The sequence below is a fragment of the Aptenodytes patagonicus genome, chromosome 2 (genome assembly GCF_965638725.1).
Source record: "Aptenodytes patagonicus chromosome 2, bAptPat1.pri.cur, whole genome shotgun sequence".
NCBI classification, from domain to species: domain Eukaryota; kingdom Metazoa; phylum Chordata; class Aves; order Sphenisciformes; family Spheniscidae; genus Aptenodytes; species Aptenodytes patagonicus.
The window spans coordinates 48,849,365-49,107,970 of NC_134950.1; the positions used below are offsets into that span (position 1 = coordinate 48,849,365).

General features: G+C 41.8%; 5 protein-coding genes across 14 annotated transcripts; 2 read left to right on the forward strand and 3 right to left on the reverse strand.

Annotated features, from left to right (window-relative positions):
* Positions 1–12,518: 12,518 nt before the first annotated feature.
* LOC143156389 (ras-related protein Rab-10-like) lies at positions 12,519–44,061 on the forward strand. 5 transcript variants are annotated; one of them, XM_076329778.1, is made up of 7 exons: positions 12,939–13,494; positions 13,956–14,798; positions 18,977–19,037; positions 20,130–20,268; positions 28,649–28,738; positions 34,416–34,517; positions 43,675–44,061. In XM_076329778.1, the coding sequence occupies exons 2-7, from the start codon at positions 14,747–14,749 to the stop codon at positions 43,747–43,749; spliced, it is 519 nt and encodes a 172-aa protein (XP_076185893.1). In that variant the 5' UTR covers positions 12,939–13,494; positions 13,956–14,746; the 3' UTR covers positions 43,750–44,061. The 5 variants fall into 5 exon arrangements, 4 of the variants coding, with proteins under 4 accessions (XP_076185889.1, XP_076185891.1, XP_076185890.1 ...); XR_012994618.1 differs by lacking the exons at positions 12,939–13,494; positions 13,956–14,798; positions 43,675–44,061 and adding exons at positions 12,519–12,714; positions 31,381–31,641 and having other exon boundaries at positions 34,416–34,448; XM_076329774.1 differs by lacking the exons at positions 12,939–13,494; positions 13,956–14,798 and adding an exon at positions 12,519–12,714.
* Positions 44,062–51,510: 7,449 nt separating this feature from the next.
* On the forward strand, positions 51,511–156,250 carry GAREM1 (GRB2 associated regulator of MAPK1 subtype 1). 4 transcript variants are annotated; one of them, XM_076329779.1, is made up of 6 exons: positions 51,511–51,915; positions 75,697–75,837; positions 132,644–132,774; positions 139,151–140,323; positions 145,454–145,620; positions 150,117–156,250. In XM_076329779.1, exons 1-6 carry the CDS (start codon positions 51,795–51,797, stop codon positions 151,027–151,029), a joined length of 2,646 nt encoding a protein of 881 aa, XP_076185894.1. In that variant the 5' UTR covers positions 51,511–51,794; the 3' UTR covers positions 151,030–156,250. The 4 variants fall into 4 exon arrangements, with proteins under 4 accessions (XP_076185894.1, XP_076185895.1, XP_076185897.1 ...); XM_076329780.1 differs by lacking the exon at positions 75,697–75,837; XM_076329781.1 differs by lacking the exons at positions 51,511–51,915; positions 75,697–75,837 and adding an exon at positions 125,925–125,966.
* Positions 156,251–178,951: 22,701 nt separating this feature from the next.
* MEP1B (meprin A subunit beta) lies at positions 178,952–207,418 on the reverse strand. The gene is made up of 15 exons (XM_076328955.1): positions 207,356–207,418; positions 202,491–202,509; positions 202,255–202,305; positions 202,108–202,151; positions 201,023–201,101; positions 199,815–199,932; positions 194,177–194,355; positions 192,471–192,689; positions 189,144–189,296; positions 188,153–188,368; positions 185,189–185,656; positions 183,280–183,462; positions 182,572–182,821; positions 179,938–180,139; positions 178,952–178,998 (listed from the first exon to the last, which is right to left on the reverse strand). The coding sequence occupies exons 1-15, from the start codon at positions 207,416–207,418 to the stop codon at positions 178,981–178,983; spliced, it is 2,262 nt and encodes a 753-aa protein (XP_076185070.1). The 3' UTR covers positions 178,952–178,980.
* Positions 207,419–215,670: 8,252 nt separating this feature from the next.
* Positions 215,671–227,439, reverse strand: RNF138 (ring finger protein 138). 3 transcript variants are annotated; one of them, XM_076329784.1, is made up of 7 exons: positions 227,222–227,439; positions 226,053–226,218; positions 224,394–224,509; positions 221,502–221,567; positions 220,898–221,003; positions 219,985–220,092; positions 215,671–218,559 (listed from the first exon to the last, which is right to left on the reverse strand). In XM_076329784.1, the coding sequence occupies exons 1-7, from the start codon at positions 227,332–227,334 to the stop codon at positions 218,491–218,493; spliced, it is 744 nt and encodes a 247-aa protein (XP_076185899.1). In that variant the 5' UTR covers positions 227,335–227,439; the 3' UTR covers positions 215,671–218,490. The 3 variants fall into 3 exon arrangements, with proteins under 3 accessions (XP_076185899.1, XP_076185898.1, XP_076185900.1); XM_076329783.1 differs by having other exon boundaries at positions 221,502–221,570; XM_076329785.1 differs by lacking the exon at positions 215,671–218,559 and adding an exon at positions 218,572–219,472 and having other exon boundaries at positions 221,502–221,570.
* Positions 227,440–231,851: 4,412 nt separating this feature from the next.
* On the reverse strand, positions 231,852–243,840 carry RNF125 (ring finger protein 125). Its single transcript, XM_076328956.1, has 6 exons — positions 243,674–243,840; positions 239,601–239,754; positions 237,082–237,176; positions 235,600–235,690; positions 233,187–233,294; positions 231,852–232,119 (listed from the first exon to the last, which is right to left on the reverse strand). Exons 1-6 carry the CDS (start codon positions 243,838–243,840, stop codon positions 232,027–232,029), a joined length of 708 nt encoding a protein of 235 aa, XP_076185071.1. The 3' UTR covers positions 231,852–232,026.
* Positions 243,841–258,606: the final 14,766 nt, after the last annotated feature.

Genomic DNA, 258,606 nt, shown 5'->3' on the forward strand with positions numbered 1-258,606 from the left:
TTTATGTGCATTCTGATGGCTTTTGAATGGCAAAAAATGCAAATCTAATATAAATAAGAGATACATGTAGTGCTTGAGACACCTGAAACACTTCTGAGCGGTGCGGAAACTCCCGAGCATGCAGCTGGAGGTGTTCACCCGGGCTGCGCAGCGTCTGCTGCAAGAGTTCACTCCCCATGGTCAGTAACCGCCTGCCCAAAGATGTCATTCATCTTGTTGCTCCCCTCCACACAGGTAACTACTGGCAACCTAGCACATAGAATATTTCAAACATCTCTATGTGATAAAAACACATTAGAGTAATCTTTACAAAATAGCTGGAGGGTAAACGCATCTTTTAAAGAATTAGCTTCTAATATCTTATTTTCTAAAGCTGTATGTAGGCAACAAAATTAATTACTAAATTTCTGAGGGTCCAGCACTTTCCATTTAGCATTCGTGCAGCTAGACAACTTTTTAAGTTCCTGTATATTAATTTAGAAATGTAACACTGAATAACGATTTTGAAAATCTTGACCAGACAATTAAGCAGCAACCCAAAGAAAGCACAGTTTTGAGTAACGGGGAAGTCAGAGCGACTCTGGGAGGAGCGTATGTATTTAAAGCTCATACTTCTCAGGCTGTTCAGTGAGCAAGGCTGACAGTGAGTGACTGACAGCAGTAGATCGCTCAGATACTAGAACTGGTCAAAAGTTTGGTTCTCCAGAAATTGCAGTTTTCATTTACAGTGTACTGGTATTTCAGTAATAGAGATGAGGCAGGCTCAAGCTAAGGGAAAAAACAACATTTGTGACCCTGCAATAAATGTTGTGAATTTTTCTGAGCCAACTTCAGGTATAATCAGGATTTTATTAACTATACAGATGGCACTCAGCGTGGTCTCTTAAAACAGCTATTCCTTCTGCTGCTCCAGATTCAGAAAAAAATCATACTTCGCAAAAGGAGCTGCGGAAGAAAGACTATCTTTACTTATACGGGAACTCTAACATTTTTGATTTTTAAAAAGTGTTCTTGAAGTTGCTGAGTGACAATTTTACTAGCAAATTACTAAATATTCATAGCTAACAACCTTCTGTGGGTCCAAGAGCAACGATGTTGGGACAGGGCTGAAGGCAACACTTGTTTCATCTCCTTATTGGTCTCAGTTCTAAGTTTTTGAAGGGGTCAGGACCCCTGATGTAAGGCTTGGATTACTTCTGTTTGTTCTGCTAATGTTTGTCTTCCTTATCAGTAGGTCAGAGATGTGACTTTGAATCCAGAAGTATCAAGGGATACTCTAACTCAAGATAATAAGCTAACCCAGTAAGTAATGATGACTTCTATTACTAAGGAAAATAAAATTAAAAGCCCCACAACTCCGAACCAGGTCATCAGCAGCTATAAACAATGGGTACCTCATCGCAATCCCTTTTCAACAGTTTTCACCAGTAGCCCCACATTTGAGTCATTCTGATTCAGAGCGCTGCCCTGCTCTCCGATGAAATCTTAAAAATTATATTCCAGTTTAACAGTGAATCCCGTCTCTTAAATAACTAAAATACTTTACAGTTGGCCCAGAAATTTCATTTAAGGATTAGTGAACCCTGTTTTGCCTATCATGAGTAATTTACCTCACTTTTGTCCACTCAGAAGTGCTTTTATCTTAACACTAATGAAAGCAAAGAGTTTCACTTCAGTCACGTAACAGAATCTATTCAGTGAGTAATCTTGACGCGAGCAGTGACTTAGTACTGAGGATTTTAAATCCAAATTAAACCTCGCTCTTTCTTCTCATTACCATTTTTAGCTTATACCTTCAGCTCAGGAAAACTTGCATGAATATGCTGCTAATATTTGTAATTGCATTAGTATTCTAATACTCCATCAAAATAATTTCAAATGGAAATACATTGAACCTCTGCAATATTTTGAAAGCTTTATTTCATTAAGGAGGCTGTGGCATCTGTAACGGTACCATTATGTTTCAGAAACAGGGCTGTACTTGGACGCTGCTGTTTCTTCATCCTTGGTTTTTAGTTACATTCATCTCCTTAACTGTTTTTTTTATAATGGTTGCTTGCAAGAATGTCCAAAGCAGGCTTAGTGACAAGATTATGCTAGATGTTTTGCATGAAATACACTGCTGAAGAATCTCTCTGGTTCCTTCCTGCATTCAGAGTAATTTACAGTACTTTCGGTAACTGCAGTGAAGAGTTAGCCCACCTTTTGCAGGGGTTTGGCTGTATCAAATGTCAGCTGCTGTAAAAATTCATTGACTCATCAGGAGAGATCAGGGTAATACACCACACTAAAGCAAACTAGGAGGTGAATCCCCAAACTTGTGTGAGTATTTTGAGAATTAAAAAATATGGCATTATCTTCTTTGCCCAAAGTCCTCCAGTATGCCGAGAGTAAACTGAGCAGTTATTCCTAAACTGAACGTTTCAGATAAGAAGCAAAAATGTGTCATATCTATAAAAGTAACACTAATAATTTACAAGTATTCAATGAAAATGAATGTGATGTTGTAATAACCCAACATTTTATAAAATTAAATTCTAATAATTCTAGTAATTTTTCTGTGTGAAAAAGGTCTCCCACTAAAATGCTATTAAAAATTATGTCATTATTATATTTATCATATTATTCGAACGATAGAGTCAAAGAAATGGAAGTGAGCAATCAAAAAAGCTGAACGAGAGGCAAAGACATCCTTTTCCAAGGATATCGCAATGAGCATCATGGAAACTTTTTTTTGTGCTTTGCACTGATTGTCTTGTAGCCGCACAGTCATTATTTTCAAGTCATTAGCTTCATTAAACTAACTTTACTTATGATTAGCTCTATAAATACAGTAACATCATATAGTTTACAAAGATCCGGAACTTTTTATACAGCATGAAACATTTATTTTAAAGAAAAATTAAATTTAATTCATTGAATGATAGCTTTTCAAGGAGGTAACTTTTAAATGGTTTTAGTCGGTGGTAAGAGATGGAAAGACTGTCCCCTTGTGGATAGCTGTGGGGGTGAAAAGCGGCACGGACTCCGGCAGACACGGCAACCAAAGACCTTTATTGCTCTTTGTTAGCATCTTTTATAGCAAGCAGAAGTGTACACGCGCTACCTGCAGCTTGCAGATAGGTTATAGCCTTGTGTTCACGCGCATCTATGCTCTAGCAGATTGGCCCGTTCTTTCTGATCCTGCGAAATGCCCTCATGGTCTTTATCTTGTTTTTCTCCTTCCAGCTGCACATTCCTTTCTCCGTTGTTTTCTGCTTAAGTGCCTTGTCATGCCAGGTGGTACAGTGTTTGCTCATTAAAATCAAACTCAGGAATGTCCGTTAGTGAGATTCCCATCCCCACATCTCCCCCTTTTTGTTTTACTAGAAACACTGCTGAAACAGATCTTTCAATCATTTTTCGCATACCTTGTAACAGACATGGCACACAAACCAGGATGCAAAGGAACATTACTAAGCATAGCCCTCCTAGCTTGGCTAGTCCTTTTAACCAGCCACTTAGACCCCATTTCCCGAATAATTTATCCAACCAGTCCCAGGGGTCTTCCACTCTTAGCTTCTGTACTCCTTCCTTCAACATCTGAATGCTGCGGTGAATTGATTCCGAATGATCAGATAGGTTCATACAACACATTCCCTCCAACTCTTCACACCCATGGCCTTGCGCTAAAAGCAAAAAATCTATCGCTGCTCTATTTTGCAAAGTAGCATGTCGTATAGAATCTACATCCATTAATAATCCCGTTAGTGCTTCAGAGGTTGCATTTGATTGTTTTGCTAGCCAACATCCTAATTTATTTAATGTGACCAAACTCTTTGCTGCTGCGACACCTGGAGCCAAGATTGCAACCGCAGCTATAGTGTTCTTGTTCCATAGGTCGACAGCATCATCACATTGTGAAGTGTAGGCATGTGCTCTGCGCTTACTGCGTGTCTTAGGGGTGCTCCTTCTGTGGTCTAGGATCATAGATGTGTTTGGCATTAGTAGAGTTAATCTTCCCAACGAACACGGCCCACCTTTAATATGAGAGGGAATGCCAGGCCAGGCCCGGTCTCCACATATTAAAAAGACCCCCCTGGGTAATCCTATAGGTGCATTAGATGATTTAGATATATTGCTGCTTGTGTGGTTACACCACAGTGATTCATTTTTATAGATTCCCAGGGTAGCGTTAACTGACCAGGCTCGGGAAACATTGGCCCCTGAATAATTGAAATACAAACACCAATCCATTTTTATGGACCCTAATAGCTCGAGTTCCTGAGGTTCTATTGGCAAGTGATGAAGATGTGGCAGGCATCCATCCCAATTGTCAGTGGCGTGTCGTCCCCCCCCGCAGGCCTCCTTGAAAGGACTAATCAGGCCCAAGTCCCAATTATCTAAAGGAAGCCCCACTAGGCAGGTAGAAAAGGGGTTACCGGGGGAAGATATCGACAGGCAGATGGAATCCTGTCCTGTCTGATTGGCCAGAGTTACCCAAACATTTTCCTTCGGCTGTGAGGGTGCCCATAACGCAGCAACCGCACACAGTGATACTAGCCACAAGACACCCCCCCATACTGGCGTCATGGTTTACGTTCTCTTTTTGTTCCGTTTCCACCCAAGTCGTTTGTCACACTGTCGTTTGGTACTTTCCCAGTCCGTTTCCCACACAGTCCACAGCTGGGGGACACAATGTGATCTCCCACACACTAGCTGTAGATTCTGTGGTTCGGCGTTCCCCGTGGTATTCCCTTTACACCTTGTGCACCTTCCCGCCCGGAACTGAGAGTGACAATACCAGGTTTTGGTTTTTTTTTTTTTTTTTTGCAATTATCACATTTGCACAAAGTCCATGCGTGATGTGTTGATCCGGGACACTGGACGCAGGGAATTCCTGCCACCTCTCGATTATCCAGTTGACTGTTCTCTGCTGCCTGGTGTTCCCAGTCCACGGCTAATGGCAACACACTTGGTCCCCTATATACCCCGGCACGGCCTGGCCCACTAGGTGGTTCCCCAAATATCGAATGAGATACTTTGTGTAAGTCCCAGTAATCTACTTCAAACCATTGATGCATCTGTGGCCTCCTTGGGCTCCTTGTCCAGATACGGTCGAACGCAGCGGGCAGGTATCCACCGGGGTCCACGATCTGTGGAAACACAAGCATATCCTCTCCCCCATGTTATAAGATCATAAGGGCCTTCCCATTGGCTATTTTCCAATGACTTGACCCACACCCGAGCCCTTTCTCCTACTGGAGAAGCTGAGTTACAAGATGTAAAGTGTCTCGTTATTACCGTGTTAGGGCTGTCAACTGCTGTCCTGTCTTCCCTTATTGTAAGATGATTTAACACATATATTGCTTTATGGAGGCGGGCTTGCGGTGATTCCCCTAGCATTCCCCCTTTTTGTTTTTGTAGTAGCTGCTTGAGAGTAAGATGAGCCCGCTCAACGACACCCTGGCTCTGAGGGGAATAAGGGATACCAGTGATATGTCGAATGCCCCATTGTGCCAAAAAGGCCTGCGTTTTTGCGCTTATGTACCCGGGCCCATTGTCCGTTTTGATCTGGTGTGGAACCCCTAGAGCAGCAAAGGCCCCTTTCCAGTGCCGTAAAATATCTTTGCTTTTTTCTCCGGTCTCTGCGGTCGCCCATAGAGCTCCGGAGAATGTATCGATGGAAACATGCACATATTTTTGTTTGCCAAATTCTCCGATATGAGTAACATCGGATTGCCAAATCTGTAGGGCCTTTTCTCCTCGGGGATTTACCCCTGTTTGGGGTATGGGAACTAATTGCTGACAGTCAGGACACATTTGTACAATACTTCGTGCCATGTTCCAAGTCAACCCAAATTGTCGACGCAGCATTCGGGCAGATTGATGGAAAAACTCGTGCGACAATCGGGCTTGTGTAGAAACGTCTGGTACAGGGACTGTCCATACGGGGGCAGCGAGACGATCAGCTCGCGCATTCCCTTCCGATATAAACCCTGGGAGAGAGGTATGACTCCTCACGTGGAGCACGTAATACGGGTTTACGCGGCGATTCAACAAGTCCCATACCTGTTTGAACATTAAAAACACTGGTTCGTTATCAACTTCTTTGAGCCAAGCCTTTTCCAAGCGCCTGACAACGTTGGCGACGTACTGAGAATCAGTAACCAAATTTAATGGCATCTCCCATTGGCGAAAGACCTGAATTACTGCGTATATTTCCACCAGCTGAGGACTTCCTACAACATGGTGAACTTGATGTTTCCATTCCCCTTTTTCAGACCACACTATAACTGCCTTACCTGTTCGTCCTGATCCATCGGTGAATAAGGTGGGTCCTTCGACAGGTACCTCCTTACTCAACGATTCAGGAATTATACTAATTTCCTCATTAAGGGAGAATAATTTGTGAGATGGATAGTGAATTAGAATTTGTCCCTTAAAATTTTCCAGTGCTATCTGTAGTTCTAGGCTATTAGCCTCACACCAATTAAGGTGGTCTTTAGTCAGTGGGAGATAAATTGTTTTAAGATCTGTGCCCGTTAATTCCAAACATCGTGCGCGTCCCTTTCGCACAAGCATCGAAAACATTTCCACCCTTGTCACTATTGTTTTTGGTGCTTGATGCGGCAGGAATACCCATTCAATGATGGCTAAGGGATCCTGGGTACCCTTGGTGTCCCATTGGCCTAAGAGGCCCACTGCTTGTCGGGACTGATTTAGGACATACAAGTTAACTCCCAATCCTTCAATTACGCGTTGTGCTTGCCTTTCGGTAAGCGCCTGTGATATTTTTTGTAGCGCTTGTTTGGCCTCTGTCGTTAATTCTCGTGGAGATGTCAACTCAGGATTACCCTTTAACAACTTGAACAGTGGGTTTAACATGTCATTATCTATTCCCAGCAATGGGCGTACCCAATTGATAGTCCCTACTAGTTTTTGCAAGTCATTCAGTGTTTTAATGTTAGATTGCAAGGTTATGGGTTGGGGCTGTATTGTATGTTCTAAAATCTTCCACCCCAAGTACTTCCACGGGGCTTGCACTTGCACCTTTTCAGGAGCTATTTGCAAGCCGTATGTCTTTAACCCCTGCAACATATCTTTCATAACTGTGACGAGTTCCTTTGGGTCTCGTCCGGCGATTAAAATATCGTCCATGTAGTGATAACAAATTAAGTCAGGATATTTGTTTCTTATGGGCGACAACGCACGCGCAACATACATTTGACATATTGTGGGACTGTTTTTCATGCCCTGGGGCAACACCGTCCAATGATATCGCAGCCTAGGCCCTTGATGGTTTACAACTGGGAGAGAGAAGGCAAATCTGGGAGCATCTTCCGGCGCTAAGGGAATCGTGAAAAAGCAGTCTTTCAAATCGATAATCACAATGTCCCATTGACGAGGTATCAATGTCGGTGAAGGCATACCTGGTTGCAATGTCCCCATATCTTGAATCACGGCATTTACTTGCCGTAAATCATGTAGAAGTCTCCATTTACCACTTTTCTTTTTTATAACAAACACTGGGGTGTTCCAGGCGCTGGTGGTGGGAACCAGATGTCCTTGACTCACTTGCTCGTCCACTAACGTTTGCAACGCGTCGGCCTTTTCCTGTGATAGGGGCCACTGATCCACCCACACTGGCTGATCGGTGAGCCATGTGAGTCGAACGGTGGGCCGAGTGCCAGTGACCCCCGCTAAAAATGTTGATGCGGATCAGCAGTGCCAATCACTAGTCCCCAAGTGCTCAAGACATCTCGTCCCCACAGGTTTAACGGCACAGGAACCACAAAAGGTCGAATAGTTGCAACCTGTCCTTCTGGGCTTACAATCTGTATTAAGTTGGCACTCTGCCTGGACGTCGACAGGCCTCCGATTCCCACTAGCCCTGTGTTGACCGGGGTGGTTTCCCATGATCCAGGCCACTTTGCAGTACTGATGATAGTAACGTCTGCCCCTGTATCTATCATTCCCTTCACTACCAGTTGTTCCGGTTTGCTGCCTTTATTCTTTAGAGTGCAGGTCAAAGTGGGCTGAGTTCTTTGGACAAGCTGAGTCCAAAAAATATTTGGTTCACCTGTGGACCCAAATCCACCAGCCCCCCAGGAAATAGGATCCCGATTACGAACCATACTCTTAAAAGGAACTAGCTGTGCAATCCTACTTCCAGCTGGAATAAACACTGGAGGAGAGGGGGTCCATAGCAACGCCTGCAGCTGTCCCGTATAATCAGAGTCGATAACCCCAGGTAACACAAACAAACCCTGCATAGTAGCACTGGACCTCCCCACCAATAGGGCACTCAGCCCCTGGCCAAGGGGGCCTCTCACATTGAGGGGCACCCTGTGCACAGTCTGATCGTTTATAGAGAGATTGGTGGCTGTGGAGACATCCACTCCGGCACTGCCGATGGTTCTGGCCTTGAAGTGACCCAGGCCTGCTGAGACAGCGGTCTCATGGGGTTTTGGGGTTGGGGATTTTGGGGTGGCATTTGTGTCGGTGCGCGCCCCCACCTCGCGCTCGACTTCCCGTTTCCCGACAAGGGTCGACCACGGAGATCGTATTTTGACCGGCATTGATTAACATAGTGCCTCCCCTTGCGGCAGCGTGGGCAAATACCAGGGGGCTGCTGAATTCCTTCCGATCCTCCCTTCTGTACAGGATTCTCAGGACATTGCCGTTTAAAATGCCCCGAGTTTCCACAGCGGAAACACGCTTTGTTACCGGGACGCAAGGCAGCGGCTAAACAGGCTGCAAAAACCTCATTCTTATGTGTAATTGAACCCACACGATTGCACGTGTCAAGCATGTCTATTATGGTCGGATTTCACAATGTCTGTAAGACTCTTTTACAGTCCTCATTGGCATTTTCTATAGCCAATTTCATAAGCAATGCCTCTTTGGCTTCAGGATTTTGTATTTGTTTTTGAATAGCTTCTTGGAGCTTGTCGATAAAATCCATATAAGGTTCGCTGGTCCCTTGCTTAATGCTAGTAAAAGATTTTACCAGTCGTCCTGTATCAGGGACCTTTATCATTGCTTGAAACACAAGGTCTGCTGACTGTCTTAAAATTTCAGGCACCAGCCGTGCCTGCAGTTGCGGCGTATTGACAGGGTCCTCCCCCATTAACTGAGCAAGTCCCGCGCCCCGTAGCGGGTCTCCCGCTCGCCGTTAAAAGCAGTAGCCGAATCAAGGGGAATTCCCTTTCGTTTTAGCCATGAAAGCAATAGGCGGAGGGTATAATCATCATACTTAATTCCACACTTTTCTAACAGCTTCTTAATAGTACATAGTATAGATTCCTCCTCCTTAGTTAGTTGTGATCCCATTTTAAGTTTCCCAGCTGCTCACCTCTGCTCCAACGAGGCGATGATTCAAAGTTCCGGCTCCAGCTCTTTCCTGAGACTGCTCTGTCTCCCGCTGGCTATGACTCGTTCAGCTGGCTCCCCACCGGTGCTCTGCTCCAGCATTTTCGCCCCACGTTGGGCGCCATTTGTGGGGGTGAAAAGCGGCACGGACTCCGGCAGACACGGCAACCAAAGACCTTTATTGCTCTTTGTTAGCATCTTTTATAGCAAGCAGAAGTGTACACGCGCTACCTGCAGCTTGCAGATAGGTTATAGCCTTGTGTTCACGCGCATCTATGCTCTAGCAGATTGGCCCGTTCTTTCTGATCCTGCGAAATGCCCTCATGGTCTTTATCTTGTTTTTCTCCTTCCAGCTGCACATTCCTTTCTCCGTTGTTTTCTGCTTAAGTGCCTTGTCATGCCAGGTGGTACAGTGTTTGCTCATTAAAATCAAACTCAGGAATGTCCGTTAGTGAGATTCCCATCCCCACAGATAGCAATATGAGGGAAGTGATACTGTAACTCACTGATAGAAGCGGTAACCCTGGGCATTTGGAGATTCGTTAAGAAATTAGCTAGAATCCTGCCTTGCACATTGCTCATAAATCAACACTCGAATGTACAAAATACTATGGCGAGGCTTTTAATTTAAATTGGTTGGCCTGACAGACGACAGAGGGTAAAGACTGAGCTGATGTAGCATCATTGCTAACACCATCAGTCCAGGCTATCACCTAAATCTAACTGCTGTAGGCAGCTGCAGTGTTGCCCTCATTTGAAGAAAGCTATTTTGTGAAGAACAGCTTCAGAGTAGAGAAGGGGAGAAAGCTCCACAATAAAGACAAGGTCTTATGGTACATCTATAAACCAACGTGCTGCCCATATGCATGCCTCTGCCAAACCCATGCTAGAGCATCCATCTACAGGGCGGAGCACCAGCCTCGTCCTCGCTCCTGCAGCTGCACCGACGGAGGGACCAGAGCAGGATTGATTCACAGCTGGCTGGAGACATCCGTCCGTTGTTGCAAATGTTCGATTATCCGTAAGCATTACCGATTCCCCCCACACATTGTCACCTCTGATCCATGAGAACTACCAGAAGACACCTGATCCATGAGCTACCAGAAGATGCTAGCACCCCGTCATCGCTCAGATTTGGGATAATCAATGGTAGCTTCAAATTTCTGCATGAGGAAGCAGAACTTCATGGGGCTGCTGAGATGGCAGGGGGTGTTTCTCATAGGAAATGTTCTGGTTTATGAAGTCCAGTCCTTCCCTATTGCAGGCGGTTACAGCCTCCCTAACAAATTCATCTTGTTCTGCCGTTATTAAGATTCTTCTCCTGATTACCTCTATTGCAAGAATTTTCTGAAATATCATTAGAAACCTCACAATTTTTACCTCGGCCATATTTAGTGTATATCTGTTCACTATTATCCTTCTCTTTAAGCAGCTTTTTCCACCTCCTTATCGTTCAATCCCTGATAGACAGTAATCATATTCCCTCCTAGCCTTTGTTAAACTAAGCAAGCCACACGCTTCCAGCTTTGTCGTACAGGAAGGGCTCCCCTGCTTTCATAAGATGATTGTGTCAGCTGAAAGCGTCCCGTAGGGTCAACTTTTTCCACCAACCGTCATTCAAGAATGTATTCAGTCTTACCAATACACAGCATTTCCCTGTTCCCAGTGGAAACACTTTGACCGATGCCTTCTTTGACAGTATCGGCTTTTTTACACAGTCACATCTCAGAGATCACTCCTAAAAAGACTAGCTAACTCAGTAGTTGATTTTATCAGCCATTTCTTCCTGATTATTTCCCAACTTGTAGCAGAAATTCTCATTCTTCCAGCAGTGAAGGCAACTGCACTGATCGAGAAACAAGCTGCTGCCACCCTTTGAAGATCTCCTACCACAAAGCCCTAAAGGTTTGTGGTTAACCAGTCCTATACTGGCAAGTTGAGGTGCAGGTTGGCGTGTGGTTCAGAGTGGGGTGATGGGGAAATAAGCCTGAAATAATACTTGGCCTTTGATAAGAGAATGCCCCGAATTGTGCTAGGTGGAACTGAGTCATAAATTGTCCTCCACAAAAAGCGAGTATGTTACATCTACTGTTCGGTGATACGTGAATTGACCGAGGAGTTGCCTGAACGGTTGAAGCTGAAAATGTCAAAATCTGTGGGGAGTCATCACAGACTTAGATAGTCACAAATATTTGTAAATGTCTATTAGCACTTTTAATTCAAAGTATATCCCATTCCTAAATTTATGACACTGGACGAGTTCAGTGTGCACATTGGCAAATGGCCCAGGGCCTTATAATTTGGACAACGTGGGATTCTGGTAAAAACATCCAGACATACATGCAGCAAGTCTACACTGTAGATACACTTTTTTTTGTATATTACAAGTCACTTTGTCAGATGAGAACAAATCAAAAGCAAAAAAGAGGAAATTCTTAAAACCTGTTTCCTGTGTCTCTGTCTTCAACGTTAGGAAGTAATGAGAAACCAGACTGTTTATTTCTGTACTTCACAGGGGGAGTGTTATGGGGGTTGTGAAAGTTCCCTCTTTCCTTCCCGCTGATGAAACTTCATGAAAAAAAAGCACATATTTACATAATTTCATAATCCTAATTCAGGGCAGTGGCTGAAGCGCAGTGTGTGGAAGCCTGCACAGGATCTGCAAGAGGTCTAACGTGCATTGGCCTACTGCACGGCATTACCTCACGTCAACCATTTTGGTCTCAGTTTTCATCATTTTAGCAATCATAGGAATTAAGTAATTCAGAGCTTGAGCAGTTTTGTATTTTCTATAGCACGTGCGCAGATTTTTGGTTGGCGTAATGACGGCAACATTCAGTCAGACTGCAAAAAATGCAGACAGACACTTTATTCTTCAAAACCGGTTTAAAAAGCCGACTTGCGTCCCGCGCACCTCCTCACCTCGCTCCCCCGCAGCCCAGCACTCCACAGCAGCATCCGGGGCTCCGTGAGGCCCGCCCCGCCTGTGCGGGGCGGGAGGCGGCGGGCGGCGGCCCCGCAGGCCCCGGCGGAGATGACGCCCGGCCCCGGCCTAGCCGCCGGGCCCCCCAACACCGCAGGCGGGGGCGGCGCCCGCTGCCTCGCAGCGGAGCGGCCCCCTCCCCGCCCCGCCCCACCCCGGCCTGGCCCGGCTCGGCCCGGCCCGGCCCGGCTGGCACTCGGCGCCCGCCATGGCGGGGCTGGGGCAGGGGCAGGGCGGTGCGGGGAAGCCGCCGCTGCTGGTGAAAATCGTGATGGCCGGGGAGTCCTGCGTGGGGAAGACCTCCATCGTGCGGAGGTATACGGAGCCCGGCTTGCCGCACGCCGAAGCTCCTGCCTCCTCCTACTTGGCCACGATCGGTGAGTGACGGCGGGCCGGGGGCGGCCCCCAGGCAGCCGGACCTGCCGGCGCTCTCCCGCAGCCCCCGGGTTGGCACCTGCCCGTGTCCCCCGGCAGCACCCGCCGGCCTGCCGCCCCTCAGCGCCCGCGCCCCGTGCCCCCCCCCGGTGCCCGCCCCACGGTCCCCGCAGTCCTCCGGGAAGCGGGGCCCCGGCGGCGGGCGGCTGTGTGGGCACGCCCTCGGTCGCCGCACGCCCCGAGGGACTGGCGTGTGTCCCAGTGGGCCGGCAAACGCCTGGGCGCCCGCTTCGCTCCCTCTCCTCATCCTTTCCTCCCCGGGTGCGCCTCACGCTCGCAGGCCGCGGGTGCACGTTTCAAACGCAACCTTCCCGGCACTGGCAGCTCGGCGCTGCCTGTCTTGGAGATGTCAGATCTCTCTCTGTTAAACTGTTGTGCGTGTCCAGCCACGTCTAGCGACGTAAACCTTTGCAGAGGTTTGCCAGGGTGTCGGGAAACCTGTCACCCTGGCTCCAGAACCTCTTTGTGCCGGCTGTTGCACTGTCCTTGCCGTTTGTCTGGGGCATTCGAAACCCACTCTTTTTTTAAACTTGCGAAGACCGCTTGTTTCTCGCTGTTTCTTATTGCCCACGACTCCAGACGGAGGCCCTGTTGCTGTACACCGGTGTGGGCGCAGAGAAAATGGTATCTACCTCAAGGAGTTGTCAGACGTCAGTAAAATGCCCAGTTCCTCCATCTTTCATGCTAGAAAGGGATTTAACTTTGTGCTAATAATTTTAACGGTATGAAGTCAAGATATCTTCTACTGTGAGTAGCTGTGTGTGTGATTATTAAAGCAGAGCCATTGCTGTGATGGAAATAATTAGCCCTGCCAGACCAAGGCAGTTTTGTGCTGCTCCACCATACTGCCTTCCCTGGCACCTCTGCAGATGGGGGGTGATGGGGAACTCCTCACTGCCGTGGTACGCCAGCCCCACGGTGCCATGGGGAACGGCAAGTTGACTGTCCACATGCTGAAAGCCGGGTCATCAGCATGAAAATGTGTAATGTGGGTGCGGCGGTTTGGTTTGCTGTGGAGATTTTCCCAATTTCTGATTTGGAAATGTTCATTTTTAAAAGTTTGCGTGTGTGTAAGATTTTTTTTTTCATTTTCTGTGCTCTTGAAGAGAAAGTTAAAGTACGCGCAAGAAATAGTGTGTTCCTGCATTTGAAATATGCATGTCTCTTTTATACGTTTTTTCAGTGCGGAAGGAGTTGGCTTAACTGAATAAATAACAGGTAGTAGCTGTGGCAGCAGTTGGTCCAGGGAATACTTAATGTACGTGAGATGGCTTGACCTGCCCACGTGAGAATGGCTGAACTTAAACCACTTTTTATTTTCTTGCCCATTCTTGAAAAGCAGCTTCTGAAACCAACGCGAACAAAAAGGGAAGAACGCAACTGGCAGTAAAGTCGTGAAATTGATCCTTATAACAGGCAACTTGTTACCAGGCTTAGCAAGGAGTCCCAAAGAATGGCCGTGAGAATAAACATCAGCTTTTTTATGCATTTTATATTGGAACATAGATTCCTGACCGTGAGGTTATTATTTTGAAACACAATTTCTTTACTCTCAATTCAATCAACTGCGGAGTCAAAAACTCCTGTATGGTGATGATATTAAGAATAGATTTTCCAGGTTGTGGGTTGAAATAGTTTAAGGAGTAGTTAAGATAAAAGAGTTTTGTGACAGTTATGGACTGAGATTAACCTTATTAGTTTTATTAGTGTTCCTGAAACCTATTCTTGAGAGATTTAAAAACTTTTTAAACAACTGTTTATCTGAAATGTAAATGAATCATCCAAATGTGGTATTTGTCACCTGAATGTGATTTTAAAGTTATTTCTGAAATACCGTGTTCCATTTAATTCCATCTTAGGAGGTGTATTAGAGCTTAGACTTTTAAAACGAATGGGATTGTGAGTGATGGCTTCCGAAAGAGTAATGTTGGAAGTGGAAATTTCTTTTTCGTGAGGACAGCTACAACCGAGAGCATGGCCTATAGGTCGTGGCCGGTAATGGTGCAAAGGAGAAAGACACAATGCAGTGGGTTTTTATGTTCGTGATGTCTTCTTCCTCTTTGTTGACACCATCAAAACAAATAACTGTTTTCATCCGGATGCCTGTTTCATACAAGCTCAGTCGAATGATCCCTGTCTGTCATGCAGCCTATTGAATGCTCATCTGATGTTAATTGATTTTTCACCCTACCTGTCCAGCTGGAATGGTGATTCGAGTACAGGGAAGATTATCCAGGCTGTGCAGTCTCTCAGCCATCCAAGTTCCCTGACAAAATCATGTGCCACCACGTTCCTTAGTGGCAAAGGGTCATAGGCACAGAAGTTAAAAGGTTGTTGAAAGTCTCATTTCTGTGTCATCATGAATCACAGGTTGGTGTTACTAGGAAAAATCCTAGTGTTATTGCAGGGGAAAAAAAAACCCCAAACATTTTGTAGTAGGCTCCAGTAGTAGTGAACTTTTCTAAAATAATGTATTTTATGGGGAAAAAGAAAAAAAAAAAAGCATCCACAGTAAATTTTCATTGAAAGCTTTTTATGCAGCACTTAAACACTCAAGGCTGGGTGCCCTTCCTCCTCTTCAATTACGCAGTTTGGGTAAATTATAAGCAGTTATAGTTTTCTAATTAAACTTACACGCATCATAAGGCAGATGCATTGTATTATGAATAGACTATAAAGAATAAATGTTTTTGTTTAAACAATGGCATTGCATATAAAGCCACAGAGAAAGTTTATGAATAAAAAAATCCCCTTGTATACAAGTGAACAGGATTGTGATCTCACAGGCTGTGAGGTTGTTATTTTTCCGTATTACGGTGGTTGTGGTCCCGCAGCACACATGTTTTCTGTGAGAAACATTTCTGTAGAGGTGTGAGTCCTCCCAAAATCTATCATAGTTGAAAGTGGTGCAACTCCCACTTTAGGATTAAAAAAAAAAAGATAGTTTTATTTTGACTTTTTCCTCAAAAGGAAACTTTTGCTTTTTAATGCCTGTATTTAAAAAAAAAGATTTATTAAGAGTGAAGTTGCAAATTCAAGTGATTTATGCATTTGTTTCTAAGGCGCGATGAATAAGAGAACCAGCTCTGAAGTCTGTGTAGATTCCCTGATACTCACTTTAGAAGGAAATAAGGTAGAGTTAATCAACAGAAATGAACTATATTGAAGGTAAACATGTCCTGTGTTAATAACACTAGTAGTAATCCGCATCTTGATTTTTTTTTTTTTTTTTTTACAAGGCTGGATTTTTTGTCACTCTTACTGTCCTAACAAACCATCTTATCCCATGAGTTGCTTTTCTTACCAAAACAGTAATTTATCAGTACTTGTGACCGCTCAGATACCACTCCGCTTCAGATTTTCCTTGACATGTACAGGAACAGAGTCTGATTCAAGTACTGCACCAACAGCTAGTAAGCGTTAAGTATGGGTAGGAGTAACGCGGTGGAAACTGAACCCACAACGTCTCACTGGGCGCTTGCCCAGCTTGGGCACAGGAGTTGATACCAACTGCTTCCCTGTTTCCAGAGTTGAAGACGCTGTATGACAGTAAGTGGGCTACGTAGAACCTGTACCTGGGCATGTACCACCCTCTGTCGATGCTATCACTGTTGCATCTTGCTAAGCTGCTCAAACTCGCATTTTCTCTGGATAGACATATTTTTTTGAGCCTTTTGTATCGGGAACTTGCCAGCTGAATTGGGGTGAAAAGTGTGTTGTAATTTTCTAGGCCAGCTGCAAAAGACCTCTTTGAAGAGGACTTTTGCAGATGGCCAAAGACTATTTTATAGATACTGAGGGAAGAGAGAGGCAATACACAGCTGAATTCCCCTGTGGCTGACTATTTTGATGCCTAATTGTCTTTAAGGTGCCTCAGTCCTAATATGGGCATATTTATTATTTGGAATATAAAGAAAATAAATTAATCTCATGGCTATAAAACTTGGAAATAACAACTAGAATTTGAACTTGTACGCAGCATACCCCTTCTTGGTTTTATTTGACAGCTTAAAAGAAGCAAGTACAAGCTGTTGCATTCAAATAACATTTATCTCAAGAGCAGTAATCAATGCTCGCTTTGTTATGTTGATCATGTTGTATAATACATGGGCCTAAAAGCATCTGAAATCTGTGAGCTGTCTTTGGCATTGTATTTCTCATTTTTCTTTTCTGTCTTTCCAATTTGCTAAGTTTGCTGGAAATTTCATATAAAGACATGAACAATTCATGCATGCAGAACATATTGACTTCTGTTTTTCACTAACATTCATTGACCTTTTAGGTCAATAAATTTTGAAGTTGACTTAAGAAGTCAATAAGCCTTATTTTAATTTAGATTAAGTTTTAGTCTGATTCAGCACTCTGCTTCCCTTTTTATAAATTAAAAAAAGCTTATAACAATTTATTATTAAAATGTATGTCAACTAAGAACTGTTTCCTGTAGGTCTGGGAATCCCTGTCTGGATTATAATTTTTTGCTGTATTCCCAATGCACCGTTTGAAAGTGACATTCCAGCCTCCCCGTGCGTACTCTGTCCCTCTCAACTGCTCTAACATCAATTGTAGAAAGTGATACAGATAATTAAACAAAACCATGCGAATTTCAGGAGCAAATGTTTTCCATCATGTTGGAATTTCACCTTACATGAGCAAATTTGACTTAAATTACATTTCCATCTGACATTATTAATTCCATCAAGGAAGCTTTGTGTAATGTTAATTACAGATACCAATTATGTTATTTCATCTTTCCTTTCCATTGGAGCTTCAATAAAAATTCATCAAGTGAAGGACATGATTATCATAATAATTTTAAAAATCCACCTAAACTCTTTTACCACATACACACAAAAACAGTAATAGCACTGGAATCATGCACGTGAGAGTGTACTTGTCAAAGTTTTGTGCACAATACATCCGTCAGTAAAAAGGAAGGGAGCATTTTCTCTACTGCATTTTTGGTTTACTGCCATGGGTGCTTTCCTTTGATAAAGTAATTTGGCAGACAGGTTCTTATAGAAATCAGTGCAGTGGTATTAACTTAAAATTTTTGCACTTTTTCAATCTGTTTAGCTCTTTCAAATGACATTGCTACTGGTGAAAAACCACCCTGAAGTCATGTTAAGCAGCCATATTTTGACCTTATGGAATTTTGACCATGCAGTATGGCCAGCTATTGCAACGTCACCTTAACTTCACTTGATATAATTGACAAAAATAGCCCTACTGTTTTTCAGTGGAAGAAAAAAAATGAGCAGAGAAATTATCAAACGGTATTTCAGATTTCAGCAATAAAGTAATTGGAAAAAAAAATGGTTAACTGTGAGGAAATGCGTCACTCTAAGATAGCAGCTAATAGCTGGCAGATTCTAATATTAAGATTGGAGCTTCAACAACCCATAAATCCAGGTATCATCTACCACATTTGGAGTACTAATTTGATAATATAATAAAGGAAAACACTATAAATTATAAGGAAAGTGTCTTTGAGGAAAGATCTGTAGTGTATGTAGAGGCAACATTCTGCACTGATTTCAAGTTCTAATGCTTGATTTTAGCATTAGCACTCTGGATCTGGGATGCACAGTGATTAAGGCTGTAGAGACAATCCTCTTCATTTTGAATGAAATCCAGTGTATGTTTGTCTTTGCATTTAACTGGTACAGCTAATTTCTATTCCTGTTCATGTAACCCTAGATTTTTTTTTTTAGGGATTTGGAAGTAAGGACAGAAAAATGGTGTTGTGCATGTAACAGCGTTGTAAGCATTTCTACCTCCCCATTCATAGCTGCCATGCTGTTGTGATGGAACTGGAAACAACTGAAATCACCAATATATTTGCCAAGTATTATTGTGCATAGGCCATGAAACTGCTGTCATGTCACTTGCCTATTCATGGAAATACCTACATGTAGTTTCAGAGTATCTGCACCTTTGCTTTGACCTGCCCCTCCATTGCTTTGTATTGGCATTGCTTTGTATTGTATTTGTGTGTAGTGTTGGCACATAGTTGTTTTCACCATTGAATAATTTCCTTTTACAACTTCCATTTTGAATGTATATGGTTGGCTAGTTATTCTTTGTTTGATATAGTTCCTTTTCACTTTCTGTTCAAAACTGCATGATAACTAGAGCTAAGAAACAATCTTCAAAGGGAATCCATGTTATTATGAGAAATGTTACAGATTTTCTTCTTTCTTTTAGGCATTGATTTTAAAGTAAAGCCAGTAACGTTTAATGATACAAGAGTGAAACTTCAAATATGGTAAGTTTTAATTTGTATCACAAATGAGAGCTAACTAAATTACATTACAGCATGAAAAATCTCATCTGCTTTTAATTGTGTGTCTTCCTAAAGTGCAATTGTTCCTACTAGGTCATTTTAAAATTTGAATTTGGCCTAGGGGAGCATATTTTTTGCAGCAACTAATGTAAGTTAAAAAGAGGGTTGTCGCTAGGTTGCTTTAACAATAAAACTTGCAGCATACAAGCAATGCAGATCTACAATCCATATTAAGTATATTTAATTGTATAGGAACATTGAGGGAAGTGGCAAAGCAAGAAAATTTTACATTTCATTACCCATCAAATGCATGTTCAGAAGGGTCACCGAGAGAAAGCTAGTAAGATGAATCTTTGGGAACCTACACTCTATTTTCTGTTTTTGAAGTTTTTCTAAAGACTATATAGGGCTACTGAGAGCCATCTCGCCAGGCATACAATACCGAAGTTACCTATATTTACCAGTATTTAACTTCTCAAGGAGTAACTCTGTACATGAATTATCTGACCAGTGCCAGATCTGCAGTTATTCCATCTCAGGTTTTAATACCAAAGTCTTGGAGGCTTGTTTACAGGTTTCTTAAGGCATAATTATGTGTAGGAATCTCTGCATCCCTGTATTTTATGGAGTTTTCCCAAAACCTACCTTCCATCTAAACCAGCTTACTGTCTGTGTCACAGTTTACAGAGGGCTTGTCAGAATATGGGATGTCATCTGACTCCTGCAGTGCTTGTACTCCAGATTTTTTTTATCACCTGAGTTGTACTGATCTTAATGATTATGTATATAAAGAAGCAATGGTGGGCTTGAAGTTACACTCAGACTTCAACCGCTGGTTTAGTCTCCCTAGTAGGGCTGTATTACTCAGAATAAATTTCCAGTGTATTTCTTTCACTGCTGTATCTGGCACCCGGATTTTCTCTCATCCTTATCTTTTCTTGTTCCTTTCATGTTAGGGTACACCATTCAAAATTTGGACAATACTCCTTAAAATAAAGTGATTTTTCTTGGGGGTTCTGCAGTTTGATCATCTTCTGTTTGTGTGTGTGTGTGATTTCTTACAATTTCTTTCAGGGATACTGCGGGCCAGGAACGATTCCATACGCTTAGTACTAGCTATTTTCGTGGCGCACAAGGCTTTGTTCTTGTATATGACATCACAAATCTGGACAGTTTTCAAAGTATAACAAGTTGGATGAAAGACATACATGAGGTAAATATATCTAACAGTGGTTGATCTCTTAATGAAGGCAGTTAATGAGTTACTGCAGTTAATGTTTTAAATGACTGCATGAGATTTATTCTTGTTCTTGAGCGGTATGTTTCTAACCAGTATTTCTTACATTTAACTCAGCACACAGTATGATAGTAGGATTACTGTTATCTGAAACTGGAATGCAGTGTAGATTATCCAAGACAAGCCCATGGTGATGCAGGAATGTTTTCTGAAGTACTTTTAAAACATAGCTTCCAATCTGGTTTTGCGCATGCTGAGTTATGGTGCTTTTGTCACTGGTGCGGCTACGCGCAAGCCAATCTCCATGAGCTTATCCCAGGGTTTTAATTGGCTTCCATGTCAAAATTCCATATCCCAGCCAGTGATTTCCCTTTCGTAATTTCATTACTTCAGTGTAGTTACCTCATCCCAAGAATCAAAAGAAACAAATCAAATCAAACATCCTCTTTGTCCTTGCTGGATATTCCCTTTGAGAGGATGGTTTCAAGAGGGAGGAACTGGGGGAGGAAAAGGAGAATCCCTTTTTGGTGGCAGTGAGCTGTTTGGTTAGCTCAGCTGCTTGTGGTACTGCAGCCAGAAACACGTGCTTTCGTGTGACATAGGAAGTGATTCAACAGCACATGGCTGCCAGATGGCGAGTGTGTTCCCACCTCCCTTCCTGAATGTTGGCTCCCACTGTGCTGCTTCTGGAGCTTGTCAGAGCCGTCTGAGGTTCACTCTGACTCTCTAACGTGGTAGAAAACATAACACAGCAAAACCAGTTGGATGGTTTTCTGCTCCATCAGTGAGTTTAAGGGGTTCATAGAAAGGCCTGACAGTTACTGGAGTTGGCGCAAGGTAAACGGGTAGGAGTAGGAAGGCCAGGAGAAGAACATGTGGGAACAATGTGAGGGAGGAACCAGAGAGGGAGGAGTGGCCAAGCCCTTAGACCTGAGATCATTCAGCTGCCTGTAATTCTGTACCCCGAGTCTTTATTGCTAGGTGTCTCTTAATGTGTTCTCTGTTAGGTAGAGGCAGGTCAGTTTTAGAACAGAATAGGTCAGCTGGAAGGGACCTACAACGATCATCTAGTCCAGCTGCCTGACCACTTCAGGGCTGACCAAAAGTTAAAGCATGTTGTTAAAGGCATTGTCCAAATGCCTCTTAAACACTGACAGGCTTGGGGCATTGACCACCTCTTGAGGAAGCCTGTTCCTGTGTTTGACTGCCCTCTCGATAAAGAAATATTTCCTAATGTCCAGTTTAAACCTCCCCTGGTGCAGCTTTGAATGATTCCCACACGTCCTGTCACTGGATGCTGGGGAGAAGAGATCAGCACCTCCCTCTCCACTTCCCCTCCTCAGGAAGCTGTAGAGAGCAATGAGGTCACCCTAAGCAGTAGCATGGAAGTTTGTAGTTAGCATGCTTATATAAGGTAGTACGCTTGTGTAAGAATCCAAGCAAGATAGTGCTCTTTGTTGATTAAAACCAAGTAAATATTCAGGCAGTTTTTGTAATACTCTGTGGAATATGACATAACGGATGGGAGAGTTCATCTTGGGAAAGCGGGCTCAAAATAAAACCATCAAACGCAACCTTTTCTCTCTTCACAGCTTCAGTATATGGATAAATTAATGAACTTCACATGGTCATATATACATAGGGTATCTTACAGTCTTGGTAAAACATTATATTTACATTACCTCAGTATTAAGAACATTACTATGATGACCTAGTACGTCATTATCCTTGACCTTAGAGCCATCTTAAAAGTCTTAGTGGCAACAGAGCCTAACTTCAGTAATGTGTTGCAAAGGAGATTTGATGATACAATATTCTTACTGGCTTGTCTGCACACAGTTCAAACTAACACACGTGTTTTATTACTTCTTTAAGAAAAGCGTGTGCCTGTCTCCTCATAGACAAACCAACAAAAGTCACAGCTAGATATGCCACTGGTTGTACAGTTTCATGGTTAGCTAAGATTTAACTCAGCACACAGTATGATAGTAAGTTTACTGTTATCTGAAGCTAAAAATGTAGATTATCCATCCATATCCATTTTTATATGTATATCTATATATGCATATATCTATCTGTGTGTATAAATTTATATATAAAATACTGATCTGTCTTCACACTGCCTCCAAAGGGGTCATTTTGTCCTGTCATCTTTAATTAGATCAACAGGATGGTTGATTCAGTGGGCTACAATGCACAACCATAAAAACAAAGAAAGTATCAGGACCGTATGGCTAGGGTGGAGGGAAGGCTGGGACTGGCTCTTGTAGCCACCATGCAGGCTTAGATCTGCTTAAGTCAGTCAGGAAATCACACCTGCACAAGCCTGCTTTCTGTCCGTGACACTTAAAAGTTTTTGTGTAAACTTACTCAAGCTATTACTATTTAGATTGATTAATCTTAACCCTGAAGGTACTTTGTTAGTTTAAAATTTAAAAAATGGAAAAATATTCAATTTAAAACAATTTCTGGGAATGTAAATTGCATGATTGATTGTACCAATCTCAAAACTAGCAATTAGTGAGTGTTGTAATAGAGCTAGATAATAATAAAAAATTTAATTTAGTCCTAGTGGGATATCAATTTCTGAAGTGTCTTGGTGAAAATATATGGGGCCATTCATTGCAAAAGAAGTGTTTTTAAGCAATAACTGTTAAAACACAGGGCATTTCATGAAAATTAATTACTTACTGGAGGTTGGTGACATTCCCTGCATTTGCTTTGTTCTGTGAATGCAAACCAGTATTTAATTCCTCACAAATGCCCAGTATCAAAGTGGCTGTTGCTACAGCACCCTTTAAAATCTGCAAGTGTAGAAAAATTAAATAAAATTTAAAAAGGGAAACAGGTACAGGTGTCATTAAACACCAGACTAATAGGTAATGTAAAGCTTGCACCTGAACCAATCAAACAGGATTTTTGAGACAATTCAGTTATTACATTACGCTCTCATTTTTAAATTCTTTGTACGTAGAGATTTTAAATAAAGTTTTTTAAAAATCTGTTCAGTGTGCTAAGCTATTTACAACAGTTGAAAATAACAATCTAAGCAATTTAGCATTCCTAAAAACGCCGTTGATTTTATAAAAACTGGCCAGTCAGTGCTATTACAATCAGATTACCAGTAATGTTCTCATTGTATTTCAATTATTATAAGTGTGGAATACAGCAACTTTCCTATTAAAAATTAATTATTGTTCAAGGAAGTTCAAGACACAAGTATGCTGCCATATCTGTATTGTTGTAAAATTTGTATTCAGAACTAGGGGAAACTAAGTAACATGACTGTACTTAAAAAGCTTACTAGAAAAATACACTCACAGATTAATATCTTAGGACATGATTGGCAAATCCAATACAGGTATATTGGATTTGTAATGCACTCATTAGGAGCATGATAATTGCAGGGAAATTACTTTAGAACCTGAAACCATTCTTTATTTGTAGGATTGCTGGTCATGTCCAATTTATTAAGTTGTTCCTCTTGTCTGCTGACATGGCTTTTAGCTGTTGTATGCAGCTGGTCTGAAAGGCTGATTCTGTTTGGCCTTTAAAAATCAAATGCAAGTAACCGTGTACCAAATCCATTTGCAGAAAACAGTTCTTTCCAGGATGTTTTGAACAAGGTTCCAGCTAAGATATTGGCAAAAAGTTCCTCACAATAGAGTGGTCAAATGCTCAAACAGGTGCCCAGAGAGGATCTGGAGATAGTTAAAACTCGATTCAACAGGGCCTTGAGCAACCTGACCTGACTTTGAAGTTGGCCCGTCTTCGAGCAGGGGGTTAGACCAGATGACTTCCAGAAGTCCTTGCCAACCTAAATCACTCCATGATTCACACATGACATCTGAGTCTCCAAAAACTTTTGAGTTAGATAGTAGGTTCTAGTTTTCTTTTAAATACATTGGACTGGGTTTCATTGTGCTGGTCTCCTGGTGTGGCCGTGAAGGTGGCGTTACCAGTTCCTAACAATTATCTCCATGCTGGAAATTCTCTGCTAGCACAGAATTTTCTGCATGGGGAAGGTAAACTCATTTTCTCATGCAGTAGCAAGTCTTGGTGACATACTTTAGTGTTCTTGGAATATATTAGCTTTCTATTTGTACTACCTGAAGAAGTGACCCCTCAACCGGGCTATGAAATGTATGGGTGTGTTGGGTTACTGCCATTTTTCCATAGTGCCCTTTTATGGTTCTGTTCATTTGATGCATCTGAGAGTTGGGATACTGGACTGTCTTTCAGTGTTTCTGCATCATACTTAAATAAAAGCAGCACAGCAAACTGCTTTACAAATGTGAATTAGTTTGACTTCAGACTCTTCTGAGTTTTTCTTCCTCAGATTGGAAAGCTTGATGTCAAAAGGATCAAATTGTTCCAGTTCATAGATGGGTTTGTTGTTATGGCTCTGATTAGAACTGAAAATTCTTGTTCTTGTCACTTTACTAAATTGGTTTATCTCTAATCCCAGATTGGTTTCAGGATAAATTGGTTTATATCTAGTGGTGTCTAAGTTGGCTAATACACAAACAAATTCTATCATTTGTTTATTTCCACTGAAGTCCTGGAAACTGGGCATTTGTAACTGAGGTCATAAGGTGACACTTAGAAAAATACATGGAAAAAGACATGTATGGGAATCATAATATGAACACTGCCTATGTGATGCTGTCAAAGAGACTGTGAGGACAATGTATTCCTAACAAATTACTCTTCATTAATACAAAGGGTAAGTTTCTGGTGTCATTGTCTAGTGAGTAGGAAGAAGAAACTTCCCAGCTTTATGGCCTTCCCCAGCTCTGCCTTCATCTTGCTGCATGACCATGTGTATCCTCTTCAGATCTGAAAAATTATATTAATGCTACATTTCTTCCTCAAATACAAACTAATTAAGTATTACCATAGTGTATTTATCAGGTATGGGTTCTCAATTTCACTGTTTGGACCTACAAACAAACTTCTGTTCCCTTTTCAAACTGTAATCAGTGAGTATCAAAATCATGCAGCCCTGCACAGCTATGCCCTGGAAATGCGGTGGAGGGACAAGGTGGTGATTCTGTAAGATCTGTCACTGGATAGATAGCTTTATACAACAAGGAGTCTGGATGAGCTGGTTGGTAATCACGGTCAGTTTGCTGCAGGGGAGGTTGAGGCCAGCCATTCACAGTAGGGTCTGCGCTCACCATTTAAAAAGTGAAGCGATAGTTTATTCCAATAAACTGTAAGTACAAATGTGACGTAGTTCTCTTTCAATGAAGGTGTCTGCGCTACTTTTGATACTCATGTGAATTCACAGCACTTCTGTGAAATAGTTTCCCTGCAAAATGAGAACAACTGCAGAAAAAAAGACCTAACATTTGGAAGAAAAACCCCAAATTACATACAAAAGGGATGAGCAACATATTTTCCCTTTTGCATTTTTGATTTCTGTTAATAGCCACATAGTCAATCAGTGAGTTGGGTATTTACCTGGTTGGGCGCACAGACTAGGTGAAAGTTGAGCAGTACGGTAATTAGTGAAGGACATGGATGGATGGCTCCTATCAGAGTAGGCTGCTAAAGCGCACCATGGTACTCTGGTTCGAGAGTCCAGTGTTCCTAGTCCAGTCTGTGGCACCGCTGCCTTTGAGGCTCTGGCGCTGCTCCCTCCTGTGGCCACCGATCACAGCAGCCTGGCTCCCACCACCACCAGATCCAGCTGCTGGGGAATCCAGCAAGGCAAAAACCTGTTTGCCATAAACCTGATGACTCCAAGCTCTGCCAAACACTTCAAAAAACTTGGTCAGTCTCAATAAATCTCTTGGCTCCAATTTTTTGAGAGAAATATAGTGCTGATATCTCCTTTTTGGACATTTAAAAAAAAAAAAGGCTAGGTTTTCTCCAAGTTCAGATTATTTTTATTTTAAATTTCAGTAAAATGTGAACTTTGAAATGTTACAACTAGAAGAAAAACTGAAGAGAGTGAACCAAAACTCTGGATGTATTTTTGAGATACCAAAGCAAAACACTTTCTTTTTTTACTTCTCAAAAAAAAATTTTCTTTTTGCCTCGATGAAATTGAGGAAACTTTTAATAGTATTTTTCCATGACATGGGAAAAAAAAAGTTTCCTGATGCTATTAGCTTAGTCAGTGCTGACTTGCATAATAGCATCTCAACAACTGTAAAATAACCATCCTCTTTTTAGCTATAGATTTTGCATTTGGAAAGCTTATTCCTGAGCTATAAATAAAAGAGGATGAAAATAAACAGTGAGCTTTTGGAAGCATTGAAGAGCCATATTTTTGGCCAATTCAAATCAGTGTACCTCTGCAGTTTTTATGCCAACTGAGCACATGGTCAAACTTCTGCCTAGTCATATTGACTTAATATTTAAGACTTCATCTACATAATCAGTTTTCAGAATTTAACATGGATGCCATTTTGGTGTTTTTAGTTTTCTAAAAGCAAGAAACGGCAAGATACCATCTTTAAAAAAGGAATACTTTCAGTCCTTTGGTGGAGGATCCAGTCAAAGTGAAAATACATTATTACATTATATTGATGTAAAAATAATAGTTATTTGCTGAAATAAATACTTAGTTATTGGTAATAATGATAAATACTTACTGAAAGGCCTGGTACCTCTAACCTCCTTTAAATTTTGTTATTATTTGAAGCTGTTTAGAAAGAACATTCCTACTGCAAATATTTGTGCTGTTTGTACAGAAATAAAGGTACAGGATGAATTTCATGGTTTTGTACATACAGTATGCAAGTATTTCCCTTTGACCTTTTACTTCAGGGTAAAGTCAAATGTCACTTGTAAAACCTTCAGCTACGTACAGGCTTCTTCCAAATAAAAAGTTGATTGTGTGATGAGATTAAATTGTCTATTTACCCTATTTTAGGGACTGATGTATGTGATTTTATGTAGGAGAGCCATTGACCTTAATGAGTAAAGCTCCAATGCATTCTGAAACAGCCAACATTTTGGTCTATTAATCCAGGTTAGATTGATTCATTATTTTAGGCCTGTACTTTGTACTCTTATGTTGAACTTACTTCATTTTAATACTACATTATCCTGAACATCAGCTGTGGATATGAAATGAGATTAGCCGACTCGAAAATGAGAGTGGATTAAAAAAAATGAAATAGTGTTCCTTCATAATAAATTGTGCCTACTGCTGTACTTCAAATGAGGCAACTTAGTTGTAAAAGTGCAAATAGACTAAAAATAATGATTCTCTCATCCTTTAATGGAGGTTTTTCTTTGCATTCTCTGAAGGGAGGTACGTGTGTGTGTGTGTGTGAGCTCTGGGGAAGAGGATTGTGCCTGATTTTGTCTTACGGCAAAGTTACAAAAGTTAAGACTTTGACAGAGATCAGAGATTTCATCAACGTCCTTGTAGAGAGATCTGCCGCCTGAGACCAGGCTTTTTGAGTCACCAGAGAAGCTGCGTGAGCATATACTTTCAGAATATAAGCCATGGGATCAGACCACGTTAGCTTTAATTGTCTCTAGATCGAGACCCTCAGCTTCCTCCATTTAAGCACTAAAAGTGGTTTTAAATACTATGATTTTCACAACAAATGTCAGTTTTCAAATTCCACATGCTGTTGCAGAACTGTTCCCTTTCCTTGTCACTATTCCAGTCATGTATAGTTACAATGGCTTATCTTAAAATAACACTGATGTAAAGCACTCAGTGCATTTCACAGTCATCATGTATGTAACTGGATTAGTGGAACGAAGGATGGAGACAAGGTCAAAAAGCTAGATTTTTCTTCCTTTTGAAATCAATGAGGTTTTTAAATTTTACTTCATTAAAAATCTATTGCCTTCTTCCGAGTGTCTTGGAATAATCAAACTTTTATGTTGAGTTTGAACACTTTGAATGTAATTTTACTGTCTGTGTGCAAAAGTGAAGCACAGAGAGGTGCTCTTTCAGGTGCAGCAAATTCCTTCCTTTTTACTTGTGAGTGCTGGATGTACACCAGACTCATATGCTAATCCATGAACCCATTACTTTAGGGAGGGTAGTGTCTGTGAATTCAGGGCACTTCCAGTCACTTCAAAGCCTCAAGATGGAGCATTCATCAGAAGATGGTGGCCATGCACCATACCTTATGAAAGCGGTTGGAAATTATGCCCTGCACTTGTAAGTGGCTTTTTTCTGCTCTTTGCAATCTTGATGTTTTCCTCCAAATCCCAGTAACTGATGGAAAATATTTCCACATATGAAAAGGTCAGGACAGAATTCAGCCTTTACTTTCAAGGAAATAAAGTGTTGAAGGTTAGTGTGAGCTGAAGGTGAAGGGCTTTTGTTGTTTGCTTTTTTCTGACTTGACACTTACTAATGCTGGTTCTCTTTTAGAAAGCAGGTGATGAAGTGGACGTAATACTGTTGGGCAACAAGTGTGATAAGGAGTCAGAACGTGTAGTTCCAAAACAGAAAGGAGAAAAGGTATCACTGGTACTTTCTTTGGGTTCTCCTGAGGATCTTAGTATGTGACTGTGAGCTGTTACACTGAAAATGATAAAAAGCTCCTGAATTCCAAAAATTCTATTAGGAATTGCTCCAGAAGAACAGTTGTGGAGTTCTGGAGTGTTGGGGTTTTTTAACATATGAGCAGAAATACATTAAGTAACTCCTAACTGATCTCTTTAGAATACTGATTTTTATTTTAAAGGTTAAAATGTACTTTGAAAGTTTTAGGTGTTGCGATAGAAATCTTATATTTTGAATTAAAACTAAAAATATTTTAGAGCCTGCATTTTCAGACTACTGTTTTAATGTGGAATACTGAAATGTAATGCATAATACATTCTGCATATTTTTTCTGGTGCCACCCATCAATGATTTTTTTGCTACAGCCTGACTATAAAGAACTGTTCTGGCAGCCTGTGCACAGTGATCTGCATTGTCTATGAATAGCCCTAAATAATACTGGACAGATACATTTAGGGAACATCCAGCTCCCCTAGATCCAACTATATGTGTCGTACAGCTGAGACTACGGTATAGTTTATACCTGCTGACCATGAGTAGGGGAAGAACTGGTGTTAAGTGGGGAGTGCTGTTTTAAAGGCGATGGCAAATTACTCTCACTGAGAACCAATGAGGAAATCCAGGAGCCATGCTATGGCAGAAGAAATTGTGATAATGACTAAATGTCGCGGGAGAGCGTGTCCTATATACCAGTAAATTTTGCAACTGCAACTGTATGCATCTGTTGTCTGGAACTGTTGTCTGAGCCCTTCTATTACGCTTTCAGGCATGGTAAGTCACACAGGATGTCTTGTGTTTAAAGAAAAGAACACTGATAGTTTCTTGCCAATTATATAATCCCAGATTAGGGAACTTTAAAAAATAGCATCACCTTTTCAACAGCATTACAAATAGGAACTTTTGAAAGTTCATTGTTTGTATGCAAGACACTTTCAATGTTCATGTACTGTGTACAAGGAATAAGGTTGCTGAAAAAGAGATGTATACTCTCACTCAAAGAATGCACTCTCAGAAATCTAAAGAGTCACTGGATGCATGTGCACAAGAGGGCAGTAGTAGGGTTTTGCATATGGTATTAACCGTGACATTTTCTGACTTCTGTGTACTTAACCATGCGATCAAAATTTCTCTTAATGTAGTATTTTTTTCAAAAACAAATCATTACCTCCTCACCAGTGAGTCTGCTTTCTAGATTTCTACTGTGTTTTGAGGCAAGGCAACTCTTCAGTTACACTATTTCTTCTTTTAATGTGATTTACAAACGCTAAAGAATCTGACTGAACCAGCTGCGAGAGCACAGAGCGAGCTAATAATTGTCCTCTCACTCCAAAAAAGAAAATATCCTTATTAAGAGGGGAAAATAGTTTGATACGAACTCTGCCACATAATAATTCATACTTGCATATTTCATACTACCCTGTGAGAATGAGCTGTAAGTATTGTTCTGTTCAGAGTCTTGCAGAGAAGACCCCTACGTTTTCTGGGAATCTTATCATTTATGCTGGCATTTCTATAACAATCTGTCATAACTGAGTGGCCATCGTGTGCCCCTTTATAGACTAATTTAATGCTGAGAAATTTTTTGTGTTATTTTGTAATGATATAATTTTGATCACTCACAAATGGGTATCTTTAATTTTAACACTATGAAGTATTTTCTTGTATTAATAGTTTTTTATTCACTTTGAGAAAAGTTTGAACTCAACCTTCTTGGGCTCCTCTGTCCCCCATCCTCCCCCCCAGTAACATTATCTTTTTCTCTGAAAAATAAATTAAAATTTTGAAGGTATATGACTTGGTAGAATGTGGCTGTTCTTCTATCAAATCCTTCTAACAGAAAGAGACAAGTAAAATATTACTCCTTTTTTTGCTTTTGCTGTCTTTTGCTGTCTTCATGTGCCTGACTTCAAAGCTGATTTTACAGGTACAATACAAATGAAAAAAAGCATTCTGCACATTTCAGACACATCTCTCTGATTCAACACTAAGAAATCCTAGCAGCACTTTGCTAGGAAGTAGTATATTTTGAGTTAAAAGAAATGAACAATTGGAATTAAATTTCACCTTGAAAGAGATATTGGCATTACCTATTTTGTTATTGTAAGTAAGATATGAGCTTATTTCACTCAGGATCTCCAAACTGTTCTCAAGGATAATATAAAATAACATTTCCCAGTCACATAATTCCCATAGGCTTGTAAATGTATTTAGGTATTTTATTTATGGATCTATTCAAGATGCTTCCAAAGGCAAAAAAAAGTAATTCTTTGAATGTGCCTTTCCAGTTTCTTTATGAGAGGGAGTAGCCAAAGCTGTGTTCATACTGCCAGTTGCTTTAACACTGGACTGTTGGTTTTTTTTCCATCTAGCTACATTTTTAGAGGACATGCTTGCCACAATACTTATCAGTATGCACAGTGAATTGGAATAATACATGCATTAATGCTCTTTGACAAATATTGTGCACATACAGAGAAAATGGGGGTGCATTGATAGGTGTAGTAGGCAATGTAGTAACATGATACAGAGAAGGCTGAAATACTCAAGGTTTTTTAATTTTATTTTATTTTATTTTTCTTTTGCATTGGTCTTCACAGATGGAGCTTGCTCCCAAACCTCTGCATGTACTGGCATGGTTTGGGAAGGAGCAGGTCAGCCAGCAGTGGGAAAGCATTGGATTAGAAACTGCTTAGGAAAGTTGGATGCATCCATCGACACGATGAAGTTCACCCAATTGTGCTGAAAGAGGTGGTCAATGTGATTGGGGCCACTATCAGTCAACTCTGAAAAATCATGGTGGTTGGGAGACATCCCTGTTGACTGGAAAGATGCCAGCATGACACCTGTCTTTAACAAAGGCAAGGAAGAGGGTCCAGGGAACTGTAGTCAGTCAGCCTTGCTTCAGTCAGTGGAAGCATTGTGGAGCATGTTGTCATCAAATCCTTTTCCAAGGACATAAAGGACATAAAGATAATCTGGAATAGTCAACAGAGGGCAAATTGTGCTTTACCACTCTGGTTGCCTTATATGATGCCAGGAAATGGCAAGGGAATAGCAGTGGTTTTGATGTATCTTGAATTTAATAAGGCTTTTGTCACTCTCTCCCATGGCATCCTCACTTGGAAGCTAGGAAATGTGGGCTGGACAAGTAGACCATTGGTGGACTGAAAATTGGCTGGACTACCAGAGGCAAAGGGTAGCGACTGAAGGCTGTGTGTCTGGTTGTTAGCTAGTACTGAGCAGAGTACATTGGGGTGTGTAGTGGGGCTCACATTGTTCAACATCTTAATCAGTGATCTGGCTGATGGTACAAGGAGATTTGCATGTGACATGAGGTTAAGGGGTGTGACTGGCACACCAAATGGAAGAACACCAATTCAGTGGAACCTTCATAAACTTGAGGACTGGGCCAACAGAAGCATCATGAAATTCAGTAAGAAGTGCAAAGATTTACACCTGGGATGGAATAATCCCAGGCATGAGTCACTGCCCTGCCCTGCACTGCACTGCAAAAGACTGGCGGGTTACAATGAACACCAGCTTGAATATAAGTCAACGGTGTTCTCTCATTGCTTAATAGCATGCTGGGCTACATTAGAAGGATAATGGCTGGTAGACCTGGAGAGATTACTACCCCCCCTACTTAGTGCTGGCAAGACCACATGGAATATTGTGTCCAGCTTTGGCTCTCCCTTTTCAAGAAGGGTGTTGAGAAACTGCAGAGGGTCCAGCAGACAGTTACAAAGATGATTGGGGTCTAGTACCAGTAATCCATGAGGAGAACTGAGGGAGCTGGGTAAAGAGGAGGCTAAGGAGCCATTATTGGTCTACAGCAATTGAAGTGTAGAGGAATGACAGAAATAGACTCTTCTCAGTGGAGACAGACAATAAAGCAAAGGGCAGCAGACACAAGTCCTGGCTTGGGACGTTCAGGTTGGAGATAAGGAGAACCGGTTGCACTAGAAGGGTGATGTAGCCATGGAAGAGGGTCCCATAAAGGTTATAGAATCTCCTTCGTTGGCGGATTTCAAGACTCAGGTAGGCAAAGCTGTGGCTGACCCCATATCGTATGGGCAGTAGTCCCATTTCAAGTGGGGTTATCTTTCCAAATGATTTCTGTGATTCCATGATTAAAATGGTTTGTGTTCATCGGAGTTTGTATATAGGTAGCCTCTAGGAATCTGTTACATGACACAAGAAAGAAAAAACTAATATTTAATAGTAGATTGTGTGTACTTTATAAGCTGCAAACCAGTTGACTTCACTTTATTAGCCCAGTATTTTTTATTGCCTGTCTTTTTCTTTATGAACCATTATGCATCATTGTTTTGCATTGACACTTGCCAATAGTCAAATGATCCTAACTTCCCATAACAAATTGCTGCAGTACTGAAGACAGTTCACAGCAGTCAGCTGGAATTTTAGGATCCCTTATGAAGCAGTCTGTCTTAAGAAACAGCCCAGATCTCATCTTTATTTTCAAAATTACATTTTCTTACAGCATTTTGGAAAAGAAACCATTTTGCTTACTTTTTTCCTACCTTTAATATAATCTTTATTATATTTTGACTAAAACTTTGAAGTCCAATTCTTGTACCTTCATGCCTGATTTTGGAATTTTTGTAAAGCATTGATTTGTTACTTCTAGAGCTCATTGAAAGCAAACATAACTGCCAACATTAGACTTTTTATCCTAATGGAGAGCCTTCCAAATAAATCATTAAGTGGTCAGTAATTATAGGATTTTCTATACATTATAAGCAGTAGGGTATTTTCTTTGCCTGGAATCGTCTTCTCCAGATGTGTACCAAGAAGGGATCCATTGCAGAGGGAATAAATAGACTCTCTCACTCTGTTTTTCTGGCAGATACTATTCCTACCTTGGCCCCCTCCCTTGGCAGGCAACTGTTTTTCTCCATGTATTTAACTGTATAAATTAGAAAAAGTTTAGACCTTAAAAAGCTATGAATTTTGTTGTGGTTTTTTTTTCCTCATGCCAACATACCTCTAAGCTATCTGTAAGGGAAATACACTGGAAATGAGAGAACATGAGTAAATTAAATAAAATCAACCAATGTAAAGTCTATGCCGCCCTTTTCTTCTAAGTATTGTCTCTCTTCTTGTATTACCATAATATATTTTCACATACATATGTGTTCTTTGCTTGCCTATTATCTTTGTGCTTCTCTCTCTCTGGTAAAAAGGAGCATCTCTTTTTTTATATTTCATCATGCCTCTTTTTCTACAGTTTTTGTCACATTTTTATCTATACCTTTCTGCAGGCACTCCATTAGTTTCCTTTAAATAATTGCCTAGGAGACAGTTCATTTTCCAAATAAATCAAAACACTGAGAACAGACTCAGTAGAGTTTATTCTTCTTATTTACAAGTAAATATAGGTTAAAAAAGCTGTTTTGAAATGCAAAAATTTAAGATGACTGTTTTAAGAGTTACCTGAAATTTATAAACTGAGGATGAATATAGAGTACTTTACTGAGCTGACATTTACTTAATCAGTGTTTATATAGCATGTTAGATGCTGTCGGAACACCTCTATATCTCTTGCTATTAGTATTAAGAAGTGGTTTTTTCCTAAAGACTGTTCATCCCATTGCCTACATTTGTTTTACAGCTTGCTTGGGAACATGGAATACCCTTTTTTGAAACCAGTGCTAAAGATAATGTGAACATTGAGTATGCATTCTCAGTCTTGACTAAGGAAATACTGGAAAAGGTAGGCTCCTTTTTTGAGTAGAAAGAAAATGGGAGATTCCTCTTGACAGATTGGGTAAACAAGGTTGTAAATAAAGAAGAGGTTTAGCAAAGCACAGCCACTGCTGTTTTTGCATTATGGAGTTAATATTTTGGGGGGATCCTGTAGCTGTAGACATATAGAGGAGGAACATGGGGGAGAAGAATTGTGGGAGAAGAGAACAACAAAAGAAGGGAGCAGGTAAAATACAGTTCAGAGAGAAGGTTAAAATTCAGGAAAACTGCATTTGTGGCTTTCCTTCCTGTGCTTTTCTTCAAGGGAGAGGTTAACAGCTCTAGAGTAGTTCCACTTCTGTGCCAGGAAGATTCCTTTTCCCTGTAGGTTTCTGCAGAATATGCACACTGTGAAGATGCTGCATGCTGATGGAGTGAGCGGACCTTTTATGTTCAGCAATCAAATGTGTTATCCAAAGTTCATAGCTGTTTGTTTGGATGATTTACGCTAGTGCTTTTGAAGTTATTAGGACCTAAAGATTTGAGTTAATTAGTGATAGAATCAATATTGTCGCTGTCAGAGTCAGCATCTCTAACTACCTTGAGTGTGTTGGCTTAAAGGTCCTTAATCCTCAGAGTTGCAATACTTTTGTAGGACTGAATTATTGTTAATTAGCTCTGAAAATGTTTTGCATCGCAATTTATTTTTAGACAGTAGAATATTATTTTAGACATTAATGGATGTTCTTCATGCAATGCATTATCATTGCCATTCATCACCAATATTAGTTATACAAAACTAACCTTCTATTCCGAATACTCTTGAAGTCATAATAAAGATAAATGAGCAAAATTACTGACAAAGTCACAAGTTGCAGTCTTTTGATTAAGTAGCCATAGGGGATGGTCAGAATAATAGCTCAGGGTTGGACTGCTTCTAAATCAAGGTCCTGTCATATTATACAATAACACAAGCTGTAGTTGGTTTTTTTGGGGGAGAAAAAAGAAGGAAAAAAGCTTTTGATTTCTTTAGCATGAAAATGAAGCTCAGCAACTCAACAGTCAAATACCATTTAGAATAGGAGGATAATGGCAGGTCCTTGAATAGTTGGCAAAAAGTCTCAAGTAAGATAACTCTGGTTTTCTTGTAAATGAAAAAGGCATTGTCTACTGTAAATAGAGAATATATTTGTTAGTATGAAGCATGAAAACTACAAAACAGTAGCTATGATCATAACTGCTGCAAAGACAAATATGTGTGAAGCGAGCATTTCTGCACAGTGCGTTTGGGTAAGATCCGAGAGAATTCTCTGCAGCGTGCAGAAATGATGTTTGGGTATTTCTCACATTAAGATTGCCTGTGCTTATTTTATTTTAAGTGGAACTTCAGTATTCCTACTCATCTTCATGAAAATTCATGGGTTTTGTAGTGTGGACACGCAAACAAATTCAGACCACGTTGCAAATGTTATACCGCTGCATGGCTTTAATTAGAACTGCTTGAGAATACAGTTGTACACTCTGTGTGCATGTATGTGTGTTTGAAAAATATGTCCGTAAGAATTTGTCAAGTTTGTCTGTAGTAACATTTCACCTTATCTAAAAATGTTTGCAATCCCTGATGGGGCATCATGTACCATTACTTTGGTGTATAATTTGCCATTTTTAGTGCAATGCATTTGTTGATTTAAACAAGGACTCCTTTAGCCCAATTGGTTTTGCCACTGGCCTGATAAGAAAGAGTTCACAGTAAAAAAAATAAATCTACCATACAGTTTCATCATGGTTTTCAGGTTCGACAAAATAATTTGCTTGCTCACAAAACTGTGAAATCTGAATGTAGTACTTGAATTTTAACTTCTTCTAACTGATGAAATTTTGGAGAAGGGAAAATGCAGTAGGAAGCGTGACTAGTAGCTGTGAAAAATGACTTGATAGATGCCAGTCTGAGATCACTTCAGTCGTACATCCATTCTGTAGTGGTAAAACATGTACTTGCTGATTGTAAAAAGGAGATACAGCTTTGCACAGTGTTTTGGACCAAGACACCTATGTCTGAGGTAACAGGACGGCAGGCCTCCCTTTCTTCTGCAATAGGACCACCTGTCCCAGACTGATGAGATGCTTCTGTGGAAGCATGTCATTGCTTTACCAGCCCCACAGAGGAAACTCATTTTAAGGAACTCCCTAGAAAAGTCTGTTATGGCCATGCTTTTGGGAAGTAGGTGGAGGTCATTCAGAAGTAAGATAGATAGGCAGGGCAGGCTGGCAGGCGGTAGGCTGTTTTCAGATGCATTGCAGCAGGCTGTATTAATCTGAGGACATCTAGGATTTTTTATATACACACTTGTTCACCATCTACGGGCATTTCTTTATTAACTAAATCTAAAGAAAACACTCCTGTAGATGGGGACGATCAACGTCCGGAGTTATAGAGCTCACACAGAAGTAATGAGCTTCTTGATTCCCTTGAAATTTATAACAAGTTGTGGTTCAGTGGAGGGTTGGGAAAAAAACACATTAAAATGTGTCAGACATAAAAAAAAAAAAAAGGCAAGTTTGTATTGTCATTATTTTGTGCTGCATTTTCCTGTCTCTTCTTCTGTGGTTTTACTTGTGGTGGTCTTAAGGGAGAGAGAAGACTTCTGTATCCCAGCGATTCAGATAACTAAAGTGCTGCTTGACCTTTCAGATATTTATCATCTCAGCCATTCTATGCTGGGTCTTAATCCTATCGCTCTAATTTACATGGGTAGTAGTCTCATTAAAACAATCAGATGTTATTTGACAGCTTACATTGGTAACAGCTAAGGAGTCTTGCCATATTTTTGAGAACTCACGATTTTCAAACCAATCAGTTAATAATAACTGATTTGATTGTATTAGAAAGGCTGCAGTGGAAACGAATGTTAATGACAGCTTATTTCAGAGGTTTGCTTAGACACGTTGACAAATAACAACGGTATTTTATTTATTCACAATTCTTAAGAGTCTCGGATATGCCTAAACCTGTTCATTAATGGATGGCAGCTGTTCCTTAACAGTGCTTCTGGTTGCCAGTGAACTATTTGTACTTGTGAGTCAGTCCTCAAAAAACAACCAAAACCAAAAAAATACCACCCAGAATGCAGTTAGTATTTGCACTTTTGTGTTGTTTGGTTTCATGGCTGACGAGCAGTGCTCTTCTTAACTAGCTTTTTAAAAAAATATTACAAGCCTTTGCATTTCTGTCTTTGTGGGTGTGGTGGTTAGTATTTTTCTAAACTAGGAGCAGAAGGAGGGAAACTGTGTTCAACAAAAAGAAAAAAAAATGAAGTTTTTGCCCTTTTCTGAAGACTGCTATAAAACTAACCAAAACTTAGGTTCTGCCTACCTCCCAAGAGTGATTGACTACTAAGATTGTTTTAATATAATATTAAATAAACATATATCTGCTGAGCAGAGAACAGTCAAAATCCATTTAAGAACTTTCCCTGTGCTGTTGAGAGTAACATTTAATGTTTAACAGCTGGATGTCATTTGAGATAAACTTTCAGAAGTAGCAGGCGTCAATTCTGTCCTTCCTTGATCTCTTTACCTTCCTCTCCTATGGCAACAAGATTTTTGAGATTACACTGTGTGTCCAATTCCTTTGCTCCTAACGTACCTTTGGAACTTGCTAGCTGATTTTAAACAAATTTGACAGGTCAAACTAAAAGATAATTAAGCTCCCAAGGAGTTCCTTGAAAATAAGGTGTTGGGCGGAGGAGAGGCCGAGTACTCTGCAGAAGGAAAGTCTCCAGCGTTAGTTCACACAGTATTAGACAGAGATGACTACACAGAGAGACTGAAAAATGCTTCGACCAGCCACTCCAGCTGGAGCTTGCATCGCGGATATCCAATTTAATTCACTGCAAGACCCAAATCCATAGGAAATCAGATTTCATTATTGCCAAGGTTCATGGAATTGTTAGTTTGTCCAAAAGATCCCTGTGTCTCCAGCAGTGCACATTCAGTGTTGCTTTATTATCTTCAGTCACGCATGGAGCCCCAGGCTTTATTTGCCCTTTATTTATCTTGTACTGACCACAAAATATTAATTTCTTTGTGAGGTTTTTCATAATGCTTGTAATGCTGTATTTTAGATCTATTTTAGACTTTTATCTTCATAACCTTCTTAGTAACATTAGGTAGTATATTCAGCATTGCACACATGGGAACCAAGGTACAGAGATTAAAGCAAAGAGGATAAATGACACCAACTCACTTAGTGCTGGTGCAACGTAGGGCATAATTTTACTACACTATCACCTTGTTTAATTAAAAAAAAAAAAAGTCTGTTCTGGACATTGAATGAACCAGATACTCTTCTGGAAACAGTAGCATATAATTAGGTCATGTAAATCAAAACTTAATCATAATGCTTGAGTATAGGGGATGAGATTCATCTTAGTGTGCAACCTTAGCCAGCTAAAATTTACATGACTGGTTTGGTGTGGTTGTCTGGAATCATGTCTGTTCAATGAAGAGAGATGCATCTTTTTAGGATAAAATTGTTTTCTGGAGGTGCCTTTCTCTCTCCATCAATTATAGAGGACTCCATATCTCAGCCTATATGGTTTCATATGATTAAAGTTAAAGAAATTAAATTCTAGGAGACCAAAGGAATATTACACACTTGACTTACTTCTGGCATTTGCTGCTTCTGCAAGATCTTGACTTTGAAGCCAAATTGCTCTCTTAAATAGGGTTTTGGAGGTGCAACTATATTAATCCTTACATAGATGATCTGTAGGGTTGAGGAACCCTAGAGTAACAGCACAGCTGTCTTCTCAAGTTTGTGAACTAACTAATTGCAGTACAACATTGTTATAGTCTACGTGGTATTAACAGAAGAGGGAGATAGAGACCCACACTTTGCCAGTGGGTTAGATGTTTTAGACATTGTGGAACAGCAGGCTTTGGGAGCAAGGACTTCATCCCCATTTCTTGAGGAAGGTGTTCTGCAGCAGTTAGATCTTGCTGTGTCTGACCCCATATCCTCTCCTGCTCCTGTCCCTGTCCCCCCAGCGATCACTTTCCCTGCTAATATATCCCTAGCTCTTGCTTGATAACTGCTTGTGCCCTGTCCTGCCCATTCCTGTTGTGAGAGGACTGTCTTGCATTTCGAACAAGTAATTTGAATTACGGAATACAGGGAAAATACACGTCAAGAAAATGGCAAGGCTGATCTTAATAACTGAGCTCTCTCTACTGGCGGTTCAGGCACAGAAGTCACATGAACTTGGTTGCATGAAGTTCTCTGCCATGCTTTGCCAGTCTTTGTCAACTATCACTGTTAAATATACAAAATTATTGCGGTCATTAAGTGTGATCATTTTGTCATTAGAGAGAATAAAAATCCCTGAAATTTCAAGATGTAATAAATAATAGTAACTTCAGTACAGTCCCTTCTGCTTGTTTCTCTGAAGCCCATAGATAGGCACTCCAGCTTTGCCTATCTTGAGGACATTGAAATGTATAGGGTAAAATTCGTCCAAACCCATAGTGAGCCCCACCTCCAAAATAACTAAACCAGTATCAAAATACCAAGAAGTGGTGCTGGAGTAGGTGAATCCAACTTGGTATGACACTGCTAATCTGAGCAGTTTTCCAGCAAGGAACGGGCAGCTGATCTTAGTTAAGATTTATAAATTTACACCATTAGAAGCCATTCAAAGAGCTTCCCTTATTTTTTGATGATATTTCCCTTTGTATACCAGCTTAGCTTTTCTTCCCTGATTTAAAAAAAAAAAAGGGCAAAAAACATTTGGCATCTCAGCCATCTCATCACAATTCCTGTGTCTAGAAGTTAGGTATCTATTGCACACCAGTGATACAAACTCTGCTTAGAGCTGGGGAGGCGAGACAGCCGGCTGTGGAGAGCATTTCATCCTGTCTGATCTTCTCCACTGACTCAGCAGAGAGCTTAAAACCAGCTTAAACAGATGCCTGCCTGTTAGGTGGGACATGTCTGCTGCGCTATTTAACAGAAAAAAATAGTGTTTGATAGCAGGAGATTTCAACGTCTTACTCAAATAACTGCAGGGTTAGAGCGGCATCTGTGTCTGTGGCGGTATTTTCAAAACCCCACTTTGCCCAAGATGCTGAAGTGGAAATCTGAGCTTCTCGGTACCATTTTGGTTCTTCTCACCTTCTCACAGTTTTCTACTGTTTGCTGGCTGGCTTGTCAGGCAGTGAGTTCCAACAGGCTGAGCTGAAATATGAGCTGGAAGTGTTGGTGTTCAGGGAACCCTGAAGAAGGAATGCTGCCCGCCTTGTTCTCACAAGTGGGAGAGATCTGCATACCTCCCTGCTGTAATTTCAGGAGAGGAGGGTGCCCCACCTATTCCAAGGCTCGGCTGAAGTTGAGCACAATGTGGGATTGCTTGATCCTTCCTTCAGCGCTTTACACAGGACTCGTAGTATCTCTTCAGGTTATGAATACGCGCTTTTAAAATGTGTGTATAGCACATTTGCTTAAATGAATCCCAGGCCCTTATTTGCTTGATGAAGATCCTGTATAGAATAGCCTTATCAAACTGAAGTGATTCTTAAAGTCCTCAACTCTTAAATGGCCTTTAAAACTATTACCTCTTCTTTATTTGTGGAGAGGTGGTTCTTGTCTTTATGTCCTGGTTAATTTGTTGATGAACTACTATCAGATAATGATTTTACAGATTATATGACCCATTTCATTGTCAAGTATGTTTCACCATTCTTAATCACTTAATACTGAGGATCCTTGCTAAGGATACATGAACAGATTACTTGCCACCCAAAAGTACTATTAAGTAGTAAAGTATTTGCAAATAAGCATCTTCACTGTTTAAGGAACACGCAAGTTTCTCCCCTTTAACTGAAAGCATGAAGTTAGACGTAACCTACACCACTTTCAAATTACCTGTTTCCTCTGAAGTTAAGTAAGTGAAACCTGAATTCTGAAATTGTTCAAACGGGGATTTTTCTAGAACTCTTTTACTACTTAAACTGAATTTTTTTCTGAAGGAGAAGAAGCAGGGGTGAAACAAAACCTACTTGGCCTATGTCCACAATAATCAATGCTCAGTGTTATTTCTTGGTCTCAATAGAGTAAATTTAAATTTCTTATTGTACCATTATCTTCCAAAGCTTTTTATTTTTCCCCCTCAGAATCTTATCGCTAAACCAGAGTGGTGTCTTGTTGCTTGAGATGACAAGGTTATGGTTGTGTACTTTTGATTCTGCTTTGCGCCCTCTTTTAAAAAGGTCTTCGTACTTTACATTTACTGTCTACACTTGAAGACTATCAAATAGTCTCTCCCTAGCACAAATCATAATGGCTGATGCCTGCACTCAAGCACCTTACACAATTGTGTGTAAAAAATTAAAACAAATCAGAAGTTACGAAGCTGCATGTTGGAATTTGTGCAAACTCTCAAGGGTAATAAAAATGTTATGTCTGTTGGTACTTGTCACTCCAACAAAAAAACAAGTAAAAGTGCACAAAAACAGTAAGTCACAGTCTTCCAGTACTCTCGAGTCAGAACAGTAAGTGTTAATAATTTTATTGATGACAGCTCTGGCATCCATCCTGAGGTTTGGACACTACGATACCTTTCCTGCCCTCTGCTCCTGCCTCTATCCATCACTTCTGATCCCTTCCCAAGTGTTTCGTCTTCTCCCCCACCAGCGTGCACTGTGGAAGCCTTCCTGGGTCCCTGCAGCCCCAGGGAGGAACGGGCTCAGCCACTCTCCTGGTGGGGATGGCCCTGCCAGAGGGCAGCCAGCACGCTGGAAGAGCTAAAACTATGCCTACAGAAGGAAAAAGGAAACAAATTTCATGCATCTTCTCCAGAATTTTAGGTAGTGTTAAATATTCTCAGCAAAAGAGGCATAAGGCTTATTGTAACATGGGGGATGGGGGAACCTTTTATTTTCCTCTTGTTTTGATTCAGCTGAGTAATTTTAGGTGAACCTTTCTGGATGTAGTCAATGTTCAACTACCCTGTGACACTGTATGTGTAAGTTCTCAATTCTGAATCATGATTAGCACTGTACTACATGATGCCTTTTTTCCCCTTTTCCTTTTTTTTCCTGTGCTTTGAATTTCATGAACGCCAGCCTAGATAGCTATTCTCTCTGGAAGCTTCTCTTTATTGTCAGGAAAGGTTGTTTATGGCTGTTGGGTTTGGGTTGAGAGAAGAATGTGGTGAATCCAGTGGTTGCACTTACTTCTCTGTGTATCATTACATACTTGGTAAACCTTGCCAAGAAGCAGGCAGGAGAATGGCAAGTAGAGAGGTTAGGACTTTTTTTTCCCTAGGCATGTGACAATATTCTCGATGTCTTTGTGTCTGAGTTCAGGGTTGAGTGTTCATAGTTTTAGAGTACAAGATTGCAACATGTACTCGTACTGTATTGCACAAGTGGGTTTGATTGTTCTCTGGTCAGCACTAATTATCTAGTTGAGTTTATTGCTGAAAGGAAGAGTCCTGGTTTTGCTGATATTTTTTTTTTTAATCTGCTTTTGCAATCAGTACATAAATGTTTTACAAGGGCGGAGTGCTATTTTGATAGTTTATCTTGATAAAGACCGAGTTGTTTCCATTTGGGGGTATTCCTGGTTATTAAATACAGGCAAGAAAATAGAGAATTTTAGTGAATTTCACAAAACAAGTTAACGTCCTTTATAACAATTAATAGCCTGTGCCTTTTTTTAATGGGTACTGATGTTCTGTATTTCCCTGTTCCTTTCAACTGGATTTTTGCACCCCATGCTCAATACTTCAAAGATTAGTGTACTTAACTGCAAATTAGTGAAAATTGGTGTAGTCAACAGAAGAACCTGTACATCTAGAACAATTCATGTGAGTAAAGATTTACATGATCAGTTCATATGGTTTGTAGTGTCTCCTCAAAAGACACTTTCTATCATCTGTCACCTTCAGAGTTAGGAGAGATGTTTGAGGCAGCTAAAGAATGTAAATATACCAAGCTGGGACTTGCATGGGCATCAGTCTCCGTTTAATTTATTAGAAAACTGCACTCTTTTAATTAAATATTCAAAGGAAAAATATATCCAGTGACCCCACCAAATCTTCTACCTATTAAAATACATGAAAATTCAAGCTTTTCAACTGTTCTGTTCTAGTTATCTTAATTGTTTGCTTTTGTTTGTTTTACAGAAAACCTGTTTATTATATGACTTAGATGTTGTGGCTTTAAATGAAAGTAAGAAGAGAACCTGCTGTGCATTCTGAAATACTGTTTCTCATTCCATTTTCTCTTGAGAAAATATTAACTATTGCAAAGGAACATACAAGATTTTAAAAGTGAGACTGTAATCCCACAACAGAGTATTTAGGCATCCTTTGTATTACACAAACTTTGTTGCCAAATGTTTTGATATGTTTATATTATATTTTCATATTTTTAATGTGAAGTTAAAACAATTATCTGACTTTGAAATTATTATTAGATGCATCACAGGATGACTGCATTTGCATACAAATGTTTGCAGAAGTGAAATCTGAGTGTACTAATTTTCTCTTATTAAAAAAAAATTACCTTGACTTTTTTTTTCTGTGTTATTTATACCAGATTTGTAATGTAATGAACATTGACATCATCACACAGGCAACCTTCCGATATATGAAATCACTTATGCTATCCACCAGATAACGTCTCTTTAAGTGGCTGATACTTACTGCAGTCCGCTAAGATAATTTTCTGGGAATTTTTGGCTTTGTTTCTTTTATATCCATTTCAGAAACATGTGTGTTACTTGAATACCCTTGAACAGGGAGGCTGCAAAGGTGAGGGCTGAGAGAAAAGAACAAGCCGTATACAAGATCAGTATGTTGCTGAAGCTGAACCTTCCTTAGAAGGCAGAAAACATGGAACAACAGAATGCATCCAGTAATAATTATCTTGCTAATATAAACTTTTATCATTCTATAAAATAATTCATGCGGGTGTTAGCAGCGTACCTGCATTTTCCTTTTGTCATAAATGATCACAGTATTAAAAGGGTATGCAGTGCTTGTTAGATATTGTGAGGTATTTATGTTATTTTCTTAAAGTAAAATACATCGGGTATCTGCTTCTGCTCATTTAGATCTGTTTTATACTGGCATGTAACAGCTTTAATTTCAGTGGAGCATATCAGATTTTATTTAAATTTAAATGAGGGCAGAATCAGGATGCCAGTTTCTTTCTCTTTACTCCAAAGCAAAGAGAACACAAATCAAACCTGCAGGACATGCACAAAACAAACACAAGTTGGGAAATCTGAAGAATTGTGGTGATTATATTGTCTTTCTATTAATTTTTTTTTGCCTGGGAGAGGTGGTTCTTGCTGATTATTAAATTTAATTGTTTTATCACCACTTGTGAATGAATAATACTACTGTGCAAAATTGTGTTGTGAGCTATCCCAGCACATCCAGAATAACTAACTCCACTGGCTTATTGTTCTGGAATGTCACTACCCTCCTGAAATACGCCCACTCCTTTTTTGAGGGCTGTTTGCAGATTGTCATAATATCAAATTATTACTAAATTTGGTATTGAGACAGCGAGCTCGACGGGAAAATGCTTTCTGAAGCACGTGGGCTCTAATGTGCCTGAGCATACTGCCAGGTTACTGTGCCACTAGGCCATTTAGTATGCTTGCAGAAGGGATGCGAAAGGATGGGAAGAACTACATATTTACAGGCGCTCCTGACTACTCATCGTGGCCAGTCACTTAAGCTAGCATTTAGAGCAAAATCTGAAAACAAGGAACAAAGGATAATCCCTGCCTTAGTTACAACCATAGCAGAGGAAGAAGATAGTGCTGGAAGGGATATTGAGAGGCTGTCTAGGTCCTCGTCTTACCTCAGCCTCAGGTCAGCTGTCCCTGCTGTGCTGCAGGAAGATGTTTGGAGAGCTGCAGTGATGGAGATTTCACCGTCCCTCTGAGTGGCGTACAGGCCTTACTTAACTGGCTTGGCAAGCAGGAAGTTTCCCAATACCTAACCTAAACTGGTACACACGGAAAGCAGGTTCTCTCTTTCCTCTTGACGTAGGTGAACACCTCTGCCTGCCCTCTCTCTTCTCTTTAGGCCAGAGAACTACTGTTCCTTCTCCCTTCCCTTCTAGTTTGGGTTCTCAGAATCCTTTGCCATTTTTGTCTCTCTCCTCTCGATATCTTTGAGTTGGTTCTCAACTATCCTGGAGCATAAACCTGAAAACTGAGCATGCTAGTTTAAATAATAATGGCTGGAAAGATTAAAATTATTTTTTTGTTACTGTATTTATGATACTCCTATTTATGCATTCCAGCATCAGTATAATGCAAGATAGCCTAGCACTGCTTGTGATCTGTAATCTCTTTTCTGAAGAACTGCTTTTTTATCCTGGTACGTACTTGTGCAGTTGATTATTCCTTTGTATGTGTAGAACCTTCTGTTTCTCTTTATTTGGTGGCTTTTCAGTTTCTCCAATCTGCCAAGATCCTTCTGAATCGTAATGCCATGCTCCAGCGTAGTTGGAGCCTCTTCCTGTAGATACGGTCTCCAAATGTGAATAAGTGTATTCTGTTCAGTCATCAAAGATGTTGATGAAAGTACTGAATAGTTCTGGATCCAAGATAGACCTCAGTGAAATCCCATTCAATGTATCCTTTCAGCTTGGGAGTACTAATTATTTCCAAATAATTTTGCACTCATTTTATAGAATCATAGAATCATTAAGGTTGATCTAAGATCATCGAGTCCAACCGTCAACCCAACACCACCATGTCCATTAAACCATGTCCCTAAGCGCCTCATCTACATGTCTTTTAAATACCTCCAGGGATGGGGACTCAACCACTTCCCGGGGCAGCCTCTTCCAATGTTTAACCACGCTTTCAGTAAAGACATTTTTCCTCACGTCCAATCTAAACCTCCCCTGGCACAACTTGAGGCCATTTCCTCTCGTCCTATCGCTAGTTACTTGGAGAAGAGACCGACACCCACCTCGCTACAACCTCCTTTCAGGTAGTTGTAGAGAGCGATGAGGTCTCCCCTCAGCCTCCTTTTCTCCAGGCTAAACAACCCCAGTTCCCTCAGCCGCTCCTCATAAGACTTGTTCTCCAGACCCCTCACCAGCCTCGTTGCCCTTCTCTGGACACGCTCTAACACCTTATATACTTGACTAGACCATATTTTTTTTTCAGTTAAGAGCATATTATATGAAACCGTATGATCCTCTTTCTTTCTACCCTATCCACAAGGCCTGTTACCATCTGATAGAAGTAGACCAGACTGATCTGGTATTATTTGTTACTGACAAACCCATGCTGTTACCTCTCATATCTTTACTTTCTAGATTCTTGCAAATGGTTGGATTACCCATTGTAATCTTTTTTTTTTTTTTTTTTAAGTAGAAATTCAGCTAACCAGTTTGTAGAGCTCTTTCCTTCCACCCTTTGAGAGAGATGCAATCCTTTTCGAGTTTTCTGGAACCTCACTCATTCTCTGTTGATTCTTGGAGATAGTCACTAGGAGCTCTAACATTGCTTGAACCCTAAGGGAGTTTCATCAGGTCCAGTCTATCCAAAAATCTTTAACTTAACTAAGTATTTTCCAGTCTATTTCTTCATTTTTCTAGCCTAAGCTCTTAGACTTTTGTCAGTGGTGCTAGTAGTGAAATCACATCTGCCTTCTTAAATGGAAGACTGAGGTTAAAAAAGGCATTAAGGATACTGATGTCTCAGCATCACCAATCATTAGGTGATGATTACATGGATTTCCCCCTCTATGGATTAACAGACCAGTTTTTTCCTTGGTCATCTCACTATGCATCTTTCCAACATCCTTGCTATCTTTTAAATCCAATTTTCTAACGTTTTGGGACCTTATCTTTCTGGGTTTGTCCATACATAGTCTATACATTTATTCATAATTTAGTAATTCTACTCTCTACTTTCTTTCAGGTCATTGAAGATCTTATGATTCAGCCAAGTTAGTCTTTATTTCACTTCCTCTCCTTCCTCTGTGTAGATCAAATTCTGCAGTTTTGCCTTCAGCAGTGGATCTCTGATGAACTTGAAGCTGTCCTGAACTTGCAGAAGTTCAGCTACTAGTTCTCTGAGTTTTAAGTCTCCATTTAGTTCTTCCTCGTCTTCCTAACAATGAAAATAGATAAAAGAGGGTCAGACCCATTCGTAATTTTAATTTCTTCTCTGTATAGCTAATCAGGATTTCAAATACAGGAATTTCTTCTATACATTTTTCCTTCTTGCAGTGTTTTCTACTACTTGTGGCTTAGGTATGATCCAGTCACTGGCCCACCTTAGGGAGACGCAAATATTTAGGTTCCCATGCAATGTTTGCAGGATGCCTCACCCTTGCTAGCTGGTGCAAGCATGCTTCACCTAACACCCCAGGTCGCATGAGTGCTCTCCTCTTCGCATTTTTTCCTCTCCTGGAGCAAAGCAACTGCCTTTTTCTAAGCATATGCATTGTGGACTACATTCACAGGAGTGTGCCACTGGGGAGAAACCACCATTCTCACTAGAAAGGACCAAAACACCTCCCACCAAACTGGAACACTCCGTGTTTGGAGGCATTTTCTCAACTAGAAAACAGGGTGTAAGTTGAGAGCGTCGTCTTCATTTAGTTCTTTCCAAAGCTGGCTGGATGACAGCATCGCACAAATTCCCACAGATGGAATTTTTAGAATAAATAAAGGTTAAATAAGGGATTTGACTGGAAAAAGGAGGACACCTCTTACGGTGAAGTACAAGATAAAAAGTGCATGTTCACACCAGACCCTCAGATCTCTTTAGAATGCCTTGCATGAGCAAAGATTGCTTGGATTTTGCCAGTAAGACAGGATTAGTGTTCTCTTTCAAACATGAGATGCACAGACATCAACTATATCAAATGCGTTGTTCTCTTTTCCCTTTCCCCCTCGCCTCAGAGAAAGGTAGGTATTTAGGATCTGATTCTGAAATGATCACTGCATCTCCTGTTGTTTCCCATTTGACTTGTAAATACTTATTATGAAAATCAGGCCTTTGATATAAAGGCAAATCACATGTAGGAAGAAGGAATGCAAATTCATGGGGGTTTTTAAAGAAATACTGACAATGGTGGCTTCACATGGAACTTACTGTATAAGGCTCGGAGTTTTATTTGGTGTATGCCTACTAGAGTGTAAAGCATGTTACCAGATTCATACTAAAATCAGTTTGTTGTGAACATCTCCATTTCAAATGTTAGCATAGATGTGAACTGATGATGATCTGAAATGCTTTAAAAATCATTTTATTGGCAGTAAATATATACTAGAGATTTTACAGCCTGCTGCATAAGCGTGTTGTGAAATCAACATGAAAGTCAGTCAATTCAAAATGCATTTAAGAATAATTTCAGGAATTATTCTGAGTCCCCCTGCCACTGCTTATGGGTTTATGGCAACAATTTGCTGCTGATACATAAAGGCTGTCTCTGAACACTGCTTGAAAGGCACAGACACAAAACCTAAGACGTTGTGTAACTGAGGCCCCGGTCCTGAGGCGGATCTGCTCACAGGGATTCCTCTCGACGTCTGATGGCTTCCTTAGCATTTTGCACCAGTAGGAGACTGGTAAGAGATCACACTAAGGGACTAAGATGTTGCTAGACATCAGAGGAATTATTATATCTAAAGTGTTAATTATACATAAGGTGCAGTTAAAACAAGAAATCGTCTGAGATTTGTATGTGCTGGTGATTTGAATACTGTGTATGTAATATTAGAATATATTTCAAGGAGGTTGAGCTATAGTACAGTTAGGACCCATAACAAAGTCACTCCAAGAGCTCCAGTGAGACATTTAAATACTAGTAAGCTTTACGGTATCTCTTTGCCTGGAAATAACTGCATGAAATTTAGATAGTATCTAGAAGTTACATTTTAAAAAAATGAATCTTGTTCCAGTAGGACGGGTAAGAGTGGGTTGGGTTTCCAGTGGTTGGAGAGAACACAAAACATGGTTATACGAAGAAAGACTTAAAAGCCATAGGACATCTAAAACCTTCTGAAGAATGAAAAAATCTTTAAAGAAAAATGAGCAGTAAGTACTTCTGTGTGAAAGATGCATTTCTTCCCAGACAGCTGAAGTGCACGATGTCTGAGAGAAGCATACGCAGTGAGACGGTATCTATCCGGGAATTAATGGTACCCAAGATAGTGTTTAAAAACAATTCTTGACAGACTAGCGCTTCAAGTCCTGGTGAATCCCAGTCTGACCTGATCTGCTTTGCCTTGTACACTGCACCCAATAACCTCGTCAAACCTGAACAAGTTAAAACCATGCTTTTGCTTTCCATATTTCAACAATAATGCCGTTAGCTATTATATTACTTTGCACTTCAATAGCTTAATTCCCTTAAGTTGTTCAAAGCATTTGGTGAACTTTGTAAAAGGGAAGCTACTTTGAAAAAAAAATCCAGTGTCATATTTTTAAAGCTGACTATTCTGGTAGGTAGGATCTAACAGCAGCGTGACTGAGCGTAGAGACGGAAGGTTTTTCATAGTGCTGAGAAATCCCAGTGCCAAACTGCGTAGCTAAAGCATGGACCTACATCAGGATGAGGTTCAAACCAATCCAGATCCATTTAACGCAAGATAACTTGGGTTTTCTGTAATCCTCTGTGCCGGCTGGCTTCCACAGTCTTTGTTTCATCTTGGAGAGCATGGATAAAGTCCCAGTCTCTGTTTGCAGCAGAGCAGAACAAGAGCGTGTCTGTCTCGGCCCTCCTTTTGCTCGCGGTGCTGCTGGCACCAGCAGTTACAAAGGCACGCAGCAGTGGCTGGCCCTTCACCAGGCGCGTGAGGAAGGGCGAGCGGCAGGAGAGCTCTTCGTGCGACAGCTCTTCCCCGCGCTCTGCCATCCCCAGCGGTCTCAAAGACAGATACCGCGGAAGATGGAGCCTGGGGAGAGATGTTAGCTGCGGATGTTTTCAGTCGTTTTACAAATCACTGAAAGGCACTTTTATGTTTCTAGTCAACAGTACAGCCTTAAACGTAGCCAAGTTTACTGCAATAAAATAAACAGTTTTGACACAAAAGTGAACAAAATAAACTTAAGCACAGTACAGTGCAACCACCCAGGAGTTAGTTTTTCTGGTTTAATTTCCCAGAGTTTCTGCAGTCTAGCAGTCTGGAGATAATGCATAAAAAATGATAACATTGAATAAAATATCTTACAAAGACCACATAAGACTTCATCACATAAGCCGCTTTGAAAAGAGAACTAGTGGTTGATTTTAGATTTTCCTGTGGTCTGAAGACCCTCGAATACACAATATATGTAATACTTGCATGTGCAGTAACAATGATGGAAGTAAGTCGAAGATTTTCTTCTAACTTCTACGCACTACTCTTCATACTTCAAATACCCATCCATGGTTCACAGGTGAAAACTAAAGTAACAGATATATAATCAGTGCCATCTAATTGGATTTTTTTAACGTAGGATGAATTTCACAGGCAAAGTTCCTATGCTGAATTCAATAGTGCAAAGATGCAATGCAACCCACTTGCTCAAAATTGCACTGATAAATGAAGCGAGACATTTTATCTACCAACTGTAAATGCAAACGCGCATGCAGACGGATCTCCGTCCCCTTTTGCAGGGAAGCAGCACGTGTAAATCCATGTGCTCGAAGAGACGCCAGAGTCTCCAACCTGCGCGCAGACCTGCGGGCCATTAAAGCGCGCACCTTGCCTGGCCGCTGCGCTGCCAGGGTCTCCCCGCGCTTTCCCAGCCCCGGCGGTTCGCGGGGTGGGGACACACACCTGCGGGGCCGCCCGACGGCTCCCCCCGGCGGGGCCCTGCGCGGCGGCGGGCGGGCTGCACGTCGGGAGAGCGGTCGGAGGGTGGAGTGAGAGGGACAGGCTTGGCGGCGGCGGCGGCAGCGGCGGCGATCCCCGCCGGGCGGGCAGCCCGGCACTTTCCTTTTCGGCGCGGGGAGGAGCGGCAGCTGCGCAGGCGTTGCTCGCACCCTGTTGATTAGTCAGTGCTGGGATGGCGCTTCCTGGGCCAGGCGCGGCGGCGGCGGCAGCGGGCGGCCCCAGCCGGTCCCGGGGGGCGGCGGGAGCAGCAGCAGCAGCCGCCCGGCGGGCCTCCCCTTCTGCCTAGCCCGGCATGTCCCGGGGCGGCCGGCGCTGAGCGAGGCGGGCTCCCTCCCTCCGTCCCCGTCTCCGCTGGCCGCAGCCCCGCCGGGTGGGAGCACCTCGCCGGCGCTGCCTGTCTGGCTCCCCTCCCTCCCCTCCCCGGGCCGGGAAGATGGACCCCGGCCCGCCGCTGGGCTGCAGCCTCAAGGACGTGAAGTGGAGCGCGGTGGCCGTCCCCCTGGACCTGCTCGTCAGCACCTACCGGCTCCCCCAGATCGCCCGGCTGGACAGCGGTGCGTGGGGCGGCGGGCGGCCGGCTCTGCCCGGCGGCTGGCGGGGAGCGGGGCCGGGCGGGCGCCGGGCTGCGGGGCGGGCGGCGGGGGCCGCTCCTGGGGTGGGCTGTCAGACCCCCGGGTGCACCCCCTTTCCTCCCGCGGCTGGAGGGAGCCGGAGAGCCCCGCGGCTCCCCGGAGTACTTTCCGTGCGGTCCTTATACCGACGTCTGCCGTTACCGGCTGTCGGTGCAAGGCTTCGACTTCCACCGGAGTCCGTGCGTCGCTTTGCATCAAAATATCTGGGTAATACCCCCCCCCCCCCCCCCCGCCCCCTTACCGTGTGTGTCCAGGGGACCCCGGTGAAGCCTGTTTGCTGTCAGCTGCCTGTCCCTGAGAAAGGTCCTCGAAGTCTCAAATTAAAACGTAGAAGGGCAGTCTTCAGTACTGGAGACCCAGTATTGTGAGGAAGCGATGCTACACCAAGGCCAAATAATAAGGGATATTAAATAGCTAAGTGGGCTAAATCCCAAATGTTACACTTCACTAAAAAAGCCACGGACCTGTAAAAAGAGGAGTAACGTAAGAAGCCTTTACAGTCTCCAGATAACTTTTTATTACTGTTCACTTGGGTGCTCACCTGCAGTTTCTAAGTCTGCAGCTTTCTGTTTACTCCAGGAAATAAGAAACTAGTCTAGCAGAATAGCTATGACAGCAGCTTTTTACCTTTCCTAGATACGTGTCTTAGAAAGTAATGTGTCAGCACAGAGAACTGGGGAAATACGGGGAATTTTTTATAAAGGCTCAGGCAGCTGCTTTATAATAGTCTGTATGTGCATTGCGTGGTAGCTCCATGAAAACTGTCCAACTCTCCCGTCTCTAAGAGAATGCAGAAGATAACTCACAACAGGAAAAATTTCCAGGCTTTTTAATTCATTAGCTTATGAAGTCACCTTGTACTTACATGACATAATAGAACAGTTCTCTTACAAAGTTTTGTATTGATTTGAAAAGTTAAAAATGAGCGCAGGCATCGTCCTCTGTTACTCCCCGGTGTGCAGGTCAAGACCAGGATTGGTTTATTACTTAACTGCGGTTCCCATAATCCAGTGATGATTCAAGCCAGGACTTTTTTGACTTTGTCCCTTGATTATGCAGTACTTTTCCTATCCCTTGTAGTGCTTCCTCAGAGCTGGCACTCGGGAGCAGCTTAAAGAAAAGCTTCTTTGCCTTTTTAACTGCAGCTGTTTTTCATACAGTCGAATGTATATTGTCCTGTGAGAATGGCAAAGCTGGTATGTTAAGGAGTTCCTCGTGGTAATATCTTCTGTCACTAGAAACAGCTAAGATGGCCTCCAGTCACTGCACTTAAGGCTGTCAATTTACTTGAGATTCCTGGCAGTGATTCAGGCTTTAACAGGATGTATGTATTGATGACTTACTAATTTCCCTCTCTGCGTGTTATACTTCCCAATCTCCCCGCTCTTGTTGTCTTGCTTCATTGGAAGGGACCTGAAAGAGCTGTGTGGGTAGAGAAAGTTATGGGTTTTGAAGCAAGTAATTTTTTTCTTTGGTCTTGTGTCAGACTTGGTGACGGGAATATCCCATAATTGTCGGGGAGATGAAGATGTTGTGGATTTTGTGCAAAAGCTGCTTTGTCCCATGTGCCACTCTTGAAGCATATGCACAGGCAAGTGGATGTAAACAGACCTGAGCTCTTTCGCCCGTGCCCTGAGATGGCCAGACATGAGGCAGCTGTTGGTGTAGGTGTCCTGCGAGTAATGGTTCAACCCCACGCTAAACCCTGCTAGGAGGCAGGCTCAGGTATAACGCTGTGCTAAGGGCTTTGGGTTGGAGCTGGTTGAGGTCTGGCCAGTTCAGCGTGCAGGCAGAGGCTCTTGGGTCTGCTTTTACCTACTCGTACGGACGCACCTTTTAACTTCTGGGACTACAGATAGCAGACGAATCAATATTTTATAAAAAACACAGACGCCATGGTCTTGGTGGTACGAAGAGAATACTTTTGCTATGTCTAAAAGAGGTTGTCTTGCAATAGGAGAAAGCAACCATGAATCAGTGGATAGCCTCCTAAAGGAGGAAAGTTGGGAATGTGCAATGTTTGTGGAAATGACTGGAGCACCTGCTGTCCCAGGATGGTTGCTCTGCATCCCTGTCCTTCTCTTGCAAAGCTAACAAGTGGAGCTCTGTCAGAGAATTTCTTGATGCAATACTGAAGAAAGTAAATGCAGAGTCAAATCCAAATGTGTGTCATCCAGTGCTCAGGAAGTTTAAGACTACCTCTGTTAACAAAGTAGCGTCTTGTGCCAGTTTTATCAGGATGCAGCTCTTGTTTCCTCCCCACCACTGCAGGTACAGCCTGCAGATACTCATCGACAGGTCAGGGTTCACTTGCACAGAAATGGCCTCGTCTCTTCTTTAGGTGCTGAATTCCTCTCCAGATCAGTGGAAGCTGCATGTGTTTTGTGCTGTTGGAAATCAAACCACCTGTAGATGTCTGTCTCCAGTCACCTTTTGATTTCATGGTCGGCTTCTCTGTCTGTAGCAGCGGGTTGTTTCTAGGCTGGTTGTTTCAGTCATCATGAGGTTTTGTGAAAGCCACAGAAGAATCCATTTCTTCTGGAGGACCAGGATGTGGAAGAGGATTGAAAAGCTGGAGATGTATTTTCTTCAGAAGATGCCAACCTTACTGTGTTGTTTCTACGTTTCTTAATGGAGTTTAGCATTCAGCAGATAACATTCTTAGATGATACCCACACAAGATCTCCAGATTTTCACTGTTGCTTCACCTTCAGGCTTTTCAGTTTGAAGGGGGAGAATGGGTATGATGAATGCAGTTTTATTCTTCGAGTATGGATGTGCAGCTCCTGGAAGAATGCCCTTAAGTAGTACAGTTTGATTTCTTGACAAGATGAAGTTATGAAATATTTATGCACACTAAATTTGGTCCTCTGCTAAGAAGGGAGGGGTTTCTTGATGGTGTGGGATAAAGGAGGAATGGGAGGAAGTAGTCTGTCAAGATATAGTTGGAAGTAGTTAGGCAACACTGCCTACCTTATCCATCTAGAAATGATAAATATGTCAACTTCTGTTTTTTCAGATGAAGTTTTAAGACTGTTTAGTTGTATTCCAGGTTATGCTTTTGGATGCTGTTAAGTCATAAGTCAAGTTTTGTTTGTTTTAATCTGTTCATGTGTTTTAATATTTTGCTGGTGAATATTGTTATATTGATTGAACAAATAGACTGGGGAAAAAAAAAAGCTGTCACTCTTGAGAGGAAGCAAATGTTTTTTCTGTGGGTTTTTTTCCCAACATTTATAACAGCTTAAATATTTCTAGAGGATAACTCAAATACAAAACTGCTAGAAGAGTGCTAAACACCGTACCAAAGAAAATGAATGGACTTTATCTTACACTGTGGAATTCACTGAGTGGGCTGTTTCAGATGAAAAGAAGCAAGACTCGAAGAGCAAGAGAGGAACGAGCTTTGTGCTGTGTTTTTCCTGTCCTCGCCTCCCCCCCCCCCCCCCCCCCCCCCCCCCGATCCTGATCTGCGTTGTCGCAGCTGAATCCCACCCTGGTGACACCGAGAGGCTTATGGGTGGGTGCAGTGGGGAAAAGATTTTGCTCTGGGAACCTGCAGCAGAAAGATCTTACCGGAGTGTGGCTGTTGCAACAGGGCAAAAGGTGAGCGTCACTGGTCTCGGAGAAAACACGGATGTGCGCGAGGCTTGGGTTGGCTGTCTTCAGATCATTGGTAGAAATGGCTAAAAGTGAAGCTATGACTGTATTTTGTTGCTCATGCTGAAATGATGTTGTGTGTGATTATCTCAGGGCTTTAAATTTCTGGTAATTATTTTTCTGAGGATACCTTTGGAGGGTAAAAGAGAAATGCTATCAAGGTTAAGATCTGGAAAATCTATGCAAAGCAATAGCTGACCTTCAGGCCGAGCTTTTCTTCATAAGCTCACTGCTCCCTTCGGACTCCAAGAGTCTGTCATTCTTTTTCATAGTGGGACTCCCTTTCCCCCTGCTGCTGTTGCTGTGTTTCCACGAGTAAAGAGCAGCTAGTAGGTAGTGGTAGTTTTCACCCACAGACTGGGTATGAACTGGAAGAGTTCACAGAAATTCACAGCTTGTGTACAAAGACTAAAGTTTCTGGAATTAAGAGGGCATGTGGTCCTCTGATTTTATTTATTTATTTTTCACAAGGGATAAACCTATTTCTACATGCTCTAAAAAAAAAAAAAAAAATGGTATGGAAACTGGTGCTCTTGGGATCAAACATAGTGGCACTGTCCTCAACTCGTAGAGAAGTGATTCCCTACTGTGCATGGTGGGGAAACCACGCTGAACCTTTCTGAAAGGGAGACCATGGATCATGATGAGCCACTGAGACTCCAAAGGAAATTCTTCTCCATGTGTTGTAAATGTGTGGTTATTGTAAGATGAAATGACAGAATTAGTGGCTATAAAGAAAGAAAAAAATCTATAAAATAGGTAACAAATTTAAAGAGTGATTTCTTCTTTCTTACCCCTGAGTGAACTCTTCTGAGTATCAGCAGTGGGTGAATAGTGAGTTTGTGCTGCTACTGCTCCTGGAGATGAAAAGATTTTATTTACTTACTTATTTTATTTCAGGTTCTCTTTTTCTCTCCCACTTCAAAACTTTTCATGGTGACATCTGTCTACCCCAGTCACATTCAGGGGACTATTGTTCCCTGCAGCACATTACTGTAGGGCTTATTCCAGTTCCAAATATCTGGAAACTGAGTACCCTCGCAGCTTATCAAAGAACATCGTACTCAATAGAACAGTGTGGCCATGTACATAATGAAAATTTCATATTGCGTCACTCTACAAATGCGGGTTATCTGTGCAGCTGAACAATACTTTGAAACTACAAAGAGACTTATTCTTTTAAGGTCTGAATGCTGCTATCCGTGCTTTAATTGTATTGAATGACCTCCTTCTTTTCGAGAAGCTAGTGCAGGGTGTCTCAGTAGTCTGCTATTGAATAAATCTTTAAAAGGAATCATGTGGGGGTAGGGCAAAGCTTTTGAGTGGACCGAGAAAGAGGTTTCAGATATGCTCAGACCCTGGGCAATGGCCGTGATCTGATTTCCCACTCTAGGTGTGGCTGTCTGTTGCGTACTGTGGTGTGGTAGGTGGCAGTTCTCATATATTGGGCAGACAGACAAGTGTCTCTGATTTGAAGGCAAAAATCCTCAAGATATACTTTATCCACATGGCTTGATTTCTTCCTTACGTGCTGAGCAGCTTTGAAACTCCAACTGTTCATACTGTGTGTTCTGCCATTAAAGTATAATCTCAGTAGCATCTCCTCCTTGCTTCCTCTTCCTTCTTCCTTTACCTTGTGGTCTGCTGTTTCCGTCAAGACAATTGAGTGAAAAAACAATTGACAGGTTGCCACTAACCACTGCTCCTGGGCTTTTGTTTTGGTTGTTTGGTTTTCTTTCTTTTCCTCTGCTGGCAGAGATGTGTTCCAGAAACATTTTAGTGAAAAAGCTTTTAATTCATTTAAAATCTGCAGCTACCGAAGGGTGTCTGTGAAGATTATAGTGCCCTCCTGGAAATGGAGGCCAGTAACTTGGCAACACCTATTCCCAGGAGTAGCACAGGCTTCCAATGAGGCAGATAGAGTTCAGCAGCATACCCATTTTACACCTAAAAATCCATTATTTCTTTGAGCTGCTTTCACGTTTGGCAATGATTTGATGTACAATAGTGTATACTGCATGTTCTTTAACCAGTATGCCATTTGCACTACACTGGATCCTTGGTAGTGTGGTAGGGCTGCTAAGATGCAGAACAGTTGCCTTGCTCTTATTTCTTACATACTTAATAAATGTTCATATTCTTTTCTGCCATACAAGGTGTGAAACTTATAGCTCTTTCTTTCAACTTCTAAAGTTTTGGCTCTGTTAGGTGCAGCCTTTGTGTATATACCTGGACAAACTCTTCCTGGGTAATTCTGTAGTTCAGGTATTGAAAGGTGAAACACCATTAGTCTCTTCTTAACTGGAATTCAAGTGCTATAACTTTAAATCCGTGGATGAAGTCCTAGAGGAAGCTTAGTGCCTTGGCTTCCCCCCTCCCCTCCCCCCCCCACATTTAAATTACATGTAGCTTTCAGATAAGGCACAAGATATACATAAAATCAAAGGAGTTAAGGTGTCTTGAACAGTTAGTAAAGCCCTTAATCTTAAAACAAATGTGGTGTGATGAATCATACGCTGCTGTTGCAAGATACGGTAGTAAGGAATGCTACAAGTCTAGCCTAGGAAAGAAGGGGTTTGTTGTTTTATGCTTTGTCTGTAAGTGCTGTTTTGGGACTAGGTGTTCTTGGCTTTGGTTATTACGTGAATTGGCACTCCCTGTAATAGCCCAGCAAAGGCAACTCCAGGGAGTATGCCAAGACGAAGTGCTGGAGGATATTGGACAACGTGGTGTGGTGCTCCAGGATTCAATGGAAGTTGTGGGAAGAGCTACAGCGTGTTCCAGTCATTCCAGCGGTGGTTTGTCAGCAGCGAAGGGCATGGGTGTTGCTGTATTCCCTTTTGGCATTAGGAGTAACAAGTTGGTTGGATTAGGGAAGCTTAAGTCTCTCCCCTATAGGAAAATATTCATCATCTTAATGTGGATTGCATATGACTCAAAACCAACCTTCATAAAACCCAGTCAGCCAATTTTTCAAGTCTGAAATTTTTGCTTTTAATGGTGCTTCCCTTTGGAACAAGTTTTACGTAGCATTTGTGGTCTGTGATTTTCATACCATTTACAGCGTGAAAAGCTTGTGGAGCTAACTTCGCTGCACCTTCACCTGTAAGCCAAACCTGCTGATCTGAAGGCCTAGTGCAGAAATGTAAAATCGAGGTGCATAAGCAGATTGAAGAGTGTGTCTTTGCTGAGGATTGGGGCCACGTCTGCTTTGCAGTCTCTGTGGTGGTGTGCATGTCAGCATAAAACTGTTAATATCGCAGCTTTGCCAGAGCACCTGCACACTTGGCTGAGGCATTGCATCAGCAAGAAGAGCTGCTATGTCTCTATCTCCTGTACTGCTTGCTGCATGGTGTATCGCCCCGTCGGGCTCGTTGCTGTGTGCTGGGGGTTTGAAATGTCTTCCTGGGGTTGGGGAGGGTTTGGAGTCCAGCCTCCTCATCCCGTAGTTCACTTTGATTTTCAGTTTGTGCAAAGGAGCGATCAGAAACTTGGCCTTCAGAAAGAGGTCAGTGGAGTGTCTGTCGGGGAGGGTGGGGAGAGAGAGGTAACTGCATTTAGCTCATACGAGGCATTAACACCAACAGCTACTGCAGTGGCTGACTGTAAGTGGGAGAAATGATCACGGAGATGTTATGAAGGTTACAGGTGGGGAGCAAGAATTGCCAAATCCTACAGGCATTTGCAGACCAAGCCCGTTGTATGGACAGAGCTGCTCCTGAGCCTGCAAAACGCACAGCGAGTGTCTGGATCAAGCTGCGATGCAGACCCAAAGTGACCAGTGAGAGCTGCTGGAGCTGTGGGTTCAAGGGGCCTGGGGACCCCTGTGCCAGGGGCCACAGCATATGCACACTCAGGCAAGAGCTGGCATGCTCTCAGCAGAGGAGTGGATGGTGATTTTACCATGAAAAGTAGCAAATCTTGCTGTGGCGGGGAAGGTCATTTGGAGCTTCCGGGAGGTGCAAACCTTCAGGAAATGCAAGATTGTTTGAAAAGTGCCCTTCTGGTTTTTGGCTTTTTCTTTCCTGGTGTAATAACTGGTGCAAGTTGTAATCACGGAGAACTCAGACTCATGCGTGTTTCCTTGGCCTGGGAGGATGTCGCTGGGCCCCTAAAGAGAACCAAGGATAAAGATTTAAATATGGTCTCGGAGGCTGGAAGATGCCTGAGAGCTCAACCTGATGAAGTTGATACTGGAATTGCCTCATGCCAGGGCTGAACTTTAGTGACTCAAATGTAAATGTTACGTAAAACACAACATGCTGCAATTGTATTTGTGAAACGAGCAGGGGAAACCTTTCTGGTAAAGTGGTGGCGGCGAGGAAGTTGGGGAGTTTTTCCTTACAGTCAGAGCTGGGGGAGTGGGAAGAAAAGCTGAGTAAGCTGAAAAGCCCCCTTCGACAGGCCAGTGCGTGCCACACACAGCTCTGCTTGCTGTCTCTGCGTCTTTGTGGCAAAACATGTGCCTGGCGTGGGTGAGGACGTAGCTCGGTGGGTGGCAGGTTTCCGGGGAAAGGCCGGGGGGCTGCAGCCGCCGGCTGGGGTGCGGTGCAGGGGTGTGCGTCCTCTGAAGACGAGGTGTTGGACGCGAGGCTGCGTTGGGACATGGTTCCCCTCTGCAAGAAGGATACGGGCTAGTTGGAGAGAGTCTAAAGATTAACCACCTTAAACTGCTTATTCACTCTGTCCTGAAGGGAGAGACTGTGTGCCCAAGACCGACCCGAGGGTACTAGTGGAGGAAGGTCCCTGTGTGTACCCTAAGCAGTCATTTCAAAATTGTGCCTGCTGGCGTTATCTGAGCGTCCCCCCGCTCCTCGTCATGCTGCCATGGCTGCTGCCGAGCGCTGAAACGAGCTGGGCTGCCGGACTGAAACGGAGCATGCTCGCCTTGCAGCTGGGTTTGTAAGAGTCATAAAGTCTAAATACTCAGCTACTAAATTACTTCCAGAACTATTTCAAAGTAATTCACAAACGCTCGGATACCCCCTCCCATGTGTTTGTTTTTCTGCTTGCAGCTTTTTTGTTGTTGTTGTTCCAACTGGCAGTTTTACTTACTTGCCCCACCAAAAGCAAGCACTGACTATTCTTGTTGCTTCCTGGCACCTCACCATTTTGGAGAAGAAAGAGAGAAGATTGGGGTGGGAAGATGAAGGAAATTTTTTATATAGGGGGGATGGGGAAAGGCACATGTGCACACATCTTTTCTGCTTGTCCAGCTTTCCTGTTGCATCTTTCAGTGGGTCCCTTTGGGGCATGGTTGGATTCAAAGAGCCCTTGGCTCCAGTCTGTATCATTCAGTCCATCCCCCAGGCTACTGTCCTGCACTTGTGGGCTTCCAGTAGGTGTTGCAAGTTATCTGCAGTCATTTCCAAGGTTGCTGTAAGGTAAAACACCCAGTACTGTCTAGCAGTAGCAGAATGGAGCAGTACAAGGAGCTTCTTCCGTTTTTCTGTTATCCTTTCTTGCCTTCAAGTAGGGTAGTACTTCCTTTCACCTCTTCCAGCACTACTGGCACATTGCTGTTGTGTTCTTGTCCGGTCCTCCAGCTTCTTACAGCTCCTGTGCAAACTCTGCTTCTCCATCCCTCCATGCCCTCTTCTTTTCCCTCAAGTTGGAGGAAGTCGGGGTGTTTCTAGGACCAGACAGCAGCATGATTTTCGGCTGTGCGTGTACCAGGAGTGACAGTTGTGTATGTGCTACCAGAGGTGAGAAAGCAAGCAGGGAAAGTTATTTCAGACACTTCTAGAGACTTGAAAATTTCTGGTCACTGAGACCAGAAATTTGAACTGCAACTCGTTGCTGTTGGAGGGAGACAGGTGTTCTGGGCTTCACTGCAGAGAGGTGGTTTATATCATAGAATCATAGAATAGTTTGAGTTGGAAGGGACCTCTAAAGGTCATCTAGTCCAACCCCCCTGCTGTGGGCAGGGACATCTTCAACTAGATCAGGTTGCTCAGAGCCCCGTCCAACCTGACCTTGAATGTTTCCAGGGATGAGGCATCCATCACCTCTCTGGGCAACCTGTGCCAGTGTTTCACCACCCTCGTAAGAAATTTCGTCTTTATATCTAGTCTATATCTCCCCCCCTTTAGTTTAAAGGCATTCCCCCTTGTCCTGTCGCAACAGGCCCTGCTAAAAAGTTTGCCGCCATCTTTCTTATAAGCCCCCTTTAAGTACTGATGGGATCTCCCTCTGTGGAGTCTTACACTCTGCTGTTGACATGTTGTTTGGTTTAACTTCAGTAAAGGGAGTTTTGCTGGCAGGACTCAAATGTGAATTGGTAGGCTTTGCATGTAATGCTTCCTTTTGTCAGCCAGCACTGACTGCTTGCTTGACTTACAGAAAGTGAGTGGAGGTGCTGTATATTTGCAAGAATAATTGTCCATTTGTTATATGATGTGACTAGCCAGAAGGAGAATCTTATGTGTATATCCTTGTGGATGACTGGTTTCCAAAACATTAAACTATTCCTGCTTCTTTCTTAACAGTTTTGTTCAGGCTTCTATTTATTAAAAGGTCAAAATGCCCCTTTTCCTCTTTGAAGGGGGCCATAACCACACACATTGGGTAATAGCTGAGTTGCATTTATGTAATTTCATTATGGTCAGGCTTTTTTTCTGTCTTAGTCTCCAAATGTGAAGCTACATTATAGTCATAGCAGGAAAATACAGAAAGCATTGGTGCACATGTGACTCAGAGAGATGATAGGGTTCCATATGAAAACACAAAATGTGACTAGTTACACACGCATGTTGTTGCAGTCACCGAACCCAGGATGTGGCTGTAGACAAACAGGAAAGCTGCAACACCACTGCAGCTGAATGTAGGGCAAGTGGAGGAGGAGATCATTTCTGTTGCATGTTTTATGGGTTGCATTGTCAAATATCATTTGGGTTCCTGTCAATATATAACAAAATATCTTAAGACCAAATGGCCTGTGGGCAAAGATAAATGTGCCCTCGAGGGGAAAGTGAGGCATGATGGGCTTTTCTTCACTCTGTGTTCTGCCTGCTGCTCACCAAAAGTAGAAGCTTTCCTCTTCACAGGAGGGGTTTTATTTTTTTCTTTTTGTGCCTTCTTGAGATGGTAAAAGTATTATCAAAGGGATGTTATTCACTTATCCCTTATGTTTATTAAAAACAAAGCCATTCTTTTTATAACTTACAGTTTAAGTGTAGATTTCTCTGAAACAATGGAAATAAATTGCATTCAGGATTAGGACTGTTCTTGATGAGAAAAGAATTGGGTGCAGCTTTGATTGCATTCCTCTTGTTAGTATTCTCATATTGCTCAGATACTCATACTGTACGAGTATGTAACCAAACCAAACAGGTGCCTAATTACAGTTGAACATCCAAAATTTCTGTGCATGTATGCGGTCAGCCCGTGTTTGAAGAGGCATTACCCTCTTATTAGTGATATTTGAATCTTTCCAGGTTGAGCAGAAGAGGTGGGATGGACACAGCTAAAATGTAAAGGCAACGGCAGGCCCAACAAGCGGGCGCCGTGTGTGCACAATCAATTAGTGCCTGTGCGGTCTCCGAGGGCACGGGGAGATGGGCCAGGCCACTGGGCAAGCAGCCAGGTGGCAACCCGACTTCAGAGCAGAGCTGAACTTTTGCTTGCTTCCAGCTATTTTTATTCCATCCTTAACCCAGGCTGCAAAAAAATCAGAGACAAATTAAAGTGTAATGATGAGTTCTTTCAAAGCCAAAGAAAACGATGCTTGAGCAGCTCCTGCATTTGGGCTACTTTATTTTTAATTGGGAGCTTGTCCAAGATGCCCCAAGTTCAAACAGGGATCACTGCTGTGCAACACAAAGCAGCATAGTGTCTCTTTAGGACTTGGGATATATAATGAGAGGACTGAGCATGTTTACTTGGATACTATTTTAAAATACCATCTAATTATAAATAACTGTCAATGAGAGCTGCCCAGCTCTCACGCTGTGCCCAGGAAAAGTCTGAATAGGCTGCTTTTCTGTCTGCCAGGGCAATCTAGCATCAAATTCTAGGTCTTAAATCCATGAGGTTGGTAGGGTTAAAATTTTCTTCAGAAAAGACTTCCCTGACCAGACTCCCAACCATTGGACATGGGGAGAGATGACTTCTGCAGCAGCTAAGGTGCTCAGCCACCTGCAGTTTTATCAATTAAAGCAACCATTCTGTATCTGTGCTTGGAAATAAATAGGAAGCTAGTAAAAGCACGTAGTGCAATGCTAAATGCTGACCTCCCACCTCTAAGTATTAAGCTTCTCCAGCTAGGCACCTGATGCTAAACAGGCACTTGGAAATGTATCCTCCAGTGGACCTCACAATATTTATAGAAGCATCTGAGCAGGGGTTTTCTAGCATGAGGAATGCTTGCCTCTAATGAAAGAAAACCTCTGCTCTCTTAATGAAGTATTTAAAGGAGCTGATTTGGATTGCAGCAGGCTGCTTAGAAGTCTCATTACTGCCGTGTTTTTCTTTTGGTCAGGTAGCGCCGTCATTCTCTTTATCCGTACCTATCAGACTGCTTATGAAAGCTACTCTTTGGATTCCTCATTTCCAAACGTGGTGCCTTGATTGCAAAGGGCAAATAAATATTTTAAATCTTCCCCCCCCCCCCCCCGACTTTGGCCATGAGAATTCAAAATGGAAAATAAACTAAACATGAGACCGACATAAAAATTCCTTTCTCTCCCTCTCTATGGTAACACTAAACTAGGCTGGAACCTCTTTTGCATGCAATGAAAAGTTAGTTAGCTTTCTCCTTCTCAATATTTCTAACCTACGATCATTTTAAGTGTAGTTAAACTTGGCGTTCTTTGTTCTTAACGCTTCAGATTTGTGATCTGAGATGACTTCAAAACCAGAAAACTTTATTCCATAAAAATATCAGTTTTCAATTAATCGAGTGATTCTAAGATTTTTTTTAAAACTTTTTTTCCCTTCAAATATAAGATACCATGATAAATAGTTGGCACTATTCAACATGTTGGAGGGTATCAGCATAGTTTAAAGAATTGCTGAGACTTTCTAGGGTGGTTTGTAAGTAACCATGGTGATTGACTGTTCTGTTGGATCAATCTTACAGCTAAATCTGTCATGAGGATACAGCAAATCTGCAGTTACATCTGATGATGCTCAGCATTAATAACGAGTAATTATGACAGCAGCAGAAAGTTCCTGTGTTTTGGAATGCAAATGTTAAGATGTTGTTGTACTGAGTGTTTTTTTTTCCCCTGTGTGGGGGTGGAGAGCAGTCTGTGTTGAAAGATGTGTTTTGGCTTGTTTGTCTTGAGTTCATAAAAAGTAAGGTTTGTCATTCCGGGATGTTTGTTCTGAAGGCTTGAAACAAACACAAACAAAGTTCAATGAAATCTGTGTTGTTACTCTTCTTTTTTTTTTTTTTTTTTTTTCTTTTCCCCCACTGGTTTTCTTGTGAACACAAAGAAAGCAAGATGCCAAGGTTCAAACTGTGAGACTGCTAAAGTCAGCAGAGCGTTTACCATCCGTGGCAGCGGCACCAAAATTCCACTTAGTGTTTATTTAAAATATTTGTGCTTCTCTTCCCTGCAGTAGGTCAAACAGGTTTTTTTGAAGACTTGCTGGGATGCTGTCTCTGTGTATTTGCAGCTAGAGAAAAGCTTGTCTTGGAACAAACTGGATTTTTCAGTGGATTAATCTGTCCCATAGCCTTGTAACAAGATTATGGTTTATGCTGATTTGTTGCAACGGTACTGGTATATCTAGTCATTCCAATAGCAAAATGATAATCCTAAAGAATTAAATCTGTCTTCTTGCTGGCAGGGATAAAGAATAGAGGGATGGGAGTCTCTGCTCCCTTGTTAGGTATTAGTGGGTGATAGCTTGAGTTCAGCATCAGTTGGATTGAAGCAATTTGATTGTATCAGGCTTTTGCAGAGGGATTGGAAATTGCAGAAATAAAGCCTTATCTCGTTTCTCTTGATTGTGAAATATTTAATGGTCACCCAGAGCAAAGTTTGATCACAGTACTGTGAGGCTGAAGGATTACATCAATGCACAAAGTACCGCAAGTAGTGATGTTAGGCAGTCTGATGGTCATGCTGTCCTTGCCCCTCCCTCGCTAAGCAGGTAGGGTCAGTGAAGCAAACTGGATGCCCTGTTGTTCAGACACGACTGAAAATTGTTGCAGTGTGGCCAACCGTAGGCAACAACAGTTGTTTCATCCGAGGAAAAAGGTGTACAGCGAGGAAAGGCTTAATCTCGGACAAACTATTTCTTGGGTAGGTGCATCTTGGGTAGATCCATCTTGCCCAACTCTTCCTGAAGCTGCAAGAAGATTCAGTGTCTCTCCCTCTACCATCCAAGGCTGAGACAAGTGTAATTGCTGGTAACGGACCTTGCTGCAGACGAGCAGTTTTGGGCACCTGAGTGTCTCAGTCTGGGCTGGACGGGGTTGGATGATTCTCCTGGGCGTTTCCTACATGGTCTCTGTAGCGAAGTACCAAAGAGGCAGTCCGAAACTCTTGGTGAGTTTGTGAGGCACAACCTGAGCTGGCTTCGATGCTTGGGCTCTTCTGTGGCTCAAATAAAAGTATTATTAAAAAAAAAAAACCCACTTTTTCTTTTTTTAAATCTTTTGTAATGTAAAAAGCGACTCTGAAGACCAACTAGTTGAATCTTAATTTGAGAGACAGCACACAAGATTTTCAACTAATTTTGCCTGATCTTCCCTGCTTTAGTTGCGACTTTTTCCCTTTTCTTGTTTTTGGTAAAGGAAGGAAGAATATAAGTCGTCTTAAAATCAAAATGAGTATGAATCCTTATGCTGTCAGGGGAGGCCTTTCATCCACTGAAAGATGTGGAGTCTATGCAGTTGATGGAAGGTCAAGTCAATATTACTTTGGATTTCTTTGGAGAGAGGCATGTTTGATTGCAGTTTGAATCATGACAGAAATATTGGTTGATCCAGATAATAGGAACCAGCAGAAATGAATGTGCTGCAGGAATGGAACAATTAAACAGAAACACATATTTAAAACTACTCGGGAAATTGTTTGAGAAGGAAGAAGGGAAACTGAAAAGTGAGGTTGATTATCAACAGTCCCAGACATAACTGCAATTTTTATTCCAGATCTTTGTGTTGCAAGCTCAAAAGGTTGTGTAGCTGGGGACAGAGCCCTCTGCTTTCACCTTTTCCACTATGTTCAGACACAGACAGTCAGATGAGACCACTGTCAGGCTTTCCTAAAGCCCACTTTAAATTAAAAATTTAGTACGCTACATTTTATAGCCCTGAGATGTTTAAATTTTAACATGGATTGGGTTTGTTTTGGTTGGTTTTTTTTTTTCCATCTTGCTCCTAGAAACTACAATATTTGCTCCTAGAAATTACAATATTTACCCTTTTAACTCACTGGCAGTCTGTATTTAGACTTTGCATGATACACCACCATGCAAGTTGTTTTGCTTTTCTGTAAACAAGGAGGTTTGTCTGATCAGCTAGATAATTTTTTTTTTTTTTTGGTCAACCTTTTTTTGTGTCTGTATGGAATGACAAAGTGAGAGTGCTAACATGGAAAGGCTTTCAAAGCAGGTTTTTCTTTGGTAGTAGTAGTATTTTCTACAATTACATGCTCTTTTTACTTCTCTGCCATTAGGCATTTTATGCAACAGTAACTCTTCCAAGCATCTGTTCAGTCACAGTGACAAAAAAACCCATAAAATTTTCAATCCTTGTAGATCCAATGTTCATTAATGTTGCTACAAGTGGGGTTCTTCACATAACAAAATATTTCTGGGGTTTTCTTTCCTTCCTTTGTTAAGGAACGTTACAAGAATGTGAATTTTTTCCATAGAAATTCCCATTGCTACTTCAAACTGGAAAATTCAGATGTCGTTCTGCTCCTAATGAAATTTTTCCTCTGACCTGCATCATAGACCAGTGCAAGTTTTATTTTTGCGGAAGAAATAGCACTGGCAGGCTGAACAGCTCATTGAGATTTGACTCAGTAACCAAGCACAGTGCTAAAGCTTAAGCAAGCAAAGCACTCTAATTTAATATTTATTAGTCTTTGACATTCATTGAGGTATGTCTCCCTAGATAAATGCCTGACAGATACTCTGGAGTATGATGCACCATGCAGAAAACAAAAGGTTTGACTTCCTCCCTCCACCCTCCCTCAGAGTTCACATGGAAGTTATTTGTCATGAGGAGAGGTTGCATGACCTGCTAAATAATAATAAAATTAAATTAATTGCCCTAATTTGAATATTGAGATTTAACAAGAACTTCATGTTTCTCCCCCCAAAATGTAAATTCCAAACTCGGCATTATAGGAGAAGAAAGCTTTAAGTATTAGTGAAATGATCTGTAGGAGAAGAGGCACCTGTTCTGCCAGCGAGATGTTGCTGCGGTAATACGACTGAGTGCTGGAGGTGAAGGATTGTATGTTGATAGGATTGTGGTAGATGGGAAGTCAGATGGAAGCTGTCCCGTGCACTGTTGCAGTTTCAGTCTGCCTGGAACAGCAAAACCACTCGATGACTTCAGATGAAGTCTGTGCTTCTAAAGGAAAAAGGGCATTTGCTCACTTGTTTCTTTCCTCCCCTTGATGACAACTGCTATCAGATGGTCAGGTATGACAGCACTGCAGGTATTTGATTAACAAATAGAATATAGTAGGTTCATCTTCTACTGACTTGTCACATACTCATTTCTTTTGTTTCTCCTCCACTGCATGTATTAAAACCAGAGAGGGTTATTTAGGAGCTCAGTCTTGTCCCCTAAGTGAAAGAATTCATACTGCTGTTTGAATTCAGACTCCAATAAAAATAGATGCTAAGCCTCAAAGATACTGGAAAATTGACTGCTTGGAGTTGTCTTTGCCGGTTTTGCCCATGCTAACAGTTTGGAGTATTTTTGTGTATGTTTTTCAAAGAACTTGTACTCTTACTAACATAAAAGCAACATACTCGGTGCAGTGCTTCTTGAGCGCTGGTGATGCTTCCATGTGTCCCTGCATCAAACGAGACCAAATTGAAGTTAACAGTGAAAAATCTTTCTGATACAGCCTGATGTACAGCTTGATCTTTTTTGGCTTACTTGTTTTGTATGGAACAAGGAGTTGCTGTCTGCTGGTTTTTTGTGGACAGTTACACCTTGGTTTTTGTTGTCTTGTATTTCAAAAGATCAGAAGTCCAACCAACTGGCTGAACAAGAACCAAAGTGTTGGGAGCTGTTTGAAGATTGTGTAAAGGATGAGCCCACCAGTGAAAGGAAACACAGATTCCCAGATGAGAATGGCCCTGAGTTATGATTGATTTATTTTTTCTTTTTTTTTTTTAAGGCAAAAGGATGCTGTGGTACCCAGCCTGGTTTTGACACCTGGCGATACCACAAAGCCTACCTTGGAAAGGCTGCAGGTACCTATGATGCTCGCAGACCCTGATTGCCGAGGAGACTGAAGTTAGTGTGTGCAGTGCCCACAGTTAGGAGGTGCTTGCTGTGCACAGCTGGGTGTTTCTGACCTGTGTGCGGTCTCTTCAGGTGTGCTGTCTCATGAGTACTAGGCCCTGGGCTCCCCATTTTTAGATGGGGGACCCTCACCTTTTGTGCTGAGAGGAGGCCTTGGCTTCAGCTTTTACCTGCTGTGAATCAATAAGTTGAAACTGAATTCATCTTAAGGTGTTACTTCTGTGGGACCTATGTGTCTAGCAAATGTTTGCAGAAACACAAGTTGGCCTTTCCAAAAACCAGACAGCTTGTATTAGTTGATTGGTGTACAGTGTTGTAGATTCCTTCTTTTGGAGTGGAAAAGCAGCTCTGGCATTTGTATTTGTGCGAGCAGTGTGACCTCCCTCTGACCTGAAACATCTCTTTGCACAGAGCCATGAAGTCCATAATACTGTCTTCTTTTTTTTAACAATAGATTATAACTTCATTTCATACTAGCTGGGGCTGTGCTTTGTTTTTCATGATGCTGTAGGATAATGCTAAGGTGTATCTTAATGCATGGCTTGCTTGGTCCTCAGCCAGGGAAAGTCCAGTGAGGCTGCATGTCCAGTGAAGCAGATACCATGTAAGTAAGGCTCCTCAGTGCGATGATAGCATGATAAATAAGTAAGAACCTCACTTCTTTCTTTTTTCTGGCTTCTAATCTTTCTCTTAGCTTCCAGTTGTTGCAAAATAAACCTCGGTTGCTAGTCTTCCCTTGTAATGCTAGCCACATGCTGACAGTTCTTCGTAGTTATTTCACAGCAGACGTGCTCACCTGACCAGACAGCCACTTCTTTTTGCTGTTCCACAAATTAACCCTTCGTTCCTAGCAAATGTTAGTGTAAGCTTGAGCGGGGATAAAGTTGAAGTTACTCATTTGTGTGGTTTTGTAGGTATCTGGCTGAGCACCCACTGAAATGATTTTTAATGTTGCTGAGATTTTCCTATGTGATGATATGTTATGCGATTGTGGAACATTAGGTGGAATAATTAAACTTACCACCTACTTAACTGACCAAGGCAGGCTGGGTGATGCACTTAATTGTACGACATCTGTTACCTGCATGCAGATGGTGTTCAGGCTTAACGAAAACACATGGCCCAAAGTCTTGATGAGTTTTCATTGGGGTTTCGCAGGCATCTTCTTCACCAGCTATTTCACAAAAGCCATCTTAAGTTTGTCATGAGCTCCTAGCTCTTTTCTGTAAGCCTTTTTGTTCCAGGAGGAGCAAATTCTGCATGCTTGAACTGATGTGCAAGGGACAGCATTAAGCTCACTTTACAGTCTTCTGTGATGAATGAGATGAGAGGAATGTTTCCGTAACCATCTTCCTGGCAGGAGGAGATGGTAGCTAGTTCATTTGGCGTGTGTAAATGGTATCTGTTACGTTGCTGGAACCTTGCATGCGACTTCTTCTCTTTCTCTGAATTGCTTATTACCTACTATTTTTATGTCTCCAGACGCAAAGCTTATGCTTTAAGGCAGTGATGCAAACTCTTAGCCAAGATGACAAAGTGTGTGGCATTATAAAGCATTTATATTCCTGTAGATCGCTGGTTATTTTTAGAAGAGTTTCTGTGAATGAATGAGTCATGTTGGTCTGCACATTTTGCAGTGACTTGAACGTTAGTTTTTTCAATACTAGGAGGAGAACCGTAAAAGTGGGGTGTTTTTTTTTTTTTTTCATTTGTTTCATGATTTTTCTTCAGTGGTTGGTGTTGAAAAGTCATTGCTGTCTTTGGCAAACCAGAATATGTGGAACCTGCGTGAATTTTCATTTATGGACCGTAACAGGCCAAGCTTTAATTGTTGATCCAGGAGGAGGTGGGAGTGCTCAGACCCTTCAAAACTGGAGTGGTCTTCAGTTCTACTCCTGAGGCTTTACTCCAGGCATTTGGAAATTGTGAAATGCTAAACTAATAAAAGTGTGTGTCTTTAGAAAGTAAGTGGTGGCAACAACCTGCAGGGAGGTCAGTGCTTACTTCAAAAGAAATGAGCTTCCTTCTGTGCTGCAGCATTGCCATATATAAACTCAATCCCTGCGCATAGCAAACTACTGTTTTCTCATCTGGTTCTGAAAAGCTGCACGTGAGAACAGACATTCGTCTCTGAACTTGTAGATTGAGGTATCCTGCTCCCAGTCTTGCTACAGTTTTTAACTGCTAATTTGAGATTGGAGTGTGTACAATGACAGAGCCAAGATTTGGCAAATGTGGGTGATCCAGTTTTGGAACTAGAAAGAATTATTAAAGAGGTATTGGCATTTAATGTAGGTGGTGTTTAATAAGCATGGGAATCTTGATTAAGCAATTACCTCTTTTTTTTTTTTTTTTTTAACTGTATCAACATGTGAACAATTTTCCTTTTGGGGTCAGTGTTCCCTCTGCAATTGCCTTTGAGCAATAGTGGGCTTTGCAATATTTGTATTTTTAGAAATTGTATGGAAATGGATCATGTAATTTAAAAATGGTAATACATCTTATTTACAATGAACACATGAATAGCTGTTGCAGCGCTGCTTCGGTGGTGCATGACGAAGTAGCCCAAGTACGGGTTGTGGTCAGAGTGCTTATAGGAGGACAGCTTGTGTAGGAACATACTGGCTAACTTTTCAGTTCAGAGGTGTGAGGCTTTTATTGTCAGGCAAGGATGGGCGTTGATGCTTTATTTAGGGCTTAGGCGCTGTTAGCGAATCGTGGGTTTCTTAGTCTCGGGCATTATAATGAATAAACTTGACTCATATTTTGGAAGGAGGTAGGCAACTTGGGGAAGGGTGGGGAATTGCATGTGATAGTTCGTTGCTTCTCTGACTTTTATTTGGGGGAAAAAAAACCAACGCAAGTATTTGCCTGTAGATTCTTTGTAGTGGTTTAATTATATGGCAGGCATGTGGGGCGGGGAGGAGAGGGTGAGAAAATAGAGCTAATCCGTGTTTGATCATAAGAGACAAAACTGTTACTAAAGATGAGTGGCCTGTGTTCTCTGTTTTCTCATGGCGTCTGATTTTTGTGTAAGCAGCAGTGCAGGAGTACGTTGAATAGGTGAGAACCGAGTTGCATAGTTGGTGGAGGTGAGGACTGCCGAGTTCTCTCCCACGTAGTTAAAATGTGATTAATGAAAGGCTTGCACAACTTGTGTTACTGAGGCAGGAGAAAAAAATAGATTGGATATGTGTAGCTGTTTTGCAAGATATGGTTGGCTGAGAAAAGTGTAAAGGGCTAAGTCTGGGCTGTGCTTGGGCTGGGAGCTGAGTCGTGTAGCTAGGGTCTGAGGTATTCTCCTGCCTGAAAGGTCCTCCTCTTCAGGAGGAAACCGCTTTAAAGGCAGTGAGCAAGGCTTACAGGGGGAGACAGACTAGAAGAAAATGGAAGAAAGAAGAGAGTGTGTATTGCCATGTTCTGTTGTCCTCAGTCACGTTTGACTTTTCCTTGTATTTCCTCCCATAGCATGGAGGGCATCATTAGCCAGGTGTTTTTGTGAGTCCATTAATCCCTTTGGTGACAAGGAGCCTCTTCCTGTAAAGCAACCCCAGGAATCCGGCTTGCCCACGGTTAGGAAAGATCAGGGCTTGGTAAGGACAGACCTGCCTGTTGTGAGGGAGCGGGAGGGACCATGAACTCCCCATTGCATCCGTTCCACCTTCTCTCCTCGGCTCAATCTCCCGTGGCAAAGCACAAAATTCGTTTCCAATGTAATCAGTTGGAGCAAATAATTGGTGTAACAAGAATTGTGGTTTCCAAGGTTCTGTTTAAAAAATACAGCTACTTCCAGCTGCAGACTTAATTACGTAGTCACTCTTGGGCCTGCCTTCGTAATCTCTTTTTACACTCACCTGTCCCACCCAGTTTTAGTGGAGTAACCACTTAAACAGATCGTGGCATGTGAGCTATGACTGGAAGCACCTTTGCATAATGGATGTCTTTATTTTCCTGAGAATATCTTTCTCCGACTCTTTGAGGGTGACCCATACTGTAATTATTTCCCTGCAATCCTGGATGTAGAATCCAGCCTTCCTTTAGGCAACGTTCTGAACTTATACCTACAGATTGTAAGGCAGAGAAAAAGCATACCAGAGATGCTTTGTATTGTCTTCAAAATGTGTTTACCACTGTCAGTGAAACTAGTAAAATACTAGTTCTTCCCTTAGGTGTCATTGGTTTTATTTTGTTGTGGGATGGAATAATTACTTGTTGCCGTGGATTATAGAAAGCATGAGTGTAACTCTCTGAACTGAAACATGAGTTTCAAATAATACTGTATATTATTATTACTGTGTTTTCCCCCAAAATTGTAAACCTCTGTTGCAGCAAGCTGAAGATAATTTTTATACCTATTAGGAGTTGCCCTGCGAGCAGAAAACAGGATATGCTCAAAGTCAGATGATTTGGTAAAATTTAGTGGGTGCATGACTCCTCTAACAGATATATCTGAATTTCCTTCAAGATATGGATGGGACCAAAGAGTTCTCTGGTGCTGCATGGCAGTTTTGCCACTCTTCCGTAGGCTTCCTGAGGTCCCTTCTCCCAGCACACTGTGGGTGGAGGGGTGGTGCTTCCCAGGGAGCAGGAACTGGTGTTAAGCAGCCTGTCTGCCTGGCTGGGCTGCCAAGGGACGTGGTCCAAGGACCACTTGGAAACCAGTTCTTGGAATGTCCTGCTTACCTGGAAGCTACTTTCTGTGCTGTGAAAAAGAAGGAAACCTGGAAATGGTACCTCATAGGAGCAAGTATAACTGGTACTAAGGAGCTCTGTATACCTTTTGATTCTTTTTTTGTTTGTTTGTTCCCCCTCTACACCCCCATAACAGCAGTTTATCCACAGTTATAAGTTAAAGCCCCAAATGTTCAAAACAGGAACTTTTTTTAAGGTTTAACGGTCTGCGGGACAGCAGGCCCAGGGATGTCCATCTCTCAGACTCTGCGGGCTGGGGCAGGTCTCTCCCTTGTTTAGCCAAATCCAAGTTTCTGGAGGAAACAAGCAGAATCCTGTGGCCGGAGAGTGTCAGAGCAGATGGTCGTAATGGTCTCTTCTGATTTAAAATCTAACAATTCTCACACGCACCAGCTGCTGTGTTTTGAATCGTGTAGGAGGGCGCTTTCTGATAGAATGGGAGCATGAAATCAGGCAGGAATGGGGTGTGTAGTGGCCGTTGCCTACGGTGGAAAAGATTGCCTGGTGTGGGCAAAAAAAAGCTCAATGGGAAGTATCTCTCCTCTGCAGAGACTGAACAGGGGAAGTGTCTGCTGCCCCAGGCTGAGGAAAGCCTCATTCTTCCACTGACTTTTAAGAATATCAGAGGACAGCGAAGAGAGAGTGCAGTTTGTTGTAGTAGCTGAAAGGGATGGGTTTTGTCCAAACTTGATTCCAGGGCTAAACTACTTGCTTTATTTTTGGCTGTAACTGCAGAGGGCTGGTGGGACAGAAGGAAAATGAAATTTAAAGCTTCATTATTCTTGGTCCATGTTTAGTGTCTACTAAGTGTTCCTGAAAGTTCACATGGCTGCTTTAAAGGCACCTTGAGAAAGGCTGTTTTCTGCATGTTTAATGCAGGAGCATACTGAGCAGGACTGCAGGTATGTAAGAGCAGTCTGCCGTGATACGCCCTGCTCCATGAAATTTTGTTCATATATCATGCTTGAGATGTATAGCTGGCACTTTGAGTAGTCTATCTAATGTGGCTTTTGCAACTGCTGGAAAGCCAAGGAAAGCACTCTAGTTCTGATCGGGCACTGCAACCGGTGGAGGAGGGGAGATCCTCTGCAGGGAGATCCTCTGCAGAAATGCAGAGGATTTGGTAGGGACAGGGGAAGAAAGGATAGCTGGATCTCTGGCTGTGTTCGGGATGGATTTGACAGACACCAGAGTACAAGAGTATGAGAGAGGGCATTACAAAGATGAGCTGGACATTATCTGGGGGGAGCTTCTGGTTGAATTTATCTCTGAGAGAGGACTTTGGTGTGTGTTAATTCCCCCCCCCCCCCCCCCCCCCTCCTTGTTAATAGCAGGATTAAGATTACAGACATAGGAATGGCTAATTAAGCAGTGACTTGCAAAGGGATAGAATGACAAAGCTGAAATCTCTGTACCTGCAAGTGTGATACCCAATTACTTCATAGTGATGAACAAGATTTGGCTTCAGGTGGCTGTAAGGTAGTGTGATGCTGATTTTTCAACATATGAAACTATACTTTTTTTCCTTTATTTAAAAATTAAAAGAGCTCTCAGGTATTCGTATTAAGTGAGATAGGCAGACATAAATAGAGATATGAAAAGTCTGTTTATGCAGAAAGGTGAAAAAGGAGCCCCAGAGTCACTGCTGAATAATCTGGATTACATCTCTGTGGTATTGTATTCATGCATTGAGTTGTTTTGCTTTATGTTTGTTTTCTGTAAGGTAAATTGCTTATGTTGCAAAAATGAATACTGGGTAGAATTGAAATTTATTTAATTGGATTTTTAAATATCAAAATATCTGAAAAATAAACAGCAATAAGAATAAAATGCTTGTTGTGAAGTTTTCCTAATTCTTCATGCAATAAGTGTGATTTTTTTATAAACCTACATCTGTTTTTCAGGAGAAACTGTAGAAGGCCTTCGAGAGAGCGATTGTCTTCTGATTCATTCATGTCGGCAGTGGACAACAATTACAGCTCACAGTCTGGAGGAGGGTCACTACGTCATAGGGCCAAAGATAGAAATCCCTGTACATTATGCAGGTAAAGCTATTGTTGACCTGAAATACAAATCCAAAGAGAATGAATTGCCTACCACTTAAAGTGATCACCTTATTTGACAGTGAAGCTAACTAAGCCTCTGATGCCGGTGTCTGTGACTTAACGTTTTAATAATGTTACAGAGCGCAAGAGATACTGACTTACTCCCAGCGCTACTGAATAGATGTATTTAATTGGGCAGCACATTGACAAAACACATAGCTACGTAGAAGAATTGGTTTCTCATCTGTGAATGTGGTGACAAAAGTGTGAAAGTTTGAAAATGCCTTGAAATGTTCGGTCAAAGGTGGAATGGGTTTTACACTTCGTGGCATGCTCAAGCTGGAGGGGATTTTTTAATATTTCCATTTTAAAAGCCAGGAACCCTTCGTAATAATACTGCAGTTTTACACTAATGCTCGTCAATAGTTCCTTGTCACTGTCTGCCTTTTTGGATGATGCAGTAATACTGTTGTTCCAAGTAGGTATGATGCAACTAATCCATATTTATTTTACAATTTCAAATTATTTTTACTTTCCTTGGAAATGATTTTTAATACTGTTTCCTACTGCTTAACATCCTTATTCACAAGCTGAATAGAACAATACCATATGAGTGGGAAGTGCTTATCTTACTGCAGTAGATACGAAAATTTAAAAAGCTGGAAAGTGTGAACTGAAAGAGCTATGGCTACGAAGCAAAGATGTGGGCTTAGTGTTTTACTTGGTCTTCTGTATAGCCAGTTGTCAACTGAGTAATCTACTCAGCTCTCTTACAGTCTCCTTTAAAGTGTTGGTGCAATGAGGGTGTGCTGAGTTGTACAAGAGCTGACTGAAATGTTTTATTTCAATCACACCAGTGCCGCAACTGCAGCGATGCACCCTATTTCAGTGATGAAATTTACACGAGTTGCCTTCTTATGTACTGTTTCTCCTTGAAGTTCACTTCTGGAACATTAGTTTTTTTAAGATATGTTTAAAAGCTTTGGTCTGATGGCATATAGTGTCATAATATACGTGGCTTTAAAACTCTCTGAATTTAACTTTCTTAGTACAAACAGTTTCTAGCGCTTGTGCTTAGTAACACTTATTTTTTGACACCTCCTGGCTGCATAAGTTTCAGTGCTGTGGCCAGATAAACACTTCGCTTCCTTCAAGCTGAATGCTGCATTTTAAAATCCTCACTGTGATTCCTGGAAGAAGGAGAACAGAAAATGATTATTGGCATGAAAGAAGATTGGATCTTAAGGGGTCTACTAAAGCTTGGTTATTAATTTTTAAAGAAATTAACAAAGATCTGCTAAGCAGGATTTCCTGACTCTTCATACTTCCATTCATTCATTGCTTAAATTTACATAGATACCAACAAAATCAAAATCTGTCCCCTAAGATACTGCAAAAGTATCAATGTGCTTTTCTTCCTGGCTTGTGTTAATGCAGGAAAAGAGTGTGTGTTTAGTTGGCAGAATATGTTTTGCTGTCAAACAATCTCCAGAAAGTTCCCTGCCATAAAGCCCTCGTTAATGAGATGAAAATACATGAAAGTTCAGAAACTGACATGTAGTGAGGGCACTTACTGAGTATTCGATGGGCTCCAGTGCTACCAAAGGAACTTCACAAACATGGTCAGTGCTAACTTGCAGTACCAGAGCATGTCTGATGGGCTTGCCTACAAGAAAGGAGAGACGAGTCTAAGCATGTGAAGGTTTAATTAGCAAAGCACTGCAATCTGGTGCTTGGGTGCTAACATCTAAATGCATTTAGAGACATCTTCCATACCCTAAAGATTAACTTATGCTGCTGTGGAGTACCATACAGAGATCTATAAGCTAACACTGAGTGCACTTTCAGTGCTGCATTGTGCAGTGCCTCACATTTACTGCTTTTGGGATCCAGAACCCCACACTAAAGAGGCAAAAGTTTAATGTAGCTGCCTAAGAAGGCTTGCTGGGCTGGGTGCTGACCTGATGCAGTTATGCCGCTAGCTCTGGAGCTAGCTGGGGTGTCTGCTCTGCAGTGAGCTCTGGGAAGGCTGGGAGGCGGGAGCGCACCAGAATCATTACCTTTCTGAGGAGGACGTGCTGTTACCGAAAGGTAGTGCCGTCAGGTGGCAATTGCTGTGTGAGCTGGCTGGCACAGCCCTCCGTTTGCATGCGAGAGCTTTCAGTCTTTGCAGAAAGCACAACTAATGGCTCAGCCATTAGTTTTTGGTTTTAGAGGAGGGATTTTATGTCCTTATAGGCAAATGTTTGTAAACTGTATTGCTGTATAAATTTTGGATTATAGGACTGACTTTTTGCCTGCCTTAACTTTAAACTTCTGTCAAGTAAGATGTACTACCTACCAGAATGACCCTTAGAGATGGAATGTAAGAGTTCATTAAAATTACTTTCTAGGTTTGTTTCTGCTTTAATGGAATAACTTTTTGTTTTTTAACCCCTAGCAGAATTTTAATGTAGCAAATTGCAGCATTATTTTGGTTGCAGCAGTTGAGCGGGAAGGGAAGTTGAAACTTATGTTATTATCCTGAGATTATGGGCTTAAGTACCACAAAGTCATCACTCACATATATAAATACGAGTATAAAGTAAATCTTGTTTTGCTACTTGCCAAATCAGGTTTTGATACACTTATTAAACCTAAATACAATAAAGCCTTATTAAAGAAGGAAAATGCTGCATTTTATGTTTAAGTGAAATCTCATTAAGAGAACCTGAGTTATATAACAGTCATATATGACAGCTGTTAGTCTAACCATTCCCTCTTGAACACTCTTTCCAGTCTACTTCTCTTTAGGGTAAAAGCTGAAGTTAATGTAGCATTCCGTTCAATTTTCATGTAATTAAAACCAAATGGCTAATGTGTTTCTGGCTCCTAAAACAAAAGAGGTCTTCACATGCGTATAGAATGGAGAGCAGATCGCAATTACTGTCCTGATAGTGCCCTGTCTTGGCGTGAGAGAGAGTCACAAGCGTCCAAGGTAAACCATCACAACAGATGGACATACTGCTTTGGTGTCCTTCTCTTTCCTCAGGTACACAATTCATACTTGATACTTACAGGAAGGTCTTACCAGCTTTCTATCTGAACTAGTTTTATATTGTTCCTGGTACTACGATATCCTTAATACTAAATTTCTAGTGACACTCACTCAAGTGAGTGTGTATCATCCATACTCTCCAGCGGATGACAAATGTTACTGATAGTTTTGGCTTAGGCAGCACTGTAATCTTTACCTTGATAAATGTCTCCCTTAGTAGCCTCTGGAAAATACCGTTTTATGATCTGAATTTGGAAGATACAGGGCATGTTGGTGTCCTGCAGAATTAGACTTCACTGTGCTGCTGCTCATCAAGAGGAATGCCCCTTATTCCTCTGCAGAGGTACCTGCGTGGGAAGATGTGTCCCAGGGGTGCTGATGACCACGTCTCAAACGTATTCTGTGATAACTAAAAGGCATCGAAGACACTGTCTGGGGGGTTGAGCACTGTGGCCCTTGGGTGTTGTCTGACCCTTCTTTTGTTACCTTCCAGGGCTATATAGCTCAAAACTATTAAAAGCGTTTTTCAGGATTCATCAACTCAAGCACAGAGGTCTTCTGCTCTGACTCTAAACAACCCAGGTTCAGCCTGTTGTAAATGCCTGTGTTATGTGGCCACAATTCCTGAGGTGTGCAGAGTACTGATTTGAAAGCTGATGGAGTTGGATGTGGTTGCTTAAAACTTGCTGTATGGGAAAAGTGGCACAGAGGGCTGTGGAGTGACCCACATGTGCGTGCGTGCCCTCACCTGCACAGCGTAGTCTTATCTTTCAAAGGCCGTGCTAGTACTGGTGAGTGTATGCAATGAAAGACAAAGTACTTTGGGATGGGCTGGCAGCATCTAGGTTATTTTGCCCCAAATATTCACTCCCACGTTTAATCAAATCATAACAGGACCTTTACTGTTGTTTTTTAGGGCCTTATCTCTGTTGTTGCAACTGATGGTTCATTTGGTCTCCTGTCCATTTGAGGGTTTTTTCCCTTCTGACAGCAAAGCTGTTCCCTCGAGATGATGTTTAAAAAACAATAAAAATCCAAACCCTACCTTTTTCTTTAAGCTTCTACTCAGCTTTGCCCAGGGTTTGGAGGGAATACCTCTTGTGTCGCTGCTGCCATCTGTGTGCTCCTAGGAGGCAACTAATAAAGAAAATACTTTTATGAAGACATTAGAAAGTAACACCCTATTCCAGGGTGTGCCACACTGTAACACATCCGGGGTGTTGGAAATACTCTTCCTGTGAACTCATACCTCCCCGCCACATAGTGAAGGTGTGCAATTGCCAATACAGAGTAATCACTGGTGCCCTGTCCAGTTGCTTACCTAAGTGTGCTGATAGCTTTCTTAATGTCTTTTATATGAGGAAATATAACACCTTGTTACGTGAACCTTCCCCAGGTGGGGTGCCGGGGTGGGAATGAGTCAGAAGTCCCTTCTCTGGTGTTAGAACTGGTGTACAGTGAACATCCTACTGAAACCTGTTTCTACTGGTTTGATTTGTTAATCATGGAGCAGTGCCTGATGGGCCTGTTCCTCATTGCGTCCTGCTAACACGGAGGAAGACGCTTTCTGCAGGTCTTCTCAAGAGTGAGTGACCTTGCCTTTGCAGCGGTGGAGCAGGAGAGCTCCCTGACATTTTGCAATGTGCAGCTGCAGAAGTTTCTCTCTCGCGTCCAAAGGCATGCCTGCCTCTAAGACACAATTTTGCAGTCCCAACAGGCCTACTGCTGCCCTCTCTGGGATAATCAGACCTTGGACACTGAGGGAGGAGAGCTTTGAAGTATGGTGTGAGTTAGGCATCTCCTAGTTGTCTTGAGATGGTGACAGCAGCTGCTGTTGCTCAGTACCCACCCTGAAGCTGATGCATCCAAGATCTGGAAGAGCTTGGATTTTTCCTTTGGTGATACTGAGCACTCTTAGATGTTTATAGTATGTTGGCTCCTCTGTAAGTATGCTGTATGGCTCTCTTCATGGCCCTGGAGAGAACAAACATTAGACTGGCAAACGTCCTTTGCTTGATGGCTTTATGGTATCTGCTGCTAACTTGTGTTACTTTGGGGACAGAGGGGGTGCTTCCTTGTCTTATGTTCAATGTAGACTCTTCACTCCCTCAAGTGCAATTTAATGCTGTCTGCTGGTCAAGGAAGGTGGTGTTGCACAAAGAGCCCTTTGTCCGGGGCTTTGCCTCCCTGGGAGCAGCGGGTGGTGTCAGGGAGAGCTATACCTGTTCTTCTGTGGAAGTGGAGCAGTACAGCTCTGATGGGGTAATTTTTAAGTTCAAAGAGGTGGGTGAGATCTGAGACAGGGAGGGACACTGCTCTGGAGTAGGGAACTTACTTAGGTGAGTCCTTTCCAGCCAACAGGTACACCACTCCCTGATATGAAATGCGTTTTGCATTTTAATTTGTGTTTTGCTTTGAACTTAACCTGGCACCCAACTACCACATAGTTCTCCTGGGGCTTTTGTGCTGTACAACTGAATATAACTTCTAGAGAACAGGGCCCAAATGCAGTGCTTCTGGGAGAGGCAGGCTGCCACGTGTCTATGGGCTGCTAAATGATTAATGAATGTATGTCCTCAGAAGAAAACCAAGAAAAAAAACAACCAACACGTTTAACCCCCCCCCGTACCCAAATTTTGTTTTGTTTTCTTGAAAAAGGTTGTATGATCTGAAAAGCTGTTGAAGGTTGGAAAGCTTTTCTTCACAAGTACTGCTAATAAAAGCATTGCCACCAGCATATAGTCCTCACGCTTTTAAAACAGAAATATGACTTCTGTAGCTCTGAATACTTGACTGTGTGGTTTCCTGAGAATTGCAACCCTTTTCTCCCCATAAACAAATAGAAGAAAGTCTATTTGGTATTCATTTAAAAGTCAGACTGTAGAGTCGTGCCTGTGTATTGCAGAGTGAGAGGACACTCGTTTTTGTGAGTAGTGCGTGCCTCTTCAGCTATGTCTGAGATCAGTAATGTCTGAAACACTTGTAATTGCCCATATAGCATCATTCCATGCTTTTCTGTCAGGGAAATGATTATGCCTTAAAATATATTCATGTACTTGGTTTTAGTTTAATTGCTACCTCCTTTTTTCCCCACCTATTCTAGGCAATCATGGCTTTGTAGTCTGGAAACTGTCTTCATATTCCTGGATTTTTCAAACCTGTCACCTTGAAATAATGGATGAACTGTTCTTCCATACATAAGCAAATGTTTATATTCTTAAATTTTATTTTTTTATTTTTTTCCAGAGAGTTACCTTCAACAAGTTTAGTTGGTGTCAGACTTCTCCATGGTCCTATCTGTTTGTTATTCCACTTTTCTGTGCCTATTTAAATTTTGGCAAATGCCTCTCCGTTGATCTACAGTGCAATATCAAATCACAGGATCAAAATGCAGGCACTCAAGTTGCTGGCAAAAATTGCTTATTTCTTTTGCACCTGTGGATGCACGTGTTCTTTCTGTTCCTTCATCTCCCCCCATTAGCCAGTCTGGTGAAGTAGCAGCTTTTTACCTAAGTTTAATGAAATATTCCCTTTTTGTCTGACCACCTGTATTGGAGAATCTCTTCTACTTTGCATTTTGTTTTATAACTATTGAGGAATGTATACGTCTTCCTTTTTTTTTTTTTTTTTGCTTGCTTGCTTGCTTACTTGATTTTTGATTGAGCAGTTTGTCCTGAGCCCAAGGAGTTTGTTCTGAGTGTATACAGTACTTGCTTTCTAGTATCGTGCACCGGCAGCTTCCCAGAATGCAAGCTATGTACCAGAATGCAAGCTAAATACCTTTTCAGTGTGGGGAGATGGTTCAAATTTAGCTTCTGGTAAAACAGCGGTGTGCAATTCTTCATCAGGTTGCATTGCTGAGAATCTTTCACTCTCAACTTCATCTCTCTGGAGTCAGCCAGACTTTTTTGCAGTGTCTAGTTTCCTTAAAGTTATCATCCTCATAAATTAAAACCAGTGGACTGTAAGACTGCTTCTCTCTTTATAACCTTATGTCTAGACAGATTTCTGGAGTCACCTACAGAATTTGTAGAATTTGCTTGACGTTCAGTTTTGTGGCTGGCTATATCAAAGTTTGTATTCAGCCTTCTGGTGAAACCCCATTCAACTCTGTTTTAGTTCCCATCTACCTTCCAGTTTTGCTGCCTGGCCCATCTGAAATGTCTGAAACTGCTATATAGTCTGCAGCTCTCAAAGGCCGCTGCTCTTTGATGTAATGAGAACAGTAGGATTAGTTCACAGGGTCGTATTATTCCAGGTAATGGAAGAAAAGTCTGATTATGTCCCAGAAGTTCATGGAAAGAAAATACTTGCATTTTCTCTCTTGCTTCCCAACCTGGAATAAGAGTTTGTGGTTTGTAGACACCAGTTTGTACTATAAAATTTATCTGGTTTCATGGGATTTGCTTGGTGCCTTAAAGGAAACAAAAGCTTGTGATGATAGTGATATTTTTCAATACTATCTCAGTGAGATACTAGGTGGAAGGAGGCATATGCTTTTAGATACAGCTGTCTTGCTCTCTTCTACTTTGACTTCAGCACGAGTATAATCTTACCCTTGTTTAAAAAAGCTGAGATTTGCCTCAGCATTGAACTTTCTGTGTTTTATTTGTGAGAAGGGAAAGGGAGTAGGAGGAGAGAGGGAAAACTTGCAGCTTTTACAACTGGTGATTCAAATTATCACGTTACTCTCAGACTTCCACAGTTCTTGGCTGTTACTCTAAGTCTGCAAACTTGCAACTTGCCAAAATTCAGCTGTGACCTTATAAGCATTCACCGTAAGGTAGGTTTTTTTGTTTTGTTTGCTTGTTTCAGATCTCTGTGGGCAGCAAAGAAGCTGATCTGAGTTGCATCAATTAGGAAAGAACTCTAGAGGCTTGTACAAAAGACATTAACTGAGGAGGATGACTTTTTGAAAGATTGCAGTTGAGGGAAGGGTAGAATAGCAGCCAGGAAACTGGTTCCCAGAAGACTGGGAGATGGGCTAAATCACACAGGATTTGCTTGGCATTGCTTGAATTACTTTGCCTTGGCTCTTGGCTGGTATAGTGGAGCACTGGGCTCATTTGCATGATGCTAGAAAGACTTAAGTGCTTGGGAGAAGGGTCTTAAAAGCTGCCTAACTTAACCACTAGGAAGCTGAGAGGAAAAGGCTGATCCCCAGTGGGAATTTGAGGTGTATTTAGGGCTGCACTCGAGGTTCCGGTCCGATCCCATGTTTCCGACCACTTGAGGCTGCCGTAAGTACTCGCTACAAGGAAATTGGGAATGTGGCTCCTGAGTTCCCAAGAGGAAGCTGTTCTCCTCTTTCATGAGGAGAGCAATAACTTAAGGATTCAAAAGGAAGGAGATGCATGAACACTACATCCTACCCAGTTGGTAAGCTCCTGCCAGTGAGGTTGGGGTAGGGATGAGCTGCCTGTTCTAGGCAGTGAACAAGGCATGCATTAAGTGTGAAGCTGCTTCACCCTTTCCCTGAAGTACACCCTGAAGTAGATGTTCAGGCACGTAGAAAACCATACAGTTAAAAAATTTTAAGGGTAGTTAGAAGCTCAAAGAGGGTCTGTTAGCCTGTAGTCTGTAATTGCAAGCATGGAATGTCACACCTGTTTTCCTAAAGTAGGAATTTTACAGATTTAACGCCACCCATCTGGCCTCGAAGTTGACCCTTGATGGGAGAAGAGAACAAAGAAGGCGGCAGTTGTAAAGGCCACGGTCACTGTTTAATCAATAAAAAACTACATGCTTTCCCTTCTGTGCAAACCTTGAGGAAAAATTTTTATAAAATCTGTTTGAGCTGAAAAGTGGTATGTTTTGAGTTGGTAGTTCATATGGATAATGAAGCCTTTTGTTAATCTCTCACTTAACTCTGGTGCATGAAGTTGCGGTTTGTGTTTTCATATGAACAGAGTAGCAGGTACAGAAGAAAGCAAGCACATGTCACTGCTATGAAACCTTTACAAAGAATGATGCAGTCACCAATGCAACTATCCCATGACTCTTACTCTTACCTGGATCATAGTGCATGCTAGCAGCAGATAGACTTCCGCAGAGAAGTAAAATCCCTAATGCTTAGGGGATTTGGGTATGGTTTACTGCATAGTTCTTTTTTTTTTTTTTTTTTAACTTCATTTGGCTGCCTCTTCTGCCTTTGGTTTCACTTTGTCTCAAGTTCATCCCCTCTTTTTCCTTTGCTGATATTCTGACTTGTTACATGGTCTAAATCTGCATGGAAATTTGGGAGGGAAGAAATTGCTATGAGCTGCCTATGATTAGTCTAAGAAATCTCTTTCAGACTGGCTGTCCCTTTTGCTTCTTGTGGCTGGAGGGGGAACTGTTACAACCGAGCTAACATGGCAAACAAGCCAGGCAAAAATTATGAATGTCTTTCCCTTTTGTAAATACAGAACCCAGCTGGCAGGAATGTAGAGCAGGGTTTTTGATAGGTCATGTGTGTTTGGGGAGGGAGCTGCAGAGAAATCTGTCGCACAGGATGATGTCATCTTGTGAATTTTTGGATGCCCAAACAGACTTTTTTCACCACCTCCCCCAGAGCCAGTGTTTGCTGCTCAAAACAACTGATGGGAAGTGCAGTAGGAATTCTTCGGTCAGCATCCTCCCCATGGAAACTAGCACACTTCACGTCTGGGAACGAGAGCCAGTCATGTCAGTGCTGCCTATTAAAGCAACTGACATCACGGATGTCTTAAGCTTCGACTGAACTACTATACCAATGGGAAAATAAAACCATGCTATTTAAGCCATGTATAAGTCTGTTTATATGGAGAATGTAATTTGTGTGTTTAATTTAGCCTGTGATCCAAGACAGTAATTCTGCTGTGTCAGGGAAAGGCACTTCTGTGAGCTTTGAAACTTCGAGGAGTGGGAAAACTGGCTTTTTTCTCTGTCGTGAGCTGTTGTGCAGAGGTTTTTCTGTTCTCAGTTGGCAGAGATTAACTTGTTTCAGTGTGTGTGTGTGGGAAGCTATTAACACTGATAGCAAAGGTGACCATTATTAACTGGATAGGAGAAACATGGGTATTTAACTTCTCCTTCTGAAGGACCTAAGCATTAGAGGGAAACTGAAGCCTGTACTCATTTCCCTCACAGCTTTATGTACAGATGTGAAGCTCTGTTTCTTCCACTCGTTCACTTTACTACAGGTGAAACTCAACTCTTCTTCTGAACCAGAATGCGCAGTTTGATCCCAAAGGCAGGCAGAGCAGGGGCAAAGAAGGAAATACAGTGTACATGTGTATACTGTACGGGGGCTCTCATGAGTGTCCTCAAACTAGGAATGCCTGGCTGGTGAACCACCTGTCACAAAATCTACAACACTGACAGATGCTGCTATCATCTTGGATGGTTGATAGCCTATGTAGAGTAAGAAAGACCTTTTAAGTCTAAATGTTAAGAAGGTTATGTTTTTCAGGGGAGTCACCTTCACAGTACGGTCTTTAAATATTTGTCAGCAGTTCAACCTTTTCCGGTTCATCTCACATGAATTCTGTATTGCAGTAGACCGGGAATAGCCAGCCAAGGCTGGCTGGCTGCATTTGGGTGGCTGAAATAATTCAAGCCAGCTGCGTCTGTTCCTTGTTGCCTTGTTTCATGGTGCTCACCTGATCCCTCTTTGTGTGTGTGTGGACCAGCTCACCACGTGGAAGGTCCCGTTTTTGTCACAATGGCTGCATGTGTGCATGAAAAAGGAAGAGGGACATGTGATTAGGACACATGATCACATCTGAAGGTTTCTGAAGGACTTTGTCAAAATGATGGGAAGTGCATTTGTTGTCTTTTGCCAGAAGAATAGGTTTGGGTTTTGTTTTTGTGGTTTTTTGTGGCCTCTTTTTTTTTTTTAACCATTAATAACCTTTTGAACATAGGCAAGTGTGAGATGTGTATCTATGGAGGAGAAAGAGTGTTCAGCAGCAAGTATTGATTGGGGAAAGCTGTGTCTGATAAAATGCTGCATGGGCCTCTGCGTTTCCAAACTCAAAAAACAAAGGCTGTGTAGGCCAAGTGGGACTCCTGTGGAGCTTGACGGGAAAAGTGAAACCTTGGTGAGATGGATGGACAGGGTGGTTTGCATAATCCAGTTCTTTAGCTACTGTGTCCCTGCTAATTTAATTACTAGGGTTCAAAGTGTGTTGGGGGAATTAAGACATTTGCTACACAAATGGCATCGCCAAAAAAAAGAAGAAAAACAAAAGTCGTGCTGTGTTTAAGATTCGTGGGTCTGAGTTGAGAGATTCTTACGAGTGTGATTCGGAAAGCCAGAACCAGCTGCTGGGAAGGATGCGTCTTTCAGAGTCTGTGTAGGGGAAGGGCTACAGCATATCCTGGGGTGTGGGGTGAAAAATACTCTGAGTAGGAATGAGAGTTGCAGTGTGATAGTAAATCAGCTTTAGCCGTCTGCAGACGTTGTTGGGATGTTGGATGGGGAAAATGGTCATTACTTGTAACTGTTCATGGTATCAGTCTTTTTTTCTGTAAAGTGGTTTCGGATCCTCCAGGAGGACAGTTGCTATAGAAACATAATGTGAATTTAGACAAACTTTCTAACTAAAATTAACGGAGAACCTGAGTTTGACTTCAGACTGGTAGTGTCTTAAAACAGTATGTAAATAGAAGAGAGACTGACATTTATAATAAGGTCTAGTATGCATATGTTCCTATCTGAAAAACTGCTTTATCTGATTCTGAAAAAGAGGCTGAGATGCACTTGAAATCCTAAGGGGCTGGGGATTTTGGTTGGTTGGTTGGTTTCCTTTTTGTCAATTTGATTCCTGCTGACTGACCACTACCTTGTTGCAGGAAGCCTATGGATGCCTGTGGGTTACCTGTGTTTGTCTAGTGGTGTGGTAGTACCCACACTGCTAAAGATACACAGCATGGACCCAAAGGTCTGCAAGAGCTGTTCTAGATAGACGGTTGGGAGCAGATGTGCTTGTGCTGCCTTCCCAAGCTGGGAAGCACAGTGCACAGACTTCTCAATGGCAGACAAGCTTGGCTGGTCTTGTCAGCTTATACTCCTGTAGTCATCCTGCTGGGTGTGGGAATGAGCGGGGGAAATGTTACGGCAGTAGTAGGGAGGGAGAGGAACGAGGGGGAGATGGCGGTGGAGGGGGGAAGCAGGAGGCAATAGCAGCAGCAGCCTGGGTGGCGGTGGAGGGCAGGAGCAGGAAAAGGTGGTGGGACTGGGGGCTCCCCTACGGGAGGCTGGGAAATGCCGGCCTTGCAAGGATGAGGCGCTCTGCCAATCCCGCTTTGGGATCAGGGCTCTCATTTCTAACCGGTAACTCGCTCTGAGCACTGAGTGGTTCTCAATACTGTGATGCTTAGGAAAATTTCTGGTACCATTTTAACAAAAAGCGGCTTTGCTAATCTGCATTTCTGGTTAAAACTCTAATGACTAGAATTAGTCTGTCTAGAAGAAAGAGACATATGGCAAGCAAATGGCCCCTTTTAATGAGCCTCCCACTCAGCAGTTGGCTGCTCATCCAGTTTGTGTGTGGCACAGTCTTAGAGCAGCATCTTATTGCCAGGAAAAAAAAATAAAATCCTGCAACCTTTTGGTGGGTTTTCTTCCAGGGGGAGGAGGGGGAACAGATAATAATGTAAGTATTAGAGAAAGACAAAGCCTCACATTAGCTTCTCTAACAATTTGTTACCAAAACTATAAGAAAATGTTCCAGAACCTAGTTTAGAAAGCTGGAAAGCACCCAGTTCTTTACCTCTCAATGGTGGTTAGGTACCATATGTACCTTTTTACAGTATGTGGGGTTTTCTAATGATAAATAAAATAAGTAACATAATGCCTGACTTCTGAAAGCCTCAGTAGTCTAAAAGGCCACAGTAAGTGATTGCAGCTGGTCTATAAAATCCTATTAAAATTAATTTAATTAAATACTTGATGGAAAATACTGTATTTGGTAGCCATTAGTGGGTCTGGAGATTGATGGGACCATTGTTCCTAAACTGTAGATGCCACCAGTATGGGAGCATAAAATTTATCATGACCAGTCTCTGCTGTTAGTAACAGCTGCGTGACTGATGTAAGAGAAATCCATTGCCAAGGTGTACCTGTGTAAGGAGTCATGCAAGTAAAACCATACTTATTTATTTATGCCCAACTTCCTCATTCAGCCTTATGACTTCAGATGAACTTGTAGCAAGGTCAGGCTGTCCTTCAACACTTAACCTTGCCTGCTGAAGAATATTCTGTGCTATGGCAATGACTTTTAATAGTGGATCTGACGTTGACGTTTGTTCTCATATTGGAGTTAGTTTGTGTATAGCAAATGGAGAATACCTTGCTCTCCATCATCCTGGTACTGACCCCCTCTGAAGCTCTGTCTCGTCTGATGTGCAGTAGTGCCACTTTTCCTTCACACTGTGATTTCTAACACTTCTCCTGGCCACTCAGTGATTGCTTTGAAAGTGCAAAGTACTTTGCCACCCTCTGTGTGCAGTTGGGACTACTCCAGCCCTCAGCTAAAGAGAGAGGGCTGCTTGAGCAGACTTCGGCTTTGAGCACTGCCACCACATGGTGGTTTAGTTGGATCCTTTGCCACTGTAAGAAGGAGGCTGGCTAAGTATTTCTACAAGAAAGAGAGGTGTGGTTCAAACCTGTTTCAGCGGGACTGCCTGCAAGAAGAGTGGGAGGTACTGGGGTGGTTGCAGCAGCAGAGTGCACCTGACCCTTCATCTGGTACTATTTCCTCTATCTTTAGTTGCCATGAATAAAGTTCTTGTTGCTCTTTCAGAAGAGGAAGGGAAGCTATTAGCAGCAATGATCGTGCGCATCCAGCTCTTTCAATAAGATATGAACTAGTAATTGCAACTTAAAATAACTTCTCCCAGTCCATCCTGTTAGCCACGCAGTTGTTGTCTAAGCAGCCTGGAAACAGAGCTGTGCAAGTAGTCTCGGACACTACCAGGTCTAGTGTCTGACAAACTGGTTCAAAATCTGGGGACGAGCTTTTCAGCTGGCCAACGCAGTCTGGGTGATTTTTTTGTAGACTGTTAATCTGCAGTCTCGCAGGTTTTCTTCCAACTGTGTGCGTGTAGCAGCGACTCTTGTGAAAAAGTTCTCCCTCCCCAGACCTTGTCGGGGCGCACGCCAGCTGAGCGCGTATGTACAAACCTTTTCTGTGTCAAATTGCTGGTGACCAATTATAGCAGTACAATATGGAAGGGAGGAGGGGGAAGGCATTTGACTCTCTGTATTTGCCAAGTCATATTATGATAGCAAGGTGTGAGTAATAGCCACTCTATATACATACACAAATGCCAGATCTCACTTTGATTTGATTTCCAAGGTATCTGTATGCCAGAAAGCAGACTACTTCCAGATACCTTTTCTTTGTGTGCAAGCAGTAAAAACCATTCAGTGTGAGTGGGTTGAACTTTTTTTGGGGAAAAATGTAAATATATTTTAAGGAAGCTATGCTCTGATGGGCAAGTAACTAAAAAAGCAATGCAGCAAAATTGTCTACCTAATTTTACCAATGTGGCTGAGCTAACCTGTGTTCTTTGCTGTTGGGATGCATGTAGGGGAATTTCTTTATTACTTATTATTTTTTAAAAATTTAGTTCTTCCATTGTAAAGCATAAAGGGAGCATACACTTTTATAGCGTGGTGAATTAAATAGGATCGATCAGGAGTTTGTAGGTCCTGTGGACTGTACCACTCCAGTGGTAGAAAGTTTTCAGTGACTGATCCTTTCCTGGGAATAAACTATTAAGGTATCTAGTTTATTTCCATTGTCTTAAATTCATCTAAAAAAGGGTAGGGTAAACTTAATGCAACCCAAAAGCAGGCTTTTGAATTTTCCATATCTCTGGTTACTCAAAAAATAGCCGAAAGAATTCTCTTTCCTATGCAGTTTTCAACAAAACTATGGTGCTTCAGACACTTGGAGCTAAATCAAATACTGAAATACATTAATGTCAGAAATTTTAAGAACACAGAATAAAGTTAACTAGTGTGCTTGTGGGAGATGGGGAAAGAAGTCTGGGATGCTGTGAAATTCCTGTGTGAAAAATTGCTACAGCTTGTACACACGTGAGTGGGTGTGCAAGGAAGCTGGTGTTTCCATTAGAAAGTTTCTGCAAAAGAAGGTTGCAGCCGGTCCTTTCCATTTTGAAAAAGCTCTAAAGGGAGCAGGGAAGGGGGTTGAGTCCTAGAATTAGAAACCTAGTAAGTGTTTAAGGCCTATGAAAATCAAATTTCTCTTCCTCAAGTTTTGAAAACAAAACCACTGTGTGAATGCTTCTGAGAGGATTGCTCTGCCCAAATCAGCAGCACAAAGTATCTGCTGCCTTGTTTAGTACAAGGCTACTTTTTCAGGGTAAAAACATTTTCAGTTTTAAACGCCTGTTGTGCTCATAAGCTGCTATGATCGATAGAAGCTGTACTGCCTAGAAACAGAGATCCTCACTTTGGAGGGCCTATATCATAGGAACCACATGTGTGCTTTATGTGCATATTTCTAATGTTTGCTGTTGTGTGTGGTGATGATGGGTATCGATTGTTTTTCATAGTTCAACTTACTGGTCCAGTCACAGTGATCTTTAGATGCATTTATAAAATAAAGCGGAGGAGCAAATAAGCATTACTGCCTGGGGCCTCACCTTGAGCAACAGTAAGTCTAGCTCTTCCCAATCTGAATCAAAAGTTTCAACTGTTGCATTTTGAAAGGCAGCACTTGAGTAATACTTGATCATGTTCATAGTGTAGTTGGATCAGTTTAAAAAACCCTCTCTTTTTAAAGGCTGATTTAGTTGTTTGTAAAGCTCAAAACCTTGTGTGGATAGCTATTTGGAAAACTGAAATGTGGGACCTGGTTGGTTAGCATTTGCCCTAGGCTTCAGTATCATTGACTTCAAAAGAAATCAACAATAGAAACGACTTGGGCTGGTTTTGGCAGATGAGGCTTTTTGTTTCTTGCTTTCCTTAGTTGGAGGGATGATCTTGGGAACAGAGACAGAATATCTTGACTAGCATTGCTATAAATGTTAGGCTCCCCTCCAGGAATTCTCTGTACTAAACAAATAAACAAAGAAAAAAACTGTTTAAAAAAATTGTCCTTTTATGTGAGGAACCATTAAAATGAATACAAACTCACCCTCTTACCTATGTCCTCAAACAATTTCTCTGAAACAGATTTAAAAATAACCTTGTGTGTTGATTTTTTATGTTTGTGGTCTGTTTGTGGTATGCAGCCACAATTCCATATTGTTGCATGCTAGACCATGTCATATCGTGGCTTCTTAGCCCAAATGAGTTTCACAAGTCAATTATGCTTAAAATTAACAAATGCTGTAACTCAAATTTGTCTCAAATGATCGATCGGTTTTGTAGTTCTGGGGCTTAGTAACCCTCATCAGGTAATTCTTCACCAAGTATAGTCTTCACTTGAAAAGTTCATCAGTCGTTCATCTTGGTAATTCCTCACTGGAGGAGAAAATTCTTCTTTCTCTGCCGTAGGAAGAGAGTGGTTATGGCACATGGGTGATGTCAGAACTTTTGGGTGACGTTTGGAGTAAGCAAAAAAACCAAACAGCATCAGGGACGGATTAAATGAAGTTCTTCTTAACTGGCCTCTCAGGTCAGAGGAAAACTCTATACTCTCTGTTATAAGTAATTTTGCAGAAGTACGTAATGTTTCCTGAGTTGAGCCGTGGATATTTTTTTTTCAAGAGAGTAATGAAAGTCCAACTAATTTCAGTGGGAGCAGAGCTAGATTACTGATAATTACTCTCTCTTGAGAAGAGCCTACTTCTGAGTATTTGAAAATACTTGTATTCTCTGGTATTCTGCTGATACTACCATGGTTCAAAAAGTGAGAAATAGAAGGAAGCAATGTGGGTGACTTCTAGTTATTTGAACGCAGTGCCCTGGATCTAGGGGCTCACTTCCATGAGAGGAGGCAGAGGCTACAGATGGCAAGGTTTTCAAATCTTATTCAGAAACAACTAAGATTCAAAAGCATGTTGCCTTAAACTTTGAAGCTTAATCTAGAGGCTATAAAAGAATGTCCATCTGTATCCATATAGAAATAAATTATAGCAAAATCAGTTTAATGCCCAAGGGTGGATGGAGCTAATGCAGATATGAGGTTGCTTGTATTTGTTTAGCTGATACCATATTAAATGCAGTTCAGATGAAACAGCAGCAACAACAAAAATGTGATTCCATGTTAAATGTAGTTTGGTTGTAATAGCAGCAACAACAAAAATGTGTACTTACAAACTCAGTGCATGTAAGTACAATTATTTTTAAATGCACTGAATTAGTCACTCCCAACCACCCACAGCAATGGATTTATGGGTGTTGTGTTTTGGAGCACCAAATCTAGGTTCCTCACTCTTAGCTGCTAGGGCTCAGAAACATCGTAGGAGTGAAGAACAGTATAAATGTGGTTTCCACTGAAAAGAGCAGGTGCAAGACCATATACAAAGGACTTGTATTATTTAGTAAGAGCACCTCTTCTTGTAAGAGTTGGGCTGCAGACTGTTTGAACCATATCCAATCAAATATTTGGAAACAGGTAACGCTCAACTGTTGTTTCTCCTCTCTTCCCTTCCAGTGGATACAGTTGCATATATTAAAACTAGCTGATAGAGATTAATTCTGTATAATAACTTTTTAGTTTTTTTTAAAAAAAAATCCACACCCAAACTACTGCTTTCCATGAGTAGTCAAATCTACTTGTTTTCACAGCCATGTAAATTTACAGAATTTTTCATCATGAATGGAACATATACAATGCAGAAGCCAATAACATGGTAAATGTAAAATCCCACAGTACTGTTTCCATGGATGTCTTTCAGTCTGGTGGTAGATGTTTTGGTGAAGTTTTTGGTTTTCTCTTTTTGATTTCTTTTACAAACTTTTCTACATGGGAGTTACCACTTATGATTTGCGGAGACCTAATAACTACAATGTTTGACTATTCTAAAATGCCCAACTAATAGAGATGGCAAAATTTTGTATGCAGTTACAGATGCAAGAGTTCAGACCAACATGGAAATCAAACTTTGGGTGTTGACACCAGTATTCTCTTAAATAGTGTAAACAACCAGACAGATTATTCTTAGCAATGATTTACAAACCCACCAGAGATTTGATTGCATCCAGATTATGATGCAACATTTCCCTCTGAGCTGCTAAGTCAGAGTTATTTTGTCAGTAGAGATTGTTAGGTCGCCACTATTTTTTTGCTGTCATTTTGAGCCTGTGTGTGGTATCACCTTAATGTTTTTGACCGCTCAATAATCTCATGTTAACTAACATAAAATTAAAGTAAACATGTGAAGAACAGCTAAGAGATTGCTAAACTTGTATAGAGAGTTGGTAAATTCCCCCGAAAGAAAGAAAGCAAGCATTTCTTCTGTGCTTGGCAAATCCTTTTATTGGATTTTTTCCCCCTTATGCTATCAGACTGATGTATCTATTTATTTATTTACTTACTTATTTTTGCAGATGTATTGGCTTCAGGCATTGGCGACTGACCCGAGTTATATTTGTGGAGTTGGTGTCTGTATTGTATTGATTGTGCTATTCCTAAATATAGCAAAGTCACTTTGTTTTGCAGTCGTTCAGAGATGCATGTTCTTCTGTGAGCTATTAAGCACTGCTATCCTGCAATTTCAATACCGTAGCGTTTAGGGTTGAGTAAAAGCTTTCTGATCTTGAGAACTGTGAAAAGTAGTAGTTTAAAAAATATCTTTATGCTGTAATTGACTAGCAGAAATTTTTAATGATCTTTTTTAATAGCTGTTAACTGTGAGAATAGATTTTAGGCCATTTTAAAAAATCAAACATTTCCCTCTTTCATTGTGCACTTAGCAAGACCTATATATTATTTGGCAAAAGTCATTACTACTTTTCTAAAAAGTTACTGGTATATGGTCTTAAAGGCTGCTTTGTGTTAGAATAAATCTTGCTCGGGTCCAAAATGTTGGCAATAGGTTTTCTACAGCTTGTTCAGTTCTGTAAAGCTTTCCAGTAAGAGACTACTTGTTGTTCTAGTCTTGCAGGATAAGACAGTGGGGCCATCCTGGTTGTTCTTTGTGAGACGAATTGCTTTCCTGACTATGAACATGCTATTGGAGGTTTTGTTCTGGATGTGTCTGAACCATTAGATCCACCTAGGAGAAAAAGGAGCACTTCCTAGGTGAAGCAGGAAGGTGGACGAGACTGAAGTTCCCCAGGCTGGACACATAGCAAGAGTCATTACCTGTGTCTAGATAAGCTGCTCCTCTAAGGTGAGCGACTGTATATTTTTGTACAACGGATGGTGCAGGCTGAGATGATGGAAGATGAGGAGGAATTCTTGGCTCTGGGCTAAAATATTCATGTGGGCTTGTGCTAGAGAGACCCTGAATGAAGGATAGTAACTATCCTTAATTAGTAACTAGCCTGATTCTGAACAGAGACCAGCTTTAAAAGTACTTGGTATCTGGCTAGAGAGGAATATTTGTGAGAACGGTTGTAATTTTGGCACTGAGTTGCAGTATATTCATGAACACAGATGCAAAACTAGAAGAGCATCATGTAGTTGCAATGGAAAATGTCTGTCCAACCACTAACATCTCAAAAGCAGCAGCTTTTGGTTACGTAGTGCCGTAGTCTGAATCCGAGTCCCATTCGTGTGCCCCAGCTGTGCCTCAACTCCATAGTTGTCCTGTGGGCTGGAGCATCGGCTCCGCGGAGGTGCCCCACTGCTGGCACGTGGCTGGCGGTGGCCGAGTGGGACACTGCTGCCGCAGAGCAAAGTGAGACACCTGCTACAAACTCCTTGCATGCTATTTCTGTTTGATAAACAGAATGTAAAGCACTAGAGGAAGTAGTAAAGACAATAATTTATAAGCTTAAATTCGTGATGTAATCAGGATGCTTACAAGAGGGGATTTTGTAACCATCTTTCCTGTTTTATTAGTATTATCTTGCATTGCAAAACTCTTCCTATTACCGGATCTGTTTGTAGGTGTGTTTATTCTTAGGGGCTGGGACTTTTCTTTCATCCACAAATTGAACTGTTAATGTCTGGTGTATTTACGTTACACCCATTTTGCCATTTTAAGTTCTTGAAAGATTCCAGTCTGCAGTTTAACATTCTCCACTGACCATATAGTATTAGAACTGATTTGAGTTTGATTTATATGACATTCTCCTTTCAAAAGGACAACCAACCTGGATAGTCCATTTCCTCTAAAAATGCTTAATTCCATACCCTTTTCCAGTCCTTTCTTCATCCTGCTGAAGCAAACTGGTAAAAATCCTTTCATTTTGTTGCCTGCTTGCACATAAATGTGGATTTGACAAAGCAGTTAGTTTCAGCCTGCTTTGTGTCTAACAAATTGACAAAGGTTTTAAGCAGGACTGAAATCTAGCTAACAAGGGCTTAAATCATACAGCTAAAGGATAAGAATGCAAATTTGTCAAGTGTTGCAGCCATAATATCTAAATGGTCCTTTAAAAAAATCAGTTGCTGATTTGTTGCCAAGATTTTCTTGGGGAGTTTTTTGTTTCTGTTTCTTTAACAGAGGTGGGAAAGGTGCTTGGGCTGGATTTTTTTTTTTCCCCTCATCTTGGAACCTAATACACCCAGAAGTACAAAAGTGTAATTCCAGCAACTTGTCTTCAAAAATGTAGCATTTGAAAAAATTCTAACCTTGTGCTGCAGAACATTATAGACACCCAGAAAAAATGGTTATGTAAGTTCAGAAACCTCTTACTTGAATTGACTGCAACTGGTCTTAAGCTGTGTTTAGTGGCTACTTCCAAATTAAAAAAATACTTGCATGAGCTGGGCAGAACATGGAGCTATGAAACCATTTTTTATTACGTGCCTAGTTTATGCATGGCTGACTTGATTGCAAGAAACGTGCTTCCACGTGTTTGTATGTGTGTACATGCACACAGTGATATCTGTGATCAATCAGCAGACTACAGCTCATTTTCTTATGTCTAATTCTTTTTAAATAAAAGGGAGTATCCGTATGACATGTTTGATTTCAAACTTGGTTTAACTAGTTAGAGAGTTTGACAGTCCTTATTTGTCTTCATAGAGCAGCTATAATATCTTAAGCACCATTCAGATACACAAGGCAACTAGTCCTTGCGGTGGGAAACTTTTGTCCTACTAAAGGCAAGCAACAGACGAGAGTGGAAGGGGAGATGGCAGCAGAGTATATACCTTTAGAGCTGTCTTTAGAGCTGCACGGATCTTATTCGAATGTCTGTATGATTTTATTTTTTTTTTTTTTTTTTTTTTTTTTTTTTTTTTTTAATTTTTAAGCTGGCAACCTCTTCCGCAAGTGAGTGATGCTTCCTGCCTCCTTTTCTTGGTAGGGAGCCTGTGTGTTCTGCCAAAAAGCAGCTGTCACTTGACACAATCTGTTCTGTGCTCCGGCGTAGGCTGGCTGCTCAAAGGGGAGCTCTGTTGATTCTTACACATTAGGAGATTAGAGAGTGACTTCAGCCTCCCTTGGTTATTAGGGCTTAAAGACCAGCTGCAGAATGAAATATTTGGAGCCTGTTTCACTAGCTTTCCGCAGTGAAGTGGGTCAGGGTTATGTGTTGAAGGAGGGAGGGGTATGCTATTCCAACATGCTTTAAGTGTATTGTGGTAGATGTGGAGAGGGGGAAATTGGGGGGGGGGGGGGATTTTTTTAAGAGTTTATGAAGTGGGATTTTTGGTTTTGTTTGTTTCTTTGCAGGGATTGAAAGGTAAGGTCCATGTTTTTAAAACTAACATGTATATATGTATTACGTATATGTACATGCATGTGGATATATAAAAATATATACACACACGTATATACACACACCCCTCTATATATATGTATATGAAACTATGATTACTAATTACTGCCACCTCTTTTAGTGACTTTTAGCAATTCAGAATTGTACGATGATGCTGCTGAAGGCCAATTTCTTGTTACAGAGAACAGAAAAATAGCAGGGCAGTAATACCAAGCTTCCTTAAAAGCAATAAGTGAAGGAAAAAAAAAAAATTTGTGCAGAACAATTAAGCCTGTTTGGAAGGTAATGAGCACCAGAATCACATGCCAAGGCCTAGTTGCAAGGAGTTTCTGAGTTACAAGAGACACTTGTATGTGAGCTTAATTCTCTAAAATAAGCCTTAATTAATAAATGGCAGTACAGTGAATTTTGCCATCTACTGAGTCGTCTGAGAGCCCTGTCTGAAATGTTTCCTCAGGACAACTTTGAGAGAGCCAGTAGTGCTTACCCTATTTGTATATAATTATTTTACTTAATGCTCTGTTTAAGTGATTACTCAACAGGCGGTCTGATATGAAAATAACACCTTTTGGGGTATATTAATTAAATTTAATTGAAAGGTAGCTGAAGGATATAAGAACAACTGATAACCCTTTGGCATTTTTTCTGTTCCTAAAACTGAATGAAGAAAGATTATTTCTGTGTAATCTTAAGGCATCCTTATATTTGCAGTGTATATAGTCTTAAATTTAGGAGAATTTGTGATAAAGACATCTTTTTTATGCTTAACATCTATGTTTCTGTGCAGAGAGAGCACAGTTTAAGCCTACTAGTTAAACTACAGTGACTTGGGAAGGTAATGTGAAAAATCAAACTTCAGTGTATATTTAGGTTCTCCAGTGATCTTATAAGAAAGGCGATTGTATAAAATTTGATCCATTTATTCTATTAGAAAAGCTATTACAGACAATGTGTGAATGACTCCCATCTTGGAAGAAGATGGAAAATTTATCAAAGAATGCAAATGGCTCAACAAAAAACAAGTTGTCTGTTTAATTACAGCCTCATGTTTAAACGACAAACTGTGACACTTTCTTGGTTTCTTAAAGAAGTGGTCTTCATCTCCTTCAACTTGTGAAATTGAAGTTTGTCACAATAATTCAGAAAATTCATGAGTTCCACAGACATTGTCCGCGAACATTTCAGCTGTTCAACTTCGTTAGAGATCATGAGATCAAATCTTTCTCGCCTCTCTCGCACCCCCTTCCCTCTCTTCTGTCTGTAAAGACTGTTTTGTTTGTATAGTTTCTTGGAACAAAATCCACTGACAGCAGTCTGTGCAGTAGATTTATTAAGCAAATACAGTAGCTCCTTCTGTAGCTTACTTTCTTGTATCATGCCTGTGACCCTTGGAGTTTTTCCAAGATAATGTCAGTCTTCTGTATGATAGTTGGATACATTAATTATGCTTATGTGGAACTGAGTGTCTTAGACTTCATTCATTCATTGCTACTCTGCACAAATCTTGCCGAGTTAACTAGTTCCTAGAGGTGTTTGGTTCCAAAGCAGAAGGTTTTTAAGTTATGGCCTGTGGGACCACCAGTTACTAGTTGGTCTTTGGAGAACTAGCAGGGTGGTGACACTGTGCTGCTCCTTGTTTCCAACTTTCACCTAACAGCTGACAGTTAAAAATCAGGACTACCCCCGAGGCTGTCTCAGTACGGCAAACTCGTTATGTTGGCGGACAGACTTGTGGAGTTGGAGACGGTCATTGTAACTCCACGGGAGTGGTTGGACCACTTAGCTGCTGTTGAAGCTGTACAGGGTTCTCCTTTTAATGTTATGTCTTTGACCCATCTCCATCAGTGGAGATCCTGATACTTCTATGGCCAGTGTAAGCCTAATAACAAAAACCCCTTGCTTTCCACAGTTGCATTACTGTTGGACTCGATGACCTTAGAGGTCTTTTCCAACCTTAATGATTCTATGATTCTATAAGTAAGTGTAGTCGATGGAACATTAAAAGCCATTACTGCAGAGGGAACAAACTTGGAAATCTTCCTTTTCCCTTAAAACTCTCGTGTACTGAACTGTGCGTACTCTTAACATACCTTTTCTAAGCCCCTGCAGGAAAATACAAGGCAATTGGTAGAAAATGAAATGCAAAGCAAAAATTAAGGGTCACACCTCACTGATTAAACATACTTGAAACAAGTACTTTCTCTTTAAGTAATATGATGATGATCAACCCATCCTCAAGCCAATTAAAAGACACAGGTGTGGTACTTCTCACCCTGTTCTGCTGTTGTAGGTGTGAGCTGCTTGGTGTTAGAGACGCCTGAAAATCTTCCCCAAAGGTGTCCATTGGGTATGTTTTCACTTAGGTGAAAGTAGGAACTTAAATGAAAATAGAGTTGAAATAGTGATAGGGCTGGAGCAAACCTGGCAATACTAAATGTTGACAACTTTCATGTGATGGTGAGAATAGGCAGCATGGCAGAGTAGGAGGACAGAACCAGGTTTTGGTTACTAAATATGCTGATTGCTGTCAGTTCTCTGCTAGTCTGATTCTTCCCTAGTGGGCGAGTAGGACGTACAGGATTCACTCTTCTTTAGGTTATTCTATACATAAAAACTGTAGCTGCTGCGCAGGCTGAAGTGTGCTTACATCAAGCAAAGGACTACACTCGTCTAACTTAGATAATGAAACTTCTGTTTATGAGAATTCTTGATTGCATATTGACTCAGTTATGCCTAGCTGATTGAGATGACACTGTACCAAATTAAAGTGCATTAATTTGCATATTACTTCCAGACTAATCAAGAATAGCTATGACTACCAAGTCCTTGATTTTTGTAATGTCATTACTTTGAAGCATAAACTTTCTGTAGTGTGTGTGTGTTACCTTTTACTTAACAAGAATGGAGAAGGATATGTTTCCTAGCTCAATTTTTCTGGAAACTTGATTTGAATGGAGTTTTTACTTAAGGTGGTATTTGGGGCTAATGGATTGGCCCCATGATTTTAAAAGTAGTAGATGACAAATCAGAGTCCGTGGTGTATGTTGATTGCTACCAGTAAAAGGAATCATTGGGGGCCTGCCAAAACATTCAGTTATCTAGCTTTTTTCAGATGTGTGTTTGTTTGTGAATTCTCTTACTTTACTAAATGCTTCCTAAGGGCTTTCCTGGAGATTCAGATGCTGTCTGTAATCTTATAAATCAGTTTATAAACACATTTAATAAAAATCTGTATAAGGACCTAAGGTTTATAGATAATTATGACTGTCCTGCCACAAGTGAGAAAGATGCCTGACAATTTTGCATGGGTGGATAAATGTAAGTAGTCTTGTTAAAGCATCCAAAAGAAGCTTAAACTCACTGCTTGTCCTATGTCTGAATTGAAACTAGAAGCTCATGGCTTATAAGTGATGCATCAGAAATCCTGCACAGATGAGCCAAACTGAGGAATATGCCCATTGTGCGTATTAGCAGGAAAACTAGCTTTTGATGGGTGGCCACTACTTCCTTGGAAGAGGTGAGGCATTTTTGAGCACCTGTGATCACTGCAGAAACTCCAGCCCTAGGCACAGAGCTGAGACTTCCAGATGGTGACGGATTACTAGTACTTGGCCTAATTGTAGATGGAGGGAGTTCAGGATGAAAATCTTACTGGAGTGAATCTTGCCTGGTAGCAGTGGTAGAGACCCTACTCAAAGCTACAGCTGCCAACTGCCTCTTCCAAAGGGCGGTACAGGGGGGTGAGAAGCCAGCGTGGCCCTGCAGGGAGGGTGCTCTCATCTCTGGGAAGTGAAAGGATTGCTTGGGAGAAGATGGGGGCCTACGCTTTTAAAATTTGGGTGCATAAACCTGAGCCATTTTTCCTGCTTGGGACTGTTGGAGAGCTACATCCTCCAACTGTGTCTATGGAAAACAGAGGTTGGTAATGCTTTCCGATTAAATGAATCCTTTTGTAGAAGAATCACTTTGGTTTTTCTATAAACTATAGGGTAGTCCTCCTTTGCTGGTTACAGGGAGGCCAATGCAAAATCCTGTGGTGCCTGTGTCCAAAGTGAGACAATCGGTGGGGGTTGGTTATCCTGGAAGTCTCACTGGACTACAGAGCTGTTACTGTGACGCCCTGCGGTCACTCAAAAACCCGAACTTAATGGCCCAGGTGATTCTTTCCAGTCCCATGTTTCTGTGGATGCTACATCTAGCTGGTGCCAAAACACTAGAGGATGCTAAAGGTACCAGAGGGCAGAAGGTCTTTAGGGAGCACTCTGAGCAGTTTCAGTCCTTTCTCTATAAATCAAGTAAGTGACATCTTTTTGGGTAGCAGTCTGAGCCCTGTCTTTAAATCTTAGTTAAAGATTAAAAACCCAGATACCCTGGAATGGTTTATTTCTTTTTTCTCTGTGGAAAAAGTGAGGAAGAAGGAAAAATGGAGGCAGAGAGGGACGGTAGCTGTAGTGTTTGTAGGTATGTTGTTTTTCTGCAACAACAAGTTACATAGGGAGACATAATATTTTCATTAGACCAGCTGGAATTTCATAAGATACAGTTGGAAAAGGCAGACAGACTTTCGGGCACACAGTCCTTAGGGAGAAACAGCTATTTTTGTACTGCACGGGAGGGGTGAGACACATAGAGTCCTTGGCAGGAGGGAAGGATGGAGGACATGAGTACTGAAGTAGGAGGGCAAAACACAGTTTGACATACAGCAGAAAATGAAGAGGTTTGCAGCATGTCGCCTCTGACCTCAGCCTTACAGGGTGAGACTTTACACTGTTTTCTGTGTGACTGGGCATTGTTGTTACTCGATGGATAGCAGTGTGGAAAGAGCCCAGTTTAGTGCTCTGTGGGGACCACGTTGGTTTTGGGGTGGTGCATTCAGCATTCTTGGTGCTTCAGCACCTGGGAAATTTGTCTTCTGTGGGAAGGAGCAAGTGAGGAGAGGAGGCTTTCTTGTTATACGGGGAGGAGAAAAAGCCATGTTAGAGACCTTCCTACAGAGTAGCCAGCAACGCTCACCTGAACACCAGTCGTCTCCACTTTAGTCCCTGGTCTAGCAGACTGGAAAGCTGGACCTCTTGTGTTGCAGGTGAGCCTGCTGACTGCCTAGTTTTTGAGGCATCGAAGAGAGGTGCAGCCTGTAGTCCCAAATCTAAGAAGTGAACTGTGACGAAGGATGCTCACAACACAGACAAGACTGTTGTTGAAAATTTTAATAGTGTTTATCTTGGTATACTTAGTAAAATAGCATTGCTTCCATAAGACTTTCAAATCTCAGCTAAAGTTAGGTCACGTTCATCCTACAGCTGAGAATGGGAGTACACCAGGCAAACTGGAAAAATTTATGTTTGTAGTACAAAACACTGTTTAGTAAAATGTGGGAAAAAAAATGTATTTGAAGGAAATGATAAACTGTGTTCATTGACAGAAAATGCAATTCATGTCTGTTGGTCTCACGTAAGACGGTAGCATCTTTCATTATGAATGAGGATGGTTTTAATGGTATTTACTACAGTTTAAAAGTACTTCCCTCCCCTGTCAGATTTGAATGTTGTTATAAAATGCCGTATTTGGAGATATTCAATAAAATCTACCTTAATTAGCAATTCAGAAATCAGCCAGGCAGAACTGTTTCTTAAATGATGTCCCTTTCTAGAATCCAGAGGACTAGCACAGCGTAACTGCTAATACTTGAAAGCAGCTTTCAAGATTCAAGCTGGTTTAAGGATGGCCTCTGCACTCAATGTACAAAGTATAGGAGTTGGCTCACTTAAACGCCTTCATGCTACTCTGGTTTACGGCTTTTAAAAGAGAAATCCAGGGATTTTTATTTCTTTCCAGAAAGAAGGCTCTAGCCTGGCATATAGCAGCCTTCAGAACTTGTACAGATACATGAGGCAAGGAAAATACTAATCATTACTTGGGAGGCTTCATTGAGATGTCACATTTTGTAGTTCTTAATTTTGTGGCTCATTTTTGCCTTTTGTGGTATTACTTCACTGTTTATTTCTGTAAACTCTTACGTATTCTTAATGCTTCTGACTTCTTTCCTTAGGAGGGGAAAAAAATGTTTGCCTGATACCTTTCAGAAGGAGGATATTCAACAGAAGCTTCTTTGTTTTCTTGGTTTCTCGGACTAATTTACTTTGAGGAATTCAAAGCCCATGTCAGAACTTTTAAGCATATCTTAGGAAGTGACAAGTAAAGACATAAATTTAATTGCTTCAAGCAACAGATTGTTTCCTTTACTACCAGTCTGTGTGTCCAACAGCATTGAGAAAAAATAGGAATCTTTTTTTTTATTAAAATTAAAACTTCTACAGTTGTTTCATAGTGTTTGTTCATCTCTGTTCATTAGGAACTTTTGGAACTTAAGACACTCACACTTACGTATGCATAATATCGCTCCTACCTTTTACTTCACATATTTAAAATGCTTCTTCTGACTCTTCCTCAACTCACCGCCCATCTTGCACTTCCCTCACTGCTCTTGCACATCAGCATCCCATTTGGAAAACTATTGTAGTGGTATTCGATACAAACATCACCTATTCTATCAAATGTTCTAACTCAGTACAGGTTTGGAGTGTGTATTATTTACAAGCATTTCTAAAACATGGGGAGTTATATGTGTGATGAAAACATTTGGTTTTACATATAAGGAACAGAAGCTGTCTAAACTCAGGAATGTTTTAGAGGGTCGTAGCCTGAGCGCTGCCTTGCTGGGTTTTTATAGTCTATTTCTGTATTGCTACAAAGACAGAAATCTCTTTGTGCAACTGAACACTTTGCTCAGTGATCATTGCAGGTGCCTCTTTTTCCTAATTGTGGTCCAGTTCTCTGACCTCTGGTCAAAGATGTTCTACCTCAGTGAAACTTTATTTGCCCTATTATTTAAAGAATGTTTCTTTTCCTGTTCCATGTGACACTTGAGTTTGTTTTTTATAGATACTGTATTTGCCATCAGTAGCTCTTTTTCCCTGTTCTTTGATTTTTTTTTTTTATGATAGATTTTCTTTTTCCTGAAGAAATAGCAAAGATACTGTACACGCTGAGTTGGTATGTTGGAGGATGGTTGAGGGTAACCAAAATGAAAGCATTCCTTCTCACCTGTACAGAGAATTGAGATTCAGGCAAGTAGTATTTGTGGTCTGCATCTACCACTCTGCTATGCTTTTATTTTTCATTAAGAAAGTGGCCTTCTGATATGCCTGAAAATCAACCATCCAAACTACTGATGGTTGCAGTGTGACAATTGTTGACAGCTGAAAGGGAATCCATTCTAGAATGAGAGCATGAAAAAAGGTTAAAAGGCAGGTGTCAAGCACGTTGCTGGCAACAGACATCAAAGACCTTATTTTCAGCTGGATATTCAGATATGGAAAACAAAATTAGTAATAGTTTACTTCTGTTCCTAAGTCTGAACAGGAGTCAACAGTGTCATGATGTTGCCTCAAGGAAAGGGGAGGGGTGAAGTGTCTGAGATGAAACTTTCAGTTTGTGGATGATATGATTCTGCTCTCTCGGCTGTTGGTAAGGCATCAGCTGGGCAGCATGTTCACTTTCAACACTGAACTTCAAGAAAAATGCAGACAACTGAAAATCAAGATTATAGCAGAAAGAATAATCAAGAACTAGAAAACACAACTTCTGAAGGAAACAGTTCTAGCAAGGGAGATTTAAATGAGTTATTCCAGGTATTCCAGAAAACTTTTCTGAATGTGAGGATGCTACATACTGGCATGCATTACCTTGACAGTTTGAGAAATCTCCCATGTTGGAAGTTTTTAAGATATTTACCAGAATTGGTTTAGAGACAACACATTCTGCATTGGAAGCGAGAGAAGGGAGAGAAGAGGGAACCTTTGGACATCTGCTCTTGTTTTCTGTGAGTTAAGAACTGAGGTTGTATAAAGCTGCGTTCATATCCATTCTTTCTCATATGTGTGTGTTTTAGAATCACAGAATCATAGAATCATTAAGGTTGGAAAAGACCTCTAAGATCATTGAGTCCAACCATCAACCCAACACCACCATGTCCACTAAACCATGTCCCTAAGCGCCTCATCTACACGTCTTTTAAATACCTCCAGGGATGGGGACTCAACCACTTCCCTGGGCAGCCTGGTCCAATGTTTAACCACTCTTTCAGTAAAGAAATTTTTCCTCATGTCCAATCTAAACCTCCCCTGGCACAACTTGAGACTGTTTCCTCTCGTCCTATCGCTTGTTACTTGGGAGAAGAGACCGACACCCACCTCGCTACAACCTCCTTTCAGGTAGTTGTAGAGGGCGATGAGGTCTCCCCTCAGCCTCCTTTTCTGCAGGCTAAACAACGCCAGTTCCCTCAGCCGCTCCTCAGAAGACTTGTTCTCCAGACCCCTCACCAGCCTCATTGCCCTTCTCTGGACACGCTCCAGCACCTCAATGTCCTTGTAGTGAGGGGCCCAAAACTGAACACAGTATTCGAGGTGCAGCCTCACCAGTGCCGAGCAGAGGGGCACGATCACTTCCCTACTCCTGCTGGCCACACTATTTCTGATACAGGCCAGGATGCCATTGGCCTTCTTGGCCGCCTGGGCACACTGCCGGCTCATGTTCAGCCGGCTGTCGACCAGCACCCCCAGGTCCTTTTCCGCCAGGCAGCTTTCCAGCCACTCTTCCCCAAGCCTGTAGCGCTGCATGGGGTTGTTGTGGCCCAAGTGCAGGACCCGGCACTTGGCCTTGTTGAACCTCATACAGTTGGCCTGGGCCCATCGATCCAGCCTGTCCAGGTCCCTCTGCAGAGCCTTCCTACCCTCGAGCAGATCAACGCTCCCGCCCAACTTGGTGTCGTCTGCAAACTTACTGAGGGTGCACTCGATCCCCTCATCCAGATCATTGATAAAGATATTGAACAAGACCGGCCCCAGTACTGAGCCCTGGGGAACACCGCTCGTGACCGGCCGCCAACTGGATGTAACTCCATTCACCACAACTCTCTGGGCCCGGCCGTCCAGCCAGTTTTTGACCCAGCGCAGAGTCCACCTGTCTAAGCCGTGAGCCGCCAGCTTCTCGAGGAGAATGCTGTGGGAGACGGTGTCAAAGGCCTTACTGAAGTCCAGGTAGACCACATCCACAGCCTTTCCCTCATCCACTAGGTGGGTCACCTGGTCATAGAAGGAGATCAGGTTGGTCAAGCAGGACCTGCCTCTCATGAACCTGTGCTGGCTGGGCCTGATCCCCTGCTTGTCCTGCACATGCCTTGTGAGTTCCCTCATGATGAACCACTCCATAATCTTCCCCGGCACCGAGGTCAGGCTGACAGGCCTGTAGTTCCCCGGATCCTCCTTCCGGCCCTTCTTGTGGATGGGCGTCACATTGGCAAGCCTCCAGTCATCTGGGACCTCCCCCGTTAACCAGGACTGCTGATAGATGATGGAGAGTGGCTTGGCAAGCTCCTCCGCCAGCTCCCTCAGCGCTCTCAGGTGGATCCCATCTGGCCCCATAGACTTGTGAGCATCCAGGTGGCGTAGCAGGTCATTGACTGCTTCCTCTTGGATTATGGGGGGTTCATCCTGCTCGCCATCCCTGTCTTCCAGCTCAGGGGGCCGAGTACCCTGAGGATAACTGGTCTGCCTGTTAAAGTCTGAGGCAAAGAAGGCATTGAGTACCTCAGCCTTTTCCTCATCCTCGGTGAAAATGTTCCCCCCCGCATCCAATAAAGGATGGAGATTCTCCTTGGCTCTCTTCTTGTTGTTAATATATTTGTAAAAACTTTTTTTGTTGTCTTTAATGACAGCAGCCAGATTGCGTTCTAGCTGGGCTTTTGCCTTTCTCATTTCCTCTCTGCATGACCTAACGAGATCCCTGTACTCTTCTTGAGTCGCCTGCCCCTTCTTCCACAAGCGGTAAACTCTCCTTTTTTTCCTGAGTCCCAGCAAGAGCTCCCCGTTCAGCCAGGCCGGTCGTCTTCCCCGCCCGTTCTTACGGCACATGGGGACAGCCTGCTCCTGCGCCTTTAAGACTTTCTTCTTGAAGAACGTCCAGCCTTCCTGGACCCCTTTGCCCTTCAGGACTGTCTCCCAAGGGACTCTCTCAACCAATGTCCTGAACAGGCCAAAGTCCGCCCTCCGGAAGTCCATGGTTGCGGTTTTGCTGCCCCCCCTCCTTACTTCACCAAGAATTGAGAATTCTATCATTTCATGGTCGCTAAGCCCAAGACGGCCTCCAACCACCACATCTCCCACCAGTCCTTCTCTGTTAGTAAACAGCAGGTCGAGCGAGGCACCTCCCCTGGTAGGCTCACTTACCAGCTGTGTCAGGAAGTTGTCTTCCACACACTCCAGGAACCTCCTAGACTGTTTCCTCTCTGCCGTGTTGTATTTCCAGCAGACGTCCGGGAAGTTGAAGTCCCCCACGAGAACAAGGGCTAGCGATTGAGAGACTTCTGCCAGCTGCTTGTAGAACGCTTCATCTGCCTCTTCATCCTGGTTGGGTGGTCTATAACAGACTCCCAGCAGGATATCTGCCTCGTTGGCCTTCCCCTTCATCCTTACCCATAAACACCCGACCGTATCATCATCACAATCGTTGAGCTCTATTAGTATTTTTGAGCTCTATTAGTATTTTTATTAATGAATTAAAGGGCTGGGAAACAGAAAGTCAGATATAAGTAGTAAATGAAACCAGGTTATGTATTGATCTGCATTAAAATAGTATTTATTTCAGTACAGACAGATATAAAAAATTATATATGTATGAGCAAAGGAATATAAGTTACATTTACAGGAGAGTGGAACTCTATTTGAAGAAGCACCATTTCTGAAAAGGGCTTGATTATCCACTGTGAGATTTCTGTCTGATTTCTGTAGTAAATGGGCCTAATGTAATCAATGGGTATATAAAACAGGGGCATATACAAACCTCCTGTCTTTGGGACTGATGTGTCTGCAGCTGGAATACAATTTATGGCTGGTTTTCACAGTGGAAGAGATACTGGGGGAAAAGCAGGGTTCCTAGAAGAGGCATATAAACATAGGCTGGAAAATAATATTGCTTGCAAACTCTGGGGGTTTGGAAGGGAAGTTAGTTTTATTCGACTGTAGTCTCCAAGACCTTTCCTTTATCAAAGCAGCGAAATTAAGCTATGTAATGTTAAAGCTGAAAGAGCCTGCCAGACCAAGTCACAGCAGAACTGGAATCGAAAGTAAACAAAATGGTAGCAATGAGCATGTGGAAAAAATATGAATTTGAGGGTAGAACTTCCTTCCCTGGAAACATTTCAATCAAGATTGACAGAGGAATTTTTTTCTCCCTTTTGGAAAAAGCAAAAACCCATAAGCCTTAACCCAAAAGAAATAATTCATTGCAATCCTCTGGCTTGTGCTGTCGAAGAGATAAGACTTAGATGATTACATTGGCTCCTTCTGGCTTCATAATTTATTTTGCAGAATGTTGGGGGGGTTAAATGAGAGATTAGCAGCTCTCCTGGGAGTGGACGGAGGGTTTTCCCATGACTGGCATTTTGTAATCTCTCTCTGAAAGTGTCTTTTTCAGTCTTTGTGCCTGTTCCTTTCAGGTCATTAATATTTCTATCAATTTTCATGTCAGAGGAGCATCTTTTAGCTTTTTTTTCTTCTCATAGCAGGGAGGGGACTGTTCAGTTACCATCAAGGGAATTCCTCTCAACTCTTGATTTTAATTTTTTACTTCAATAATTGTTTCATTTGTTATTTTGTCTAACACCACAGTTTCAAGAGTCACATAATTACCGATGCAAGCTTCTTTCATTCTTAATAAAGAAGAGCTAGAAAATACTATACAAATCTATCCTGAAAGCTGCAAAATCTGTGGAAAAAGTGCAACCAGTTGGTGGTGTGGATGTTTTTCATGTTAAATACATCGTGACGTTGTTTTGGGGTAGAGGAGGCTTGGCTTACATTTCCGGTATTTGTTAAGCCTTTACAGATAGAATTATGAAATTATACACACTTCATGTTGAGGGAAATGGCAGCAACATACTGTATAAAGGGAAGTAGGTGATGTCAAAGAAGGATTACTGACTTTCAAAATGATCTTGCTGGCAAACTTATTTAGCCATGAAGAGCGCTCTGTAAATTTGAGTGTATCTGGAATTAGTAATCAACAGCAAAAAGTCACTGGGATAGTTGGGGGCTGTAGCACATGGTATATGAGGAAAGCTGGAGGAAGTTAGACTTGTTCAGCCTGGGGAAGAGAAACAAGGGGGGAGCAGTCTTCCACCAGCCAGAGGGGTTTTGTAGAGAAGACAAGTCAGACGAGTGCACAATGTAAGGGCAATATGCAATGTCCAGCAGGGAAAATTCCACTTGGATGTAAGGAAAAGCTTTGTCACCGCAATTGTGGTTAAACCCTGGAAGGGATCGCCTAGAGGTGCCATGGAGTCTCCATCCTTGGACACCTTCAAACCTTGATGGAACGGGGTGCTGGGATCCACCTTTCAGGTTAGTCTAGCTTTGAGCAAGAGATTGGACTTCATGACCTCCAGAGGTCCCTTCCAAATTAGATTGTATGATTCGTTAAGGACATTATAGATTTGTCCTGTAAGGATAGAAATCCCTTCCCTTTAATTCCTGCTTATTACCAAAAGCTGAATCGGTAGTACTGAAACCTTAGCTTAAAATGGACAATTTTATTCTGATGTTTATCTTGGTTTATGAGATGCTGTTAAGAGTTGGGCAGCAAGATGAGGCAAGGAATGAACTCGTCTTTATCACCTGCAGTACACTGGTGAAATTTCTTTTCTTTTCCTTGGAAAGGAAGCTCTATGAGGTACCACAAGGTGTAGCGGTAAGGCTTATAACCATCAAGTTTCTCATGTTTCTCTGTTTCCCTACCTTCTGAATTATAGTATGAAATTTGGAGCTGATGTTCAGATTCACTTTTTTCTCCCTTTCTGCTAGGAGCTGGGGATGTGTGTGGGAGGCTTTTTCTCCCCCTCCCTTTTCTTCCTTGTATTCCTCCAAAATAGTTCTTTCTAAACTTTACAAATACTGCCAGGAGAAAATTTGGCATATGCATATAATTCAACTGTTCACTTATTCCTAATCGATGAGACTATGCCTTCAAAAATACTAAGAATATTCTCATTTTGCAGTTTGTTATAAGGTATATTTTGTATCTAATTTGTGACTAATTGGCTATAGCGTATGGTAACACTATTTTGAAATAAGACGCCTCAATCTTTTTCATTTTTGTTGATTTAAAGGAATTTTTCTGCTTAGCTCTTGGTGTTTTCTGGACACTTCTACTAATGTTTGAGCCTAGTAAGGGCAGGTCTTGAGTTCATAGCTGAGGTTCACTTAACAGATGGCCTTCCTTGGCTAACTTGCTGGTTCTCCTCCCCCTCTCTTCCCTTTTTTTGAGAGAGAAGGTCTCAGTGCTCATGGCTGTTAACTTGTGAAAACTGGATCCTACTGGTTTAAGCCCTTATGCATCCAAGTTGGGAATACTCATGCTCATCTGAGCAGTTGTCCTGATGCATACAGTATTCTTCCTTCTTCAACCTCCTTGTTTCCTTCCAGGAAATCTTCCCCACCCCTCCAGGTTGCCTCTTAGGCTAGTCAAACATCCACACAGTTTTTCAAGAGGTGACCAAGCTCTGCATTTTAGGGGGTTTTTTAAGAATAAACAGCCTTTTGCCTATTTTTCATATCATCTCCCCAAAATTATCTGTGTGCTCAGACTTTCTTGCCATCAGTTGTAATGACCCTGATGTACTTGAGCCACACTGTTTCCTTTTCCATATATGCGGTTCCAGATTTCCCTTAAACCGGGGCGTAAGTTAGTTCCTTGGAAGCTCTCCTTTGCGATCTGGTGGATTGGGGCTTCAGGCAGGGATGGAAGGAGGGCACTTTAGTGGCTCTCTGGGATAGATGCCAGATAGCTTCCTCTGAATCCTCACCTCTTTTTTCCCCCCATTCCTTGGGGTACAATAGATATACTGCCACTGTGCTAACTAGGGTATAGTTTCCTTTTTGTAGCTAAAGGACCATGATTTCTAAGCTTCACAATTTTATAATTTTATGTGAATTTAGTTCCTTGCTAGATATAACCATTAATATCACCAATCTTTTTTTTTTTCTTTTTTCTTTTATCTTTCCCTTTTCCATCTTCCACAATTTCTTTGTTGCAGTGCTGGTAATGACACTTGCCAAAAATGGCTTATAAAAGCTAAAATAAAATCCCTCTTAGTGCAGAATTCCCCACAAGAGTGAATCCTGAAGCCCTGACCCATGTCTCATAGCTCAGCATAGGTATCCTTAAAAGGTAGGTCATATGTTCTCCTCAGGGGCGAGTGCGTGAAGTGCTGATATTGTGCTTGGGCACATTCGGGTTCAGAAACATAAAGCTGACAAGTACCACTTTAAGACAACAAACTTCTTAAATGAAATCTTAGCATTCTGGAGGAGTTCACAGGATGTGCTTGCTTGGGCATGTTTGAACAACTCTTTGCTGTGCCACACCTGCTTCTCACACCGACGTCCAGCTTTGCAGCAAATGGCAAAAATCTGACATCCTGAACTTTCTTATTGAGCAATAAATTCCATCCTGTTTAATGAAGTATGAACAGTGATCTCCTGCTGATCATGGTTTTCTTTGCTTGAAATTAAGGGTGTTTTTCTGTTTATTGTACAATACTTGAAAGCAGTGTTATTTTAGTGAGCCAACAATCTAACTACTTTATCCTTTACCAGCCTGGAGTGCTCTGAACTATTTAATATTAACCGAACTGTTTTACAAAAAGAGCTGTCTCAAAATAAATTCAAATATAGCTTTACCCAGGAAAGCCATGGAAACCCATTTATTTTTCTGTTCTTCAGCTGGAAACAAATGTTCTGTTCTCATACCATGTGAAACTGGAATAGATTCAGGTCAGGCAATGCATATTCTTTCCTTGAGACTCCTTGACAGTTTCAACTACAGTCACTTCCCTCTCCAGCCCACTCCTTTCACTTCTAACTATGAGAATGGGAATTCCTTCATCTTTTGGGAATTGCGCTTGCATTTCTCTGAGCCTTGATGGATAAAAATCTGTTAAAACTTTATCTAAGTGGAACACATTTAGCATGTGAGTTGTATTCTTGGGTGTTGCGATACAGAAATATCAGCATTCACCAAAAATGGCTTTTGGTGGGAATTTTTTTATTCTGGGTTATTGTGGGCACTTTTATACTTATTTCTGTATTATTAAATTTGTTACGGGAAATATTAATCCATGTGAGTCATGGTAGATCAGCAAGCCTTCCTTGGCTATGATCTAAAATGTCACTGATAAAGCCTAAAACCTTATCCTTAGACAAATGCAGCTATCCACTAGTCTGCAGTGGATGCTAATTAGTCACGTGCAAGCAGACACTTAATGCCTTCCTCTCCAACCTTCACCAAACATCTCATTGGAAATCTGTTCAGTATGTTTGCAACTGTCTCTTCTCCTGGAAAGCCAAGAAATACCCATAGGATGTGTTTGTATAAACAACTAGGCGTGGAAAATATTACATAAAAGTTTTTACCAGCCCTTAGTTGGGATGTGGCATTACACCCAAAGGAGACTAAAATCAATTATTCATTTCAAAATTGTCCTTCTCTCGCCTGTGTACGATTTGAGGGTTCAAGTGGCAGTATAAGAGTTGAGAAGGCTGTATTGTACTGAACAAAATGAGAGCTGTTCTCCAAAACCCTGTTCCCTGCTACACAGGGTCCATCTATACTGAAGGAAAAAGAATAAGTAACAACAGATTAGTTGTGCAGGGAACCACAAAACACGTTGCCTATATGGAACATTTTAGGCCTCTTCTCAACACTGAATTCATCTGCTGCTGAAAAGGTCTCCCCTCCCCCCCAGTGTTGTGTGAAACACCTTATTTTTTTCCCCCTTTATAATGTCTGTTACAGAGGTTTAATGTGCTGGAGGTGGTTGGATATTTTTCTCATTAAAATTTATGTTTTGAATAGTTACCAGGTCAGCAAACTGGCTAAATAAAAAGAAGGAGGATTTAGCAGAGTCTGAGCCAGCCATTTACAAATAAATCTCTTGGGGTCTCTAATCACTGGTGAATCTAGCCATCACTTTGATTTGAAGGGAGATTAAGGATTACGAATATTTTATAAATCTATTTTTAACTTCAGTGCCATTATACGAAAGTGAAGGATTCAGTGCTACTTTTTCACCCTTTCTTACCTTCTGCAGCGGTCTGGAATGATTTAGTTGAACAGACTAAAAAATGTTTCTACTCTGTCCATACCCAGTGCAGGAAAACACTGTCAATGGTGTGGCCAGTAATGCCCTGTACAGAAGTATAGAAATACCCCTGTACAGAAGTACAGAAATTTTGGTATCACAAAATGGGGCCATGGAAGGAAAGGGTTTGCCTGGTAAACTTTTAATTCATACAAATTGTGGATGGATATTTTCAGCTTTCGTGGCTCTTTGAAAACAAGTCTGAGTACTTGTGCCCCAATTCCCACTGAGGAGAGCGGCCTCCATGGGGTGCTGCAAGTCCTTGACACATCACTCCTGGCTTGCTCTTGTATCTGGTAGGGAAACATCCCTTGCTGTGGTTTGCCATCATCCTCCTAGACGCAGGGATTTCAAATGACAATAGAAGTTGCCAGGGTGAGTCTATGTTGGAAGAATTAAGTGTTTGGATACAAGGGGATGGACCTGCCTTCTTCTACTGTATGTGTTTTGCCTTTTCCAACGCTCTGGGCAGCCTGTTCCTGGCAGTGAGTAACTTGGCAGGAACTCTGTGAAACTCTGTCACAGAAAAGCCCTGTGGGAGCACAAGCAGCATCCTTTAATTCCCCAGTGCATTACACCTTTTCCTCCATTCCCCTCTTTGTCATCTGCACCAGTTGCTCAAACCATTTTGCTCTGCCAGGTAAATTTAATTCAGTCACAAAGCAAAGTCAGGGGAGGGGGGAAGGATGACTCCTGTTTCTCTGAAACCTTTGTAATCTGGTGCTTTTTAAATATTAGAAATAAAATCCTGAAACGATACGTAAATGTTAATGAAACTTAGCTGGGCTAAAGGTGTTGAGGTTTGCCTACAAATGCCATCTGGATTTCTGTCAGCACAATGTTTGTTCTTTGTATTACTCTTTCAACCTGCTGTAAACAATTTCAATGGCTTCTGGATTTCCCCTTGATATACAAATAAATCTTCAGTGCTGATCCTCCCTTTGATTCTCTGTATCAGTTCTGATGCCAAATGAAAACAAAACTCCCTTCTGTGTAATAGCTTAACTGCATCTCTGCTCCTGTGGGACTGGTCCTGACAGGGAAGGAAAGGCAGCTGCAGCCCTCTCTCTGCCACCAGCCTTCAGGTTGTCAAGTCAGAAGAGTGCAGAAAGTCAAGATGGAGACCTGATCCTTGAAACCTGTCTCCAAGGCATCAGCTCTGGCACTCCGGGGAAAGGAGAAAAAGCAGGGCAGAGGATGAATTGCAGCTTGCCCCTTCCACTGCTTTGTGTAAAGCCTTTGAACCCTTGCCCTAAGGGGAGCCAGGGTGCCCCTGCAAGGCAGGGGGCTTCTAACAATGCACCCCTTGTGCTGGCTGGCTTCTCCAAACGCTGCAGCATCTAGGATTATCCTGTAAATTGCCTGGTGAGAAGGAACCCCCTTCTGGTGTAAGAATGATTTCCTACTCTTGCGGATGGATGAAGCTGCAATAAAGCAGTTTAATTTTTAGAAAATTGTCGACCCTGAAACGATTGAGCTATTATTTTAATTACTGTAATGAGCAAACAGTACTTGGAAATCATTAAAAGAACATATACACAGCTTCAGATCCTGCTGCCTGACGTGTATTGATGAAACTTTTCTTGAACCAGAGGGATGCAGGTTAATTTTTTTCTGCTAAATTGACGGCAGCGTGGGCAAGACGTTTTGTTGTTGCTTTGTATTGCATTTCCGTCACCAGGAAATTTGTAGTCAAATACAGGCTATTAGTATAAGTGTGGGTGAATGTTGTGAGCGAACATTCATAATGATCTCTTCATACTGGTTTGAAATTAGAGTTGGCAGAACTAATTTTCAGCTATACCATTTTTTCTTGGGAATGCTGACCTGTTGAAACTATTGCAGGATCATACTGAGTTCAATCTGAAGTTGTTTTTTTTTGTTGAAAGGCTTCTTGGATACACAATGGAAATAGAAAATTGTACCATACTATAACTGGCAATTTAAAGCTTTAGCATGTAACATATAAGATGCGTACGCTCATGCATTTCCTGCCCTGCTGGATTTGAAGCAGTGGCTTGAAATTTGCTTCCCACATTCATGGTTCCTTGACCACAAGGGTATATAATCAGCTGCTCTGCCCCAAGGATTATTTGGAGCAGTTCACTTTTTCTAATGTATATATGGTTCTGACTGTGGCAGAAAGATTGATTCTGTAGCTGGGATGTGAGATAGTGGATTCAAATCGCTAGCTCAAATGAAACAGAAGAAGGGTAGCGTGAACTCAAGTTGCTCACCAAGATGTAGGGTTGCCCAACCCTAGTTGGGAGCACTGAGTAAGCAGGCATGCAGGCATCCCTTCTGTGGGCATCAAAGCACTGAGGTAGTATCTCAGAATTAGTTCTGCTGCAGAAGAGAAAGAAATAACTCTCAAACTTCAGATCTGTATGAGGGGTGGAAAAGTTTAACCAAGTTTCTGAATACAGGACTATTCTGTATGCTCAGTGAAATAAGTTTTCATCGAAAGTTTAAGATCCTTTGGAAAGACACTGCTGAAAAAATGGGCAAGCAAATTGCCAGCATAAGGTAGAATACAGATGGGATACATAGGCTTGCGTTCTTCCTTCAGAAAAGCAATTTTTGTTGGTGTAACAACTTTGTAAAAATAACACAGCAAGCATTTTTTTGGGTTAAATCCCTACTCATGTGGTTCTCCTTAGTATAGATGTTGTTCAGCTGATAGGAGTTGGAGCACTGTGCATTGCCCAGATCCTCATGATGGGCAGGTTTCTAAAGCTCATTGTGCTTCAGGTTGCTCAGTGACAGCAGGTGGCAGGTGATGAAGATGGTAGATGAGCTGATCCAGCAGATGCGTTGTTGTCATTTCTTTGTCATTACATTGCACACATGCAGTCCTTCTACATGGTTTTCTCAAGGAGACAGCCAAAGCTAGTGAGATGGCACTACAGTGTCAGAGGAATGAGGGCTGAGACCCTAACTAATTGTAGACCTGAAGGAAGAAAATGAAGAAAATTTAGGATATATTTTGGAGGGGAAAAAATTCTGATTATTCTTGCATTGCCCTATTGCCTTCACCTGTAAAGAAAGAGTTGTCATAGTCTAACATTTTTACTATTTAGAGGTTGAACTCTGCTATAAGGCTAAGTCAGATGACCCAACCTTGCTCTTTTCCCCTCACTTCTTTCTATCAACGCTGCTTAAGTTTGGCCATGGGGGTAGAATCAGATTTCATAAGGGGAATGAAAATCTAATTTTCAGACAGATGTTGGAGATCAAAAGCAGAAACATGTTAGTTAGCTTGATCTGATGAGCTATACATATGGTTTAATTTTTCAGTAGAAAATGTAATTAAATTGTCTGGCGTTCCTGGATTAGCCCATAGTGCTTCGTGCTATAATCTTGCACGAAGATCTTAAGCGTGTGGTTTTGATATTTCTGGTACATGTAAGCTGCTAATATTGTAGCTTTTCTGTTGTGACGGATTGGTATCTGGCTCAATTTATTTACTAATTAACCTTCCTTTTTTTGCTGATCGTTAGAGTGATGTGCTATGTGGTCATAGATAAACTCATCCTCTATTATTACTCTGGGAGGAATGCGTTTTAACTTTCATTTCTCTCAATATTAATACTAACTGTAAAGCCTTTTTTAATGGTAGAAGAAAAAAATAATTTTGAGCAACATAGATTTCTTTACGTTTCATACATTTAGTATGAAATTTGGGTCATACTGATTCCTGGCTATACTACTTCCTAGAGGAGAATCACAGAAGATATTTTTAACATATTCATTTGCTTGCTTTTCCTTTTCTTCAGAGGGAAATAATTCTGAGCGAGGGAGAAGGGGACAGGGAGGAATTGGCACACATGATGTTTGTCAGGGAAGAAGCGAGTAAGTAAAACATAAAAGGCGATGCTAAGCCTTCAGCTCTGCGCGAAGATGTGTGCAGGCTTCACGGATCAGCTGCCTGCCTAGAAACCCTGGAAGTGAGGCACGTAGGGTCTGCCCACACAGCACCATGGACATGTAAGATCACAGCCTGTACTGGCTTGCCCGTTTAACAATAGCAGGGAAGGAGCAGCAGCCCAGCATGTGATAGCAACCAAGGTCTGCGTGCCAGGAGTCCCTGGAAGACGTCCTGTGGTGCTGAGGATGAAACCCGGTGCTGCCATATCTGTCTTACTGCTGTCAGGCGTGCTGGTTCAAGGAAGCAGATGTGTGTGATAACGTACGTGACACTCATATGCCTTTATTCTGTTTGGATGTACCACTCGTCTTCTCTACTGTGGAAAATGAAAAATAGCCACCTTTTTATCATATTGCAGACGTTCGTCGCTTCATGGCATTTGGCTATCATAAGGCTCGTTTAATGTGAATCAGATGGAAAGTGTGCAGAGTAGTTTTCTGACTCCTGTCCAAGAAAAAACTTGGGTCAGCTGGCATACAGCTTTCTGAGAGTTGGCTCAGCTGAGTCTTCCCGGAGCTGGCAACTGAGCTGCCTGGTCAGCCATGAGGAGCCTGCAGCAGGCAGGAGTGCAACACTAGGGTATGGCGAAGAGTAACCTGTAGGTAAGACATTAAGTAACTGTTATAGGTATTTAGACTCCCAGGCACTTGGGCAACTCAGACTGAGGGGTGGCTGGGGAGGCCTGCATGTTGTGCTCAAAGCAAGCAGAGTGATTGCAGGGAAGAAAGATGAGGACCCTGGAATCGCCCTCTTTGACATCCCTCAGTCAGAGAGCCCCCAGCAGATAAAATGACACAGATTGTAAACCAGATTGTATCTGGCTTGGCTTAGCTGGTCACAGTCTTTCCAGTGATTTAACTAAACTTGTTTTATACTAGTTTAGTTAAGCAGGCATTGAAACTGTGTGTAGATAAGCCTGTTAGCTGTGGTGCCCTATGTCCGGTCAGAGTAAGCCCTGGCTACTTTCTATGAACCTAGCATGTACTGTTGGCCGAGTTTACTGGTGGTAAAGACCGTCACTTTCAATGGCAGGGTTTTGGCGGGATAGACACTCTGTCCCCTCAAGGCAACTCAGCATGGTAGAAGGATGTGGCAGACTGAAGGGGTGAGAGAAGCGTTGGGGTGCTTCCTTGGAGCAGGTGACCCTTCTCCGAGTGATCTTCTGCAGCATGGTAACGACTGTGCCACTGTATGTCTGTGGAGGCTCGCTGTGTGTGGGGCCAGTATGCTGTTGGGTTTTGCTCTTGCTGGCTATGCACTAGTGCAGTTGAAAAAGGAAGGAAAGGATTTTTTTAGGAAACTACTGCTTCAAGGAGCATAATTCATGTCATTTCAAAGGCGGTGTTTCTTAACTGTGTCTTTGCCTTTCTGCTCCCTATGTTCAGAAGTCTTAACTGAAACAGTCATTTTCCTGAAAGGAACATTAAGCTGTTGGGAAAACTTTTTCAGTACTTTGTGATAACTCTAGCAAAGACTGATCTTTTGACAGTTTTTGGTTTTGAGTTGCTTTTAGCTTGGGATGTCCCACTTTTTCTGGTCTCTAAGCACCATCTGTCTCTCTAAATATCTACAGTAACCAATTCTAAGTGTCTGAAACCCTAATATCCTTTTTTTCCATCCATGGCATCTTCACAACCTTAAATCTGTGTGCTAACACAAACTGCCCAGTATTGATTCAGTTTCATTATTCAAGGAATCATATTTTTTTTAAAATGAAAAATATAATAGTATTTCTCTTAATCCCAGAGGTAGATTTAAGATCACCTTGTTTTAAAACTAAAATTCTTTTGCAGAAATTTAAAGCACAGAATTTCTCTGGAGCATTTGCAGCTGCTAATGTTAGCTTGCGTACTTAGAAATCAGTATGTCATAACATATCTCATGATAATCTAGCAGCTGGGGAAGTCCGTGTGCATTCAAAGACAAACAGGCGGCCAGCCACTCTGATAATTACCACTTCACAGCCCTTTCTGTGAAAGGCTACAAAATGGAACTGGTGCAAAAATGGCTTTCAACTGGAGATGCCCCAAACCGATATTAGCGAGAAGGTTAGACTAGAAACACATATAGGATTAAATATTGAATAGCATTTCAGAAAGCATTAGCAAGGCATAGTACAACTCTTCAAATCATGAATTATCATTTACATGGAGAAAACAAAATCCCCTAAGTGGTCTTCTAAAAACACTTTTGAAATTAAACCACCCCATGTGTAGTCTGTAGCATTTATTTTCTGTCGAGCTGTTTTAGGCTATGCTGCCCCCGCTAGCTGGTTTCGTTTGGCTCTCAGCAAGCTTGCAGACTATCTTACAAGAAGGAAAAATTGGCTGGGCATTCTGTTTCTTTATACCTTTTGGATTCAGCTATGATCATTTGAACTGCCAGAGAGGGGTTTAGATGGTACCTGCCTTATTTAAGGTAATGAAACAAAATGTGTGTGACGGAATGTGTTCAAGAGAACTGAGGCAGATATGTATCTTGCTTAGATCTGAATTTTAGATTTATTGTCTTTGTTGCCTTTTAGAGTAGCAATGAAAATTAAATGAAGTGGCAGTGCTGAAGCTCTTACCCACCATCTCTATTCACCCACCTTTTCAGCTCATTTCCTCTTTTTTTTTTTCCTTTTTTTTTTTTGGTGACACTTTAGCACATGCTGTGAACATATGCCAAAATGCTCACTCTTAAAAACTGCGTTCATTCATCTTGAGCTGTTATCGAGAGCTTTGTCTGCTTCGTAGATAAATTGCACGATGCTGAATCAATGTCTTCTTGTACTGGAAACCAGACAAACGATTCTGACAGAAATTCTGTTGCATTCATACAGAGTGAGTGAAGAGATGGCTTACCTCATGCAGAATACGGGTATCAAAACACCTTCTGCTTCTCAAGTGAGGCAATGATATAAATGTGGCTGCTGATCCTAAACCAAAAAAATTAGAAATGTTTGCTTGCTGCAAGTTACTTTGCATGCTTGGTAGACATTCCAATGTTATGGATGACAATTTTTGGAGCATAAGCCACTACATGTATTTCATTAAGGTGATTTTTCAGATCGTGTATTATTTTGGCTCTACACTTGTTTTAAATTCTCTTTAATATAGTCTTAGCTGTAGCATAAATGTACTTAACACTGAGTACTCTCCTTGACAGGAGACTTCAGCTGAATAAACCAGATCTATTGTGTAATTAAGGAATTTCTTTGGAAATTGTCTTCACTTCAGTTTTAAATATGTTGTCTAATTTGTTCCAGAAGTAAAGTGAACTTGTTTTTCAGAACTTGCTCATGATTGCTGGTGGTCAGAGCTATAATAAATCAAATTCCTTCCTAATTTAAACGCTTTGTAAATACATAAGCTAAGCTAAAGTCTGTGCTGGGCATTGACAATACAAAGCAATAGTACCTTTCCTAAGAAAATTGTCTTTTTAGGCACATAGAAGAACAACAACCCCTCCTTTCCATTGCTTGGTAACCCAAATGTTGGGAACTATTTGAGCAACAGGTTCTCCAGTTATTTGAGTGCAACACTTCAGTAGATTTAAGTTGAGAGAGAGAAGATGAGGAAAAAGATACAGATAGTCTGCTAGAGATTGTAAACCACATGTATATTCAGTAAGTAAATGAGATATGAGCTTTGAAACAATAAGCCGCTCTATAATGCACAGACAGTCTTTCAGGCTACCAAGCCCAAGCTCTGAAGTCTCTCTACACATTGATAAAAATGTCTAACTCTGAATGAAATACGTTTATTCTGTCTCATGTAAAGCCCTGTAAGCTACTAAGAACTGACTGAGCTGCTGACTCAGTCATTGTTCCTGGTTTCTACAACTCCTCCCATTCAGTTAATTAAAAAACCTGTTCCTGAACGAGAAACAAAAGCACTTTTTATACGGAATTGATCTATGTACATTTTCAAGATTTCTGCTCCGTGAATGCACTTTTTCTTTAGCTTTGTTTATTGCAGCACAAGTGCCTGCCAGAGGCAGTACTGTCAACATGACTGTCCTTCTCGGGTGGAATGTTTCACTACACACCGTCCTACACTCGTGCTGGGGCCCGTTGAGCATGGGACGGGGTCAGAACCTGAAAGGCACAAAAGGCTGCTCAGCGAGCAAGAAAGCAATGAATGGCGCTGAAGTCAGGCCATAGAAATGGGGATACTCATGCGGGAGTAGGAGGAGGAAAAAGATCTGTCAGCAAAAGAGCAGAAAGCATAAAGGGTGGTGGGTTTATGATTGAATAAAGTGTCTTTGCACTGTGGCAGAAACACTAAGAGCTTGAGTTTTGGTGAGTGTGGACTTTGAAGCTTTTGCAAAATAAATAAATAAAAGCTGTTACTCAGTAAGGCAAAGTTAACGATTAAGCTTAGTAGTTGCTGCCGTTATTTTAGCAAAAGCTTCAACTTGCCAAGAAATGGAAGAATGTGTATGAAGTTGTTTGGAAAAGCCACTTTTGTTCTGTCAAATGTATTTTTTTTAAGAGATGGCTACCAAATCCAAAAAGTTGTGTCTGGTGTAAATCCACAAGTCACTCGTGGTTAGAATCTCTGCAATCCATGTTATGACCAAACATACACTTCTGCACGTCTTAAATTCCTCCCTATAATTGCAACACTCTCCAGTTTTTTAATCAGCAAAGTGAAGTAATATGATTCAGAGCAGGCCTGACACAGAGGTTGGAACCTGGTAGTTTCTAAAGTGCAAAAGTTTGCTTTCTTCAATGCAATCAAATTTTGGTCCCCTAAAATGATTAACCCTGTTTCCAAACTCAGCTGTTCCTCTAAGAATGAAACCTTTCATCTGTCAGTGCAAGATTTCTCTGTTGCCAGTGGTGGACAGGATTTCTTTTTTGAATGCTGTCTGTTTTTTATCTTAATCTCAAATAAATATCATCATGTACTTGCGTCCACAGGTAATGAGGAGATAGATTAAAGTACTCTCTGTAAGTACAGTCTATGTTTAAAATACTTTTTATCAGTGCAAAAATCCTTTTTACCTTTTTGAACAAATTTAGACTCCAGAATTAGAAGAACCTGTTCAACTAGAGCTGCACTGAACTCGGGTCCTGAAATATTGCTGCCCTTAGAAAATACTCCAGTTTCTTTCATTGACACTTCAGTTGCACAAGAAACTGAAATTCACTATTTAGCAACCAAAATGGGGAGAGTGAAAGGGAAGAAAGGTTTCTTCCTGTGTGGATTTCCTGCGAGGAGGCATCCGCTGAAGCAGGGGAAGGATGGAGTTGGGTTTCTGTACTCATTCGGTACTTGGAGTCACGCAGATGATGAACTACGACTGCACCGTTGCTGGTGGGGGCATCAGCCCAAAAGGAACAAATTTGTGTTACCATGTTTTCTTCAAACTAATGATCACAAATTTTGTTTTGATAAAAAATGGGATTTTGCTCTTTCTGCATTAAAGAGGAGATCTTACACATTCATAATTTCTACTGAAATCAGTGTTAGTGAGGTGAGGGAATCCATGGTGTAAAGACAGAATTTTTTGATGCAGCTGTGATATACAATCCCAGCACGCTTGGCTAACCTTTAACAGGTATTCTAATGTGGTCTGTTTGAGCCTGCTTGAAACTAGTAATATTAATTTCAAATGTTAACCAGGAGTTTATTCTGTTACTCTCTTCTCAACTTTCTTCTGTGCTTTAATTAAATGTTAATCTGTTGTAGACAACCCTGTTCTTTTAATGTATGTATGTCTTGGGACGAGTGTATACTGATGATTTGGGAGGAGATCACCTAGTTAAGAATAGATCCAAAGGCAGATTAAGTCTGTGTTGCTTCTTAATTTTAAATGTATGCAATGTCTTTCACTAAAATAGGAAAATCTGCTTGAGCAGAACAATGTAAGATGCTGTTAAGGGACTTGTCTGCCATCCAGTGCAAGGTTTGATGTTCAGTTTGCGTTGAGATATCTAAGCTGGTTCTCCACTCCTTCGGATTGATTTTTAGCCCTGAATCACTCTTAATATATAAATGAAAGCAATGTATTTGCTTAGAAAGACAAGTGATTCAAAGTACAGTAAGAACTCTAACCGTGTACTTTTTCACCTTTGGTTCTACCTCATTTTCTTTTCCAGCTGTTCATGTAGAGGACAGCAGTTTTTGCTAGAGGCTTCTGTTAAGTGAGGGATAAGCTGGCTTTACCTTCCTATCAAATTTTCCTCTCTGGTGGGAGGCAGTTCCAGCAGACGTTCTCATAAGGATCCTGGATGCTGCTGTAGTAGGTCGGAGCCATAAGCTTTCAGCGACTCTTACCATTTTCATAACTGAGGTCTAAGTGGGTATCCACTCCAGTACCAAGGGAACAGTGCTAGCAGTCACATAAGAAAAGCTTTTCTCATCAGGCTGCTGCTGTTAAATGTAGCCATCTCAACACTGTTTCCTGCAAGCTCTGGGTTGGTTTAGTTGGACTTTCTGTAACTTTTCTCTCTTTCTCTTGATGCCTTTTTGTGCTGCGATCTGGATAAGCTCTGATATTTACCAGGAGAGCATGCCATCTTCATGTGCATGTCTTTATACTCTTATTGTTCAAAAGGAAGCTAGCAACAGCTTTTGTTAATAGTAGTTAGGAAAGTCAGACGGTGCGGTAGCCATCAGAGTCCTCTGCATGGTCACTTGAGCGTGTGAACTAACACGCTGCCTATGGAATATTCTTGGTGTCTGTTGGCAGCACATGGGAACAGAATAGAATGATGTTAATTACAAGTTAGATTGATGATAGCCCAGTGAGTAAGTTAAATCTAGTTAACTTACAGTCCAGACACTCAAACATGTGACCCTGTAAAATGGAACATTTCATTGTGGTAATCTTGTATTTGTGATGATAATAACTTACGAAACAAAGGTTAGAGGTTAGGCTTGTTTTCCCTGTCTGTCTTTTTACATCATCTGTAACCTAAAATTCCCTCTCATGCAATATCTGTGAGTTAAATCTGCTTTAAGCTATCATCAGTCACCATTTGAACTGATTTTTCTTTGTTATGCTGCCAACAGGATTGATTTTTTTTTTTTTGTTATGCTACTTAAGAGTCATAAAAGTAAGATAAGAGAAAAGAGAATGCTAGGCTGTACCATCCCCTTTGCTTTGCCAGCATAGGATTAGAGGTTTTGATTAGCAAGCATTGCGTTGCTGTGTGGGAAGCTTGGTTGGATTCCCTTCCTTGATCTCTCCAACAGTGTGTATGCATACACACAGGTGATGTGTCAGCGTGTTGATGCTCTGCTTCAACATGTCTCACCAGGTTGTGATGCCTGACTCATTCTCTCTTGATTGAATGGGTATTTGTACTGCAGACATAACACGGAGAGGAGTAAAGGCACTTAAGGCTTCAAAATCTTCGTAACACTTCCAAGAAGTAAAACTATTCATTCTGAAGGGCTCCTTCCCCATAAAATGTTGCACAATCTCTACTGACTGAATGTGCCATTGTGCCTTGCCCTCTGCTTTGCAGTGCCATAAGTTTAGCTCCAGTACACTCGATGAATTCTAATTGTATTATGTTTACTTAGATATGTCTCTAGTTCATGTTTCATCTGTTTTTTAATACATTCCCAAAATTTCCCGAAGATTGGGTACAGATGGGGACACGGAAGATCCTCTTCTTCCCCCCTCTCCCTCCCCTCAAGAAAAAGTACTGACAGGCAGCTCTTAAAAAATAGAAGCAGTATTTCAAAGTCTGTGTAATAGCTATTTCATGGTGATTATAATGTAAGAATCAATCATAGCTTTTCTAGTTTGTGGCCCACTTGATAGCCTTTGGAAGCTGTGTGCCTAAGACTCTTGTGTATTTTCCTGCTGTATTCTCCACCCTTTTATAGTTTTCCTGTATGCTTTCAGCAGTCTACAATATAAAAATAAACAAAGAAATTCTTATTAATAACTCCCCTCTCTGCCCTCCACACCTCTTTTGTTTGTTTGTTTGTTTGTTTTTATGTAGGTCACAGGAGCTATCAGCATAGCAGATAAGGATGAACCTGTACCTTTGGGTTGTCTTGCTCTTTGACTGAGGGGATGAACTTACCATAGCATTGCATCCATGTTAGTTTGCTGCTAGGTCCCAACCTGAGGTGAAGCCAGTAGCTCCTTCAATGGGAACCCAGAGATGACAGAGCAGGTGATTTGCTTTCCTGTCCTCTCCGTGGGCAGTAGGGCTCTGAGCCTGTCTGCACTAGTTCATTTGCGGGCCACTGTCTGCTTCCGTTGTTGAAAACAGCGTTCTGTAATTCTGTTTATGCTTGCAGTTTCTCTCTGCGATGAGTCTTTTCTCCCTGCACTGTCCCCTCTGCAGTGAGGACCCGGCAGCTCTGCTGCTTCAGAGGACCTGAGCACACAGGCACTATTCTCTCTTCTGGAGAGCTGTGAACAAACGCTAAGTTTCAACAAGCTGGAAGATGGCAAGAGCGAAGCAAGGCAGTTGTTTCCCTCTTGTTACTTCTGCATGTCTGCCAAACCTTTTCACATTTACTTAGTGATAGGTCCCCGAAAGCTGCAATATTAACTTTGCACCTTGGTTCCAGTTAGTCACGTAATAGCTGTATCAGAGATTGTGATGGATTCTTTTTTGTTCTCCCTTTTTTCAGGTCTAGACACCTACAGCTACTGCCATGACAACACTCCTTGCAACAAGAACATGCCACGTGTAGGTTCTACGCAGAGACATTTTGGCAAATGTCAAATTAAAAAACTGATTTTAAAAAAATTACATGTGGGCTGGAGTGGCAGAAGTGTTAGGATTGTGTCTTAATCTATTGTTTTACAGTCTGGTTTGCTATGCTCACTCTTGACTGGCTGCCTTGTCTAAGGATTGGGTAGGGACAAAATAACTCTACCGTATGATCTAGTTGATAGGGCGACAAGTGAGGACATAAATTGAGATTTCCTTCTGTCATCCCCCACTGAGACAAATTTAATTTTGCATCAGGCGTTGAGGGCAGTTGTGTACACTGTCAGCTGAAGACTATACAGGTCCATCTAAGAACCAGGTGTGCTGAAGTGTACTTTCCAATGCATGTAACTGCATTCTCCCTGATATCTAGCAAGCCACCTCTCTGTGCCCTTTTTTATTATGCCATATTTATGCTTTAGGTTTATGCTCTTCAACTCTGCTCAGTTATATCAACGATCATCATCTTGGGAAGGAAAACGAAGTTACTTCCTATCAGCTTGATGCACGGGAATGCTGAAAAATGTAGACAAAGATAGTCTTTTTCCAAAATGGTAGCATTCCGGCAGGTAGAGAGCCTTTTCTTTTTGAGTCAGCTCTGCTGTTCTTTGAAATGCTGAAATGCAGTCAGCAGTCAACAAATAACATGAAACATAAACCTCTGCAGTACTTTTGCTACCCTGCTGCGCCGTCTGCGCATTCTTGAGAAGCGCTGGGCTTTGCGTACAGTCTCACATAGAGAGATGTGAGACTTACTAAATAATCAAAGCTGCTGAAAGACAATACAACTCCTGCCTCCTTGGAGAAACATTTAACAGCTAACGCAATTGAGCAGATGTTTCAGTGACCTTCTATGTTTCCTACTGATGACATGCAGCTACTTTTTTCTTTTTTCTTTTTTTTTTTTTTTTTTTTTTACAGAATTTCTTTTTCCAGATTTTCTTTTTGGTATATGACTGTATACATGCTCTCATCCTTTCATATCCATGAAAACTTGACTGTTCAGTCTGTGAACCCTTGCCATAGATAAGGACTCTCTTGGTCTAGGCACAGTACAGACACAGTACAAAATGAGTGATTCTGTCTTGGAAACATTCTTAACTCTTGGAAATGGCTGGACTATTTGGAGGTGAGGGGTAAGCTGCTGCGAAAACCAGAGTATCTTGTATTACAGAAATAACCTGTTAAGAGGTGGGTTGGAGTTGTGAACGTATGTAAGCCTGCAAGACCTGAAGTAGTGGAAGCAGCAGAAGCAACCCGAAGGCTGGGACAGAAAAGGCTGGTTAATGCCCCTGCTCACAGATGTTGCAGGGTCAGCTTCTGGCAAGAAGGAAGATGGACTGACCTTCCTGCTCCTACTGGGTTTTAATAAATGCCTCCATAAACTGGAGGATAAGCCCTGGTTTAGGTCTTTCCCTGCCTTTTTATCTTTCCGGACTCATTTCCAGCAGTAGTGGATTTACTGTCTTTGCTGTAAGTACCTTCACAGGGAAATAAGAATTCATAATCTGAAGAGATAATATATACTAGAATGAAACTGTTCCAATACTGTGCCTGCCAGAGGCCAGACTGAAAGATAGAGATATAAAGCTTGCAGTAGTCGTTCATTACTCCCTTGCATTTGGCTGCAAAGGAGTAACCACACCTGCTTGGTGGACCGTGTAGGTATTACAAATCTTTGATCTTTCTGAACCTGCACTGATTTACTAGAGAAATATTTCATTATTCTTTTTGTGCTAGTAAGAGAGAGATGGGGATACTTCTATTAAAGTATAGGTTTAGCTTTAGGGTTTTTTCAAATGTTTTGTTAAATTCCTAACTAACACACAGTTAAATTGCATTGTGATTTGTTTAAGCTTGCTGTCAGTTTTGTAAAGTCTCTCGATGAAAACTTGCCTCTTGCAAAGTGGAGTAAAATTCTGCTTTAACTTGCAGTCAAGCCACACTTATGTCCATTTAACTTGTATTTCAGCCATGCTGTCTTTTTTATGGCAGCTTGAGTAGAGACCAGGGAGAAACATAGTAAGAAATTGTCTCCTTCCTCCCCATTAGTTAGTTACTTGACATCTGGCTCAAATGTGTATTGCAGGCCCCTCTTCAGCCCTTCTTTCTCTCCTTCCAATAAAAAAGTCTGCCTTTTTCAATGAGAAAATAAATTTCAAAAAACTGTCTATAGAAAATCTCGAGTTATAAACCATCTTTTCCAAAGAAGAGGCATTTTAACATCCAGCCCTGACAGCTTCCATGCACAGCATACGTCTTGATTTTGTAACAGGGAGAGATTAATGCTGCCCTTCTATTATATGCTTTGGGATCTGTGTGTACTCTGTAGTCAACCTCCTCGTGAACTGCTGCTTATTAGCAGTGGAGGCACAGACGGCTTTGTGTTTGCGCGGCTCAGCTGAAGGAAGGGGAGGATGGCACAGATAGCAACGTAGACGGTTCTAGGCATCTCTTTGTACCGAAGCAAAGCTCCAGCTGATTTTTCTGTTTTTCAGAAACATGTGTAAGTCTACATTAGATAGCAGACCCTGCTCCCAGTTGCAGAGAGCCTAAAGCATTTGTTCCATGCTGAGAAATTTGGGACTTTTTTGTGGAAGTTTGGATTGCAACGGGTAACGGGCCTTTTCTTGCCACCAGACTATTTACTGTTAAATACATGACAGTCATAGTAAAATACTAATATTATGCTTCCAAACAGAGTAACTAGAGAATCTAGAATTAAAGACCACTGTCTCATTCAAAGTGCTGGATGAATAATGTTCATATAATGTATTATTACTCAATATGTTGTTTTCCTTCCTTGTTCATGTGAATTCATGCCTTGTTACTGTGCCCAACTCAATTCCCACTCTGAAGTGAGAGTTCTCAATTTCTTTCTGAACTAGCAAAATTTTATTACTGCAGTATCTCACAGTTTCAAAAAACTGTGTAGCTTCCATGCAGTATCGTATTCAACTCCGTTCTGTACGTAAGGGGGGAGTGTTAAATCAGAAGTAACCCAACTGGATTTTGGATTTGGATCTGTCTGAGGTGACTCAAACTTGCTGTGGTTTTGTGTTGGTTTTTTTTTCTTCAGGGAACTTAAAGTATGAAATGCCATTATAAATTGTAATCACAGCTTGCCTCGAATAGTAACCACAGCTGGGAATCCTGCAAGTCAGACCCTTGGATCACAAATTGGGCAATCAGTTAGGGTTGCATCCAGGTGGCTGTGTCAGTAGTTGAAGAGGACAGCAATGCTTCCTGAGGAACAATTCAGAAGTAAGCAGGAGAGAGCAACAGCCTCAGGTCAGCCCATGGAGAACGAACAGTGTGATGACTTCTGTAAAATTTAAGAACATCTTGCCCTTAGTGACTCTGTGAAATATGGTCATTGGCTCTGCGCTCTAGAGTAGTAGTTTTTCTGTGCTATCAGGTGCTCCCTGGTGCAACTCACAGTCCCTGCTGCTGCGTGATGTCCTGGCACATCCAGGCTCCATGTAGGAGGAGGTCTGACTTCACTCAGTTCCCCCGCACACCTGAATTTCCTTTGCAGGAAAGCGGAGTGCCTGCAGGGGGAAGGTCCTGCGGAGCTGGGGAATGCATCTTCCTCTTGGTTAGGATGTGGCTGACAGGGAAATCCTGAAACCAGGACTTAAATGATCTATATGGTGGACTGGGGATTAAATAGCACAGTTCTCCTCTCTTCATCTCTCCCTGTCTGCACCTCAGGCTTCAGTCACAACATGCTTTCCAGCTTTGGCTAACGGAGCACCTCCCTGCTTACTGTCCGGATTCCGAGCCTAGAGGTGCTGGATGCCTGGCCCCTCTATTGCTTTGCACCAAAAGGGGCTCGGAGCAGACAGGCTGAGGAATTCAGCTTCAGGATGTTGGCACATTTCTATTGAGCGCGTGAAGTGTTTTTCCAAATGGTTGTCCACTGTCAGGTTTCCTATGGCTACCTGTAGCGTCTGCCAGATGTATCTTAGTCACTCCTAAAATTTCTACTTTTAATCCTGGAGGCAGTGTAGAGCCTGTGGAAGAAGAGGTTGCCAGAATTTTTCAAGATAGAGGGTATGTCTACAATGAAAGTTTTAGGTACCTTCAGTAAGCAATTCAACAAATTTACAGGGAAGAAAACCTCTGGAGCTACTAAGCCCAGAGATACCTCTTCCGTGCTCTGGGCATCCTTGAGCCATGAGTTCTTCCTAGAGGTGTGGAGGACCCTCTGAGGGGTATTGCTAATTGTGCTTAAAGTCCTCCTTTCACAGCCGGTGTTGACTCCTGCCTAAGGCAGAATCCTGCACAAGGCAGATTTTGGCCTGACCCGGAGAAGCCATTCCTGTAGTCAACTACATTGCTGTAATATACTACAGGAATGGCTTCAGCAGGTCAGACCAAAGGTCCTGCTGCTTCTACCCCAGTGTTGGTCTTTGAAGCACTTGAATTGCCTTGGCTGAGCTTCAAATAATAGTGTATCCTGAAGCAGACACAGCGTTAGGAAAACTCCGAGGCAACTGATATTTGAAGTGCGGTGAAGTTTATTAAACAGTTGCAAAATACAGTCTCGTGGTGGGAAGTACCAGCATCTTTAGTTACCCTGCTGATAATACTTCAAAGTTGCTGTGGTCACTTTAGAAAGACAAAATGTATGGAAGGCAATAAAAGGAAGTCTTCTGTCTTGTAAGTTGGTATTTAGGCTTACAACCAGAGTACTTGAGCATACTGATTGAAAGAGCGTGCCTCTGTTAGTGGGGTGCTCGGGTTGGGTGGAGGAGCTGAGCCTCTTGGTCTCGCACCTCTCTTGGGGGGGGGGTGGGGGGGTGGTGTGTACACGTGTGTGCACACACCTGGCAGGCTGGTGGGATGGGTCTCCCTCATGGGGTGTCAGGACTTGCTGAGCTTGCGTTTGTTTCCTTTTCTGCTGCTAGGTGGCCTGAAATAGTTTAGTGTGGGTGAATTCTCCGAACGTGTCACAAAAGTCTCAAGTCTGATGGGATGTATAGGGGCAGCAGGGTGTTGCGCACAAAAATGCTGAAGGAGTGAGAAAATATTTCTGTAGGTGGCTGACATCCTGATGTATTGGATTTTAATGAAGTTGAGCACTGTTTGGGAACAATAATCCAGTGCATTGCTAATTTTAAACTATGATTTACAGGAGATGCACTAACCATTGATTTTACTCAGCCTTTTACTCGTTTTCTTGAGTTGTTTCTTACATCGAGTCTTGCCTTTAACTTAGTAGTAGTTAATGTTTCTAAATTTGGGAAGATTGCTCCCCTGATTTTAAGTCATACAAGCAGCAAATATGTCCATCTAAGCTTTCATTATTGCTGTATTTATAAAAGAAAGCTTTTAAACTTTGTGTTCGTAGTGCACAAAGGTGATTGATGTGCCTGGCTGTCCCTGGCAGGTCTGCGCGGGGCGGCTGCCTCCGTGTTAGTTCTTGCCTTCTGCAAGACTTAGAAAATAGGCAAGGTTTTCATGCTGGGGGGGGGTAAAGTCAGCAAGAAATACTTCTTTCTAACGCTCTTCTGAAGGTGACCACCTTCAAAAGGGTTTTAAATGTGTATGGTTTAATTTCTTATGTTAGCTGAAGTTCTCAAAGGGCTTAGTTTATGATTGAGGAAAGCTAGGTGCTATTCCACTCTTAGGGAAGCCTAAGGGGAAAAGGGTTTTAGCCTAGCATTTTTTAATAGCTGTTTCATGATGCTTAAAACAAAACCAAACCCCCTATGTTTATCGTTTTGGGGTTTTATACTAATAGGTGTGTTTTCTTTCTGTAAAGCTTTTAATACTAAGGGCCAAAAAATGCTATCTGTGCAGATACTGTTACACCAAATTAAGTACACAAACACAAATGCCTCCATAGTTATTTACTGTTTCTAGAGAGCACGTGATAAAAAGGATCTTTTTTAATTTAACTTTGGCTCCCACACGTTCTTTTCGTTCTGACCTGGTGAAACTGGGTGTCTTTCACAGCAGGTTCAGGAGACTCTCTGCAATCTTTTGTCTTCTTGTTTGGCTGCTAATAACCGGAAAAATTGACTGAGCAAAATGGTGAAGAAGTTGAGCCAGCAGTTGCCACAGTGACAGTTGTCCAATATAAATATCTTACAACTCTTCTGTTTATCATCTGTTTTCAGGGCAGTTTAAGCTGCTGGAACAAGACCGAGATATTAAGGAGCCAGTGCAGTATTTTAACAGTGTGGAGGAGGTGGCTAAAGCATTTCCTGAACGAGTTTACGTCATGGAGGAAATAACATTCAACGTTAAGGTAGTCCCTGAATAAATATTTATCCCTGTCTAAATGATTAACTGTTACAACCTTTATATACATGGCAAGTGAGCAACAGCACTGTGTGGGAAGTGTGATTTTTGAGACAAACGAGCCTTTAGTGTTCTGCATTCAGTGATGGTGCTCTTTGGGATCGTTTTTGCAGTCTTAAATCAACATGTCCTCTAAGGGCTCTCCTGTCCTATGGCACTTTGGGGAGCAGTTCTGATGATCCATCCAATAATTCATCTAATTAGGATGCTCCTGCCAGATTTTAAACAAATGTTGTTTGTTGCCCCCTTTCCCCTCCCCCTCCAGCAGTCTGAATTTTATTCTCTGCTAAGCAGCAGCTGCTCAAATCCCTGTCCAGAAAGCCTTATTCTCAGGGAGCACGCAGGGTGAAATGATGGGGTTGCTTGTCTCAAAATTACTGCAGCTAAATAGCATTGTGAATAAAACAAAAAAAAACAAAAGACACCCTTGTTCTGTGTGCGTGTGTGTGTTTGCATGTGCATGCCTCTTGGGCTCATCAACGGGTCAGCAATCCCATGAGTGTAAGAGGGCTTGCTATCACCAAACACACTGCAGCGCAGTGGCATGACACAATGAAGACAGAACTTGTTCTTCCTTGTCCTACCTATATGTGTGACACTACACAAGGCAGGTCAGCTCTGCCAACAGAGCAGAGTGGTCTTCGGGCTCATCTGGTTTGCTTCAGTTGATACACCGCCTAAGACTGGTTGGAGAGCATCCTAGAGCTGGGATGCAATGGTGCAGATCCACATCGTGTACCCTACAGGGGAAACTGGTCGATACTGCTGGTGCAAAACCAGTATAGAGTTTCCTGGTCCCGTGTGTAGCGATGTGGGGTTTTTATACAACCTTTTAATGGCTTTTTCTCTTTCTTGCACTGCTAGAATTGGGGGACACCGGCTAGTCTGCAGTTTTTATAGGTGTGAAACAAGATTGCTGAATACTGCTGTTAAGTGCGAGAGCTCATCAGTTAATTCATTTAGTGACACAGACTCATGCCTTTCAAGACAGTAGGTTGTTTTCATTTCTGCTCTCCATTAACCTGAACCCGTAAAACAGAGCCCTTCATGAATGAAGGCTACATGAGAAAGTTGGAACACTGTTGTATGTTTAGGATGTAGTTGCGCAAATCAAGGCAACAAGAAAATGTCATTTCTACCCAGGAAGATCAGTCTTACCTTGGGACTGCTAGCCTTATCCAGCACTGTGCCATTATGTCTCAGTTGATCAATGACTAAATCAAGAAAGTGGCATGGTAGAATGTGCAGCTTTGATTTTATAGGGAAAAAAGTATTCGTTTGCAGGCTTTTTTAAATGTAAAATGTTGTGTCTTGAGTTCAATATGAGTGTTCTTAAAACTCTGTCATATTTAGCAAACTGAGAATTAAGCATAGCTTACTGTTATATATCAAATCATTTTTAAAAAGAGATTATAGTGATAGTCCTTAATGTAAATAACAGTAATAATAATCCAGGTTTAACCTAGTTACACAGTTATCTTGGCAGTATTTCTCTTGGCAGTTTTTCCAGTTTCATAGAAGTCTATTCCAAGTTTATCATCTTCCAAAAAATAAATTAACTTAAGAGGATTTATTAAAGTGCAATAGAATTATGTACACTAAAATTTTAATATAGGGGAGATCTTGTCAAACTGATTAGAGCAAAGGGAGAAATACTAAGTATGGTTGATTTCTGTCCAATGCAGTGTGCCCATTTAAATTCAAAAGAGTATCAGAAGGTAGCTAATCTGATATAAAAAGAAAAAAAAAGCCTAAAATATCTGATGAAGCATTTAAGATGACGAGGAACTCTGGTGTCTGGGAATACTTACCTATTCCAAACACTCAAGTCTTTCATGGATAATTTTTGAAGAAAGAGCCTGTAGAGTTACCAGTCAGTCACTGCACGGTTTTGTCTGTGCTTGTTGAGGTCTGCCTGCATGTGCCAATATGCCATGGTTACGGTTCGACTTGGTGCGAACCTTGCTCTTCCATGTAAATCCTTTGCTGCTCCAGCAGGATTTTGTAGCTGGCGCTGCCATTCAGAGAACTGCCTTCTGGCTGTGACGGGCCGTGGGATCTTCTCCAAGGCGGGGGTTACTTTATTTTTACTTCGTGTACTAGTTGTTAAAGGGAAAAATGAGCCACCTCATTCTGGGGGAGGCAGGGGAGATGGGTCTCCCTTCCTTCCAGCAATAGATTTCTGCAGTTGGCTGCTCTGGTCCCATACAGATGGCAGTTGGTACAAATACCCAGGAAGCTATTTGAATTAAGACTTAAAAACAAAACCAAGAACAAAAACCCCACATCATACCGAGGGCAATTCACAAAAAGTTCTCTTAAAAAGCAACAATATTGTCTGATAGGTTGAACATTGGACAAGCCATGAATTCCTGTGCTCTAAAAACCAGCCCACTTAGTGTTGCAGGACCCTTCAAATCTTCCGGGATATCATTTTTGTCCTGAAGATATCACTTGGTCTCCCTGGAGAGGCTGTGAAGCTGTTTGCAGAGCCTTTCCAGGATGGAGAGATGGGTTAGTTAATTAGCCCTTTTCTTTCCTGTCAAAGACATTGTTTGGCTGGTGTGAACTTTTGATACCCAATGTGTTTATTTTTTTTAATTTAATCCTCTTTTCACATGTGTTGGCCCATACAGTGTGCATTTTGGCAGAAATAAATCTGTAGTGAAAACTTTGTTTTTGTTTTTTTTTTACAAATGTTAATGCAGTACAGTGAAGCAAAATTGATCTCCTGATTTGATTGCATTTCTATTGGCTCTAATAAACTTGCCCTGAGTTTCCAAAAAGTACATATATAGAAGGTTGTAACCTACACTGGTGTTGTGGTTTAACCCCAGCTGGCAACTAAGCACCACACATCGACTTGCTCACTCCGCCCTGGTGGGATGGGGGAGAGAATCGGAAGAGTAAAAGTGAAAAAACTCATGGGTTGAGATAAAAGACAGTTTAATAGGTAAAGCAAAAGCCGCGCACGCAAGCAAAGCAAAACAAGGAATTCATTCACTACTTCCCATGGGCAGGCAGGTGTTCAGCCATCTCCGGGAAAGCAGGCCTCCATCACGCGTAACGGTTACTTGGGAAGACAAAACATCATAACTCTGAACGTCCCCCCCTTCCTTCTTCTTCCCCCAGCTTTATATGCTGAGCATGACGTCATATGGTATGGAATATCCCTTGGGTCAGTTGGGGTCAGCTGTCCCGGCTGTGTCCCCTCCCAACGTCTTGTGCACCCCCAGCCTCCTCGCTGGTGGGGTGGGGTGAGAAGCAGAAAAGGCCTTGACTCTGTGTAAGCGCTGCTCAGCAGTAACTAAAACATCCCTGTGTTATCAACACTGTTTCCAGCACAAATCCAAAACATGGCCCCATACTAGCTACTAGGAAGAAAACTAACTCTATCCCAGCCAAAACCAGCACAACTGGCATTTTTAAACACTGCAATTCATAGTACTTCACCTTGAGAATTGCCTTAACTACACCTGCTTTGAGGAGCAGGTTGGACTAGATGACTCTAGGGGTCCTGCCCAACCTAGAGGATTCTACAAGTCTCACCTGATGTCCTGTACTAAAGTCCACGGCCCTTTGTTGATATATTTGTAAGTTTTGTGGCCATTGATAAGGTGAAATGTTTGAGTGAACAAGATGGAGCAAGTTTGATTTTCATAGGTCATTGCTACATGGACAAAGTAAAGATCATTTAGCTATGTAATCTGAGAAACAAAAACTTAGAGATATATGTGCATGAGTTTCTAGATGAGTTTAGCATGATTGCTATGTATGGTATGATATATATTGATATATATATGATATGAAATATACGATATGTATGGTATATATTTGTTGCTAATGTCCTGGGACACATATTTACCTACCGTGTATGCTTTATAATGTTAATTAGCATGTAGTAATGAATGAAATAACCTAACACAAGAAGAGAGGAGTTAGCTTTCTTGACTTCCAGAACTTAAATTTTAAAATATACTTAGCCTGCTGTGGTGTACCAGCAGCCTTAACATCACCATAGTAGGGTTTAGTGGATAGGGATAAAGTTGTGCAGTCTTAGACTTTTCATTTCACTTTTTTAGTTTCTTATTACAGTTTTGGACAGCACCTTAAATTTTTGTTCAGAAGGAAGAGTGCAGAACAGTATTTTTCTCAGAGTGCCAAGCTAGAACTGTGGCATGATTTTTCTTTTGTTCCAGCACAGGAAAATTCAGCCTTATTTCACCTGTTACTATCCTGTGACTATATTGGGGGGGGAGAGAAAAAGAAAAAATGTTTTCCAGATTTTTTAATTGAGAATAATTTTGTCTTTAAACATGCTTGTTGAATCTAAAAATCCATTTGCTATTTGGCTGGTTGAAATGGATGCCATTAACAAGCAGCTGCTTCATGAGACCTTCGTTGTGAAGCTCGGCCAGTTAGTTACCTCTGTGGTTTCACATCTTACCCACCATTTCCTTCTACAATGGCTTGTTTGTTTGTGAATCGCCAGGGGACTGCGAGTTGGCCAAGCAGGAGCTCCCACAGCCGTAGGTTGTGATGCCTCCCTCGCTCCGGCCGGTGTCCCGCAGGAAGCAAGGAAAAGCTCTAACCGTACCGTCTCAAGTTAAAATTTCTGACAGCATAGCTCGTGTTGTCCAAAGAAGCCATTTGTGGGGACTTGTTGGTGCTAGAAACCGATATTCTTACAGAACGTGCCCTTTCAAAAAGAGAAGGGAGAGATTGAGCGGTGCATGCACAGAGCCCTGTGTGTCCTCAGCCCTTATCAGCTCCACCGAAGGCAGGGCTATGTGGCCAGCCGCAGCTCTGTGGCGGTTTTGAGGAAAAACCAGCAATGAGCGTCACACAGCAAAAAACCCAAGTGCTTTTCTTTCATGTCGCGGCGTTTCAAAACGTCTGGCCAGTGGTGCGAACTGTGAATGAGTATTACGTACCATAAAACCTAGTAGTTTCCTGGATTAGGCCAATTAGTGTTTGTTTAGATAATTCAGGGCTTGAATGACTTCCTCTCCAGAAGCCCAGAGACTGAAGTGCTAAGGCAGCACACCTCGGCTGAGCTTTTTTTTTTTTTGCTCTGAAAGGCTTGTGGAATATAATCACAACTTTACAAATATGGGTGAATTGCAGATCATGTCTTACAAGAGGAAGCGTTATTCACGGCACTTCTGTTACTTACTGATTGGAATTACAGCCTTGATTTCATGCAATGGCTATTCTGTGATGATACCTGAATTTGAAGCCCGGAATTTGCCCTTCACACAGCTCCATCGAGTCTCTAGGGGTTGCAGAGGTGAGGAAGGGATATACTATTTTAGTGTGCGTTTTCATTTGCAATTTTTTTAGTATGTTCCATATTTCTGAATAAAATGGTCTATAACAGGCCAGTAGCATTTATCTGATACACCTTCCTTTATGAGTAGGTATCTGCTGCTGCTGAGGACGAGCTGGGTGGGTTCTGTTAGGTCCCTGAAAAGGGCTTTTCACATTAAACCACTCAAATACGAAGCAGAGCAATCTTGTCTATAAAGAGTTATTCCAGTCTTAAGGAAATAACTTCAGGAACAAATCAGCCTTGGACATCTGTTTTGCCTTTATTTTTTCTTTGCAGTACCATTTCCATACTAGAAAAGCACACACATGGCTGTACATATGTTGTTTAATATCTTAATTGCAATTATGATCAAAAAATGAGGAAGGAAGTCTATGACTAGGAGAGCAAGGCAGAGGTGGAGTTAGGCATATGGGATAGACCGATATTCTTAACTTCTCCTTCAGGGAATAGATGTCATCTGTCATTCTCCCTAGCCTGGAAGAGATTCTATCAAAGGGATATGCTTCATCCATAATGATGAGATCACCTTTTCTGCTCCTCGGGAAGCTGAAGGCGGTGAAAAAAGTTTGCTTCCCTCAAGAGCCTGGCAAATAAGTTCTAACAAACAGCAAAAACAAGGGGGTGGGAAAAAGATACCCAAAGGAATCCAGACATGCTCTGTCATAGCTGTATGACACAAGTGGCTATTTGAATTGCTGGGATATGTGGATTTGTCCTTTCTTTAAAAATTGGTTATGTTTGTTCTCATGCCTTCTTTAGCAGTTTCAGGTACCCCTCACGTAAGATGCAGGAATGTGCAGAACAATAAAAAAAGGTTACTTGGTGGAGCTTCAGGTTAAACACCTTGCACTTGACAACTCAGCTGTTCAAATAAAGTTAGTTTAGTTTCTCCCAATATATAGTCTTGTAAATTCAGTCTCAATATATTTGATGTGATTTGAAGTATTATCTTCAGTGGGGGAAAACCAAATTTTTTATTATTATTTTGCAGGTGGCTTCAGGTGAATGCAATGAAGACACTGAGGTTTACAACATTACCCTTAGTACTGGGGATGAGCTCACTTTAATGGGGCAAGCAGAAATCCTTTATGCAAAATCTTCTAAGGAGAAATCACGACTCAATACCATCTTCAAAAAAATTGGGAAACTTAATTCAATTAGTAAGCTAGGCAGAGGCAAAATGCCCTGCCTCATCTGCATGAACCACAGGACCAACGAAAGCATCAGTCTCCCTTTCCAGTGTAAAGGCAAGTTTAGCACCCGCAGCCCATTGGAGGTGCAGATGCAAGAAGGTGAGCACACGATTCGCAATATAGTAGAAAAAACCAGGCTGCCCGTTAACGTGACTGTGCCGAGTCCTACACCAAGAAACCCTTATGACCTGCATTTTATCCGTGAAGGGCACAGGTACAAGTTTGTCAACATTCAAACCAAGACTGTGGTGGTTTGTTGTGTGCTTCGTGGCAACAAAATTATTCCCATGCATTTTCCCTTGCACTTGACACTTCCGAAATTTACTCTACCCGACAGTCTGGTGAAGGGGGAGCTGTGGCACGAATCCATCATCCAGCACTGGTTTAATATATGCCAGGAACAGTTTGACATAGATGAGTATTCCCGTGCCGTGCGAGATGTGAAAACTGACTGGAACGAAGACTGCAAGAGCCCGAAGAAGAGCCGATGCACTGGGCACAGCCACGTGCCGAACTCCCTCAGCTACGCACGGGACGAACTTACGCAGTCCTTCCACCGGCTTTCGGTGTGTGTCTATGGAAACAACTTACATGGGAATAGTGAAGTGAACCTCCACGGCTGCAGGGACTTGTGTAACGAGTGGGCCCTGTTCTCTCATGATGCTCTTCAGTACCAGGAGTCTGGTGACAGTAGCAGTGATTATCTTTTCCCTGAAGTTAGCGAAGAATCGATGTTTCTGCCTACAAAACCAGAACTTCCTTACGAAGAGCTGTGGTTGGACCAAGGGTCTGGAAAGGCTGGTGACCAGCCTCTCACTCGCTCGCTAAGTGAGAAGAACAAATGTGACAGCTACAGAGGGTCTTTCCGATCAAAGTGTGGTACCACATCTCTTCCTGCAACTGTCGGAGCAACCACAAAGTCTTCAGATGTTTCCCTACCTCCACCTCCAGTGCCTCCCAAATCAGAAGCAGTAAGTCAGGGTTATTTATGTTGGTTTGTTTCTTTTTTTAGCTGGTGAAGAGTTTGCTTGGGGATTTTTTTAGGGAAGACTTGGGGGGGAGGGAGCACATGGAAGGCAAGGAAACGGTGAGACTTTGTGAGATATGCAACTTCAACTAGTTTCCTACCAAGTGTAAGTTGTGTCCTAAAAATCACCGGAGTATATTTACTATAACTGATCCTAGTAGCTTAATCCCGATACTCTCAGGTGATATTTATTGAGGGGTTTTTGCTCCCACAAACAAGGTCTAAGAATTGCTTCCTTCCCTTGCTTTCTACATCATCTCTCCATGTGGTCTCCATGTTTTCTCATATTTTTTGTGGCTGAAGCGTGTGGGGCATGACTCCACTTGGAACTGCCTCGGATCACCTTAGTGTGTGCATCTTCAATTAACAGGCCCTGATAAGGGAGACAGCTGGAATTTTTATGGATTTGAAGTGTTTGTTAATGAGAGATTGTCTTCTCTGTTATGAGTCTATGGCAGATTTTTAAGAATATTAAGTGTCATTGACCTCAAGGAAACTTTGTCAAGCTAGACCTGAACTAATCGCTCTGTACTGCTTATTGAAAGAAAACATGTTTAAATAGGAACTCTGCAGAGTTGATAAATGAGCCTTCTAGAGGACTCAATTTTAAACAGAGTATGTTTCCTGTCCTAGGGTTTCTAATGAAAACTCGTGGGAAAAATCATTTCTCCAAACCTGAAATGTCATGGAGACTTCAGAGGCAAAAATACAAATACGTTTTATTAACAGGAACTTATGTGGACTGGGTGGAAAATCCAACCACTACGTGGTCTCTTGACATAGTCCTAAACATTATTTTTTAAAAAACACGAAGGAAAAAAGAAAAGTTCCCCCAGGAAAGAGTGTCTAGGAATCTTTAGCAAAATTTAAATGATACGTACTTAAGTCACATGAATCTTGACAGATATTATAATTTAACAAGTTAGTTTTGCAGGGGTTTTGCTGGAATTTAAATACAGAAAATATTGTTCCATTTGCAAGTCCAATGATATTTTCAAGAGCATGGCTGCATAGTAAGCTGAGACTAATCTAAGACCAAACTGCAGCAAACCATGGTGATCCCATCCCTTTCCTATTGCCATCTTGCAGTCCGGCAGTGTTGGCCATAGCCTTTCCATCATGAGCCAGGTCACAACCTGGTTGAAAGCTAAGTTGTATTTATTTGTGCTGGATTAGCCTGCAGTGGATTGCTGTGGGGATCCCCCTGGCCAGGCAGTGCAGCTGCTGGGAAGGGGCAGCGAGGAGCGGGGAGGAGAACGCCAGCGCAGGCACGAAAGGCACAACTGCAGCCCTTTGACGGTGCCGCCAAAACTTCCCCAAAAAGCAGCCGCAGCAGCTTCAGCAAAGACAGGAGAGTCAAGACATTACGTCTTCTCAGCAAAGAGTGTTTACGTGTAATGTCTAAGTGCAGGAGCCCAAGAGCATTTCCTTGCCTCCGAGGTCAGGTATGCACTGACACTTTGTCCAGACTCTTTTGGACAAGTGCCCAGCAGCACCATATCGGGATGAGGTTCCCTGGCAGCCTACGCTGATGTAAACCGGCATGGGGCTGGTCCCACCCTCCTCCTCCTCCTCTTTCTCCTTTCCCAGCCACATGGTCCTGGCTCCTCCTTTGTGCTGGCTCTGGCGCTCCTGTGCCTGGGCAGGCAGCCAGGTCTGGATCTGGAAAATTATTAGTTTCCTGCTGATTTCTGTGAGCTGAACTACTTCAGCGCAGGGTCAAAGGAGTGCCAGAGCCAGCGCTGGGGAGCGGGTGGGACGGCGAGGGGGCGGTGGAGGAGGAAGGCTGCCCCTGCAGTAGGGTGAGGGCACCCCTCTTGGAAGGGGGCTGCCCCCCCCCCCCCGGTCATGCCTGAAGTGTGGGTGTCTCATGTCATGCCTGAGGCATGGGTGATGGGATGCTGGGAAAGCTGTGGAGCACCTGCACAGCATCGGTGTGGACCCTCGCACTTGGGGAAACCTCGTGGCATAGCGACTCCCTTCTGGGGGCAGCAGGGTGGCGGTTGGGATACCTACCTATGTTGCCTTTTAAGGTCACTGTGAAAAGTGTGTGATTTTGTCATGCATGTCTTACATTACTGAGGTAATGTGTGAGTGCTGTCAGCAGTTTCAGTATTGCTTTCTAGCCGTGCAGGAGAACTAATTTCTGCTAAAGATATTAGCTTGCATTTAGAGGTGGGCAGGGGGTGTAACCCCGTAGGAAATAAAATCAAATAAAAAAACCTGCATCTCTGTAGATGATAATAATTTAGACTCGGTTTTGTGGCTTCCTAGAACAGCTTTGGAATGAGTATCAGTGATCTACTGAATTCATCAGTGGGCTGGGGCCGGGGAGATGTTTGCATGGTTTCCATGTAGGGTATTTATAGAATAAGTAGATCTCAGGAGTGGCTGATGAACATGCGGTTTAGTCATCACTCCCTCTAAAATGATATTCCATAGCGTTTCTGTATAAAGGTTGGCTGGCAATTGTATTTTTGCATGCACTAAATTTAAAATGCGTGTACATGAGCTGTTTGTAGGAGAGAGAAAAGGACATTCGGGTGTTTCAGAAGCTGTTCTGGTTTTCTTCTCACCGGCAGGATGAAGCATTCTGATATATAATGCTTATGTTCTAAATACCTTTCAGAAAATCAAAGTAGCATGAAGGCAGAAGCGGGGGGGAATGACCTCTGAATTAAGGCCTGTGAATTAGAAATTGCTTCAATCCCCAAACACTAATTTGTGTAAAATCAGAGGCTGTTTTCCTGATTGATTTAAAGCACATCCCCAGTGGAGCACGCCAGCAGTTCAGGCTCCCATCGGCAAGAAGTGTTGAACCACTTTGCATTACGCTTACGGTCACGCCGGCGACAGGGTGGGTTTTATCCAGGCGACCTCAGAAGTGGTCACTTGCGACAGGCACCTGCGATGCCCAGATTCAGGAGTGACACCCCAGGGCCCAGGGGGTGCTGGCGGGGCTTGGGCTGGCACCAAGGAAAAGGAGCAGAGGTCTTAAAATCCACCTCACGCCATCGGAAAGGGGTCACCATCCCCGGGTCACGGGAGTGAGTGCTGGAGCGTGGGAGGGCTCAGACATTCAGTGCGAATGCACTTTATCTCTATCTGGCAGCCACATGGCATCTAGTGCTTCTGGGCAAAAGAGTATTTCCTTGTAACAGCAGCAGCCATCGCAGTCGTCATGTCGCACCGCGGCTGTTCCCCTCCTCTCCCGCATGTATTTCATTGCTGTTCGCTTGGACCTAGTGAGGGTAGCTCTTCTCCGAAGTTTCCCCTTGCTCTTGTCAGTTTAATCTGCAAAATCTCTCCTTTTTATTCCCCTGCTGGGTTTCCTGAGGGCTGTGTCTGGCAGCTGTAATCGCGGTCTTGTGACAGGGACCAACTGGGACTGCAAACCAGTTTTATTTATGGCCTCATTCTGATCTGCAGTCTAGGTCAGCAAGGGAGCTTGGCATAGTTTGTTATGCCAGCACCTTTGAATGCCGGCAGTCTTGCCAGGAAAGAATGCCTTTAACCCCTTGACCATCTGCTGTGCTCCAAGAGCTCCCCGAATGGTCTCTCTAACCCCATGGGTATATAGTCAATAACGTGCAGTATTAACTTTGCCTAGTCTGACTTGGGAGAAAAAAAAAAAAATTAAGTCCTTAGGCATCCTTGGGGCACGACACTAAAATGGTTGAAGAGTTTTATGCCTGAATTCAATAACAAACATAAATAAAATTGATTTTTTTTTTTTTCTTGAAAGAGCAAATAAGAACCCTTAGAGCAAGATTTATTTCAGTGTTTTATGCTGTTGGGCATTTCCTGTAATTTTGACTTGTTTTGAATTAGGGAAAAAATGTACTACAATGTCCTAGTCCCCAATTTTCCATTTCACAAAAGTACTAAACGGGTTGTTGCATTTTGAAAGCACTGAAGTGGATTGCAAAAGGTTCCACATTTATTTTGTTTTTAAATAAATTAAATCACTTTAATTGCTAATTATGTGTTGCAGAACTGCTAAGATAACTTCTAGTTCTGCAGTGTTGTTAAATTTAAAAATAAACTGTAACTTTCAAACACAGAGAGAATTTCCCTCTTCTGGTGCATCTAAGACTGTTTCAGACAAGGAGAACATAGAGGTCTCCTCCTGCCCAGGGGGAGGTGGCGAGTCCTTAAAAATCTTGCCTGGCAGCCTAATTCTCAGTAGCCTTGCTCACCTCTAGCCCTACTAAATAAAGTTGCTCTGCCAAATATGTACTGATGAGATTAAGTTCTTAATTCCATCATTTTTTCTATGAGGATGGACCCTGATATTTTGGTCCTACCTAGGCGGACCAAACTAAATTTCAGGTAGGCAGCGCTGCAGTCATGTGTTTTAAGCTGCAAAGTTGGCTGGCTGCAAAAACTAGACCTGTTGGCTGGGTGTGTTATTTGAACAGGCACTTCTGCCCACACCTTTCAGCTTGTATGTTTTGTAGCTAACCTTCTCCTGGACTGCTTTGGCAGCTACAGAAGGACTGAAGCTCCAGGTTTGAATCCCAGCATCTGGTAAATATGAGATACATGTGCTATTCCTGGGGGAGGAAGGCTGGGAATTATCCTAGAGCTGGATGGCTGAGTATCGCTGGTGAAGTAAGTCAGGAAACATCAAAGTCTGTTAAGATCTTTTCATTACGTCAGGTTGGTTTATTACATCTAAATAAACAACATTAATGAAGTTTAAGCCTAATTAATTGCTCCTTACAAAATGTAAAATATCTGGAACAGTCTGTCTGATTTTGTATGTTACTGGAAGGTTCTTTCACATCGTTTCATTGCTGCTACTTTTTAAATGAGTGGATATCAAACTACTGAAAAGCACCCTAAAAAAGATTGCCAGTAGCTCTACTGGTAGCAAGGCGTTCTTTTGGACTTCTTTATGACAGCCACATACTGTTGCAAATGTATATACTTAGCATCATTTTTCTTTTCTCCTCCCTTTTTAACTATTTCCTCTCACAGAATAAGGCAGAACCAGATGTGTTTCATCTGGTTGAGAGTGCTGTTGCCCAGATTTTCTTGCTGCTTTCTTACACGTTCTTCTTTTGTACAGGTAAAAGAGGAATGCAGGCTCCTGAATGCTCCCCCTGTCCCACCACGGAGTTCAAAGCCGTCCTCCACCAGTCCTTCCATCCCTCCTCGTACAGTCAAACCTGCACGACAGCAGACCCGCTCTCCTAGCCCTACTCTGTCCTACTACTCTTCGGGACTGCACAACATGTATGTGTTTGAGCTGTGAGAGCCCCGTGCTAGCACTCTTTAAGAAAGTCACATTTAGCAGTATTATTTTTGAAGGCGCTTGTTTATAAAGGCATGGTATTGTGTCAGAGTTGCTGACTTTTTGTGAAATGGGCTAACCTGTCAAGTTATTTTTAAAGATTCAAGAGGAAGCAAAGCTCCAGCAGAAACTATGTTTTACTAGATAGGACATACCAATTTATATTAAATACCTGCACATATTGCTATAGGTGATCTCACTGTAAGGTGGCACAGGCTGTCAAAATGGAAAATCCTGTACAGTTCTGTATAATTCTTGAAAGGTTTGAATTTTCAAACCAGAACATCTCAAAGCTAGTTTTTGGGTGGGATTTCAGTGCTACATGCATGCAGTGCAGCCAGCTACGGTAAGTGGGGACACAAAAAGGGTGTGGTAATCCAGAAATGTGTTGTGCCAACTATATGGGAACCTACAGGGTGGGTGTGACGGAGAACAGAGAGGCCAGCAGACACCACTGAGTGCAAAGTGAGGTGTAGCAGAAGGGGGCCAGACAGCTTCCAGATCAAACCCACTTCAGCACAAACCTATCCCACAAACTGGAAAATCCACTCAGGCTAGTTGACAGTAGATTTTGACTTATGTGGCTGCATACCTTTTCTTAGCAATGCAGTGTTCTTTCACTTTAGAAAGTGTATACACCTTTTGAAGTCTCACCTCCTTTTTGACTTGAATGTCTTGTTGCCATTATTTTTGGTATCTATTCAATGACAAGATACTACCTGTCTGGATATTACAAATTGATCTGAAACACCACTGAAATCATAGAATCATAGAATAGTTTGGGTTGGAAGGAACCTCTAAAGGTCATCTAGTCCAAACCCCCTGCCGTGGGCAGGGACATCTTCAACAAGATCAGGTTGCTCAGAGCCCCGTCCAACCTGACCTTGAATGTTTCCAGGGATGGGGCGTCCACCACCTCTCTGGGCAACCTCTGCCAGTGCTTCACCACCCTCAGCGTAAAAAATTTCTTCCTTATATCTAGTCTAAATCTGCCCCCCTTTAGTTTAAAGCCATTCCCCCTTGTTCTGTTGCAACAGGCCCTGCTAAAAAGTCTGCTGCCACCTTTTTTATAAGCCCCCTTTAAGTACTGATAGGCTGCAATAAGGTCTTCCCAAAGCCTTCTCTTCTCTAGACTGAACAACCCCAACTCTCTCAGCCTTTCTTCATAGGAGAGGTGTTCCATCCCCCTGATCATTTTCGTGGCCCTCTTCTAGACCCGCTCCAACAGGTCCGTGCCTTTCTTATGCTGAGGGCTCCAGAGCTGGACGCAGTACTCCAGGTGGGGTCTCACCAGAGCAGAGTAGAGGGGCAGAATCACCCCCCTCGACCCACTGGCCACGCTTCTTTTGATGCAGCCCAGGACACGATTGGCCTTCTGGGCTGCGAGCGCACATTGCTGGCTCATGTCCAGCTTTTCATCCACCAGTACCCCCAAGTCCTTCTCGGCAGGGCTGTTCTCAATCCCTTCATCCCCCAGCCTGTATTGATACTGGGGGTTGCCCTGACCCAGGTGCAGGACCTTGCACTTGGCCTTGTTGAACCTCATGAGGTTCACACCAGCCCATTTCTCGAGCTTGTCCAGGTGCCTCTGGATGACATCCTGTCCCACAGGCATGTCGGCTGCACCACTGAGCTTGGTGTCATCTGCAACCTTGCTGAGGGTGCACTCGATCCCACTGTCTATGTCATTGATGAAGATATTAAACAGTACCGGTCCCAATACGAACCCCCGCGGGATGCCACTCGTCACCAGTCTCCATCTGGACATTGAGTCGTTGACCACTACCCTCTGGATGCGACCATCTAACCAATTCCTCACCCACCGGGCAGTCCACCCATCAAATCCATACCTCTCCAGTTCAGAGAGAAGGATGTTGTGGGGGACCGTGTCAGAGGCCTTACAGAGGTCCAGACAGACAACATCTGTAGCCCTTCCCATATCCACTGTTGTAGTCACTCCATCGTAGAAGGCCAAATCATTTCAGCCTAGATGGAATTGGTATAATAACTTATGCTGGAATTGCCTTTCTCAGCCATACTGCACATTTGCAGCTTAGTGTTGTGTATCTGGCAATGATCACTCTAGATCAAGGCTGCTCGTTTGCTTTTATGAAAGCCTGTTGGGTAGTTCTGTCAAGGTCTACTCCACAGGAGGCACAAGACCTCCCAGCATTTGAGGCCCACCAAATGCTGCTTTCTCTCTTTGTAGCTAAGAATACATTTGCCTCCCAAGCAAGCAGGAAAACAGTGAGAAGTGAAGTTACTTGGGAATTCAGGTGGTATTATTTGCCTCAAACTTCACAATATTTGCATGAAATTCATCTCCAACTTGGGTCCAGACCAGATATCTCCATCTTGGTAGAATTGACCTAGTGCTGCAGAGGAAGCTGCTAGAAAATTGGCAATGTGTGGACTAACCAGATTGCTGGTGAAGTTGCTTTTCAAGTATTGCCATTTTTATCAATGATCTTATTTTCTGGATCGTGAAGGGCTGCAGCCAATATTTTAAACACAAACAAAACCAGTATGATTTGTCCTTATCTGCCTGTAAAAATGCCTGATGTCTGACTTCAGCTGTATTTGAGGTTTCTCTTGCATCCTTTGGCACTGAGTCCCAGTGAGTTAATTTTGGTGGAGGACAAATAAGGAAGCACTTTGAAAATGTTACTTTATCAGTTTTCAGTAATTCCATTAATCTTTTAAATCATTAAATGTTCCCATTTCTAATATTGAATTAGAGAACAGAAACAGGATCAATCAATTTAATTCCTCTGTATGGTTAGTTGTTTACAACACCTCACGGACTGTCTTCCCTGACTTGAACAGCCCAATGGCTAGATTTGTGAAAAATGCTTTGCACTGTGTACGTTACAACAGTTGGCTTTCAAACAGCCAGAAATGACCAGTTGACAGTGTATCCTTGTTGAGGAGGAAAAAAAAAAGTCTGCTATTTTAAATATCCAGCTGCTTTCACTTGCAGACTTGTATTTGTGACATAAACAGGAAAAAAGAAAAGTTTGGAGGGCATGGAGTGGAGAGTGAGGGATGGTTAGACAGAGAGGGAAGCTGCATCTCTTGGGGCTGAATTTTATAACTAATTTTCCAGTGATACAGATTAGAGCTGCTTTTATGCATCTGCACTTAGTGTTTGAGCTGGGCAAGTCCAGGCTGGCTTCATCTCTGACTCACTGTAAGGGCACAGGGAACTATTTTTTGTGTCAATCCATTCAAAACTATGCTGGTTTTTTGAAAGCTGCTGCCCTCCTCAAACAGTTTTCACTGAGCTGTCACAGAATGACTACCTAGTTTCTTTCTTGAGTAGTTAGTTTCCAGAAGAGAGAGGCGAGTAATTAAAACAATTATTTCAACAGTTGGTTTCCCTCTGTTCTGTTAGGTAAGGATTTTATAAATCTGCTAATTGTTTTTCCAGTGTTCTGGCTTAATTGACCAGAATTCCAGAGATAACCCAATCCTTCAGACTTTCTAAAAGAAAGTGGCATAAAAGCAGCAAACATTTGCTTTTTGTAACAGATTGCATGCTTTTGTTGGCACCTCTGTCTCTCAGGAGATGAATCCATCTCACCTGGATATAAACCTATCCGTTCCCTCAGACAGGCTGAGCTAGTTTACCACCTGGAAGTAGGTCAGGGTAACTTTAGGTGCCTTTGAAAAGCAAGTGTTTCTCGTCATAGCTTTTTAAGGATATGGATGCACAAACAAGTTACTGTGGGGTAAGCTTAAAGCCTTGACACACAACACATACAGCCAGGTCTGCTTACCCTTCCAAGTAAAACTCTTCCTTTGGCAGTAAGCTTATAAGTAACTTATTCTGTGTTACTGTATTGTGCACTGGTGCAGTTTTTGCACCGGTGACTGGTGGGGAAGGATCCTCTGCCCTGTGCACGTGCAAGTGGCATAATAAATGAAAATGTTGGCTCCAAAAGGGCTTTTGGTCATCTCTTATGTCAGTCAAGCTTGGGTCTAGTGCAATGGTGACCTGCCCCTATTACGAGCTTTTGCATATCATGACACATCTGTGGTATATAAATATAAAATACAGGATTAGAACATCTTCTAGTATATGTGAGGCTGTTCCTTTTCCATGGTGGTGTCCCTCAGGAATTCGACAGTGGAAAACCTGAGTATTCGGGAGATGACACAGAACTGAATTGAGACATGTACTTTTTTACGAGCTTGAAGAACCAAGACATGAGGCTTTTGGGTATATCAGCATCTTGTCAGGCTTGTAGAATGAGTAAAAGAACTGTCAATGCATTATTCAAATGTGTTGTTAATTCAAATCTGAAAAGTTCTGCCGGAGGAAAGAAGATTCTTTCCTTCTGACAGCCACCCTCTGACTCTGTCAGATGATTTATGAATTTATTCAAATGCCACATTTTTTCGTACTAACAACATCCTTTCTGCTTTGTTCCTTAAGCAATGTCACAGAGAGCGACAACACCAACCCAACTGAGAGCACACCTGTTTCCTGCTACCCTTGTAACATGATGAAAACTGAATCCAAAGAGCCTGAGAGCACGATGCCTTTGGGAAGCCCTTCAACTGAAGCTCTGCCTTCACGGTTGTCTTGGCCAAACCATTTTTCAGGAACTGCTGAAGGCCTGAATAGGAGTGATTTCCTGCTCGATCCGAGCAGGAGCTACAGTTACCCCAGACAGAAGACTCCAGGTACGCCAAAGAGAAACTGCCCAGCACCTTTGACTTTTGACTTCGATGGGTGTGAGCTCCCGGCGGGGTACTCCCCGCTGACCCCCTCAGAGTTCACGAACACCATCTCTAGCTGTCCAAAGTCGGCAAGTTACTCTCTAGACTGCACTGATGAGAAAACTCTGGGAGTCAGCAACACAAAGCAGAGCCATTCATGTCCTGCCTTACCTCCTCGGGCACCGAAGTCAAGTGAAGAGAAAATGGTTACAGACATCTGTCCCTTGCCGCTGAAAATAGATGGTGCTGAGGAGGAGTCGAAAACTGGTTCTCCAGACCTCTTGGAAGATCAGTATCTCGTAAAAAAGGGCATGCAGGATACGTTCTCTGTGTCTTATCCCTTCTCGTCTCCCCTCCACCTCCAGTTAGCACCAAGATCTTGTGGGGATGGCTCTCCCTGGCAGCCACCCACAGACCTTTCTGGACTCTCGGTAGAGGAAGTGTCTAAATCGCTGAGGTTTATTGGTCTGTCAGAAGATGTCATATCGTTTTTTGTTACAGAGAAGATTGATGGCAATTTACTGGTTCAGCTTACGGAAGAAATCCTGTCAGAAGACTTTAAGCTAAGCAAATTGCAGGTTAAGAAAATACTACAGTTCATTAATGGCTGGCGGCCCAAGATGTGATGCCGACTAGTTATTAGTGAAACTGTACGAGATGTGCTCGATGCACTTCAGCTAATACATCACTTCCTGTTTTTTGCACTAAAAGCCCTTCCTGTAAATAGTAGTAGAAAAATTCTTACTATGCAGATAAATGGTTTTGAGTGGTGAATGGATTTTTTTTTTTGTATGTCAATAATAAAGATAGAGAATCTGCAGAGGTGTGCCTTGAGCATCCCTGAACATTCAACAGCTGCTAAAAACTGGACACTAAGGGAACTTTTACTCCATAGTCTGTTAAGACTTAGTCGTATTTATTACTGAACAATTTGATGCTGAAAGACACACACCGATCCAGTTTACAATTTTGTGTTAACTGCAAAAAAAATGTATTTCTTATGGGTTTATTTCTGTTCAAATAATATTTGGCAACATGCTGTGACTTTCTTCCGTTTCTGTTAACAAAAAGCATGTTCAGATATACAAAAACATCGTTTTCACACTACAGCTGAAAATGTTAAGAATTGCTGTGAAGTGCCACTAATACACTATTCTTGCAGCATATTTTTATTAACAGTATCTTCCTGACTACCTGTAACGTGGATACATTTTCCATGTTACTTTGAGCAAAAAGAGTTAAATGTTTTTAAAACAAGAGTCTTGCTTAGCTCATTGCCCAGAGGGGGAGGGAGAAGGGGGATTTTCCTACTGAGCCACTCTGCCCTGGCCAATTAAAAGTTTATGACCTGTAGATTTCAAAAGTTGCTTTTGTAGTCGGATGGCTAGAGTAAGTAGCATGACTTCTGGTTGTGCAGCTTTCTCATGGGAAAGGCAGTTCAGTGCACAGACTCTTCTCTCGGCAGATCCTGCCTGCCGCAGTAGCCAGCTAGCACAGCCCTTGCAGTAGCCTTGCTCTGGCGAAAGGCAACCCCTTATATTTTCTCTGCTGCTGTTGTTGTCATCTGAAAATGCGCTCAATGTGCTATCCTGTTCCTGTGGTCGGATCTGTGTGGGAAGGTGATAGTACTCCTGTAGGATGCCTTTGAAATAAAGCATTAGCGAGGTGGGAACAGAAACAGCACATGGCACGCTGGTAAGGAGGAGTCAAGTGAGGGTTTGGGCCATGCCTTGGGAAATGCTTGTGATGTTTTAAGTTCACCTGTCTTGTTTGCAGTGGGCTAGGAGGATGTGGGTGTCAAAGTGGGAGGGACTGTAGCATCGTAAGACGTGCCAATTCAGTTGCCCGGCTGCAAAAACTCACTGCAATAGATGTCACATGGAAGTAGCAGTCAAAAGGGAGCACAGAGATGGGAAGGGGACATTAGGCTGCCCCTGGAGACCTTTCAAATTTAACTGCTTAGAAGGCTAGAAATAGGATTAACTTTTGACAGTCCCTTGCTGATTTCCTGTGCTTGGCAGAGGTCTCTGAAATGTGTCTAAATAACCCCTGGATCCTCTGCTTTTGTGGTACTGAATGCAAGGATTTGTGGAGGTCCTCAGGAAACAGTCTGTGGTGTCCATCCTCAGTGCCCAGGATCCTCAGGTGGTCAGAGCCAGGGATGCTGGAGCAGCTTCACCTGCTGCTGAGCAGAGCCCTGGCCAGGGTGACACCATCACCTGCCTTTCTTACCTTTCTGAAGTACAAAAAAAATCTCTCTTTTTCCATTGTAGGGCACGTAGTGGGAGCATCAAGAGGAAATACAGAGGAGGGACAAAAAGGAGAGGCTGCTTTTGCCTGTTTTCTCAACCAAATTCACTCATTAAAAAGAATTTATTTGCAAATGGAGTTTTCTGTTGCCCGGGCAAATTTCATGTCATGTCTCCATGCCAAAGCCAAGATGCATCATTTGTCTTGCAATAATGCAAACCACCAGTTCCCAACCAGAAAAGCAAAGCCCAATTGATGTGGGTACTAGAAAGCAGTGAGCCAAAAAATATCCCAATAGAAAAACCCCAAGAGTTCATAATCCTACTCCTTTTCTTAATGTATTGACTTTGAGCAACAGATCAATAGCTTTCTCCAGATGTGTTTTAATTAGCGTCCTAAAATATTTTAGCTGCAAGTAAGTCTAAATCAAATTCAAGTACTGTTCAGATGTATATGCTTGTTGGTAGGCATGTGCAAGTTGAAGTCAATTGCATTTTAACCCTCGCTATGTCAAATGAGCATTCAAACTCGAAAGGGCCAAATTTTAAATAACAGGTACTTTTCTTTGTTTTGCTTGGCTTGTTAATTCCAGGTAAAAAAAAAAAAAATCTCTCTCAAAAAAAAGATGGCAGTCTTGGTAATATTAACACTAAATATTTTGAATGCCCCCAGGATATTAACATCCCTGAGAAAATAGTGTTGTTTGACTACGGATGGTTACCTATTCTGTTATCTCTGCTTACCCGCTTGGAATGGTTTTTCTTGCAAGCAGCCTGGTGGAATTTGCATTCGTGAGTGTGCTGCATTAAAATCACATATGCATAGACCAAAATACACCTGGCCTGTTCAAAGTCCCAGAAATGTGCAATGATTCCAGAAGCAGATCCTGTGTGCAAAAATACAGCTAAAACCTTTAATTGCAAACTTGCTATTGATGTCCTTCCAGTTGTCTTGTTCTGGCTTGGCACCGCTTACTTTTATGCATAATATGTTAGCATTTGACCTTTTCTTTTGCCCTTAGCAGCTCACCACCTTAATTTTCCAAGCCTTTTTTAGCAATTTAGGTGTTCCTAACCTTTGTGTTGTGTGAATTATATGACTGCGGCGTCAAACTACCTGCTTGTGATGCCCAAGCTGGACTGAAACGTCTGCTCTGGTGAAATCGGGAGAGAGATGAGCAAACTGGGCAGCTGGAGTATGGTGGCTCAGCCCCTCCACTGCTGTGTAGGTAGCCAGGTTATGGCAGCAGTGATGCCCGTGGGATCTAATTTATTTGCTTTCCTCTTGAGCTTCATTGCTGTGGTGTTAGGGGGTCAGGACCACCTTTGGTGCTGTAGAAGGCAGTCTGAACAGGGCAGACCGATGTGAACACGTCAGTCTCACGGGAAGTCCCTGGCAATAAAAGGATGGTGGCACCTTTGAAATGGGGCAGGAGCAGAGAAGTCCTTCAGGCCTTAGCAGAGAACCATGCAGTCTCTTTAGAATGATGGGGTGTAAAACCTGGAGACTTAAATCTCTAAAAGGTTACAAAATGCTGCACTGCTGCTTGTACTTCGAGATGGAGGGTTACTTTAATGTTCCCACTGTGATTAGGAAGTGTCTGAAAGCTCTGGGGAATATCCCTGTGATACAAACTTTTTACCAGCTGACGTGAATAGGAGACAGCACTCAGCGTTTGATAGGACTTGCAAACCATCCTAGCAAACCGAGCAGCGCTGGGGCATGGGCACTCTCTCGTGGGAGTCCCTTGCTGCTGAACTGTTGATGTGGGCTCTTGCCTGTTTTGGTGCAACCCAACCAGCCTGTGCAATGGGTGATCCCAGACAACTCCCAAGCACAGCTCGGAGGTTAGCAGTGGGGGAAACCAGCCTCGTTTTGGAGGGTAATGGAGTTCAACCGTGTTGATGTGAGCTGTGTTGGTTGTCCTTGGGGCCGGAGAGCAGGCTCTGGCCCATTTTGTCTCCCAACAGAGATGTAGCCATTGAGTTCAGACAACGCATGTCGTGCCAGAGCGGCGTAAAATCTCTTACTTTTTGGAGGCAGTCTACTGAAATAGGCCAGTCCTAACCTTGGACTTCTTTCCTCAGATTAAATAAATGTAAGGCCTCTGGTGCTTATTTAGTTATTGCTGTCTGAAGTTGTGTGTTATCCTGGGGGGTTTTGTTTGTCTGGGGGTTTGGTAGCAAAAAATCTGGCATGTCATTCTGCATGGAGCTGTCTCTTTGTCCTACACCAGGAAACGCATCCTTTCTATGCAACAGTCACATGGCAGCGCAAGGACTTGATGCTGCCTTCAGCAGCGAAAGCTGGATTCTGGCATGGGGGCTTTTCTGGAGGTGGACACAGAATTGGCCAGGGGAGGGATGGGGAGGAAACTGGAGGGGAAATGCTGGTTTCCTTTAAACACTCGTTGTGCCTAGGATTAAGATTCTTGTATTGCTGCCTGGCTGGCTAACCAAAGCTGTATTGAAATCAACTCAAAGTGCATATTTGTGTTCTTAATCTTGCCATATTGTAAAAATTGCCTACGGCTAGAAACTTAGAGACAGAAAACATTTGGTCCATCCAAAATTAGAAGGAAAATGTATTTTGAAGTGTTCTTTGCAGCTAGAAGCGAGGGTTTGAAGTAACTGTGTATTACACGGGGTTTTTTCCAATATAACAGCTTTACTTGCCACTTTAATTGACTTTATTTCACAACAACAGCTTCAAGAGAAAAAGCGTAAACAGCGATGCTGTCTCAAAAACCACTGTGTTTCAAATCTGTCTATAAATACTTGAAGTGTTTTCTCCTATGTTCTCTTCTTGACTCAACTCCTTGACTTCCCGCTAAATAAAGTGTGCTGGCACCAGTTACTTGCGTGCTGCCCAGCGGGGTGTCTGCCTGCAACGCAGGTCAGCAAAGTCCTGCCTGTGGGCCAGGCGGGGGGTACGCCATGCTACTTAAAAGCCAAACACCAGCCCTATGTGAAAGGACAAGGGCTTAGCCCAGCTCTCCGGGCTCCTCTTTTTGATGCTCTGAAATTGAGCGTTCCCGTGTACGAGCTAGAAGGTATGAATGAAATCGTAATCAAAGTGTGGGGTCGTCCATTCTCTTTGCGGTATTAGGGACGGCAGGGCAGTAGGGAAATGCAAGGCCCCTTGTTGAGACCTAGCAATAAATGACTCTTCATTTGTTATGTCTTAAACCCTAATAGTCCAGGAGTTGTTCAGACTTTATCAGTTCTGTGCGTAATAACCAAATTTTCAGTGTGAAAATCTGCAAAGTGATTCTCTTGACTTGGACAATCTTCTGAATTATATTGAAAATATCTTGTTAGTTCTTAGCTCTTAGATTCACTTTGGGTAGGTCAAAAAAGTGACACTTGGGAAACAAAAAGAGAAAGCCCTAAAACTTTGGCTTGGTACATTTCCGTTATAAAACAAAGCATGTTTTTTGTGGAATTCTGTGCTGTTTTGGGCTTTTGTGTAAAAGGCTGAAGGCAGATTATTATTTAAACCAGGTGCAAATAAATATCCCTGTAATGTATATGAACAAATTTAAACCGTGTATTGTAAGTATATAAACTGTATATTAAAGACACTATTTTCATGATATTTCAAACATGTACAGAATTTGTTGTACTAAATCGGTTGGGTTGCACGTATTATGTAAAATGGTTGGTTTTAATTTAGTAATTTCACTGACTTATCCTCTTGCTCATCTCAGTATAATTCGAAAATAAGCACTTCTCAAATAGCGAATTCACAAAGTAAGATTGGGATAATTGAGAGGAGCAATCAGGCTTTTGCATTTAACCTCTCAAGACACATTACTTTTCCCTGTCTTGTAATTTCGCTTGATCCCCTTCAGCAAGAGCATCGAGCTGTGTGTTCCCCAAAGAATTTGTTGCCAGACAGCTTTCCTGTCTCCAGCAGACGTTCACCTAAAGCATTATTTTCCCGAGCCCTCAGCCTATTATCTTTGTTTTAGAGAAATGTATTCAATTATAATTTGGATATGCTTTCAAGCGCAAGACCACGCACAAGTATTTCTGCTTTGCAAAAAGTCTCTGAAGCATTTATTGGGTGGGGAGAAAATTAGAGACAAAACGATGTTGTGCTCTAGGTTGCCTGTTCACGTTTCCTCCGATATTGGCAATAGAGGGAAATGTCAGCTCTACAACCATTCACATGTCATGCAGATAAGTTGCTGTTGTGCCAAATTCCCCTTGGGCTGAAGCTTCGTTTGCTGATACTAGGCCAAAAGAAAGTTTACTCCAGCACAACAGTAGTTGTGGAGGGGTTTATGGAAGGACTCGTATGTTTATGAGAAATAAAGCAGGGCAGAATCTGCCACAGTGGTTGCCATTGGATTTGAGACAGATGGGGCAAGTAAAGCCTCCAACCCTCACATCTGGGAGAGGGGAGAAGCATGTCTGGAGGCAGGATGTGCATTGGGGTGGGGGGGCGTGGAACAGAAGCAGAATTGCTTTCACAAGTTAAGAAAAATGTCGTTCACCATGAGCAGGGCTGTCTAGGGCACATCTCTGCTCTGCTCCCCAAAGAGGGGAAAGGAAAATATTTAATTTTTTTAATGCTCCAGTCAGTTGGCTCCAGGCTGGGCGAAAGGGTCTACAGGAAAGCATTCGATGCAGGAAGGGGAAGGGAAGGGCTATAGCCAAGTCAAAATGTGGCCATCTCCCTAGCAGGAAAGTGCTGTTCTAAGGCAGGTGTTTTCTGTTTACATGTATTATAGTAGTCATCGAGACTGACATAAATCTCCTGTCTGACTCTAGTCACCATAGCTACCTGTAAATATGAATAAGGAATTCAGGCAGGGGAGGGACCTGAAAATGCAGCTCTCATCTCTTTGGTAAGTGCAAGCTTAACACTCGTGGATGTGCCGTTCCTCTTGGTATGATACATTTGCTAATTAGACCTCCCCTAGATCTGTTAGGTGTGTATGTACCCTGTTCTCCCTCTCGCTGGGGCTCCTGTCCTTGAGTTGAGTTGCCATGGGATTCAGGATATTGAGAGAGCCTGACGTCCTGCCTCATGACGCCTGTGACTAATCACTGAAGTCCTTAGTTGCAGTAGACTGTGGTAGCTCAGGTCGTCGCTAGCTTGGGGCACTCTACACCACGCTCTGTTGCCCAGGTATAAACATGCTTTATGTCACCAGATGCACACGTCATATGCAACCACTTTCTCCTGTGCACAGGGCGACCAAAAGCTGCCAGCCTAGGCAAAGCTCTCCTGTTTTCCCTTTGTTCCATGCCGTGAGCAGATGATGGGATTTGCCATTGCAGAATGAACAGAAAAACTGGGCTGCTTGGGCAGTTGCCCTCAGTGATTTTGCCCAGGCCCTCGGTGCTGCTGGACCATCTCCCTAGCAGCCTTGCTCCCATGGCAGCATGAGTTTTAGGGGTTCCTTTGGCACCCATTGCTAACCACTGCCTCTGCCACTATGGGCAGCTGTTGGAATGGCAGCTCTGATGGTTGTGCAAAAACTCAAGATTAATTGTATTCTGTATATAGATTTTTTTTTTCTTCCCTTGCCCATGGTTGTCATGCTCAGTGAAGATCAATTTTTGTTGAAAGTTGACAGTATTTATATTTTTATTCAGGTGCCTGGATCCAGCATTTCTCCTTTCCCAGAATAAAGCATTGGTATTCATTTTCACTCAGCACAATGAAGAGCTGATGTGAAGAGTGGCTTTGAGAAGGAGATGTCTTCTCCCCTTTCTCGCCATCAGATTCCAAAGGTGGAAAGCTCAAGATGGGTAACGAGGCTGCCACAATGTGAGCATAGAAAAAAAATATGACCCAAATCTTTATTTATTGCTCAACGGGACCTCAAAATGCCCTTGACTCCTGGGTGGGACAAAAGGAATCTGGTGCCAAATGCGCTTGGATTAAATGAAAACCATTCCTCACAGGGAGCCTGGGCTAGGAGGAAGAAGAATAAAAGGAAAGAAAATAGGGAGGAAGGAGACAACATGTTTAAGGTGCCAAGTCTAAGGAGCTGGCAATGAAGCGGAGGGATGTGTCCTCTTGCTTTGTGTGGCGGTGGCTGCTGTAGTACTTGTACGTGCCACACAGTGTCAGACTGGCACACAGTCGCCGAAAGATGAAACCAACTGTAGGGGTTGCAGAGGGTGATAGATGGGCTCAGGGATATAATTGGGACTCTCTGCCAATCCCGTAAAAGCTCTGACACAAGAAGGAGCTCTTTTAATTGCGCTGCTGCTATTCCATTATACAGTTTCAACAATTATTCTTAATGAATATGGGGGTCAGTGAAGCAGGTCTCCAGGGCTGGGTTTCCAGTGGATTAGTGCAAACAGAAAGCAGGAGGAAGCTCTAATGGGTCGACACTGTAAGAACTGGCAGAAGGTCTGGCAGAGCCCTGAAGAACTGCATATATCTTGGCTAATCTTATTTATTTAACTGCAGCTCTGCAAGTGGGAGAAATGCATGACAGCTAGAAACTACCCTAAACGCTGGTCCTAGATAGCCTTTGCTCCTGAAGAATGAAGCACAGGCCATCCTGGTAACCAGCCCTCCAGTTTCCTCCTGAAGACAATGGGTATTTTTATCCTTCAAAAAGACTGGAAAATCATATTGGATTAGTATTTCATACAACCATGGAATGGTTTGGGTTGGAAGGGACCTCTAAAGGTCACCTAGTCCAACCCCCCTGCCATGGGCAGGAACATCCTTCACTAGATCAGGTTGCTCAAAGCCCCGTCCAACCTGACCTTGAACACTTCCAGTGATGGGGCATCCACAACTTCTCTGAGCAATTTGTTCCAGTGTCCCACCACCCTCATCGTAAAAAATGTCATCTTTATATCCAATCTAAATCTACCCTTTTTCAGTTTAAAACCATTGCCCCTTGTCCTGCCACTACACGTCTTGGTAAAAAGTTTCTCTCCATCTTTCTTATAAGCCCCCTTTATATATTGAAAGGACACAAGAAGGTCTCCCCGGAGCCTTCTCTTCTCCAGGCTGAACAACCCCGACACTCTCAGTCTTTCTTCATAGGTGTTCCAGCCCTCTGACCATTTTCATGGCCCTGAAATTTCTCCTTTTACTAACAAATCAGTGAAACTGCAGTAGAGATGGGAACAGCCCTCTGTCTACATCTGTCCCACATAGGTCTGTGGTTACTCTTGCCTTACTATTGATTTCTCAAACGTTTTTGTCTTCTGCTTCCTGTAATGAATGGCAATGGTAGTTAAACACAGGTTTTCTTTTACCTAACTAGTAAGCTTTCCAATAACCCTTCCTTCCTGACTTAAAAAAAAATGTAAGGGCACATATTGTATCTTCTTTTGATTCTTCTCTGCTGCAGCTGGTTTACTGAAAAAAAAGAATGTCATTTCACAGGGTCTCCAATGTTCATTTTTTGCTTTATAGAATTCAATCTGAGCTTCTTGTGCAATGTTAAAAAGTAGGACTTGGAAACTGAGCTTCCAGTGGGAGTGCAGTGGGCCAAGGATAAAAAGCCCACTAATTAAAAAAGCAACAAACAGTACAAATGTAGGTTTCGCAGCTTGACCTAAAAACCCAACCCAGTGTATCCGTTCATTTTGTCACCCTCCTCTGCTACCTTTTGGCCTCCAGAGACTGACTGGGTGCCTCTTGCCATGGGTGACGGGGCAGTTGCAGGGGGTGGGTGGCTGCCTCTGGTCCTACACAGAGCCCTACTACTATGTCCAGGCAAAACACTCATCCTTTTCCTGACCTGCTCCTGCTGTCTGCACCCCTCTTGCTCTGAGAGCTTTAACCTCTGAGCTTCCATTGCAGATAAACTTGGTTTTGGCTTCCACCATGCTGCAAACCCCGAAGGAATCAGTTAGGGTGATATCCACTTATAAAAGTACATAACTAACATTTATAAAATACCCCACTGCTGTTGAGCAGCGAGAACTGTTCTGAGGACCACAAAGCTTTCAGTTGATGGAGTTTCTTTCATTCTTCTTCTCTGGTTCTTCACATGTAAAATGAACCCAGCCCCAAGCCCAGTATATGGCATGATATTTCTGCTCCTACTGCCCTGAAAGTGGTTTGGTTATTTCCCCACTCTGAAGATTACTGAGACACCTTCAGCTACTGTCTAGTTGTACAGAGTTCAGTTTCCTAAGCATGTATAACTTCACTTATATTTGATAACTAGCAGCTGGAATTTGATTTTTGTAGCTTATCCAAATGGCTTGTGTTCATATCTCCCTAACCCAGTGTTTTTACAACAAAATTGAAATATCTACCTAAAGTAAAACTATATAGATGATCCATGAAAATTGGTGTCATCTTATTCCTACTGATGGCTTTAAACAGAAAAAAACAGAGAAGGGCAAAGCACAAGTAAAAGGAGTTCTATTTAGGCTGCAGGTTCTTACTCTTAAGCTTGAAATCTCAGGGCTAATCATGAACCTGCCTGGAGCCATGAATTTCCATATACAAGATGCAGCTTTGAAATCTTTTTCAAAGTCTTACGTTTGAACTGTGGAAAACCAGAGATGAGAAGGCAGTTTCTAAAGGAGAGAGGAGAGGCCTCTCTGTCGCACTGCGCCTTTCATCTCCAAACACAAAGGACCAACATAACAGAAAAAGAGCCAGCGTAAGCCGAGCCGCAGCCGCTCAGCCCAAAGTTGCAGCCCAGTATCGCCTCCCTCACAGCAGCCCCGAGCAAAGAGCATGGCAAGGGAATGGGAACAGGACACAACAGGATAGTTCTTGGGACTGCTTTCTCCATCTCCAATGATTTACATCTCAGGGGCTTTCAGAGACAGCAGTGGTATTTTGTATTTAAAAGTCACTGTCTTCACTAATGAGTTTCAAAGTTTCATGCTAAAATGCAAATTTTTTACCTGCAACTTATGTTGGATTTTATTCAGAAGCGCTAAGCAAAAATCAAGATTTTTAGGAACAGATGCATTTAAAGACCCTAGTGCCACCACTAAAACAGTATCAGCACGCTGTGTTTGTAAACCATACATGACTCTGCCTCTGGTATTTTTGTTCTTGCATGCCTTTCCGGGCTGTTACAACTTTCTGTTGGTACTCACAGAGCTTGAGATTCATGCAATAACCTGTGGAGCACCTTGAATTAGGGGATGCTTGTTTCCAACTGAGTAAACAAAAAAAAACCAACCCTCCCGATTCTCAAGGGATGCAGTTTGCACCCACTCATTCATGGGGATCTAAAGGAAATGTGCCCAAATACCAAGGAACAAAGTAAATGTTCCTCAGCATTTCTCAAGTTCTGTGTGAAACCAACCTCACCGCATGGGTTTCTGCATTTATTTCTCAGCCAAAATTCACCCTGAAATGAAATAGGATTTTTAGAAGCCAGAGGGGATTCCAGCCAAGAAACTGAGATAATGTTCACCAGTAAAATTTGACCCAAGGCATTATTGAGCTTCTTACGCCTGTGTTATATATCAGAAAAATTCTTCCCAGAGAGCCATTCTCCACAACAGCCACTGCTTATTGCTCTGCATTTTGCCATAAGCCAAGTTCATAAATGCATTTTTAATTGATGTAATGGAAGACTTGGAATTTTGGGGGAAAAAAAGGACTATAATTCCTTCAATTATGCTGAAATATTTCAGATAATTTTAAATAGGTGTCTTCTAGAAGGCTTTGCTTTTTCTTCATTTTTAATACTTACCATAAGCTATTTCAGATGGGAGCTCTTTAAAAGTCAGAGCATCAATAAAAGGTTGTTAAAAGCAGGCTAGCCTCTGGTTAGCTCGGGTTTTTTGCTAAAGCTGTGTTACATTACTGAATGCAGGTGTGTGTATGCACCTGTGTGTCTGTGTATAACAACACAGACAACAAAAAATGCATGAATAAAAAATCATCTGCTACTTGTCTGCTGCTTACTGTACAGCTTAAGTCTTCTGCAATACCAAAACCACAAGTTTTTCCAGCATGTGAGAACAAGCAAGTGAACTTGCCTGACAGACGGGAAGCAAAATCTGTTTGTGAAGACAGACTGACAGTTCAAGTGCAGAGAAATAGGAAAAGGGTAATCCAGGCTCCCTTTTAAGTTTGCTTAATAATAAGGTTTTCTTCTCTTCTGAGAAAATCAAAGATTACATTCACACAGGTAAAGGGCTTTTTTAATTTGATTGTTTTAGCTGAGTTTCTTTATGCAATTTTCCATTTGATTTAATTCTATTTAGTATGATAAATGCTGCTTAATCTGAAATTCTTTTTTTTTCACTTTCATGTATGAAAAACAGAGATGAAAGATTAGCTTCTAGTGACCTGCATCAAAATATAATTTGGCTGGAAATGAAATGAATTTGGATTTAGCTGTATCTCCTGGATAGTTTTGCTGCAACAACAAATCTTCATAAAATTAAGCTGCCTCTGCTCAAGGAGTGGAAGAGGTGTGTTCAGCTGAGCTGTGAGAAGCTCCTGTGGTCCCTGCCCTGCTTGTGTGTGTCTGACTGGAGTCAATGCCATCAGATCCTCAAAATGTAAAGGAATTTAGGATTTTAAAGTAAGATTACTGCAGCAGCTTTTCATGGTTTAATTACTTTATATTGGAGGCTGCTGAATGATGCGTTCGGTGAGCTGATTGCTTTTCAGAGAGCATTAAAAGATTTAGCTGCTCCCTGTTTCAAACATTTGGAAATTTTCACGCTGGGATTGAAGGAAGCTATGGAGCAAATCACGTCTCTCCCTGGGCGCTGGCGGCTCGCTTCCTTGGTAGCTTGGGCTGTGTGGAAGGAATTGTGACAAAATGTAATTATTTTGGATTTAAGCTTTTTTGTAACTTGGTCTGTGTTTTGTCTCTCAGCTGTGTAAAAGGCAATATGCACTGGTTGTTGGGTTTTCTCAATCGCTAAGTATTAATGGCAAGCATTAATACAGCATCTTCCCCCTGCTCTGCTGGTGGCACTGGTCTCGCTGGGTGCCCACTGCCTGGGCTGGTCCCGGGCGCGTGGCTGCGGTGGGGAGCCGGCGCCCCTCGGTCAGGGCAGAGCGGGCATCTCCAGGCAGACGTCTCTTCAGATCCGGGTGTCCTTATCTGCCTCAGGGCATTAGCTTGCGGCTCAGGGTAACGCAGGCACTGGAACAGTAATGTAGGCAACTTACATGCCACCGCGTCCTCCCTTCCTCCCTGTACCATCGTGTGACCATAGCTGCTGGCGTTGCCATCCGTCCTCCTCCTCGGTAGAGAAATATCCAAATATCGCGTATCCCAAGAGCAAACAATCCTGCTTACAATATTGCAAATATCACATGAAAGGTATTTACAGGAAAATTAATTTATTTTGGATAGTGCGCAGGAGGAATAAGAGGTCATGAAAATCTCCTTGCATCGAGGTACCTTTGACTGACACCCTCTCCCTAAGTCACTGCCAGCTGGCCTTGCAGTTGGGCATGGCAGCAATGGAGGTTGTCTGTCAGAACCAGCTTGAGATGGGCTTGGTATCAAATTGGAGGGATTGGCCTTCACTGAACAGTTAAAAAATTCTTGCCAGCATGGCTTCAAGTGCTATCAACTCTATTGTAATTTTCTTCTGTACTGATTACAAAAAAACTCAGTAGCTTTTCCCTAAGGATCCACTCAGAAAGATCCCATTTTTTAGAGCCGGAAATAGGCTCATCTGTGGTGGCTGCTGCCTGCTGCTCCCCGTGCCCGGCGGGGACGTCTGCCGTGCCGCTTGTGGAGCTGAGAACAACTGTTTCTACCTATCTCAGTCTCCTCTTTGCCAAATTTCCTCCCGTTACCTGGCCCCGGACCCTGCCCAGTGACAGCTGAACGCCCCCTGAGCTGTCTCCCTGCTCCTCCATGAGCCCTCTTTGTGGGCGGCTGTGGTGGATCCGCAGCTCAGTGCTCACCTGGGCAGGGCCAAACTGGGCAGCTGGAAGAGCTCTGCCTGACCGCAACGGCAGAGACAGGCTCAGAAAAAACACAGAGGCTTGTTGGGAGCCTCCAGAGGCAGACCGAGCTGGAATCGGATTAGGTTTTGATTTATTTTCCGGTCAAGTCCTTTTACCTGGGAGACACAACCGTGCCCTGGGGGGGGCTCGTGTTGCTCACACACAGATCTTGGGCTGCATTCACTTCTTTCTCCAGATAGTTTGTATCAATTGCACTCTCCCCTCCCCAGACCGTTTTCTCACGGTCCTTCTGAAACGCCAGCTGTTTTGCCAGCACTTCCCTACAAAGCCTGTAAACTAACAAAACATTGATAGGTTCATAATGTAGAAGTTAAGGTTTCTGCTTTAAAAGTTAGGTTTCTGAGATGATTGGTTTTTCTCACCCTCTGGGGTTTGCAAGGCTTGTCTGATTGGTGTTTAGAAGAAGCCCAAGCATCTGACAAGCCTTTCGAAAACAAAGCAAAAAATCAGTTGTCCTCTCTCTTTCCTTCAAAGCTAGCCCTACCGCCAGAGCATGTTCTTTGACAGGATGTCTCCTGCTCCACACCATACAGATATCCCACCCATTCGTATTCTGGGGAGAGGAAGAAATGAAATCCCCAGCACTATAAAACTATACTATGTAGTTCTAGTTCTTTTGAATTCTGGTGTTGGAACTTCATTAAATCCTCTTTTAGTGTGGATTTCACTTGCTAAGCCATAATAAAATGGATAAATCTAATAATTTCTTTGAATTTGATTCCACTTGCACTTTCTCTTTCCTAAGCAGCTTTTTGTGTCATGAAAACAATGGTCCAGTATGTATTTAATAGTTCATCTATTTAATAGTTAATCTCATGACATTTCTTTGCATCTGGAGGAAAATACCCGGGACAATGATGCTGGCTAATAATATCAAAGTGATGAGCAAAGAACTAGCACCCACATTCTCAGCTGATGATGTGGCAAAGATCAAGAAATTCTGCAAAGCTCAAACTAAAGTAAGTTATAAATTGCACTAATGCTGGCTAATGGATAATGAGATTCCATTCTAATGTTGGTAATGTGCAATGTAAGTGTTTGCTGTTTCTTAAATAGGATATCTTTGACCATTTAAGCAAGTCTTTAGCACCAAACGTTCATGGCCATGAGTATATTAAAAAAGCCATTTTGTGTATGCTACTGCGGGATAATGAGAGAGTTCTCAACAATGGGACGCGCATTAAAGGAGACATCAATATCTTATTATTAGGTAAGAGCATGTAGAGTTAATAGTGCATTGATAAGTTATTTTATTATCCCCCCTCCTCATCATGCCAGTGTAGTTCTGTTATGCAATATTAGCAAGAAAATAAAAGCCAACCCAGTACAAAGACTCATTTCGTCTTATACAAGAATGTTTGTTAGTGTCTTAGGATCAATTTATTTTATCCTTGGGCACATTTTTACAATTATTTCTGTTTTGTCCCACACTTCCCTATTTACTTGACATCTGTTCTATGTTTCTAACTAGTGCCGGCATGATGCGCAATCGAGTCTAATCCTGCACTGCTCATTCGCGCGAGACACCCACTGATTTCACGAATGGGCTTCAGTTTATCGCTCAAGTTGATGGAACTATTCTACTTCTGTCACTTGTAGGCATGGTGGCTGTTCAGTTGTGACTTCATTTCTAAATGCTTTGTTTTCAGTACCCATAATTAAGTTACATTAGCCTGACGATGCTAACCTGCCTCATAAGAACTCCTGGCAGACGTGTCAGCTTCCTTACATAAATGAAGCTCGCTATTTCTCTACAGAGCTTCAATCAAATATTTGATAACTTGCTTTAAAGATAGATTAACCTAAAACAATAATCCTTTTCAAATCTTCCTGTTTGAGTATGTCTTTTCTTTCCTGAAGAAGGCAACTTGCACACTTACTTACTGGCAGTACTGAAACAACGCTTCATCCACACCGCACTACTATGGTGTTTTAACCATGTCAGTACAGATGGGATCAGTTATCCAACAACCCCTTGTTGAAAGCACTTGCCCAGCACCTGAATTACCTCGCTGTGTATCCAAATATAGCACATGTGGAGCCACGAAAATTCAAAGCAGTTGCATAATGGCACTCAATGACATGCTAATGGATCTGCTGCACTTTGCAATCCAAAGGACTTTAATAAAGCCAAAAGTTGGTCCCTTAATAAAATGCAAAGCTAGGTTGGACCTAGGCATACTTCTTTGAAATTTGGAATGAGATCTTAAATTAGAAAAAAAGAAAAAAAGATTTATTCTGGGAGGATTCTGAAGCAAGAATTCTAATAAGGAAAGTATATTTTGAGCATTTCTATCTGATTTATTGAAACAGTAGGATTTCTGAGGATGTCTTCAGTACCTACCTGTGTTGCAGTAATGTCTGGAGCGGTGTTAGGCATGTAATAATAGCATAGTAATATAAACTTTTCCTTAAGAAAACAGTTGTGGTTCCTTTATAGATAGATAGATAGATAGATAGATAGATAGATAGATAGATAGATAGATAGATTTACACTCCTGACCCTAGGAATGCCAGCTTCTCTTTATTTTCTTTACAGTTTGAGACTGAAATGAACAATTGCAGTCCTTCTTATACAGCAATACTGTTGGTGTAACCTTTCAACTAGCTAAAGCAATTTTAGAAGCTAATCAGTGGTGCAAGATTTCCAGGTTTGCTAAGACTCGGGAGCGTTATGGAGGGGAAATGCTGGAAAAAAAACCCTAAAATTCTATAATGCAGAGGATTTCTTACCAGAGCCCTTCAACTTTGGGAACTTTAAGGCTCAAGCACATGTCTCTGTAACACTTTGTCTTCTTTCAATTGCCTGAACCTGTGCTTTTGGAGATGCTGGTGGAGCATGGCAGGCTCCTTTACCTGGAATAATGAAAGGTGTTGATTTAATTTGCTCACAATTTTCTCCTTTTAAACTGAAGTTGAACATTACACCTCATAACATTTATAGGGAAGCTGTGTTTCTGAATAACGTATGAAATAAAAGGCTGCAAGCTTAGGGAAAAAAAAAGGTACTAATGATATTTCAAGGTACTTACAAGGTTTAAGTGAGTGTTTTAAACTTCGGAAGTTTTGATCTTCGTTACTTGAAAAGGGGAAAAACTTTGACACTTCTCAATATCCATCTCAACATACTCACAACATACTTGCAACGCTGTCAGAGGCATCTTCCTCCTTTTACAGGGAAGGAGCTTAGAAAACACTGAATAAAAAATACTTATTATGAAGATCAAGTGGTAGCTTATAAAAGCTGGCTGTAACTGCCCTTCAGCTGCCTGGCAAACTGCATTTTTTGAGAGCGCAGCCCCAGGCTGCCCTGGAGTTAGCAATATCAGGGTTAATGTCCCCTAACCCATCAGCAGGGACTCCTGGCTCTCCTGCTCCCACCACCTTCATCCAGCTATTGAGGTCTGTCTGCCAACAGCAGTGAAGCCGACGGCTGTCGGGTTTTGGGGGCCAAGGGGGAAGAAGTGTCTCGGTGACAACTGTGGCCGTGGTGGAGCAGCGCTGCCAGAGGTCCTGGGTTTGCTCCCACCGAGTGCCATGTCCCTGCTTGTGACCGATGGACTAAACGGCACCATCGGGGCAGCCAACAAACAGGTACTGGTGGGTTGCCTTTTCTCAATCTGACTTGACAGCAATTTACTCTGTGCTCTTACTTAAGCCTCCTAATAGTCTTGATTTAACTGTCTTTCCAATAAATTGAGGAAACTGATTTCCCATTTCCCAGGAGTATTTGGGCAATTAATTGTAAAAATACTTCGTAAGTGAAAGAACTGCCAGAGCTTGAAAGTACCAAGGTTCAAGTTTACTGGAGCAATTAGCCCCTGACATCATCAGCGAGTATTTAATGACTATCCCTAACGCCCAGCTCAGAGGTCTGGGCCGGCATCCTGCAGTCCCTGGATCTGAAGGGAGTGACCATGGTGCTCCTCCTGCCCTCATTTCTTTTGCACATCCATGGAGAGGAGTCGGGCCTCTGGCTGCTGGGACCCACATTTCCCCTTCCATAAAAGTTTCATACTGCACACCTGTGTATTTGCATGGGGTGGCCATGTTGTTAAACGTAACTGAAGTTTGAGCTTTAATGACAAATAAGCCCTGCTGCAGCTGGGAAAAGACCTTTGGCAAGGGTAATCCTGCTAATGTGTGGCTCCATCTGACATGATCCAGACCCTTAGGAGTGCATGGCTACATCTTACACAGTGACTCTTGGGAGGGATGTGTTCCGACTTCACCAGTAGCTACTTAAATTTCAAACACTTTCAGCACCCCTTGTGACAAAAGCCAAAGGTGGTGGGGAAGGAGAGGATGTTTACGGCACTCCTGTTTAATAAACTAAGGGAAGTCATGTACTCACAGATAGATACTGTACAAGTTATTCAGCACAAATTAATCATTCACATATATGCTGAATAAAATGGTAGTAAAGAAAGGTCAGGATTTCTCTACTGCTTATTAGGCTATTTAATTTTTTCATAGAATCATAGAATCATTAAGGTTGGAAAAGACCTCTAAGATCATCAAGTCCAACCATCGACCCAACACCACCACGTCCACTAAACCATGTCCCTAAGCACCTCATCTACATGTCTTTTAAATACCTCCAGGGATGGGGACTCAACGACTTCCCTGGGCAGCCTGGTCCAGTGTTTAACCACTCTTTCAGTAAAGACATTTTTCCTCATGTCCAATCTAAACCTCCCCTGGCGCAACTTGAGGCCATTTCCTCTCGTCCTATCGCTTGTTACTTGGGAGAAGAGACCGACACCCACCTCGCTACAACCTCCTTTCAGGTAGTTGTAGAGAGCGATGAGGTCTCCCCTCAGCCTCCTTTTCTCCAGGCTAAACAACCCCAGTTCCCTCAGCCGCTCCTCATAAGACTTGTTCTCCAAACCCTTCACCAGCCTCATTGCCCTTCTCTGGACACGCTCCAGCACCTCAATGTCCTTCTTGTAGTGAGGGGCCCAAAACTGAACACAGTATTGGAGGTGCGGCCTCACCAGTGCCGAGCAGAGGGGCACGATCACTCCCCTACTCCTGCTGGCCACACTATTTCTGATACAGGCCAGGATGCCATTGGCCTTCTTGGCCATCTGGGCACACTGCCAGCTCATGTTCAGCCGGCTGTCGACCAACACCCCCAGGTCCTTCTCTGCTGGGCAGCTTTCCAGCCACTCTTCCCCAAGCCTGTAGCGCTGCATGGGGTTGTTGTGGCCAAAGTGCAGGACCCGGCACTTGGCCTTGTTGAACCTCATACAATTGGTCTGGGCCCATCGATCCAGCCTGTCCAGGTCCCTCTGCAGAGCCTTCCTACCCTCGAGCAGATCAACGCTCCCGCCCAACTTGGTGTCATCTGCAAACTTACTGAGGGTGCACTCGATCCCCTCATCCAGATCATTGATAAAGATATTGAACAAGACCGGCCCCAAAGCTGAGCCCTGGAGAACACCGCTTGTGACCGGCCGCCAACTGGATTGAACTCCATTCACCACAACTCTCTGGGCCCGGCCGTCCAGCCAGTTTTTGACCCAGCGCAGAGTACACCTGTCTAAGCCATGAGCCGCCAGCTTCTCTAAGAGAATGCTGTGGGAGACGGTGTCAAAGGCCTTACTGAAGTCCAGGTAGACCACATCCACAGCCTTTCCCTCATCCACTAGGTGGGTCACCTGGTCATAGAAGGAGATCAGGTTGGTCAAGCAGGACCTGCCTCTCATGAACCTGTGCTGGCTGGGCCTGATCCCCTGGTTGTCCTGCTCATGCCTTGTGAGCGCCCTCAAGATGAACTGCTCCATAATCTTCCCCAGCACCGAGGTCAGGCTGACAGGCCTGTAGTTCCCCGGATCCTCCTTCCGGCCCTTCTTGTAGATGGGCGTCACATTGGCAAGCCTCCAGTCGCCCGGGACCTCCCCCGTTAACCAGGACTGCTGATAAATGATGGAGAGCGGCTTGGCGAGCACCTCCGCCAGCTCCCTCAGCACTCTCGGGTGGATCCCATCCGGCCCCATAGACTTGTGAATGTTTTTCCAGTGCTCTAAAACCAGTGTGCAAAAGGCTTTGGTCCTATAGCTAAAAGACAGCAAAGTACTCTGCTTTCCCCTTTAAGAGGTGATCTTTGTATTGCAAAATATTCCCTAAACCACTTCCACCACCAGCAGGGGGTTGCCAGGAAGGCAGTTGAGAGCAGCTGTAACTGCTGATTAAGAAACTGATGCTCAGCCTTGCATTTCCAAAGATATGAACCTTTCCGTCTTTTGAGCTCTAAAACTCTCCTGTCATGCAACGGGCCTTGCACGCCCGGCTGCACGCTGCATGCCCGTGTGTGCATCAGCAAGCACCCTCGTACCTGAGCTCCTGCACACTGGCCTGTGGGGTTTTTTCGTAACAAAGCCTTGAAATGGTCTTGATGCCACCTAATAAGAAATGGGAAAGTGTTTTATAGCTGAAGAATATTTGTGGAATGGAAAAAAAAAAATCATTTTTAGCCCACCCAGTCCTAGTCTACCAGATCATTGAGATGCTGTGGGAAACAAGTGAGAAAGCAAATGTGCAAGTAAGCCCAACCACAGCCAATCTGAGAGTGATCTGACACACCTGCGAAGTGGTTTGTGCAATATGGGAATAAATCAAGGCAAGTGGAAGCCAAGATAACTTGCTCTTAGGAAAGCAAGTGGCACCACCTAATCAAGGCACTCAGGCATGATTATGGCATAAATGAAAGCATTTCTATGACTTTGCTAGCACAAAGGGTGGAGTGGCTTGCTCATTTAAATCCCAGGGTAAAAAAGGTAAATAAACCTCTAGTCCTCCTTTCCCCACATTTCATTTCAGCAATACCTTTGAGGTTGCTGGGACCGCATTCAAAATGGATGCATCTGTGGCTATTTGTATTTCTCAGAAATTCAAATTTGTTCCAAAGCTCAAGATTCACTCTTGGGGGGAAGGTGGTTGCCAGCCAGTGCTCTGCAGGTCTTTCATGGACAGGGGTGTAGCCAGCAGGGAGGATTGTTGTCAACCAAATTGCTATGCAGTCACTTCCACTGTGTGACCGCGTGGGGACCCGGCCAGGAAAACCAGTGTGGGGCAGAGCGCCGGGACAGGTCAGCCCCACTTTTCCTGGCAAGGGGGATTGTGTGCGGGATGGGGACTTCCCTCCCAAGTGAGGAGGACAATTATTTATATCTGGTCTTCAGTGGCTCCGTGAAACAGAGCATTGGCCTCCACCAGTTCCTCCAACAAATCCTCCAAGGCAAGAATGACTCTTATTTATGCAGGGACGAGCTCTCCATAGGGACAGCAGAGCCAGCACCATGGGGTACCACCACCAGCTTTGTCTCTGGCAGAGGCCACGGAAGTGGCTTCCAAGTTTTTCTTCAGTCCTCCAGCAACGAAGTATGTTTTGTGTGATGCTTGTGCCAGCTCAGCCTCCGCATCACCCTGGCTGCCAGTTTCCCAGACCTCCCCAAGGGAGAGAGCTGCCCAAAAAGGCTCTTGCAGCGCTGCTGTTGAGGCAGCCAGAGGTCCCACAGTGCTTGTAAGCGAGAGACGTGCGCGTTGCTATAAGCTAATGGAAATAGGTTTAGAAAGGACATGAGTAGTGGCGATTGATCTTGCTGTGAGGTGGGAACCTATGAAAAGCAGAGCAAATGGGTGGGCTGCTGAGCAGAAGAAATTGTTCAGGCTTCATGTTGCGAAGGAGCATCTATCTGCTTGGGAGACATGGCCTGTAGACTATCATGCAGTGGCCCATAGTGGGTATTTACTATCTCAATTTAATTTTCTTTTTTTTCCTTAGAGGTTTTTTCCCTTAAGGAAATTCATACTTTCTTATCATGGCGGCTTTTCTTTTCCATTCCTCCCAATCACACATGCTAACACTTAAGCATGATCCTACAGTTGTCCCGAGCGCCTGCAGAGGTTGTTCCTTAACCAGATGAGATGATAAATACTTTCATTTTCTGTTTCTCTCCTTACCTTCAGCTTACCCTGACAAATCTTTTCTGGTGGCAAAAGCATGACAGCAGCAGCCAGAATGAAACCTGTCTCTTCTAAGTGGCAACAGAGACTCCTGCCACAGTTAATAAACTAAAGTTTTTTAAAAAACTTAATAACTACCAAACTTAGTAAACTAATAGCCGACTTAACAAACTGAACTGAAGTTGCAATGTAATTTTATGTAATTCATAATGTCTTTACTGAAAGAGTGGTTAAACACTGGACGAGCAAACATCATTTACATGAGTGAAAGCTGCCTCCAAACCCAAGTGTTCACAACATGATGAGAAGTATGAAAAAAAAAAAAGCAATCACAGATGAAGTGGAAGACGTCCTGCTGACAAGATTTGATCTGGCTTTTTGTAGCATAGACTGCATGGATCCAGATGGTGTTAAAAAAAAAAAAAATCAAGGGCAAATGCACATACACAGAGCTCTAGCAGAACAAGATGGCTGGTTCTAGTTACATGTTAGTAACGGCTAAGCAGAAATGTGATCATTAAGAAGTTAATCAAAATGTTCATCAAATTGTTTAGAGATAAGATTCAAATCTGATAAAAAGCGCACAATCTTTTTTTTCCATGAGCATTGCACTGGAAGAGCAATCATGTTTAGGTATTGTATGCTTAAGCATTGCAACCTTGGGAAACAATGAAGTTTGATTTTGTTCTTTTAAGTTCCAGACATTCAAGTTAAACTTCTTTGACGCTATTTTGTTTTCGCAGTAGGTAAAGTCAAAGGCAGAGATCAAGCATGGACCGTTTCATCTCAAGTGGAAGGAGTTTAGGAACTTGTGAGCAAATGAAGATGAAAACTAGAATGACAATCTGTCTGCAAGCCTTACACCAGTTACAGTGTCCATGTTGTTAGTAATGAACTTTGACTGGGGGCGGGGAAGAAAAAAAGCATTCCACAAAAAAATAAAAAAAGGTGGCAATGGTGATGGTTTTGAAGAAGTTTAATACAAAGGAGACGGATCCATATGCACTCCAGAAAATTATTAATTTGGGAGTAGGAGGGGTGATCAGTCTGAATTGGTGTGGTCTTTTTTTCCCCCAGTTCATTCTGTTGATGCTCAGAAAAGGGGGAGGACAAGGAGAGCAGCCACGTGGAATCTGTCTGCTCCAAAAAATTCATAATCTTCTTGCACAAAATGTATTATTAAAACTTTAGAGCTGTCTTTTGCAATAAACTAGAATATATGAAAGAAGTGGGAAAATGAGATCACTGTATATTAAATTTCTTCATAATTTCATAGCACAATCTGAGCAAAGTACAGATATTGTGCCATTACTGGATCAAATACGGCAAAAGTCTCTAAGCAACAACTCTAGATTTAAGAAACAGCAATTGACTGCATGACTGTTCAGAAAATGCAGTTTATTTGGTGGTTATCTTCTCCTTTTGAGACATGAATCTCCGTAGTACTGGCACTTGAAGATAGCTTGAAAATGCAGTCCAAGTAGACAGGAGAATTAAGATCCCATTTATGAGAATCAGAGGTATTTTAACTGACATGTGGCACCTGTGTCTTAGCAAAAGCCCCTGAGTTCTAACACCAGTGGAAAAGGAGAGCTGTGAAAAAAAAATGGAGAAATACCACTTCTCTGTTCTGACCTGCACCTACAAAAATTGACAACTCGTGACTCCTGCCCTGCAGCCTGGAACCGTGTCTGCCTGGCGTGGGTGGTACGAGACACCTGACATGCTTAGCTGAAATGAGAGAGCTAGTGTCTAGGATTTAGACAACACAGTGCCAGCCAGACTATTAGACATTATGATGCAGTTATCTGCTACTTGTGCAAAAGCTAGACTGAGCGAGTTGATCTGTGTGATGCAAATAGCAATGAAATTGGTCTAGTTTGCCTATATCAGGAATATGAGGCTGTGTATACTGTTTAGCATAGGTATTAGGTGGCATGCCTGAAAGATTTTCTGCCATGCTGAGATTCTTTGAGAAAGACCAATAAGTAGCTAGACCAACAACCTACCTTTTTTTTTTTTAACTCCAAACCTGAGCCACTGACTTGAACGTTGCATTTTTTTAATTTTATTTTTAAGCCCATGCTGTGACTCCTGATAGACTCAGCAGTGGGGAGTGAGTCATGCACACAGCTCTAAATACAACATGCACATACTCTGCTAGGTCCAGCTGTACAGCTAGTCCGGAGCCCAGAAGAGGAGGAGCAGAGAAGACAACATTCACTTAAGCCCAGGTCTTTGCTAGGGGGGCAGCCACCGGGTACCAGCAGAGACCCGCACTTGAATGAAGCACGGGAGCAGGGCAATTGACCTGAGGAATCAACATCCACAGCTCAAGCCCTTGTTCTGCGTGTTGTGGGAATCCAATAATAGGCTTTTTACACTAGTCCTGATCTGTAGAGAGTGGAGTGTGCCTGACCTGCATGGCTCCAGGGATGCAGGCAGAGCAAATCCTTGTTGCAAATTATAACCTGAATCACCCCAATGTGAGAAGGACGGGAAAGAGAAGTGGAACTTTGTGCAGATTTTACACTGGTGGGTTTTACTCTCATATTAGTATCTCAGTGACTCCCTACGGAGAAGCTTACTTAAAGATTTTTTAGTAAAACTTTCTGTGAATAAATCTGCTTTAGGAAAGTGAAGTATACACCCAGTCTTTCTGTGAAGGGCTGCAACTTCATGTATGGCCCTCCGACTGACCAATGCAGTATCTGATCTGTGATGAATATCCATATTATCTGTAAATGCATCAAATGTATGTCTCCAGAATTAAGCTGTTTCATTAAAAATAATAGACGCAGTCCTAATAACCATGTAGGAAAAGTCTTTGTAAAGCAGGGAAGATTCACCGGGGCTGGTGAATCTTCACTGCTGTTTTCACCAGAGGTGACCATTACTGAGACATTGCAACTTCAACCAGTTAAATTACAAATCCAAGTAAAGCATCTACTCTTAAAGAAGAAAACTCCAGTTGAAATGCTTCATTTCCTAAACTGCATATGTATTTTCAATCTCTCACCTCCTTTCTTCACAGAAAAAGACCATCAGTGTAAAACAGTTGTGGTACAGCTTTTGTAAGAAAAATGTATTTGTTCAGGAACTTGAGCTAGTAGTAGAAATTTTGTGATATACAATAAAGTGCAATATCGAATCTGATGTTGGACTTCCTGACTAATTTTTCTGCATTGAAAAAAAAGTATTTTCCTCTTGAGTATTTTTAGATCAGTTAATGACGTTAATAAAACCTCAGTCGCTTTTGGCTCTGTGGAACCTGCACACCACTGAAAAGTGAGTTGTTCTTACTCACTGACTGGGAGATTCAGTTTCAAATTGTGCTCCTCACTGATTCCTGTTTGAAATGAATAAGCAGAAGCTTAAGGTTTTTTCCGATGGAAGTTCACCTTTTCAGGACACACCCTGTGGAATTTGTATTTCGCAAAATGTATTGTAATATATTGCTCTATGTATTAAGCTTTCTTCTAGTGAAAGCACAGAAGAGTTGACAATTCAGGTGGTATTTATGCCATTTCATGTAATCTGGATTTCAAAAAATATAAATGATCTCTGCAGTCACAAATCCAGTAGTTCACATTTGAAATTATGAAATGCTCACTGTTTATAATGTTAAGTATTTTAGCCAGGGTTGAATTTATGAACAGTCTCATTTGTGTCTTCTTAACTCCATGTAAATCTATGTGCATATCTTAATTGAAGGCGCATTTGGAGGATTATTTGCATGAAAACTGCTGATGAAGACATGTCAAAATAGGAAAGTTATTTTAAGACAGCTATAGTAGGGTATCTTCCTATCCAGGATATTTGTTAGCTCTGACAAATCTTTGTTAATTTTGTCTGGCTGTTTTCATGAATCTTTGGGTTCCAACAAAAGCTAATAAAACCAGCTATGAATACTTTAAATATAACTACATTTCAGAGAATATTAATCAGAGGAGGACTACATATGTAATGTCGGTACAGAGCCATACACATTTGTTGCTTTGTGCCATGCAGTAGCATTCAGAGGAAGACATCAAATTTCCATACATTTGAACTGCTCTTGCCCAGAGTTAGGGTAAATTGCACGACAAATGTTATGATCATCAACATCCATTCCAAGGAATCAAAGTAGCTGCTGACCTTTAAATGTGAACATATTCACATACCAGTCTACCAACCATCTGCTGTGACCTGACATTTCTATTACTGGCACTCCTGTCTCTTGCAGCCCCCCTCCAAAACACTGCAAATGTGATGATCTGTGCCCATGGTGACTGCCATCTTCCTCTGCAAAGTGTCCTCAGGGAAGTACACTTTGCTTCCTCTGGCCCTTCTCCTATTTCCGTGCCTACTCTGTTCTCCAAATCCCACTGAATTGTAGCCCTCCTTATCAAGGGTGTTAAGGGAGACGCCAAATCCAACAGACCCAGGATCCCTCCTCCCCAGCTGACGTGCCCAGCCAGAAACAGTCCTAGGTGATCTCTCCATCCCAGTCCCAGGGATGCAGCTGCTGCTGTTCCTGCTTGCAGGTCTGGCCTGTAGCAAGGTTGAGTGTGTATCCAAAAGACACGCTCACTCACACACACACACACACACACACACACACACAGAGGTCCCTAATGCGGCTGGCTGAACAGACTGCTGCACACACACAGAGCTGCATGGGTAGCAGCACCCACCTATAATGCTACCCCAACTCACACAAGTACAGACAGCCCCCTCCTCTTCCTCCCCTCCAGCCGATCAGAATGGAGGTTCTCTGGTGAAAACATGCGCGCTCTCATTCTCCACATCCATAAGCACACCCAGATTCAAAGACCCCTTGAATGTTAGCATGGCCTCTAAACCTGTTTAACATCCATGCCTGGACCTGGGGCCCCTTAGCTGGTATGCAGGTCACCTCCTACTTGCCAGAGAGAGCATTGTGATACTTGCTAGCAAAACAGATGTGTACACTCACACACTCATCGCATAAGTACTCCCACAATCACAGATCCCTTGAATCACAGATCCTAGCACTGGCTCTCAGTCTGCCTAACATCCGTGCCTGGACCCTGGGCTCCCTTACCCCAACCACTGGCTCAGACCGAGTCCTCCAGATGTGGAAATGTTTCCTCCAACTCACCAGCTAGTCCAGCTTGAAGTTTGCTAGTGAATTATACATACACATACAGAGGATTAAATTCACTGAAGAAATATAAACACACCCAGGTGTCTCCAGTTGCCAGCACTTAGACCACTTACACAGCCACATACAACCCGATCCCTCCAGTTGCTGCCACCCAGACCTACAGCCCTGGTGCCCATGGCCTCTTCTCCAGTTGCTGGCACTTGGACCTTTCAACACACATACAACACACACACACGCCCCCACACACACCCCAGTCCCTCCAGTCGCTGGGGTTTAGACCTACAAGCCCTACCGCCCACAGGCCTCCAGTTACTGGCACACAGACTCTTGCATGCCAGTCCTCCATGTGCTAGTACCTAGACCAACAAGCCCTAACACCTGTGGTCTCCTCTGGTCATTGGCACACAGATCTCTTTTGCAGGCTGGTCTCTCCAGTTGCTGGCACCATTTTCCCACACTGGTTCCTCTCTGATCCACCATGATACTTCCCCTTTTCTTTGGATCCTTTGGCCCTTCCCCTGAACATCCCATAGTCATTTTTACATAAGTAAGTCCATAAGCCTCTTCTGATAGCCAATATCCCAAGCAGCCTCAAGTATCCCATAATAATCATGTTAATCATGTTTCCCCCTTGCTATCAGTTAAAAATTGTTGTTCAGGTTGACATTCTTGAAGGCTCTGCCTGAGTAGTTCCTTTAATGGATCAACAACCAAACATGGCTGAAACATTCTGGGTCTCCATTATTGTCTCTGTTGTGACTTCCTCATTCATGTTTGTGTGTCTGTGTGGTTAATTTATCACTTTCCTCATTACTTGTTATTCCTTTTATCGTGAGTAGATCACAACCAAATATAACTTAATGAACCAGATGCTCCCACACTCCACATACCCTCACACTACTGAGTGCCAGCTGTTGCAGGACTCAGAACCACTGGGTACCCCATGATTACAGGGTCCAGATCCCTTTTATTATAGACATCTGTAGCTGATAAGATAGCAAACCTAGACTTCACTGTGTTGATTGAAATTCGGGATGCAGTTTTACATGTTTCTTCATGTTCAGGTAGACTTAAAGGACAGGGCAGGCATGTCACACAACATATTTCCATCTTTCTCCATTGCATGGCGATACACAACACTGTCAGACACTTTACTGACTTTAGCACAGTATTTTATCCAGATGATTAATTATTTTCCAGACTTTACAAACCTTTATCATGATGGTTGAGATAAAAGTAACAGAAAGAATGATGACGTAGTTGTGGTTTTCGAGTGATGTTCATCTTGAGTCTTTGATGTTTGTTTGCATTATCTTCAGAAGGATGTTTTATTCTAAATGGGGAAAAAAAAATCAAAGCCACATCTCAAAAGCTTGTAGGGAAGGGAAATATGTGTATAATGTAAGAGCGTTACTTACAAAGAAACTAAAATAATTTATTGGAAGGTCATAAAGTAACAGTGCCAAGTATCTGGCATTGCACTGAGGTACTGCACCTCAACAGGACACCACGTAAAGAATACTAGGACAAAATTAAAAATGGAAGTCTACTCTCTGGAAGGCCATTCCTCTTCAGTTTGCTTACAAAATTTCTCCTGTGCCTTGTGAGTCCCTCTAACCTATGTCATTCTTACTATTTCCAAGACTAAATCTCTGTTTAAACTAAGAGTCCAGATGCCTGGGACTTTATGAAACTTCCTATCAAAACCTGCCCAAATGTCTCTGCTATTCACTACATGTCCTTTCTAATCCAGTAATTCAGATAGTTTTAATCTGCTGTCTTCTTTTAATTCTCCTTAAGTCACGATTTCCATGGCTACTTTTTTCCTTGTATAAAAAATGGCCATTGAATAGGGAAACTGATTTTTATATTTGCTTTTTATTTTGACATTTTGTATTGGGTTTTTTAGTACCATGGTGTTTTAAGGGGAGATCTTTAGTAGAAAATGCAGTAATAGATGAAATACAAGTCCACTAGGTGGAAGACATGGTTTAGTTACAAATTGAAAATGAGCCCCTTTGTTCACACTCTCCCACTCAATGTAGGCTGCCATCAAGGCAGTAAGAGTGGTGGGGGTGGAGGAGGAGAACAGGTTTTGAATGAAGTGGCTTTATGGTGTTTGATAAATCCGTAGCACTTAATGGAGCTCTTTAATTCCTAAGCTGGAGTCTTCGGACTTTAAAAATGTGACATCCTCCAATTTACTTTTACTGGATTTGTTTATTTTTAGTAAATATATATATATCATTGTTGAAAAAGGCAAAATACTTACTTCTTTCAGAGTCAGGCTCTCACCATTTTCCTTTCCTTGGCTGTATTTCTTTTTAAGGCACACCGCGGTTGTGATAGTGACAATAAGCATTACAATAAATACAGATATGGTGGAAGAAACAGCTATTATAGTATTTTCTTGAGTTGAGCCTTTCCTTTCACACCTTTCTCCCATGTACCACCAGTTGTCACCTGCTGGACATCTAGAAAGTAAAAGAACAAACACGTGGTATCACCTAAAGATTAAAGGCATGAAAAGGGCTACTGAAAAAAACCGGCATCTCTGATACGCTGTTTCTATATCCCAAAGCATAATGAAGTTATCTTAAAATGGACTTCTATTTTAAAGATGTCTTGAGTGGCCTACTGTCCTTACACATCTGGATGTGCTTCTTTCAGCTTCCTGCTGTTTTACAGGTCATGTCTTCAGAGAGAGCCTTTGCCAAAAACCCCAAGCGCTATCCTGATCCTTTTGGCTGCTTAACTCTTGGCCGCAGCTGATCTATAGAGCTTCTCCTACAGAATGGTCATCTGTTGCTACCAATAGAGATGCCCTCTGGATCACTCACTTCACTTATCTGCTTCCTTTTCCTTGAAGTTTATAGCACTGCTGTTGATAGAAAACTCACTTTCTGCTCCATGAAACTGATACCTGTCTCTAGGACCACTGTCATGTAATATTTGCTTCCACTATTACTAGTTACCCTCATACCCTGATGCAGTTCTGCCTTTTGTCATGCTCAGCTTTTACACAAAGCCCTTCTATTTTCTTCAGTCAGTCAATTTAAAAAAGCCTTTATAGGAAGGAGTTGAATAAGCTCCTAGGGCAAGTCGTCCAGAAATTTTACGCTGCTATTTTATCCAATGAAGCCACATTTACTACCCTTCAGAAAACTTCATCCACCTGTTTCCTCATGCGTTCTTTGCTTTTTTAATTCTAAGCTCACCTTATGCAGCAATTCGAACCTGTGAGATAAATGGGGTGGAGACCACAGGCCGGACTCTCAAGGCATCTCTGACCAGATAGCAGCTGAACCAAAGCTTAGGTGCAGGAATTCCCCAGTTCTAGGACTGAGCTGGCCGAAGATGTTCCCACCACATTCCCCTTTCCCTGCTCAGTACTTCTCCACTAGCAGATGTGGTATGTTCTGATCAGACCTTCTCATTGCCAAAAGGGGCTTATTTTCAAATTTAAAGAACTTGTATGAGCTGCCTCTGCCCTCCCCCAAGAAGAAGGTAAGAAAAGAAATTAACATCCTAGCAGTCATCTGGTTTTAGGACTAAAAACAACCTCCAGGCCTTGATTCCTTCACCTTATCCAGCATCACTATCAGCTCCGAAACATTTTATAGTGAGTATATGAGGGTCCCAATGACCTAACTGAAAAAAAACCCATATGTGCAGTACTGTTGAGTGCACACCTGCCGTGTCTTTCTAACCCTGGTTGTGCCTAATGTTACTGTTTTTCTAGTTCCTGTCTAAGCCATTTATTCAGAACTATGTGTTCAACCCTGAAAATGGGGTTTGCAGTGTGCTGCAAGGATACTGACTTTTGGGGGACTTAATGTGATCCGGCTTAAACAGAGTTATGTATCACATTCCCCCTTGTTTCCCAATAGAAAATCGGAGCGGAAACTGACTGCTGGTCACACACTTCTCTAGGACGGAAAGTAGGTTGCATAGGCACTAGCGCTTCAAATAATCCAGAGATGTCAGAGAATAAAAGTTTTCTTTCCATAATTTTGAAATCAGGCATAACACTTAGCATAACTTTTTTTTGTCTTCTTGGAAGAGCTTCTTGACATTTACTCATATTTGTGACCTGTTTCTGATGGGTTGCACAAGAATTGTTTTTTAAAAGGTTTCTAAATGGGGAAATATAACACTTAATGAGTCATCCTGACTCTCGGTGCTCTCAGCCTTTAGACATTTGCCTCACAGCACTCCCCCAGTCTACCTGCCCCGGCACAGCATCACATAAGGTCACTATCTTCAGCCCTAGAGTTTGTTTAAGAGCTGGAACAATGCTCATCAGCCAGGTGGGTTACATAAATGTATCCACAGAGAATTAAATAAAAGTTCATATTAATTTTCTTGCAGGGCAAACAAACTTTTTAGTCCTCAGCCTTCATCTCTGGTTTCAAAGGCAAGCAACTCCACTTTGGTAATTCATGGTCATAATTTACACTACACAATATTTCTGAATCATATTCTAAAATAATGTCTATGCTGCTTCCTGCCTGCCAAGTATTAAACATCTTTTCTACGGATATAAATGCTATTTTGTTTCAACTGCATTTATATTTAGCTCTTATAAATTTTGTTATAGGGACTTCTAGGGAGATGCACAGTCCATTTTACAACATTGGACTAATACACTACTGAAAATGATAAAAACATTTAAAATATAATTTACAGGGAAGTCAAGCAGAGTACTTCAACATGGTCAAATGCTGAGGTCAGGAGCTTTGTTGCCCAAACTGGGCATAAGTTTAGTCTCACAGTAGCAGTTGGAAATATTTGCCTTAATCAGCTATAGTCTATCTTTCCTTTCATTAGGAACAAAGATTTATTCTACTAGAAACTTTCATTACTCATCCTAAAATTGCATTTGAGAGTGAATAAAGGCAGTTACCTGCACACTGGTGCTCTGTCTACAATAACGCAGACACCATCATTTTCACAAGGGTTGTCTAGGCAGGAATTGGGACGCTCTGGCTCTGGCTTTTCGGTCAGGGTGACAGAGGCTGTTGTGGTGGCAGTAGGCCTCATGGTAGGCTTGGTGGCAGTGGTGTTAGAGGTAGGTTTGATGGTGTTGTCACTGGACGTATTCACAACAAAGGTAGGTGAAACACTTGGCTGAGTTGATAGTAGATGTGATATATCTGCACGATAAAAACACAAGAAATAAGGTCTTTACTTCATGTTATTTTTCTTCTTATTCTAATGATAAGTTCTAATAGTAAAGAGCAATAAGCCTGTCCACAGGTATAATGGATAAGTAGTCTTTTTTACCTTTCAGGAGCATGATGTATTTTGGAAATGTCCTCTAGATTTTTTCAGAAACAGACAATTTTATTCAAAGTACTCTATTCAAAATAATTTGCACAAGATTAGCATCATTTTATACACCTTCACACGAGATAAAGGAATTATACAGTGCATGTACCTATCCACAAATTTATCCAAACATATGATTTGACTTTAGATACATGCGTAGTTCCAGAACTGCTCATTTGCAAAGTACATCATGTGTATTTATATCTACAGCACTAGTGACTTAGTAAGTATGTGACACTCCATGTTTACTGTATCATAAAGAATATCAGCTATGTTTACATACCTTCCATTGTTAAAAGAATATAAACACCGTCGTCTTTAATAAAGTTGCGGCTTCTAAGTCTCTGATGAGTTAAGAATGTACTCGTTCCACTTCCTGGACCTCTCATGAATGTAGTTCCATTGGGAAAAGATGCTATGGATCCCACTTTATCTGGCCTATCCCAAAAATAAGTTGATGAGGAATCTGGAAAAAAAAAAACACTGAATGTGAGTGTGGGACCACTTTGGGTTTCTTTCTCAATAGGGTCCCTTCCTTCTCAGATAATCTCTTCTGCAAAGTAGTATTGAGGCCTCTCTCAACAACCAAGACAGATTGCATCCTACTTTGTCTGCTTCTGCTTAGTTGGTCATGGATGTCATGAATATGGAGAAGACAATAAATTACCTGAAACTCAAGGAGTAGGAGCAATGCTGGACCTGCCTACAATATTTGCAGATTTTTTTGCCTGAGATACCACACTGATGAGATGCAGAAGACAATGGAGATCTTCAACGGCTTGGTTTAGCCTGAGGTATTGAGAAAAGAGCCTGCTGGAGACGAGGTTATTGGTGAGCTAGTTGAAAACCTGTTGTATTTTCTTTTTAGTTCTTTTAAAGTGTAGTGGGCAGGAAGATGAGGAGCACATAAATCATCTGTAAAATGAAATAATTCAGTGCTTCTCAAAAAAGAGCATCTCTTGATGTGGATGTAGGGCAGAGGGCACGTGAACAATCTGAACGGTCACTGGCCACTGATGTCCCCTCCATCAAACCCTGTTCTAAATCTCAAAGCTGAGCCTGATTGCCTATGAAAGTATCTGACAGAGGGAGAAGAAACTGCCTGCTCCAACACCACTGCTGGTTAGAGAAAGGATAGGAGTTACAAGGCTTCTCTTGGGAATCTGGGACTATTAGCAATATATGAATAAACAAGGGAGAAGGAGCAAACAGGCTGCGTGTCCACAGGGTCAGGGAAGGAAAAGGGCTGAGCACTGTGGCCATAACAGCAGAGAGCATGGGGAAAATGTCAACCATCTATGGAAGACTTGGTGTGATGCGTCTTTCATTTACAGGGGAGAACATTTAGTCTTTCTAGATTACCTGCATTGTTTTCACGTAGAGACAGTGTCATAGAAAAATGAATGTAAATCATAGATTTTTAAAAATAATACTGTGAGTTAGACATTTTTGTGCCTTCCTTCCTTGACTAATGTTACGGTCTGAAAGCCCAGGAAACTAATTCAGTGGTGGAGGTGGTTTCTTTTGGCAAAACTCTTATAATCAATGCAGAAAGTCATTTTGGTTTAAATCCAATCTTTATCCAATGATGAATATGGGGTTTTTCTTTAATATCTCTCTTTATAGAGATTCCTACCATTTCTCAGAGTTACATCTTTACCTCAACTGCCTCTTTTCCAAGTTACTGTGGACAATTTCTCCTTATCTTCTCATACCTTGAACATAATATTCATAATACAGATTATGTATTATGAATCAGTACTTTGTCCATCTGGAGATTTGTGCTGACACCACTGTACCTTTTACAAGGAGGGAGGGGATTTGTTTAATAGCTGCACTTTTATCTGGTATGAACTGTGTGTATTGTTAATTCAGTATTTTTCTTTTCAAGTCTTCTGGAAAACTTCCATTCTCATTAAAGCAGATATAAATGCATCTTCACAGAGCATATGAAAGAAATTTTAGGCGTGGATCATCCACCTATTTCTTATGCAAATCAACTTTGAAATCCAGGGTCCCAGCTTAACCTACTTGTATGTTCAATTTTTTCTTCAATTATATCGTTGCTGCAAACAAATGAAACATTCCAGAAGCTAAAAAACCTGCACTAATCTACACAAAGAGAAAATTTGACTCCTTATCTTTTGGCTGTGTTTTAAACGTACTGGATAGCACATCTGATTTTAACTAACCTGATAATTTCAGAGGGTCGGTTGTTATACTTCTTTGGTTTGACATCCGTTGACGAATATCAGGATGCTGGTCAAGCAGAATCATGGTACCTTGTTGCCATGCACAGGGCCATTGCAACTGATCATCATTTGCTCCAGAAATCAGGTGCAAGTACATTGCTAAATTAAATGGGTTATTAGTGGTACCATTTACATACAAGCTGACCTGAAAAGCATATCCTTTACTAGAGTAAAAAGGTGGACTGTATATTCTTCCTGCTGTCCCTGCTGGACTTGTGTTGAGAAGATGTGTGAAATTTCTGATGTGCCAGACGTGGTGGGGACACTGAGTTTCTGACAAATTGATGTCGTCAATAGAGAGGCCTCCGTTTGATAAGCCACTTCCTCTCATGCCCTGAAACACGACCCGGAATTTACTTGTGACATTCAAAGAAACATGATGGAGCTGCCAGTAAGTTGCAGGTGAACCTGAAAAACAAGGGTAGGGATTTCTGAGTAAGCAGTACAGTCAAACACTGCACAGGTCTACAGACCCTATACCAATGCTATGTAAGAATCTCTCAGTTCCACCGGCACTGATGTGATGGAAAATTTCTCCTGTAGATGTTATGTTTTCAGTGCAAGATCATATTTTCTCAATTCAGTTTTTCAACAGGTTTAATACATATAGCAGCTCTTTAATTTGAGTGAAAAGAGTGTTAATGTTTTTTAAGACTGCTTTTTTATTTTTTTAATATTTTTAAAGAACATTACATTAAATTAGTATAAATGTTGTGATAATGAAATGCACAAAGATGGCTGTCACCTGTATTATTAAAAAGAAAAAAATTCAGAGCAAAGTATATTGAAATAACTGAATAACAATGTGTCTCAACAAAAAATGCTACAGAGGATTCTGGGAGCCTAGAACTACAAGATTTGTTCATTCAGTTGTTTTTGTATATTTAAATGGCTTGTTGGAAGTTTCCCTATGCAGAAGCACTATTCACCCATCAAATGGTTAATGGTACTAAGTTCAAATTAAAGCCAGTCATTTGCAAAACCTACTTCATGTGATAAAACCTCACTGCGAGTCTGGTGCTGCATCCCAAAGTGCCTGCACTAGCAAATTCCACTTGACTCCAAGAGTAGTGTACGCAAAAGCAAAGACCTCTGCACAGGGGCCTTGTAAGGCAAGTGAAGGTAGGACATCCTTTGTTAATAGTGCATACAGCAAAACAGTTTCTTTTGCTGTCTGGTTTATGTTCACCTGCATGGAAGAACAGACTTTCAGCTGCGTTTACAGAATAGGCAGTGCCAATCCCAGGTACAGAACTCATGCTTCGCTTTCCTAACAGTTCTAAACACAACACAATGGATCTCAGATATCAGTCTTAATTTCTTGCCATTTTTCATCACCATTATAATTAGGAGGAAAAAAATAAACCCAGAAACAAGAACAAAAGCACCCCACTTTTTCCATTAAATTGCCTTCTGTGTTAACTAAAGTTTTTTTGAACTGCACAGATTATATGCAAGACTGGGGTTTCTGATGCATGTTCAACGAGCAGACCAGCTACTGTGCTGTAAAATGTCCCACTCCCACAGCCTCCCCTGCCTCCGGCTGAAGGCAGCCACAGCAGCCGCAGAGCAGCAGAAAAGGTTCAGGGCTTGTCCCTCAGCCTCTTAAGCGTGGTGGTTCAGTGCATACCCATAAGCAACTCAGCCAGGATGTCAGATCATGGCTGGAAAGGGCTGTAGTGTTGGTGCTTCTTCCAGCCTGTTGACTCTGTGTTGGTGAGGGTAACTTCTCACATGAGAGAAGTGAGACAGCTTGGGGGAGAAACGATCTTAAACCATTCCTGAAAGTTTTACCAGAGATTGTCAAAGTAGGGTGCCCATTTGGACACACATATCAGATCAGAGACTTAAAAGGAAATTATGGACTTGAGAAAGAGGGAATGGGAGATGGGACCTAATATACATGAAAGAGTATTTGTGAAGAAGGCTGAAGTGCGGAGAAATTAATCTTGGCTTCAAAGTAGGGTTCAAAAGAGCTTGGAAGGCTCAGACTAATCTGAAATTTACATCTGCTTTAGCAGCCCTGACACTTATATTCACCTATATGATTCCTGATAGCACACAGGGATGATGAAAGCATCAGGGTGAAGAAAAGAGTGGAAAAAAAGAAAAGAAAAACAGTCATGAGCAGTAGCTGAGCCTAAAGGGACAAAAAGAGGAAGAAGAAGTGGACTTGTTACCTATTTTGTAAAAGAACTCGCTCAATCCCTTATGTAACCAGAAGATTGAACTAGTTGTAGCTGTAATGGAGACCAAATAATAGTTAAATATTTGAGAAAGTAATTTAATCATAAGGTGACTTTGGCAATTCTAGCTTAAAGAGCTCTTGTCCATTAACTGACCTCAGTTGCTCATTCTGTAGGCCAAAGGCTTCTAAAACCACAAGAACTTAATTTTCTTCAAATTACAACTCAAACCGTGATCTGTTGCCCATATATTTCAGTTAAGTCATTTCAAACCTTGTTTAAAAAGTAAGTTATATTTTATTTATCTTTTTTAAACTGATATGTTAGGTATTCCAGGGCACTTATACTTTCCATGTCTTTATTATTACTTTCTTATTCATTGTAATTTAGTCTAACGACCAGCTTCATCTGTTGCTATTGATACCAGCGATTCTAGAACAGTTAAAATGACTGCTCATGGAATTTTAGCTATTTTGGTGAGAAAACTATCCTGATAACGCCAGAGTTTGTAATTTGTGGTAATTGATTATATTATAGAAAAACGGCTGACTGAGGATCCATCAAGTATAATTTCACCAGCAGAGAATCAATCACATAGTTAGAGAAGAAGTCAAAGAATAACACTAGGAGATGAGTCAATTTGCTACAATATTTTCCCCCAGTACTTTGAAAAGGATATTGAGTATAGACTAAACCAAAATGCAATTTTATTCCATACCTTTTATCTCTTCAATGAGTCTCAAAGTACCGTTCGGATGGGCTGAAGTATACTCCCTGACCCAGACATACAGACGGTCGCTTTCATGACCACTGTTGTAGAAATAGAATTGTAGGCACTGAAAGCCCCTTTTAGGATACAGAATTCGGGTCTCCAGGACAGCTGTGCTTCCCTTTGCTCCAGCGCTGGTGTTGAAATGCATGAAGTAGCCAGAATCTGTCAAAAGTCAGTGAGAAATGAACGGTAGAGGAGACAGAAACCAAAATTTTCCTCACGTACCTATATTCCTAACACTATATTGTAATACCACTAGAAGACATGGTCAAGTCAATGTCAGGGTAAGCTAGACCCTGTACAAATCCTCAGGCTGAGGACTGTTACCTGTTACCTGTTTACATTCTCCAGAGGCAGAACTGTTCTCCTTGCAAGTTTTTCCCTCATTTGCCTATCTCTAGCAATTTGTACTCAAAAGCACAGGCTTGTACTCTTTACCCAGGGCCAGTAATTCACAGCTGACTCCCTCTCTCTGGAGGACTGGTTTAAGCTCCTGTACTCATTAAGTTTTCTCTGACAGGTTCAGAAACAACTGGCTATATTCTCAATGAATTGTTCACCTGAGCTCTGATAATATACATAATTTCTAAATCCCAATCCTTTCCAAAGGCTTCCTGAGCAATTATTCAGAAAATCAGCAGTCTTTCTGGTGTGCCTGTACCATAGGTTAGAACATTTTATATAGTTCTCATGTCAGGATGTGTCATTAAGTCTAGAAAACAGATGAAAAGAGGAAAGGACATTCAATCTTCTCAAATAAGCACAAAATCGAACTTATCACATGATGTCCCGAAGTATGTAGATTTATGTTGCTTGGTTAAAAAATAAACTGTAATTCATCAACAAATAAACAGAGAACACGGCCAAGATTGAAGTCAACTCACATGCCTCTGCAGAAAATACTTCCCAGAGAGATAAGAACAGTCTTTTCTCATACCTTTGCATTCTCCCATATTAGTGTGATCACTATTTGGCCCAGCAGGAACCTGAGACAAACGCTGCCAATCACTGTTATCATCTGAACTTTGAATCATGCCACATATATTTTCAAGTTCAAAACTGCATGTGTCCATGAAACTTAGGGAGGAGGCTATAACATTTAAAAAAAAAAGAAAAAAGTCGTGAATCTCTATCATATGACATACATTTTAATTCTGAATGTCCAAAGCCAAGAGTAGAGAAAGACTAAATGCAAACACCAAATAATCAGCGGCTTCATCAATCATGGTCATCAACATTCATAGGTATAACGTTCAGGAACTCAAAGCATTTGGCGATTAACACTGACATTAATAAGATGTCGTCAGGACCACTCTGGGCACTTAGCAAGCACAGGAGGGTGCCAGCTAATTACCATATCACATCTTTTATTTATAAAAGGAACACTAATACCAGCCCCAACCCACCAACCTTCTCACAGTCAAAAGGTCCTGAGAGTTCCCATTCATTCCTCTGCTTTCTTTGGGCCAGTCCACACCTGGCCACAGGTTTTGATAAAAGTTCACTAATGTATCGGCTGAAGTGCTTATTTTGAAATATAGTACAGCAGAAGTTATTTCACTGCAATAAGCAAACCTTGATTTTCAACATGCTGAATTGAAAAAAACATTTGGCAAAGGTGCATTTGGGACCAGTGAATACCTCATCTCATGCAAATTTTTAAGATGTCTTGCATATAACAAGTGAAAAATTAAGTGAAGGCAGACTGTGCAGTTGGAAAGGGAAAACACTGTATGAAATGTTTTCTCTGTCTAAAGCAAACCCTGGGTGGGTGAGGGAAGACACAGTCCAGGTTCATCCCTATTCTTAGATTTGTTTCTCATTGTGCCATGTCTGAGCTCTGTGTAACACCGGCTGTGATTTGAAAACAACTAAGTTAATAAAATGCTTCATGATTATTGCTTTTCAAACTATGTATAAAATATTATGGCAAGTTTAAAGGTTTCATTGCACCACAAAAAGGACCTTGAGTATTGGAAAAATCAACCTCAATGTCACGCCAAATGCTTCACTTAGGTGGTAGCCCAGGGAAGCACTTAAGTATGAACTGCTGCCAAATCAGTTGCACTGCTGAGATGTTTTGTACTGTCCTCATAGAAAGCTAACAATCCTCTAGAGGTTGCAAGGCTATCAGAAGTGTTGTATGACTGACACCTTTTAAGATATAGTGTTGGTATGATGTTGTAAAAAACAAGAAAAGATTCTCATAGTAAATGTTATATTGACTGCTGAAGAAAGAAAAAAACCCAGCTAGGGTGTCAGCAAGAAGGTAATAAAAAATGGAGGATTATTAGATGAAAGAACTCTTTGAAATCAAAATACAAAACAAAATATGACGTCAATTTGCCCAAACAGAAAAGCAGTAGCCTAACTACCTTAATTAGAAAGTGCTGGCTGGCATGGAGTGGTGACCTGAACAACAGGAAGAGAGAAAAGCAAGACTCAACAGCTTACCATGTATTTCTTAGATTAATTAATGAAATAGGGGAAGGGGACACTGCTTGAGGGGGGTTTTGAACTCCATCTGCACCAAAAGCCAGATACTTTGTTGGTATGTAATAAAAGGCTGGACTTGGAAAAAAATACAGGGGCAATGAGTGGTGAGTCCTAACTTCCAGTGTCTGAGGGAAACCTCATGGTCAGTTCTGTTAAGTCATATGCTAAAAAGGGAAAGCAAACTAAAAACTACTGTCATCATATGGCCTGAAAGACAGTCCTGAAGAAGAGATCCGAACAGCACTAAAGTATCGGTCAGGATTTCTCATGTTTGGTTGTTTTTTTCAATTTAAGAACCAAGTTTCCTATTATTTAATGCAATTTGCTAACTACACGGGCCTTCAGCAGAAATTCAGCTTAAACTTCTCCTTAAATCATGTTCAGCAACAGAAGTAATCTTTTGATTCCTCTGGGAGGATATCTGCCACCCAAACCATGTTTGGCGTTCTCAGTCTTCCCTCTAACCTGAAAGGATCAGTCTAGCAGCTGGGTGGGCAAGGGCTGGGACCTGTGAAGCACCCGTCCGCCCAGGCACAGGGGTCACTTAGGCAAATGGTGGCTGATCTGAAGACCACTTACGGCTCTGCGAATATCGTGCACCAGACAAAGCCAAGGGACAGACTGGGGAGCAGGGCAGATCCTGATTGCACTGAGAGTGGTGGCAGTTTTGTCACTAATTTCAATATGACTGCATGACTGAGGCTTATTTCACTTAGGGAATGTGCCTATGGGTTAAGAATAGAGTTAAAATGTCATGAAGTATGTATGTAGTGCACGAGACTGATGAAAAGTACATAAGATTAACGGAGAGGAAGAAGGACCCCATCCACTGTTAAAGACCTCCTTAGCTGTAAGCACTTCTATAACACCTAATTGACTGTGTGCCAAGTGCTAGAAGCTAAGGCTGCAGGTAAGCGTGTGTTCTGTTTAAGCCTACATGAACAGAAATATTTTCATCAGAATCGTATGCTCAAAAAAACTCAGTTTTAATACAACAGTTTGATAATTATTTAAGGTATCTATAGAATGAGGTTTAAAATATAATTGTAAACCAGTACTCACTACTTGGGGTACTGAGTCAGTGAAGTAAAAGTTTTCATCTGAGTGCCAGGGCACCTTTGATTCAGTCACAATTCCAGAATTATATTCCAGTTTGGTAATAGAATTATCTATATTTCTTTGTCTCTTACTTTCACTCAGCTTTCTAAAATAAATCCCACACAAGCAGAATAACTCTTTTGACCACTTTTGTAAGAGACTGGGTTTGAAACTAAAAATAAAAATTTTAAAAGCTCGCATTTTCTTCCTAACAGCATCTGTACCCTATTTGCATGAACACACGCTCCGTCTCACTGATTGCATGAGAGCGGAGTAGGTACGATAGCCACAGCAAAGATAGTCATTTCTGTACAGTGTCTGAGCAACAGCTGCGGAAGAATGGGGGAAAAAACAAAAAGCTTTTTGCAGAAGCACACATTTTAAACAGCCACCCAAGGGATGAACAAAAATCAGCTGCTGAGTGAAGCTGGTTTTTAACTAAAGGTCAGATAAAATTACACAGAAAACTCTGCTACACAGCAGTGTTTCTGCAGGAGGGCTATGTTATTTCTAGCTGTACCATTATTTCTGGTGTTTTTAACACAATTCACTTCTCCAAATACGTTAGCATCTCTTTCGCTTGTGGCTGGATGAGTCCAGCATGTATGTATCACCCTCAGTTCTTTCAAATGTCCGAAGCAAAAAATTTAAAAGAAATGGAGAAACTTACAGCAACTGTATAGCCGGTTCAGTTTCTGGAGATCATAATCACTGAAATCCATTCGCTGTCCTATTACATCCATGAAGTCTGGTATGTTAGTGACGATGGTGGGTTCAGTTCCGTTCCTGAATGCATTTTGGCTATAGTGCATCACAGAAGTATAGTCATAGGGAACATTCAGGGAGTCTGAAGTTTTATCATCATATTTTTTGAAATTATGATCTTTACCTAAATGGGAAAAATAAAAGGAAAGATTGTTTGTTGCCCAAGAGGACCAAGTTTCGATGTACAGACTTAACGTGACAGAGAATCCATCAGATCCCCAAGGTTTTTTTTGTAGTCACTTACTCTGTAAAACTATTTTATTTCTAGTCTAGAGTTATTTACTTTCCTCTTTCAGCCACTGGAACATAACATGATGACTTCTGCTGGATGAAGGAAAGATTTTTGCTACCAGAAATCTTTTCCCCGTGAAACTGCCCGTAAACTTTGATGGGCTTGTGATACCCAAAAGTGGAGATACTGTTCCAGTACTCAAATTAATGCAATTTGAAACTGTAATACCTCCCTGTTTCTAATCTGCATTCTCTGATGTTTAATTGCTAGTCATTTTAGCTCATAATAAACAAGTTAGAGTTGTCATCGGATAAGCTTCCAGAATTTAACTTTACAGATATTTTCTGGAGTATGAGCAGAAAACCATTACTAACTACCCAATGGGAGGTAAAGTTTTAAATGTTTTAAATTAGTCAAAATACAGTAACTATATTGTGGTCAGTGTAAAAAAGCTGCAGTGGTTTCAAACGGCTAACAATAGCGCACCTTGTCATTAAAGAGTCAGCAAAATAGAATGGAAATCAAATAACAGAGTCTAAGTCATTTTCTGTAATACATACTTGCATATGCACCTGACTATTGATCATGACTAAATAAGAATGCATTAGATTTAATCATTATCTGTTTTTTCAGTCTTTTGTGTGTACCTGTGCTGGGAAAGAATCAAGTCTGTGTGCGTAACTTTGTTTTTGAGGTGCCTGAAAGTCACAGGGGACGACGGCAAGCTGAAGAGGGAGAGACCGAGCAGAGTCCTGAGGAACCCCGTGCCAGCTGTCAGGTTTATGCCAAATACGCCAACACTTACATTCACAAGCTGCATCGCCAAAGTAACCGCTCGTGTGATGCGGACCCTGAAAGGGGTCTCTCCTTTCCACACACCCTCTCTGCACGCTCTGCCGTCTCAGCTCTGCTGCCCGCACCGGGTGTAGCGGACGGGGAGAAAGAGGACGACCGGTGTTTTCACTGGAGATTTTCTACTGGCTTTGGTCGCACTGGGTTTTTCAGAGTGGGATTTTTTTTCAATTACTTTTGTTTTGATAAGGGCTCCCAGAGTAACAGTGCTTTTAGAGTATTCATTTAAACAAACTAAATTACTCTCTTCCGTTGCTCTGCTGTACAACATGTAGCATAACAGGACTCAGATCTCTAGTGAGGTCTCTGGGAACTGCTGTGGTACAAGGAATAACCATAGCAACAACAAACGAGGCTTTCTGTCCCAAATAGCTGTCACTTGATATTTAATTTATTGATATGCTGGCTTTGAAAACTAAACCCAGGTGAGCGCATAGTGTGACCACTGAAGGATGCCTGGAAGGGTCGTTCCACAGCTAAACCCCCTAACACCAGAGCCTGAAAGGCAAAGCAGGGGAGTGACTGACCAGGCTGAATCCTGTCCCAGATGATGGACACGTAGTCGTCTCGGTCAGACCGTGACTGCTCATGCCAGAATCCCAGGGCATGCAGAAACTCGTGCTGGATCGTCCCAATCTTGTCACAGTTGGCTCCGATGGAGAGCTGCTGCAGCCCCTCTTGGCGGTTTCCCACTGAGGACCAGCAGCTAACATTGAAATAAAATGAGAGAGGCCTCTGTGAGATACATACCATCCCCATGCCACGCGAACTCCAGAATCAGTCTGTTCAACAGTTGAACAGACTTGAGTGTTGAAGTTACGTTTTGCTACAGAGAGCACTTTTTCATTGATCTGTTCCTTACCGGATCCATTCTTCCTACATTTAGCTTTGTTTCCATGAACAAGCTGTTCCCCCACTCTGGCTCTATTATTTTTAATGGGTTTTCTTTAGCAGAAAAACATTGAGCTATTTGTGACAGAAGAATACTGATGAGGATTTCCTTGGTACTCTGGTAAACATCGAAGACTATGGACACATGATTTAGAGCAATTAAGTTACTGCAAATTAACAATTTTTATCTGGACCACAGTATGTGACTGTGAGCGCACTTTGAGCCTGTCCCAGCCGTAAGGGAAACCAGGTTCGTGCACATTCTCGCCTCTGCCATTGCAGCTGCTTCTCTCTTTATTGTTTTGGCCTTTTGCTTTGTGAGGGGCTGTGGCTGCCAGGCAAGGTATGCTTCTGCGCGGCTGTGTGTACCTTCTGAAAGGTTGGTGGATTTGACAGTGCTTTTCACAAACTCTTTTCTTTCTAGCTATTTGTGAGCTGTTGCACTAGAGCACTTGCTGCTGACGCATGCTCACAAGGAAGAGCAAAACCACAGCTGTGCTGGAAGTTTTTATTAAAGAATTAAAAAATTCAGTGAGCTATCTGCACAAGCCAATAAAATGGCACCCCATGTCCACAAACTAGCAAGCACAGAGAGTTACATTTAAATTGATATTTTATGCAGCAAATAAATCAACACTTACCCAATGAAGTCCATAAAATTAATCGGGCGCAAAATGTGCCATAGGATTTGCAGTCCTATCACCCCAGAAATTTAAAAATACAAACACACCATGCGCTTTCAAACTCTGTAACTTATTAGTGCAACATATTCCCCAGTATTTCTCTTTCCACAAAGCAGCACAGGCCTTGGCTATTGATTACTCATTAAAATCACAGCATGAGACCTGGGGAGGAGCACATGTGGCATCCATGATTTCACAGGCTTCCCTTGAACAAGGCCTCATATCGATTATGCAGCTTTTTCTGGTTGTGCAGAAGTCTAAGAAGTCCATCACAGTTCTGGGTCCACCTCATACCAAAGCAGCTGCCTCTAGCTTCACTGCTGCTGCGCAGAGCACAGCAGGCTACAGGCACATCCAGGACGCTTGGCAAAATTAGTATCCAAACATCAGGGGATGCAGCTTCCCCTTGCCTTCAGTCTGCCAAATGCCTACGTGACTGAATCAAAGGTGCCCTGGCACTCAGATGAAAACTTTTACATCACTGACTCAGTACCCCAAGTAGTGAGTACTGGTTTACAATTATATTTTAAACCTCATTCTATAGATACCTTAAATAATTATCAAACTGTTGTATTAAAACAGTGCGTTTTTTTGAGCATACGATTCTGATGAAAATATTTCTGTTCATGTAGGCTTAAACAGAACACACGCTTACATGCAGCCTTAGCTTCTAGCACTTGACACACAGTCAATTAGGTGTTATAGAAGTGCTTACAGCTAAGGAGGTCTTTAACAGTGGATGGGGTCCTTCTTCCTCTCCGTTAATCTTATGTACTTTTCATCAGTCTCGTGCACTACATACATACTTCATGACATTTTAACTCTATTCTTAACCCATAGGCACATTCCCTAAGTGATTGTACAGATTTTGAATTGTACATTGTACAATTGAATTGTACAATTCAAATGCCAAACATCATTCTGTGGCCTCAGAGGGAGTAGATGCTTGCTCTGTGTCGCCCAGCACTGAGAATAAAACTAGGTGAGTGGGACAGGGCACTGCAGAGCAATGGGCACCTGGAGCCCCATGTTAGCGATGTCTTTAGGAGGGGAGAAAATGGGGGGAAAGTCCCAGCTTCCCCAAGTGTGTGAGAGCTGTATCTCCCCTGATTCAATGCTTTCTGCATTGCTAGTTGCTCTATCAGAGGCTAGAGGAACGGCGAAGTACCTGCTCTGATTAATCCCACCAGCCTTCTTTTTGGAAGATGGGCTTGTCGTGGTTTCAGCTGGGAGAGAGTTAATTTTCTTCCTAGTAGCTGGTACAGTGCTGTGTTTTGGATTTAACATGAGAATAATGTGATAACACACTGATGTTTTAGTTGTTGCTAAGCAGTGTTTATACTAAGTCAAGGACTTTTCAGCTTCTCATGCTCTGCCAGTGAGGAGATGCACAAGAAGCTGGGAGGGGGCACAGCCAGGACAGCTGACCCAAACTGGCCGAAGGGATATTCCATACCATATGACGTCATACTCAGTATATAAGCTGGGGGGAGTTGGCCGGGGGCAGCAATCGCTGCTCAGGGACTGGCTGGGCGTCAGTCGGTGGGTGGTGAGCAGTTGCATCACTTGTTTGTTGTTTTGGTCCCCTTCCCCCCCCCCGGGTTTTTGTTTCTCTCTCTCTCTTCTTATTTTACTTTTCATTACAATTTATTATTTTATTTATTTAAATTATTAAATTGTTCTTATCTCAACCCTCGAGTTTTCTCACTTTAACCCTTCCGAATCTCTCCCCCATCCCACCGGGGGAAGGAGGGTGAGCGAGCGGCTGTGTGGTGCTTAGCTGCCGACTGGGGTTAAACCACGAGAGGGCTACAAGTAGATACGTGCCATCAGTAGCGATGCTGCCATCTAGAAATCCTATTCTCTAAGAGCCAACGCTTATTTCAGGCACATTTTTATACTAATGGCCTGCTAGTAAATAACCTCCCATAGTATCACACATCACCAGTATCAGCACACAGATGCTTTGACTTACCAGCACCAAGCTGGTTAGCCAGGGATCTGTATCAATCCACTTCTGCATGGGTTCCCTTTGCTGTGTGCCACAGTGGCAAAGAGCTGAGGTGAACTCCTAGATTTCCATGAACACCTGATGTCCCATGTGGAAATACTAGAGATGGGATTGATCCTCCCTGGTCTGCTAACCATTTGACTCTACCACACCACGTGAGTTTTCCTGCTGAATGAGTCCTGCTCTTCGTGAGAAGAGCAGGGAGAAATGGCACATCCATTGCAGAATGCCATCCCAGACTGTTCTGTGAGCTTTGCAGGCACCTGCCACATCTGATGTTCCTGCATTTCCATAATTCACAAGCATCCCTCATGTATTTTGCTCAGCAGACAGGCTGGAGTCAAGAAAAGGTCTTTGAATAGATCCACAGTCTAACCTCCACTGCAGATGCATAGACCTGAATAGAGGGTGAGGTGAAAGGCTGTGTGCTAGAAAACCTTACACGTACCTCTACTCACTTAGCATTATAAATATATATATATGTGTAAACATAAAGCAGGCAGTAGCCAAGGCTTGGTCAATGGTAGATAAAGAATGTGGGCACGGAGAGGGCTCTTTGCATGGGGGTTGATGACACTGTGTATGTACATCAGAGACTACAAATGTATTTTTACACAGGGCAGTCCACACAACAAAATGGCAGCTGGTTTCTTTTGTGGCTGGCTTCATTTGAATTCAAAAGGACAATCCAGATGGGCACTTTATGGCCTACTACAAACCCTTGTGACACAAAGTTCCCCCACCTTCCTCTGTCTGTTTTATAGATGCAAGCCAAGATCGGAAAGGCAAAGATGATTTATCAGCTTTTTCTTGGTGCGATAAAACTTTATGAATCCGTCTGGTGTTACCAGGGACTTTGTGCTCCTGTCTGCACTGTACCCTCTGGACTGAGGTCTTTAGTCTGCAGTTAGAGGAGTCCTAGCTGATTAAAAAAAAAATAGTTAGGAACGGCAGAGTGGAAATGGGTTGGTTGGTTTATCCACCTTTCACCTTGTTGCATTATATCGGAAGGGAGGAATGGAGTGAAAAGAAAGGCAGTTAATGCAGGGTCAGTCCTGATAATTTCTTTGTACAGCCCCAAGCTAGCTCACTGAAACTGGATAGCCGTTTTCAGGAGACTGCACCGTTTAGCTCCAATCTTTTCAAAAGTGCTGCTGAGCGTTAATTGTTTTATGGATGTGTCAGGTGAGATGATAGAAACATTTCAGGGCAAGCAACACACCAGGCAGTGAGGGCAAGATACGTTATCCCACTAGAACGACTTGCCGTCTTCATCAGCATGACTCATCTATTTTTAACAGACATATAAATGCAACATTGTGCAGAGGCCTCTTACTTGCCATAGGCTAAACATTGCGTTTCTTTTTCAGGTACAATTATTAGCAAATTCAATGCATACTTTATGTGATGAAGGACTAAAAAATTTAGCTACATGAGTTTTCCATTTGGCTCAGAAAGCCGAAGAGTCATTAGCACAGGAAAACGCATTGCTCCCTAAGTCTCCACTTATACATCTTTTAAGTTTGAGTTTCAATGTCATGTGCACAGCATGAAGAGTAGAAAATATAAGGAACCAGAGACCGAAGAAATTTTGAAACAATTATCTGCTACAAATATCTCAGAACAAGCCAAAGGGAAAGGGAAACATTTCTATTATCAGAAAATCTTTTCCCATTTATGAATGCATCCTCATATCAGGAAATGATTTTCTGAAAGTAAATTTCCTCACCAAGCTATCAAGCCTTCCCTGATCTTTCCTAACAGAGAAATGGTTCAGTATAGAGTGGAGAACGTATTTGTTCTTGTTGCATTGTTTTGACAGAGACTGTCTCAGAAAGGGAAGCAGCTGGGGCAATTTTTACTTCTTTACTGGAGTCTTATTTTGCAAAATTTAAGGTTGAATAGCATAATTATTCATCAAAAGAGGTAAATAAACTGAAACTTCTGTAAAATATCTCAGTGCTGTGCAGCATTTAAAAATATCACTGTTATATCTGAATGTTGGTGTGACATTGTTCAAATGCAATTACATTTGTTATAGTCAAACAAATCCATTGTTCCACAGTTAGAACTACCACTCTGAGCAACCTGATCTAGTTGAAGATGCCCCTGCCCACGGCAGGGGGGTTGGACTAGATGACCTTTAGAGGTCCCTTCCAACCCAAACTATTCTTTGATTCTGTGATTCTATATTTCCACTGGGATTTTTTTTTTTTCTTCTAAAAACTAAGGTATACTAAGAATGACCATTTGAAAGTGACACTCCGTATATCCAAAGATCAGTCAAGAATATAATTGGCTTGTTTCGGATATCTTTTACCATGCCCAGAAAATTACCTCTTAAAGGACTTTATTACCTCTTATATTTAAAAATAAGTATCAGCAAGAAATTGTTCATTATTACCTAGGTAATACCTGTTTTGGAAACTACTACAATTTCCAGTTAAAAAAAGGCTGGAAAACCAGACACAACAAAAATACAAAACCGTAATCAGATATATGAGTTTTAGAGTGAATACTGGCCATGAAAATAACATGTAGCCAAACCAGATGAGAGTTATTTTACATTACTCCTCTTACCCACTTCCTTTGAAGACAGATATGTAATTCTTCTCCCCTTCCCAAGGTTTGAAGTCAATACAGGTTTTCAGTCGGTACTGTTCAAATGCCTTGAGGATGAGCCCCTTAGCATTCATTTCTGCAAAGCAAACAGTGTTCTTGTCAATACTGAGCCAATAGGTTTGTACTATTATCCGTATGGAGCAAGTCCTAAGGGTGGGTCTTGCTCCAGCAATCTTTGATTAAAAAAGCGGGCTTTTTGCTGAATTAAGACCTGGATAGGGACATAAAAAACATAAATTAGGCTGTTGTGACATTATATCTTCCTCTTGTTTTGTTTCCATGTAATTTTTCTTTGGTAGGTATGTATAAAATAGGACATGATGAGTATATAATGCACGATAGTGCGTGGTTCTTAATTTTGTAAATTCTTTCATTTACTTTGCTGAGATTTATGTGAGCAAGTATTAAATAAACAGGGAATGAAGACATCGGATTTCAGCTAGTGCAGACTGCAGGCTGCGGGTCTCTCACCGAACCTCTGCAGGACTTGAACTGCTAACGTTATGCCTGGGTTAGCTCCTCTAAGCAACTTGCATGGTTTCAACCCCTTCAGAGGTTTAGATCTGACTCTAAACTGGGGGTGGGTGATTTTTTTTTTCCCCACATTGTGTAGTAAGGGCACAGTCTCCCCATGTGGCATACAGTGAGAGCTCAAGCTCCCTGTCTCACCGCTTGCCTCTGCCATGCAGAGCCACAGCCGAGTGGATTCAAAGGGATGGAGACAAGCTATGACCTGTCCCTGGCCCCACAACAGGGGACTCAGCAATGTGCCATTGCAAACTGCTTTGCCTGCCAGAATGCCAGTTTGCCATCAGTGCTGTAGATGATGTAAATGGTCAGGTAAGCTTTCTTGCTTTAAAAAGATCTTCGTTGCCATTTTTCCTTCTGCTTAGTACAGTTTCACGTCTTAGACATGCTTTTAAAATCAAATCAATCTGCTGGGCCACAGCAATGGCAGGATAAGAACCATTCAGGAAAGGAGGTGAGAGCCAGCACCGACACCAAGGCGATATACCCTGCTTGTGCATACCCAGGCCCAGCCCTGCTGTGGGAAATGGCCTGCTCGAGACTTACAAGAGGAAAGGATGCCACGGTATCTTTATCAACCTGAATTTAACATTTCAATCTACACGACATACAGACATTATCACGGGCAAATACTGTACCCAGGCTATCATCAAGGACGTAGGGGATAACATGGGGCCACCGGTAGTTGTCACCAATGATGGAGTTTCGTTCCTGCATCTGAGAAAGAAAGTAAGTATGCAGTCCTCAGTAAAAAGCGATTTAGGATCAGGGACTACAATAGTGCTAAAGCAAAGCATGTCTCCTACAAGTCCATGTAATACATACAAGAAATCAAAGAGCTCAAAAACTTTGGAAGATCACTCAGAGGTCTAAGGCTTGGGTTTGAAATACCTTCACTCCCTTCTACCAGCGTCTCCAAATTCTGCAGCATTTTGTCCATACAAATTACCTGAGATTTTGATGCGTGGGTGAGGAGAGCTTCAGCCCCTGTGTGAAGCATTAAGATCTAAAGTCCTGAAAACTGCAGAGAGATTAATAATTCTGTAATTTTTCATAATACAAGGGTTTGTTCCCATGCCTTTAGCAAGTGCTTTCCTTGCTTCCACTGATATGCCCAAGCCAAAGCGGTTCACCAAAAGGGAGAGTAAAACACTGTTGACTTTCAGGGGTACAAGACACTTTTGGGGTTTCTACTAGGAGATGTAACTTGCTATGTGAATATATAATTTTTAATTGATCAGATAGGGATACTGGACAGATGCTTTAAAATGTGGTATTACAAATCTAATTTTTCCATTAGTTTTAGTGAATCTACTCACATGATGAACGTTTTGCAGCACTGGTCTGTAAATTTAGTTGGCTCATAATAAATATTGTGCTGATAAATTAAGACTCTCTTATATAAACCTGTCTGGATGTGATCAGTGCTGCTGAATCTCTTAAAAGTACAAATATAAAAACCACAGTAAAGGAAACAAGAAGCTAATAATATTGACCTACTGGCTAAACCGACCTTATTCTGGATAATGTTTCTGCAGATGCATCCAACTCTTTCGTTGTCTATGATATTTAGTAGAAATCTACTCCCAAACATTTTCAGTTTATTGTTACATAAAGAGCATTTATTGTTAGTAGGAGCAGGATGCATCAATCATTTCCATGCCAGCGATAATTTACATTGCATAAGTCAATGACACATTCCTGGTTTTATATTTGAACTCACCCCGTCAAGTTTGATGTCTCCCTCAAAAAGATCTAGTCCTAAAGCTAAAGGGAAGAGGAGATTAATATTCAGTTATTGTATTGATCTGTGGCTACTGTAATGAAAATCACCCCAAAAAAATAAAAGAGAAACTGAATTTTAAAAAACCTTCATTGATGTCAAAGATGTCTTGATCAATTCCTCCATCTACATCTATTTCTGAAAAATAAAAAGACAAGTGAGGTAGGACATTAGCCCTTGCTGTTATCTTTATGAAGTGTGAAAATTAATGCAATAACAATAACAGTAATTATAAATCTGTATCTGTCCTAGCGATGTTTATGAGCAGCTGGTTTTGTTGACTGCCTCCCGTGCATACAAATAGATCTCTAAACAGAACTCACCAGTTGTCTCCAGAGCAGGCTGGGGAGGGGGAAGAAAAAAAGATATTATTAGAAAGACACATAATGAAATGCAGCTCGCGTTACTTTCTCAACAGTATTAGAGATGCGATTTAAGCTCAACTGACAGCACTTCACGAATGGCTTTGTATTGGTTTGACTGCACACACTGCCTTCTCATTTGACTGGAAATGTTTATTTGCTTATGTGCTGGTTTTGTGTCCTCCCCAGTTCAGGTTGCCCAACAAGTAAGTCGCCCAGTACTGCTTCTGTGAAGTTTTCACAACTGTTTTTCTCTCACAACTCAGACAGTGCCTAATGGTCTTTCACAAATGGGAAAAAAAGAGCCTATTATTTCTATTAAATCAAGTATCGTTACTAGTCAGGGACTGTACAGAACCTATGGAAGCTATGCTTAACTTCCCATCGTAAAGCTGAAGATGGGGGAATAGAATGAGTGGTCCGGCGTCACACAGCAAGTCTTTGAAGGACTGGGTACAGAGTCAGGTCACCTCAGCCCCAGGTCAGTGCCTTAGCTGGGCTCCGTTTACCTCAGCAACACCAACTCAAAGGCAGTTTGTTTCTGCAACGTGTAAAATCCGATACATAATATTCCATATTGGAGCAAGACCATAATGAGATGCCCATAGCACACTTTTCCTTGCCATAACATGCCTATAGAATATAATCTATAGTCTTTTATTGGACTAGACACTTCATTTTGGACTGGCTTGGACATACTTGACATAACACTACGCAACTACTTCTCACACAGTGAGTAAAATCATGAACAGCCTTCCTAAGCAATTGTTGCTGCGTGGGTTTTCCTGTTTCTCACCAGAAGTCTTGTATTCATATGTTTGAAAAGAAGTTCACAAACTGAAGGTAAAAAACACCTTAAATTCTAAGCTCTGACAATATAGGTTACAGATATAGCAAAGGGTAAGATATAACAGCAATTCTGCAAAGCAGGGTGGGATTTTTACTTTTTTTTTTGCTATAGTTCCCCCCTCCCCCGACTGTTTTTCTTTCTCCATATAAATAATTTGCTATCTTTCATACATGCAGTTTTGCATGTAGGACTTATTTTTCCAATGTGATAAGCATCTGCAACCTCCATTAGAAGCAATGAATGGTACAAGGTCAGAATGTTGAAAAATGGCAAAAATCAAGTCCATGCAGTCCACAAGAATATTAATTGTGGTAATTTCTACCATCTGTATGATGGATAAGAAAATAGTATGGCCAGAATATTCAAAAGAGATTCAAATGCACATGTTCTTCTAGACCTGACTTTCGGCACATAATGATGGGAACAATTTTGAAGGCAAACATAACTGTGGGCCCTAAACCTGATGACATGCATATAAAAACTTTAACCAAATGCAGAAAAAAAACCCCTTCAATGAAATTTCTTCATTTGGAAAAGGTTCAGAAAGAAAGCTTTGAAATTGTCAGAATATCCTATTTTAGCTTTTTAATGAGAGATTCATTTTCAATCTGAAATGACTGTCTTGTGAAAACTTAGGCAAATGGCAGAAAAAAATATTGTAAATACAAAAGCTTGAAATCTAAATTTATCATTTTGATTCACCTGAACTAAAATTAATTCAAATTGTTGCTTCACATTTTTTGTCAGATTTTGATCATTTATTCTGATTGCCTAAGAGGGGAAAACCATTTTTTGCCTAACCAAGTAGAGGCTATAATTTATAGGTTTAAGAGAGATAATGCCGAATTGGTATGAGCTGGCATAATCAAATGCTTAATATCTAAATGTTACATAAACAGGCAAAGTTTTTAATCAACTTCTTCCTCTGCTGCTTAATTTTCTTAATGAAAACTACCACCCACATATGTCCTTGGCCCAGGCTAAAGGCAGGATTTTGACCTTGAAGTGTCAGTTACAGAGACCATTGAGTAGAATCTGTTTCCTGACCCGATTTCTCCTGAAATAGCCCTGTTTCAGCACTTCACAGTTTTGGGTTGTTTCGAAATTTGGTAGATTTTAAGATACCGGACTCTTAAAAACCCACTGTTGTTGTGGAAAAGTGACCAAGTCCATTGAAAAACTGTTTCCAGAGTTGGGCAGATGCAAATGCTGAAGGATTGAGTTTGATCTCACATTTCACCGAGTTAACTGGTATTATTTAGGTTTACATTGATACATGAGAAATAAGGATAGGGACTTCAGAAGAAAGAATAAGCATGTAACTGTACACAGATACAGTTTAATAACCCAAAATATCTTTTCCAGACAAATCATCCATAAATCTGAAACGTCAACAGATTCCTCTTGCATTCTGAAGTTTTATTGCACATATTCCCTCTCATTACATTTTCTTATCACTGGATACGTATAAAACAGTATCCAGTCCATGTATTCAAGTTTTGAAATGAAAGTACAGCTTGTAAAACAAGCTGAAAGTACACGGGCAAAGTGTGTAACACACATTTTGAAGACTTCATTTGCTTTTAAACTCCCACTCTCACACAGATTTCTAGCTAATGTGGAAGAAAAAAATGACAAGTAAAGCTTGTAATATTCAAAAATTAAAATCACATTATTGTCTTTTCTGTTAAAGACTGTTGATGGAGGAGAAGAATCATACCCATATATGTTCAATCCCCTTATAACCATTAACAGAGAGTAAAATATTTCTACAGTTTCAATATTTGTAAACTACAATGTTCCCATATCTACTAATCAGAAAACATAACTCTGCTAAAGGTAAAAACTGGCTAGCTCATGGAGAAGCTCCTCTGTCTGCAGCAAAAGCTCACAACCTGAAATCAGCGTAGCTAAGTCCAGCAGTACTTTTGGTGCATAAACCAAAATGTGAGTCCATGGCTGAAGAATACCAAATTCAGCAGTTGACTGAAATCCAGGCTGGTCCTCAGTGTCTGAAAACTGTCACTGAATGTTTTGCGCTGAAGGAATCCCTTTCATCACTCCTTTCCACTTCCTTCTCAACAAAACTAGGTCTTCAGTCCTGTGAATCTCAGGATTCAATATAGACAGTTTCAAAAGGAGTATTTCTGCGTATAAATATTACTCGTTTGAGTAGCAGCAGCTTTGGTCTCAATACCAGCCTGACAACTGAGACGTATATGATACATTTCTAGTCTGAAAGTTTTGTAAATAAATAACAGATTCACAGTTACCTTACCTCTGTCACATACAGAGGAAAGGTATATTACCTGCGGTATACCAAAGAGGAATCTAATTTAGTCTAACCAATGCTACTTCTAAATTACAGAAAATTCCACACACAAAAAATTCCGAGCATTTATAATATTAGTCCCTAACTTTGGCAAACAACATGGTTTATGTGAATTAAGTTACATTAAAGGTTGGTCAAACCATGGCTTGTGAGCACATTTAACTGGCAAATAATTCAGGTGCATCTTGAACGGGTGGGAAACATCTCGCCTATTTTATCACATAAAAACTAGGCAAGTAGACTCACTCGGTAATCAGTGGAGAAACAAATGAGTAATTGCATACACAATTCATCTGTCACTAAAATAGGTATGGCACCATGATGATGCCCTGGCATCTCCAGAAGATGATCCACCTCACCTAGCTTGGACATCTATTCAAGGATGTGATAAATCACCCAATGAAAATTTCCCTGTCTCACCATGAACTTCAGATGCAGTATAATCGACCAGTTTAGATGAGACACCCTAATTTATCTGTGTTTTCTCCAGACTATATAACTGTTCAGTATTGGCAGAAGCTCTTCCTGGCCATAAGGCACATGGAAATAAAATAATTAGCCCTGGTGATCAGAAGCCCCTCTCTCACACAGGAGCTGGTTATTACGAGTCAGTTCCATGTGTGATAGCTTGTAGATGTTAGTAGCAGTCTGCATGCCTTACCAAGGCCTATAGAGGAAGCTAAACAAGCCTGAGACTTGAGTTTCCAAAAGGTTGGGAATAGAGGAACAGGTAATCATGATGGGCAGCGGATATACAAGGGAAGTGTGAGGTTGGGGTAGCGGGGGATACAGGAGGACTGTGGGAAACCTGGGGACATGAGGTTGAGCTCTTGACTTAGGGAGATGTATGAGCATGTGTTAGTGGAGAGGAAGAGGATACAGCTGCCACAGGGAGGTACTGGAGCTAGAGTCATAGAATCAGACAGTTAAGTTGCATAACATAAAATTGATAATGTTATTCCACTTAAGTAACATCACAATAAGTAATACCTCACTCTATAGATTACCCTGAAGCTATGAACAGCTGAAATGAACTTTCGACAACCTACTGGTTTTTGTTCTCCAGACTAATTATATTGTGTATCACCAAAATTCCTGGCCTCTACAATGTATTATCACAAGATGAGCAAAATGCTACATTTCACCACAAAAGACAGGAAATACAAAATCTCAGCTGTTACTTTTTTGGCATTAAATAGTTCAGCTGGATTGGAGGAACAGAGAACAGTCATTTACAAGTATATCCAGTGGCTAAAAAGGCATCAATTTCAACATCAATTATATTGTGTTATAGCAAAAAAAAATCATATTTCCATTCAAATATGGAGTAGCAAAATAAATTTTAATACTTATCTTGAGTCTAACCCCAGACTTGCTATTCTGGTAACATTACTTTGAATACTAGTGGACATTTTGCTTAGATGGGGAATGCAAGATAAGCTCTTCCCACACATAGCCAGACCTATTGAAAATAGCAGCACTAAGACCCTGAGGAAACAGAAATCTTTCTCTCTTTTTCATGCAGATGACAACGGAATTCTTATTTTGCAAAAGCAACATACTTAAGTCTTTTCCTCTCAAACTCATCTTAAGCTGCATTGCTTACTCGATCATATAAAGAATATGCATTCTTTGTTTCCTTACCTGACTCCAGACCACCTGAAGAAGCAGCGAAGTTAGGAGTGCAGGCACAGAAAACCAGCCCATGTTGTTATCCAGTCAGCAGTTGTAGGGACAGAATTTCAGACCAACTTGGTATTTAAGATAGTAAATGTCGTAAATCAAAACCTTTGTCCTTTCATCAACAATTAACTTACCTACCTTTTTCTTGTCCAGTAAGTGAAGTCCATCATTACTATATTACAATAGCTAACATATTCTTTAACTATTTTTAAGCATTGCTGTGAGAAAAAGTATTGGACACAAATTGACATACAGGATGAAATGGACACAAGAAAATGGAAATACAGAGGAAACGGACACATTGAAATACAGGAAATTCCATTAAAACATAAGAAAACTTTTTTTATTCTAAGGGTTTTTAAGCACTGGAACAAATTGCCAAGAGAAAGTTGTGGAGTCTCCATCCTTGGAGACAGTCAAAACGCAACCAGACACAGCCCTGAGCAACCTGCTGCAGGTGACACTGCTGCAAGCAGGGGCACTGGACCAGGCGATCTCCAGAGGTGCCTTCCCACCTCAACCATCCTGTGATTCAGTGAATAAAGCTGGCAGTAAAACCTTCTGAACAACTGAAAGCTAGCAAGACTCCCAGCAGGTAAGACATTAATATGTTAATAAATATGTAGAAAGTGAAAATAGGAAACGCGTGCACCTAAAAAAAAAAAAAAATCTGTCAGCAGCATAATTTCAGTATCTTGCTTTTAGAAAAGCCAACACCATTTCTATTGTTGATGAATGTGAAACACTGTATTTGTCAGTAAATCATATACTGGTATTCTTCTGGACTATTTAAAAATTCCATACAAAAGCATTTTAAATTGTCAGTACCATTGTACTATCCCCGCTGTCTGTTACTCTTTGGAGTCTGAGTTTCTTCCAACTTCAGTCGTCCCTTCTACTTAATAGCTGCCAGAGAGTGCTGAAATTGCCACAGTTTGTTCTTACGCTTAAACTGAAGGTACTTGTGGTAACTGGATGATCAGACTTGGCTGATGTTTCACTTTCCCAGACCAACTACCTGGTCAGAATGTTATAAAAACTAAAAATGGCATTCAGATTTTGTACTGTAAATGCAGACTCCCAAATGATTATATCAAAATTAATAACATTTCTCATACTATTCCAAGTATCAGAGCTGATAAGAAAGAACGGGTTGTTCCTAAGTGATGAGGACACCTGAGCAATTTCTAGCCGCTCGAATCCACGCTTATTTCATTGCTGATCCATTGAGAAGTAGCAGTTGTGGATATTGTTGTTTTTATAATGTTTTTTCAACAAAAGTAACAATAAGTATTGTAATCCTCAACCCGCCAATAACAGTGGTGTCAATTGTTCTCAAATCAGTGACGTTTGGAAGGTTGAAAAGCACTTTTGTCAAGATTTCTTCTGCAAGTTCAGCAGTCCCTGAATTCTGCACGCTGTCACCTGCAGCTGCTGGGAGATGATGGTAGTTCTCCTTTTGGAGGCTCTCCAGGCTAGATTGGCTATGCCCACAGTAACAAGTACTTCGAACCAACTGGAACAGATCTGTACACTGAAACATTTGGTGTTAGAAACCTGGCATCTATGCTGCACACGTCTCAAAGGGTGTTAACTTCAGACTGGCTCTGATTTGATCCCAAGGACCTGGACGTCAGTGACGGCAACTAGACTGCATCAGGCGGGGACCTGAAGAACATACTCTGGTTTAGTTTCAGACCAAAGGAATTCAATTTGGACACCCCAGAACTGCTCTGTGACGTGAACTAAAGCATGCTAAGTGGGAATGATGATGATACTTGCTTAAAAAATACACTCCTGATCAAAACTAAAAGACTGGTGTGGCTGCGCCCGTTATTGCTTGATTACAGTACCTTACAAGTGTTTTCTTGAGATGGTGGAATATGATGAACTCAAAAGAAATAGCACGTTTTTTGTGTTGTTCTTACTACTTGGTGTTGGAAGAAAGCCTAAAAGCCCGTTTTTCTACTTCTTTAGTCCCTTTTACATGCACTAATCAAGACAATCTGCTCTCTGTTCCCACATCCCCACTTCTAAGATGCATCAACCAGCACTGAGACCTCACACCAACCTCTTCACAATGGGAGACAGGAGGATGATTTTCCTGTCGTAAAGAAGGGCTGTATGAACCTCTGTGTCATGACCATCGCTGCTCTCTGGACTGGCTAAAAAGCGAGTTACCCAAAGAAAACACTAGAAGGTGTTGGAATTGGCATGTAGTGACACCAAACAGAGAAGGCATCAAATTTATATGCTAAATATTGTAAAATACGGTCCCTATACACATTTTTCCTCCAATTCACACTGCTTTTTAATTAATTAAACTCAGAGCTTTGACACCTCAACCAGGCATCTGGTATAATAAAACAAGACACAATAGAAAATTAAACAATAGATGAACAACAGAATGTCAGGACTTTTAAGGCAGAAGTTCTTGGCATAAATTTCAGTGCCACCCATGAAGTAGCTAAATGTTTTTTTAATACATGTTGAGGAGAAAGTAATAAATAGATGGGCAGTCTTAAGGAAGTTTTTTTCTCTATCTAATCATGGAAGATCTTTTCTACAGAGCTTATCTACTTTTGTGACCACATTCTCTACAATGACAAACATCTTGCTTTATCACTGACTTACTATCTATGTTCAGGCAATATACTTACCCCTTATTTTTCTTAAGGGTTTTGCTACATGCAATATACCTACCGCCTATTTTTCTTAAGGGTTTTGCTACATGACTCCTTGCATTTTTCTTCGAAGATGAAAAGCACTATAGCCACTTACTAAGACCGAGGCTCACAGTAAGAAATAACTGAGTATTACTGGAGATTAATTAATAAAGGATAGTGCATTAATAAAGATGGTGTGCATTTTCAGATGTACAAAAAGAATGGCAGTCTTAGATCTTGTCTTTATTATACAGTTACTTGGCATATTACACCCAAAAGTAATGCATGTACTTTCTTGACAGTCAGGGACCTGTGGAATTCGAGGATGTTATTTCCATTACCATTTTGATCTCCAGGTAGAGTCCATCAGTGTACTGACTACAAGCTCTGTATTTGAGGAAAAGTAAAAACATTAAACACAAAGCAGAAGGAGCTGGTCTTTAGCCGGTTGATTGCTTTTTCCTTTCTTGCAATTCTTTGCCTTGAACATGTTTCACAACTTTTATGGGTGCTAAGCTATCTAATGAGCCCTGAGTAACTATAAGAGACACCTGCAAAATCTGAGCTTTTACCAGTCAATTACATTTCTTTCCCCGTAGACCCACATGCTCCCATGCTGCTAGTAGAAGCAATGAAAAGGAAAGACATCAGAACTTGATGCGGAGCTTGCTGCAGATCTATTGCAGTGACCGCTTGGATCTCCTGCTGAGTTCACTTCGCTAGCACCAGGCAGATGGGGAGCACCACGGAGCAGGCAGCGCGTTCCCTTGGACAGGCACCATCTCTTTGTGTCTGCCCAGTAGCACTGTTGCCGGTGGGCACTACTGCAGCACAGGTAATAATAACACTGCCGTGCTTATCCCCTGTCTTGCTGCACGACAAGGAACATTCATCAGGCATTGTCCAACACAGATGGGAAGCAACACCTGCTTTAGTCTTCTTCGTAAAGCTACGTCTGTGCATAATAATCCGGGAAGAGGCAGTAATGGAGGCAGAGAGATTGGAAAAAATGAGTGAAGTACAGGAGAACAAGAATGCTCTTTTTAAAAGCCAAAGGAACTTAATTTCAAAATGCAATGTCAGCTAACTAGAGAACCATAAAACCAATTAAAAATAGCTCTATACAGACAGATATTTTCTAGCGTTTTTGGTAGGTAGTTTCCTATTTGAATAGTTTTGTCTATCTTCTGTATTGTACAGATGCTTTGATAATGTTGCGATCCATATACTGCTCAGTGAACGACTGTGATTCATGGCTGCTTGTTGACATTTGGGTGGAACCTGGCTGATCATGAGTTTCAATGTCAACTGCAAGTGATACGAATTCATTCAATAATCTTGAAAAGTGCTGGCTTGTAGAGCATTACGTAGCTCACTTATCAGTGCTTATAGACCAAACGTTAAAGAGTAGGAGGATATTCAAACGGTGTATTATTCTCAGCATATTGTTCCTTGCCTTGTCTCAAACTTCCTGCATTACCTTGCACATATTAGTTTCACTTTTTCAGTTAATCTCCCAAATGGGGATAACACTGCAATAGTATCTCCTTGGCTGATGAGGCAAAAGCACCAATGAAGATGAGGGCTGTCAGATAAACCTGCAAGATAAGAGACTCTCAATCAAACGCAAAATGTTTCGAGTTGAACACCTAAGTGTTTCAAGTTAGGAAACTCCAATGTTTACAAACCTAGCAAGAGTCATATGGAATATAATGTAAGAAAGTGAAAATTACAACTGATATCAAACACAAATGTTCCATCTTCTTGCAGAGGAGCAAACAAGACATGTTTGCTTTCATTAAGAGTTATCAAGAAAATGAAGCAGACCTTCAGTTTTCTCCCACTGCTTAGCTACACATAAATTAAAAAGCAAGGTTAAAAAGCAAACAGCAGAAGCTTGGGTGTATAGTGTTGCATTCCTTACTGCCCACTGCCACTTCAGACACATCCTTTAACCATTATCTTTTGTGTGAGAAAACAATCTTTCATAAATTAAATAATTACTTATATAGGATTACACTTCTCCCCCTTTCACAGGAATCTGAATCATGTCTGACATGTTTTTACACAAACTTATTTTATGGTACATATGAATCAGATTACAGCGTGAAACAAACTGTGACTGGTATGTGGCTACTAAAGTGGCTGTAGCTGGCCACTAAGTATCATGCCACTACAGAAGCATACTCCAGGGATACTTAGCTCTCTCTCAGATGATGGAGCATGAGCCTTAGCTGGGAGAATTTCTCTCTTCATTCCAGAGGCCCGTAGCAACCCCAAACTATTGCATGTGCTGCCAGAGAATAACTTAAAAGACCTAAATAATACGAAGGGATAATGAAGCATACCTGTACTTGGCAGCCGGTGGACCTCATCACCGCAGCAGGTGGAATCAGCGAGGTCCTTTGACATGCATGCAGTTTCAGAAAGCAAGAAGTCAAAAATCAGCAATAACCCCATTGCTCATTATCACAGAATGCAACAGTCCTCAGATGCCCCCGTGTGACTCCTGTGTGCACTACAACGCTTTAGTTTTAAAGACGACCTCTAAAGAACGCTTTTGGGGAAGGAAAAGTCTTGCAAGCAAATGGAGTTTGCATGAACACGTCACACTTCACGTTCACTCGCAAATTGGGGAGCGCTCAGTCCTTCCCAGTCCTGGGGGAACACAGCTTACTTGCCACAGCTGATAAAACACACAAGTAAATCTGTAAGTTTGAGGTTTTAAAGCAAGTTAGAAATATTCTTTCTGTAGATTGGAATGACCCCAGTCAGTCTCTTAACCCATAACACATATACAAGATTAATTACATTTTATGAAACATCTGGATAGAAATCCCCTATCTAAAAGTGTTTCAGAATACAACTACTTCGTGAAGTAGCATCCTTAAATACTATGCTTATTTAGAGACAACCCAAAAATATTCAGTGCCCTCTTGTGGTTTGAATTATGAAAGAAGAATTCATGAGAGAAACTACTGAAGTTGAGCAGTCTCATAATTGAGGTAGCACATAAATCGCACCTTCTGTGACACTACTGCCACAGCCATTACCCTGGAGAAAAAAGCCACCATCTTCCTACTGTCTTCTGCAAAAACAGAGAACCTAATGCAAGGCTTTCTCAAAAACAAGTGCCTATTACTGTTAAAGAGCAGGTGTCTGAGATGTTTTTGATTTTAATCATCATCCTGGTCTCTCCAATCCAAAAAAAATACCCTCCCCTCAAAGAAAACAAACAAAGTAAATGCTTCTAGCATTCAAAAAAGAAAAAAAATCTGACTGGTAAGACATTCAGATTCTTTCAAACTGCAAACACTTTCTGAGAAATATAAACTCCTCCAGCCATAGAAGTAAACATGGCAGGCAAACTCTGGAAATTATTGATGCTGAGTTTCTTAGTTACTCTATTTACCCCTGAGGCTCACATCAGCCCCAAGATATTGAGGGCACAGCCAGAGGAGCTTATAAAACATACAGAATATGAGACCATACTTAGTAGCTAAGTAATATAATCTTAGCTATTTAATTGCTGATTACTTTAAAAGACAGAAAGGGGAGTGGGAGGGAAACAGACAGAGTAAACTTCGGAGAATTGCTGTAGGGAAATACATACAGAGGAAAAAAAGAGAAAAAACCACAAGAGTAGAAAAAGAATGTAAAGTAATAGTGAGGAACACTTTTCTCAGTGACTAAGCATCCTCATAAGCTTAAGCAAGTTCATAAAAACAGTATTCTGTCACTAAGCCCTGGGAAATGACCTGCACCTTTGTGAAGCTGAAGAATGCATCCTAAATGTATACAGAGGATTTAAGGCAAAGATTTAAAATGGAATTAGATGCTTTCCACAGAATGCATTTGGCAGCGGTGACTTTTTCCTTTCCCCCCCCCCCCCCCCAATTTCCTAACAGCTTGGGGGGGGAAATAAACATAAAACTTACTTTCCTAGCTCTTTCCTGATCATGTCCACAAAACCAGAGATATATGGGGGGCAGGGCAGAGAAGAAAATGTTACAGATAGAATAAGGCTGGTTAGGGCTGGAAAATGAAGAGGTGAAAACTGGTCCTTCCCAAAGCAGAACTACAGTTTGAGGAGAGTAAGAAACCGTACAGACCTACTTTACTCATGAGTGGGGAAAAAAAAGTCCATGTTTTGACCCTAGTAAGAGTCTGGTAATTCACTGGGAAGTGGCAATTTTAACATTATTGAAAAGCCCTATCATAGCAGAGGCCCTGAATTTTGTCTCCTACGTGTTTTCAAACATACCCGCAACAGGACACAAAAGAAACCTGATTATCTAGGGCAAGTTTAAATGCACACTGCACTGAGAACAGACTATGTAGTGTTTGTGCCCTTTCATTGCTAGTTTCTCCAATTCTAAAAGAACCCTGAAGATGCTTTTGTCAGATATTCTTGTAGCTCCGCTTGCCTGCAATAAAACAACCTTGGCTGCCAGGTTCTGCAGCCATTTCACAAACGGCATGGTGTTTACAAGACATTGCAAAGTGCACATCTCTTACAAGCGTCCGTGAATTAGTGTGTCCGTTTCAGCATAAAGCAAAAGATATAAAAAACATACTAGGTGTACTTTTTTGTAGCAGAGTCCTCACAGACACTCATGCGTTCAAATCTCACCTGACTCAAAAGCCCCATCTAAAAAGAGGGACACAGGAATGCTTCCCAAATACAGAAAACCTTCTAGCCCTGACTACCTGTCAGAAGATGATCTGGGTGCACAAAGTCCCTCCCTTTCCCGGGGAATGAAGCCCTGGCTTAGGACTGGAGCAGGACAAAGAGTTCTGTAGAGCTCACGTATCCTATAACCAACATACTGCCAATGAGAATTAAACACATTGAGTGCATTCTCTCTAAACAATGAAATATGCATTGCTATAGTAAAAGAAAATTAAATGGAATCTCTAACAAAGGGCTTATAACCAGATTTACGAGGTACAACAATCCATTTAGAGCTCAGAAAACGACATTCTAAGGGGAAAGAACAATAAACTAATAAAAAGTAAATTTACATATTTTTGCTATATGTCAAGCGTTCAAAATAAGACATTAACTCAATTTCATAACCGTATTATCATCTGTATGTCCTTAGACTGTAAAAGCACAAAAGATAACCAAAGGTTTTTTCAGCTCAGAAATACAGGGCAGAAGGATAAATCATCTAGATGCCACCTTGCTGGTCCAACACCGCAACCAGCCCAAACTTACTGACAATTTTTTCCTCAGAAAAACATTACCTCTTCTTAGCAAATCTACCTTTAAATAACAAGGTTTTGCTATTGGCCCCAAGTGTTACATACTTCTTTCTCTCTCCTTTTAGGAGGTTATTTCTCTATTAAAATCACATGGGACAGCAACATATGAACATGGGAGGCAGAAAAGAAGCATGAATGAGTTTTGTCCAACCTATCATCTTTTCTGCTCATGGAAAGATCTTAAGACATGATATAAGGTAACTTGTCAGCTCGTGAGAGGATCACGAGCCACAATTCATCGGTTCCAGCAGCATACACGCCATTCTAATCATTTAAAGTGTGAAGGCATACAACTGACCATGTACTTAAGTTTAGAAAGCATCTGGAAAGGAAGAAGTAGCGTCAAGGGGACTGATCATCTTTATTATGCAACAAAGAGACAAACAGAAAATAAAATACTTTAATAGGAGAAAAAATAGAAGGTACAATTCAAACATAATATACCATACTGAAACCATACACAATGCAACATGAACATGAAAACATTGTTAAACAGCAATCTTCTAGTAAAGATTGCATGCTTCGAGTACAAGCATCACCCATCACAAATACACAGCTTTTTGTGCATGTCTGAGTTTCAGTGAGAAAGATCATGACCAGCAGCAGCATATTTAAATATTGTTTCATTTTCATTAAACGCTTACCTAGTGAATGTATTGGATGCAATCTCTTCATATTAGAAGTATAAAATCTTAAACAAGGCAGCACCTGCCAATACAGATTTTATCATATGCAAATAAAGAGGATAAACATTCTGCAAGTTTTTTTATATTGCATTTATACACATTTGTTGCTTTAAAATGTGTATTCAAGTCTCTCAACATTTAAACATGACTAAAATGCTCAGCAACTATGCATCGAGTGACAACTAATTATTGCTATAGAAAAATTTGTTTCCCAGAGTTTTAAAATAGATGTAATTTCATTTGCAATTCTCAAGGTATGTTCAGGTAATAGAAATAACTAGTTCCAGTGTCCATGAGGCATTCTGAATCTGTATTGGCTGTAGGCATTTATTGCCAGATCATATAAATATTTTATTGAATCTAAAAAGGTTAACTAAACTTACATATAACTATTAAATTCCTTAGGAAATGTATGCAGTAATAAAATCACCACAGTATGCGTTTTTATTTTAAAAAGCTAAAACTTTAGCATCAGGCTACCTTGAAATTCCTTTCTGTCAAAGGGCACTATTTCATAGTCAGCTTTAGAGAGGAAAAGAGAAAGTAAAAAATCCAAACAACCTTTTCAGTTGGATCAGTGAGCCACTCCAACTCAGTAAGTGGTCACACAAGCCCTAGAGCTGACAGATGAGTGAGAATACACAGACAAGAGTATTGGGGGCAAACAGGGAAGTTAGAGTACAAGATCAAAGCATGGCCTGCTGCCTAAATACCGTATTAAGCCAGTAACAAAATGCAAGACATGTTGCTATAAAAAGAATATAACCTTCAGACATTTCTGAAAAAGCAAACTTTCTCTGTATTTCAGCCAGCTATGCCTTCAGTGATGTTTTACACTCTTAAAAACCAGAAGATAGAAATGTCAAGTTATAGTGTATAGTGTTTTAGTTCCAACGCTCAACATATTAGAACTAAGATTCAGTTCTGAAACCACCATTACATGGCAGAATGAGGCATTTCAACCTTACCAGTTTTGGAATATGAAATATCCCAGTATTTAAAGAATAATCAAAACCTGTATTTGGAGAGCAAATGGGAGCCAGGGTACAAGAAGCAGATGGTACTTTGGCTGCACAACTGGTATTATTACACATAAATCACCAACTAGACTAGGAAAATTACTGCGGATGTTCTTCACCACGTATACAATACCCATTAAGAACAGTAGTTTGACAATGGGCTATGGTGACACAGGATGAAGAGTCAGTCCGAAAAGGTATAGATTCAGAACAGTCACTATTTAAACCTACAAAATATAAGCTGTGCAGCTTGCTTTCCCCTTCTCCCCATTAGTATTAAATGAAAGACCTTGAAGTTCTCTTACAAATGGATTTTCCATTTAAATTCAAAATTGCGTTATTGCTGTTTCCTCTGTTTTTAATGACGGTCTTGCTGGGAATGTGGAAATCTAGAATAGGAACTCTTAAAATATGTTGGTAACTGTTTTAGAGCAAGTTTTTCTTCTCAGCTGTTTTTTCAAAGCCTTTGGATGCAGGAGATGTCCAAGTTTTAAACAGTCTTACCAAAATAAACAAGTTCATTTCTGAGTGTTGGTAGCTCTGAAGCCAATCAGTTCTCTAGTTACACAGCCTTCCGTGAAAGACAGAACAGACCAAAACATGAATTCCACATGCAACAATGTAAGTTCTTAAAAAGCTCCAACAAAATGAAAAACTAGCCGGTCACAGTCATATACCGAAAAAGTATACCTTTTGCACGTCATTTTGAATTGCTCAGAAAGTATGTCGGGGAACCATCTTCCTTAGTAGCTGGGAGTACAGGGCAAAACTCCTCACCCATCGCTTTAGTAAGCAATCGTCCTATTTCAGTTACGCTCCGAAAGGGGAAAAAAATAGATGTAATTATTCCTAGGCAATGGCATCATTCTTTCTCAATGAAAGGTGAAAAAAAACCTGCTCTGCCTTGTTGATCTATAGAAAACAAATACTTTTATTTCTTAAGTTGCTGTTATTTTCATTCACATAGTAACGGTAAAAAAACAAATCACGACATCAAATAAAACTTTGTCCTCGGGCAGGAGGAGAGAAAAAAATTATCATCTCATAGATATCTTAGCAGATGACAGCTGAACTTAAAGAAACTCAACAGTGCAACAGAGCATCTTTGCATGTCTTCCTAAAGATACTACTTTCAAAGTTGGTTTTGGTGAATTAAAATATCTGACATTAATAAAAGCAACCATGTAACTAACAGAGTAGTAAAAGTTAGAGAAAAATCAAGACAACAATGAGAAGTTCCAAAAAGGTCCCTAATTCCACAGGGATGGATCTCAGTAAAGATGTGAAGTTCGAGTTTCAGCAAAATTGTTTATGAAAAGTCCTTATAAGCGTGGAAAAAAGTTAAGCCTGAAAAGTGGTTACTGAATACCATTTTTATTAATATACACTTCAGATCACCAATAGAATGAATGTAATTTTTCTCTCAGATAATCAGTAAGATGAAGGGGAGCTATACTTTAAAAGTTCACATGACAGGATTCTTGAACTGCATTTTGGTATTGGGCTTCTTCATCAAGCTGAAGATTCTAAACAAAATGAAAACATCATCAAAATGGACAAATACTCAAGATGTACCATAGTCCTTAGTTTAATCATTCATCTTCCACATTTTTACACAGGAATTGGCACCTAGATGAAGACTCCCCATCTCTATGTGTACTGGATGCTTGTTTATGTTGCACAGTATCTTTTATTTAACCAAGTACCAAGAGATACATGAGACAGGAGAAGAATCAGATGAGTGGGACAAGGCTCATTAAACAGAAGGGTCCATCTTCTCTCCCTGGCTCAATTACATTACAGAACAGCCAGCTCAGGAAAGCTGACTGTGTCATGCAATTCTTATAACAGGGCTTCCAACCAGCCATAACATCCTCCATTAATAGAAACGAAATGTGATCCCCAGACAACAGTAATCACAGATTGTTGAGAATATACTGCTTAAAATGAGAAAGCAAACATGTATCACAAAAGATGGGTGGTTAACCCTGCTACTTTTGAAAAGCTGTCTTTGAAGTTGCTAATACGCCAGAGTAATGCACCTTTTTAGTGCAATTCTGACAGCTTCCCCAAATCAGAATTCCAATCACCAGTTCTACATCCTCAAACATGCAAGATGCAGTCATGTTGAAGAGCCCAGTCCCCTAGCTCTTCATGCCTTTGTCACAGATCACTCAACACAAAGAACAACATGCATCATCTTTGCCACCTTTAACCAGTGAGGCTGCCTATGCCTCAAATACTGTGCTCGTCCCACACAAAGCTCAAGCAGTGTACCCCAAAGCCTGTCAAACTCTGTAGAAACTACAACACGAACTTTCCAGCTCTCTGGTCCCATATGCAGAATTCAACTGGTTGGCTTGACTTACGATCCACCCAGTGACTACATCTGTGTATGTAGTTCTGCATCTACTCCAAGGTCATTTACTCAAAGTGAGCCTGAAAGAAGGCAACCAGAACAATGATTTAATGACACATCTCTTTTTCACATTGCAGCCTCACTCGCAACATACTGGAATAGAGGCTGTAGCAGCAATACCAGCTAGTCAAGCTGCACTTTGAGTCCTAAGAATTATGATTTAGCCATTTCTGCCATAAAAGGTCAAAAATGTCAATAAAACAGAGTAGCATCTATTTTGTTTCCCCCAGAAGCAGCAGTAATAAACTGTTCTGGAGGAATAAATAGTTCAGATTGAGAACACTAAGCTAAAGACTTAAGCCATCAGTTTGGAGCAGAGCTTAACTGTTGACAAAACCTATTCCCGGTAGCACTTCATGTTGATAACAGAAAGTTTAAGAACAGACAGGCCTGCTTCTGAGTTCTGTACAGAGCAGGAACATAGCATGTCCAGAGCACAAACAAGTTTGGTACACATTTTTTATTTGGCATTTTTATTTATAGAAAGAAGTTACCATTTATTCCCCTACACATCAAAGAAGAAAAAGCTTACCACAAATTCTCCGTAGTCAAACCGGTGTCTTAGATTTAGATGGCTAACAAGATTTCTAGTAACCTGGTTAGTATCTGCCCAAGGAAGAGATACACAAATAGGACAGATCTGAATTTGGAGGGGAAGGGGAAAGAGAAAGAATTAAAAAAAAAGTTATTGGTAATACAGAATGCATTAAAGACGTTCTACAGGAATAACTAGTCTATTACTCATCCACTACCAAAATACAGTAAAGATGTTCACATAAAATTCTAAGTGTTCTTTTCCTCAATTGTGTAACATTCAAAAATTACATTTCAACTTGCCAAATTTCTTAAGTGTTTCTCTTAGGAGTGGGGGACTATCACATCTGTCTGGCACTCTTTTTGTCAATTTCTGTTGCTTAGAATTTAGAAAACAAAGTGATTACTGCATCCTTATTGTTTGGGAGGATTTTCATACAATTGAGATGATCAAGTAAGCCAAAAGAAAAAATAACACACCCTATACAGATGAAAAGAACAAAAAACCAAACAGATTTTTCTCCTTCACTCCCTTCGATTACCTTAGATTACTTTTCAAGTAACTGTAGGTTTCACATGAAACAATAGTTACGTTACAAATGGGATTCTACAGAAACAGTTCTGAATTATAAAATGAAGAAGAGTGTCAGGCTCAAAAACTGAGTTTGTTTCACATCAAAATAAATGAGACGGCTAAGTCAGAAATGCCTTAGAACCGGCAAGAAGCTGGACAAGAAACATTTTCAAATGAAAGTCACTCCTCAAGTTAAATAACGCACTGCATTAAGCATATTGTCTTTCTCAGACCACAGTGATCTTTACAGATATAGACTAGCTACTGCACATTTAAAATTGTTCATGTAATTATAATGAAAGTAGCTTAAGAAGCATATATAAGCAACTCTACTTACTACAGGAACTATCTGATAAAGATGTCTATTATTACAGTGATCCAGCAAACGTTGCCTGGTAAAATTGGCTTCCTGACACAGGGGGCATTTGAAGGTTGGATGTCCACTGTAAACAGAAATACACAGTATTAAACAGAAAAGAGAGTTTTAGAAGTAGCGTTACAGAAAGCTTAATTCATCTGTTATCTTGTCATTATTTTCCCTTATTTTCATAACAACAAAAAAAACCCCCACCCTCACTGACATAATAGTGGATCTAATGGAGTTCCACTGCTACTTCCAAATGGCAATTTTAAAGCACATTTATTATTTGTACACCTAAACGCATTCTTCTGAGACTTGGACTTTAGAAAATTCTTTTGTTCCAATTGCAACTGCACCCTGTTCTTACTTACTGGTAAATTCTTTTAGTTCAAATCCTTCAGTAAAAGTAATGAAAAAAAACAAATTCTAATGTATAGATACAAATGTAGAAGAAACTACAGGGTTTTTTCAATACAACTTGTTGTAGGTGTTTGTGGGTTCTTTTTCAAGTTAGTATAAGCTTGCACTATGATTGTCTGGATCTATATTAATAGTAACTATAGAAAAATAAGCAGCCTACCTTGTTTCTCCTTGAAGTATTTGATTATTAGCCATCTCGCCATTATCAGATATTGCATCACTCCTGCTACTTTAAATGAAGAAAAAAAAAAAGAAAATTGAGATTATTTTACTCCACTATCAAAATTTTTAGAAGTTTAACAGTAACGGGGGGGGGGGGGGGAATATCCATTAAGTCCCATGAATTTCAAGGCAAAACATATAATGGCACATATTTTAACTCTCACAACTTTTCCTTTGATACGTCTCAGTATTTAGTTACCATGGTGACCCTTGGTGAAAATACTACACAACTTTATAGGAAAGTGGTACATAAGACAACAGACATTTAGTCCATAAGAATAGTAATGGACATTACAGCCAAGTAGCTCAAAAGGCATTATGAACAACATGAACGTAAGACAGGTAGCACTTTAAGTTTTTTGACTTAGGACTATGTAAATAGGCATTTAACTGCCATGCGTTTACACAAATAATTTGCAACTTTCAACTACAGCAAGATAAGTTTGCTTATGCTATGCACAAAATAAACTATTTCCTACAGTAAGAGTGACAGACAGGAACATTTTAGAAAGTAAATTTGACCATATATGCACCTCTAGCTAAGCCAGAAGAAACTGCTCAGACATGCTGATCATCCTAAGAACATGAATATTAACAGTCACAAATCTGGTCATGGTACATTTTTTGTACTTCTGTAATATTATAAGCACAGGTATTCTACTGTGGCATAGTCAATAAATAGTGATATAACAATATCCAGACACTTCGGTGGAACATAGAATAGACTAGACTAGACTAGTTCAGTTGGAAGGGACTAGATGATCGTTGTAGGTCCAACTGCTTGACTGATTCAAGGCCGACCAAGTCAAAGCATGTTATTAAGGGCATTGTCCAAATGCCTCTTAAACACTGACAGGCTTGGGGCATCGACCACCTCTTGAGGAAGCCTGTTCCCGTGTTTAACCACCCTCTCGGTAAAGAAATGTTTCCTGATGTCCGGTCTGAACCTCCCCTGGTTCAACTTTGAACCATTCCCACACATCCTATCACTGGATACCAGGGAGAAGAGATCAGCACCTCCCTCTCCACTTCCCCTCCTCAGGAAGCTGTAAAGAGCAATGAGGTCGCCCCTCAGCCTCCTTTTCTCCAAGCTAGACAAGCCCAAAGTCCTTAGCCACTCCTCATAGAACATTCCTTCCAGCCCTTTCACCAGCTTTGTTGCCCTCCTCCTCTGGACACATTCAAGGACCTGAACATCCTTCTACAATTGTGGGGCCCAGAACTGCACACAGTACTCAAGGTGAGGTGGCACCAATGCTGAATACAGCAGGATAATCACCTCTTTTGACCGGCTGGTTATGCTGTGTTCGATGCACCCCAGGATGCGGTTTGCCCTCTTGGCTGCCAGGGCACCCTGCTGACTCCTATTGATCCTGCTGTCGACCAGCACCCCCAGATCCCTTTCTGCAGGGCTGCTCTCCAGTCACTCCTCTCCCAGTTTGTACTTGTGCCCGGCCTTACTCTGTCCTAGGTGCAGAATCCGGCATTTCGACTTGTTAAATTTCATCCCATTGATCACAGCCCAATGCTCCCATCTATCTAGATCCTTCTCCAAGGCCTCTTGTCCCTAAAGAGAGTCAACAGCACCTCCATTTGGTATCATCAGCAAACTTGCTAATGGTGCATTCAACTCCTGCATCCAGATCGTTGATAAATGTATTGAACAGATCTGGCCCTAGAATTGAGCCCTGAGGAACACCGCTGGTGACCGGTCGCCAGCCAGATGTAGCCCCATTCACTACAACCCTTTGAGCCCTGCCCTTCAGCCAGTTCTTCACCTAGCGCCCCGTGAACACGCTCATCCCACAGATGGACAACTTGTCCAGAACGATGCTGTGAGGGACAGCATCAAAAGCCTTACTAAAATCCAGAAAAACTCCATCCACTGCCTTCCCCTCATCCACTGGGTGGGTGACCTTATCGTAGAAGGATATCAAATTAGTTAAACAGGACTTTCCCTTTGTGAACCCATGTTGACTGTGCCTGATGACTGCATTATTCTTTAAATGCCTTTCAGTAGTACTCAGTATAATCTTCTCCGTCATTTTTCCGGGAACATTGCTGCAACTATTTCTAGTAACAGCTTAAAGTTCCGCTTTCAATATAGTGATGGGTTGAAAACCAAACACAGAGAAGTTCAGTCTGCTAAAAATAGAAAATAGATGTCAAAAGAAAGTAAATAAAGGACAGGCTATATATAATAAAGCTCTATGAAATTAACATGTAAAAAAAGGTCTTCAAAAATAAGCAAAAATCCTCAACCAAACCAAACACATTAGTGAAAAGGTATGAAAAAGAAAGTTCTTTAGCTTTACTGCCTGAAAAACAAATGGTAAGTGGCATTTGTATTTTATGGTGTGTAACATACTGGAGTTCCTTACATGTTTCAGAAGAGATCAGTTGAAAATAAATTCAATCAGAAAGCAAAAGCTTGCACAGTAATGTTTTTAAACAGGATACCCACTAAAACAGACTTAGAAAAGGGGGGGGGCAGGGAATAAAAAGAGAAGGAAACTTCCCTGGGGCTAAATATTATGAAATCTGTTACAAAGTAAGCTCGTCAAATGCTGTCAAGGCAATGAAAGTAAGCTACAAATACTATACACTTTTTAGGAAAGTCCCTAGAAGACATTCCAAACCATCACGTAGAAAGGTTTTCTTCTGTTTGCTAAGAGTAAAGAAAAAGACCTGGGAACACAGTCATTTTTGAAGCACAAAAATATGGACAATAATTATTGCAAAAAGAAGGCATGCCCTGGAAAAAAAATACTTTCCTTGGGGGGTGGGGGAAGAAGATGATGCATTGTTATACATAAAACACCCTGATTACCTGTTCCCTGTTGAATCTTGGGAAATCTGTAAGTTTGGAATAATAGAAGAAACACCATATTCATCCTGATACTTCTTACACGTTTTATAATGCTGTCTCATCCACGAAAATCTAACCTGTAAATGAAATGCCAAATTATTGAAATTATACTAAACAATCCAGGGATAGAAGGAAGAGATAATTCTGCCAACAGAAAGCAATGCATGCAGGAATTATTTAGACATCATATGCAGCAGAAACCAGAACTTGTGTCTCCCCTCTCAGCATGAACACTTCCTTCCCCAACAGGAGATCTTCGATTCCTTTTTCCATAGAGCCTCTGTCACTCTGTGAGACTGGAGAACATTCCCACTCCCCAAACCCCCACAGCCAAGCAACTGAGAGAGCTCTCTCAGGGGTGAAAGATGCGAGTAAACTCCATTTAACTGAAATAAAGTCACAGGAACTACATCTCCCACATCCAGGATCAATAACTGATGAGCTACGACAGAGAGGGGCCATGAGGATGGGATAAGCACCACTGCTCCTTCAGTCTTCTCTGGCCTGCTGTTACCTTGTGCAGAGCAAAATCTTTTTGCATTAAGTGTGTTCTGAGAATACATAACTTTTCTCTTTGAGATAAATAAAAAAAGGGGAAAAAAAAAAAAGGTGAATGAACACTAACTTAAGGCTGCCTATCCAGCTTAAATGCAAGGTAAGATGATGAGTTGCTTAGATTTGTCAGAAAACAGCTGTGCTGGACATGCTCTAAATCAGAATTTTGGGTCCAACAGCACTGTCAGAAAGTGCTTACGGGTTTAGAAGCTGAACAAGATCACATCTTGTGCGTCTGTGCCTAAATTCCATTAAACTTCTTCTGGGGATCTGTTTGGTTCTTCCTTCCAGTTTACCAACTTGTTACTGTTTCTTTCTCCTAGCTTTTCATCCTAATGAATCATGTGGAACAAAGCAAGCAGCTCAGCTTTCCACTAGTGCTAATCTTCACATTGGCAGAACTAAGTCCCAAGCGAAACAAAACAAACATGGAGACAACTGCCTGGATTTGATGCAATTCGACGTAATCAAAATGTGTGGCTGAAATCCTGCATCGATTTATATCAGAAGAGAGATTACTCTTGATTTCAATGTGGGTCAAGATTTCACCCAATGTTCTGAAAATAATGACCCCTTTACAAAGGGAACGAAGGGAACATAAACAGACTGATGGGGCAGGGGGAAATTACATATGATTGTATGTACACTGAGAGTAATCAACCTGTATTTTTTGGTTTTAAATTAAATTTTACAGTAGCTCTAAGCACTTTCATTTCCATGGTGAAAGTTTCTGAGGTTTTCCATATACCTGCAACTTCCATTTTCATTTGTCTAACTTTTCTTTTGCCAATTTTATAGCTATATCCAGTTTTCGCATTGTTTCGGGGAAAAAACTGGTACTCCACTTAAAAAGTCCTTATAGAAAATACAAGATCCTCTTTCAGTTTACACCTGTTAGGCATACCTAGCAGGCACTGCATGCCTAGTACATGTACAGGCCATACAAAGCTAAGTTCAAACTGCTACAGGCTCTTTAGTTCCAAGACAAGAACAACACACAGTAAAAGTGTGTCTGGTCAAAAATAAGAAAAAATTTATCCAACTTTTTGTAAAGTTTTACTCTACCTGCTTCTCACAGCATCTACAGCCCCCAGAAGCTTTCTTCATACTGTTCTCAACATCTAGAGCCCTTTTGGGATATGTTCTTTCTTTTTTAGTCACGCTCCCCCGGCAGAGAGGACAATGTGTTCCACTTTCTCTGATAGCTGTCAAGAAGCACTTCCTGCAAAACCTAAATTAAAAAGTTACCACAAACACAGGTTAGCAAAGTGAAGAGAGTTAGATACTTTGTCCTTGAAGAGAGCTGGCGATTATTAGGAAAAAGATACACACATTAGAGTAATAGTCTACTGAATACAAATCTTTATAAATATAAGCAAGATTAAATAATAGTGCTTACAAAGAAGCATACGGAAATTAGGGGAACCTGGCGATGCACTTTAGGTAAAGATCTTACTATTTACTGACTAGTATTCCTGAGCTGTACACCAGATTGATCATTAATGAGATATTAAATGGTGCAGCAGGCACATGATACTGGAAAATCTTATCGGAGTAACTCCTGTTTATTGTCCTTAAGCGGAGCCAAAAATACTGCAAAGCTTCATTTAGCATGCGTTTCCAAAGATTTCAGTTCATCAGCTTTTGCAGTTCTCCTCTCACTTTCTTTTCCTCGTGTATCAACTGCCAAAGCTATTTTGCTTTTCTGCAAAGTAGCACCTTGTAATTAAACGTTCCTCTGAAAAATGCATACTCTTCCACTATGAAGAGATGAACTGAAAAGAGAGAACAACTATGCTATGGTCCTCGTTTGAAAACGAACAGGAAACTATAAAGTTAAAAACGCGAGTTAGGTTAGATGTGCAAGACGTTTTCATCGGCTGTGAAACTCGGCCACCACCGACCAGACAACCGGGGACTTGCTTCGAGTGGTGGCTTTCCTAACTGACCGGTCCTCATTCGCTACAAAAGAAAGAGGCGAGGGCAGGCGGGGGCGGCACTTCGCATGCAAGCCTTAACGCCAGCTCTCGGCGGCGGCGTGCCCCGGGGGGCGGCCGGCGGTAACAAGCTCCCCGGGTCCCGCTGCGCGTCCCGCCTCCCGGCGGGGCTGGCTCCAGGCCGAGGGTCTGTGCGCTGGGGCGTGGGGGGCAGAGCAGGAAAAGCCAGAGAACCGGAGGAGGCGAGGTAAAGGCTTGTGCAGGGGGCGGGGGGGCGCGGGAGGGAGGAATACCCACACGTGCTGGCAGTTCGCAGTCCTCACAGGCGTTTTGAACACCTCCTGGCAGACGGGACAGTAAAAATCGTCCTCGCTGAAGCCCGCTGCCGCCGCGGCGGCTCCCTCGGCCATGGCAACACGTCAGGGCCTCTCCGTGTGGATCGGGGACAAGAAACAAGCCCCGCCCTGGCGCGCTGAGCTGAGCTCCGCTCCCGCGGGGCGCCGCCGGGCAGCCCCGGGCCGCCCCGGGCCGCGGGACACGGCGCGGGGCGGAGGGCGCCGGGGGTCCGGGAGAAGATGGCGGGTGGGCACCTGGCACCAGGTGGGAGGCCGGGCTGCGGCGGAGGCGGGTGGGGGAGCGGGCCCGGCCTGCGCGCCGCACGCCCCGCCCCTCCCTCCCTCCCCGGCCCGGGAAGCGCCCCCGCCCCGCTCTCTACCTGGCGGTGCCCGGAGAGGGAGCCACCGCGGCGGCGGCTGCCGCCTCCCAGCGGCCCAGCCGCAGCTCCGGCCGGGCTCCCGGCGGCACCCACGCCCCGCCGCCGCTCTCCCGGGAGGCAGGGGCGGGACCGGGGCCTGGGTTTCCATGGCGATCGCCTCCCGGCCCGGCGGGGCTGCTATGACACGGCGGGGCGGCCTCTCCTCCCTCCGCTCCGCCCTGCCCGGGAGGCTTCCCCGCTCCGCCTACCGCTCTGCGCCGGCCCCACCGCCCTCCTGGGGCCCGCGGGTGCCGGCGCCGCGCACCTCCCCTTCCGCAGGCGCCTGGGGCCGCGGCGCCGCCGGGTAGGGCCGAGAGCCCGGCGCCGGCGCCGGCGGGGGGGGGGGGGGGGGGCCGCTGCGGCGGCGGACGGTCCCACCCCTCAGCGCGTGCCCGCTAGGGGGCGCCGCGGTGCCCGCCGGGGCCGGGGGCCGGCGCCGGGGCGCCGGGGCGCCGGGGCTCCGGCCCCGGGGCCCCGGCGCCGGCCCCCGGCCCAGGCCCGACATCGGAGGAAAGCTTTTACGACCACCTTCTGCACAAATAAGGCAATAACGACACCGTTTCTGCTCAGCTTCCCGTTTATTTATAGATCGACTGGTGGCAGCGGTAGTTCTGTGCAATAGTTTTAGTGGTATTAGTAACATTTGGGCCTCCTGGGTGATACTGACAAAATCTTAATTCAGCAGTATGGCTGTGCGCTTTTCTTCCGGAATAAGTAATTATAAGAATATCGTTATAGCGAAATAGTAATGCCAACAAATTTCTCCGGGTAGGGAAGACTTTGGACCTGTCAAGCGCATCTAGCACTGACCTCCTTTGAGCGTAACTCTTGGCAGGTAAACAACAAACAAAATGCTGGCAATACTTTAAAAACAAATGGATTTGTAGAGATTATATTTTTCCAGAATATATTAATCTGTCAAGATTATATTAGTTCCTAATAAAACTAAGATTCAGGCTAGGCCTGGTCTCTCACCCCATATCAAAGATGCGGGACAAGGGCTGAGGAGAAATGGGTCCTTCACCTTCGTTTTCCCTGCCTCCTGGGGGCTGTCGCTGTCTATACCGTTGCTAGATGTTCAGAGGAAATCACTAGGTGGGGAGATTTCTGAGACCTGTGGTTCACCTATGCCTCCAGCATTTCAAAGCTATTTAGGCTTCAGACGTCCATCAGAGCTGCTGCTTGTATCTGCCAGTGATCGACAGCAAAAGGCAATGCCCGTGCCACCATCTGGGCTCATGGTTTGGAGGGGAGAGAGGGAACTGCAGGAAACGAAGCTGAAGCTCACCTCTCTCTTCAGGTGAGGATGAGTAGCAAACAATCCTGTGATTCTGTGAAGGATGCTGGCCCTGTTCTCTTATTCAGGATCTATTGCAATTACTGTTAACTAAAAATGCTAGTATCTTCCTAAGCAAAAGCAGAGACAGCAGAGCAAAAGCCAATGACTGCCCTAAATACCTTGTTTTTAGACCACATGGAGGCAAAATTTGAATGCCTTTAAGTACCAGATCTGAAACACTGAAGGGAAGCACATCCGAAGCGATGGGCCCAATGTAAGAGTTAAGTTGCCCGGGCTGGGATAGTTACTGCCCATGCTTCAGGTCGGGAGAAAATCTGGTGGAAAAGGCAGAGCTCCGTGGGCAGGGATCTCCCGGAAGAGGACAGGCCTGGGATTTGAGGCGTTGCAGTAAGATGTCCTCTTGTAACCGTGGCTGTGCTAGCTCCGGAGGTTACTGCTCCCCTGTGCTCATCACTGCTCTGTTCAAGGCTGCTAAGGTTTAGTTGAGCTGTTCATGGGCTGGCAAACAACCTACTATTTAAAGTGATTAACTGATTATCTTCTTCCCTGAAATAAAGTAGGAAGCCAGGCTGGTAGATCTGAGTAGGCACGACAGGTAACAAGCGGCAGTTGGTGGCAGTAACCTCTTCAACAGTGCAAGTACAGCCAGAAGAAGACACAGAACTACACCTAAAGTGGTAAATAGCCTGCAGAATGCTTCTTGTGTGTTTTTGTGTCAGTTAGGACTATACCACAGCTGTATAGCCAGCTTCAGGTGTGCCCTATCCATGCCGTGACAGTGCATTAAAAGGAGGAGTTACAGAAGCCTCAGTTCAGATGCTACGCAACCAATGTGTTAGTCGTTGGGAGAGAGGCAGCATGGCCTTCAGCCTCAGCACGCAAGAGGCTGGCAGAGGGCAGAGATGGCCTTCCAAGTCTTTTCAGTCTTCCTGTATGACTTCAGCAAAGCATGTCCTTATGCCTCAATTTCTCAATCTGTAAAAGGGGAGCAGTTTTTAATCACCAAATAAGGCTGCTGTGAAGTTAATTTAATTACTGCAGGTAAAGAGGGTTACGTCCTTTGAAGGCAGGTGTTAAACAAAAGCAAAGATTTATTGCTAAAGGAACATGATAGGTCCATTTGAACTTTGTTTGGGAGACCGCAGTATTTATCGATTAGTAGCTTTTGGCAGGGGGAGAAATTGCGCAGATGACCTCAGGGAAGTAAACTACAGGAAGGTGTGTGTGAAGGCATTCATGCTCTTGCTAACATTATTGTAAATCTTGATCCTTTAATAAAGCTGTGACCTTGGAGTTGACAACCAGTACACCACGGAGGAATATATAGCATGGCACCAGCCTTGTAAATCATATGTAGTTTTTGCCATTGACATAGACAACACGTAAAGAGAAATCAGGCAGCTGAAGTTTATGAAACACATTTATTTGAAGGAAAGCATTTTAAATCAGACTTTTTCGATGAAATGAAACCAATGGCCCTGTCAACTTTTTATTCCTCATGATAAAATGTGTTTGTGAAATGAAATCTCAACAGTGAAAACTTGTAGAACTGCTCATAAAATTTTGCTGTTTGCAGGGGGCAACTGCCACTGAAGAGGTACATTTTAGATCACCTTCGCACAGCTATTATACAACTTCTTTTCGTACAACTATTATTTTGGTTGCTTTCTTGACAGTGCTGCTGCTGCTGCAAGAACAGCACATCTTGCATGAAAAAGGCAGGGATTTGTTCTGTGGGAGCAGGCAAAGATGGATGTGAGCAGAAGGGAAAAGAGAGAAAGCTGTGTAACTGCAGGGGGATCAGAAGGTGCCACGTGCAAGGGGAAGGACATCTTTTGCTCTTGCCAGGTGTATCTGTATCACTACTGTCAAAGAACCCTTGCAGCCACAGACAAACTAAGGACAACACTCCTATGGTGGTAGCTTATTTCATACATATAAAATGATCCCTATACATTTTTTACATGTGCAGGAAGCCATAAATCCAGTAACTTTTTCCCTATATTTTTGGCTACTCTGCTCTGGCAGACCAGATTTTTTCTTTTTGAGCTACTCAAATGTTCCCACAAATTCCACCCTTTGGAGCAGCACTGTCCATCCTTCTGAGTGAGGAGTTTTCATTCCCAAGGACAGTTCTCAAAGAGAAAGGAGAGCAACTTTCAGGCGCATGAAACATTGAATCTTTCTTTTCTCAAAAAGGAGCCACTTTCTGATTCCAAGAAAAACTAGTAAAGACCTAAAGTCTATTGGGAGTTTCCTTGTTAACGTGATACCATGTGATTAAAGCTACTTTAATCACTGTACATGCTTCTATGCACGATCATGAATTTTAATTTCTTACAGATCAACTGCATCTTTGAAAGATACTGTGTTATACTGTACATGTAAAAAAACTACCTACTTTTTTTAACTTACATAGGAAGAATACAGGTTAGTTAAAAGACGCTTTCAATCTTTTGAACAGATTTCCATTTTTTAATAATAAACATAGTATTCACTTCTTGCTATCCTTTCAAGACGCCTTTCACTTACCTACTTTGCTAATTTTGAGTCTCATCTTGCACTGTAAATGGAAACTTACGTGCAGTCCTTGACAGTAGGTAGTATGCCCAATACTGTTTTGAGGGGGGATGTGTTCCAATTTGTTTGGTTCTGTAGCATCTGAAATGCTGTTGTTTGTCATCTACCTCCAGCATTGCATTGTCATCATCAATGTACACAAGATTGGCCTGCTCCTGGAATGGAGCTGCAAACAAATAGGAGAGGCTGCTGTCAAAGCCAGTGTATCTGTATGCTGGACCAGCAGCGAGTTCAGGACCATTGTATTTTTGTTACAGAAACTGACAATATTTTCTTTTACAAAAAAAGAACACATTTTTTAATGAAACTGAAATTTAATTTAAAAAATAATTTAAAAACAAAACAATGCTTAAGGAAAAAAAAATTAGCTCCATGCAGGTTACTAACACTCCATTAACTGCAAAAGGCTAAATTTTAATGACCATGTTTATCTACAGAACATGTCCTTCCACTCTTCTGCAGTAGCCCTTACGTGCTGTTTGGATGATTCACATGCACATATTCTAAGAATGACCCATCTAGAACTCTTTCGACAAGAACTTCTCCAACAGTGTTTATGTCCTGAAAGAAGAAAAAAAAGGTTATTTTATTGAATATCAAAATAGTAATTAATGTGTTAATAGATTTCATTTTGACTGCTTGAGTTACCAGTTAACAAAATACTGGTTTCAGTGGGTTTACATCCATGTTTAAAGTTTACTGCCTAACTTTCTACTCCTTAGTGGTAAACATTGCAACATAAAGCAAGAGAAATCATTATGAAACTTGCAATAAATGAGAATGTCAAATGCAGAAACAGAGTAATTCAGTGATTATGCAAAACCCAACAATGATAATGCTCTTTATTAAAGAGTCCAATTTGGTGATGCATGTTATATTACTGTGTATAGAAATAAATACTCAAGTCTTAGCTATACTTTATGAAGCTATATACGTGAGCTATCATTACAGTGCTGTCATACGTAAGCCTGTTTCCGCCATGTGCATGGATTATAGGTTCAAATTATTAAGATGGTTCTTCACCCCTGCCCTCCATTTGGACATCATTTTCTTTGGTGCTTTTGCACCCTTCGAAAAAAATAATTTTTTATATCTTTCTTTGGGATTTTGTCTGGATGAGTATCAAACATAAATATAGGAAAGCACTGACTAATATTCTTGAGAAATTCTAACAGCATGTTAATGCTTGTGCTGCATTTCCTATTTTGCAGGCCACTCAGACAGCAAACAGCTGCAGCACCTGTCAGAAGTACAACCGTGTCACCTCAGGTTCTTATAGAATAAAAATGGGTTGTTGAAACAACTTTCATTTAAAGTACGTAGGTTTTCATTTGAGGATCTCCAAGTCATTTATAAACATGAGTCAGATGCATAATACCTGTTAAGAAATGAGGTAAGGGAGTACCTTTCCCTTGTCCCACCATTAGACAGCAACAGAACTGAGGACAGAATCCGTAAGTTGGCACCTCTGAGTACCAGACTATGCTGTTTCTGTACACATCTGCCACGCTTCCTGACTTTGTGGTGCAGTTATCTGCTCAGTTCTTTTCATGAGTGATTGTAAAAGGTGTGGAAGAAGATACACATAAAGAAATGGAGTCCAGTAGTTTGCAAATACCATTACTCACTATGTAGTCTTCATAATGGGGTGTATGTCTGAGTTGAAGATGGCTTATAAAATTTCTGCTGAAATAGCTTGGATCTCTCCCAGGTGTTAAACAACAAATTGGACAACACTATAAATAAATGGAAGGAAGTATTCAATTTTCATCTCGGCGGTTTTACAGAAGAAATATTATCAGTGTTTAAAAAACCAGAAATGTGAAATAAGTGGATCTGTTATGGCCAAATGGCATTCTTTGAGCAAGACGAATACTGCTAGGCACAGTGCACTTCCAGATCAACTGTCAATTATGCTAATTCCTGCTGTGTAATTCGTGTCTGCAGACATCCCAAGGACTGTCAACCTATATAGATCTGGTGGTTAATATACTCCCTCCTATTAGCTACAAGAGAACAGTCATTCAAAAGCATTTGTTTTATCCAATACAAAATTTGTTTATCATCCAAACAATTCATGTATCCATTTGTTTATCATTCAAATAATAAACTAATAACAAATAATCCATTTCTTTATCATCCAAGCCACTGTTTGGATGATAAAGCGCTACAAGAAACATACAGGATTTCTCTGGTCATCAATAACAAATTAATTAATCTGCGTGCTTACAACAGAAGGGCCTAAAACACTTCATCAAAAGAAAAGCTGAATTACTTCCTGTGGGTTCTCTGTAATATAAAAGTTGCAGTTGCTGCAACATTTATTTCTTCAAGCAATATCATGAGAACACTCTGTGTATGCTAAAAAGATGATTATCATGGAATACACCTTGTGTGAATATGCTACGTGTAGTCTAAAAACAGCTTTATGACATCTTATGGAAACAAACATTATGATACAATACCCTGAAAGTTCCTATGCCTTTCTTAGAACTAAAAGTCCCATGTGTTTATTCTAAGTTTGAAGTGAAAAGGTTGAAACAGCTGTGCCGAATCACTTTTTCAGGTACTCCTGAAATCCTGAAACAGTTACTCCAAAGGTATTTCAGAATTAAAGGGGAGGGTCAGTGTGTCAGTAGCAAATGACAAAGTGCACCTCCCAGCATGTCCCCTCCCTTTGCTTTGTATTAACGGCGTGGTGTCTACAGTTTATAAACCAACTAAATTATGAAACCAGTAGGACTTAAAAGATCACATTTTCATTTCCCTGCTTATAATTTTTACATTATTTGTAGGCAAACATAGTTCTAAATATTGTTTTTTACATTAGGTTTCAAAGAAATGTGCAACAGCGGCTGTATAATGCGTATTACTCACAGGTCTCTCAGGATCAGCTTGTATATGCAACTCTGAATTGAGCAAAGGATTTAATAATTTTCTAAGTTTTAAGGCTTAATTCTGCCCTACAGCTACACAATACAGCTATTTATGAATTTGCCCTGAGTGAAAAAATGAGCTTATAGACTGATGGGTGTAATAAAAATTATTGACAATTATTCCAGTTGACCAAAGTAAATACAGAGTCTAATCTGAAAAATACAAAATTTGGCAAAATGTTACGCATTAAAGCATTAACTCAGACAAAGGTGAACACAGTATACACTCTGAGTCAACGTTTCCTTTAATTTACTTGGAGCTCTGGCTCCACAATAACTTACTAATATGATCATGGTTAAAGTGGTGAAAACTAACCTGCAGTGTAAAAGGGAATGGAGCGGGTTTCCCCCATCTCACCCGCTGCAGGAAACGGGAGCATTGGTTGATTTGTCTACAAGTCCTTCGGTCTGTAACCTCTCTAAAACACCTCTTCTGCGAGATGTGAGAATCGGAGTCTAAAATGCCTCGGCAAATAACGATCAGTGAAGTCAATTAGGCTTGTCCAGATCTGAGTCTACACCCTATGGACCTCAGTCCTATGAACAGGGTCACAGTAAGACCTCGCAGCCCCCAAGGACCTCCAGAATGAAGCCATTTATGTGAAGTTACCTTAACTTTAAAAAAAAACCAACCACAAACCACTATGACAGACTCCTATATAAGGCCACATAAGCAGTTCTCAAATTAGAACCTCAAAACCCAGATGAGAATACACAGCAAACGCTGCACAGAAACCTGAGTTAGGTCAGTAGGAATAGCACATACGGGATTTAAAAGCAGGCAAGTCACTGAACCTAATACTGCTCATCGTCTTGGCTGTAAGTAACTGTTTGTTGTATCCATCATAAGACTTCCTACACCGTTTTCAGTGCTCCTACCAGCACTCACAATGCTAGGAGTGCTAATATTTTAAACATTATGTGCATACACGCTTGTCTGTGAGAGATGAGGAGAGGGATTGAATATAAGTATGTTTTTTCTCCACTGTCAAAAAAAATTAAACGATATATTTTCTCTTTGTCTATTATCTCCTATCAGTAATGCTTGCTAGAATTAATCAGTTTAACACGGGGATTCAGTAAAATATATAGTTATGTACATTACCACTGCTCTCCTTTCCAATCTGTGGTAAGTGAGACAGTGGTCCATTAGCTCATCCTCATCCATTTCGCACTGGCAATAAGGACAGGAGTATCTGGGAATAAGAGGTAGTATATTGTTAGTGGATGCAGATGTAACTGATACATTTTCAGTACTACAAGCAATAAAAGAAGTATTTAGATTTCTTTGGCCAGGTATCATTAGGAGCTGCTTTTGCCATAGCTAAAATGCAGCATGGGTGTATGACGTGTACCTGGGTGTGATGTATGCTATGCTGGCAAAAGGCCAGCCTTGCTAATGGACGCTGCGAGCAGTGCACAGAACTGTGCCAGCGTGTCAGGATATTGATCCAGAAAAGCACTCTTAACGTAACCATGACCGTAGAGAAGAACAGATGAAAATACCAAACACTACAACTATAGACGTTTGATAAAAGCATCATTTAATCGCTGTGATACACTTGGAGCATGCGTGACCAAACTGCCAGTTCTCAGGAGCCCTCATTAAGTATCGACACTTTCTTGCGGAGGATTCCTACTTAGTTTTCAGTACAGGGTATGGTCTTGTTGCATGGTGGAGACGCTGTTTTCAGGTTAGTGCCGCTTTCAAATGTGTGTGGATAAATGTTCAAGTTTTTCTGAGCATCAGAAGAATAATAACTGATGAGGAGACAGGTCTTCTGAGCAAGCAACCTGAATAACGTGTCATTTAGGAATTCAAATAGCAAAGAGTATAGGGACTTTAAATTACATAACTAAAAAAGCATTTTAATAATGATATCAAAATTGCTCCTAATCATTAATGGACAAAACTAAAGGCCATTGAACTTCAAGACCTCAGTCATTCTAGAATTGCTACACACCTAATCGATTGCTCTAACAGGTCCTGCCCTGAAAGAGAATGAAAGGGACAAAGAATTTGAACTTTTGCCATACAACACACATATATTCTGTAAATATATATATTCTCTATATATACTATAAGTATATAAATATGAAAAGCTGTCAGTCTTCTTAATTCAAAACTATTTCTGAAGAACAAATTATATAAGACAGCCAATTACATTTAGATTATTATTAGTCTTATTCATTCTGGAAATAAACAACATTTTCAAGGAGTTTTATTTGAAAGTAAACATAATTCTCCCCCAAGAAAAATAGCATAAACTGCTGACTTGTCAAAATACAACTGTTTCTACAAAACAGGTCACATGGAGCTAAATTCTATCAAAATCATACTAACTGCAAGTAAAATGTATTATTTTGTAGTCATACACCAAAAAAAAATTAGCGTCCATTTTAAGTACTATTTGAGTATTATGATGTAAAAGTATTAGTAGAGGATTCATGTTGAATTCTATGAAACAGAAACAAGTTCCAATTAAAAAAAAAAAAAATCAGAGAATTCTTCTACCAGTTTGAGATTACTATGTTGGGATAACAAACTCAAAAGTGCTTTTACGATGTCGTCAACACTGAGGTCTACCTTGTTACAGCATCTCCAAGCTCCTGTACAGGTCCATATTTTTCTATATATTTTTCACAAGTTCTTAAATGAGCTCTCATTTCACTCAGACATACCTAAGCAATGAGAAGAAGCAGCTTGTTATGTTTTATACCACGACACATTCGCGCTGATACATCATTCTGAATATTTTCTAGTTCAAAGCCCGATTACAACATTGTGGCTATACCTAGGGAAGAATACACATCTCCTCCGGCTACTGGCTCAGTTCCTCAAGCATTTTGTTACTGGTTCAGTATTGCTCTAATACATTTCATAATAACAACATTCAGCTTATGAGAGTAAAGTCAATTTGAGTGAAATAATTATTGGTTTGTGGTGATTTTATTTGTCCCCTGCCTTGGCCCTTAGTATTTTGGACTGAAATGTGGCAGGCAAAAGGGAAACGTTTCTAGTTTGGGGAGGGGGACCCTCCCAGTTCACATCTTGCTCTGTTTTTAATGGTGAAAATCTAGACCAACTCTGTTAAAACCAAAAATATTCCAACATGAGGGCCCGATTCTGACCTCAGTGAAGTCATCAGCAAAACTTTTTTATAGATTCATTAAGGATAAGATTTGGGGTTTATATTGCTGCTGCTACTGGCTGTCCTATTTCCTTTAACTCAGAACCTCTGAATAACAAACCTGGTGAAGCACAATTGTGAGGTATTTTCTGTGACGAGAAAGAATATGAAATTATATGAAGTCGCCATGTTGAGATATTAAAATATTATTTGCACAGAAACAGTGCAGAGACTAATATTACTTCTAGGTTATTCTATATTCTTAACCTTTAAACATTGATGACTGGTGAATCTTGGTGAAGAAATTTAATATAACCCTGTCCCAGATGCCTGTGCCATGGCTCTACTACAAATGACCATCCTGGCTGCAGATGCAGCAGAATGAAAATGCTCAGGCCGCAGTCGCTTAATTGCAATTTCCACTCCCCAAGTGGAAACTGCAAATGAAGTTAGGTTTACACTAACACAGCAATCCATGCACTGGAGCATTTGCCAAGGGTAGTCTGCCAAATATCAGAAACACCACACAAAGGTGTCTTGGCGCTGGAATGCATTAAATGCACCCTCCTTTTCAACATATCTTAGCGGTCTCACTGATGGCTTTATGCAAGAAATACAGCCAACACTTTCTGCAGCCACAAGAAAGATTATAAACCACTGCAAATATCCATAATCAGGTCAATTCTTGTGCTCTGCCACTGAAGAGCAAAAAGCGGTACTTAAGCTCTACTAAGTATTGAGAAGCCTAGCTAAGCCATACGTAGCTCAGCACCTCTTAACATACCTGTTACAATTGGGTTCCTTCTGCAAAACCTGATTTTAAAAAAATATTGAAATTAAATTCAGTATTTAGCCACTGTTAATATCAAGGTGTTGCCGTTCATGCATTTCATTGTTAGTTTTAAGCAGATCGTTCCCAAATAGAAAATCCGTGGCAAAAAGGTAAAGAAGCGATAGTGTTAACAACAAATAAACTTTTTTGCTGCTTTTCTTCCGTTCTCTGGAACTCCGCACAACCCTGCAAATAGCAGTCTTTCTGAAGTTCACACATTTACGTGCTGTTTTACATTTTATGGTATTTTCACACTTCTGCTGCTGCTAGACAAGAAAGACTTAAGGGTACTGTTTTGCAGTTAGCAAGACAGGAGAAATTATAAAAGCCAGATGTGAATCCGTTCAGAGAAAAAATAAGAGGGAGTCAGATCTAAGCTGTACAATCTTCTCCCACAAAACAAGCGCAGGACTGAAGAGTGTTCATTATACAGAAAGAGGCACAGAGTAAATATTCACAAACATGGGAGAAAATACTTGGGTTTATATGAATTTTCAAGTAAATGTGTATTAATTCAATCTTGGTTAACTATTTTTCCTCTTGATATATGCCCTGTCCTCCACCACCAAGTCCTGTTAACCTTTTGCTCTGCACCTTGTTTTGATGAAACATGACTAACACGTTCCAGTTCCAACAGTAGCATTTAAAACTTCATTTGCATGTGAGTAAGTGATGTTTCAAAGGCTTTATTTAGATTTAAGGAAAAAGGCTCAGTTTAGGTAGCTTTACCAAAGGGGGGCAGGGTGTTTTTAAAAAAAAAAAAAAAACCCACAAAATTTTGTATCTTTGTCCTGTATTTTAACAGATGCAGTTGTGGCCAGGATTTTTATAATTAGGCAATTGTAGTACATAAAAAAAAAGTGATTTGTCCTTTCTCTAGCCAAAGCCAGCATAGGGAGTCAAGAAGATTCAGTTCCCATAGGTTTAGGCTTGAGCTTAATATTTGCAATGGCACTGGCAGAGTGTTTTAGAGCTCTTTTAGATATGGAACTTGATAAATCACAAAAATTTATTCTTCCATCATCATGCCGGTGGAGTTTCTCTGTTTAGACATGCCCTTAAAAAGGGATCTTAATAGTGTTAATTCTCGTGCATGGATACATCTCGGGAATTATTTAGTAGTTAGTGTTCAAGGCTGCAAACCTGTGTTTCGCATTCTGTGCAATTTTGGTATGTGCTCTCCATCTTCTTGGCAATATCAGTGGCTGGAATTCCTTCAGAAGGAAGATAAGCGCGGCAGTAAGGGCACGTCCACGCATTATTCTTTAAACTTGCAGAAATACAGGAATGACAGAATCTATACATAGAAAGAAACAAAAACAAATGTGATAATCCCCCCCCCAACATGCTTCAAATAAGGCAGGGCATATAAAAAAGAATCAAAATTTTGCACCAAGTGCATCCCCAGTGTAACATGGCAGGATATTTGTTCTTAGGATATATTGTTAAGAAGATTGTGGGTATTGTTCCTACAGCCCTACTTGCGTTAAGGGGAGCACTGAGAACAGACAAACTGAGCATCCTGGTAGCACTGAAATGTATGTGACTGTGAGGACTCATTTCAGAGCAGAAGCGAGGAACCCATCCCCTGTGGGCTGGGCAAAGCCTGCAGTCCATGATTTCAAAACCTGCCATCACAGCAAAGATTATTTCATTTTGTTGTTATTTCATGTGTTGCTGCTGGACAACGTCACAAATATACATACTGATAGCTTACTGTAACTCTTCCTGAGCCCATAAGCAGAAGAATACTCCATGCCGCGCCTATGATGGACAACAACCCAGGTTGTTAAGATGAGGGAATTTCTCCAATACGTGATGAAGTCCGGAGTTGGAGAATTACACTCGGAGGTTTTAGGCAGCAGTTGCAGGGAAAGTGTTAGGTTGCTGTGTGGTAAGTGGTTCGCTGATCTAGCCATCACAGGGTTTGGACTGGATAAAGGCATACCTACCTCCGGGAGTGTCCAAGTCACTTCACTTCTCTGGTTTTAGTAATAAAAGCAGATTGGATTAGTGGTCACTGCAGCTGCTTTTGAAAGCTTTTTGTCAGTTACGGATATGACAGATAAGCTTTGGTGAATCTTCCTGAAGAGATTTAAGACATTACTGCCCTTCACTATCTGAGCACCATTGCAAAGCCCCAGTGCTAATGGGACAGGAGAAGGCCTTTCTTTGCATTAGATTACAGCTTCCCATCACGTCAAGATAGGGATCTGAAGGGTCTCAGGTAGAGTGACAGCCTGGGGCTGCAAGGAAGGACAAAAGAAAGGATGCACACTGACTGCCGGCCCCTCTGGCTTTGGAGGAGCTAGAAGGAGCTGTCGTGCTAGACTGCAACCCACAGTGAGCACATTGCTCAGCCTGGGTGAGTGTGCAGACAGCAGACACGCAAGGGTGAGGAGGTGGCAAAAGTCCTTGCACCTCTACGATAAATTTCCACTTGTGCCCCTCTGCTAAGTACCACAGCCCTGCAGCAGAAGCAAACTTGTGTCTGCAACCCCAGCTGCATGAATGCAAAATTTCACCCAAATAAACTGCTGACTTCGCACTGAAACAGGTAAGGAGCAGGAACATCTTCCTTTTTGCCAATTCTGCTTGGAGATTTAAATGTAGTAGCTTCCAAAAGAGAGGCACCTAAAACCACAAATCACTATGGTCGTGATCAGCAGATCACTCAAACCAGCTAGTACTGGTGGTCATGCTGTGCCAATTTAGGATGTTGCCACCCGCACCCTCCTGTGCTGCCCCTCTGTTGAATCATAGAATCATTTATGTTGGAAAAGACCTTTAAGATCATCGTGTCCAACCATAAACCAAAGGTTACCCACCTTTCCTTCTGTCTCCTCTCCCAACCCTCCAGCCCAGCAGAAGGTATCATGTGCTTATCTCTCAGATACTTCTACTCAGTTTGGCATTTGAGTGCAAATCCACCCGCTTTCCCAGTTGCTAAAACGCTAACCTTTGCACCAGAGCTGCTAAGTCACGAGTCCACATTGCCCCCACCAGCTCTGCTACGTAGATAGCAGCTCCAGCAGAGGAGTGGAGTTGGAAGCTGAGGGAAAACCTTCTTCAGCCACTGTAAAACAACTTGCCAAGCTTGCCAGTGCATTCCACAACAGCATTTCTAACATACTTAACAGCCTGTGATCGATCTATAGGAGGATTTCAGATGTAATCTCTTCTGTGGAAGCTTTCTTCATATATAGCTCCACGGAGCCATGTAAAATACAATCAAAGCCTAAGTCAGACAGAAGGTGGTATTTTGCAGTTACTTTACAGAAGTATAAATGATTACACAAAGTGCAAAGAGAGTACAGCCAAGACCCAACACGCTCCCTGTCCAAGGATAAACTCTGAATTGTTACACACGGTTTGCCCTCGGGCAGGTTTTAACTTAGATTATTCCTGTACTTTAGACAGGGTTGAAAAGGTTTCTTTGTTTCCCTGAGGAACAGATGAGTCTTCTATAAATAACCCTGTATAAGGTTCACACATGCTGTCTGAGAGCTTTCCCCCTTTAATGTCACAAAATATAAAATCAGATTACCCTTTGCCAGTTTGTTCACCCTCCCCCTAAAACTGTCAGTAGCAGGAAAAAAGTTGATATAAAGGATACAAGGATTGGTGAAGAACAACTACACTGATGCATTATACACAAATAGTCTTTTGCTATTAGTCAGTGATTTGTTCAGTTGACTATGAAAACCGTTTGCAAGAATTTCACGTTCAGCAACAAGAACCCCTCCACCCTTAACCCAATTTATCGCTCTGCTTTATTTGCTCAGTCCGTACCTAAACAGGTAAAACAAATAAACAAACAAAACTTAAAACAGTGCAGGCAGATGAAATAAAACCTAAGCATCTCAGGATATTGACCCTGAACATTGCTAAAGCCCTACTTTTTTTCCCCTTCCATTTAGCCTCCAAACAATCACCTCAAGTCTCTAGTTAGAGGCTGCACAACGCTTCTCAAATCCAACAAAAGCTAATACATTAGTCCTTGAAGATCCTGAGGGTGCTGTAAACAGTTGCATTTTTAGAGATACATACATGTGTATGTCTCAGCTCAGGAGCACATCATTTTCCGTGATCTGTGACCTGGTATAAATAATAAAAACAAGCCTCGCCAGGTGAATAGCAGAAAAGGTGCAGCTACCTGCCTGGATTTCTGTTGAGAAGGAACTGTGCCAAGTTGCCTATAGTTTCTCAGGCCAACAAGTTGTCCTGGAAACTAAGAATGGGCTCAGGAACATGCTAGGAAGCCTTTTATCTTTTTTTTTTTAATTATTGTTTTATTTTTCCAAAATTATTCCTAAACACTGGCTTACACCATACTTCTGACTGCCGTCATCACTAGAAGGATGCCTGTGCCAGGTGCCACGTTTGTACAGGGTGTCACTAGCAGATGGTTCACGTTTGTTCTTGCATTTTACACCTGCATACATTGCTCTGTGCTGATTCTATCTGGGATCTTTATGCTATGCTTTCATCTGGACAAGACTGAGATTAGGGGTGATACTCCAATTATGGCTCACATTAAATTTGTGGTGAAGGCAACCATGAGAAATACTCACTTGGAATTTGAACCAGAAGAACACACTCACTCTAGAACAGCTGGTTTTACTCAGGGATTTTTTCAGCGGTCCGGAATAATTGGCCTTATCCTAAAGCAGCCATCCCAAAATCGATTTTCTGGCATATCCTAACCTTAAGCAAAGTTAGCTGGGATATTTCTAGGTATTTAACAGGAAAAAAAAAATAAAGCACGGGCGTCCCAACCTCTCTCTGCAGTCAGCAGAGAAACAGACACAAGGTAATTCAGTCTTGAACGGGCTGACTCCGGAGCTGCTTACCTGCGCCCACCGCCTGCAGAGGCACGCGTACGGCGCTCTGCTTTACCCTTACCTATACGTAAATTACCGATGGAACCCGATTACTCCCCTTTCAGCCCGTTCAGAGCGGACTGTCCCCCTCTCCCTCGGCTTTTCCCTCTGGCCTCTCCCCGGCCGGGCGAACCCCGGGTGTCCGCACCCCGAACCTCTCCCATTGCCAGACCCCCCCGCCCCGACCTCCCGCCTGCCTCCGTCCCAGGGGCGCTCCGCCGGCGGGAGACGGCCCGGGGCCGGGCTTACGGAAAGCCCCTTCGCCCGGGCTGGCGACGGCTCCGGCGGTTCCGCCGCGGGGCTCCGGCCGCCGGACCGGCCCCGGGCACTTACACGTGTCCGCAGGGCGTCCGCACGGGGCGGTGCAGCACCTCCAGGCAGACGGCGCACTCGAAGGAGGGGGCGGGCGGCTGCCCCGCGGCCGGCCGCTGCTGCCGCCGCCGCCGCCGCTGCTCCCCCGCCGCCGCCCGGCCCGCGCCGCCGCCCAGCGCCGAGCCCATGGCCGCGCCGTGCCGAGCCGAGCCGTGCCGAGCCGAGCCGCCCCCCGCCTGCGGGAAGTCCTCGGCGGGCGCCGACCGACACCGCCCCGGCACGGAGAGGGAGGCCCGCGGCGCCCCCGCCCGGCACGGCCCGCCTCACCGGCGGGGCTGCGATCTCGGACAGTGGCAAGTCTCCCCCGTGCTGGGAAAGCGGCGGAGGGAGCCCCCTTTTTCCAACAGAATTTTACTTCCCTGAGCGCAGGGGTGCTGTGGGTGGGGAGGGGATTGCGGTCTTGAAGTATCCAGGAGGTAGGCGTGACCTTCAACTTTTTAAAGCCTAAAAAGTGTCAAAATCAAATAAACGCAGCGTATTTGTTGTGATTCCCTGTAACGCATACTTACAAAATACTAGTATTTTTAAGAGAGGTTAGAAAGCTGGCAGTGATGCTGGTTTAACTACCAAGGCGTGTAACTGTTGAGCCCAGATGCAACTGACAAGGCACTTAAAATAGTGGTAGGCAGCGGTAGGTTCCCTTGAAGCTGATAATTCAGTCAATGAGTACTTTTTAAAATAAATTTCCACTAGCACTGGAGATGGCATTGCCTCAGAAGTGGACAGCAATGGCCCACATTCGTTGTGCCGGCATGATGGACTGTCAACTACCACTGTCAAAGAAAATAGGGAAAGATGAGACGGCTAAAAATTATAAACAATGACAATAGATATTTGGGAGAAATTTCTTTTGCTCTATTTGTAAAGGTTATGAAGGACCTTGATTCTCTGTTTTACCTGTTTTCAGCCTCTTCTTCAGCCAGTACTCTGATGATAGCTGTGCTGGGGATGTCTGTGGCAAACAACAACACGGGCAATGGAAGACATGAGGCATGTCCTTGTGTTGGCAATGGACACAAACGTAGGTTCATTTTAGTGGAAGTTAAGGTGCCCAAGGGCTGCTGAGCTGTGGAAACAAAGCTGTGATTTCTCCTGATGTGTTCTCTCACCTCATGCATCCCCGCGCATGGAGCTTCTCTCCCCACGGTGGAAATCACTGCTGGAGGAATGCTAGAAGGAGCTGAACGTGTGCAAACATCACACGGTGGTGGCCTTAATGCAGCTGTCAAAGCAACCTACCAAAGCAACTGTTGGGTGGTTTTTGCCTGTGATGAATAAAAATAAAAGCAGATTCCTTCTAGGTGTCCTCAGGTACACCTGCAGAACAAAGGCAGTATTCCCACTTATTTCTGCAAGTACGGGGAACTTTACGATACATTTAGTAATGCACATAAGTGAATTGGGATCTGTCTGTGTTTTTCTCACTTGGCTAAAAGTTGTATCTGCTCTATTAGGTACAGCTGGAATAGGTTTCAATATCTTTTGGGCAGTGTATTTTTTATTACAACAGATTATTACTTTTTTCTTTAATACTGAGGAAATTTGAATATAGAAGCAAAAAACCTAGTATCTGTGCAGGTCTCAATATATGTATATATTTTCCAGTATCCAATGTGTTTTCTGTAGCTTAATATTTTTACAGAAGCAAAGTCAAGTATGATCCACTTTTGAGTAGGAAATAAAAAGGGAAATGCAGTAGATTTGGCAACTCCAGGATGAAAGCATCAGCAAGTTCGGTATCTTTCAGTTTGCATCTGGCCTGCAGTAAAACTAGTCATCTCCTGTCAAGGTGATTTTTGTGGAAATTTCCATCACAGATTTTGTTTTGGAGGAAGATATCACCATTTTCTGGGCCCAAACTCTGCAGTGATGATTATCTCATATAAACAGCTTTTACAGTCATGTTATTAACTTGCCAAATCAAATATGTAACGACAACAGAAGGATAGCAATATTTCCTGTGCTTACTGTTTACTCATATGCTACCCCACTGATGAATAATAAAAGCAGATCTAAGAAGAATTACATCTTAGGTAAAAACCACAAAAATCAGGACAGCAGTATGCATTGTTATAGAAACTGCAACAAAATACGTTCCAGCATATGTGAAATCTTGTCAGTCAGAATCAAGTCAATGGATTTCCTCTGTCAGTTACTGTTTTTCTTTAGTATCAAATAAATCACGAGGAAAATGGTAATACCATGCCGCTGGCTGAACTCTAATTTTGTCTATTGCTGCATTACGTTTGGTGTCACTTGGTTAAGATTTAGATCTCAGTTATACCCAAATTTAATTTCTTTGCATATCATTGCATTAATAATATAATGTGATAAAATGTCATTAGCCACTGTAAGATAATTAAGTGCAAAGGTTATAAAAGAAAATCAATCAGGGACTAAAACTGTAGGGTTTTTTCGGTAAATCACACACATTTAAAATCTGACTTAATGTAAGTATGAATAATGTATGGAAAACATTAAATCGTGAAGGATAAAAGTAAAATGCTTTTTAAAAAAGCATATAAAAACCCAAGTAAGCCCTTAAGTGCCTGTCAATAATATGTGAAAATAAAAATGGCATTGTCATCGTTGATGTATGGAGAATGGAAGTCTCAAGAAGACAGCGGTAAAACTGCATTAGAGATTTTAGGAATTACTGATGGTAATTTTCCAGTACCGAATCGGTGGCACACACAGCCCCGACAGTGGTGGGAAGGGCTGGAATGATCACAAGGCTGGAAGCTTGTGGTGGCGTGAAGATCAGTGCTCACAACCAATTACATCAAATAAGGGCAGACGGAGTACAGGCTCAGCCGAGATCTGTTACGTGTGCCCATGTTTATGGCTGAGTAGGTGTTTACAGATGTGTGCGTATTTACTTAGATACACACATACAGAATAATTGTCTACATCTGCCTGATTAGTTTCCTAGAAAAAAAAAATAGTTAAGAAATAAGAAAATCTGAGAACGTATTAGGGACGAAACTTAACAGTATTAATGAAAATCAGGGCGTGTATCAGAAGACTTTATTGGATAGAAAGTGTTCCACAATATTTTAAATATTAAAATGAACAATTTTATTAAAACCTCTTTCTGGAAAAGGAAGGAAAGACAATAGTTAGAAGTAGATAGCAATCACAGATATGTCAATAATTACCGAATTAAGCCAAAGAAAATTCAAGCCTAGTAAAACTAGGGACAATAGAAGGAAATCTAAAGTGTAAACAAAAGAAGGTAAAACAGCAGCTAAGGCTCAGTACTAGATCGATAGGAGAGTGCTAATGGTGCAAAGAAGTGTTCAACAGTTAGCTACGGTATTTGGTAAGGAGCAAAAGGTTGTATTTATATCTCATCAGGCTACTGGATAATTTGCCAGCCCATAACGACAATGTAAGTATTAAACCACATTAATTAGGAATAAATATTCTTAAAGGAAGGCAGAGAGGCCTTTCACCCAATAATCCTAGAAGAGTTGCCTGAGGAGTTTTCTGTCTTGCTGTTAATTATTGTTAATAATTCTGAGCATACAATGGAAGTCCTCCAATGCTGGACTCAAACCACATGGTTGACCTCATCAGTTATAAAATGTAAAAGATGAAGTTCAGTCAATAAAAGTATATTGATGCTCACTAACATGGTTTTAGAAATAGGACTTGGCAAGCTGGACTCAGGTTGTTCTCTGATGAAGTTACAAATATAATTGGTTTTGGTAACTGTGCTGATGTAATACACTTCTGTAGAATATTTAACTTAGTCTTTCATGGCCTTCAAAAATAAATTAGCATTAGACGATATGAATAAGGTACACAGGAAACAAGAAATGCTATATGACAGTTCTTACAAAGTAGCATCAAAAGCATACATACCTGATCTTAGATAATATTCCTGTGAATACTCTGGAAACAAATATCAACCCATCAAATGACTGTATTTGCAGATGCCAAAAGCACAGATGAAGTGATAAATCATGATGGTAACAGACATCGCACAGTGCGATCTGGATTCCAGGATAAATTGGGTCCATTCGAAGAAAGTGAATCTAAAAAGGCGAATGCAAGCTCGTATATCTAGGGGAAAAAAAGTGGTACTGTACTTCTAGAAGAGTAACTAGTGGCTGAACACAACCGAGCAGCAGGGTGGAGAAGCAGCGCGCGCTTCCCTGGTAGCACTGCTATCAATGAAGGCCGACGACTTCTGATGGGGATAACGACAGTAAAAGTTGAAAATGAGGACAATTATTGCATTAGATTCACTGCTGTAAGTGCAGAACAAGTGAAGAAACCTCTGTTTAGTGCGACTCCCCTAAAAAATTTCACCTAAAAATTTTTTTTCTTAATCAGGAGATAGCATTAAACCCTTCAGTTTAGTTGTTGTTTATCTGAGTGCTGTGCACTTTTTACACAAATCTGAAAGAAATAGCTGCAGTACACCACTGTTCAAGAAGGCAAAGTTGGGCATTTATTGATTCATATCAGACAGGTTTTGGTACTCAGACATAAAATTTCAATAATTGTCCGTTCTTTATTTTCTATTTTTGAGGGCTTTGAGCATCGTTAAGCTAAGTATCCTGGAGAGTCACAAAGCTTTAAGGGGCTTGTAGCTCTGGAGTGGCAGTGACGCTCGTTCATGAGTTTTTAGACTGATTCCCCAAAGAGGTTAAACGATATCCTCATCTTCTCTGTGTATATATAAATCTGTCTGGCAGCACCTGCCCTTGCTAGAGCCTCCACCTGACGACAGAGCTGCTCTGTTGAGACTTGAGCCTTCTCCCGTGCCTCACCCAGAAGTGGTCCCAGCCCCATCCGTGACCACTGCCCTGCTGTAGCTGCTCCAAACGCCAGTGCAGAGCCTCCCCAGCACCCTCTGCAGAGGCACCCCTGGGGGCTCGGGGACCAGACATCCTCACCCAGTACTCCTGGTGGGGAGGGTGTCTTTGGGCTGGTTGTTGGGGCAGGCCCAAGGGAAGAGAGAGAAATATCGTATGAGAAGGCTCTAGCAGTCAATAGCTGGAAGAGGCTGAGCTCGGCCCGCTAGCTGGTTTTATTAGCTCTGCTGACAACAGCAACGGCTACCAAAGCCACGGTATTTACTGAACACAGTCTCCGTTGAAGGGATATGAGCATAACCTTGAGAGAGAAGAGCTGGGAACATCGTAACATGATAAAACACTAAATAGTTTTCCCTCTTGGGCCCTTAATGTGGCTTCACCGTCCTGAAGCCTACTTCAGATAACCCGTGCCCACAGAAAACCTGCACAAAATTGCGTTAAGGAAATGGGGATAATCAAAGGGGATGAGACGCAGGGAGGTGGTTCCCGAACAGAGGCTCTGGGGTACGTTTCCCCTGGTGTAACCTGAGCGTACATAAAATGAACACTGCTGCTGAACCGCAGAGCATTCTCCCACCCACACATAAGCCACAGTTTTACAATTGAAAATACATGTTGAAGCACAACAACGGATGTTTGTTGCCTGGCCTAAAAAGAGCACACCGAGCTGCCTTTCCTCCTTGTTCCCTTGTCCTAATTAAAAATGCTAAGATTGTAGAGGATTTCCTCGTATGAGTTTCCTGTCATTTATGCAAGTCAAAAAGAGGCAAGTATTTCCCACTCCCAGAAGGGAGACACTAGAGCATGCACGTATGTCAGGCAGCAGTGCTGTTGCCTTGAAATGTGAATTTCGGTTTCAGTGAGCTTCCTTGCATGATGACCCTTCATCTATTTACCCGATTTTAATGAAACTATTATAGGAGAACGTAATCTCTGACGATGGTATTATTCGGTATAGCTTTCTGAAACTTTAATGTCTTAACCTTTGTTAGAGTGAGTCATAAAATTAAGTAATTGGGTAAGGTTAATTGAAGTAGACACGATGCCCGGTGACAGCATGTGTTGCCATGAAGCTGGTTTTATAAAATCATGGTGTAATCTCTAACTTCTGCTTGTACCTTGAGGAACTATAGAGTTCCCCCAGGGAAAACCCTTGTGAATTCAGCTAAAAAGATAAGCCATGTAAGCACAGGTATTTTTAATTGTCAGCATTTTAAAGGAAGATTTAAAATCTTTTTGTTAATTTATGAAATTACTTAGCTTCCATGTTTCTTTCATGGAAAAGCGGCAATGAGAAAAACCAGCGCCTGAAATTTATTTTTTATTATCAACATATAGGAAAATAATCTATTTAAAGCCAAATAACTTGAAAAACTTCCTTTGGTATTTTGATCTCCCTGTTCCTCATATTTGCCTCCAGCCCCGATCCTATCTGTAGCTGTGGCTTCCACACAGATTCACTGACCGTCCCACCGCAGCCACAAGGGCCGTCCCTCCTGCCTATCCTTCACTTACCCTCAAGACGATTGCTCTGCCCTCTTCACCCAACTGAGATTTGGGTCCAATGCCTTTTCCTTGCAGTATTGCCCTTCCACGTCCAGCTTTGTACACCGGTGTGGCTTTTCCCCCCTGTGTTTCTTTGCAAGCTAGTAACCCATGTCTGCTGGCTTAGCTTCCTAGATCTTTCTATTGCTTTTTCATGTAGTATTGCCTGACCAGTAGCACTCACTGCTTTCCTGATCAATTTGAAGTAGAAATTATTTCTAATGAGTAAATCGGTTTTCCTTTGCATGCTTATGTGAACGTTCAATTTTCTGTGTACCTACACTGCATTTTCCCCTGAAGAAACTTCCCCCGGAAAGGGACCGGCAGGCCTGAGTCGGTGGCTAGGTGAGGGACCGAGACAGCTCGCTCCACCAGGCTGGGCTTTTGGAAAGTGAACCACAGCGAAAAGAGGACCCAGGGGTAGCCTGAGCAGGAGGGAAAGGGGAAGCGAGCTATTGCAAAGCCTTTAAATTATTTAAAAAGGCTGTAGCCACACAGACCGCGCTCAGATTAGAGGCACTACACCTCTCTGCCAGTCTCAGCTGAGGAGTATATGATGACTTTGATGAAGTATAGTAGGTGTAAATCTAACAGGTAATTTCTGTTCCTCGAGAAATGACCTCATTAATTTTTTTCCCCTTAAACTGGAACAAAAGTTGAAATTTTGAAATCTCCTACCAACTGGCATTTTGAGGGGGAGAAAAAACTTTGTCTGAAGTCAGCTGGAATGTTTAATTTTAAAAAAGCCTCTGGTTTGACTTGGCAACGTCATGCTTTTAGTGTGTAATTTATGCTGTAATGTGAAATACCTTTCTGACTTAAATGGAATTACTAAATGTAAAAATTTAAGCAGGCTGTTTGGAAGTGGTTGGAAGGTTTGGACTTTACCTTGCCATGGCTGGTACAGGACACAAGACGTGGAAGAAAAAGAGATTATATCCTGTGGTCATGGCTTTCCAATTTGGGAGCCAGCACTGTCAGACTCAATCTAATACACTCCTTTTCCTTCCTCCATTTCCCTTCTTTCCCAAACAGCAAAAATATAATTATCCATTCGATTCTAGTTCCTAGCAGGGAGGATGGTTCTCTCTCATGTTGGCATTGTGCTGTCTGGAAGCTGCTGGAGTGGAGTGCTCTGACTCTGTCTCCCCTTTGCCCCCCATCTCTTCCCAAGCTGAGGACTATATCCCTACAAATACTAGAGAAACGATCACATCTTGCGCACTAAATTCAGTGACTCCTGGTATAATTCAGATCAGAATTAATTTCTTTATGCTTCAAATGATAATGCAGCAATTGAGAAGTTGAATAGTATTGCAGAATAAAAGTAGTATTTCTTACATTCAGCAGGAAGACTTAAAGCAGAATAATAAATCCCAATGAACAAAATTACATGTTCTTTGTCTCCCTGTTGTCAGCCCTTTGCCTCGCCATTACCGAGGAAGCAGCTCTGGTGCTTTCAGTGCATATGGTAGCAGATGATTGAAGTTACCCCCAAAATGGAGCTGAGAGAATAGCCATACGTGGCTATGTCTACATCAGCAAGTAGTGTATCCTGAGGAGTGGATTTTGTAGACTGGAACAGCTGACGCTTTTCGGCTTGTGGACTGGACTCCCATTAGCAGTTTGAGTGCAGCAGCTGTGCCCATGGAAAGCATTTTCTAGTTCAGTTACATCTAAACCCATTCCTTCATACGAACCCAAAGTGCAGTGAGCAAGCATGCTTCTCATCCAAACCAAGAGAGTGCCAAAGTTATAGCCTGCGTGTTGCCTCTGCAGGTCCAGTTCACGCCCTCTAAGGAACATTTCATCAGCTCCAGGGTGTTTTTGCAGATGGCTGAGGTCACTCACAGCCCGGGCTTCCTTTGAAAGGGTTGGTCCCATCTCCAGCCTGGAGCCACGGCCCCTTTCTCCTGTTCGTGAAGCTTTGGCCAAGTAGTAAGCTGGACCACTTCTCAAAACCAGGGTTAATTTTCAGGTGTGTTAGTTCATTGCTCCAGGTGATTATGTATCCACTTGAGAAAGAGTTATGGAGGTACAAAGTGGTAGCACAAAGTGGAGAGCAATTAGGGAGGGTGGAACTGTTTTTTTTGTCAGTAAGTGAGGCTTAAGTTGGCTTCAATTACTTGCGAAACTATTCCGTAAGTGGACATCCACACGATGGCTCCTAAGAGAAATAGAAACGCCCAGTTGTTATTTTTATTGCTGATTTTATTCAGCAAGCACTAGGGTTGAAAGAATTATTAAACCAAGTAAAACTCATAGATTTTACATGCTATTTGGACTGTTTCATCTTTCCCTAAACTCTCCAGACACACAGAATGAAAGGAACCTGTAACTTGAAGAAACCTTTTCCAAGAGAATTTTTGAATGTGTCGTTAGTAAAAAAATCTCTTGAGTAGTGTTTCTCTTTTGCTTTTATCCCGCTCTTCGATTCTTTTGCCAACCGTGATAATTTACAGTCACGGAGAGTCTAAGCAGGGTACTTTCTAGGAATACTGCAAATTCTGTTCATTAGAACCTGAATAACAAAATGTTGGTTTGGAAATATTACTTCTCGGACCTTTTTGCATACAATAAAGGCAGTTTTAAAAATTTCTTTCTCTTCAGTCAGCCTGTGGTGTGATAGATGAATTGCATCCACTTGACTATTGTGACTTAAATTTTAGCAAGCTTGGGATGGCCTTTCTATGTCTACTTAGTTGTTTCTAATGCATTGAAATACCTTTTGCAGTGAAGATCTGCACTGTTGATTGAAAGATCGAATTTCTTTAAATGATGAGGAAAAGTTTATTTAGTCTTTTTGCTTTGTTTGGTCTCTTAAATGTGGTAAAAGAAAATCTGTTTGTGGAAAGACAGAGGCGATTCTAATCATACGAAAGACAGGAAATCTCAAATTGATTTTATCCCCTGGAGTAATATCTGGCGAACAATGGAAAACTCTGATGTTATCATCCCAAGGCATTTTATTATTATTGTATGACTTTGTACTACGTAGCACTTTATTTATGTAACTAAGAACCTGGGAAAAATATTCTTTGTGAGCCAGGAAAATAATGATTGCTAAGTGAGAATCTGGCTCATTTTCATCTTCTCCTTCTGTCTCCAAGGCTAATTACTTAAAGATGCTGAAAAGCAGAAGAGAAAATCCAGTTGAATACAACAATAATGTGCCACCATTCCCTTTTAAGAAGAAAGACGAGAAAAAATTAGTATTAAGATGTCTTTGCAAGTTCCTCTCCATTAAACACATTGCTGTTTGACTCAAAATATTAAAATGTAACTGAATAGCAAGTATTTATAAATTCAGTATCTCAGATCTTTTAACAACACAGCTTGCACAAGTAACGTGAAAACTTGTAGCTTCTCTATGGACGTGGGTAACAAAAATCCATACGCTAGAAATACTGCACCTGGTCTTAAACCACAATCAAACCCGGCCACATTAAAAGTTGCTCGAGGACACGATAGCTTCTCAGTCCCTCCCTGCTGCTGCCCGTGCCAGCAGGCAACAGCACCACTGGCAGCAGCGGCGGCGGCCCGGGGCAGCGGGGGCATCTGTCCCGGCTGGCAGCCGCAGCTTTCACGGGCAACAGGCCCGCCTCGGCGTGAGCCCCAGCTCCCGCCCCAGCGTCGTGCTGGTGACGGAGTGTGCTCGCAAATCGCCTTGCAATGACTTATAGGAAGGTCGTTTTTTATAGATGGTATGGTACGGTCTAATTTACTGTAAATTTTTTGCAAACTAAACTAAAAAGGTAGCTTCGGGTCAGGATTTATTTAGTGTTTTGCTATATAGCATGGTATAAAAAAAGAGAGCTTTATGTTAGACAGAAAATACTGTTTATTTTCACGGCATAGCAAGGAAAAGCTTTTTTTTCCTCCTTTGATTTAGAGGCTTTTTGTGTGAATTCACCTCAGGTGAACAGATGTAGTAATTTCATGATTACATCATGAAAAGTTCTGAAATCACAAATCCACCTGACAATGCATTTTCACATCCCCGGCTGTCTCCACATTTAAGTTCTCTGATTATTGCCCCAGTGATGTTTTTTTTTTCTGTTTCTTTAGATTGCTTAAATTTAACATTAGCTCTGACAGCTAAGCTCAGTGAAATCAGAGTGCAATCTAAGGAACTGGTTTTAATTAACTGGTTTTAATTCATACTTTCAGTTACTCTTCTACAGTTCTGTGTATGTATACAGTAACCAGAGCTTGCCTCGCATCCACGTGACACGTACCTACTTGCTTTTGACTGCCTACAAGTCGAAGCTGCGTACCACCCATACACTAAGCCATTTACTCCAGTACACGTGTTGATATAGGGCCACGTTACGGGTAGGGCTTTTGCATGTGACTAAGCCAGCAAAAATGAAACTGGTTTGGGGAAATCAGTTCAAATGGTGCCTACGTGTTACGAATCAGTTCGTTAGTCAGTCCTTTGTGAATTTAGTGACTCGGTTTCATCAAGTGGGGGAAACAACCCCAGGAATTCCTCTGACAAAGGGCTCCCCAGAATCTGGAAGATTATCCAACAGTTTAAAGCAACGTACAGCAAGGATGACTGATTTAAGGTAGAAGTGTCTGAGATCATTAGGAAAAGAGAAGGAAAGTGTGTGAGAGAGTGAGTGTGAGAGCGAGTGAGCAAGCGAGGAAAGTGAGAAGAATTACACCTGTCCCTAAGTTTTGTGGTGAGTGGAGCCAAGGTCCCCGGTGCTGAGTTTGGACCTGCTTGCTTTCCTTCCTTTCTTCTTTTCTTCCACTTTTCTCTCTCTCTTTTGTTATGTGCAGGCCCCATATTTATATGAAAAAGTTACATTGATTCTTATGGAGTCTTTTTAGATTTACATCTGTTAATAAAAAGAGGCTCTTAATTTAAAAGCCTTGGGGCAATACCAGCAAAGAATAAAAGATTGCTGTTAATCCTGGCTGAGGTTCTAGAGAACTATTACCTTGGAATTCCCACCCAGACCAGGATTATCAAGAGCTACCAGCTCTTCCTGGCCCTCTCTAGGTACGGGGAGTTGTTCGCAGGAGGAGCTGTATTATCACGCCTCGAAGGAGAACTGCAAGACCACGCATTCCCATCCCATGCCCATCAAAGGCATCGGGATCCCCGAGTTGGCAGGGAGAGTGTCCCATCGATTCAGGAGAGCTGGAGATGGACCATCTGCTACCATCTACTCCTCTTCCGACCCACCCTGAGGCATGGCTGGGCAAACCTTACCGTTTAACCCTTGCAGCTTCAGGTCTGACCTTCTGCTTCAGCCAGCGTGTCTGCGAGTCAGAGGATTGTCTGGGCCACGTTACAGCCACCGTGGGCTTGGTACATACGGGCTTGGTACACACGTGAGGCCCCTGGCACAGTTCTTACTGCCTTGCTGTGTAAAATCTTCCTTCAGAATTGGTTTTTTCCTTGTCTCTTGGGAAAGCCTGTGTTGATTCAGCACAGGACGGGTTGTTCTTTCTTCTGTCGGTGTGTGCTGGTTTCTGTTCGTCTTGCAAGCTGCAGAAGGGCATTTCAAGAGCTTTTCCTGATCTATGGAAGGCAGTGAAACTCAGAGGGCTACTTGTGCATGGCAGACTGCAGGGACCACAGCCTCAGACACCACAGCCTCACTCTGGCAGCAATTCGTCTTCCATACCAGTGACGCTGGTGCAGAACAGCTAACACAGAGGATCGCATTGTCCAGGAGGCTTGTGAAGGCCATAAGCAAATCCAAAAGTTGAGAAATCAGGTTCCCGGATTAACCCTGAGGAGTTACCACATGACAGCTAACTGGCTTAAGTCCACACTGGTACCTAACTTGCAATGACTTGTGTATCAGTGTGGTTTATTAAAAAAAGCTCAAACAACCAACTCCCCCCCCAGTACGTGGCTTCTCGCATGATTTTATGTAAATCTTAAAATTTCACCTCAAGTTATGCTGGAGTGAATTGCTGTGCAAAACATCACTTCTGTAGCTCTGCAGAAGCTTGAACTGAGCAAAAACTCAAACGTGCCCTCGAAGTTTGCAGGGAGCTGGGAGTCCATGATGTAAACTTTCAAGGATATAGTTTAACCTGTAACTAACTCACAGGGAAACAGACATGTTTCATATTCGAATAACTGCAAATGAAAGCATTGGATTCAACTTCAGATTCCAGCATTTGCAATTCCATATTCTTTTTCCTCTGTCTTAAACCTACATAATAACATAAATTATTTTATTAACAGGTGAAAAAAACCTTTCAAATAAACGTCCCCAGCAGCAGCTCAGTTCAGCAGAAAGCTCCCGCTCTCTGGCTCGGTAATCTGCATAAAGGAATCACAGAACTTGTAAGTTCAGGAAGCTTCCAGCCCGAGGGAGTGAAAAAGCAGTCCTGGCAGCAGCAAGGAAGCAGCAGAGGGGTAGAGGCTAAGCACTTCCAAGTCCAAATTTTACAGGCATGTTCCGTTTTTTTACAATTGAAAGAGTGAACATATTTTTCTGTCTCAGTGATGTTTTTGTTCTGGTCTACTCAAGACACTTTCTCACTATTTGTTCTCTTTTTCTAGTCCCTCTGACTAGGCCTCCCCTGTCCCACCCCATACCACACAATCTCACTTCTCTTCAGCTGCCGTCTCCTTTGATCCATCTCTTCCTCTGTAAAAAACAGTATTTTCAGTTAAATAATTCAGATGGTTAAAGCATGGATTCATGACTTTGTATTATCCCTTTGTACTTCTGCCCACTATCTGTCCTATCTATTTGTACGCTGTCAGACTTTGAAAGCAAAATTTTGTGCACACACTGCCAGGTTTGGCAATGAAACAAGTAATTAGCGACGATATATTCTTTCTAATGTGCTTTCTACCTTGTAAATAACGATAGTATTATTTGAATCTGCTGACTACACCATTTTTAGCAATAGGTCTGGGATACAACACCCTGAGCTACTGTGTTCATTGAAGATGGGGTCGTTCATGCCTCCTTAGCAGGGCGGGCAAGTCAGAGGCTGCATCAAAGGTTCTCAGTCATGGGAAAACACTACCTTGTCTTGGGACAGCACAGCCCATGAGGCGGCAGAGCCGTATGAAACTAGCGTGACAGAACCAGTCCTCTGGACAGGGTCATACTGGGAGAGAACATCACGAGAGAGAGAAATTCTAAGGACCAAATTCCTAATACTGGGTAAAAAGAAATGTGTACCGCATGTTTTCATACACAAAGAATAAATTTTGAGCACACAAATGTAGGTTTAGAATGCAGAGCTGAGCTGCTCTAATTAAAAAAACCCAGTGTATTTACAATAAAAATGAACAATTTCTCACTCTCTAATGGCTACTGAAGGTTGCTAATAGCCACATGAAATCTGAATCTCTGCCAGAAAAACATGTTAACCAGAATTTTAAAATAATTTTTAATATCAAGTCATGTGTGAACAGTATCGGGACTTCTTCTGATCCACTTCAATCTAGCAGGTGCAATTCATGTACTGTTCTGAAGTAATGGATTAAGAGGAATGGGGGAGAAGCACTGTTCTTTCAAAGCGCCCATGTGGAAGTCACACTTCAAAGTATCTGTGAAAACATTATTTTGGAATAGCTCTGGGGAATTTCCAAATGTGGATAAGCCATAAATATTTGCAGAATGTTGGCCTTCACCTTGTTCTAAAAATCTATCAAAGACAAAATATTTTTTTCTGCAGTATTTAGTAGCTTTTGGATAACATTCCCAGGACTCAATCCTGAAAAACAGTGAGTTGTATGGCCTATTAGTTTTTTTCTTACTGCCTACATTGAATTAGTAACTAATTTTTCATTCACGGAGGAAGTTGCTGACCCAATTGATGTAGATGGATGAGTTAACACTAACTTCCAAATTACTGAATTTGTCAGGGAAGACAATTAGGTATTATTTTTTCAAGCTTTGGTTTTCAATTAGGATATATTAATTCTGTAATATCAACTATAAAAATAACCTCATCTTCCTTTTGCTTTTTTTTTTTAAAGGTTCTTATACATGAAGATTTGCCATGGAAATTAGTTGCACATAAACAGTATTTCTGGCAGTGGGAGAAATAATAAGGCTTGGCTTCTTATGCCGTTGTAAATCACACATCTGAAAAACAATGTGTGATCTCCCATTGAATCTAAGCGATAACAACATCTCTGCCTCTGACATTTGCATTCAGGAAGGAGTGATCTCATGTTTTAAGTCTTCCCTCAGAATAAGCTCTCTCCTGTACTTACCTGGCTCACTTCAGTAATTTGTAAAAACTTCCTGCTTCTGACAGGCCTGTCAAATACTTAGAAATTGGCTAATGATTTCCAAACCTTACTGTTGAAATCATGCTCTATTATAGTCTTGTTAAGCCTTGATTTCCAAAGACATAAGGGCTTTTCTGTGACGTTTACAAGCCCTGTCCTAAGGACTGTCCCTAACAGGATGTTAAAACCCAACCCTACTACAGTACTCCGTATTTGTAAAGAACATACTCAAAATTACTCATTCTTAATTGTCACTGATCATCACTGTTGTCTTCCTTCCATGTCACTTC

Excerpts from the sequence above, each read along its gene's own strand:
- LOC143156389 (XM_076329774.1), top strand. The coding sequence starts at position 12,546 with ATGGCGGGGCTGGGGCAGGGGCAGGGCGGTGCGGGGAAGCCGCCGCTG. Across the intron at positions 28,739-34,415 it reads CAAAACAGAAAGGAGAAAAG|CTTGCTTGGGAACATGGAAT; the intron begins GTATCACTGGTA and ends TTTGTTTTACAG. Across the intron at positions 34,518-43,674 it reads CTAAGGAAATACTGGAAAAG|AAAACCTGTTTATTATATGA; the intron begins GTAGGCTCCTTT and ends TTTGTTTTACAG.
- GAREM1 (XM_076329779.1), top strand. The coding sequence starts at position 51,795 with ATGGACCCCGGCCCGCCGCTGGGCTGCAGCCTCAAGGACGTGAAGTGG. Across the intron at positions 140,324-145,453 it reads TGCCTCCCAAATCAGAAGCA|GTAAAAGAGGAATGCAGGCT; the intron begins GTAAGTCAGGGT and ends TCTTTTGTACAG. Across the intron at positions 145,621-150,116 it reads TCTTCGGGACTGCACAACAT|CAATGTCACAGAGAGCGACA; the intron begins GTATGTGTTTGA and ends TTGTTCCTTAAG.
- MEP1B (XM_076328955.1), bottom strand. The coding sequence starts at position 207,418 with ATGGGCTGGTTTTCTGTGCCTGCACTCCTAACTTCGCTGCTTCTTCAG. Across the intron at positions 192,690-194,176 it reads CTGGGACAGGATTCAGCCTG|GTAAAGATCATAATTTCAAA; the intron begins GTCAGTCACTCC and ends TTTCCCATTTAG. Across the intron at positions 183,463-185,188 it reads CGACCCTCTGAAATTATCAG|ATTCCTCATCAACTTATTTT; the intron begins GTTAGTTAAAAT and ends TTTTTTTTCCAG.
- RNF138 (XM_076329783.1), bottom strand. The coding sequence starts at position 227,334 with ATGGCCGAGGGAGCCGCCGCGGCGGCAGCGGGCTTCAGCGAGGACGAT. Across the intron at positions 224,510-226,052 it reads GTAGATGCTGTGAGAAGCAG|GTTAGATTTTCGTGGATGAG; the intron begins GTAGAGTAAAAC and ends TTTCATTTACAG. Across the intron at positions 218,560-219,984 it reads TTGACTACGGAGAATTTGTG|AATCTTCAGCTTGATGAAGA; the intron begins GTAAGCTTTTTC and ends CATTTTGTTTAG.
- RNF125 (XM_076328956.1), bottom strand. The coding sequence starts at position 243,840 with ATGGGCTCGGCGCTGGGCGGCGGCGCGGGCCGGGCGGCGGCGGGGGAG. Across the intron at positions 237,177-239,600 it reads GCACAGAATGCGAAACACAG|GTATGTCTGAGTGAAATGAG; the intron begins GTTTGCAGCCTT and ends CTCATTGCTTAG. Across the intron at positions 233,295-235,599 it reads GATTGGAAAGGAGAGCAGTG|TGTTGTCCAATTTGTTGTTT; the intron begins GTAATGTACATA and ends ATTTATTTATAG.